The sequence below is a fragment of the Calliopsis andreniformis genome, chromosome 9 (assembly GCF_051401765.1).
Source record: "Calliopsis andreniformis isolate RMS-2024a chromosome 9, iyCalAndr_principal, whole genome shotgun sequence".
In the NCBI taxonomy this organism is placed as follows: Eukaryota; Metazoa; Arthropoda; class Insecta; order Hymenoptera; family Andrenidae; genus Calliopsis; species Calliopsis andreniformis.
This window is the reverse complement of record NC_135070.1, coordinates 11,033,058-11,265,144: the sequence shown is the minus strand read 5'-3', so window position 1 is coordinate 11,265,144 and position 232,087 is coordinate 11,033,058. Positions and strand designations below refer to the sequence as shown.

Genomic DNA, 232,087 nt, shown 5'->3' with positions numbered 1-232,087 from the left:
CGGATTACGAAACGGGAAAAGAGCGGCCGTCGGCGCGAAAATGAGAAAACACAACGATCGCTGAGCGCAAACGAGCTCTCCTCCTCGAGACACGACTGAGAAAGGAGTCTGCCGCTATTGTATGTACTTATTATTGTCGTCATGGCACGATAACACCTCGCGAACCGCCGCCGATAACGATCGAACACACGTGCGCGTTTAAGTTAGCTATACACCGGAAGGCGAGCGCAATTTTCCTCGCGATACACTACCTCCAAGGGGGATCTCTGGTTCCCGTGTCCAGCGTGTTCCCGACCCTCGTCCCATCCCCTCGAGCCATCATGCTACGACGACTATGGAAGCTGAAGGCGGTGAGTACGGACTCGAGTCACGGGATATAGTCGTCTTTGATTATTAAAATCGAAGAGCAATCGCTGGGCAAACCGACGTATGTGTAAGTCGACATCGAGGCGCGAGCACGCGCACCGTGGCGTATTTTAATAAAATTAACGAAATAAAAGGAGACAGAAGAGGAAAAGATGCAAACTCTCTGGGATTCCTGCAACGCGATACGGTTCTGTTTCAGCTCGAGCATCGAATTTACTTTTAGATTGCGGGACGGTCGACGGTTCTGATAGACGTTGTTTTCTCTTATCTAACGAGCGGAAGCTATGAATGTTTTTGGACGGAACGATTCATAAATTATGAGGCATATCTGCGTACTGTAATAAGTGAAAAATATGTGGACGTACAGTTTATGATTTATTGAAATTGTAAAAGTATATTAGAAGTGACTTCTAATGTATTTTTTATTCCTTCATAAGTCAAAGTGTGGTGTATACGAAACCAGTGTTCATGTATTTTCTGTACTTGTTTGAATATGTAGATCTATTCCGGTTAACATTGCTATGTATTTATGAATCGTTATGCACTGCAGTATCGGGTGAATTAGAACGCGAGACGTTGGTAATCGTTTTCTATTTGATCAAGACGATACACATGGATCCTAGTGTCGTGGATCAGTTATCTAAACGAGAAGAGCTAGCGATGTGCATTACAGAATCATCGAATTCAGTGGGTAGACTATTTTAATGGAATGTCGTCGTCCTCGGAGCTTTGCGACTTTTTTTTTACACTCACAAACTGGTTAATATTGTTGAGATGTGTACACGTTGAAGGTGCAAAATAAATGTCATCGTAAATCTCATTTACAATAGTCAAGTATGTACCAAAAATCACATCAAGATGGTATGAGGTTTCAATAATTCGTCTTTGGTTTCGAATGTTCTTAAAAGAATAGTGAAATTCAGGATTCTCATTACCATATATATCCAGACACTGCAGAATAGTTAATACCTCTTATTTTTAATTCAGATATTATAAATTCAAATCTTGTCACATTTAAATGACAATATTAAGGAGATTGCAACATTCTTAACGGAACTAATCACAAATAAACAAGCAGTCTATTCTCCTCTATAATTTAAAAAGAAGAAACAATATTTCCAAATTTCGATCAATTATTAAAAATATTCTAGTACTCTATAAATACTGAATAATTCGATTCTACTCAATTAGTCTTTTACAAATATTCTAATTAAACAGTAACTAATACTACACCACTTCTCACTTGTGCTGCCAGAGGGCCACAAGTAGTGTTGAAATCTAACTAGGGCTTATGCTTCTGCAAAAAATTCTTTGTTACATTCCCAAAACAAAGAGGTCTTCATTAAGCCTTATCGGTCAGTTAAACTATTAAATCCCCGACAGAATTTACGACACCTGTTTCACTTCGCTGCTCTTATCGGGCTTAAGGTCACTCCGTTTCACGCGACAGAGTCGTCCTCTGGTGACCAATGACTGGAAATGCAACACGTCAAAGCCGCAAAGCTTCGCTGTCGCGGACGGTGAGCGACAGTGCGACGGGATTCGCGATCGAACGATGAAAAATTATGCAGAAGCAAAGAAGAATCCAGCGAGAAACGGCGGCGAGGCTCGTGATTAGCAACAAATAAGCACGCAAACATACCGGGAAGGTGCATTAAAATGATTAGTGGCATTCAAATCGCGTTGAAGAATGCCATTGACGTGGTGAGTGATAACCCTGATAAGCGTCGTAATATTAACGTCATCGGCTTCGTTTCTCATCGTGCCACCGCGGTAGCATTTAATTTTCAGTCTCATCGTGAAGCACATTAATTCCTAGTATTTTATTTTATTTCTTCCTCCTTTAAACCATTAGTAAACAATGCAAGATTGGTTTAAGGTTGTGCTTATCGATCGCACCGTTGCATATATTTCGCTACGGCGGTTACTCGCCGCTTTGCACCGTCACACGTGTCTGTATTTATTTACGTTCTATCTATCGATCTCTACGCCGTGCCTTTGACCATCAATAGACCAGTCCCACGCGTTTTTTTCCTTCTTTTTTTGTTCCTCCCACCAGGTCTCTTTAAATATGATTTTCATTCTTAACAAATCGTAAAAACAGAAATGGTACAAGTATATATAGTAACCTTAACCAATTAAAGGTCTACTGAATGTTCATTCTCGCATCCACGTCGACTAATCGGTTGAAACAATGTACGTCGTTATATTTAGCCTCTTATATAATTATTTGAGCCAATATCGCACCTGTCCACGCGAACGATCCGACTCATTAACATGTGTACATTTAATAACTTTCCATGTTTTGCGCCTTATTTGATTTTCTTCAATGACATTGGCGAACACGTAATTTAATCTTGTTCAGAGTTTTGCTTAACATTCCCACTTTCTGGATTCACTAATGTTAATAATATTCGTTTGTTATTTGCAGATAGCCCCACCTGCCACGCCGCTGCAAGACTTCACCTACCATTGGAAACAGCTTATGAACTTCTATGTGAACCACCTGACAAACTGCCAGGTTCCCATACAGACGACAGGAATACCGCGGCATCTGGACAGGTTGCTGGAGATTTTGTTAGAAGAGGAGAAGAACGAAAATGAACCAGGTCCCTGTTTGGAGTACCTATTGCAGCACAAGCTGCTGGACCTACTGGCCACGTTGGCCAGTGCCGAGACGCCCCCAGGAATGAGGACAGCTTGCCTATCCTTCTTAAGGAAGTTGCTAGGAAGATCGAAGTACCCTTTGTTGCACCACACGTCGATCTATGGCCCAGTGCAGCGACTGATCGCCTTGTGCAATGGAATCTCTCCATCTCCCATGGAAGTAGAGGAGGTCCAGTTCCTCCTCACCCTCTGTTTCCTCGTCTGCAAGTACCCTCACGTGACGAACATGATAAACGACGCCCCAACGGTGCAAAGACAGAACATCGCCTCTGTGAAAAGCACAGAACGAATGGAAATCGAGAAGGTGACTTACATACCAGCGAGAAAGAGAAATAGCTTCAATCCTCTGTTCGAGCCGCTGGATACCCAAGCAGTCACTCTAATAAATCCTAATTTGTTTAGTTCGGAAAATGATAGGCGGCGAACAACTAACAGATCGTCTAATAAGGCTGACATAGCCCACGGATCTTCTAGTCAATCAAATGAGTCAGTATCTTCCAGAGACGCGGAGACCGCGTCGCAGTCCTCGAGTCCTTCGACTCAGAAATCGATCTCTGATCCCGTATCGAGTGGTATGGTACCCACGTCCAGTCCCGAAGAGGCACCAAGGAAGTCTGAGGAGACGACTCTGATGAATGAAATAGACACGCACCTGCAGAACCTTCGAGACCTGCGGTTGGACGTGGAGTACAGTAGCGTCTATGAGGATACCAATTGCGAGAATGACCAGAGTTTGCTGAGGCCGAAGACGCCGCAGAAGTCCAAATGCCTTCTACTAGATGCCTTGTTGAGTTACATAAATACCGCGGTAAGCGAATGGGAAATTCAAAACAGAAGTATTGGTTACTGTTTTGCTGGGTTTTTGGGTGAGCCAGAGTAATCAATGTACTCGATTAGAACTTCTCGGTTTGCTGAGGTCTCTGATTCTTTGCGGTTTAAACATGTCATAGGCAATAGAGTTGATTTGTTCGAATACAGTTGGTGTAAAATAACATATCTTTTGTCAGAATCGAATATGCTTGGGTTACCGCTGTGGGAATCAGTTTCAGATAATATAATGATGCTATACTATAACATTTACGAATCTGAGAAATTTCTACAGCAAATGACTCTCTTGCAGGACAACACCGTGAGAATAAGGACATGCGAAGGAATAATGGTCCTGGCATCTCTGGACGACTCGTCATTTGCTCAAACGATAGCCAACAGTGATTTAACCTCCCTGATACCAAGCAGATTGGAGAATCTGTTCAATGCCATTCCAGCACACGTCGATCCAAACGAGATCGACGGTGTGGACGTCACGTGGGGCTTGGATTCCCCAGCGTGGACGAAGGAAAAGAAATTCTCTGGCTGTAGACAAGTCGCTGCGTTTTTCATGTGGTTCGATTATTGCAATCAGCTGATCAGAGAAGCGCACCCAGACGTTGCAGACACGCTGGCGAAGAGCATCAGGGTGAACTTCTTTGAGAGAGTCGTAACCCCAGCTTTAGCTGAGCATCACGTTGTTCTTATCACTGCTCTAGTCACAAAATGTTTGAAAGAGTTAACATCTACAGCTCTGTGTACAGGTGAGTGTACATCTGTTTGAAACATTCGTTGCTCCATACTAACGTTTTGATGTTTCCTTCAGAACTGAGTTATTGGCTCGTGGGACAGGACAGAGGACCAGAAATACCGAACGTCTGGACGTCGCCTGTTTTACATAGGTTAATAGACAACTGTTTCACGGACAGCGACGATTTGACGCTGGAAACGTTGAAGCTGTTCGAGGAAATGATAGAAAAAAGGAACGAGCACATATTACACTGTCTCGTGTTAGTGTACTTATCGACGCGGGGCTATTATGATCACACCGCGGCTGATAGTGCAATTGCGTCATGGAGTGATGAGGAAGATGAGCGAGAAAGGGAGAAGAAGGGCTCGTTGGATCTCTCTTACGAACAAAGTCACAGTCGGACATTAGCACCTAGTAATATTCATAGAATTGTCAATTGGTAAATATCAAATTCACCATAGTTAACTTACAAGAATATTTCTATCCATAAAGTACATGTAATTCGTAAACAGAGTGATTCCTAAAGTGTTTTCCACATGTAATTTCAACTTGGAATAACGATTCAACTTTCACAAGCATGAACTAGAAATTCAAAAATTTATGATAAGCCACCCAGGATCAAACGTAAAAAGAATTTCCGTTTCAGCTTCCTGTCCTTGATTCCGCGTTATCTACAAACCGACACGGACGTGAATAATTACGAGCGATACATGGCTGACTTGGAGAGGCAGTATTCTACTGTCCTCACAGACTGCTCGCTGATGGCCTGGCCATTGGAGGCTGTGAGCGTCGACGATTCGGCGAGCTCTGATTCCAGGCCAGAGGCAGACCACTGTTCCGTGCGATTCTACATGGGTCCATTTATGGCCATGCTTTTTGAGAAAGTAGCGAATATACCGAGGCAAAAGTACGAGATCAATCTACAACTGACCGTCGTGATCTCGAGGCTGGCACTATTACCTCATCCGTACCTGCATGAATTTTTATTAAATCCGCTGTTACCGTTAGCACCCGGCACAAAGAACTTGTTCACATGCTTGCAAAAAGTTGTCAAGCAGCTCGTAAATGAAGTACCAAAGACGCCGGATCACAAGCAAATGCTGAAGGAAACGCGAGAGCGACTGCTCGAGGACTGCTCTCATGATGGGTATGTAATAGATCGTAAAAAGGCAATTAATGGACCAAATGGGGGCTAACTTCTCGTACGATCCTAAAGGGACTCTGTGTAAGAGCGAATAGAAAACGTGAAGTTTATTTGTAAAGTGATTCGTATGCGAGGACATCAAATTTTTTTTAAATTCACATGTGAGAAGAACATGTAAGTGGAAATAGTCTGTCACGGGCAGACACGCGGTTAGTAAAATTGATGTCTCTTTAAGATCGATGCAATAGAAAATATTTTAGTTCGTATTTTACATTGATTTTCATATGAAACGATTTCTTATTGTATGTTCTTTTTTCAGTAAAAATGACAATTTATTTGTTATATTTTAGGGATAAGGAGAATATCTTATTCGAAAGTGTTATTGTGACAGAGGAGTTTTGCAAAGAACTTGCTGCAATAGCTTATGTTAAGTACCACCATTCTATGTGATAATTAATATCAAAGAGGAAGATGTAAATTATAGGTATTAATTAATGTATTATGGCCAAGTAATTTACTTAATGATTGAACATCATTATAGATACGCTTAAAATAGAAAATTGTTTTCTTTTTGTGATGACTTTGTAAGATACCTAAATGTATTTATAAGTATAGTGGATAATATATTAATGTTAATATTTGCAATTACTTATTTGCACAATTCAACTTGTGACTCTAATAAAGAAGATATTGGAAATCATTGAATCTCAATTATGATTTCCTTTTTTATTGAATTTTCTAGTGATAAAAGTTTTTTTCGAAATATAAGTTTTTTACTATCATTAATAAATCAATACCAGAATAAGAATTTGCAAAATATTTTGCTTAATATTTGCATTTAATTTTAAAATTAAAGAAAAGTAAATGAAAATATTCTACATATATTAAAGGAGTATTATCTATTGAGAATATTTTAATCTTTCATATGGAAGTACATCAGAGTAGCTCAGATTAAGATATATGACAGTTAGAGTTTCAAATGGAGAACCTGTCTTCCATTTGCATGCAAACACTCATTAACAATATAACACTGTATTTAAGTAGTAATATATGTGAAAACATCTCAATTATAAAAATAAGCAATGATAATTTATCAGCAAATGGTGAATTATATTTTTTACCTAGCCTTAAAGTATGGAGAAAAGTGTTGCAAGATGGAAATGCGTGCAGTGGAAAGTGCACAACAATTTTGCAACATTTCTTGCATGTGCATGGTGATGAGATAGATGGCAAAACTGATATAAACATTGCAAATGAGGTAAAGTGTAATGAACGATGAGCATTGCAAAAGCATCAAACATAACCTAATTTCAAAGATTATAAATATTGATTTTTATAGGTTTTGCAGTCATTAATATCATCTAGTTACAACTGGTCAATTAAAATAGAAAGATATGCTTTAGAAAAAGAAAGAGTTTGTTTATTCTTATATCGTGTTCCTCTCATAGCAAACTCAATTAAAGCTGTTATCACACGTAAACATGACTTTGGGAAGACTTTATCAATCAACAAAGTATTTAGTTTTAAAATACATCAAGATAAAAAATCAGAACTCACAACCGCAAGATTACGCTTAATACAAAGTGTCACTGAGAAAATTTTGAGTCTACATGGTTGTAATATGTGTGAGGAAGATTCAGATTTGAAATTCATATTCACTACTAAGTCGCAAGGAATAGTGGAAGAAAACTATACAAAATATGTGTGTGGAGTTGTGAAAAATTTGGAATCAAATACGAAAGAAACAACATTAACTTGGGAAGAACATATTAACAATAAAATAAATGGACTCAGAGAAGTGAATGAAGAAAAATATTTTGAAATACATGAACAGAATGTGCAGACAGAAGATTCTTTTCATATAAATGTTGCTGAAGCAATAGCTAAATTTGAATTACTTTCTATAAAGCCAAGTCGACCTGTTTTTATTGGATGTAATGTATCATCTGACAAAAATACCACAAATATGAAAGGTTCCTATAATTTAAATGTTAATATATGTCTGTCAATATCTCTGAACACATGATTTTTATTACTACAAGTTTTTTAGGTGCTTCTTTTATATTATATAATATTGTCAGAATTAAAGCTATTATGGAGAAGTATAATCAGAAAAGATTAGCAGGAGAATATCCTGATTTACCAAATGTTGATGATGTGGATTTTTCATTACTAAACACAGAGGTATTTCTTTAGTTTTAGAACATTGATTAAGAAAAACATTCTAATAGAATTAACAGGTGTCTAATTTATAGGAAGAATGGGAACTTGTGTATAACTTCATTATTGGCTATCAACAAATGATAAAGAGCTGCTTAAGACATGAAGTTAATTTTCAAACAAATCCACAAGTTATATGCATATTTCTATCAACACTGTGTCAAAAATTCAGTGTTTACTATCATAGAGTCAGAATTTTAACTGTAAGTTTCATTATAACATCTGAACATTATTACATATGATCAATAATTTATTACAGTAACGTTTTATTATAGGAGGCATATGATCACTTAATTCCAACAGTGATTGCAAGATTATATATGCTTCAAGCATTGGAAATTCTATTGCAAAATGCGCTTTTATTACTTGATATTGTTCCTGTATCTCGAATGTGATGCATCAATTCCAAAAAATTGTTAAATTAAATATAAATATAATATTTTTAAGAAATCAATATGGAAAGAATATAAAGAATATTAACATGTATATTTTTTAAAATAAATATATGATTAAACAAATAAACTGTAATAACAATAATTTAAAAAAATATATGAAAATAAGAATTTGCTAAATGATAATTTTTCACAAAGAAATTATAGAGTAAGTATTGTGAAAGTTTCTCAGAATACACTTCACAAGATCCAATTTAAACAGTTCAGTAAATTTATCTGTCTACATTGTTTATTATTTGGACACAATCCAAGAGGTTATTTTTACTTGAAATTTCTATTCATTCTAATAATAAATGATTTGACTCAGTTGATAATTCATTAAGAGAAATATTTATACATTTTGGGATACACATCAAAAAACAAGAATAATACATTCTATTGTTTGAGTTGCATAAAAGTTACATTACAATGTGTTGCATTATCATTTAACATTTCTAGTATTACTAATGGTTTCTATAAAAACTTTGCTTAGAAGTGAAATAAGCAATAGCATTTCTCTCAATTGTAATAATTTTCCGTAGCAAGTAAAAATGAAAATTAGAAACTTTTGCAACTTACTACTTCGTTGACGATTTCGCAACAAATAACGTTTTTTGTACTTCTTCTAACCTTCGACAAAAATCGCGGAAACTTGTAGGCCTTAGTATCGCACGTCTCCTCCGCGTATATTTTTCACAACCACGATCTGGAAATATTATCCAATATCATCAAATTACACTATCGATCCGTTAGATTCAAACGCAATGCAAGGCGCTATGTAGATCACGAAAGGTTCAGAAGTACCAATTTGAAAAAGCATGAACATCGATGAGTGGGATGGAGGAGATGGCGCGATCGCATGAATTTTCAAACACACTTTTCTGAAACGTTCAAGAAAAGAGTATACCAATCAATATTCTCGCATTTTAATATCCTATTCTATACATATACATCAAAAATACGATCCATTCTCCACATAAAAAACTAAAACGACCTAGAAAAAGCCATGCATAAGTATTCGAGACGATTTAAAAATCGATCGCGTTTCTTCGAGCAGATTTCCTAAAGCGGTCGGTAACAGAGAGTTTCATCGATACTTTTCCATACGAAACTCCTGAATTTTCCCAATCATCGAAGATAACAAGAGATACCTAGCTCGCAAGTATCGTGCATCGAAAGCACACGCACGATAGCGTGCAGAGGAACGAGCGAGGCAAGGAACACGGCCAGCTGTTTGTTTTGTTTTCGGGCATGAGATTCACGTGACACCACCGGTGCTGGTGGCGGCCCGTACGGCAGCCCCGTGTCGCGGTCGTTGATTGGCCGAGGCAGTGCACTCGCGCACCGTTCGACCAATCGCGGGCGGCGTAAGATACGACTCCTGGTGCTTCTACGGTGCAGAGACGTTTGACATCGATAAATGCGTGAGAGTGCTCGCGAAGTGCGGAGGTATCAGGCTGTCGCTCGCTCGTCGGCTTGTCGTAGTCGTCGTCGTCGTCGTCGTCGTCGGGGGCTCGTGGGCTCGTCGTCGTCGGTCAGTTTCCTCGAGCAACCTTTTTCTTTGTCCCGTGTCGGCCCTCCCCCCACCTAATCTTGGTACCCGCGAAAACCTGTGCAGAAAGTAGTGTTAGCCAGTGCCGATCCACGCAGTGACCGTCTTTCTTTACGCCGTCGCTCAGCTGCGTCTACTTTCGTGTGCGAGCGAACACGTATCCGGCGTGCCAAATGTCACTAGGTGGACGATAGAGTCGAAATACACTCGATCCTCGACACGTCGTACACAAGCACGCGTCCGTCGAGTGCATATACACAGAGAGACGAGAGAGGGCAATCACGTAGCCACGTTAAGAGAGGAGAAGGTTGTCAGTGGCCGTGTACGTTTCACGCGTAACGTCAGATAATACCGCGGACGCACGCTCTCCCGTGACTCCTGGGGCCGTTTCTCGCGTGTATCGCGTATTCGGGGAACGTTCAGCGGTACGGTCGACGCGTGTGCACCCCACCGTGTTGCAGTTGTTTTCTCGTACGAGAGCCGCACACTCGTCACCGATCGCACGCACACGCGTCCGTCACGCGTGCATGTGCACGGGGTTTCGCGCGTGTGCGTGGGCGTGTTTGCGCGCTCGACGGCGCGACGTGCATGTGTGTACTTAAAATCGCTCGCAGTCCAGTCGAGAACGGAATCGAGGGAGCGCCTCTCTCACTCTCTCTCTCTCTGTGTGTGTGTGTGTGTGTGTGCGCTCATCGCGAACGAGAAACCAGTACGAACCACAACCGCGATCGGCCGTGTACCACGCGAGTTTCTAGAAGATTTGCCTTGTGTCGTTTCGCGCGTGACAGCGTACGTTCTCCCTGACGAGCAAATTGCGGTTTTATTGGCGCACGGGGCTACGCGTCGCTTCGCGTGTGTTCCTGCAGCTCCGTTTCTGTTGCTACCACGCTGACATTATCGTTCGCGACGTGTTTGGTACGAGAACGATCCTACCGACGGGTGAACCGATTTCCCTCGAATCGGAGTTCGTTTAGACCGCGGTGCCCTATTTATAATCGTCGAGGATGATCGTTGCGTTAAGTTCGCGCGCTCTCGTGGGGGATTTAATTTCGACGCGTTCGCGGTAACGCGACGTCCAAACCCGTTCTCTTCTCCTAGGGTTCCCGAGCGAGATCTACGCGTTCAAGGTCGCTGCAGAAAACAAGCAGCCGGCACGTAAAGTGGTCGCATGCACACGCACGCCGCACGGCCGTCCGCGGTACTCGCGTTCTGACCAAAAATAATAGAGTTCCTCGGAGCGCGCGCTCGCGCGACTCGAACCGGCCCGTCGATCGAGGTCAGGTTCTTTCGCGTTCAGCTCGCTCGTCCGCGATAAATTACCGGCGACGCGCGTAATCTCGACCCTTTCGACTCGCCTAGTGGCTTCGCTATAGTGTGCCTCTTTCCAATTGTACCGTTCGCGTTCGCGGTGCCCGTCCTCCATCTCCATTCGCTCTGTCTCCCTCCCTCTAGGAAACGCGAAACTCACACACGTAGACAGGGTCTCTCGGGTTGTTCGCTCGCACGCGACTCCGTGTAAGGAAGTGTAGAGCAGCGGTGCGTCGTTGTTACTCCAGCCTCGGGCGTCTCGCGGCCGTCGATTCGATTTTTCACGTGTTTTGGTGTGATCGCAGTGAATGTTGTGAAACGGAGGTGAAGAAAGAAGAACCGACGAAGTCAGGCTTGAGCCAGAGTTAGAGAGAGGAACAAAGAGACGCAGAGAGACAGATCGAGAAGGGATAGAGTGGGTGAGCGAAGAGTAGAGCAACACGAGCATAGTGACACGTCGTCGAGCGAGAAAAAGGGAGGAAACGAACGAGCGTAGAAACGTGAAGGGCAGAGACGCGCAAGATATACGAAACAGACACGGAACGTTGCATTGAACTCGGCGGAACAGGACGACTGGGGAAAAAGTACGGCAGAGAAGAAAAACTACACGTGTGTACATATATATATATCGAGAGAACGAGATAGGATCGTGAAGAGAAAAAGAAAAAAAAAAAAAAGAGAGAGACGGTTCTTGATGTCTATCGCGGTTGGAGAGGCCTGGCCGTCGATTTGCCGCCCGCGAATCTAGTGCCCGCTTGAAATCGGGCTTGAGGCTCGCGCCCGCGCCTGTGTGCGTGTCGTGTCGTTACGTGCACCTAAGCGACGCAGCCAGCGAGGCGCGCGGACAGACGGACGGGCGAACAGGAGGAAGAGGAGGTGGCGGTGGCAGAGGTGGAAGAGAAGGAGAGGCGGTTGTGCACAGGCGGCGGGTGGAGAGAGAAACGTTCGAGAAACGGCGGGCAGCGCCAGCCAACAACATCAACGTCAACAACAACAATAACAACAACACGAAACGACACGCATCGCCGCGGTGCATCCTATCGGGCTCGCTTTCGAGCGCGTTTCTGAACATTTATCGCGTTGTGTGCCGCGCGGTGTGTGTGTCGGGTTCGCAGGGAAAGAGGTAGTGAACCGAAGCCGCCAGAATTACGCCAAACCGGGGAAATATGAGCATTGCTGCCCTACTGCAGGCCGCCGAGTATATTGAACGAAGGGAAAGAGGTGAGTACCGCTCCAGTGCTGCATGCTTCTTTTTTTCCTCTCTCTCTTTCTCTCTCTCTCTTCTCTTCTTCCTTCCTCTCCTCGCGTCGAACGCCCTCGAGTTGTGCGTGTGCCGTGTCATTGGCACATGGCAACGAACGCGCGTGTGCCGTCGCTGGATCTCGGTGCGCGACCTTTGTTATTATGCCTTTCTTCGCTACGCCGATTCTTCGCTCGCGGCTCTTCCTCGCGATTTCTTACGCTCGGAGCTTGACTCATATTCGCGACCGTTGTTGCGCGCTTTCGCGGTTCGCCGAGGATGAATCCCCTCGCTCGGCGGGGACCCAGCAACCGACCGCGGAGTTCGATTTACACGCCTTCAGCGTTTACGTTTTCGAATGGAGCGGCGACCTTAGCTTCTGACGTAACTACAGCGCTGTGACGGCGACGCGCTGCACGCTCGTTTTTCGGTCCATGTCGGGCAAACACCGACGTGTACCGGGTGTTTCGGAGGTATAGGTCGAGGTTGGAGGTCGATTGATAAATTTGTGCGAGGTCCTTTTTTTTCTTCCATTTTTTCTTTCAGGAGAGTAGAGGAACATATACGATGTACCTATTTCTTGATATAGTAGTTGAAGTAGCTTGTACTGTTAAAGGTCCATTTGTGCAACTGAAGATTCGAGCACGTGCCGAGAAAATATTTTACATACTAGCGAAAAAGCACAATTACAAATGATAACTATCAAGTTATCGTTTCAATTAAGCGATGACACTATCAAGATGTGTTTTGCATCGGTTATTATGTCGGTTGCATAAATGGACCTTCAATTTTCTTCACTTATAGCGTAAGTTAACTAAATTCCTGTTATTCTAACGAAATGAAGAGAAAGCAAGATCCTGTAAGGAACTTCATTTTCAGAAAAATGAGCTTGGGTTAGTTTGGCTCTCAGGTGTAGAAACAGTAGACATGGATGCACTTATGATATTTTTGGAAAGATGTTTGCTGGGGGTCATAAGGGTGTTGATTACTTTTGTACATAACGAATATTGTACGTGACCACAGAATTATCGTGTAGAGTGGTGCATACAAAGTGTGTAGTCGCCTGAAAGTACCAGTTTAAGCTATCAGATATAGTCAAAAGCTTATGAGCTCTTTGATTATATAGAATTAGCCAGACTCAGGATGCATTTAACAGAATACAGCACAGTCCTTGAATACATAAAACATTCGTAGCCATCTGTAGAGAATAATTTCGACAGCTCAGAACAGCTAAAAACTTAACGAACAGAAGCTTAAAAGTTCACTAGGGTGTTAGATCCGATTTATACAATGCTGAATTCGCCTCCATACTTTCGAAACACCCCATATTGTCGTGTTGTTTTCTCGTCGCGCGCAGCGATTCGTGCATGCACGTTCGAGTGTGTTTGTGGCTGCGTAGGTCGCGTCACTGAATACGTGTGCGTTAGTGGTAACGATGATCTCATTTTATCACTCCACTTATAATGCTGCTGCGTCGCAGCCGATGTTACGTTCCCTCGCGTGTGCACGCCGAATCGTGCATTATCTCCGTTCCTCCGTCGTTCCTTTTACATTTCGCGAGCCTCGATCATTTCTCTATTTATCCTCCTGACTCTCGCCGCGACTCGTATCGCACGCGCGCGCACTCTCCCTATCAAGGCTTCTAGCGTTCAGTTAATGTGGTTTAAATCGAGCCTACCATTAGCGTTGAAATGACGGAACGAATTTATGTAAATACTCGTATCGATTTGTCACGGCAATGTGAAATTTTTCTTCAGGCTACAACCAGCTACCTCCATTCTCGGCATTCGAATCGGCAGTTAACTCGTGCATGGTTTTCCCGCTGGTTCTCAAACTTCTGCCCTTGTTCCTACACTCTCGGGCGCACTGATTGTTCTTAATCTGAATTATGAGGCAAATTAGGTTTTAGACTAAGTTTAATACAGTTGCCCCACCCTTGCTCCGAGATGAAGGAACCCCTCAATTTCGGGTCTAATCATAGGTTTGGTTCTACAGAGTCTCAGGGACGGTATATGTCGTCTGTTTGCTGCAATAGTGGTACAACTCAAAAGTCATCATTTCCTTGGAGACGTGGTAATATCGCTGTTTAATGCAAGAACTGTTCTTTCTGTAGATAATAATAACTCAAAGACAGCAAAGTTTTTAGTTGTCATTGTTGGAGGAAATTGGCTATTAATTCTTCAGTTTATCAAGGATATCTATATTACTAACTGAAGGTTGTTAACCCTGGGCATTGTTTAATTGTAAGGTTCTCCTTCGATCATCAAAGTATCATAGAAAGCACACACTCATAGCAAAGCAGCAGATCACATATCTTTCATTTTATCGTAATTTTCCGAAACATTCGCAGATCATTCAGTCTTTGGCGCATCGAATATCGTGAATTCCGAAGGAAGATGACCGCGAGCGTTTCTCAGAACACCTATCTCTCTCGCTAATTGTTACAGCTTCCTGTGCGCGACAATTAAGCCGCATTGCTGCATATTTTTCTGCTCTCTCGGTCCCTCGGAGTCACGTGACTCCGACGGCAGCGCCGCCAACAGGTACCGGCAACGAATCATTCCCATCGTTCAGGCGAAACGGCGTGACGCAAATAACCAAAATACACGGATCACAATAAACGAGATGTCGTTTTGCATTTTTCCGCGATACAGCTACACGCTATCGAATTGCCCAGGTCCCGAGATTTACGGTGCCGTAATTCTTTCCTGTTTCTTTTAAGATCCCCTCCCCGCGACCGATACGGGGCGCGCGTCACGTACACACGTTCGAATGTACGCTCTGAAAGCGAGAAAGGGAGGGGAGATGGGCACCTTTGTTTCTCTCCTCCCTCCCTCCGCGAGCGTGCATCGATCTCTCGGTGGTTTAAGCTCGCGTCACGCGAGCAAGCTAGGGACGTTTCGTGTGCGCTCGTTCCACGGGCACAAACTCTCCCTCTTTCTCTCTCTCTCTCTCTCGACATAGGAGTAGCAGAGCCCTAGAAAGAGCCTTCCGCGTGGGTTTATTGGCCGCTCGTCGAGAAAACGGGGGGAATCACGGGGGGGCGAATCGTCGATCGAGCATTAACCATTATTACCCCGAAGATAGGCGAGATAAGGCTGTTACGGTTATATTAATCGACCTATTTGGCACGGGTTCCCTCAAAAACGCCTCTGAACGATACGACCGCGTAAAAGAACGCCTATTAGCGCGGAAGCTGCGTGGACCCGTCGTTGGCTTGTAGAGAGTTCCTCGTGGAACCGTGTTGGACCCTAAGAGGGGACGGAAATATGTTTTACGATGATGGCTTGCCGAGATAACGTTGAATACCAGTGAACTTTAGTACCCGAATTCATGACGAATTTTTGTGGCGTTGATTGATGCTCGCTGAACGACTTTGCTTGAAAGTAGGGACGTGAACTGAAAACCACTTGAGTTTTAGGTCAGTTCAAAGGGCTTCTGTCAAGTCGAACTTTATCGTATGCATACGGGGCAATTCAGAGATGTATGTCGATACTTCTGAAGCTGAATCTACAAACTAAAATAAGCAAAAAGTGTTGTATGAACGTATGTCCTCTTTCCGCTAGAGTTACGAATGGCTAAAGAAAATATTCCAAATGTCTAAATCGTGTCTCTACACACTCTACTGCACACTTCACAATTAGCATCCTCCTGTTCCTCTAGTAGTCTCAAATCCATTTTGTATCCTTCGTTGCAATTTTGCGCACATTATTCACGAGTACTTAATGAATTTTAAGCGGTCCCAAAGGTAAAAATCTAATTGGCGACACTTTCGAACATTTTCTTTAATCCCTTCTAACTCAAAAAGTAAGGTATGTAGGACATATGTTTATATAACAACTTTTATTTGATTTAGTATGTAAATCCAGCGCTTAAAGTATTGACATGTATTCCTGAAACACCCTGTATACCAATGCATCATAAAATAAATTCAGTTACACAGTTCTCTTTCAGCAACTAACGAATATCACGCTGAGAAAATTCAGTTGGCTTTGAGCGTAGAAAGTTCACGGAACATAAAAGCCTCGACACGACCTAACGTCGTAAATAATGTCATTGGAGCACTGTTGAGGAAAGCCAACAATGGAACACAGCCGTGATTCGTGACGAACCGAAGGTTGGCCATTCAGCTGCTGATCGGAGCGGCAAGTTTGAATCCTTTCAGAGGTCGTTCAGAGCGTTAATCGGCTTCGATTACTCTCTGATCGCGGGTGTATGCGTTCAACGAGCGTTAAACTAATATCCCGGTCGGCATTAGCGAATTTCATCGCTGCACGACAGTGTTACGCGGCTGTTCGTGTTCGCGATGAATGCGTTCCCGGTGAATTAAATTGTCCGTGTGCGAGCGAGGCGAGCGAGAAGAGGGGTTGCTCCCATCACGGAATACACTTTCGTGGGCTCTCGCGACGATTCCCTCTGAATTGCTCCGTTGACGATTCAGGGGAATGCGTTTTCGATTTTCCTTCCGTCTCTGAAGGATAGAGAGAGAGAGAGAGAGGAGAGATACAGAGTGGAGCAATAACCATTGCACCGTCGGTATTTCGGAGCTGCCAGTTATATTTATTCATTGTATGGAGCAATAACGAACACGAATTTATTTTCGATGCAAATTGTTTAATGCACTTCGAGGTCTGTAACAGTACTGTTCACTGATTTCATCAAGCCTACTCCACATGTATTACAATATTATTAGAAAACACAAGAGTTTCAAGAAAAATACGTATAAGTATCTATATGTATTAGATTGTGTAATAATTCAAGTTGGACACATTTTGGCGGGATGACAATATTTTACTAAACCTGTTTACGACGAAACATCGTACGATGTTCTTCTAAAATATTGCATAGACATATGCAATAGACTAGTTAACATAAACTACAAAGGAACTTCCACTGGTCCCCGAAGTTTCATTTAAGAAATTGTCGTCTTTTTGTCCGACGACGTAAAGAAAGAAGGGTAAGATAAAAGGGGCGAAAGGGAAGTATTTTTCTTCTCGTGTGCAAAACCGAGCGGAGTGCAAATTTTTATTTAACCTGTGTGTCTGATGACTCCTTTCGAGCTGAAGGGTTCGTTCCTCGTCGATTCAGGGTCCAATGGCAGAAAGAACTTTGCCGCGTGTACCCGCGGTTTAATAGAAGGATACGCCCCGATGTAGGAGAAAAATCCACACGTGACCACTAACGAGCGCAATATACACACGAGCTTGCAGAGGATATTCGAGAACGTCGCCGTGGTCTTCTGCCTTCGCGTTCTGCTTGTTCCGTGCGCTCCAAAGGGACCAGGAATGTTTTGTTAATTCATCGGTCTCCAGTTGACTCTCTTTTACTTCTTGCCCGGCTGTTGTTACTCGGCTGAAGCACCTTAAATGACTGAACTTCTTTCACCGAGTTTTTCTTCGTTACTTTTTTCTTCGGCCGTGTTTAAATACTGTGAAATGAATGAATTTTATGTCCTCCGGCCCTAGTAAATGAAAGGATGTTTTGTTTTGGCGATATTGGGGTTTAGAAGTACCTGCCTTGAATATGTATATTAACCCTTCTCACTCCTAGTCCTTTTTTAAACTTTTTTTTTCCCGATAACTCTGTTATTTTAAGTCGGTTTAAAAATGTCGAGTCACAGTCGATGTAGAAGCGCAAAGGGTTGGATGTAAAAATGGAAGGTTTTGTTATAGTAGGAATTAATATATACAATTGAAGAATTTTATTCGGTTCTTTTTACAGATATTATTATTCCGTATGACATTTATCATGCAGATATTGTATGCCGGAATTTTTTATTGTTCAACTTCATTGCGAATATTTATTCATGGTGATATTCAACGAAATATCTAGTAAATTGTTAGTTGAACGTGCAGTTCCTTTGTGTTTAGTATGTTGTTTGAAACTTATGCATGTACAATTAGAGATAATTATATTACAAGCAAGCAGTAAATATGTCTGCTTCTATTTAATGAATGATATGAAATTTCCACGAGCAATACTGTTTCAAAAAATTGAAATGTAATATCACACTGCAGGTCAAAAAGCTATTCTGCATCTTCAGTAATCAAAGAAATACTAATAACATGTAGATGTTCACTTAAAGTGAATATACTACACAGTTATTGTTACTTATTTGACCTTATTGTTATTTATACTCGTTTCTCCTGAACCATTCAAAATCTTGCTTTCCAAATTTCTTCTTCAATCATTTTTATATCAATCGCAGTATCTCTCCATCAACGTTTAATACTCCCGAGTACACTATTCCTCTTCCCCATCGTGGAAGCTCGTATTTTGGGCAGCTAACTTCATTACAGATAAGAATAAAGCGCTCGAAGATCAAATTCAATGCTTTCAGCGAGCAATTTAGCGTCAACAAACAAAAAAGGGAGTATAAGCAGCAGAACGGAATCACAGGGCCATTCTTCGCTACCCTTTGTTCCAAAATTCCCACGCGCACAGACACGGGTGTCCCGTTTTGTTCGAATTTTTGGAAAAATAGCCACCTCGGTACGCAACCCTCTCTTCCACCCCAGGTCGCTTCTGAAAACAAGTTCCACGAGCTTTCGTTTCCTCTTTTTTCTTTTTTTTTTTCTTCTTCTCTCTCCACACTCGAGAGCTGTGCGTAACTTCGACGCGCTATTCACGACGCGAATTTCTCTTTTGCATGACGCGTGAGCGCGGCCTTATGGTCATGGCATGCGAACGAGACGCTTTTCTTCTTTCACAGCGGACAGATGGTCGATGTCGCGGCCGTGCGTGTGTTCTTTTTCACCGACCGCCATTAAGCCTGTTGTACGATGACGAGGATCAGGGCAAAGACTCGCCATAGCAGGCATTTATAATTTACACCACTCGTTATATGGTGACTAGCCTTGCCGTTGCCCCTCACCGCCCACTTTTTCTATCGTTTCCTTGCTTTACGTCCTCCTTGAACTACCACTTACATAATATCAGCACCACGATCAACGGCTAGAACAGAATTAATCGCGGAGTTCGCAGTAACAGAGGTTCTTCTCGAGGTGAACTGTGATCGCAGGTCGACTTTTACTCGCGGTGAACTTGTGGAGTGTCGCAACCCCTTGAGCGTCAGGCTCTATTGAGCATAAATTTCAGACTTTGCGGAGACTCGAATGTTCCACGATTCGGACATCTGGTAGTGCATTTCTGTGGCTAATGCTGAAATTAGCCGAGTTCGATAGAAACTTAATAACTTGTCTGAGCGAGTCAAGCCCAGAACTGTGCAACCTACCATTTTATAGCTAATACAAGGTAATTCAGAGAGGAGTGAAATCGAAGACTGAAATGAAGTTTCTTTTATGAACAGTTCAAGGCATATTCGTGAAAAGGATGTTCAAACACATTAGGTTCAGAAACTAGGTTTTGTTCTTTTTTCAAGGCTTGCTTAAAATTCACAAGGAACATCACTTTAGTGCCATCTTTTAATTTCGATGAGTTTAACTGTTGATATTCACGTGAGAAGGGTGCAAACCACCCTCAAAATCGAGTTGGAAAATACATTTTCATAAATATCTCGAAAACTAATGCAGATAGAAAAAAGTGGTAAACGTATAAAATGTGTGGTTTTATGTAAGCAACAGGATGGCATAAACGAAATTTGAGATATTTAGAAAAACGTATTTTCCACCCCCATTTTAGAGGTAGTTTTCACCCTCCAAACCTCAATATCAGTAGCTAAAAAAATACATGTCTAATATTTTTCGATGCACTCGTATACCAAATTTCTCCAAAATCAAAAAATAACACTAACGTGATGTTCCTCGAACCTCCTTGTCAGTAGTCGCAAGAGGTCGCAAGCATATCACGACCAGAGTTGCCACATACCGGGACAAAATGTCTTCCACTGACATCATAGAAGAATGGTAGTATTTCAGTTACTTATTTGCATTGTCCAGCGTTACCCCCACTCTCCCACTCTATGACATCACTGGAAGACATCTCATCCCGACACCTGGCATCACTGGTCACCGCTGGCCAATCGTTCACAGATGAATTCGATCACAGCGAGAAAGTTCGTTTCCTCTGCTCCTCTCGATACCACTCGGCATTGTTGTTACGTCCTCGAATTTATTTGACGGTGGAACGGTTGCTCGCGTCCGAGCGCGGCGTTAACTGAAATCGTGCCATAAATTCCGCGCTGTTTTCGTGAAAGAGAGAGCGACGGGGATCGTCGAAGCCAGGGTGCGCGAATCGGTGTTTGCGCGAGGCTTTAATGCCGCAGTAAGTTACGCTGGCAAGACAGAACGTGACTTTATTCCGCCAGGTCGGCGGCCGTGGTGCGCGCGCGCTTAACGAGCCACGAGTTCGCGAGTCGTGTTCGCCGCGCGTTTTTTCGCAGCTGTCCCCGGATGCCTTTCGGAATCCGCGCGATGCGAAATATCGGCTGCCCAGCGCTGATCGACGATTGGTTTGTCATTGCAGAAGCTGAACATGGCTACGCCTCGACGATGCCTATACCCGATGATATGCGGACGGTCACAAAAAGGCCAAAGACGAAAAAATCCCAGGGCAGCAGGTGAGTACCTTTGGATCGATTCTTTTTTTCTTTTCTGTCTGTCTCTTGGGTTTGACCCCTTGCCTTAGAATATGTTTCTTGGGTTGCATGTGTATTAAAGATGAATGGAGTTCAGGAAAGATGCTTAAGTTAGATATCTACGTACTGATGGAAAGTTATCTGTGGAAGCTAAGTTTAAATTAGCTTCTATTGGCTAGTGAATGATACTACAATTTTTCCTTTTTTGGCCATTTTGACGATGTAAGTGTTTGGTTTAATATCTGGAACATATTTCGTGTGAGGAGTGGTACTTGTTATGAGGCAAGGGATTAAACATTATCTATTTAATTGAGAACTGCTTCAAATTCGGCGCTATTTATTTGTAGTTTCGTGTTGGTCGTTGTGATTGGTGATATTAGGAAAATAAAAAACGATGAACGATAATGTTCATCGAACGAAATTTGTTTACTTTGAAGTGTCTATTAAATTTAGTGAAAAAGTCTAAATCAGTCTTATAAGTAGAACCTTGGTTGTCTGAAAGTCTAAACCAATTGAAAATCGAGTTATTAAAACGATCACAATTTGTAGCGAAGTACCTACATATATTGAAAATATTGTCGCAGTTTAAAGTTATTTTTGCACAATTTAATATAATATACTGTCAATGTTTGTAATTTGTTTCGGTTCTTTTATATATATGCATTGTAAATCAATATTTAACGATGTTCTATTTACAGTTACTTCGGACAACATTTCGCCCATTTTTTTGTCCTTTGTTTTGCATTTTGAATACAATGGTACACAGCCATAGAATATTCATTTTTCCTTGCTATGCGGCAGTGTGATATGAATAATAAAAAGTCAAATGTGAAACTGAATGTGTTCAGATAATTGAGGATCTATTATTTGACAAATTTTTAGTAATCTGAACATATATTCAGCTCGAATGAAGAACAAACTTGGTTCGTTGTCCATTTTAATATTTGTCCGGATTTTGTCTCCATTTTTCTTCCTTATCGCCGCAAGTAAACGATTTCACCGCTTTGAAGTCTAACAAGTAACATTCTTTCCATTGCAGGACTACTCATAACGAGCTGGAGAAAAATAGGTGAGTGTTTCATTTATCTTATTAACTTAATCCTATTTCAATCTCTTGTTTTATTTCATTTGTACATTTGGAGTACGCGTACGCGAACTCACGCGGCAACGCTACGACATTTATGTCAATAACTTCCCTTACATCTTTCATATGAATAGTACACACTAGAGCTAATCGTTTACAAAGTATGAAATTAGAATAATAAGGTATCAATCTTAAAATTTCATTTAAATGACGGTTGATATATTTGACACAAAAATTGCAAGAAGCACAAATTCTTTGAATGGTTTCAAATTTTCAAATATAGCAAAATTCAAATATTCAAATTTTCAAATATTGAAAAATTGAAATATTCAAATTTTCAAATATTGCAAAATTGAAATATTCAAATTTTCAAATATTTAAATTTGAAACTTTTAAATTTTTAAAAATTTTCGAATATTTTAAATTCTTGTTTGAGTTTTTAAATTTAGCATATCCATTTTACTATGTATGTTATACCTATTCATGCGCAAAATTAAAGCTCATCACTTAATTCAATTATGAGTAAATTATTGATTACTTGAAGTCTTTCTATGAGATATATAGAGTATGGTTTTCTAGTAGATATAATTCATGCCAACTTCTAAATACATTAACATGAATAATATGAAGAATAATTTTGGAAACAAACATAGGAAGCTATATTAGGTATTCTACTTCTAAAGTTCTACAAGGTAATTTAGCGATACCAGTATCTTATCCTCGCATTAACAGAAGGCTTAGAACCGTACTAATGAAACTGACGACAGAAATAACAAAAGTTTCGTGGTGTTTTTTCTGTGACAAATAGTGTCTCTTTTCTGGAACAATGTCTGGTAAATTGAAAGCCATTTACTGTTATCTTTGCGACGTTGTTCGCAATAAACGAAGAACACGATCTGTTAATTAGCATGCGTGTTACGTATGATTAGACGCGACCCTTTTATATCCTGGGTCAGGAAAGTTCGAAATAGGGCGGAACAATGCCCGACGAGACGTTCAATGGAACAGGTTTCCAAGGGTGGCTGTACTAACCCCGATTGTCGACGTGATTTATAAGTCGCTACCCCGTTCTTACTCCTCCCTGGGTCTATGAAAGAGAGACGGTTCACTAGATCGTACTGATAGGATCAGAGAATTTTTGGCATCGTCTCGATGCTAGTAAAGACTTACTTGTCGAGGAAATGTAAATGGCCTACACAGAATTGATGAAAATAGATAATATAATAAAGCATTCCATACATCAAAATACTTAATTTGAAGTGGTGGAATAAATTTTTTGTAAACTGTAATTTCACTGTAGGGAAAAGGGATAGTTTATTACTAGAAGTATACTATTTGGACTTCGTAATGATTGGTATGCAGTGATATTCTATATCAGAAGTTCTATCATTCGCCAAAGTGACAAACTTTAGGGTTAAAATTACTCGAAGAAGTTTTAACAAGGCAGTACTAAAACATCGCATTCATATTCGCAAATTTATCACTAAAACTTTCGAAGCGTGTCTTCATCTGGGTTTAGAAGCAGCGATTCTACTTCAACGCGTTTTACTTCAACGCTAAATAGCTCGAATCAAAGGGAAACAAACATTCGGTGAACAGGGGCGTTCATTCGATGAAGAGCAAGAGCAGACGAAGGGATAGTAACCATTAAACCGTGGCAACGCTATCGGAAATTCTCTAGCGGGAAATTTCACTAGTTAAAACGCGTCTTTCGTTACCCTCAACATCGATTGGGATCAAAGGGGACCATTTGATCCTTCCATCCACCAAACCCACCCTCCAATCGGTGGTCGCTTGTCCGCGTACCAACTGGCTCGTTAACACTAAAGACTTCAATTCTCGTTTCAATTTAGAATTTGTTTTCACAAATGTAACTAGTTAGTTTAATCAAATACAGTCACGTGACAATTCAGAAGGTACCAGGCTAAACATGTGCAGAATACAGACGAGTTCATTTTCAACCCCTAGTTAAGCGAGGTCCTAATTTTTCAATTAATTTTTGAAGATTCTGAAATTGTATCCACTATAGAAAACTCTATGTATAATCAAATCGTGGTTATTTGTGTTCTCTATTCTCTATTTATTCAGAGTTTCAATTATTAGGTGTATAAATGATAAAAGTAGATATAGAATTGGGGGTAGAACTCGAACCATGGTATAATTGCAGTCGAATGAAATTTAGAAAATTTGCTAACCCAGAGACCAGTATGACTAACTTCAAATTTCCTCTGAAGTCAATTAATCAAGACTCCACGACATAGAATATCACCCGAGTTTCAAAATACAATTAATCATCCCTAATTGTAAGAAACAAGCAGAATAACTTGAAAGCCCACGAGTAGGAAACGCTATAAAAGCGCTCATCTTTAATCAAATCGCGCAACAGATGGCCACTTTCTGTACCAAGTACACGATGCAACCAAAAGATCGCTATCCCAAATTTCCTCTAAAAACATTCAACATCCTCCCCCAACCTACGCTCGCAGCAAAACCAAAAGCTGAGGTGGAAGTACCAACCTCTCCAGCGTCGCAGCACGTCACACATGCGAGTCGCGTTCGCGTTACACGATGCATTGCACGCGCGTGTACACGGGGTTCCGTGTCGTAAAAGCCGCGGGTCTGCGAGCGATCCCGAAAGTTAGCGGCGCGTGGTTCAGTCGCTAACGGATTCCCGTGGCGGACAGGCTGCCAGTGGGCGGGCATAAAACCGAGAGGGGCGGAAATGTGCATAAACGCAAAAAAAAAAAAAAGAGAAAAAAAAGAGAGTCGAAGCTTTGTTACTCGCTTGTGCACCTTTTGGTCGCGCGGCGGGAACGAGGCACGGTTCGAGCGTGGCTGGGAGAGAGACGGAGAGCTGTGGGATAGCTGGATAGGCGCACAGGGGGACGGGGTAGAGGAAAAGGAGAGAAAGTCGTGGGGAGAGAGCCTATCGATTTTTTTTGTCCCCAAGCGACGAAACTGCGACGAAGGGGGAGGGGGAGAGGTGGTGCGTGGCACAGAAACGGGCGAATGTAAAAGCCCACCGCCAACCGCCCCGTTACACCGCGTAGCCACGTTACATAACGCAACGCAGCCCACGAGACGCGTACGTGCGCTCATGGAATCCCTCGGTACACGAGGCACTTTCGCACGGTTCGCCACGTTTAGCTTACCCGTCGTGCTTCCTATTTTCGTAGACGCGGTGGGAAACGTGGTCTTCCCTGGTTGGACGGCGGAAAAATTGCGGAGTGTAAGGCGGTAAACGGGGACGTAAACATGCAGGTAACAGTCGACCGATAGTTTCCAGACGCTATAGCTTGCGTCTATTGTCGCATGCCGTTCGCGTCGCGACAACAGTGGTATGACTGTCTCGTCTGAGATCGTTATAAATGGAAGGCATTTCTTTAGAGTACGCCCATTAACCTTCGATTTGTCGATACTGGGTCACTTTTTACCCGATAGTACTTTGGCGCTGGAAGGTAAATTTCCTAGTACTTGGATAGTGGCACTGATTTTATTTATTTTTGGGTAAAATAGTATTCTGTTATTGGGACGCAATTCGAGTCGGGATATGCATTTTTCGGTTGTCGATTTAAGCCTTGGATAGCAGACTGTTTTATATTCATGTGCAGAGTCAGTGGACTCAGGGTTACTTTTGAGTGTCTGTCTATCTGAGGGTTAACATAATTACATGTCTTAGTAGACGACCATGTCCCGGTACTTGGATACTAGCACTAATTTTATTTAATTTTGAGCTTAAATTCTAATTAAAAGACAGTTCTATTAATTAGAAACAGAAAATGCTATCGTAAAATAGTACATTCAGCTACTGGGACGCAATTCAAGTATCGGGACATGCATTTTTAGGCACGATGCACAGGAGAGATATTTTGACACAATACCTCGTTGCAATCATACATTTGTCTTTGTTTTCGTAATGAGGAAAACCAAGAAAAACGTATAATTGCAACGAGATCCTACGTCAAAATATCGTTCATGTGTATTGGCCCTTAGATTGTCTACTTCCTGAGACATTTGACATCATAAGCAACCAAGTATCGGGACATTTACCTTAGCAGTCCAAAGATGGTTGGATTTTCGAGAGCTAATATTTAGCTACTGCAATCTTGCAAGTGTACTCATTACTTGACTCCCTTGCATTCGTGAAAATTTGTAGAATAGAGTTCGAGATGTAGTGAATATACGTGAACAAAAGATCATGCGATCAGAAATTAGCTTTGTTCCTGCGTGAAGCGTGCGGCCAATTAAGCCTTAATGGACATGTTGCATGTTCATCTGTCCTTGAACATCTCTGCGTCTGTTGATTATGATTCAAAATTTTGTTGACCGTGAATATCCTCTTTTATTGTCGTGTCTTCCAATGAACAGAAAGATTAATCTTTCAGAAAATGACATATCGCAAACAGACTGTCACTTCTGCTGGCAGGTTCAATATTTAAATTTTAAATCAATCACCAGTATTATTTTACGCACACATTGCTTTATTCTTCTCTACCAACAATAATTGAAGGTGAAGAATAAAACAGTGTGATGGGTTTCGATTGGGAAAAATTTTAAGACTTCCTCAGAAACACGTATTAATTTGTGACATATGGCTTGCTTTACATCATTGGACAAATAGAATACACAGGACCAAGAATAACGAACTTTTTCGTTTCGCGTTCATTCCTAATTCGAAGCCTGCAAATGTAAAATTTTTCCTGATCTGTCTGCAGCAAGTTAAAACAAAATTTCACGGTAAGATAGTGCAGATACGCTTTTTGTTTCCCATGCAGTTGTTTTTGAGCGTTTGGTATCGGTTGACGTGCGTGCATGGTAATTTCCAATTGCAATAGTATGTCATCAGAAACACGACAGAAGGCCTTTTCGAGGGTGCATGCGAAATGACCGTCGCCGACGCCGTCGCCGCGGTTCACGCATGGGTTCAAGCCTAGAGGACGACGGGTAATGACAAGAATTTTAATTAATTGCCGTAATAACGACGCATCACGCGCACACTGCGCGAGCATAATAAATTCCCATTCGTTTTCGACAGCAGATTACGTACTGTCGATTTTAGTGTCAGGGAAACGCTTCTATCAAAACACGTTGAATTATTCTGCCAGTAGTATAAAATAAAATAGAATTAGAGGGGTTCAAGGATACGAGTCCATATGCAGACCTGATATAAAGTAGCAAGGTTTTATTTCGATTAAATAATACCACGGTGTTTGCTACGATAATGGAACTTGAAACACTCATTTTTATTCAGTATCTACTGTTGTCGAGTATTATCTGTTAGACTTTTAGTTGCAGAAATGATCGTGAGGGGGGTCTAAATAGCTTCATATCTCTTCCAATTTCTGTGTATATAAATAAGCGACATAATGTTTGATTACTGTGAAACGAAGATTGAAGTTCGAGTACCGAGAAAACGAGTCTCCTCGCATGGATATCTCGTTACGCCAAGACTCGCTTCCGGTGGGAAAGATTCGTGCTCTGTTGATACGAAATAACCACACGATGTCTGCGTGTTAACGAAATGATACGGATGCGGAGCTCTTTGTCGTGCTCGAGTCGAGTGAAATTCAAGAATCTTTATTTTCTCGTTTCCGGGATCCAGGGACATGTGGAATTCAGCACCTTGCTTCTTGCGAGATAACCGAGGCTTTGTTTTTCAATTCTAAATGTCATGAAAATGAACGTGCATCGAGCACTTCTCTTCTTTTCTTCGTCAAAATTTAACAGATTTACCAATAATAAATAGCTCTTGCCTCAGGTTTTATTTCTAGATTTCAAGCATGAGTTTCTTGCAAACTAGCTGTCACTAGTAGTCTGTTTTTGGCATTCAGAATTTATACGTATACTTACACTTTCAGAAAGACAAAATCATTTCTCATGAAGAATTATGATAATCAGGTATCCATAAAAAATTGATTTGTTTCGCAACAGTAGCAAAGTAGAATCACGTTAAATCTGCATTTTTACGGTTTGTTTTTACGACGTCGGGATGATTCTTATCGCAACGTGTTCCTATAGTCGTCAACGCTGTGTTTCGGTTGAAGAGGATTCAACCAGTGATTTACTATCGCACGCAATTTGCTGGAGTTTTAAGATCGGCAACCGTGGCAGCCAGGGTGGGGAGGATTTACGTCGAGTCCGCAGATGTTAATTTCCCAACTGTTGCTATTTACGACGACCGGCTAAAACCATTTCGGCGCGCATTCCCGCTAGATCCCGAAACAATGAAATTTTCACAACCCCGACTGCTCGTCTATGCGGCGAATTTATCCTCGAAATAGACTCTGTTCCTTCGTAAAACGGCTCGATTTAATGGTGATTGCTGGACGTCTAAAAAAAAGGCAAAAAAGGAGCAGAGCACGAATCGAAACACCTGTTTTAATATTACACCAAACGAGTCGAGATGAATCGCGATTGCGAGTGACTCAACGGACGCCATCACGGAGAACGAGCTTGTTTACCATGAGGATGCGTTCTTGATACTGCTTGCCTTCTCTTTCGCAATATTTGTCCAATAAAAAGCAAGATAATAGTCAATTTTCGGGACGAGGTTAATACTGTTCCGATATTTACCTTTCTTGGCTTTGCAGTGGCAGGTGACGTGGAGTACACGTAGAAACTGTGTTTTCATAAGACATTTCTTCTGAATTTTAAGGACGTTGAAAGTGAGAATGCTTTCTTGAATTCTGTGATATTAAAATTTACTGTGCGTAATTGCACTTGCTTAAATTTAACTCTTTATACATACATACCTTAAGGTGCACTTATATTTAACATCTTTATTCTTTTTTCATAAGCGACTCTTCATTTTCAAATTTTCAAGGACCTTTTAAACATTCAAACTTTCAAATTATCAGCTTTCTTAATTTTCAAAATTATCTACTACACAAAAGTGTAACAGATCCTACAAAAGTGTAGCATACAAAAAGTGAACCCTACTTAAATCTACTTACAAGACTTTCGCAAGATCTGTATGCCCATATTTGCCCTTGTATAAAACAAAATTCCCATCGCCAACATGGCTTACGAAACAGTAGCTCGCGGCGCGATTCTAAGAACGTCGCGTCGCGCGTAGTGTTTTCTTTCCATGCGCGATTGATTTCGCCCGTATGTCGAGGACATTGGGAAAAGTGGGCCGGCACAGGTGCGTGAGTATGCAAGGCGCGCGGCAAAACGTGCAAACGCCGGGGCCAACGACACCGTGTCCCAAATTTAGCGCGGTGCACCGCGTCTAAAATAAGTCCGCGGTCAAACTTTCCACGGGAGCGCGGCAATTTGTTGATCGATGTTTCCCATGCCTCCGACATCGCGTCGGGGAAATTCTCGGCGGCGCACTCGAGCCCCTGGACGGGCCAGGAAGCGATCGGTGCGGACCGGAAGCCGATCGGTTTGGATAGGAGAGCGTGTTCCGGTTTCAGTTGAGAGGGCTGGTCGTCCCGAAAGTTTCTTGCCACACAGGATTCCTCTAGCATCCGGAACTGGAATTGTAGCTGGCGTTCGACCTCTGGAAACTGTGCTCTCTATTCATGGTGTTCGTGAGGCGTTTTTGGAATTGTGGATACCGATCACTGAGGATTCACAGGGTCCAGTCTTTTGTGAATGTTCAGCGCTTCCTCGTTAGAAGCTGATTTAATAGCTGATTTTATGAGCTAGTATTTTATGTTAATAATTTTAGAGAGGATGAAAGATTGTATGGAGTTAGGGCAGAGAAGGGATTGAGGTTCTAGTGATTCAGAGCTTGAGGTCGTGGGTCAGGGGTGGTCGCCCTCTTGTGGCGTTCCAAAGTGGTCGATGTATATTCAGACCAAAGTTCACTTGAATGAAAAATTCTTAGTTCTTGAGACATATTTTTATAGCCTCCAAGTATTTAGCATTTTCTGTTTTGGAGAAGTTTTTTATTTTTAGACTGCGGATTTTTATGCAGTTTCACATTTTTATGTACACAGTTCAAGAAGTGGGGCAAGTATAAAGGTCCCATTTTTTATATTACAAATACTATACTGGCAAAAAAATTATGGCATAGAAAAGTTTTGGGCAAAAATCGGCTGACTTTGACTAACGATAACTCTGCGAAAAATCATCGTAGGATCGTGATCTTTTTTTTAAATTACAGCTTGAAGTCTTGACTGTAAGATACTCTGTTTTAATTTTAGGTTTAGTACACCTCTACTACTGTACCGCCTTAAATCTGAAGGCATGTTTATCGTATTGATAATTCCAAAGTTTGACGAAATGCACGGACTTTCTAGAATTTTTTGGGGAAGTGCCGTTTGCTGGAGCATACAGCTCGATCCTTCCCCTTTAATTTAAAAAAAGAATCAGGTCGCTACGATTTCTTTTCGCAAAGTTACAACACTTCAAAGTAACCCTTGCATTTTGGTAGCACATGGGGTAGTGCCAATACATGGCAAAAATGCAAGGGTTGCTTTGAAGTGCTGTAACTTCGCGAAAAAAAATCGCAGTGACTTGATCTTTTTTTTAAATCGAAGAGTAAGGTCCTAACTTTATGCTACTGTGAACGATATATCCCAAAAAAATTTTACCGAGTCCCCGCATTTTGTTAAACTTTGCAATTTCTCGTATTGAAAATTACTAACTTTGATGGGATGCATAGAGTAGGCAAAATTTTTTTTGGAGATTTCGTTTACAGGAGCATAAAACTGGAACTTTCCTTTTTAATTTAAAAAAAAAATCATCTCGCTGCGATTTTTTTTCGCGAAGTTACAGCATTTCAAAGTAACCCTTGCATTTTGGTAGTACATGGGGTAGTGCCAATACATGGCAAAAATGCAAGGGTTGCTTTGAAGTGCTGTAACTTCGCGAAAAAAAATCGCAACGAGATGATTTTTGTTTTAAATTAAAGAGAAAGGTCCTAACTTTATGCTCCTATAAGTAACATCTCCGTAAAAAATTTTGCAAAGTCTGTGCATCCCATCAAAGTTGGTAATTTTCAATACGGGAAATTGTAAAGTTTAGTAAAATGCTGAGACTCGCCAAAATTTTTTTCAGGGATATCGTTTACAGTAGCATAAAGCTGGGACCTTTCTCTTTTATTTAAAAAAAAGATCAAGTCGCTGCGATTTTTTTTCGCAAAGTTACAGCACTTCAAAGTAACCCTTGCATTTTTGCAATATATTGGCACTACCCCATGTGCTATCAAAATGCAAGGGTTACTTTGAAGTGCTGTAACTTTGCGAAAAAAAATCGTAGCGACTTGATTCTTTTTTTAAATTAAAGGGGAAGGATTGAGCTGTATGCTCCTGCAAACGGCACCCATGAACAAAATTCTAGGAAGTCCGTGCATTTCGTCAAACTTTGGAATTGTTAATATAGAATTTCGAAGACCTGATATTCCTTCAAGAATAAAACATTAATTTCTATACATGTTACTTCGAATTCTTTCCTAATCAAATAGTTATCGAGGATACCAATGAACAGAGAAGAGTTGTCTGTATTAGTAAACGTGATAACGATTCCTCATGATAGACGTGGTGCAACGATCGAACAATTATTGAATCATAGCAAGTGACCATGCTTCGAGAATAGGAACAATAGGCATACGGTTGTTAATAAACTTAATGCCTACCTGCCGCGACTGCACGGTCGTTGCATAACGCTAAACAGTCACTAGCGTTGGTAATTGTAGCTAACCGACACCTAATGCGGGCTTATTAGCCAGCGGACATAGAAGGATCCTCGTTACGACCAGTGACGAACAATGTTTGTTTGCCAGAGCATTCAGGGATCGTTGATTTACGCGTTGTTTTATTACCAGTTCGATTCGTCGTTCCACGTAAACAGAAGTCTTCGCCTGATTCCGCGTTTCTCCATTTGATTGGCACAATTTCACGTTCACGTGAATCCATCGTTGCGCGATCTCTTGAGTCTTGCGCTAGATAAAAAACGAATTTTAGTACGGGCTACTCGATAAATTGCCAAACTCTGATGACGTGTTAAGAAATAAGCAGAAGAAGTCGAGAAATTGTTTACACGGAAAATGTGTTGGGAAAGGATTAAGAGTGACTTAATTTGTGTTGCGCCTAATGAATCTTACGTTTTATGTAATAGTGTATTTACTGTTTAATCGTTAATCCTCTGAGACGAGATAATTTACCTTGCGAAAGGTAGTAAGTCTAGCTTAATTAACAGGTCAAAATGTAGATGAAGAAATACCTGTGATAATGAATATATGTAGGAATTTAGATTATTAATGATTTTTACAAAGGTAAAAGTACTGTTAGGCCAAATGGTTGATAAAATCTTCTTTAAGGAAGATTGTTCAAGCTTTGATAAATTGCAAGGAACTGCTTTTAAAGGTGAGGAATTCTTTCCCACTTTCTCGCTATATAATTTAACGCATAGACTTCTTAAGGTACCCTCTATACGAGGACGGCGGTGATTGTTCGTGAGGTTAAAACATGAAATTGGAGGGTATTTATGGAAGCTTCGTGAGTAGAATTGAGATGCACGTTAATTAACACGAAAATTAATGAAGCACGAGTCGTGGTAGACCTCTGCCAAGGGTGAAAAGTGGCATGTGAAATAATGTTTGTGATAGTATATCTTGTACAACTCCTGTTTAATTAAGAGTAGATTAAATCAGGAGTACTCAAGGTTTTGCATATATATTGTGCACTGAATGATGAAACTGAGAAGCGATAAGTATTTACGCGTATCTACATATTCCTGCAAATCAAGATATTAAGATGGATATTAAAAAGAACAATGATTTATATTTTCAAATTATCCATTGTCTATTTCACGATGCAAAAACGACAATAATTGTTTCCGCGATAGCAAAACACTCAACGAAATTACGCAAACAAAGGAAAAGAATTGAATCTTGCACCTATGGTGAGTTTTCGACGCAGAACTATTTTCGAGCATCGTCGAGAGAAACGATACTCTGTTGGCGAACCAAAGGATGAAACCTTAAAAAAATAACCATGCCAGCGAAAATTAAGCCACGAGGCAAGGCAGGCCTCGCGAGAAGCAAGAGACGATTCCTGACCAATTTGAAATGCATTGAATTTTTAAGCGTTCCCCTTTGTGCCGTAGCTGCGTGTTAGAGGCAACTTCCGGTTAGGCTGCCCACGCCAGCACTGTGTTAGCGCGACATAACTTTTCGACGATGAAGGGAAACCGTTGCATGGGCGATACTTGTTCTCTGTTAAACTCGATCATTAACTTGAAAAGCGAAATTTTATCGAGTTAATCAATTCCCATAATTACGCGAACTTGGAGAATTTCGCTGGGAGTTTAAAAGAGTAGCTTCCAGCGATCCAACGGTTGATTTCGAGAATAAATGACTCGAGCATTTATCGAGGGAAACCTTTTCTTTGTAGTATTAAATGATAAGTAGGGAAGAGAGATTCTCGATACTGTGTAGCTGGTTTACATTCGTGTTTGACATCTGTTAATTAATTCTGGTTCCTCGGGCAGAAGTTGAAGTATAGGCTCTGAAGTTTTAGCCCGACCTCCACTCAAATGGGGTGAGGAAAACGATCACTTGATTTCACGTTAATTGCATTTACAATTAGTATAAGCATCATATTTATTAAACTCGTGGTACATTATTGCACCATTACCTTAATTATGTAACGCAGAACATTTACAATGCACCGTTTCGGTCTAGTACCTTCTCTTGCAACATTCAAGATAGTAATCCACAAAGCGAACATTTGATAGCGAATAAATTCCTAGCTTAATACGTCAGTGTTGTCTAAATAAGTATGACGGTTTATAGCCTATAGTAATAAGGAAAAAAGTAATTCGAAATAATGCACCATGGGCCACTGTTCACAATGACTTCAATTACAGTTCATTTAAATATCACATTTGATTAAAAATTTATTTTTAACATTTCTGTTCTTCTAAAAAGCATTCCTTATCCTACAATATGTGTCAAATCGCTTTTTCGTGGAGGCACTCTCTGTTCTCATTTTTCGAGCTCTCTTTTAAATTAATTAAAAAACCGTAGTGCACCTCCGCCAATTTTCTAGGAACAATTTCAGCCTAGAAACTTCATTGCAGCTTTCATCTCTTTTACTTCAAACAAAAAAGGAAAAGGAGAAGCTGACAATATATAATTAAAAGCAAATCAAATTCGCCAACCTTTTAACCCTTTGTGTAGGGGAATAAAAATTCTCAACACGTGCAATATGTGAAAGCCTTCTCATATTTATTGACTACATCTGTGGTCATAAGACAAAATGACCTAAGTCACATATTTTATTTCTAAGTTTCCCACTTCAGTACTGTCTCATGAACTTATGCCCTTTTGACCCCTTACTTTTAAGCGAACAATTTCTTTTATTCCTCTTCCTTTTCTTAAAAATATAAATTCTATATCGTAAACTTCAATGAAGTCCTCCACTCGAATTTTTTGAAAATATAACATAGGTCGTTTTGCCTTAATACCATAGACATATTCATCAACAGTATATATCTATCAGAGGACTAACAATAAGAAAAAGAACCACATTGAAAAAGGTAAAATAAAACACGATGATAAACACACTTCGAATCAATAAGTCTAAATTCCGTGGCGTAAATCCTGTCATGTACCCGTGCATGCATTATGGGTGAACTCAGGCGGGTCGCGAATACGTAAATGAATGTGTCTTTTAAATCTGATAAACGCGTGTACTTAGATACGCGGCGTCGTCGAAGCAGTGTAAATGCACGATCGTGTTCCAACTATGCGAGCCCCGAGTCAGCGTGCACGGCCAAGAATAAACGATCGATGTTATTTGCGCGCGGTCGGGCCGATGTTAAATTAATTATTGGCCACACACGATACGCGCTGGCCCGCGCTCGGGTATTTCGTTCGGTGAAAATTGCTAAATGAATATTCCAGCGTCGAGGCACGTCGACGAATTGACCACGACGTTCGCGAATCGAACTTTCGAATTGATCGTGTCACGTGGAGAACCTCGCGATTCGTACATGAAACCGAGACCAACAGCAGAGACGCGAGGCATGGATAGTAGATAACAGTTATCTCTGAACGAACCTACCTATAATTAACTTCACTTCCACAGGAGGAAACGATAAAAAAAAAAACAACATCTCTGACGATTCAGCGATCGCGATCGAAATATTGAAGGTAATGCTCTCTGTAAATAAGATAATCATTATCGCGAAGGTTACTCGGAGCAAGCTCTGAATTGTTAATTGCGTTAATGAGTAAGTGTCCCATTGGTTCGTCGTTAATTGAAGTGTCGCCTCGAGGCTCGAGTGTTTTTCATGTGTACATTGTTTTGCTGTCGGGACACGTATGAGGATGTTCATTATTGGGTTAAAAGGCTATCGAAGACGTAATCGCATTTGGCGGTCGGTTTTGGTAAACAACGGTGAAAGGGAATCTCGATCGAGCAGCCTCCGTGACTGGCTGGCTGGTTATCCGTTTTCGATGCACATGCGCTTCTTTATCTGCTCGTTCTCATATTTTACCCCGTATCTTATCTTCCTATTGTCACCCACGTGATGATCACGTTATTGTAAATTCTCGGGCGTTCGGAAATTCTTTCGAAAATACGCGACCCGCTTCGTATCGAACTGTTCCTGATTGTGCATATTTTTCATTTCACTGCTAGCGTTTCCTTGTTCTGTTTTCGACACACTCGAGAGGCTAATTTTGATGAAATAACAGTATTTAAGATGCCATTGTTACGTGAATATATGGATATGAGCATGAAAGGCGAGGTCGTTAAAAGAAACGCGACTCACTGAAAGAATACATATGAATTTGTAAGTTTGGAGATATTGTGCTTGTAATTTGAGACCTTCAAGGTCACAAACCAAAAAAAGAAGAATATTCAGAGTAAATCACGCGATTTCTCCTGAATTATGCAATATATTGTGCGAATCCATTAAAATCATTATTATGTAATAAGAAAAACCTGATTAACGGCTCGCTAATCAATACAACCGACAGCATTTAATTAAATTATTCACTTCGTTCTTGCACATATACCTATTAATGCATTCTAGAATTCATGTAATTGAATATTGTCCAATAAACAAAAACGTGAGGATTCTGTTTTTAATGATACGAGATCTTACCACATTCTAGCCATTCAGATTTTTACTTCTTAAATTCACTATTTTTTGCGCAGATAGAATCACGTAGATATCAGAAATAGGTATAAAATTTTTGGTATAAATATCTCACTTCCGTATGCAAGATTTAATGAAAGAAAAAAAAAGAGAAACATGGGTATTGTAAAAAGCTTTTGAATATTCTCTCGCTGGTTATTTTTACGATTGTTTAAAAAAAAAAATTCGTGCGCCGCGCCACTTAGACTCGAGTTCGATGAAGCTGTTTTTACATGCAACTATAAAAGTGCTGGCTCCTCGCTGCGCGTATACACTTTCGCACCGTAATCGCCTGGCCACGTAACCACGCCAAAATAACCGTGCCACGTTAAGTAATACGGCAACAATGCGTGACAATTTTGCATAAATCGCGTACCGGTTCGACTTGCTGTCGTGTTTTGTCGAACGGTCTCAGCGGATCGCCGTACCCCTTGACAGCGGGGAACGTATCGTTTTTTAAATAGCACAGTGAGTTTGAACTTTTGAACGCGAATTTCGATTATAATTCCCAAGGCTGTTTGGATTAACAGCGAAATACCTGACGGAATTCGGAACTTATTTTCAAGTTCAGGCTCGAATTAGCGAGCCTGACCTACATTTTAAATAGCTTCGAGAACGTAGGTGTGTGCGTAATTTTTAGTTTTTAGTAGGATATACGGATACGTTCGAATAACAGCTCATCGATTGCTTTCTCCTCACCGATAATACCTGCTTCACTTCGATTCTCTCGGAATTTCTCTCGGTTAAATAAAGTTCTGCTCTTGAATGCATCCACGACATCGCAAAGCAGCGGCCCGTGTTTGCCCCTCGTTGCCTTTCTCCTACGATATAAAGACCAACTATTGGAATAACAGCCAGCGAGGGTGAGAGTGCTCGGAGCAAGAGAGAGAGATGGACGACACGGAGGGCAAAAGTAGGGTGAAGGAGAGAGAGAGGGAGGAAAATGCAGCGACGAGGAGGAAAGAAAGGGATGGAAAGGAGCGTTAGTACGCAGACGCGGTGTACGTCCTTTGCGAAATGCACGGGACAGGATGCAGCTCGGCTTCAGGGTCAAGGACGATTCGATGGAACGTGTACCCCTCCTTCGAACAGTGTTCGGGAGAGGTCCTTGAAGTCGGAACGCGCAGAAACGATAATCAACGCACTTTGACCCCTGAGTGCTGCCCACGCGGGTCACATCGCGCACGGTGGACATTGTTGCGCGTGCACCTTTGGAAGGTGAATTTCAGAAGAAAGCTGATGGCTCGAGCGCGAATACAAATACGATGGAACTTTTGTTGTTCATCTCGCGAAATGTGTGGGCGACGTTCTTCCTTGAACGAGAAAATAGAGTGCAGGGTCGCTCAGGTGACTGGTCTCGCTTTGATAGCTCTGTAAATAAAGTTATGTATTCGTGGATTGAGTTTCTTTTAAGAGTCTGTCAGCTTCGTGTGATTGAATTTGTAATTTTTTTCTGTGATAAATGAATTGATTTCCACTAAGAAAATTAAAGTGGAGAGAAAGAAATACAGGTGGTAAAAAATTGAATTAAAAGAAAATTGCAGCTTTTCAACCATGCAACGCAGCTGGATTAATTTTTAATAATGATAACCAGTATTTACGAAGTTATTGAGGTGGTTCCAGTTACATGCTCCGCCTCGTATGTTACATTCTTTTGATATGATTTATGACTGTGACACAGTTGGACCAACACTCAGACCAACGCACAGTGTCAAAGTTATCACTGTCGTGACAGCGGAATTTCTACCAATAACTAATTTATAAAGTACGTGACTCCTGTGTTACCCCGTGTGTATATGCAAATTTATTCTTTAACCGATGAGAACGATCAGTCAACTGTAGCGGTTGCATTTGAAGCTACACAATATTTTTCTCGCTCCTGATATTCAATTCGTTATCGCTAAACGATGAGCTCGTGCAGCGTCCACTGCAGTCACAGACAAGCCGAGCTGCGCTCGTTTATCGCGAGACGCAGCGCCCTCATTGTTTTGCAAACAATCTTTTATCCAGTCGATACTGAAAAATGATTACAGAAGCAAATGAACGCATTATTGTTGTCGGCCAGTTATCAAGGATAAAAACAGAAACAGAAATCTGTCAAAAGCGCTGCTACACATGGACACATTGCATCGCTATTGGAACACAATCTCCTCTTATTCTAACCTCGTTATTCCATTGAATATTCATAAATTGCTTATTGTTAGACCAAACGAGTTTCGCTTGTTATACGCTCACGAAATTAGGCTACCAGTGCAGATGTCGATCTCGAACACGTGTCCCTCGCTATAAACTCAGCGAACCAGTAATCTTGCGAGTGAAGTCGACTCCGCTGCAGATACACCCTGAGCTTCTGTATTTTCATTTTCGTTTCACGGGCGTCGGGTGTATTTTTAAATCTTGACGCAGTCGAGGGCGACTTGAATCGACGTTCCTCTTTTTCTTTCACCGCGATAACGTAACGCGATGGAAAGTTTAGTATACTTTGCAGCCTTGGCTCTGACTCGCTGACTCGACTGAGTCGCGGCAAGTACCGGTTACCCGTCAATAAAAAATAATTACCAGCGCCCGTAGAATTCCAATTGTGATCATTACGTTACGGTGTTATCGCGGTGGACAGGTTATCGCCACGATTAGCGAGGATTATTTGCGATTCTCGGAGTTTAGAAATAGCTGAAACGCAGCAGACGTGCGTCGAGCGTTCTGGGACGTGTGCTTACGCTACGACCCTTTGACGAATCTCGGAGGATACGAATTTAAGATTCGCGGTAGAAGCTCATGGAGAAACGTAGCACCTTCAGTGTGCAATAATTTTCCTAAGTGAACCACATTGTGAAAATAGGTGGTAGAATAAACATTCAATGAGTCACTCGTTCGTTTTTATCAGTGTTTTCGGCGAAGGAGTGCACGAATCATGAATCACGAATGGGATTTTTACTTTTACGGTTTCGTGGAACGAGTGTCGAAAAATACTCGTATAGATAAAAGTATTGAATCTCGAAAGATTCAATGATACCCATCCTTGGGCCTTTAAATTACATCCCATATAATACAGATATCTTGAAAACATTTCAACAAGATCTAGTGAAGTCTTGAAAATATCAAAAAAAGAGTATGTCAAATCAGTATGTTTTTTAGTTTTTAGGACGTCTTAAAAAATATTCATTAGACGTCTTCAGGGTGTCCATATTACCTCTATAAAATATTCATATAAAAAATAGCTGTCCAAAAGCGCAAGTCTCTAAGATACCTATGTAGTATGCCTTTAAGACGTCTTATGGATGTAAATATCAGATATGCAATTGCTGGACGTTATTAAGATGTTCAAATTAAGTCGTAGAACCTTCAGGCATAAAATGGACACAAAATAGACGTCTTCAAAACATGTGCCATCTGGGATATAATTCAAAGGACCAGGGATGGTATTATTATATTCTACTTGTCTTCGAACCTTCACGAAACACTATAAATTTTCGTTACTCCTCGTGCCTCGATCCCGAATAAGTGATTTATTTTCACCATTTCCTTGAAAATAATCCACTCCACAGCCATCGAGTGATTCGTGTACGCGTAGGACGCGTCGCTATCGACGAAGAATTTATTTTTCAACGGTGTGCCAGCCGGTTGTTGCATCGAAATTTATAAGGTCGAACGATTACGCTATAAATTACAATTTCCTGTGGCACCACGGCCCTGGAACGAATTGGCGACTGTAACTGCACTTTGAAGGGTCGCCCCGTAACCGCGCGCGCTCTCCGCCGCACCGTCGAATTCTAATTTGTTTCTATCGGCTGACGCGGCGTCGGCGGCGAACCGCTTTTTTCACGGCTGGAACCGTTCCAGAAACCATACCAGCTACACTTGGAATCTGCAACCTGTAGATACGAATAACCGTGCAACCGGTACCCCCTCGGCCTTCTTTTGTGCATCCTTGCGTTATTTACAACGCGATATACATTACAATCAGTTCGGCAGATTTCGCCCCGCAATTTTTCAGCTTTCCCTCCTTCTTCTGTCCTTTCACGCGCGAAACTTCTCTGGCGTACATCTGTTTTCCAACCGGTTCCTCTCCGCTCGCGATCATTCTCGTTCTGGCACAATTTATATTCTGTTTTTATTCGTTTGCTTGGAATGAAGTCGTTGAGATATAAAATACGACTCGTTGGTGGTATTATTAGTAACGGTATTTTGATATAATTGATTGGAGATTTTTTCTGCTCGTAAGAAAAGATAAGAGATTATAGTCGTTCTGGAATTCTTATTTTTAAATGAACAAAATTGTCGTCTTTCGAAATATTTTTGTTTGTTCGTAAAAAGAATTTATTACTTCAGTTCAGACGGGTGCACGGTTTACGAAGTCGTTTCACTCGCTGAGATTGTTGAAGAGGTTTCGAAAATGTTCGCTGCACGAGTATGAAATGTAAAATAGTGGGAACTGTCCCGTGTAATTGAATTAGATTTGTTTCCGAATAAAGTTGAACAGTTTTTTAAACGCCTCTGTAACCACTAAGCCATTTATCCAGTTGCGACTGCGTTTGATAGAGTTGCGCGTGTGCGCTTGTGTTTCTACTTCCTTTCGGTGCAGATACCCACACCCCTTTCGCTAATTAAAATTTCAAAGGTCTCATATTTCTCGTCGCAGTTTCGCGGGAAACGCGTCAATTAACCGTGTAACTTAAATTAATACCGTAACGTTCTGGACTGGAGCCGTTTCCGCCCTCGAGACGCGGCATTAAACGAATAATAATACTCTCGATCGCGTGTGCTCGTGACACTCGACCACTCGGCAGATATCGATCATCGATACGACGAGAAAAACACTCGAGCCGACTTACGTGAATCCCGACCTGTGTAAAGTCGATTTTACGTAAGTAAGGCGTGAATGGGAAAAATAACGCTGGTCGAGCGAGTCCTTTCTGTGCCTCTGCTCCGTCCACTGAGTACTCCATAAGTGGAACGCGGCGTTCACAATAGGCAAACAATAATGAAGGGAAGAAAAACCCTCCAGGAAGCGGCGAATCGACCTTTCATCGTGATTCTATAGTATTTTCGTATTTTCAAACTTGGTCTAGCTCGTGAAGAAACCACTCGTGCAACGTTCTTTAAAATCTGACTTTTACACAGAAGGGATATTAGGTACTTGTCCACATTCCTGTGACTATATCTAATTCTGTGCCATTGGATTGAAATTATTTATAAAAACAGAACTTTTATACGTAAACTGAGAAGTGGGTGAAATTTTGCAAATGGGAAGGACTTTCTTTTAATACAGAGACGATAAGTGGCGACTGGTTCCAGGAGGTTAATTTGCGTTTGAAATTGCCTGCTTCGTCATCGGAAGCAGCATAACAAGATATTTACTGTTGAAAACATCGTCTTGAGTTGGTCAGCACTGCTCACTTTTTCGCTGCGTGTGTTTCAAGAACGTCGCGAAATTGCAATGTGTGCACTCCATGGATCTATGTATATCACACCACAAAGGAAGGCGCCTGTTACGTTACACGATTCTGAAAGAAAATACTACGCTGAAACCGGAGGATTCCTTATTTAGACTCAGAATAAATTGCGGATTATGCAAACGATATTTTACGAAAGAGTGAATATTGATTGTGTTTGTCGCTTCGATAGTCGAGAGGGGAAATTCACCTCCCAGTATTACTTTGAGAGTTCGATACTAACAATAAATATTGTTTGTGAAAATATGTATCTCTGCTTTGCATCCGGAATTCAGGTCTCCGCGTAACATAACGTAATATTTACAATAAAACAACTCGCTGTTGGTATTCGACGTGCGAGCCTCGGAAACCTATTAACACGTTCTCTGCCATATGCCAAATATCTGTAACGTCCAAATTCCTTGCAACAGACCAATGTCACGCGTACGTGACATGAATAATTCTGCGTTTCAAGAGGATAAAGGGAATCCATTTGTCTTCATTAAAGATCATACAAAACGATCTTGCATCCTTTCTACGCGTAATTATAAATACATGCTGCAGCGTTATTTTGATACTGGCTCACTGCTTACTGACAAGTTGTTAAAGAACTTGTTCCTGAGATTAGCTTACCAGTTTGGCCTTATCAAAGATATGGATAAGTAGTGATACTTACACTGTCAGACAAAGTTTGAAATTATTCTTTAAATTTAGTACATCGAAGGCACTAATTAGTTGGACTGTATTGAAGGAAAAAAAAGAAAGGATTGTTGAGGGTATTGATTTGGTATCGAAGGTACTTCACTATATGGTAGCATAATTTCAATGAGAATTATCAAGTGCTTATAAAGTTTTAGCCGGTCGTGTATTTAGCAAACCTCGTTTTCTTTAAATCAAGGTTCAGCAAATTGTTTTCGTTATGAGCCAAATATTAGATATTTTTAAATTTTGTGAGCTAAGAGCTACAATTGAGATTATTATTGTGTAAGTAGGTACTTACACCTACAAATATTGATAAGATTAAAGTACATACAGATATTTATACGTATACGAAGCTATTTGTACCTCATATCTGTTTACCAATGACATGAGTAAAATTATTTTTGCTAGTATTTTAAAACACAACAATGTCCCCAAAATTGTAGATAAAATCACTTGATTTCATACACACTTTCAGACATAGCGTCCCTATACAGGGTACTCAGTTTAATAGGAAGCCCTCCGAGTATGGCAGCATCGATTGTAAACACCGTCAGCATTGTAAGTGTTGTTAACACTCATTAGAGGGTTTCCAGTTTAACTAATCACCCTGTATGTGGTTACTGCAGATAAGACCACCTAATTTCACATGCACTTTCGGTCCTATTATCAGCCAAAGTGGTCATAACTACTCATTAAATCGACGTATCCCCTATACATGAGAAAATACTGCTATGTCAACGTGAATCTCAAGTGCAACCTCATCAACTCTGCACACTACATAGATATACTAATTCACATAGTCGCTATTAAATCAGCCTTCTGTCCTACTCAACCCAGCTTTCAAAATATTAAGACACAGTTCCCAATGCCCTATCGAGTCCTCAGCAGTCACTGTCCAAGTACTCGCCCAGACACACGATCTCTCAAAATTCGTCCATGTTATCACCCCGTATACAGAAAGTTCCTCCTACGTCAAAGTGTCTCCCACGTGCAACCTCGCCAGCTCTGCTCAGTACACCCTGTATACGGGCCGACGACCGAAGGGAACGAGCAAGAAGGGACTGGCAAGGGAAGGGACCGAGAGTTTCGCGTATCTAGCGTGCAACGAAAGCGCAGGCATTAGGTACGTCGGACCCTCGGAGTCCTCTCCCTTGCTCGCAGCTCACCGTTGCCACTTTGAATCTCGTTCACCTTGAGCTCCGGCTGGACAGTGGTTCTCATCCTCCGAAGCAGGGACCGAACAAGCCCCCAGCTCTCGCTCGTTAGACGCCGTCGGTTAGCAACGAGATTAGGTTTTTTAGACGCTGCCAGATAATATCGGGGAGCGCTTAGCGCGGCCCGTTACGCAAGACACGGTAGCCTAGGTCACGCACGTTGCCAAGCGGCGTACGCGAAAAGCCAAGCCGAGGAACCTCGTCATCGTCTCGCTGCGCTTGTCTCCTGTTTCCCCCGCCTCGAGAGCCGCCTCTGCCGACGTGGAAACGATTCGTCTCGAGGAGCCTCCTATCGCGGCGAATTCGAGCTGCCCGAACCGTGACACGCGTTCGGAACGAGTTATCAGCCCTTGTTTCGTGGGCCCAGAGGAGGACGAATTTGGGTAGAGGAGGGGAGTGGTTCGAATTTTTGGGACAGGTACGCGACGATATGCGGGATAGAGGTGATTTTGTATTCTTAATTGATGGGACCCTGGAGGACACGGGGAATGAATGAGTTACCAATTTTGGGGTGTGGTGTGGGGCAAGAAGTGAGCTTAAACTGAAGCGAAAGTGGGATGGGGATTCGTACTGTGTGGCGATTTATGATGAATTGACGGTGAACTGGAGTGATCTAGAAGGGGATTGAAACTTAAAGTAAATGTTTTAGGGGCAACTATGTCCCAGTAACTAATTGTAAGCTTAAGTTGTAATTTGAAAAGAAAGTAGTAGAACCAAAAATGTAAAAAATGGGAACAGTAGATATCTTCAGTTATTGGGACACAGTTCAAACCTTGAGGCATAGATTTTTTCACTTGTTTAAACATTTGGCATCTTTAGCATCTGGGTATTGGGACAGTTACCATATTCGTGTTGGAGTAAAAGTAGATGAAGGCTTATAAGAATTTTTTACGTATTGTATCTATTATATAGTGGAATGAGATGAAGTTTGAGTAGTTCATTGTGGTGACTAATACTGAAAATCGAAATCTATATTTTTCTGCATTGAAATCTGTGCTCCATTTAGCGAGTAAAAAATAAAACATTCTGTGTGACGCGTTTTTGCGTATCAGAACCTCCAGTGCTAACAAGAGCGTCAAAGAGAGGGGTGAAATGGTAAATTTCACAGAGGACACTCAGCTTATACTAAAATCACGGGAAATCGAGGCAGTGTTATAGAGATGATCGGTTATAGTTACAATTTTCGAGTTCCCACGTGAAACTATTTGCGAGATGGGCAATTCTGTCTCGGAAATTGAAACAAATAAAAAGGTTTGGAACCTATGAAATTTGAATATTGAACATTTTTATTACATTTTTTCGAGATCAACAATCAGAATAACACTTTCCATGAATTGATTTGCTGATAATGAATCTAGTTAAGATCCCCCAAGTGACGCGATGGAAACTCCTCCAGCGAAGAATTCTCCTACTTTCAAAAATTTGTAACTCTAGAAGTCTTTTCCTCTGAAAATGAAGGAAAGTGTTACTGTCACGCGTAACTGTACCCCAAAGTAAAAATCCTATCCATGATCAGGCACTCTCATACTTCGAAAACTCCCCACAATTGTTAATATACGCGAACGAGCTCGTGAAATTTTTATCGTCCTCGCGCGGTGTCCGCGAGCGACACTGTACGATCGGCGGCTCGGCCGCGCGACGGAAACCGATATCCTTAATTCCCACAGCGAAAGAAGGAAAAAAGAGGTGGTGAAGAAATCGGAGAGGAAGAAAAATGGTAATTAAAACGAGAGCGCACGGCAGGCCTCGGTTTGAGTATCGGCTTTCCAGCCGGTTTGAAAACGATACCGACATTCTCGTCCTTTTCTTCCTCCCCCTCGTCCCTTCCCCCGTCTCTCTCTCGCGCGTGCTCACCGCCCCCGCATTCCCGCGACCGTGCTTCACTCCTGCCCTGGCGAACACGTGCCGGACTTTTAAATTCGCTGGCAAGGGCTACGGTAGACGTAGCTGGTTCTCGTGGTTTTCGCAGTTATCCGCAGAGGAAACGACCATGGAATATCCTTACATGGGAGTTTTCTGCTGTATTTTCCAGATGCTTCTCGACTCTGATGCGAACGTGCAGTGCCGTTTATGAGGATTCGAACGATTTTAGAAGTTTGGGAAATTGCAGATTTAGTGGTAGCGATATTTATTGGATAGAGTAACCATTAATTACTGCTGGATACAATTACTGTAATTATTATATACTTTGTTTTAAGATATGATAGAAATACGAAACAAATGTGAAGAATATACAGTAGGTAGTACCAAGAAATCTGTATTTTTCTTAATATGTGACTGTGGGAATATTTATGAGCGGTACTGTATGCTTGGATAAATGAGGTGTTCAAGGACGTCTCTCGAAGCGACTTATTTTGAGGAAAGCTTCGATTTAATTACCTGGGAAGATTTTATTCAGGAATTTTGGAAATGTTCATCGTCAGATGTTCATTATTTCTAACATTAGAAATATTCATAGGTGGGCGAAGACTGGAACGTGTTCAGAATACCTCAAAGCGTTCTACAGACTATATTTCCCTATTACAAGCTTGTTACTGTGCTCACTGCAACTTGAAATTACTCAGAGCAAACAAGCTTTACTTGCTATACACTGTCAGTCATATCTTGCCTAAGACCATACTGGTCTACCAGCACACTCGCCTCAGAAACGTGTTCCTCAGAGGCGTGAGTCTGTACCGAAGAAAGACTGTAATTTCTGCCGTCGAAGCAGGAATCAGAGTCGCTGCTCCAATAAAGCCCGACGAAGTTCGCGCGACAGTATGTGTTAATTACTTAATTGGCCATTGAATCGATAGAAAGTAGCAGCGGGAGCGTCGAGTCGAACACGCGAGGACGTGTACCGTTAACGATACCGTCTGGTAAAAGTTCATTGTCGAAACTTGGGTGCCCGAAACGAAGAGGAACGCGAAAGTAGGGTGTTCCGTTTCGAATCAGCCTCGAGGATCGAAGTCCTGGGCGGCTGGGCTCGTACGAGAGTCGAATGCCTCTCACGTGATCGCAAACTAGAGCGGATTGTTCCGCGGAGAAGCATCATTCTTCGCGTGCCTCCGCAATAATTCGATTATGTAATCCAAATAGGGGATCGGTTAGGGGATGGAGGGGGGTTCGAGGAACGCTGGAAAAGTTCCATCGGTTGGTCCTCCTCGTCGAGATGGTTCCAGCCTCGTAGCGAGTCGCTGAAGCGCCCCGCGCGTTTAACACGCGAGGAGGCGAGCGATTGCGATGGTTGCGCGGCATCGTCGACGAAAGAAGAGGGCGTGACGATAATGACGACAATAATGACGCCCTGCTCTCTTCCCGCTTTTCCTGCGATCTGGAATCCCCATTGAAGGTATTTCTCTTTCCTCTGGTGCCGCGACGCGGGTCGCGTCCTTCCGATTTGCTTCTCACGGACGCGTTTGCAGGGGCAGAGGCAGACTGGCTGGGAGAGACAGACGACTGGCTGCCGTTGCTGCCGCTCCGTCGTGGCACCTTGCCATTTGTGCCACATTTACGAGTGAATTTAATTTTAAATACCTCTCGCCGTCTCGCGCAAAATCAACGAGAATTCCGCGTCCAATCATGCGAGAAACGGCCCTCGATTGTTGGGCTGACATTCAGGCTGCTCTGAGATTTTCGTCGCGGATAGTGGACTGGTCTTTCAAGCGTGGATCTCTTGGGGACGTTTAACACGTTGGCTGCTGTGTCACCCACGCGTGGGTGAATATTTTTACGCGGTTGTGAATAACGATAAATTATGCAATTCTGAATGATAGTAATATACAGGATTTCAGGGATAGTAAAAGAGGAGAAGCACTTTAAAATAATTATGACGGTGAATCAAGAACGACTTTTTTTAAAAGTAGTAGTCACTGCCAAATGGACACAGTTTTTAGTGAATTTTAGATGGCAGTCAACGTGGTAAATGGTTGAGGTTGTTGGAGTGACTCATTGGCAGAGGTTTTCGAGCTTTAAGTAGAGGTTTGAATTTTTGGATCCTTGAATTTGTAAGAATTTTTAAACTTCTAGATAGTTTTAATACAGTTCTAGATTGAAACTTCTGAGCTTTTGGGTCGGGAGTTCTAGTGTTAGGATTTGTAGTTTTTTAGATTTTTCAGTTCACGAAATCCTTTTTGTGTCTGTGAAACCTTTAAGCTCCTAAATTCTTTGGACTCAAGGACTTTTGCATTTTGTAGACTCTAGGTTCCTTATATATTTTATTCTCAGACCCCAAAGTCTTGAAATTATTTAGTCTCCAGAACCCAAAGCACTTTCCAAACCTTCAAACTCTTGGCCCCTGGAACTTCAAAATTGTCGAATCGCCACAAAAATCCAATATCCCGCCGACTGAAATGAAACTTTAAGATCCATAATGTTTCCAAACTAAAGTTATTCCACCTCAACCATTCCTCGAACTTTCAAACCACTAGGCATTAGACAATTTCACTTTCTCTCTCCCTAGCTCACTAACGAACCCCCCAACGCCCCAACGATTCCATTAATCAATAACCTGGATTTTCATCTCGAGCCGAGGAGCAAGAAACGCGCATCAAACCGCTGAACTCTTTCTGAACCAGGCTGCCATCTCTCAGGATAGAATCATCTATTACCCTATTCGTTCCATTGCCTATAAAAATCCATCGTCTTAAACTTGACAGCCTGGAGGAGCACTAGCTCCACTCATCGAATAAAATAAATGTCCCAGTAGTTAATCAAGTCCCGATACCTCAACACAAACATGAATTTTATTCAATTTCAGGCTCTTTGAATGCATTAGGTATGCCTAATATAAAATAAAACCTAATAAAATAGTATCCTCAGTTGCTGAGATTTCATAAACGAAGTACCAGGACATGAGACATTAGGTTGATCACTTACTGGGACACTTGACATTTGAAGCGTTCAGGTATTGGGATATTTACCTCAACCGCAAAATTATCGGCCGGTTTGTTCAATCGATTTCGTCATACGACACCTTTCGTCAAGGTGACGCGATCCACGCCACCGATTGGCCATCGTATACCTGTTGGACGCGACAAAAAGCGATCGAAGTGAGTCGCCGCGAGCGAGGAACAGGCGACAGGCAGCGAACGAACCAGGAGAGAGCGGGCAGAGGGCGAAGATTCGACGAAGAGCGGGCGGAAGACGACGAAACGCGCAGAGGAGCGGGCATTTTCGACGCTGACTGGTTTCCCGTAATTTTCGGGAGAGAAACTGGGGAGTTATCGACGGTTTCGACGGTGATTGGAGATCGGTTTGTGGGCTACCAGGGGCGACAGAGATGAGAGAAGGGTACGGCACTGTGGGGTGGTGGTGGGCACGGGTGAAATAGAAGGATAACAACGCCACGTTAATTATGCGTTAACAGCCTCCAATTAGAGACCGCATCGAGCATGCCCCGGCCCTTCTCCACCTTCTCTCCCTCCCTGCCACCCCTTCTCTCTGTCCGTCCAGTGCTTGTTTCGTTCTGTTTCATGCTCACTGGCACTAACCTTTGTAGCAGGTTCATGCAAGCTCGATTCGCATGCGTTCGCGTGTAGGCGGTCGTCGGGAAGGGGGCGATCGATACGCGGCAGGGCTTTTTCAAAAGTTGCTCGGAGGACTTTGAAAAATGTACACGTACACCCCTTGCTGCTCGTGAACGAAACGCTGCGACGAACGTTCGCTATCCAACGCTATCCACGCTCTGGGCTCTGAAGTGCCTAGGGGTTTCGCGTATCCAGGATGTATCTGTCATTGCTGTCCTATGAATCGTGCGAATGAGTCACGGTTTGGGATTATAACCTGCCGTTCTTTAGGAGAGTGTAAGGATGGCACGCTTGGTGGTGGGCAGGTGGTGAAGTAGAACCAGTCATTATGTATTGGCGATTCTTAGGCGCTATTATGTCGATGTGGAAAGTCAATTCTTTCATCCTTGGTCGGTGGAACGTAGAGGACGGTGGTTGCATTATTTATGACCCATGCTGGATTGTTTGAACTATTTTCAGCTGTTTTCTGTTCCCGCGAACGGAACTTTGAACTCGGTTCTATTCGTTCCAACTCGGTCGAATCCATTTCAACTTGCTCGCCTGAGTTTTAAGTGAATCTGTTTGACGAACCGAGGGTCGAAACGTACCTACACTCTTTTCTCATTGTTCCACGCTGAACGATAGGTGTAATTACGAAATGAAAGTTTCGATTCAATTTCGTTGTTCTTGGTCTCTTGGTCCTGTTGCGACGTTTAGAATCAGTCTTTAAATTTTTCAGCGTCTGTAGCTGAACATCCCATATACGAAGGGTCATAGAAAGGATCGAGACAGGCAATGATCCTCAGGACAACGTCTTCGTGAAAGATCGCTTCTATGGGAGAGCCGGAATCAACAACGAAAACTCGAATAGGATATTAAACTGTCTTTCAAGAGCGACCGAATCCCTTTGACCGATCCATCAGTTCTTATCCTTCCTTAAGCTCGCGCGATTCCTCTGCCCTTCTCTTTCCCTCGCTTGCTGTCTGTCCCGTTTCACCCCCGTCCATTTATCAACATCCCCTTTTCCCACGGGCCAAGGCCAGTCTGGCCGAGGATTTGTCGACAATTAAAATTAATCGGAGCTCGGACGAATTGCTCCCGGGGTTGGCTAATATTCAATGAGCAAAAAACGGGAGATCCAGAGCTTCTCTCCTAGCTTTGGAGTAAGAAACCTCCCCACGTGGGAGAAACTGGAATGCATTAATCATAGACGAGTAAACGTTAGATATAAATCTGCTTAGAGGAGATGTTGAACGGTCGGCTCTTTCGAAGTGTTTTCGAAAACACTCGTCTGACAACTGTTGTCGAAATGCTTGGGCTATTGTTTGATGATTAATTGCGTTGAAGGCTCCTGAAGCTGAGGAGGTGGTTATTATGACTGGTTTTTAGTCGCTCGTGAGAAAAGTATTTAACTTTTTTCTTCTAGCCTTAATATATTTTTATGGAATGATAATATTTGTTGTCTATAAAATTTTTGGATTTTGTGTTACGATGGGTTAGTGTTACATATATGGGTTAGAAAGTGAATGTAGAACTTAAAGTTCAGGGACTAAAAGTAGATTAACTCTAGAAATACGTGCTAGGGAAATTCTCAAGCATATCATTTGAAAAATGTTAAGTTTGAGCTATTTTCTTTCAGTAGGAAATTCTCAGAAAATTATTTATTGTCGTACATACAATTTTTAGGTTTGATATTCAAAAGTGTGTGAGGGTAGTCAATGAAAAATCGGAAACCAGAGAAAGTTAAATATTTAAACTTAAGGAATAATCAGGAGAAGTCTGTCCTCTTCCTCTCTAGGTGCTTAATTACCGAAGAAGCGTAGTAGGATTACTGTACCATACCTATGTTTCTATATAAAGTACACTTTTATCTTCATCAAAAGACCAATAAAGAGACAGGAAGAGATAACTATGAATATTCAAAAAATACACAAACTGACAGGAAGAAATATCCTCTATTGTATACAAATCGCACAATTTTATCTTCTTGCCCACAGCCATTGGCGAGCACGTGTTCTTATTCTCTTTTCCTCGTTTCGTTGGAAGGATCGTGCAATCGGTTATTTTTTTTTTTTCACACCGAGCATCAGATTCCGCGGCGCGCGTTACGCAACTGCCTCGACGAAATCCTTCGATAACCCGTAAGTATAATAGTTTTTCTGGCGTGTTCGCGCAGCTGCGATTCCATCGATAGCTTCTCGGGGAAACGATGGCCGTGATACGTGGAAAAGGTGTTAGCAGCGTGCGTTGCCTCATCCGCTCAGATTAACGAGCTTCGCCAACGAGAGGATCATTACAACGTGTAAGATCGCAGATTACACGGTGAAGCAACCTGGACGGTTCCACATGGACGTTTCCATGCGTGCTCCTTCGGGAATTAAGCAGAAAGATCGAAAGTATTCGGGCCATGTTCGTTCATCTTCATCGTCTTCGTCGTCCTCTTCGTCGTTCTTATTTTCTTCACTTCTCTCTTCACGGAGTACGTAACGCACGATACTGGCCGCGATCGTTCGAACGATAGCGAAGTTAAAATTCACTTCAGCCGTGTAGTCGTTCGTCGAGTTAAAGACCAATTACCCTAATTGGAGGAGTCGCGATGAAACGCGTTGCTCCGATACGTTTCTTCGTGCTCGATATGCAGCAGCGGTCGCGATCGAATTGGGAAGTGCAGTCTTTCGTGCAAGGATCGATCGAAATTCTCAAATAGGATTTTCTTCATAGGGAGCGTTGTTTTCGTGAAAATGAGACTTGGAAGATAAAGTGTACAAGTATTGAAGAAAGACAGATCTCGGTTAGTCATGCAACGTTTCCATTTCAGCGGTCGCGATAAGAAGGTTTTTCGTTACATTTTACTTGCCACGAGGACAAGTGGACTAAACGTTTATACGAACCTGTTTTATCATAGTTTGGGTTAAACTCGGCCTAGAGTTTACACTCGCATGCTACGAAATTCTCTCCTGTATTTTACCACATTTCTCCTCGGCGATTTTAATTTAACATTCTTCCTCATCAGCTTTTTATCGTCGTCTAAAAAATGTAATGATAGCTCGTTTTAAATCCTATGTTTTATACATATGTATACAGGCTGTTCTAAAACTGGTGGTACAAGCAGAAAGCGGGTGATTGTACACGAAAAAGTAAATTATAAAAAAATAGAAAACAATTATTTCATGTCATGCTTCGTTTTCCAGAAAATTGACTTTGAATTTTAAACGAGGATGTGTGTATCGAATGAAGTACAGTTTTAGGCATTTAAACGGGAAAATGGGAATGTTTCTAGCTCACTGTAGGGTAGAGTGATAGTCAATGGTCAGACAGAGTGTTCCCCTCACATCGTACAGTACCTTCTAAGCACCCAGAAATATACTTCCATACGTTTGTATCTGATCATAATTCAGAGTCAATTTTCCCAAAAATTAAGCACGATATCAAAACACTTTTTATTTTCTTTCACTCATTTTTATTTTTTCTCCATTGATTCTTGCATCACCAGTTCCAGAACACCCCGTATAACACATAAATGCTCAGAAACATAACGAATCACATAGTTGAGTGAGTCCTCCATATTCGTCTGCATACGTATGCAGAGAAACGCAGTTAATTACATTCCGTTTAAGCCGCGTGTATAAATACATCACGTCGAACGTCCATTCGCGTCCACGAGGGGCTGTGTTCGCGAAAGAAATTGAATCGTCGCGTGCAATCTCCGCCCTCCCCCACCCCCTCTCCCCCCACCCTTTTTTTTCGCTTTCGAATTTTTCGCGAACGGAGAAATTGAAATTCTCGGACGAGCACCGCGCGAATTTACACGGTGCGAGCTGCGGGATAACGAACTGTATGTCTAGAATGTTCGATTTCCCTTCATCGCACCCTCACTTCCGGATGGAAATGGAAGCGAGGTCGATCGAACCGGCTCTCGAGGAGGGTCTGGAACCAGTCCGGAACCGAGATGGGGACGCTCGAGCGACCTCCACCTTGAAATCGTGGTCAGAAGTACACACAGACACGGCACTCACACGCGTCACAGCCTATCTATATCTGATCGAGACCGATAAATGGCAGATTATTGCTGCATCTTGTACGATAAAATCGACAGATAAGCCCCAGCTGGCTTGCCGATGTGGTTTCGTTGCACGATAAGAAGGAAATTTCGTTTCGAAATAACATCCTGTGGTTTCCGCTTGTTTCACTCCTGTGGACTACAAGTCAATTCTATTTATATTTACAGGAATTATTTACTTCAGCTATCTGATTCAGTGATTCGTCCATGTTCTTATACGATTTTTATAAACAGTCAATCTTTGTAAGGGTTTTCGGTATTTAGGTACCTAAGTTTGGAAGAATTTAAGTCGAGAGATTTTCTTTAAACAACTGTAGGTATTTGTGTCAATGGAAAAATTTAATTTCCATCGTATCAAGTATTAATGTTGACAGAAAACAGTTTAAACCTTAATTGCTCTTGTGTTATTCTGCAAAACTTCAAGCATTAGGTATATTCATATATATATTTATTGATAGTTTTATCTACTGACAGATAGCTTTTTTATAGTCCCTGTAATCTTCAATTAGGTCACTCTGTTTCGTATATGTTTACAACTAGTATTATCAATTCTTATTCCTACACTGTATTTAATAATAAAATTAGGAAAAATATTCCACCAAAGCAGTTAATATCGACCCAAATCAGAGCCGATCAAACTTGCTCCCGGTAATTTCATCAAATTCGTTATCCGCTTCGCTAAACAGATAGACGCGCAAATAAAAAGCATCAGAAGAACTGATTTGCTCACTCAAGTGGCGAACGCGAAGAGGCCCGATTGGGTCGGTACCGAAACTGAAGTTTGATGGATCGGGCAGAATGGAACCGAAGATTAATTGAAAATTGAACATTCTCCGACGTCGTGGGACGACCGTCGAGTGTGTGACTGAATATTAAATGCAGCTGTCCGGGGTAATTGGTTCTCTCGCTGACGTTTATATTACGTCGCACGGAGGCAGGGGAGTTATCGTTATCGCGCTGTCGCTAATTCCTCAGCTGTTCTTATCGCTCGTCGACCATGCCGCGAGGAAGAGGTTGAAACGGCCCTGGTAATCCATACTTCGCCAGTATTTCCCTGCGCGCGGTGCACCTCGAGGGAGCACGTGCACGAGGTATGCTTCGAGCGCACGAAACGAAAAACATAAAAGAGATAGAAGATGGGGGCGGAAGAAAACATCCCCCTCGAAGCAATTCGTCGCACGTTACACGCCAGAGTCTACGAAAATAACCGATACGTTTTTTCCCTGTGTTGCAACCGTGTGGTTATATGATCGCTGCTTTTGTTTCCGCTATTTTTTTCGTCCCCTCCCCTCCTGGATATATTTTTTCCTTCTCCACTTCCTCGAATACCGAGATTTTTGTATCTTGCTCGGGATATTATTTTTCCCCCTTGAAGAAGCGAAACGCGCTCCCCTTTTATCCGCAGGGGAAAACGGTGCAGCGGGGGCGCGGGGGGTCGCTTTTACGTCGGTTGTTCCGCGAGGCGCGTTACGAGCAGCGAACGAAATTTTTCTCGGCTAATAGCCGAGCAGATATTTTTGCGTTTTTATTCGATCGTTCGTCGGTATCGTTTTGGATTATCGGTGCTTCGTGTCTGGGATATAAAACGGGGAATGTTTGGTATTTTTGGTGAGTGGCGTTTCGCGATTCGTTTTTCCGCCGGGTTGCGCGAGTGAAAAAAAAAAAAAGCTCGCGTAGTACAGAAGTTACCGAGGTTTATACTCGTAACTGAACTCCTCCGACCGTCTGGCGGATTCGTTGATGTTGGCTTTTGATGTCTGTCACTGTCGCATTATAGAGAATAATTTTCACTCGAGAAATTTATTTAATTGCCTCGTACATTTATGCGCTTTATGTTCCTGGGAACTTCCCTTTTCATGCTCTGATCCATCGTACTGTATTTGCCTTTTGCTTTAGGCTGGACGGGACGTTTTTTACGAGCTTTTCATCTTCTTATTGTTTGCTTCATTCAGAAAATTATCGAACTTCCAGATAATCCAGACAGTAGGGACGTTGAAGAACAATGATACGCGGCGGTGACTAATTGCACCTGTTACTTATCTACTAAAACCACTAAACTGTTCAAAAACTCAATCAATAATCTATTACTTAGTACACTAATAAAAAAAAGTATGGTATAGAAACATTTTGGGCAAAAATTGGCTAGATTTGATTGACGATAATTCTGCGAAAAATCATCATAGGATCGTGATCTTTTTCTTGAATTACAGCCTGAAATCTTGACTGTAAGATAATATGATTCAATTTTAAGTTTAATGCACCTTTGTTACTGTAGCGTCTTAAATCTGAAGACATGTTTATCGTATTAAAAATGACAAAGTTTGACGAAATGCACGGACTTCCTAGAATTTTTTTGGGAGGTGCCGTTTGCAGTAGAATATAACTCGATCCTTTCCCTTTAATTTAAAAAAAGAATCAAGTTGCTGCGATTTTTTTTCGCGAAGTTACAGCACTTCAAAGTAACCCTTGCATTTTGGTAGCACATGGGGTAGTGCCAATACATGGCAAAAATGCAAGGATAACTTTGAAGTGCTGTAACTTAGCGAAAAAAAATCGCAGTGACTTGATCTTTTTTTTAAATCGAAGAGTAAGGTCGTAACTTTATGCTACTGTGAACGATATATCCCAAAAAAATTTTACCGAGTCCCCGTATTTTGTTAAATTTTGCAATTTCTCGTATTGAAAATTACTAACTTTGATGGGATGCATAGAGTGGGCAAAATTTTTTTGGGAGATTTCGTTTACAGGAGCATAAAACTGGAACTTTCCTCTTTAATTTAAAAAAAAAGATCATCTCGCTGCGATTTTTTTTCGAGAAGTTACAGCACTTCAAACTAACCCTTGCTTTTTGATAGCATACGAGGTCGTACCAATACATAGTAGAATGGAAGGATTACTTTGAAATGCTGTAACTTCGCGAAAAAAAATCGCAGCAACTTGATTCTTTTTTTAAATTAAAGGGAAAGGATCGAGTTATATGCTCCTGCAAACGGCACTTCCCAAAAAAATTCTAGGAAGTTCGTGCATTTCGTCAAACTTTGGAATTTTTAATACGATAAACATGTCTTCAGATTTAAGGCGCTACAGTAACAAAGGTGCATTAAACTTAAAATTGAATCATATTATCTTACAGTCAAGACATCAGGCTGTAATTTAAAAAAAAGATCACGATCCTATGAGAATTTTTCGTGGAGTTCTCGTCAGTCAAAGTTAGGCGACTTTTGCCGAAAACTTTTCTATGCCACAATTTTTTTATCCAGTGTATTTATTTTTTAGAACATCTATTCCCGAAAAGTTCGAAGAAGAGTAGGAAAATCCCAGGAGCCCCAGAATCTTCCCGAAAAATGTCCCATCAGAGGCACGTCAACGCAACTATCTCGAAGGCTCCATTTTGAGCTGCTTCTTCTTCCATCGCCCTCGAGTTTAAAGCAATATCCCGATATCCTAACGCGCGTTCGACATCAGCCGTGTCAGCCGGAAAACATTTTTTTTTCCCCCCGGTTCGAGGAAAATCAATAAGCCCTCTCGGCTCGTTTGCCAGCTAGACTCTGGCCCCTGGCAGGGTGCGGTGGGGGGTGTGATTGCGACGTCACGGTGGTTCACCGTGAGAGCCCGTGTGATCGTTAAGGAAGTTAGAGGCGGCCTGGGTTGCCGACGGGGGACCGAGAGGGGAATCCCCGAAGTGCACCTCGGCTCTAAATCCTCGAGCCCCGAGTCTTCCTCTGATCGGCGCTGGCCCATAGAATTAGGAGAAGCTGGTCGTTTCTCCTTCAGACGGATGCTGCTGGAACGAACCGGCCTCTGAAAGAGGAGGGTTTCCTTCTTGAAGGTTCAATTCCTTTCACCGATCAGGAGAATACCCCTGAGGACGACGGAGGTCGTCTCGTTGTCGCTGGTAGGGCTGGCGGCCAGAGGCTCTGGCGACTGTACGGTCAGGAAGGAAGGAAGAGGGCGGTTGGGTGAAAGGACGAGGGAGGAAGGAAGGAAGGAAGGCGATTGATAAGGACAAGATGGAGGATAAGTCCTGGGAACGAGGTAGAAGGCGAGAGACGGCGCTGGGCGTAGGTGGTTAAACGAAGGAGGAAGAGAAGCCTTATCCAATAGCTCGGACCCGAATGTCCCTAACGAGCACAATAGGTCAGGTATTGCGCAAGCTTTCGCTGACTCGGCCGGGATATCCCCGAGTATTCGAATTGGCGCGATTCGAACGGTTCGCCCGGGTAAAAAACGAGCCACCCGCCGTGTGATTCGATCGTACGGTCCCCGTCGCCTGGATATATCCCCCGACAGGGACAGAGGAAGGGAAAAGAGGGGGCATATCCACTTAGCTGCGAATTGGCTGCTGACCTGCGAAAGAGATTCGATCTTGCGGCCAGAAACGTTAATACCTGGCTGCCCTCCGCGCGCTATATACCAGAGAGTTTTATTAGCAGCTCGACCTGTCGAGGCGCTTCGCGTTAACGGGCCCCAGCCTCAGCTCGCCTGGAATCATGACTCATAATCCTGCTGCTGATAAGTTCCGCCAACGTTTCTTGACGCTCCTCGGAGAGCTGGCAGGTTAATCGATTGCGCATTCTTGGTATCTCTGTTGCGGGCGACGCAGGAAGCAGGAGAAATTGCATCTCGGCCGAATCGGGCGGGAAGAGTTTAGGGTTAGGCGTAATGGGAAGTCGGGCGTCAGGTCTGTTAGATAAGAATACTAGGGTATGGTTATCGTATTTGAGATCGATGCCTCATGTGTTGAGTCATGCGATAGCCTGCCTCATTAGCAGAGGGCCTACCTTTTGGGGTATTTTTGTATGGTAGAATGTTATTGGTTAATGGGTATAGTCTTGTTAGAGTATGCTGGTTATGGCTGTGTTAAGGTACAAGTTACTGGTATGGTCTGTGTACAATTAGTCTACATCTACTTGAGGTAATAAGTGAGAGTTAGTTCCTCTGAGATATGCATTTTATAGGATATTTATATTTTGAAGTTTATAATTGCCTTTGAGAGATTTGTTAGAGTTAGTCTGTGTCTCCTTGAAAAGAAATAAAAATTGTAAAATATTAGAAAAATGACGTAACCCAAAATCTAAAAAATACTGATTCGATGCGCAGATATTGACCAAAAAGTTTAGACAGTTTGGGTTTTGGTTGCTCCAAATAGGATTTATTTAAATTTCGCGTTTTAACTCGGCCACATTTTCGGTGAGATAAAGGTTCATTCTGTGGTTGCGTTTTTTATTCTGACACATTCGATCATGTTATTCATATAGGTGTGACAGTCTTGTTTACAAGATTAGTTATCATTTTACATTTAAATGATCGCAATTGATATTGATAAGATATTTCGATGGAGGTTATCGCAAGAGAAAGAGCGATATAAAATCATTGGAAAGGTTAATGGAATATAATTAAAGGTATTTTTGTAAAAATTGAGATAAAGGTAACAAAACGATCTAATAAATAATCTACACAATACCGTAATCGATAACTATCCTTTGTTTCTAAAGTGTTACGATGATTAATCGTGTACGTCATTTAGATCATTTTTGCGCAGTTAATTTCTCAATATTATCAGCTGTATTGTTCCACGAGATGAATCATGGGACGATGTTTTAATCTTTGCTCAGGGATCAAAGGATATACCATTGTTGACGGATATTAAACACTGTCCAGGAACGGATCTTTCAAACTTTCACGATATAGATTTTTTATTATAATCACTAAACAATAAAAAACATAGTAGATACTATATCCTCCCCATGATATTGAGATAGGTAATGGCATTCCAAACTATATGGATCATACTTCAAAAGTGCAGTCACCCATAACACGAACATTAATTTCTCTTTGTTAATATTACAGCCGGTAATTCCTGTTTCCAGAGTCTATTTGTCATTCTATAACTATTAAACGTGTTTCTTGCTTCCTCAATATTGCGCATACTTCTACACCGAGGTCTTCGAATTCCCTCATCCTTAACACACCATAGTCTCATCAGAATATTTAGAAACGGTTTGACGAACATTGACCAGAAGTCGTATAAAGCTATTCTTGATTTTCTCATCGGTGAGATAATACCAGACAGCGATAAAGAATCGATCGTGCAGCGTGCCTAATCTTCGTTGAGCGATAACACCGTTATATGGTTTTCGTTTGATCGTTTGCATAGCTTTTGTTTGCTATTTAATATGCTATTTAATAGCCATAAATACGTTATCTTCTCCGAGGACGACGTCGCGGAGTTTCAATTAAATGGAACTTGCTCACGAGTGAAAGATAAACATTTATTCCATGGCTATTTATGCTTGTACCAAAATTCATAATAAATCGATAACAATAGACCAGTCTAATAAAATAGAATACACAGATAAATGTGATGGAAAACAAAGATAAATATCAATCAAGATTCTTCTGAGTGCAAACACACTCAGCGATTTTTTTAAGGTCACTTATCTCGAAATCGAAGCTCGATATGAAAGTATCGAGTGTAAATACATCTACTCTTCAATTGATTTTTATTTTAAGTGAATCGTGAAAATGACTTCGTCACAGAGAGTACATAAATTATTGTATTAAATTTGATAAATTGTTTGTTGGAATTTGATATGGAGTTATTTCAAACAACCTTAATAAACACTAGACTAAACACTAGTCTATCTAAAGTATCTAGAATCTAGTTTGTAAGAATTGTGCTAGTAGCAACTCATCTTAGCATAAAAATATTCTTCTCAAGAAAGTTGCATAGGTACCTACTTTTGAAACATTTCATATCTTTCAAACAACAATTAGATTCAGAGGTAATCCTTAATAAAATTAAAACAAGTAAGATACTCCATATCATCTAAGACCTAGGAGCTCTTCTCCACTCGATATTTACTTGAAGATTACGAAAGAAAAAGAAAGAGCAGTTAAGAAGCCAGGAGCACTATAAAGATTGTTCATCACAACAATACCGATGATCGATTACAATGCACAAGCTGGCTCAGTGGAAACTTCTCTCCCCCATTTAATTTATCTTCCGCGGCGTGGTAGGAACAAGAAGTTTCGGGGGGCCAGGATCCTTTTTCCCCGGGGCGGAATCTCGAGAGGGAATAGCGAGCGAGTAGTCTCGGGGCGAAACAATGCAGTAAAACGCGGAATGGAAAAGGTCGTGTGGGTCCTTTAGGTGCTTTCCTAAATCGTTTCGAAGTAGATCCTCGGCATTCAAGAGGAGGTGGCTGCGCTCGTTTCTTCCCTTTTCTTCGCCGGCTCGTATGGGCTCGTATCTCGGAAAGGTTGCGTTCAATAGGTCGTGCCAACTGGTACCCGACGAGGAACCGTCCTCGTCGACGTCTTCCTCTTCGTTCTTCGGTACGGGAGAGCTGCTCGCGATGTGGCACGATGTGGCTCCGTCGTTTCGTGACGCCCTCCGTCCTCCTCCTCCCACCATCACTTTTTTCCTCTCTTTCCCGCCCGTCTGCTCCGTTTTTCACGATCCTGGCCCCCCGAAGATTCGCCAACGGTGGCAGCGAGGGGACGACGGATTCCCGAATCCTTTGAACCGATGCCGTGTCACATCTATTTTAAAGTCAACCTCGCCTGTTCGCCTACGAGACCTGACAGCGTCGCGGCGTTCTATCTCCTTTCCGATAAATAAATTTTTTCGTTATCTCTCGACGGGGTGGCCAGGGAGGAATTGGCCTAGAAAGCCCGCGAGCGAGTTCATCGTTGATCGATGCGCATATTGGGCACGTCGAAGAGTTCGGTCGAAATGTTCGGTACTCTCTGCCATGGAAGCAAAAGTGTTTCACATTTTCAGGGGGGTTTTTGATGGTAGACAGGTTCGATTCCATTAAGAATTTCATGCAACATTTAGGGTAGAAGACCCTACTGTGCTTTACACAGATTTTTACATGAAAAGCATAGTAATAGGTTCAGACACAGTAATATAGGGTCTCTTATCCTAGTTCTAGGTTGTTCAACAATTTTGTCAGCAGTGTACTAGAAAAATTCAAGCCCAAATATTTTCAAATAGAGACAGTGGAAAATTGAGTCAGAACTCGAGGTGCACAAAGGTCTGAGGTTCGATAAAAATATTCCGACAGAAATGGGAATATTTGACTTAAAAACACAGCGGTACGTTCAGCTTGAAACTCAGTTAAAAGTTAAAGCCTTAATCAGTGATCTGATAAAAACTCGTTCACGTTTCTCGTGACCTATATTTTCCACAGACAGAACAAGAAGCTTACCCAAACCCAGTCGAACGAACGAATTCCATCAGGGTTCCCGGAAGCGCAGCTCGATCGATGGATCCTCGGTCTTGGTTCGCGGCTGTAAATTTGCGGTGGCCATCCACGGCCTCGATTACCGGCCTTCCTCCCTCGTAATTGTTTACCGTGGCTAATTGACCGTTACTTATGAGGACGAACCGACAAATATTGATTTTCAAAGCTGTTCCGTTCGACAGCGGCAGCTGAACGATCGCGAATGCGAGGAGTCGCAAAGTGCCTCAACAAGTAGCCCTCTCTGGAAAATAAACGTCCGCGACGATTATCGTGTGTATCCATCTATCGTCCCTCCCCATCGGTTATCTTTGGTCTCATCAATCCGTATCGGTCGAAGACGAGGAGGAAGGGGCGAGAGGAAGTGGACGATAAAGGGGAGACGCAGGGATTCCTCCAGCTCCTCGAGGTGATCCACGCGAAAATCGTGAATCTCTGTCGGTGCACACGTGCATTGGCACGGTGCCATTTTATTTTTGCGCCCGTTTCGCCGGAGAGAAGAGTAGTCAGGAATGCCTGGCTCCCCACTATATCTATCTCCTGTCGCTATCCCCGTTTCCCTCCGCCGTTTCTATTCGTGGCTGTAGATGGCATCTCTTGCCAGCTTGAACTTGACCTTTCGAACCCGCATGTGATTGCACCCGGGCCGCTTTTCTTTCCTTTCTTCCTCTACCTTCGCCGGCTCCTCGCTCCCGTCGGGCTTCTCCTTTTGCCTTGATCAAGGATTCCGCGATGGAGCTAACCGAGACACGTTTACCGGTATCACTTCGAGGACGAGTCGAGTGCAATCGATGCAATAATTCAGTGGTTCTTAACCCCCTTTGCGGCGGAGAGCTCTTTGGCAGGCTGACGAGTCCTGTGGATCCTTTCGAGGACTAATGTTTTCAAATGTAGGTATATTGCTGCGTTTTGATGCCATTGGGGCATAGTGATACGCTATTTATTTGTAATTTTTTTGTAGATGTGGAGGGTGGTACATTAATCGAGGGATCAATATACTGGAAGTGAAGGAAATTTTTTTTCAGAATATTAAGTAAAATATTTATTATGTCATCACAATTGGAGTAGATACTTAGGTAGTCTTATTTAAAGGAACCACCCTGTATAATTTTGATTAGATTGATCGTTGGCTGTCTATTAGTCATTCTCACTGAGCAATCCATCACTTCTCAGTCATCTCATCTACTTAACAACACTATCAAAGGATTTACAATTAGGAATGGTGTTAAAATTCAAGCTATATTGATCCATTACTGACAAAAGTAGTATAGCTGAAGAATCTTATAACATTTCGAGGTTTTGAAATATTTGAAATTATTGGCAAAAGCAGCCCTCTAACACCATCACCAATTAGCTCGTCCTCGCGCTCATGGAGACGTGACTTAACGCGAATCAAGGGACTAATGAAATTACAGAGAAGAAATGAAAATGCACAGCCGTTTTCTTTCGAAAGAGACTCTGGCGTTGTCACTGGAAATATTCCAGGCAATTTGCTTGGCGTGTAATTCCGTATGCAAATTTATGTCGCGGATACCATGACGAGGTCGCTGAAAAGCTCTTGGAGCGATGCCTTCTCTCGTAATCGCTGTTTCGCTTTTGCGGGTAGCACTCTGCCGCTTTCTTCTCAGCCCAATTTCGCATTTCCAATCTTTTCCCTCGATTAACGGCCCCTCGTTTGCCTCTTCCGACTCTTCCTACGAAATCACGCGTATTCGAGGAGGATCGAACGAACTCGCTTGTTCTTGTTTTCCTTGTCGGTCTAATGACACGGAAGCGTATTTTCGAATCGTCCGCGGGATTACTCCGTCGGTTACGTAAACAAGCGGTTTTTCTTCTTGCTGGGCCACTGTGAATAGGTCCATGCATCTTTCATGCTGATTTTATCGTTTGTTTATGACGCTATCGCGCACTGATTGCACGGGGAACGCGGCAATCTCGTTTTCTGGCCTCGCGGGAACATTCGGGCAAGTGTTTATCGAGTATTCACCGTTCGCGGCTGAATCTCTCTATTTAATCTTAGAACGACATCCAACAACAAAATTTTATACTTGAAGATCTATTTACCATGCACTTCGAAGTAACTTTATTCTGGTTTCGTTTAAGCAAGAATCAAACGGTGCAATTATCTTTTCTTAAGATGCCCAAGGAAGATGGAAAAAGAATTTTTTTTTTAAATAATAAGTAATTAAGATTTTTTAATCACCTACAACACCACAGTGTTATTTATACTGATAAATAGAAAGCTGTCGTTCTAGGGTTAAGTGCAACTTCTGAGATGCGTTTTCTAGTAGGATTCAAATGAAGTATCGTTTGCTTAGACATTGAGTAAATATTATAAGAGTGATCGGTTACAGATGTTCTTTAGATTTGCATAGAATACTATTCGCAAACAAGGTAAATTATTTCGTCCTAAGAATTGAAATTTGAGAATTGAAAAAAAAAATAGAAAAATGTTTGAAATTTAAATTCTTAGGTTCTGCGATGCTTAAAAATTTCTTTAATTTGAAACTTTAAGTCTCACTGATTTTCTTTATTTTCTGTAGATGTATATATACCTACCTATACAAAAAATTTACTTAAATATATATGTTAATAGAAGTTCAACTACCGAAACTACCTAAAAATTCTAATCTTCGCAGAATATTAGAAACCTGAGCTATATTACTCCAAACAACGGAGGTATCAACACGTTCGCCAAAATGTTTGCACGCAAGTGCCCCTAAATGCCGTGAATCGGAGCTCCCATTCTATCCTATCGAGTTTCAGGTATATTCCGTTAGACGTCCAGCATCATTCAGACTTTCTAAATCGAGGAAGGCTGTCGCTGGCATTGGCATGCGAACCGTTTCGCTTTTTCCGCGGCCGTGTCTAAGGCAAACCGTGGGGATCGTAAAATTTCAAGTCCTGAAAGAAGTTGCTGCATGCAAGCTGCACGTACGTACAGTGCCGTACGTACTTCCGCGATAAAACTTTCATCGTGCTTTAAAGTCTCGTTTACGGACGCGCGCCATGGTCCATTGAAGTGGCGACGAGCTGGAAAAATTCACGGTTATCTTTTCCATCCCTCTGCCGCCCTCCACCCCTGCACCATAAAGTCTGATGCCGATCGTCGGGCAAAAACTGTATCCGCGAGATTAAAAACAGCCAGTCGGGCATGATTTAACGATCGAGTTTTGGCAACTCTTGTTGACCGTCTTGTTGCTTCTTGCTCTCCGTTTCCCCCTTCGCTCTGATCCGTTCACGACGCTTGAAAAAACTCAGACTGTTTCCCGTCGGGAAGCTAGATAGGCAGAATGTGATGGGGGAGTTGAACCTGTGGTAGTCGAAGCGCTAACTTTTTAATACGCGTTGTTTAATGGAGGCTTCTCCTCGAGGATGACCTAGAGAGGCTGAAGGGATATTTTGACCCAGACCTTAAAAAGGGAAGCTGTTTAACCCTTCGTGACCCAGTGGTTTTAGACTGAAACCACATTTTTGTAGCTTGTTACTATATGCTGCTGCTAATGTGTGAGAGAATTTATAATTTTATATGCTGTACCCACAAAGGATGAAGCTAATTTTTTTTTAGAGACTATAAGAGATAGATTTGTCGAAACTTGATTTATTTATATACATCTGAAGAATCTACTCAGATTTTAGAACTTAACATGTTCGCTAAGTTTGCTAAGCTTCTTCGCTATTCATTTTCTCAGATCCTTCTTTGATTCACATACAATTGTCTATAACAATTGATGCCATTCGTTGAAGAAGCTCGTGCCGCAAGCAGCAGCTCGAATACCTCGAATGTTCTACTTCGATTCGAGAATAACGCGTCTTTCAAGCACGCGCAGGGAATGTTTATTAGTCTCTGCCAGTTTTAAGCCCGATCAAAGTGCGAAGGAGGGCTTTATGACTGCAAATGATTCTAATTTTATCGACGTCTATCAGCCGAGGGACCGTTACTATTTCTTCCACGGATCCAGCGTCCCCGATTTTTCTCCCTGCCTAACTGAGCCAACCCATATGCCTCGATATTACGTCCACGTAACAGGGGTCCCTGATCGCCTCGATCATTCTCGAAATACTCTGGAGAATCGCGCGATCCAGATTTCACGAAGCTTGCTTCTCGTTTGTTTGTCAACGCGCACAATCACATGAGTTGATAGACGACGTTTTATCGTGGGAGATAAAAAGAATTTTTGGAAGAGACTCAGACGAGAAGACGTGTTCATCGAGCTCGTTCACAGGAGCTCGGCTGTCTACTTTTACTTCCGCGTTAATCGTCGTAAAAAGCGTTCTGAGATCGCGAGGAAGTTACTGTGTGAAGTGATTTCGGTTTGGGTGCTCTAGGAACGTGTTATTCTTGAATCGAACTGGAATATTCGCGATATTCGAGTCAGTGTTTACAAGGAGAAGAAGAATGTTGAAGATGAAGAATTATTGTTTTAGAAAATTGTAATCTGTGGTAAATATACAAAAATAGAAAAATGTAAAGTCTCAAGTGAGTGGATCAGTGAAGCTAATTTAGATAGCAGATGAAATTTTAAGATTTAAAGATGGAGGTTTCTGTTTTTTTCCTGTGAATTTAGTAACAAGTAGATTGTAGGTTTTCATGTATTTATGAAAATTTGAAATGTGTAAAAAGTTACAAAATCCATATAATATTCAAAACTATAAAGTGTATAAAAAGATAGAGTGCAGATTATAGTAATTTATATTAAAGTTCTATCTTTTATCTGTGTTTATAAAAATATAAAAGTGCATAAAAATTCGTAGTCTAGTAATAAGTGTCCAAAAATACGGGCAACCTAAGGAAGAATGTAATAAAACGCTTACGTCACGAGAAGATGCTCGAGAATCCAAGAATGCCACCGCAGTGTTCGAATTCAGCTGGTCCATCTTGCCAACTGCCTATTATCACCTGTCTCTCACGAAGCACGAACGTCATAAGCTCCCAGGAAAGTAAATGGATATCCTTCAAGCTGTCCAAAGGTTTGAACGTTCTCAACCGAAGGACAACGTATTTACAGTTCTTTTTCGAGCACTGCGATTTTAGACCATCAATAATAGCCGTGGCACGTTGTGGAAACCCCATGCACAGAGGATAGAAGTTTATCCTCCTTTAAGAGCGACAGGTTCAAATTCGATGCTCGAACACATCGTCAGCGTCTTTAATAAACAAGCATTTACTCCTCAGGATGCTCTACTTTCAGAACATAGGATACCACTTTCAATTTTTAAGAGTGCCATTAGGGATTACGTGCTCTATCCATTTATCTAGACAGTCAAAGAACCATCAAAGATTTTAAACTCATTGTCCCGCTCGAGAGTCTGGAACACTCCTGCCATCCAAAGCGAAAGCGGGGAAAGAACACGCGTGTTCGTGTCCATAGAATTTCTCTAGAACTCTTCGAACACTGCACCCAGAACTTCTCAATGGGTCTGTTAAAAAGGCGTCGTCGATAATGACGTCACTGTATTCTTGAAACCGCATTCCAACCCCTGTGGTGCTCCCGCCTCGAACAGCCTGCGTACAGGCTCTAAGGCAAAGGGCCCTTCTGTTAACAATAACGGTAATAAAACTTAGCGACGGCGATAATAAGAAAGCGGCAAGTTTCATCGAGCAGCGATAATGCATTCTCTGCCGTGTAATCTGCACGATAAGGCGGAAAATGCGCAAGAAAGCGCCGCTCGCTTCCTCGGGGGGAATAAATAAAAATAAATTCAGGGGATCTTGGCTTCAGTTACTCTGCGCCGACGTTGCGCGGAATAAAGTCGATGCTCGACTCATTAAATCTTCCATCGGACCAAATCCTCCGGCCAGCGGCTGAACAATTGCTCGCTTTGAAGGTCTCGATTCTGCGGAAATCGATTCAATAGCCCTTTGAGAGGTTGGTCAAAGGGTGAGCCTTTCGCGGTCCTCTGTCGACGCGGCCCCGACATCATAATTTATCGCGTCCGCTTTTGTCCGATGCTAAACGGGACACGAAACTCCTTCGCGGCCATTTCAATGCATCGAAAGTGGTTGATTGCGGCTGGCCACTACGAAGGCCTGATATTTCAAATAGTCAGTAATTGCGAGAATGTTGAATTTTTATATAAAAGAAGTACCTATATGTAGTATACAGAAATATATAGGAATATTCAGGGATTCATTAATCAATTTTTCATATGTGGTTGAATGAAATTAGTTTTTGTGAAGGTTCTGATGTATTTTTACGTGAACCAAAATTTATGGTATTTTAGGTGCAAGTAGCTACTGCTACTATTAGTAGTGCTACTGTTCTTGCTCTTAAAGACAGTAATTTGGTTTATTTTATCTTTATCACTATTATACAGCCCGACTATGGAGAAAAGCAGTATTTACTAAAAATATTTTACTGCTATTTTGCGCTAGAACGAGACACAAAACGTTCAAAATTATCCAAAAATGTAAGAATCTTCATTTCGCATTTTCTTGTAGTTACTGTCTCCATAGTTAAACAGTATAATCTTCCCACTAAATCTCTAAAATCTCAAGCTATTTTTTCATTGAAGTTCAGATTTAGTAAAACCTTCAGATTTCTCACAGTAGCTGTACATAAGTCAAACTGATAATCCAAAAAGTCCCTTTACATCCACCACAATTCTATATTCCCTTAGCTCAGCATCCTCCTCCTCTCTCCGAGACTCTCGATCCATTTATCCGCATCATTGATAAACGCTCAAGAATTAAAACTATCCCGACTAATTGTAACCCAAATGAAAGAGTCGTTCACCAAATGAACTTCGACAGGTTCGTTCAGAGTATCCTAATTCAATAAAGCAAGCCTGTTCCGTCCCGCTCAATTGCCTCCATCGTCGGAGATATAACTCGAACGCCATCCGACGAAATATTCACGTGGTCAGCAGATTAACGATTTCTGCTTAATTGATTGATTCCCGGTGTGCAAATAGCCAGCGACCTTGACCGCGAGCTAAAAGCAGCCGCGGCGTACATATACAGATCGCCAGGCCGTTTCGGTTGATCCGAAGGCTCCCGTTTCGTCGGCGACTCGGTCGGCTTATTACGATATCCGGCCAATAGAATGTCGTGACCGACGTCGTTTCGCGTAATAAAGAAATTGATTCGACATTTCCCATCACGTGCCCGCCCGTCGTCCTCGAGGCTTGCGAGCGTCGGACGGAAGCGTTAACCAAATGGGCCCCGGTTCTGCGATGCAAGAAATCCCCCGAATTTTTCGCGTGATCCACGACTATTTCGTTCACGGAATGGCTCTCGTAATGGCCACCCGCGATCATGCTATGCGCCCGGTAACGCGTTCTTTATCGGTTGAATGCGCTTGAGACTGTGTTATCAGCTGTCGTTGATAGAGCTCGGGCGCATCTATGTAATAGATTCCATAATGCGTATGCATTATGGAAGTGGGAGTATTAGAGTAGTTCGTGACTAAATGGGCTCCTGAATGTGTTCGTCGTAATGCTTTTGTTTCTTACTTTGCATCTTCATTGGAGTAGTTTAATGCAACTACTGGCGATGTACAAGGAGCCCGATAACAGGTATTAGAAATTTTATGGGGCGATCTGACATGTTGAAATAGAACAAGAATCGAGAATGATAGAATAGCGTTTAAGACCTCGTTTTGGAGTCGTTACATTATTAGGACAACGCCTAAACTTGGCATGAAGCGTGTCTGACTTGAGGATTGTTCTACTGTGGGAGTACATTGGCCAGGTCAGACGGGATATCAGTACGACACGTCAGTAGTATACGTATACTAAATCAGACACGTGTATCTACTTCATTAAATGTATCTTGAATAATTAACCAGCAAACGAAGTCTCGAATGCAATTTAATCATTCATCATTTTCGTCTGATTTTAGTCTAGAAATATTGTTTAAAATTTCTGACTCCTGTCATCGAACGCTTTAGAATGAAAGATAATAAAGGAAGCGATAATGAAAGAGATAAACTTGAGAAATGTTTTGTGAGGATTAACAATTTTTATCATATTTTTAGATTGCTTTTCACGTGAAACGAGCACGAAACAAGCTTGTTTTTTTAGATACTCCATACGAATCTTTATTGCTATCAGAAAATGTAGAGGAATTTATCGAAGAAAATTTTCGCAGTACGTATGCACATTACCCTCTAAAATTGGCTGTGCTTACACTTAAGTTGTTACTCGGGGTTATAGTGATCGCTGAGAAACAGGCTCCACAGGGATAAGAAGACAATTACTGTAAAACTCAATTCTGAAATGATTAAAATAAGTTCCTCGTTGGTATCACGAAATGAGTGTATTTTAGAATAGTTTGATAGGAAGACAGATAATTTTCTTATCACCGTGGTTAGGTGGTCTCCTTAGCCGTGATTTGAAACCAGAGCTTTAATAGCAAGGGGATATTGCATTGCTTCCTAAAGGAGGCAAAATATTGAGCAAATAAAAATCTTGGAAAAAAGAATATAATGACGACTAAGAACATATTGCAGGTACCTAGAATTTCATCTGAATCAAACTTATACCTATATTCAATACTTGAAGAATTCACATTGTCCTCAAATTGAATTTCATTCAAATCTGTCTAACACCTCATGTAATTATATCAAGGGAAATAAGATATGCAGTATGTTCATGGTCTGTAGCTCCAGATAAAATCCAAAAACTGAGACCAAATTGCACCAGAGAATAGTTCCTACTCCACAGCTGCACTACCAACTTAAAGATAAGAACAATCCTCTAACTACTTACATCTTCCCTCGACGCTAATTAATCACCAAAGACGTAATACAGTTACGCACGGGTTATGGGTATTACATAATCCACTCGCGAACCCGAACTTCCTTAACGAAGAAAAATTAGCCACAATTCAGCGGGAAAACATTTCAGAGCCTACAAAGATCTATGGCTCGAACTTTCGCAGGATTGTTTTTATCCCGATGATAAAACACGCTTCCAAACTTTCTCCAGCTTGTTTTAAAAACATCTTTGCGCCTTGGCGTCGGCCGTATGAAAATATCGATAAAATAACAGACGTTAAATCGTCGGGAAAATGATATAAATCGCTTGGATCTGCATCTGCATCTGCATCGCGCGTCGCGTCGTCAGGGCTCGACGTTCTCGTAACCTGAGCGATTCGTCTGCGTTTTATAACGCCGACAGTTGTTGCTACAATTATTGCAATCGCCGCGCACCCTCGTCCCTTCTGGTTATTGCCGTCGTAAAGTTTGACGTACGGAATCGCGCGCACCTATTCAAATCGAGGCCATCGTCGAGCGTGTTCGCTCGTTTGCTTGTTCGATCGATTTCAGTGTTTCCTCGGCGTAGAGAATTCGCGTGGGATGGGTTGTCTAATTAATATAATGGGTTAATTCGATTCTATTCTCGCTTAAACAGACACCGCGTACTATTTGTAGCTGTGGATTGGTTTATGGGACAATAAAGTGGGTATAGTGAGGTTTAACGATGAAATCAGGGAACGTTCTGAAGTAAAGGACTTGAAAGGAGAAGTAACTTTGTGCCTGAAGTGGAATTTCAAAGTGATGTTATTGTAGAGTATAGCTTGTTCGACATGCGAATCGTGTCTGAGTTTATTGTTTTGAAATAAATACATTCTGTGAGAAGGTAGTGACGTAAATGAATGAAATGAAATACAGGACATTTATTAATCGATATATAGTATGAAATTTGAACCTGTAGTATCTTTCTAATGCTTATTGTTATACTTAAAATTTTTATTAGTGTAGATAGAATTCTTATTAAATTGTAATTTGAATCTTACGCTGGATAAAAATAATTCTGAACAAAAAAAGGAAGAATTAAATTGAGACCCAGATAATCGAGGTTCTACTGTATCTATGAATGATAAAATATCCAAGCTTTTAAAATGCAGCTTCGAAAAGTATACCGTTAAAATCATTAATACAGTATTTCCATTCGTATCAAAGAACAAAGTAGAATAAATCTGTAAGACTTTGTCGAGTTTCCTCTCCGATTCACCTCCTTCGCTCTCAGATCAATGAAAAGTCAATACTTGTACGTCACGAACTTCCAACCCCACCGAAATTCCCTGGAAAACGTTTAAAGCCCCGTCTCGAGCAGCGAATTGGTTAACAGCGCGTCTAACAACCCGTCTCTTTTTTCTGTTTCAGGTGAGTTCCGTCGAAGTTTCTACCGAACCGTGAATTGATAAAGAACTCCGCGATTAAGGTACAGCGTGCCCTTTTTTTTCGTCCAATAAGTACTTCGCTGCGACGATGAATATTAATTTCGAGCGTCGGTAGATTAAATGAAAGAGTTGGACGCGTTTCGAATTCCCCTTCGCTCGAGCGATGCTTTATTAATCAAAGTCTACTATCGTGATCTCAATTATTGAGCCACCGACTGCGCCCCGTCTCTGCGGGGAGGCGCAAAGAATTCCCGCTGAATCCAGTGCACGGGGCAAAGAGTATGTTCCCTTTCATCCCAGCAAGAGTACATTAATTTTCTTCAAGTTTCAAATATCACCGCGTATTCTGCTTCCCTCTGTCCTGGCGACGCCGACGACTCGGCGTGCCTCTCAAAACGGATTTCCTCGATGAAAGTCGCGTGTTCCCGAGATAAAGGGGACGGCAATAGTCTTGGTAAGAATCGCTGCTCGAATTCGTCAGTGGTGTACTCCTCGTTCGTCTTTTCCCCGAGAAATCGTTCCTCTCGGTTCGGTAAATGGCTCTCCTCCGCCTCCACCCCCGCGCTCCCTCGCCCCCTCAGCGATTCCCTTAACGAAACGGAAGGTCGCCTCGCGTCCCCGTCCGCAAATCCTGCCGGATTTCTTCGGGGACGATGCTCGTCCACGAAGATATTGGAATTTTGAAAATCCCCCCGGTTCCTTGCCCCGACGCTCGTCTGTTCCGTCGCTTCTGCATCCGCCAGACGAGAAAAGAAATCCGTCGAAACTGCTGCCAGTCTCTTCCCGTCGTCGTTCTCCTCTGCTCTATATTCACTCGCTAAACTCGCCATTCTTCCGCTCCCCGTTCGCAGATGTTTCGTTTGCAAACGGCTCGCGTATTTTTCCCGACGTGAACTGGCCCTGGTCGTCGGTGGCGTCGCGACTCGATGGGGATTGATTTTTCGTGATTTTCCAGTGAGATTTTTATGGGTTTCGTGATTCTGTTTCGCGTGGGTGGTTTTTGTTAGTGAAGGGTACAGAGGAGGGAAAAGTTTGATGATTGATTGGTGTGGATAATTCATAGTCTTCTTGAAGTCAGGTTTCTTTGAGGTGAGGCGTGTCTGACTTGAGGGATATTCTACTGTGGGAGTGCATTAACCAGGTCAGACGCGATGTCAGTAGAATGTCAGTAGTATGCGCCAAATAAGATATATGTGCTTGTTTCATATTTATGTTTTCAATCAAGTTTGTAATTTGGAAAGTACAAAATAGATAGAATAAAAGAAGTAGATAAAAGTTTGATGAGTGATTGGTATGGATAATTGATAGCCTCGTGGAAGTCAGTGTTCTTCGAGGTGAAGCGTGTCTGATTTGAGGGTTATTCTACTGCGGTAATACATTAACTAGGTCAGATGCGATGTCAGTAGAATGTGTCAGTATTGTGCACCGAATCAGACATATGTACCTATTTCATACGGTTTTTTAAATCCTATTTCAGACGATTTTTGTAATTTAAAGGATAGAAGGTAGGTAGAAGTTTGATGAGTAAGTGGCATGCATAACTAATAGTCTCGTTGAAGTCAATTTTCTTGGAAAGGGGGGCAGTGTAGAATATTGTTACACAGATCGATGAAGGGTCGAGTTATGTGAGACAAATAGTCCTTTAGTGGAGAAAATAATATATTTTGCTAAAAGAATATATGGTCTCCATGTCGGAATGGGAGATGGTGTTTCATTATTCACAGTGAATTGAAAATGAACATATATTTATCGAGTGCTCAATCTTTTGCCTTCTGTCTTGGCAAGTAAAAAAACGGAGGAAGATCTAAAAGCAAGAGAAAAGGTGTGAAGATTATTGTTAATAGTATGCAATACTATTATACTGTAATTTTATTTCTATTTATTACTGGGTGTACCAATCACTTTCATCCTAAGTAGTAACATTAAACCCAAAGGAATCCTCTATTCTACCATATCTAAAAGGTGTTCCTATAAAACACTATTAACCATTCCTATACGCAATTCCACATAACGCATTACCATCTGAATAAATCTGTTTCTCCGTTTTCGAGCTCTGATCAATAGAAACCACGTGAAAACTCATCTACCCTTAACACTGTATTTACTTCAACTAATTCATTTCCCCTCCCGCGGGGCCTCAATCCCACAAAGTATGTATCTGTAGCTAAAGTTTGAAAATCACTCCCTAATGAGGCGCCTTCATACCTCTCTGTCGGATTTCTCCGAAAACGTGGACCGCGTTCGTTCGTTTCACGGGTTTACTGTGGCGCAGCAATTGGCGCGTTTCAGAAATCCGAGGGTTGGAAACCCAGTCACGGGTGGAGCGAACTCAGGGATCCCGCGAAGGGGAGGGGAAAACGGGGGTTTGATAAGTAGATCGCGAGGAGAGTATTCGATTTCGCGCGAGGCATCCGGTGAAACGCGTCACGGGAATCGCGGCCGATTCGATTAGGCTGGGTCCCACCCTCGATGCTTTTAAAACTTAATTCCCCGTTCGAAATGAAATCTGGAGGCCTGGAAGCACGGATGGAGAAACGCCCTGGCCTGGTCAGAGCGTGCAGTCGCCTCGCGAAATTCAAATCGCGAAACCACGCGGTTTTATTCGCCCACCATCGCTCGGCGAACGTTCTTCTTAATGGCGTGTTGCATAATTCTACTCGTTAAATAATCTCTGTTTTTGGAGTCGGACTGCGTGTTCGGGTTACGTAACAGATAACGCGGACAATCCTTGTTGGCGTATCTATTCCTGAAATCTTTGTTTAACGCTAGCGTTTTTTCTTCGTCTTTCTTTTATCGCGACTGTGTACTATTCGCACGTTGTTCATTCGTATGCAGATTAGTGCCTGAAGTGTCTTTGCAACGATATTCGTGAATAATTAGGGAACACGAGAAGGTGTTCTTTTTCTCTGGCTTTCAGCGGGCAGCGCGGAGTTTGTTCGATAGTTTATTCGATGGGATTTCTGTTGGCAAAGGGGAAATTTGGGGAAATTATCAGATGTATAGGAAAGTGATTTTAATTGCAGAAGTTTTTATGGTTTAAATATGTTCATGGACTCTTCACTCAGAATGAAATGTAGATGAAAACAGTCTTCACATTTCTAACTATGAATGAATCATCTATAACGATCACCCAAAGCAAAAAGTCTAAATTCCCCTTTAGACACTATCTCCATCCAAATCGTGTCTCCTAGACTCCCCAAACCTTCCTCTCACGTCTCTCTTGATGTACCTAACAGAAGGACTACTTTTATCACTCCCTTCTGGCGCAAAAGTCAAACAAAGCCGACATCGATATCCCAGAACGCTAAGTTCACTTTCCCCCATTGCGTCCTCCTCTTTTTTTTTTCGATTTCCCTCGACGGCGTGTACCTCGTGTCTTTTTGTGCTCCCACGCCAAGGAGTACACGCTTCCACCCCCTGTCGGGGGTTCGTTGTCTTTAAAAAGATCCTACGGTCCCTGCAGGGCGTCAGGAGAGCGGTTCAGCAGGCGTCTGCCTGTTTCCTCGACGCTGTCTTCGCCTCCTCCTCGCCTCCTCCTCGCCCACTCTCACCCCCTGCTCCCCGTGCAGCCAACAATCAGCGACAACGCCTCGGGCCACCGAGTCCGACATTGTATTCCGTCGCTCTTCTTTTTCGGCCTTTTCACCTTCACCGGGAGAAATACTCCTCGTCCTCTCCCTCGACCAGCTCGTCGAGTGGCCGTCGTCATCACGAGTGCCTCGTCGTTCACCCCCCCCCACCTGTCTCTCTCCACCTTTCCCTGCTCAACCCTCTCGGCTGAACCCTCCCCGACCGTGGTGCTCGTCGTTCCTCGTGCTTTTCCTCGAACGAAGCTCGACTAGATTGGCTGGGAATTTCGTGCATCGCCAAGTAATTACCGACTATGCGGCACAATGACAGGCCCGCGCCCCTCTGGTCGGGCAAGAAAGAAACAACCCTTCCGGCTAAATAACGCAATTCCGAGCTGGACGCCTTCAGCTCGCGACGTCGGGAAATTGAAAGAAAGCCGCGGCTCAGCTTTTGCTAACTCCTCGCGCGGGTAGTTCGGGGAGAAAGCTCTTTGCTCGACGCTATGGACGGCGGGCTCCCTTTGAGCCAGGCATGTGGGGGTTCGCGAGGTGATCGTGGAATGATGTTTGAATGGGAAATGTGAGACTAGGGTGAGGGCTTTGGATCGGGAGCTTTCGAAAGCATTTTGTGGTTGAATTGAATCGTTTGAGATGATTTGTAGAGTGTTCTTAAATATTAATCCTCTGCGGGCGGAGCTTCTGATTTTCTATCCATTTTGTTCTCTTAGAGGGACTTTAAGAGAGCAGAGGATTAAACTGTTCTGTTGGTAGATATAATGGGTACCATAAATTATTAACCGAAATTGTACGGGGTGAGTGTTGGAACAGTATCACCTAAATTTTCTTAGAAAGTATTTCTTTCATGAGGAAGTGTTTTAAACGAAAGTTGTTTAGTATTAAAGAGAAGCATATCGAAAAGGAGTATACCCTCTACACCAAACAACTTTCGTTTGAAACACTTTTTCGTGTAACGAATAGTTCACAAAGAATGTAAATGACATAGTTGTGAGACTCATTCTGTATATATTTTTAGTGGAAGGGGAATAGGAAAGTTAATAGACAGACAAGCGTTTCAGAAGGTAATAGAAATCTAGAGGTGATTCATGGTTGCAAATCAGTTTAGTTCATCCTTTTCGTTGGGAAAGTAGTACGTAATACCTACTTGCTGCATTGATGGGATGACCTAGTATTACCTATAATACCCATTAGGGTCTTGAAGCGAATACCTGATCTTAAGAGCGTGTAGTTCTTTTGCTTCTCAAGAGACCTCTTAAGAACAGGGGTATCTAAAACAGCACCATCCCTTAACTCTGTTCTACTATTTCTCTCAAACAGTACACGTTAGAAGTAACCTAATTAGAAGAACACGAGTTCAGTGTATGCTAATCACCTCGTGAACTAAAATATCACTAGCAATTATTAACAGACATCCTTAAACTCCTGCTTTGCCATATTTCAACATTTTCCACATTCGCTATTCGTACCTCTGTAGGTGTGTCTACATCAGAATTCGCGAACTGTTCGCAAATAGCATGGAAATTAAATTCCCCAGAAATCGTCTGTTCGCGTATCTCTTCACATACTGTGTCGGCGCTTCGTATACTTGGTGTTCGCAGAAAAATCCAGTAAGGGTGATACAAAATTTACAAACATTATTTACGAACAGTGTTCACGAACTATACCCTAGTGTAAACCCAGCTTAAACATGTTTGTGAACAGTGAAGACATTCAATTTTCTAGAAATTGTCTATTCGCCTATCTCTTCACATACTGTTCTTAGTGTTCTTGGAAAACTCGAGTAAGAGTGACAAAAAGTAAGTGAACTATTTACAGACATCGTTTGTGTACAGTGTTCGCGAATAGTTCCCTAGTGTAAACCCCGCTTAACGCAACACTACCAAAAGGCAGGCACCTAAAATACCCAAATATCACATGCACACACACCAACAACTATCCCTCGTTAACCCAGCTAGCGACTCCTACCGCGCGATGTCCTCGAAATCAAACAACCCTGAAACAAACACCGGATTTCACGTTCTGGTTCAGAGAGTCTCGCTTATAAAACACTCTTAATTTTGCAGCTGGTACAAGCGAATTTTCCCTCGCCGCGATCCAGGCGATAAATCTGCCCATATTACAGGATAGTATTAATTCGCTACCAGCGTGTCTGAGGCCATCGATCCGCTCGATCCGCTGGAGCATTCGCAGACGTCGAGTCCTGGATTAATATCAGGACGTCGGAAATATTTGCCGAATTAAGTCGGGACTATATCGGCGCTACTTTCGAAATGAAGCGCGTGGTCGTCGCGCTTAATTGAACGCAAACCAGGATATATCGAGCAAATAACGCGGCTCGCAACATTTGCCCTCGTTACTCCGGGAATTAACGTGGCCTGGGCTGATAGGAAATGATGATCGCTGGCGAAAGATTCAATCGAGAGTGGCTGCAGGTATTATCATAAAACCGACAGTCGGATGGTTTTACGGTAATTTCCGGTCGTTCTGAACGGCGCCTCGTGAAATTCCGAATGGGATTCCGCCCGGGCGGATCGCGCGCGCGATTCCTCGAGGAGAGGGCGGCGGCTGGCGACGCCAGTCGTCGAGACTTTCTAAGTTACAGAGGTGTCGGTTCCTACAGGGACTGAAGCGTGTTAATGCCCTCCCTCTAAGGCTTCTATCATGTATCGGTCGGCTTTGTACGGATTCGGTGAATTATGTTTACTTAATTCTGATTTGCTGAACACGCGAGAAGGTGTGTGTCCCCTGTTATCCCTGCTCGTAACTAGAGTACTATGGTGAGGTAAATGTTCCAGTGCCTGGACGCTTAAGATGTCAGGTGTCCCAGTAAATGGACAACCGAGAAAATGCATATATCTAAGTACTTTAATTGCGTACGAGCAACCGACGTATTTTATGATAATATTCTTGGTTTTTTTATTAGTAGTATTGGTTTTATATTAGAATTTAAGCGTGAAATGAAATATGATTAGCGTTAGTGTTCAATTATTGGGACATTTACCTGAAAGTAGTGCCGCCGATTAGACATCATAACAGAGACCCTGTTTCTCTACTCGATAAGCTATTGAATGTGTCATCGACGATGATGGCTAGGGAAGAGGTTTGTGTGCGTGTGACCTGTAAATATTTCGTAAGGATTTTTTCTGTTTCTTGGATGCTTAGAGACAGTTTTTGAGTACACTAGCGAAAAAATCACTCTGTAGAGTCAGCCACGTTCTGATGGGCGTACTTGTTTAATGTCTTCTGCTGATTCGCAGTTTGCATATTTCAGAAGATTGTGAACGCTACTTAAGCTTTTTTGGGCTAGCTTGGACGGGGAGAGTAAACCTGCGGAGCGTGGAGTGGTCCGTGTCTGACCATGCACGGAAGGTTTCTACTTGGGGCGGTGGTTGTGGTTGCGGTCGGGTGGATGATCTTTAGCAGTGTATTTTTTGATGTTTAATCTGTTCGGGTTTAATGGAAACTTGTTTTTGTTTTGAGAAGTGAGTTCAGATACTGAGGCAAGTTAAAATACTGTGAAAATTTAGGAATATGAAAAATTGCAGCAGGTACCTATTTGAAATTTAAAAATTCAAATATTCCTAGATATACTCCAAAATTTGAAGATTAAAATAAGTGAAAATGTTGAAAATTTGAAATTCATTGAGATTCATATAAGTATCAAAGACTCACAAAATTTGAAACTAGTTCTACACTTTAAATTACCTAGACACAGCAGAATGTGTTAAAAATTGTAGTACTTGAAATTTGAGAACTTAAATATTCCTAGATACATTACACAAATTCAGAAGGTTAAAATAATTAAAAATGTTGAAGATTTGAAATATGTGAAGATTCATATACTCATTAAGAGCTCAGAAAATTGATCCCAGTCGAACACTCTGAACTACATACAACAGAAAACGGTTCATCCCCTCCATCACAAACCCCAGACGAAATCAAAAGTCACGCCATATCTTCTTTCCCCTGGCACGAAAACTCTCCGCCCAGTCCCCGTTGATCCGACCGCTCGAAAGCCAGCGCATCGCGCTTCATGAATCATCCTGTATAAATGCAAATGCGAAACTCGCTATCTTTTCGCCGTGAACCGTATCAGGGTCGCATAACTTGTCCAGGGAAAGGCGAGGCAGGACTGATGTTTGTCATCGTTCGATCCCCCGTGTTTGCATCCGCCGCGACGCGGCGTCCTCGCTCTATCGATGTTTTCCCCGTGCCGACGCCGCTGAAAAACGCATGCGTTTCCCGGCTTTAAAAGCCGACAAGCTCGCCTCGGTCCGTTTCACCGTATCGGCGGCGCTGGGAACAAAGCCTGCGGAGAAAAGAGGGTCAGTGGCGGGCGGCCGCCTCGTCGTCATCGTCGTCGTTGCGAAATGGAGCCAGGGGATCGTGACGAAACGACGGAAGGTGGATGGGACTGTGGAGGGCGAGGGGGCGTCGAGGGGGAAGGGACGTTGGAAGTTGCGGAGAATCGCATTTAAACCGACAGGATTTCAGAGACGCCAGCCGCGTGGCGAGTAAGCCTTCTCCAGCGCTCGGAAGAACGCGGAGGCCCCTGGCGCGTTTGCCTCCGGAAATTCTGTTCCTTTCCTTTTGTTAACTCTCTGTAACCGGCCGCCATTCTCGGACACGGACCCTCGTACCGCCTGCACTTGTTACCGAGTACGATTTTACGTTCGGAAACGCGGCGTATTATCGTGCCTTCCACCGACGGAAGTTGCCAGCGATCGTTTTCTTCCTTCTCCACTCGAGACCCCGTATTCATCGTCGTTCTTGCATCTACGTTCGCGTACTTTGTTCTACCAATGGGGGAATTAATGTTCACGTTCGCGCTGATTCTTTGGTCGTCGCTGTGGTAATGGGTGACAGCGGATTGAGCACTTTGGGAAATGTGTTTTGGTGGAGAGGCTTTTGGGGTCTGTTAAGGTTGATGTTTTATGGTCTTGAATTGAAGTGAAATACAATTTATTTGAAATTGTATTCTATTTCGTATTAACTGTTAAGGCGAGTATATGGTTTCAGATCGAGCTAGTGAGATGGTTAGTGAAGTTGGCGATGCTATGCATACGATGAACACATTCTACGCGATTTGAATGTTGAGAATTTAGGGGGAGTATTGTGTTACGTATTTTTAATTATAGTGTGTTTGGCTGTAGGTGAGAGAAAATTTGAGAAGTAATTCTAGGTGCTAGATATTAAAATGAGAGGAAAGTGAAGAGTTAGAAAATTGAGGGTCTGGCTTCGTTTGTTCATTCTGTACTTGAGGATCGAACTGCCTGTGACTCTTCTTTTCTACTGTTTCTCAGAAGAGCAGAGAAGCAGTTTTCACACATTCCATAAGATTGTATCTAAAATAGTTTATGTTATTACATCTTTTCTCATGTTGTAACTAGATTACTCTAATGAATTAAAGAGAAAACACTAAGATGGCGCATCAAATACAATTTACAAAGAAATTAATTTAAATTAGTCTGGTTCTCAGCTACAGGATGATAAGCATTTGAAAATTTGTCAGATTTGCCTGAAACTTAGCAAATCGCATGGCACATTGTCTTTGAAAGGTTTCTGGTAGGAGTCAGGGTTAGAGATCAGTGACTATCGTAACCACTGTCCGGGTCGAGAATCGTAAAATCTTATCACAGCTGTGCCAGGCGAGTGCTCGCTTATATTTACAACTGTGATAATGGTTGCCTTATTTAAAGGCCTGAGATTAACAAATGGAAACTGAAACGAAATTTCTATAGTCACTTCTTAATTTTTCCCTCACCTGTAACTGAGCACCATGTATAATCGAATGGAAGGAGAATAAGAAAATCAATATACAGCCAAGGGCTGCGGAAGGTAATAAAAATCATGAGGTGATTCATAGTTACAAATTATTCTAGTTCATCCTTTTTGTAAGGGAAGTAGTACATAAAACTAAGTCACTGCATTTATGGCATGGTCTAGTATTACCCATAATATCTATTACGGTCTTGAAGTTCATACCTGATTTTAAGAGCGCGTAGTTATCCCCGTGGTCGTTAACGATATTATGGTGGTGTTATCGTAGCTTCTCGTGATGTGTTAAGCATTAATCTTTAAGGAAGAAGACAAAGGATATTACTCCATTATGTACATATTAAACGATCCAGAAGGAACATAGACAAACTAGGTATACCAACGCACATAGAAAGTGTGCATAAAACAGTAGTGCATAAAAATAGTAGAAACCGAGCCGTATATATATTTCCCACTTGACCCAGTTTCTAAATTACAGTGAGTTTTGTATTTCAATATTTCTCGTTATCCACATACCTCGGGAAACCCTGAAATCATTTCATAATTTATCAAACATTTATCAGATATTCTGCTCGTGTCCAGGAAATCCAATTTCATCTCCGTCTTAGAACACGAATGTGCAAGAAAGTTTTATTTCTACAAAATGAGAATCCGCTACAGCATAACAGGAAGTCGTTTAGCGTAGAGCTGATTCCCGACGCGAAACACGTCGATCACTTGAATAGAAAGAGCTCCGGTTAATCCGCAATAACCGTTCCCGGTTAACCGTTCCTCTATCAATATAAATAGCGAACGTGTCGCGTTCTGAATCATAAGATCAGACGTACGACGCGGCTGCACTTTGAATTAATAAGGGACACCTCCACCTTTTGTCTGGCCAGAAGTTTCGTCGAGGTCGACGAAATTCCAAATATAGCCGAATATGAGACGGTTTGGAGGGAAGCGGGGTATTAAATATCCCCGTGCATTATGCTGATCTCGTTTGATTATCTTTCCAATTGGACGCTAATGTTCTTCGTGATATCTCCAGGCGACTCAAGTAGTCTATGAAACGTGTCCTTCGACGAAAAGAACTCTATTCGTAGGTCTACGCTGGTCTCGAAACTTGATCGCTGCATTTTTCTTTAAAGTTAGGTGAACTGATAAAGCTTGCTGATTGTCGTGATCAAACTTTTAATGTGTCGTGTTCGAAAGATTCTGAGGGATGATTAGTCTGTATTCTGATAAGCTGAATTAATGGTTCCTTGAGGGTATAGAATTTTAGTGCTGATTAATAATCTTCTGATTGGACATTGGTTTCTTGATTAGTAGGTCTGCTTGGATCAATCTCCTTTTTGTGATTTATTTTTATCGATGAATAACTCGTTGACCGTTTTATGTCGATTTTGAAAGTTGTTCAGGGAATGGACAGTTTATGAGTAGGAAGAGATATTTAAGCTGTGCTGGAGAATAATTGCACCAGTTAGAACCTACTTATTCGGAAGGTATTGTCATTAGCGAATAACTTGCGAAGTTAACAGATCCGCGACATTGACATATCGTGCAGGGAATCGCTGTAATCAATTGTTGGCAATTACTCAGTGCATCTATCGCTTCGTTCAATATTCGTCTGAAAGAGATATAATCGTACATGAAATTGCGAAGCTAATAGCTATCCGTTATTCAACAACTAAAATACCTATGACAAGAAATAACTGTAATCAATAAGCTAACGGAGAACCTGCTCACAGAGTCTCTTCACATAAATATCGATAATTATTCAATGACATCGCTTCTCTAAATAAGTTCCTTGATTCCTAGCTAACTTTTATAGTTTGTACATTTCCGAGACTGGACTGTTTCAGCAACAAGTATACTCACAGCAGTGAATAACTATAATTAGTTAATAAAAGATCTGTTTAACTGACTGTCGAAAGGCAATCAGAATTTTCTTTGCACATAATTTCGTAACTAATCATACCTATCTGCTATAGCTTAAGCATACTTAAAGCAGATAGATTTTCTTCGCATGCACTGTCATTTGCATCTACCACAACATCACAACGAGCTTTCACGCATACTTTGACCCCAGGGACCTCTTCGCTATAAACTCGTCAGAGAGTCGTACACCTGTACCGCAAGAAAACACTGTGCTTTCGTATTAACTGGTTACCTAAATAGGACGATTAAGCCTGTTTAATCTACGGACTAAAAGGATTAGAAATTCGCTAAAGATTGAAACTTGGACGAAGATTTATTTAACTCGAAACTTCCAGCAGTGTATCTTACCGACTGAAGATCAGGCGCAGGGACCAGTCGTCATCCAATTCAAATGGATCGAGGCACTTTAGAGGGAAACAACCACGGAATACAAGTCAGGGATAATCTCTGTTGAATCTTCGGAACACCTGTGCCAGGCGATTCCGCATTCGCGACGCGACATTATGCGCCCAGACGAAGCCAAGAAAGATTGTCTTCTTGGCAGTTCATTAAACAACCTTCATCAAACCGTTCGAACGCTCGTCGCTGTTTTTCTCTCCTCTCCGTAACACTTTCAAGGTTTTCCCACGTACCATGGCTGCGTTCACCTTTCTCCCTCTCTCTTCCGCCTCTCGTACAGGCGGACACGTTGCAGCGCGTGTCGTCGACGCTCGTTCGTTCACTCTGGTTCGCGCGCATGCACTTCGGTTGCAATCCCACTTGCATCACGGCAGCAAAATGGTTGCGTTGCGGCGGCGACGCTCGCCTCGGATGGGCTAGGCGTGTTAGAGGTTGCGGCGTGATGCTCTGTTTCCACGACGTTGCGTCGGCATCTTCGCTGCAACCGATTCACCTCTGGTCCCTGTTGAAACGATGCAACCTCCTTCGTGTAGATCTGTAGATACAGGGGATTCGAGGTCTGCGGATGTGTAGGATGTTGCTGAAACTTGTTTCCTCTGAATACACCTGGTCGAGGATGTACTTGAAGAGATTGAACCACGTCTTTTGAGCTACTTCGAGGGATTTTTCAGATGATTTTTTTTAACTTTGATCCACTTTGTGAGTGAATGCTTGAGCGGAAGGGAAACTGTCTAAATGGAAATGAAAATTATGTCATTGAGAAGCTTGTCTTCTATGCTACATTGTAGGACACCTTTTATAATTATTGAAATATTATTTAGAAGAGTTGTTCTGTATAGAATTAGAATACTACGGTGTATAGTGGATGCACTTGGCGATGATATATGAGAAAATGAAGACATGACTGACGATGAGCTCATCGCTAAGAAGTTGAAGTCTTCTCATTAACAAGGTGCTTGGTGTTTTAATATCTGATCAGTGGGTAGATTGAAATGAAGTATGTCAGCAAAATAATTTTTCTTTGACGTCTTCTTTGACATCTTATTTCTTTTGTCAATGAATATTTTAACTGCAAAATATTGAAATGAGTCCTTCAAATATAGATGAATGTGTTAAATGTGTTACTTAAAATCTAAATTACAAAGTACTCACAAGTTATTTAAAGACGATAATTATTCTCAGGGATGCTACTTAATCCAATCTTGAAGTTCACAAAACTGTGGTAAACCAAAGTACGAAACCAAAACGAACTTCCACGTTGATTTCTCCGTGACGTTGCCACACTGGCAGCAAGGAAATTTCCATATTAAAGAAATATATGGGGGCGAGTCTGTTTCCCATGGGTGAATAAGAAAAGAAACGAGTTTATTTAAGGAGATTTTCGAATGGGAGGTGATTTCCTCTGGCGGGTTCTTTTTCGTATTACGCGTGCCACGCTTCCATCCGACCATGTATTCCATCCTGTTTTCGATCTGAAACAAGATGAAGAAACCAAAGAGAGCCTCCCCATCCCTTCCTTGCCCTCGATACACGGGATATATGCATAATGAAATTCACGGATGCAAGGAGATTGCCGCGCGAAGCGCAGGCGGCGAATCGAAAATATGCGGAAGAAATATAGCTGGGATTCCGGTGAACCACCGTCAGAACCCTGGGCGTTTGTGAATTTTACATATTGCTGGGAACGTAAGCGCGACAGGAACTCGGCCCTCTGAAAAGAACTAGATTTCCCTAAACGGGAGTTTAAATTATTGTTTTAGTTGTAGGTGCTCTGACTCCAGCGCTGACTACTTTAGCGGGACACTTGTTAGTTAGGAAAAGTCACAGGTGGCACTAATGGGCTTTCATGTTCTTCATACTCTAAGTGTAAATTTTGGGTTTTCATTCTAGCACTCTAAAAATATGAAATATTTGACTGATTGAGACAAAGAAAAGTAATGCTTCGCTTATCTTTAATATTTTAAAATACATAATTTTAACTTTATTGTGTTTCCACTTGTTTGGTTTCATTTGTAACAAAGTGTAACACAGGAAGTGGAAGCTTAGGTCTCAGGCATGTGATTTCAAAATTCAGATAAATTATACGTATATATTTATTTGTTATGTTCACAATCCCAAAACAGTATTCCATATTTCAATTATTATACTCTGGATATTTAAAATCAGTATAAGGAACTAAAATTTCTATCTGAAAAATCTCGGAGAGTATAACTGTTCATTTTCTATCTCCCTCAAATAAAAGATATTTCGCCCGCTTTGGAATCCCATAGTAAAGTCCGCGAAATGTGTTTAGAGAGAACTCAACAAGACCCGAGGATATTCCGTGCGTTATTCGTGCACGCTCCGCTTTCTTATACCACGGTGCATCCGATTGGCGCAGTCGCCAGTATCGATGCTACCCGTTTCTCCTTATCGTTCGAGTGTCTCCTCCGTCGAGGTTTATACTGTAGCTCTATTTCAATTCAGTGTTTTAGAAAGCGGTATTCGCTGAATCACGAATAAAAGTGTCCTTTGAGGCGGATATTGAAGCAAGGTTTAGTGAAGCTCGCGTAACAATATTTTGTCTTGGCGCAGCGTCTTCAAAGGGGAAGTAACTTCCATTGAAAATCAAAGAGCTCGTCTAGCAGTACGGGATCCGAAGGAGAGACAAAGAATAACATGCACCGTGAGGATACGCCGTTTATTTCTTTTTATCCCCTTCTTTTTCATATTTCACGATGTCAGTGAGACTCTATTTTTGCTACCTTTAGGAGTTCTCTTTCTCTCCTCTTTTCTTCTCTTCTCTTCTCTTCTCTTCCTCTTCTCTTCTCTTTTTCGTCCCGTCACCATTTAATTCTTTCAAGCCTAACGACATTCCATTAGATTCCCCTACCACCTTTGCCACTGTATTTGTCCTTCGGCAGCAGCGTCTTTGGCTTCTTTCCCGAAATCGAATCGACGAGGATAGAGGCGAAGATGTTTCTGGATTGAATAATCCGCACGATATGCTCGCCTGGAATTGCTCGAAATAGTTCTGCTCGCTAGTTGGAGTTCCCCTTATCGTTTAAGCTTCTGCGAACTCCCAGATTTTGGGCACGCTATCTGGAATTGGGGAAAACGAGATTTGTGATTTAAGTACTTACGCAAACGAGTTCGAGATAATCAGGATAACATGAATTCAGCACAGCCTTGTCAACGTACGCACGTTTCCACGTGAATTTCCTCGAGTACGTCAGACCGCTGCCGAAAAACCGTGTCCCTCACAATTTCGTTGAATTTTCGAGGAACCAATCGCACGCTCCAGCACCCTCTACATCGTATTTCAATATCCTGTATTTCAATATCTCGGTAAAAACAAATTCACCCTTCGAAAGTCCGCAATCTTACCGTCCAAATCGATCTTACTTAAACCCTCCGAAATCACAGTTTCCTTTATTCCGCTCGACAGACAGCTGCCTCGCTTCCCAGGAAACAATTTTTATAACTTTGTTCGATTTTAAACGCCTCGGAGCATAAAGTCTCGCCTTTATTCGCGATCGGTGCTCAGCTCGTTCAATCTTGATTCTTCGGGAAGTCAATTCCCTTCGTCCTGGCGATGTTTCTACTGTCATAAGCGGCCCTGCTCGTAGAAACGACACTCGACAGGGGTGGAAAGTTCGCGTTACGAGGGGTGGAGGGATGCCTGCTCGTAATGCCAGCCTCAATATCCAGAGATTAGGAACACGGCGTGCATTAATTGTAAATTAATCCCCTCGACGGGCTTGACCTGCAAGGCATTCGGACAGCCTTAATAAAACGCGGCGATAATTTAATACGTCCACGTATATCGTCGGACCATGCAAATTTCCTTAATGGAATAATGAAAATCCTGGAGCGTATTCCGCGTACGTCGCGCGTCGGCCAATTAGCGGTTCCATCGGTGAAAAATTAATCTAATACACGGCCAGCCGACGACCCGGCAGATTGCATTCTATTTATTTCGCTAACGGTTAGAATAAATTGTCTTCCGTTCGAACGAGAGTCAATTAAATTATGGTACCGGTTTAATTAGATTCTGATTAAATTAGACAACCGTTTCGTGTACGTTTCGCGGTCCACTTTGGTCATTTGTTAGCCGCTTTATTTTCAACACGCGTGTGGATCGATTAAAAGTGGAGCCGAGTGTGTTGTTGGGATATGGTCAAGTTCATGCATGCTTTTATTATTCTTTATTGCGTTGTATTTATATTGTACGGGAGTATAGGAGAGCGAGAGGGTTGTAACAATTCGAACAGGTGTCATCATTGTTGCGTGATCTTGATTTTGTAAATTTGTAGTTTCGTGTGATAGCAATTACTCTGTTAACTGGAGAGTGTTACATAATTCGTCAGTTGAAAATTATTACGTGTTCACTGAACTAGGTACTTACGAGTAGAAATAGAAAATTTTCAAATTGTTCAATTTTTCAGACATTCAAATATCCACATATTTGAAGTCATAAATATTTAAAAATTTGAATTTCTAAATTTAAAAAATGTTTAATTTTGGAAAAGGGAAATATTTAAATTTTCAAATATTAAATGATTCAAATTTTCGAATATTTAAAAATTCAAATTTTTAAAATTTCCTGACTTTTAAATTTGAAATACTTATACACATTTTCAAATATTTACGTACTCAAAATTTCAATTTTTAAAACTTCCATGTACCTATTCAAACATTTCAGTTAAAACATGTGTTAAACAAAAGGTCGTAATATTTGTCTCAATTTTCGAATTATAATTCAGAAGACCGTAACCAATATAACCGTTTACCTCTATTATAATATTAAGTCATACGTATGTACAGTACTCCTAGTGTATCGTCAAACAAATGATTTTTAATTTATTTTTAAGCACACAATATTACACATACGCCTACCTCAGCGACGTTCCCATTTGCCCATAATGACCTGCTTAGCAAGCTAACATTAAATTCCATTTATTCATTACTATTCAGATCACTGTTGCACGGATCGCTAAACAATTAATAATCAATTCGATCGCAGTCTTCTCCATCGGCCGCTGAAATCGAACGCCCGGGGTAGAATTTTTGGTCCGAAGTCGAGCGGTCAGGATGCAAGTGGAGCGTGTTACGCGCATCCTGTTCGTTCTGCGAACGCCCCTGGACAATGCCATCCGCAACGTTCATTGTCGATCGCGCGATCGTTTCATGTAAATTTAATGCGTGTCACGCATGGGGCTTCCCCGCTCCGCGACAAAGAGCAAAACAAAAAGCAGAAACAGGGGGATGACGAGGGGAGGGAAACGGTCAACATATCGGCGAACCGAAAAGCACAGGAACGAGCGGGTTAATTAAACGCTCGCCAGCTCGCCAGCGCCGCGCGCCGCCGCGATAGTGGCCCATTTTACGAGCCGCGAAAGTGCAACACTCGGTTGGATAGTTGGTGGGGTCGAAACTCTTGTGTCATCGTCGTGAATGGTACGCTGAAACGCACCTCGAAGTTTGTTGAACCCTCTGCTCCGCTCGTTCGACGCACAGCCGCAGCTTTGCCCGCGATAAAATCGGCTGTTTACCGCTCGCGCGCCTGATTCTTCATGACTTATTCAATGCGCGAGACGACGGGGGTTTAAACGACCCCCAGACGCGACGCTGGAGGAGCCCTCTTTCGCGTCACTGCGCTGCGAGATCTTTCTCTCGGTGCTTCAGCGCCGCTGATGCGCCGGGATTCTTTGTGATAATTTGATTTCTGGGGGAGGCTGTTCTTGGAGCGTGGCTGTCTTGTTTAAACTAAATGGTTCCTTTGGAACAGATGTCTTCAAACTTTTCCCTACGTGGGTCTCTGCGTTGTCTAAATATTACGTCCTTCCGGTTCTGACTTTGTCTAAATACTGGACTGAGGGGAGAGTAGAGGAGTTTAAAGTGGAAGGGTATTGTAAGATGAGAATTTTTCTCGATTTTGCTGTAGAAAATATTTCATGTGAGTAGTGTTATTATTATTGTTAACTTCATTTACAAGCTTTACAAGCGAAGGCTTCATATAGGTAGATTACATAGAATTCGAGACAATGAGCACTAGAGAAAAAGAAAGAAAGAATATAATATTAATTGCTATAATTATTATCAAGTGTTAAAAGCACTGAGATACAGAATATGTTGAAAAATTTATAATAGTATAAATGGGTAAATAAGTTTGTACATGGTGCAAGCTGTAATTCTGTGATAGAATGACACAGGGTCACGCGGAACTCGCAAAGTACCCTTCCTGATCCCATGCCATTCCTCACTAACTTATTAGCTCCCAAGATTGCCAACATTCCGCGTTATTTACCAAGTAGTCTTGATTCCTCGCCAGCCCTTCCGCGTCATCGAGCATTCTTCTCCAAATATCCCCAATTTTTTAAATACACAATACCAATAGACAACTCCGACAGTTTATACGTACTTCCTGTTTTCGTGGAACTACTCGACCCTACATCCCTTCGTCACCCTATATACGTTTGCCAAGATTTCGAAGGGTCGAATCCATATCGGAAGCCGTCGAACGTGGAACGTCTCGACGATATTCCAAACCGTATCTTCTGATCCATTGACTATGCCTTCCAGAATCCATCGGCCTAGCTGCCCCCACGTGTTTCTCGTTCTTTTCGCCGCGCTAATTTATCCCGAAGTTATTGCTCCAATCCTTGGACATCTTCCCCGTGGCGACAGCACGCCAACAGACCCGAGCAGAAAAATAAAACGCCGATCTTTCCTTATTTTCTTCGGGCAATAAACTAACCGTAAAAGCGGGTTAAGTGATTGCAGCCGCGTCGAGGGAAACTGCTTTTCGTTCCCTCCGCTTTTTCTTCCCCCTTTACCCTCGTTTCCGCGTAGGATATCGTGATGGGTTGATTTATCGATTCGCAGTAAAACCACGGAAGGTGTGTCGTCGTAGCTGCGTTTCACACGCCACCGTCATTGGCCACGGCCCCTCGGGTCGTGGGTCCAGTTAAGTCGGTCCGTGGACCGTGACTGAGGGCAATTGGGGGACAGAATTTCGAGAAGTCGACTCTCAGCGACTTGGAAATCCCTCTCCCGAGAAGAACAGCCTCGTCGAACAGCCTCGCGAAACGAGTCTCGCGACGCGATTCCAGTACAATGTTCCTTTCGAGCCGTTGGAATTGCTGGTTCGTTTCATGGCTGCGCTTTCAGGAGCCCTGGAAACGGTTGGGAATTCAGCGGGAAATGTGTGGGGCTCGTGCTGGTTGGAATTTAAAAGTTACCGGGGGAAGAAAAATAGGAAGTTTTTCCTGATTTCGGGTGGAGAAGTTTGAGCGAAGAGTGGGGAAGATAGCTTCTGAAAAATGTAAGGCTTCTTTGAGTTTTGGCGCGCTTGGAGCCGAATGGGAGGAAATGATATTGTTCTGGGATGGGTTTCTGGAATACCTATCTAGTCTACGTTATTTATCTGAGCTTCAGGATTTCAAAATGTGGTGTGTAGATAGTTGATGCAAAAGTCGGGATCTTGTAGAGAGTCTGTAGGAGACAGACGATACTTTTGTGAAGTTAGTGTATACGTTAGCAACTCGTTTTCGTCTTATACGTAAAGAAGAAGGAACATGGAAGAGTAGATTCTAGAAATAACAAGATTCCTAGCAGATCCTAGGAATCACTAGCTTATTACAAGTGAAGACTTCGTTGTTCTACACCAAGTTACTCTTCACATTATTGCAATTAATTTCTCCAATTATTTTTGAAAAGTATATCACACTTTAATTTCAACGCAGCGGTAGATTAAAATCGAATTCACGTAGCGAATAAGTATAAATTTTACCATAGTTGAGTAAATCTACATAGTAACAAAGATTAAATATTATATGATCTCTTTTCTCAGAGAAGTAGCCAAGTGGTCCCCAGTGTCCTTCGAAGTTCATTTCTCCATTCAATGGACCTCAAAATTACAATATAAATGACGTTGCAGTTTCACTTCGATCCCATTCAATTGGTATCCTGTTCAGACATCATTCTCTTTCTCGTATCTCTGTAGCCTAAGGGTTTAACGAACCATCGGTTCACGGAAGTTCCTCGAAGTAGGAATCCCACGATCCCTGGCGAAGACAAAAGTCGTGAAATTTATCTCGTCGCTCGGTTATATCTCGCCAGCTGAAGGATAAAATTTCACGAGATATTCCGTGTGCGTCGTATCGCGACCCAGAAATCTTCAGCAGGCCAGGATCTCTTAATTCGAGGACGTGTGTGTCTCGGTCGCGGCGCGTTTAACCCCTCAACCGACATGGAACCTTGAGCATCGTAGGCTGCGTGCTTTGAATTCTATGGACGGTGAAGTTATTTGCGAGAGGACATGACGCGCAACGATTATCATCGTCCGTCTTTCCTAAGCGCTTGGAGAGTTACTGGAACTCCTTAGAACCCTCGCAAAAAAGTTGCAATGTCTTGCAAATATTGTTCCAGACAAGGCAAATTTACGTGGAATACCTTTGCAAACCTCTAAGACCAACATTGGACTAAGAAGGAGACTTATAGCTCAGGGCCTCACTTCTTAAAGGGCTTAATTTTTTCATTGATTAAAATAAATTTTTGCAATTACTCAATACAAAAATTATTATCGATTAATAGTTTTCTTTAAAAAACTAAATTTACTGTGGAGCTTTGAACTTTACTTTGGCTCAAGGATTGAAAATAGTTATCCCTCACAAAAGTTTCTTAAAAAGTAGGGAATAGTTCAGTATAGTATCCTCCTGGAGCTCAGTCTCAGGCCTCACCTCACCCTCTCTCAAAGACTTCCCTATAATAATCCATATTTTCTCACAAATTTGAACACACATGTTTCCCCCCCTAAAAGTGCCCTAAATCCCAAATTGAACATTTAACATGACCAGACATTAAGACCATCCTAAATCAAACCTACTCACTCGTCCCAAGCTCAAAACTGATTTAACAATTCTCCTCCTTCATCCTCTCCCTCAAAACGCTTCAAGATTCACAGAAACCTCCACAAAAGGCGACTCCTCGAGCAGTCGCTGAAATTTGAAGCAAACGCGTGTGCTGCCACTGTGGAATACTCCAGGCGGAAGCGATCCACGTGGACAGCGCGCGCCTAGTGGTCGCGATCGTTCTGGACGAAATACTTCTTTCGCTAATGTGAACTATGTATTCTATCGATCGATAGACGCATGTATGCGTCCTTAGTCCACACGCCCACACACATAGCTTTCGCTGAACGCATATGCGCGTCCTTAGTCCGCACGGGTAGCTTTCGCTGAACGCATATATGCGTTCGTGGCACTCAAAGGGTTAAATCGGGTAGAATGAACTCTGGTCGGATTGCGCGAGTCGTTCGCGGATTCATCGTGGTCGACGGGCGGTGTTTTGCCCGCGGCTTACAGGCCCGAGGATAAAGCGGCTCGGCCAGATCGCATAATAGTCGTGTACATCAGCAGATACACGAGTTTTATGGGCGAGAACGGAGACGACACGGCCGCGTAGCTGGTGTTTTTTGTCAACCAGCAATCCGTACTGTTAATCGGACAAAGAGCACACCGTGTATCCCGGGTAATTTATCGCCAGGCCAGGGAATTTGCATGCTTAAACAGGGAGTTTTCGTCTCGCCAGGAAGAGGCTGGTAGAAGGAAGGGGCTTCGTGCTTGACCATCGAGGATCGGTGGCGTGGATGCACCGAGAACCGCGGAGAGCTGCCAGGCCACGTACTCGGCCGTTTTTCGACGAATCCCGTGCCAATCGGCCTCGTTGCTTTCGATTCTTGTTTCTTTGGGACGATTGTTCTTGGTTTAAAGGAGCCTCGGTGGGGCTTTCGACGAGATTCAGTTAGATTCGATACGGAGACTTTATTTGATGTTAGCGGAAGATAAATGTGCGAGGGAATAAATGGTGAATCATTGGAGTTGTTTCCTGTTAGCACTCTTGGCGCTTTGATTGTTGTGTCAATTATAGGTGGTGAATGGTACTAATAAATAAATTATGGCGGTAGTTACTGGGAGAGGAGTGCCATGGAAAGGACATAAAAGTGAATGAAAAGCAATTTATTTTTATTTTTATGTTAGATGTACTGTCCAAACGACAGAACCGCTAGTAAGTAGGTAGCGTGGCAGTCGAAGTGTTAAGATGGAATTGCCAAGTCGCGTTTGAGGTTGAGGCTGAATGAAGTGTCCAGTGTACATATTGTAAAAGCAACGAGAAAATAGAAAAGCTATCTTGTATGCATGTTGAGAAAGGCTGTGTGTTCGTTTGGATGTTTTGTCCAGTTGCAGAGTGAGGGACGTCAAGTAATTTCCATCTTCAGCAAATGGACAATGTTAAATAGATTCGACAATGTTCGTCTCCATTATTCACTCAAAATTACAGGATAATAATTTTCAAACTTATTTTCCTAAGAATTTAATTGCTTTCATTTCGTTTTGATGACCAGTCTTCCGTAGACATTACATAGAATACATTAAGTAACGATAACAATTACAAACCAGTTCGACAATTCTATTATCTGATTTCAGAACGAAAAGGGGGAGCACGAAGTTCTAGCTCCTCAACAAAAAGTTTTTTAATTAATTCTTCGTGCAAGTAATGAAACTCTAAGAAGCCTTCTTTGCTGCATGATACAGAATATAAAACCACATAAAAAAAACTCTGCCAATGTATAAAAAGTGTTCGAGTCATAAAGACGGTATTACATACTTTTTTACACACGTATAAGCGTAGCGGCTAATATTTCTTATGGAAAGGAACATTGCTCTTAAAATGAATACACACGTCTCCACTTGCTTCAATATTAACTCGCGGGAGGACATCAAAAGACAACCCTGTATTTCCACTCCCCCAGTATCGTCACTCACTCAAGTCATATGGCTGTCGTAAAGAGCCAAAAAACTTAATACTTTTGGTCTTGTTCAAAATTTAATAGCATCTTTTTTACCAATAGTATTTTTTCATAACGTGTTAAAAACCTGATATATCCTCCTTCTGTCTGAGCCAAATCTTTTAACATTATCTAGCATTGATGCTTTATACATAGAAGCCATCAAATTTGATAAAATTCCAATAAACCAATCCAGAGATATCAAGCAAAATACATGTCAATGTGCACGCGTACACACATACACCCACGCACACACAGATATTCCATACATACAGGGATGGCACGAAACCTCCTGTCGACTGACGTTACGAATCAAAAAGGAAACTTTTCGAATGAAGTGGGAATTGCCCCACCAACCAGTGATACCTAAAAATCCCCACTCCATTCAAAAACTTTCCTTTCTACCTCGCGACGCCTCTGGACAGTAGATGTCATATCATCCCTGCATACATACAAAATTAGTCATCGTTTTTTCAATATTTTTGGACTCAGGGGATCTCAGAACACCGAGGAGAACAAAAAATGAAAAGGGTAGAAATTTGCTCCATAGTAAAGCCACGATCTCTCCCGGATTAATAGACACTCCCTGAATCTGCCATTTCTGCCCAGCAGTGGAAACAGACTGCAGTCTACAGTCAAAGAGAGACCCTAAAAATGGCGAGTTGCCGCGAGGTACGGTTGCTCCTCCCGTGCACAGCGAACGCCGCGTAATTTCGTCGAACATTCACCGAAACAGCGTCGTAACGTGGGTATTTATCTTTCCAGACCGGCTCGTTTCAGTTGCCCGCGAATTCCCGCCATTTTTCTCCTCCCTGTTCCGCGTCGCTCAGCACCAGATACGATTCATCACCGTGGATGGCCTTCGTTGAATTTCTTCCTAGAAGATCCTTGCAGCGTACATTAAGGATGCATGTATTCGTTGATCCTCGGCCAAGATACGCAGGGCAATACGTCGGGACGAGCCAGGGGACGAGAAAAATACCCCTTTCTATTTCAGGGGTGTAGCTGGAGCTGCAGCGTCCTCCGCCACCGGCGAGAGAGACCCGCTACGCTGTCTTCAGACGTCAACGCGATTTGTATCGCGCGGATATTGCCCTGGTTAAAAAATGAAATTTCTCTGCCGTCCCTCGCTGAGGCGAGGGCATTCCGCGATGGGATTTCCACGAAATGCCCGGGGATTCGAGCTGATTCTCTGAGATACCTGGCCTTGCATTATAATGCCACGGTTTTTGTGTAGCAATTGCCTGGGTGAAGGCTGCTTTTAATCTGCGGAAGTTTCAGACACTCGGCAGCGTTTCGTTTTGAATTGATAGGACAAGGTAGTACTACTCTTGGCAAAAAGTTGTGGGTCAAATGTAAGAAGTTATTTCAAAATGTATGTAGCTTTTGGAAATGTGATACTATTGTAACGAAGCCATCTAATTTTCACACGTTTTATATTCATACCATAGCATTTTATATTTTAAAAGTTACTATATTTTTAAGTAACTTCATATTGCGTTTTGGCAGAAACCTTTTGCAGAGTAGTAGGTACAACGAGGATACAAACTGTTTAATTTATTCAAGCAGTGTTATTAGGAATAATTGGATATAATAAGTGCAACATTGAGGCTGTTGCTCTTTAATGTTGCAATGTATGAGTGGCATCAACATTGATATATTCATCTTCTATATTTAGTTTAATATAAACACATCCACTTATCTGTATCATCGTGGCATCGTGTCTTCTACATAAGTGGAGGCGTTTAGCAGGACGTTGATTGCTGGCGATTACCCTTGGTCTCTGGTATCCAGGCTTTCCATTATTAACTGTATCGATGGTAAGAGTACTCTCACGTCGCGAAGAGTGAAGCCATCGATAATGGTTCCTCGTAACCAAAATCATTTAAACAAAGCTACTTACTCACTTACCAATCTTTTACATTTTTCATCTCGGTTATAACAGTTATGGTTCCTGGATACACTGCATTTAGATAAATGAAACCTCATGAACGAGTAGAAAAAGTACTGCGCCAGACGCGCCCCGCAACATCAATCATCCCTCCATTCTCGCAGCTCCTATTATTAAATCGTTGGTCGACTTTTCCGCGAAAAATCAGCTTCCCCGAAGGAAACAAGAGCAACAAGCGTTCAAGTAACTCCATACACGTTCCCGACGAATTTCCAACCATCGTTCACCTCGTTCCTCCGATTTCCATTATGTCAAGACGACAGTCGGGGACATGCGAGCCGCTCCACGTCGATGGAAATCAATTGAGGAAGAAGCCGAGCCGGCGTACACACAAGACGCGACACAAATGAGGCGCATTGTGAGGCGAGCATTCCCGGCGTATTTCCTGCTTTTCAGCTTTCACCATGCTGTCTTTTCCGCTCGTCATAAACTGACGCTAATAGTGTCTTGGAGCGTCGAGGCACCGCTACAAATTGGTCTTTCAATTCGACGAACGTTCGCTTCTGCCTCTTATTATTTCCCTCTCACCCCTTCCGTCACACCCCCGCTCCTCCCACGTCGCTTCGTGTCCTTATCTTTTTACCCAAATTGCTTCGGCGACCGCGGACCTCTTCACGTAGTCGTTGGTCGTCTGTCGATTTTTTGAGTCCAATTAAAGTCGACCCTGCCTCCTCGTCGTCTTTCCCCCTCCCCTTCGTTCTGACGCTCGTTCGCCGACTTTTATTCCTCGTGACGTCCTCGAGGATCGTCCTCGTCCTCGATGTTCGACGACAGCCACGTCTCGACTGACTTCGTCGCAATTGACGCGGCATCGCGAGTTACTCGCGTACGCTGGCCCTGCCTAAGGTTACTGCACGAATTCCATTATTGAGTATAGTGGGGGAATTTGAGAGGTGAAAGAAGAGATAAGGAGCGTCCTATTGTATTGTAAAGGTCTCACTCGAGTCAAGGGTCTAGATCTATACCAATACTGTCCAACTATGGAGAAAAGCAGTATCTGGTAGAAATATTTTACTTCTGTTTTGCATTCAAACAAGAAGCATGATGTTCAGAATTATCTAGAGATGGAAAGAACTCAATTTCAGACTTTTCTGTAGTTACTGCCTTTCTCCATACTTGGGCAAAGTAGGATACTTGTTATTTCTTCCCTGTGAATTTCTCCTACTATTTTCAAGGAGGCAATTCGTGCAGCAGCTCTAGTCGGCTCCATTTTTTCGAGCTTCCTCATCAAAAATGGGAAAGAGATCGAATTGGAGATACTGGTTGCTGCATATTCGAACTCTAGACCCTCTATGGGAATGTTCGCTATTGAAACAAAAGAATGAGACGGAATTGGAATGCAGATCGACTTGGAAGAATGTAATTGAAAATATTGAATATAAAGTAACATTTTAAATACGTGTAACTGGGAGGAGTAGATTAGATAAGAACGCACCGAGGCATTCCTTCGACTGAAACAAGAGCACATTGAAGCTGTTATTGTTCCTGTTCGCGATTCTTCCTCGCGTACGAAACGTAAAGTACGTTATTAGCGTTACTGGTTCTCGAGACTTCGTCTGCTTGTTACTGTTGAACATGCGTGGGAGTGCGCGGGAGGATAGGCAGGAGCTGGGAGAATCTTTCTGGCGATTGTTTGTATATCATTTTCTGTTGTGAACACGATAGGGCGGGCTGTTTGCCGCGTTCTTGTTCGCTGGGGAACGCGTAAGAAGAAATATTGCCTCTCGACGCAGAACCGAATCGTTATCACGCATGAGAAGTCCTATAGGCTCGACAGGACCCAAAGTCTGTTGCACAGAAATGTATCACTCGGTTGCAGTTTATCCAATTATTTCACCGATGAACGTAAAACACAGCAACAGCTGCGAGGATACTACTTCCCTCGGTCGTTTCCCTATTTTTCTGCGAATGTAACGACAACGGGGGACTGGGGACGCGGCAAAAACTCGGGGCAAAATGGAGGCGACTCGTTGAAGCGCATTTTATTTCCGTCGGTTATTCAGTCGTGAACGAGCCGACTCGCGGCACGATCGTTTCTCTCTCTCGTCGATCCCTCTGGTTGTTCTTGCGGGACGGATGATTTTCTTGGCCGGTTCGCGGCCCAGAACCGGAAGGAGGGGCAAAAGTGCACGACGGTCACGAGTCACGATTACCGAGCTGCACGCCGACGTGGTTAGAGCGTCACGAATTTTACCGGAGGTTAGAGACACAATGGCGACTTCGGGGTCTACCTGGTTATTTTTTCTTTCTTTCCATACGCTCCCCTTCTGATTTTCTGTCGAGCAATTGTAGCCTGCGAGACGATCTTATTGATGTACCCCTTCGATCGCTCTCGGGAGCGTCCCAGGGTCTATTTGCATTTCAAATCTCGCGCGACATCGGTGCGCTGAGTTTTTGGTGCGTTCGGGATATGTGAGATATCGATGCTAAATAATAATTACTTGTACTAGAAATATTAATTTATCATGTTAAATCTTGTATTTTAGATCGCCTATTTTTTCGATTTACATGAAATTTGAATAAAATTCCTATGTAAATTAGAAATATTCTGAAAATTCTGTGTCCCAATAGTTAAAATTATGATTCACTGCCAGTGCCATTTCCCTCGTTTTCCGCTTTGAAGATCCGTTTCCTGAGATCATCTCGTTTACTGCCAACTCATTTCGTTCTCCCAAAAACTGCGAGAAACAGTAAAACTAGGCTGACCTGAATAGTTTGAAGGTATAGCGAATAAAGCAAGAAGCTCGTAATGACTACTGCCTGCACGTACATATAAAAGTCTTAGACGTCAATTATTCCATATTTATTGCCCCCTGCGTCTCACTCCACTGGTCAACACGAAACTATGAAAAAACACAGGCACACCGATGAATTTCCATTCAGAATACTCCGCGGCGTAGCCAATAATTGTAAAGATACTACGTGGAATTGAGATTATTCTTTCGCTGCTTCCTCCGCGCGTTCAGTTCCGAACATTCATCTCGAACGCCTCGTGGATGTAAGAAGAAAAGACGGATGCAGAGGCAAGAAAACGAAGCTAGAGATCGTTAGAGAAGTGGATGTACCCGCGACGGCTGAGCCGCGATTCAGAAATAAACGGTTCGCAAGACGCTCGTGCTCGAAGTCAAGCACCGTTAACTTTTCAATCTCACGGGGATCGATCAATTAACCGTTTAAAGAGGCCGTAAAAGTTTCATCGAGCTCGACGGAATACACACAGTTTCACGTGCATGGGCGAATAGGCGGCGGGCGAACGGCGGAAAGGCTGGCCGCGCACGATTTCTAAACGTGACAAATGGACAGGAGATCATGGGCTGTACGTCATCTGGAAAGATGGGAAAATCGATGAACCCCGGGCAGCGAGCGTTCAGATTGCAAAAAGAAATATTCCCCCGTGCTTCTTCTTCTTCCTTCCGCTCCTTTTTGCCTCTCTCCCCCCCTCCCGTGGCTAGATACCCCGTATATACAGGGTGTCCTTTCATCGGGCGACACGCGATGCCAGTTCGCTGAACGCTTCGTGGCTATAAAATTAATCTTGCGTGCAAAACGGAGATGGAACGGAGGAAAAGAAGCGAAAGCAGATGGAGAAAGGGACGAAGAGAGCCAGAAAGAGGTGCGTGTGTGTACGACTGTGTGTGTAGAGAGGAAGAGGGAACCCCGCCTCAGAGTCGACCGAGCGATTCTTCTTGCGCTCTCTGCCATCCCCCTCTCCACCTCGTCGCCGTTTCTTTTCTCTTCTACGCCCCCGACGTCCTTTCTTTTCTCTGTCCCAGCTCAGCCGTGGATCTTCTTCCTCAACGAAGCCGCGAATTTGATGCTTGGCGCCTGCTGCCCCGGAGATACCGTAATTTATGATCCCATGTGCGCCGATCTTTTTCCTCACCTGGCCTCCTTTACATCTGTTTTGCCAACCACTGCCTCCGCTGACCATTTAAATCGCGTTACCGATTAAAGATTGCGGATCCAGACGCTCGGTACTCGCAATTCATCATTCCCACGACTTGTCCTTCGTATAACTGGCTTTCTCTGCGTCTGCTCGCGGCTCCTCTGATCTGTATCTACCTTGTAAGTGGCAGATTTTCGGTTACCTCTTTAACAGATCGATGCTACAACATTTTGGACGATGTGTATTAATTGCCTTGATAATTTCTGGGTAATGGATGGTGTTTGATTGTATTATTGATACGAGGTGGTCGGGATATGTACTCTGTCGACTGAAAGTTTGGAACCAGTTGCCAGTTTTCGTTAAAGGTTTAGTTTCAACTGAAAGTGAATATTTTTGGTATATAAAAATAATACTAATTAAGATTCCTTTTTTTAATATGATAGATTAAGTATTTAGGTACAGATTACTGCTCTTAGGTACCTAAGATTTGTGTTTAACAAGACAATTTTTGTAATTTAGTTACAAGTAGATAATTATTATAGTTAATTATTGTGAACTTATTGTACATGCTACATAAACCACATTAGGTTTGTAATATTAAATAGACAAAAATTTAATTTTCTACTGTTTTAGTCAGTAATATATAAAGCAGTATTGACTTTCTAAGTTATTAAATGATCAAATTCATTAATATAAATAATATTAATATAAATAATGGCAAAGTTTGCAACAGTTGCAACACTTCTGTTAAACAATTTATGAATCGTCTACTACAAACTTCTGTGGGCAGACCAAACATACATTATCAGTCTGAAAGTTTGGAACTTCAGCAACAAAGAAGATTCAGCAAAAATCTTCTCCATTGTTTCGTCCTCATAAACTTCTGATCTCGTCGTTGCTTTGAGAATGAAAGCCAAGACGCTCGGCACACTTCCCATTGTTCTAAACGTTCCTTGAGAAAAGTAAATGGAAAGTATACGCTTTATGTAGGTACTACATTTATTATCCACTAGTATATTAAAAGTTTATCCGTGTAAAACGACATCTAAAAGCGACAGAACCCTCTAGGTTGCGTTACTCCACAAATCTCTGGCTTTTAAATCAAAATGTATAATCTTTACTTCAGACTTTCAAGTATGTTCTAAACACTCACTTTTAATTATAAAAAGGAAGCCAGTTGTTAGATAAATGTGTTAGATAAAACTACAGTTAAGACCGACTTCCTCAATATACACTAATCTTAATCACAAAATTCATATTTGAATATCTTACTCGTTACTTTGTACGCTTTAAGCAATTTTATGCACTGTTTTCTGGCCCGAGGATACGTTTAATTATCAATCAACAGAATATCACACTTGAAACATGCATCTTCCACTAGATCGATAATAATTTTGTCCTCGTGCTGCTGCAGACATTCCCCAACTACTGAAATTAGTCAAAACTTGGGCTAATAAATCCACTTGGGTCACCCCTTAATTGTCCGCGCAAGAAACTCACCCCTTGACGAATTCATCGCGGTCGGGGCGCACGTAGCGTGTGAAAGGAACGAGTAATTAAGGTTAGTGCATCGTATGCCAAGTGGAATGTGCAGGTGTCGTTCGTTCTCCTCACGTAGGAGCAGGAGGCTCGAATCGTAGGAACGCGTGTGTTTCGCGAAGGGAACTCCAATCACGAACTCTCTCGACGTACAATTAGGAAATTTCGGTACACCTTTCAGCCGCCTGTCCGCTTACACGTTCCGATCTCTTGTACACGCATTGTAGCACGCTACTTGTCTGTGACACGAGTACGCCTATTTCGGTAATTACTCCACGAAATGGGACAGCTAATTCGATCGTTCAAACGATGAACGATCTCGATAACAATTTCCACTCTGGCACGAATCTCTGAATGGCTTAGACTTTTCAGGATTTCGAAATCTCGTCCTAACTAGCCTACACAGACCAGAAATTAATGTCAGATTCGACTTTCTCCAGAAACAGCTGCATTAAAAATATCTCCACCGAGTCGCGAAGCTATAAACGCTGGTTATGTTTAATGGTGCTCTAAATGAAAATCGATGTCAGTGAATTACCGAGGGAAGGCACAGTGAGTGGCGAAAGTACATATTCATGTAAGAAGAACGTGGAAGTTATTGCGATAATATACGATAAAGGAAAGGTACGCGGCGCGATAAGGGAAAATGAGAAGTTCTTGAGTCTCACATTCTAATTAGCCAAACCAGCCCCCTGGGTCTCTTTCGGACAGACGATTTACTCGACTTTTATTGCTCTATGCTTTAGACTCGTGCCTCAGCGACGTCGCCGCAAGTTTCTCTTCAACTTCTGAATCCACGAGTCGCGTAGAAGCGAACGGTCCTTTCGCGCGAGCGAGAGGCGTTACGAAAACGCTTTCAAACAACCAGTTAACCGGTTCTGCGCGCTGAAAAGGTTAAAAATCCGTGGGTTTCCTCGGGAAGAGCCGCACAAAGCCCTTAAAAAGACAGCAGCCGTCAGAAAAGGTACAAACGCGACAGCGATTTCCGTTGCACGCGGTTGTTTGGGGATCGCGTCTGGCTGCCTGCCAGTAGCAGTATCCTGCCTGTTTATTTTAATTTGTGAAGTGAACGCCGCCCGTGGCAGGTTGCGTCCATACTGGTCCCTCGATTGGCGCGTTTAAACGGCTCTTGCGCGGTTCTAATGGCAAGAAAAGGAAAAGAGGAACGTCGCAATAATAAAGAAATAGTGGGTACAACAAGTAGGGAGTGAGAGTAGACTCCTGCTTCTGCAGGCGGGTAGTCACGCTAGCTGGGATCTATAGATCACGATCTGCCGATAAAAGCTCCTTGAACCAGTCAATAAATATTTCTGTTAACTCTAGGACGCAGACTCGAGTTTTGGATGTGATTCATGCAAACTTTGATATTAGAAGCTGTAATAATATGTGGGCATGCGAGTGTACTAATGAGTAAAGTGAGTAAACTAGTATGTGGGTATACTAATTAAATTGGTGAATTGAAGAATAGTCTAAACAAGTCCAAAGAATCTGCACCCCAGAACCAAAGTGTGTTAAGTCACACAGAAAATAAGTGGTGTTAATGCATTTCCTGATCTGAGGACCAGATATATAAAATACCCAGAACTAGGTATATGTTAGAACTAAACATCTCAAAATGTGGTTTTTGGACTTGCACTGGTTTTCGTCTCACCGAGTAAATTGTTTAGTAATTACTATAACACTATAGAATAAAAATAAAAATATGGGGAGAGTTGTAAATTGTACGAACGTTTGAGTATGCTAAGAAAATATTTTCTTAAAATAGAATTAATTTTATTCACTTTCGATTTTAATCAAGCGCAAACCAACTCTTAACACAGTCTTTAAATTTAAGATCTTAAACTACTATTGTTCGCAAGTGGGATCCTCACGTCGCTATCCAGATGCGTGCAATGCAACACGCAACGCAACATGAGTTGCACGTGTGATCGTATCGCCTGTTGTCAGTTTTGCGAGGACGTTACAATGAGATTCGTTAAGCGTTCGCGAAATCCGTTTGCAGACGTTCGTTTTGCACGTTGCACTGCACGTGTTCAGACACGACCTAAGTCACTAGATATTTTATTCGCGCGAGATAGTAAGCATACTTAACAAAGTTGGAAAGAAGTCGCTCGGCACGAAGATAAGACGCGTAACTTCTTAGGCTTCGCCTGGCCCTGTCTGGTTCTACTTACGAATTAGTGAATAATTCCTAATGTCACAAGTTATATGACACGCTTGCTTATAAAATGAAACATTATATCTAAATCTACTCAAATCCAAGAAAACGTAAACCATAGGGAGAAGGTTACATGAATTCATAGCTTAAAGTAATTAAATTCTGTTTTCCAATTTTTCAAGATTTTACCACCAAAGCACTGACTTCACACTTAACTTCTCCCATTCATAATACCTATATATAAATATTTTTCTTTTCTGCTAGATTACCACATTCCACATCATTATATGAATTATCCACATTAGGACCACTCGAAATCGTATTCCTCTCAACTGACTTCCTCTCATCTTTCCCCAGTACACACAAGACTACCTGATTTCCTAGCGCTCGGTATAAAATTAAGGAAAAGCCATTTTCCCTGTCGAGCGAAGCCCGAACAGCCCCATCTTAAACGCTCAACTGGCTTCGCTACAATTATAGTTATAGCTGGCACGAAGCGGTAAGCAAGGTTGAAAGTAGCCAGGCAGCAGAGTAAGGAGGACTTAAAGTAATCGTTTGTCCGAGAGGCTGGAGCATTTGTAATTGAAAGAGGGGAATAATCCAAGACACGGAACACGCTCTCAGCGCCGCGACGGGTCTCTTCTCCGCTCTTTGTCCGCCCGCGAGGCGCGGCTTCTTTCTGGGGGCATAAAGCGCAGCCGTAAATGCGCCGCTACGAATAATGAAGTAGGTCATGGAAATTTTCTGAGCGCAAGAAAAGTCGGCCCACTTGCCCGCCATGTGGGAACGAGCGCTGGTCCAACGGCTCGGAATTACTTGCAGCCAGCCACCGACCATTATTTTATTCAGCTAAGAGGCTCCATTAACGCCCGACCGTCCGGCAAAAAGCGCGCGAACCGCTTTTCCACGCGGGACGCCGAGGCGGACCTACGAGACGCGTCGAGACGTCGTCGCCGAGGTTTCAACGACCGCTCGGAATTTACACAAAAATTACCTCGACCGCTCGGTGGATGAGCGCGAGGACGACGAGCTCTACTGAGAGCACGAGGGATTTCTAGAGAGCTGGCTTTCTGGAGAAATTAACTCGGGTTGCGTGGTTGCTGTTGTGGGATCGTCAGCTGGATTGTCGTGATCAGTTTTTTTTGTGGATTTGTAGTTTTATGGGTGAGACAGTTCAGTTTTTTCCTGGGTTTCTCTTGGTCAGAGTGTTTTTTTCTTGTGAATAGAGATTGAATTGAATTGTTGTCTTTTGGAAATATGGTGACTTAGGTGAGATCTAGTTTACTCAAGTGACGTGCTATGTGATACCTTTCTGGGTACGAGACGCCATACGTGTTCTCTGCTACTTGATTCAGGGTTGTATCTTAGTTGATCTCGTTTATTTGTTTAGACTCCACAGGACTCGTGAGTCCTAGTTAGCATAGAGTTGCTCTAGTGTACCGAAGAACTAAAGCTAGCACTGAAATACTCATTCTCAGAGATCTGGAGAACCTAAATCCCTGCTGTTTTTACGAAGTCACTGTACATCTATGTAGGACGCAGTATACAGTGTTTTCTTCCTCTAGGTTAATGATACCTAAACCTTATTCATAGGAGGAGTCGTATTTTGGCTATCAGGAATTGAGAGTCGCATTTTATATTGAAAAAGTATTTTATATCTATTAGGTATGACCTAGTAGAAAATAGACAAAACTTTATCAGCGTTTCTGGTGGGTCATTCTGAATCGAAATAACAAGGGACTTCTGTATCCATTTAGCTGGCACCAGGCAAACCCCCATAAAGTGACTGTCGAAACACACTTTGAGTGGTATTCCCACAGTCCTTTTGACTGCTGCATCCACTTAGCCACTGTCACTCAAGCGTTACATCCTGTTTGCTACTATGTACTTAAATGCAGCACCTTTCTAACATTTCCCGAACTCTGTACTTCTACAGGACTTCTACATCTACATTTCCGTAAATGTCTACAATTTTAGATACGAGACTAGTCATTCGACTGGTCTGGGCTAAACGATTTCCAGCGCGGAACGATTTCTAAGTAGCCAATTATTTGTGGACTTTTAACGCAACTTCGATGATCTCTGTCGAGTGCCAGTTCTCCTTGCACAGCGGTCGCCCTGCTTTGTTGTTGCACGAAGGTTGACACGACGAGAGTCTTTCACGTGCATCGCTGAAGTTAAATTCATTTTTCTTCCGCTGGGGAGGCCAGTGCTGGCTCACTGCGCTCCGATGCATTTTTCTTGTATCACGGCAGGTGATCTTACTTGGCTTGAAAATGTTTTCATACTAGGGAAATTGCCTTTACAGAGCTCTGCGTCAATTTTACAGTGTTGATCAAGGCCTGAACATGTCATGGGAAATATTGAAGATTTAGTGGGGGAGTCTCAGAATATCAGTGTTTAATGTTTATTAACCCCAGATTATATAGTGTCGTCAGTATAATCAAATAGTATACTAGTAGCATTACGATTCTATTTTACAAAAAAAATATATGAGTAGTTAGTAATGCATAAAAAAATTGTAATTCTGTGTTACTATGATTTTTAAAATTACACTTCAAATTATTAAAATTTTCTTCTCAAGCATACTCGAGCAGCCCCTAAATGTAGTTTGCAATTATTGACGAATTACTTATAAAAATTCTTCTAAGTAGAACAGAGTAGAATAACCGTAAAACTCTAAATTCTACACAAACCTTAAATATTAGTAATAAGTGCTACAGCAGAACCTCGAATAATCAAATTTCACTAATATAAATAATTTCTGTCATCCACTCATCTAACCACATGTCCTCAAAACTCAACAAATTAGCCATCAGAATTATATTTCATTTTGAATTTGACATCAGGTCAAAGTATTGAGCCAGGTCAGTGCACAACGAAGTTACTCCTATCCTCGCAGGTTAATGAACTGTTTACGAAACAGCCAGGAAACATCCCCAAGCACGACTGTCGTTTTGCCCAGGGTTAATTCGCCACTGCTCGCGGTCGGCGTAATTTCTGGCTCCCAGCAAGGGGCGAACGAGAAGAGAAGTTGGAAAAGACACGGCATATCCGCTGGCCGTGTGTCTTACTGGCTTCTCGCGTGGTTCTGCACGTACGTGTACGTGTTTCTGGGTAAGCACACGTAACCTCTTACAGAGCACGTAGCAGCCTCTCCTCCTGGCCGATACAGTTACTCGCTAGAGCACGTCCGACCGTTAGCCCGAGTCCAATAATCGCGTATAACGCACGTATAGGTCGATCCAAAGTCCGAGTCGAGCTATTATCTACGAGCTGCGTTCTGAAGCTTTGAATTACGATTGCTAGCATTAATTCATTGGTTTATGGACTTCTTCAGTTGCCTATAAAGGCGATTATTCAACTGAGAGATCAGGAACCATATTCCACAGACTGTAGAGCCCAAACGGGGTCTACTGAGAATATGGAATCGATATCGTCGCGTTTTTTGATGATCGTCCCGAGGATTCTGTTTCACTGTTGCAAGAGAACGTTTGGTGTTCTAGTGTGGAAGGGGCAGTGGTTTCTGTGTACTGAGAAATTTCGTAATCTCCGTAAATGGGAGTGAACCACAGAGTGTGAGGATATTCAGTGTTGCGAAGACCAGGCTGTTTAAACGAATTAATGGGTAATCTGAAGCCTTTGAGGAATCGAGATATCATCGAAAGAAGTCCTCCAATCGAGCCATGGGTATGGCGATTCTAGAAACAACTTGAATTTCATCCTAGAGGGTCCGAGGGGATGAAGAGCATCGATTAATCGTAGAGTACACGACACCGTGGTCAGGACAATCTCGGAGACAAATGTTGCAGGATATCAGCTATCGTTTCCGACGTGGACACGTTACCAGACATATTTTTATGTTTGCTCGCTTTTTGGTCGAAAGGAAAATAATAGGATCGTTATTCCTGAGATGAAGAATTTGTTGGGACATTAACTTATCGCTCGGCAGCAAAAAATACTCAATAAATTATCATTCCTACCAGCGGCTCCCTGCTGGTTGCATTAAAAGCTTGTAAACTTAATACCTCTCATATTTCATTTCATTAATGAGGTGGAAAATTCTTATTTCGATAGACAATTACCTTGACAAGAAGACTTCAGAACAAATTAGAACAGTTGCCCCATTGGATACCGATATCTCAGACTCCATGAATATTTTCGCCGCTGAAAATCCGTCTTTCGTAAATTGAGGAAAAAATTAGATAATAGTCATTAGGTTCAGTGAAATAAATTCTATTCCCCTTTATCGTGCCCACGACGGTTCTTCTAGGGAACCATTTCCGCTTCGTTGGGCGAATTATAACGCAAGTTCGATTCCCTACCGAGCAACGTTTAATCCATAGAAGACGGTAGCGGCCAGCCATATGATATATTCGTCTCTTGTTTGGCCAAAATTTCCTGGACGGGTCCGTCTGTCCTCTCCCCGTTCCATTTTTCATTCGAGAGATAAGACCCAATCCAATTGGCACAGCCGCGTTTCCCTCCCTGCCAGACCTCCTCGCCTATGAGTTATAGAAGCTTTATAATTTACGGTATTACGACGTTACGGAATTCTTATGGCCGACTATACATATATGGTGGCTGTGTCTGCTTCGACATTACCCAGGAGTCGGCCGAGAGGTTCGTTCGAACATAGAAATCAAGTCCTGCATTAAGGCAGTAACTTACGGTAATACTTCTTTCCGTCAGCGATATTTCTCTGGCACCGTTGCCCGCCGCTGAACTTTATTAACCGACTGGAGGATCTCCACCCGCGGCTGTTTTTCAGCCGGATTGAATCGCGTTTTGAACGGCTCTCCGCCGAGAGTGGCTTTGAAAAAAGTTATCTCGATCGAGGATTCATCCTTTTTCAGCTCGTGAAAATCGTTAATTGGTAGCATAGGGGAACTGGAATTGTAGCGACATCTGCATTCACTGTCGAAGCGATGATCTTCTGCTTTGCTGGTGGAGTTATGGAAAAGTTGGAGCTTGGTTATAGAAATGTACCATCGTTTATATGTATATGTATGAATTAACTGCTTTTTTTTATCAGGTTTGAGGAAATTAGAATTTTCAAACGCATGGAGATTCAAAGGCGATGAAAAGGCTGTATGTATAGGCGATTTTGTTTAAGAGGAAAGTGGATCCTTTACTGTGGGCTGATATGTAGTGTACACTCAATGGTCAAAGGTTAAGTCTGGGATCTAAGGGCTGGTGATTTTTGCGATTGATGTGGTTGTTAGTGCAGGGCGTTAATCCTCGGCTGATATGGTGTCAAAGTTTCGGTAGATATACCTAACATGATGAGATCCTTACGATTCTAAGCAGAATATTTACGGTTTCCAGTTTACTAATTTTTATAAATTTGCTATGAATATATTTTGTAAGTAGCAAATATTGAAACTTGTAGAGATAAATATTTGATCCAGGTATTAAACAGTAGCAATCCAAACACATCCCAAAGGTACATCGCTCACGTCTTCATGTCCACGCTCATAACATTCTAACTCATCTGCTTTCTGCAGTACCATAAATCAACGAACTTTGATCCCACCCCAAGAAAATGATAATTCTCCTCTGTCAGCCAGATTACCCTCCGACTGACTCTCCTAAAATCCGAGAAACAGAATCACCATAGAGCCTCAGTTCATTTGGAGGCAGTGCCTTTATTCATGCAGCCGTTTCAACAAGTTCGAATGACGCCTCCCGCGGCAGGGATAAGTCGTCGAGTCGCTTAATTCATGAAAGGGCGAAATCCTTTGGCGCGGCCCGTTATTCATTCGTCAAAGATCTCCTCCCCCTGTCGGCCAGTGACACTTTGCCGGCCTTTATTCGGAGCCAGCGCGTCTAGACGAAATTGAATTTAAATATGAATGCGAGCACGCGAGGCGCAGCATGCGCTCTCGGGGATTCGCCGCGTAACGCGCGCTTTACCGCGGATTGGTCGGGTATCGGGAACGGTTTATCAGGTATTCCTCTCTTCCTGCACACCCCCACCGACCCTCGCTGCAAGCGCGACTGGGAGCATTTTGCAGGGAATTTCGCAGGTGAGCATCGGGTTTCTACAAATTGCCACGGCCCTGTCGATTAATATTTGACGAGGGATGAAGATCGCCAGCCGAACATCAACGTTTTTTCGCTTTGTTTTGACGTGCACAAGCGTCAAATATGCAAGCTGATTCCTGCCAAGTGCTCCACGCGATTATCCCTCGAAATTTCAGAGCTCGTGGGAGCGCGGCACGATTTCACGCGACCCTCGATGTTTTTTCTGAAGCGACTGTCTTTGGTTGAATTTGACGATCTGTCTGTGCCAATTTAAAGCTGCGCTATTTCAGCTTTAATTCGATTGTACAGTGACTCGAATATTCTTGCCGGTGTTAAGGCGAAGACATCGGAAAAAGATTCGTTGGAACGTTTTACTTCGAGTTCAGTTTTAGATTTTGTTGCAGAGGTACTTCGCTGGTTTAATTCAAAGTCGAAGTTTAGCTTCAAGCTTTAGTCCTTTCTAATTAGTACTTCTAGTTTCGGTTCATCTTTAATTAACAGTGCTAGTTGCAGTTCCATTTTAATTAGTAGTTTCAGTTGCAGGGTAACACGAGACTCCAAAACTCTGTCAGTTAATGTCGCTTGCACTTTGTGTTGACAATGGTACAATCTTTGTGATTATATTCATGACATTTAGTATTTTAGAATTTTGTAACCCATGTCAAGAATTATACAAATATTAATTTCACTCATAAAAATTAAACAATAAGTATATTTATTTTTCATGGAGCTAGACACAATACTGATCTTCCGAATAGTATCAAACTCGATGGCCTATGAACATTAAATTTATTTTTTATATCTAACTTAAGTTTCTATTATTATATAATAGAATAGTTAATGGAACAAATTTTTCTCCGATCCCAGAGAATTTCTTCTCGAAAGATTAAGCATTACCTGACAGTACCAGTGAGTCCATAACACAGAAGTGACGAAAAATGAGCTCTCCAGTGGAAAGAATATTTTGGAAGAAGGAAATAGCAACGCGCAAATGCAAAGTCGTTTTTTTTCCTCTCTATATCTCTCTCCCCGTCCCTCCTCCGCGTCATAATATACGATGCAGATCGCGAGGCCCGTCCATCTCGGCTTGGCAGGATGATCGAGATCGCTGGTCAACTCGAAAATCAATTATTCGTCGGTGCACCGAAAATGCACATCAATCTTGTCATGACTGCTCGTTTGCTTCTCTTCAGCCGCGCATATAGTTGCACAATCGGGTCTCTCTGTATTGGTGTACCTTTTCAAGTGGTTCAGTTAACAGCGGCTGATGAGAACCGTGATGGATGACAGGGTCCCCTTTTTTAAGAATATTCAATCCATTCGCGTACGTGAAAATACAAGAAGGGCGCGATAAGGAGAGATATAGTAGCATGTAATCTTTGATTGTTGAGTAATTCGTACTCCTGTTACGTCTTGTTACATGCTTGCTTCGATGAATTGATGTGAGGGATGGGCGTTCGGGCAGTGAACGAAACAGGAACAGGTTGCACAGTTTTGTTTACGTACAAGTTTTATAGTACATAGTTTCTATTAAGTAATACTTGTTCTATGGCTCTACAAATTCTATATTTGTACGAGTTTCATATTTCCACCAGTTCTATACTTTCGAATGTTCTGTATCTTCGATTGAACAGTCTAGTGTCTATAGTCGTGCCCATAGTGACTTTTTTAATTAATCACAGACGAAATTTATATTTTGCATTCTAGAAACACATATCCAGGTATCCTATAATGGTAGAAAACTTTGAGAACCGTGATACAAGTTAGCGCAACCTCTAGTCTCAACTTCAATCCCAGCTCAAATTCCAATCCCAATCCAACCTGAAACTCAACTTTCATTTCATCGCTCCTGTTACCAACTTTGTCAATTTTTCTCCTTTCTGTTCATTCTCAATTCGCTTCTTTGCCCAGGAAGAATTCCCTAATGTAGCAAAGGGAAAAAAACTGTAGCTCTTATTTAGTAATAATGGAAATTTCAGTATTATAGGATATCTAAAGGAACTCCATGCAAGACTCTTGTTGAAACAACGTAAATTCCTGAAATTTCGTATTCTGTATAAGAATTTCTCAAAGGTTGGGATGATGAGTGCAGCGTAAAAATAAAAAATCAGGAAGTAAATACGTGAAGATGACCTTTCGTCTGACATGTCTATAGAAGATTGTATGAAACTAAAAATAATGTACAGGCATAGTTAGCTAGGTGAAAGGTCATATCCAGAATAATTACGGAGTGATTTCGTTCGCATGAATCCGTAATGGAAACCATCGATGGCGAATTACTGAGTAATCGGAATTTGCATCAAATCTAGATACGCGACGGGTCATAAATTATCAGTGCACCGTATTAATGCGCTAAACTGTTGGCATAAAACGCTTGGTAAATTCAACAATGTCACCTCTATCGACGTGCTGTTTACTTGGGTCTCTCCTTTTAGCTTTATTGAATTAAGCTTGTCACTCGATAATTGCATTAATCCTTTAAAACCTTCCATTACTATATATGAAATTCGAAATAAGTTTTACAGTCGTTCATTAAACCATCTGAAATATTAATCAGAGTTAGATTTGTCAGGTAGAGAGAGAAGACGTCGTCGAATCAATTCATGTCTCTGAAAAACGTAAGAAAATTACTTGACGAGGTATCACGATAACCATAAAGAAAGTTGCGGTTCAACGAAGAAATTTTCCCTTCGTTCCCCCTTGATAATGTTATTATCTAACTGTGTACGAACAAGGTTTTAAAACTTCTTATCGCTCATTTTGTTTGCTGGACTTACGAAAGGAGAAAGAAGTTACTTTTCTCGATGGTAGTTCGCTTTACACCGTTTCGTGACGGCCGAGGTTGCACAAAACGCCCAAACGCCTAAGGAAGTTGCTCGTAAACGCGGACCCTTGCGGTTTAAATATGTTCCTCGTGGGCGTGACGAACTACGCAGGTCGGAAAAAACGGATAATCGATGAAATTAAATTTAAACCGTATGTACTGTTAGACATTAGAAACTTCTAAACTATAATATCCATCTACTCAAATTATTACATTACTCAGTGATATTCACCTAAGTCTGCTTTCATTGTTTTTATTCTTTTGTGTAAGAGAATGTTTGAAATATTTTGGCGAGAAATATATGGTATGTTTTTTGGGATTTATTTTTACCTGATTATAAAACTTTTAACAAGTTCAGTTTCTGTAGAGTTAGGAAAATTGCTGCTGGCTGATTTTGTACGATGCACCACTGAAAGTGTTCTACTTCTACTTCCCGTGGAACTTTCTAAAACAACTCGTAAACAATACATAGCTATAACGAGTACCTGCTACTTTTTCTCTATACGTTGCTGTGAATCACAATGCATACATAATGTATGCCTAATGGTAGACACTTTTTCCTAGTTCGAAAGAGTGATTTCATACCAAACAGAATCATAAATAGTAAGAAACTTCACTATCGACGTGGTAAAGTGATAAATACACACATGGAGTGTGTAAACTATAATTACTGCAGCACTCAGGTACAGTTACGTGTAGCATGTCTATCACTTCTTTTTGCCTCTGCAACATAACTGATTTCTAATTTACTTATTTCAATTTCTGTATACCAACTCTTCAATTTTGGAATCCCAAAGCAGAACCATCATACCTTCAAATAATTTCATGTGTAAAACTGAAGAATTAATTAATCAGATCAGATATGTTGTGTTCGACAACAGGTGTCAGAAATTTTAACAAGTAGTTCTAGATATTAAAATAAAACCAAAATGAAGATAAATGAAATTGTATTTAATAGTTTCATTTCAGATTTCAGATGTGTCTGTCTTGGAATAGATTCTACTGTCGATATAAATTAGCCAGATCAGACACAGCAAAATCAGTAGAATAAGTCCCGAGTCAGACACAATTTCACTTGTATTTCAGACGCCTCCTTCAATAATTAATAACTCCAAAATAAAGCACGAAACCCAATTTCATGTATCTTCATTTTCATCTTATTTTAGCATGTAGAATCAGTCCTTAAAACTTTTGATACCTCTTGTCGAACCCTCTGTATAAAATGAACCGTATTCTAGAAACAATTTGACTACAATTATACCTAACCACTTTATTACGACTGTCAGCCCTTCCTACTAAAAAGACTGGTAACCAGAAAAGCATCGATATCTTTCATCCATGCACTGTCAGCTTAGAGATGACTGAGCATCAGCCAACCACGCCACTTGCGGTGAACTTTTTCCTCTTCCACGTTTCCGTATAATTGGCCCCTGACGATATCTTAGTTTCAAACCGCGAAGTGTCGTTCAACGCGTCAATATTATAATAGCAAGAACGATCCTCTATCTCAGTCGCTGTCGGCCACAACGCCGTGGCAGCGTCGTCTGTGTGCGGAATACACAGCGTTTCAATCGAATAAGCCCAGAGCCGAGTCGTTCGAATTGATCGATATCGATTGCCATTTTATTCGATGCGCCGCTGTTTTTCAACTGGCTGCTTCGCGGAACGATTCCACTTGCAGAGGTTCCTCCACTCCATCGTCTTCCAAGGAATAATGCATATTTTCGCGTTCGCGAGGCAAACGTAAATTTAGCGCTATTATCTGTGACGACGGTGACTCGACGGGGATGGAATGCAAATGGGACGAAGAAGGATTAGAGTTGGAAAAATTAGAGTCAACATCGGGAACGTCGAAGACAGGCACGTCCAGACATTCCTAATTGTCTGTGTACGTTTCGAGGTTGCGAGGCAGCCTTAATCGGAACTACAAGTATTGTTTCAACATAATGCTTTATGACTCATAAAACTCGCCGCGTTATCGCGTTGACTCACGTTGCAGTGAAAAATTCACACTTACTCCACTTCTACAGGCGCAGAAGCTGCATGTGTATCGCGCTTTCCGCGAAACCGTCGATATTCGTGTCGCGGAAATAAATGCGGAAATGCGACAGGACTTACCTGCATGAGCTAGCTTGAACGATATTTCGATTTCTCCCTATTCGTCAGACCTTTCACTTGAAAATTGCAAAGTTACGCTAGCTGCAATTTGAACAGAGAACACTGGATACTACAAATATTAATTTTCTAAAATTTACAAAATAAAACAGAAGTAATTATTGTGAGTATTCCAGACTCTTACGTGACAGGGCAATCTGTACACAATTGAATCAGTAAATTGAAGAAATCTCAAAACTGAAATAACATCTGGATGGCAAAGCCAAAGTGCACTAAGTCAGAAAAAAGTTACTTATTATACTTTACCTCTGGAGTCCAGATATGTAAAATGCATAAATCTACATATTATGTTGGTGACCATCAAAATGTGGTCCTTGGACTTCAATTTTACTGTTCTTCAGTTTCCCGATTCAATTAAATTTGACTGTCTCGAAGCAGCACGAGTGTTCAGACCTGTTACTGATACAGCTATGTAAGACGATCGAAGAAAGAGGACAGGAAGATTTATGGAATAAATATTATTTCTCAGTCGCGTACAGGGGTGGATAATAGCCTGGCGAGGCAAAACAGCTCTTGGCGATTGCCGATCGGCTTACGAGGACGAGACTTAAAAGCTCGAACGAGAATCAATTGCATAAGCCTGTAAGGCGTTAGAAGAGTCAGCCGAGCGTGCGCGCGGCACGTGATATTACCGAGCTGGCGAGCATCGAGTTCGCACGCGTCCACCGACTATCGATGGGAAGAACAGTCATACTTCTATCGTATTTCTATCGTGCTATTATACGTATATCCATCCCTGGAATTAACATCGCCAGTGCTATTACCTTCGTCGCTGACGCTCGCTCTCACAGAGACATAACACAATGCATACACTGAAAAACGAAACTCTGTTCTTTGGTTTCAACGATTTTGCTAGTCATTTGTACTGCACTGTTGTGTCACTTCTATGACAATATTTGAACTCTTAACTATTGACACGGGGTCTGTTAGACACGAGGTGATATATTCTTATTATTGCTCTCACTTAAATATCAAAGATTTCAATTGAGGGTTCAGGGTTAACATCGATCGTTTACAGTCTTATCCAAAAGCATCGGGTCACTTGCTCTAAAAATCAATTCTGTGTCTGACTTAAAACTTGTTCTATGCTGAGATGCATTAAACTGGTCAGGTACAACGAAGTCAGTAGAATGAGTCCCTAGTCAGACATAGCGAGACTAATAGAATAAGTTTTTAAATCGGACACAGATAAATCAGTAGAATAAGACCCAAGTCAGACGTAGTAAAACCAGTAGAATAAGCCTCAAGCCAGACAGGAAGGTCAGTAGAATAAGTCCCAAGTCAGACACAGAGAAATTCTACCTTATTTTAGCATGTAGAATCTCCTTTTAAAGCTCCTGACCATGGGTGATTTATATTGTAAAATGTAAAAATCATTGAGCATAGTAAATGTCTTAATACTTTTCTACGCGAGTGTGTGTGTATCAGAGACGAACTCTTTCGATGAACTTCACGGAGAATGCATTTGTGATTCATAATCGGAGCCAAACAGTCCCAGCCTTCATTTCTACTATTCCCATTTCTTTTTCACGCTGAACTCGTTCCCAAAGATTGTGTCGACGTATTTTAAAAAACCCTGTATATTTTTTTGTTTTTGAATAAACCGTCGGTAACGCTCATTCCCCACGGCACTGTCGACCTGCATCGACGTGTACGTCGTACCGTTGCAATTGCGCTGCCGAGTGCATCGAACCCGTGTAGGTGAAAGTGAACCACAGCGGTTCTCGTGCAGCGTTCGTTCGCTGGTCGCTTGCTTCTTTGTTGAACCATCGGTCCAAAGGTTAAAATCGAAATCCACGTCTACCGTGCCGATAGTACCCACGCGATTCAAGCGGATCCGATCGCGATAGATCGATACTTGAAACGGTTCGAGGGAAACTTGACGAAGAGTCGAGCAAGAGACTCAGAATTTTTCATAGAAATCTTTGATGCATATTTTCGCGTTCAATCGAAGACCGATATCAGATGATACTTTTTATTCTTGAGTAATATGCAAAAAAAGACTGACAGATTTTTCTGTCGGGAATCAATAAGAATAGGTACGATCGTTGTTAAGGAAAATTCATAAGAAATCGTAGGTACAATATAGGTACGTATAAAAGATTAAGAAATGAATTGAGACAATTGTTCGATAAATCTGGTATGGCTTTTTATTGTAAGCCTGTTTGCTGATGGAATTAACGATACAAATTCGATTGCATTGTTATGTCCAGATCGAGCGGAACCTGAGCGAGCTTAATTACGATTAAGTGAGAAGTGCCCGCGTTCTTTCGACGTCGATATTTGTATCGCGTCATTATCTGGATTAGAAGATTGATGCGCGTCTGTGATGCGCCTCCCTTTGATACATAGATTCACTCTAATTGAAGGATTCGCCGTGATTTAGATACTCGATCGGTTGAATTTAATTGTGTTTAGGTGTTACACGCTCTAATACATCTCCTTGTGGTTTCCATAGCGTTGTGGAAATTACCAACAGTATTGATCGAAAAGGAGTATTCTGTCCTAAGAATTTTTAAATTTTCTCTGGAAGGAAATTTCTCTGCAATAAGAAGTAACTTCAGAATCGGGGAACTTAATGTGAGTCTCGAGATTGTAAAACAATAATCATACATAAGTCTCATAATTAACATTTCTGGAAAATAATCATCATAGAGGAAGGTGCACAAGTTGCAATAAATATTCCATAATTTTTACATATCTTAAGGTCGATGGAGTAACTTTACCTACTTTAACTTGACGAGATCTACAACCTGGAACTCATTTTTAACCAGCTCTTCTCGTTACTATAATAAAACTACTACACATTGCATTCTATATTTCCATATCACAAAATAAAAAGTAATCAAATCCAAAAAGATATGAATTCTTCATAGAAACCTCGAAGTACTGAATATAATACAGTTTTGTATCAACAAGCAAGTATCTTGTCTCTTTAAAAATCGCGTCCGTGACGTTCATTTTGCAAACGCCAGATCTTTCGCGTGCAACGCGCGATACGAAACGTGTTTGTCTCCCCAGGCGGCCTATTATCCGACCTAAAGCAGCTGCGCGCATCTTATCAACGTCGATAACACGCGTAAAAATAGAAGCGTGTCGTCGATCGGCAGGAGAATTCGCGAGGAATTCGAGTCAGGACGAAGCCAGCATCTGAAGAGCTCGCCGCAGGTGCGAATCAGGAAACACGTGCACGTCTGCTCGTAAAATCTTTACAATATATTTTACACGCGATCGTCAGTGATCGAAAGCAGTCGTCGTCGAATGCCTCGATTGTGTTCTGGGGAAATTCTCACAGGAACGAGGTATGCTGGACAAACGTGATTAATGGTTGCTTGGAGCACTGTGTCTGAATAGTAGATTGAGAGGAGGAGTTTTGATGAATTGTTACAGCCGAGTGTAGAATAGCAAACGGAATAATGAATGATAAAAGGAATTTGTTATTAGAATGACCTAAATGCTAAAATCTGTATTATTGAGTGGGGTGAATTTAAATGACTTTGGAAATGCAGATAACTTGGGAAATGTAAAAGTTAATTACTTTTCACATATGAGTTTGAATATAATGGTCATCGTGAATGCAGCATAAAATTAGTAGAATAAATATATAGTAGACAGACATAAATATTTTACACGTGGATTAATAAACCATTTCTGAAACCTAATGATGAACAGTATTTAATTTTGTGTATTTCTTTTTCTGTTCCAGGTGAGTCCAAGTCTTCCCAAGTTAAAATTGCTAACAAATTCATGGATTAAGGTAGAGTAATTGCATTTTAATACCGTTCGAATTTCAGTTCTTCTGTTTTCCACATTTTAGTAGTTGCCTCAATTACTGTCAAAGCAAATCGATTCCTAGAAATAGCGATTCCCCGTCGTGGTACGTGAATGTAAAATTCATAATCGAACAAGACAGTAGCATAATGCATTCCTTCGAGACCATTTGTCCTCTTCAAACGAACAAGCAGTTAACCCTTTCGAACGCCACGCTCTAAGGGTTATTCGAAATCGCTGTGAATTCGAGTCATCCCTACACGCAGACAGGCGTATCTAGGAGTTCGAAATTTACGCAAAGTGACGAGTCTCCAAACAAACGATCGTGTAAACATTGGATTCCTCCAAGTTTCACAAACCTTAGCTGGATTCGATTTAAGCAAGCTCTACCCTGCTGGAAGGGTTGATCGTTCGGGCAACTGAAGTCATTCGCGCGTAACTTGCCAGAAAATCTTCCCTCGCTGTCTCGACGTTATCCTTGGATTCGTGTTTACCATGGCCATGTACGAGATAAACATGGGGCTGGCGCTCGAACATGTCACTGCTCGATATTGCGAGGCTGCGAAGACGTCCGAAATGAATTTATGACGAGGGTGGTTTTATTCACATGTTTTCGAAGACAACCCAACCAGGATTGCTGCATTTCTCACTGTCACCTTTTGTTGTAAGAAAATTACCTTGCTTTGAAATTTATGGGATTCAAGGTAGAAGGAAGCTCTGAGTTATTCTACAGTTAAATTACTTTGTCATGTAATTAAATACCATGGCTTAATTATGCTCAGTGGTGGAGAACATTTGAAGTTGTATATCAGGTGTAGTGAAAAGAAGTAGGTCTTGAATTTTCTTGGCTATTGACGTAGCTGCCCTCGATTATTTATTTATCATCGCGAGAACAGCAGAAATCACTTAATACTTTGAAAATTTATACCCTCTCGTTGCATTCAGTAGTAATGAACGCAATGGAAAGCTTTTTAAGAACCGATCAATGGAAAACAATTTCGAAAGGGAGCTCAGGTTTCAATTACTTTTTCTGGATCTCTCGTTTCAACCACTTGCCTCGGCAATAAAAACATGCTTTCGTCGATAGCTTCCCTAGTTTTAGAACTTCGACGCGTCTTTAGCATCAATTGCACCTACCTTTAACATCGATTGAGTAGGTATGTGGAATAAGTATCTATGTTATACAATTTTTAAATTTTATTATGAAATTGCAGGCAGTATGATCTAAGTAATAGGTTGGCAACGTTTATAGCACTTGGCGACACTGCTAAAGGTCAGGAGATGCATCATAGCATAGAGCGTACAGTGATAAAAAAGTGGAAGAAGGGCGTATGTGATCAGACTCACCGAATATGAGTAGTGACTTGTGACTTGTTGCATCTTCTTTCGCGTTTTATTCCTTAAAATGTAAAAAAGGAGTATGTAACACAGCTGTTCCCTCTCCTGGATATAATAGACAATGATTTGTTCTTATCTTCTCTAACATTTCTGTATCTCAGAGCAAAAGTATCCCAAGTCCTTTTTTATTATTTTTCAGGAGAGTCGAAAAACTATTACCCACTGGGTAACTGCTTAACATAGTATCTGAAGTAGTTTATACTATTAAATTACCTTCACTTATAACGCAACTCTACTAAATTCCCATTATTCTGATAAAACGAAGAGAAAACAATAAGACTCTATAAAAGACTTAATTCTGAAGAAAGCGAGCTTAGGTTAGTCAGGCTCTGAGGTACAGATTTATGAAATGTAACATACACCCCCATTCCAGACACCTCTACAATCGAACTTTCCCAGATCTCTGCGTAACCTACACAGCCCTGCCACATAGTTCTGGGTCCTGACCCTCGCAAGGTGTTCACTAAACGCGGCAAAACCGCGGGCCACTTGATCCACGAATTCTGGCCAGTTTTCCTAGGTCTTCCCAGGGCAAACGATGTTACCCTTGGCCCGTTATTTTGGATTACGTGCGGTAGGGTACAGGATGTACATAGACTGCGGGGTCGAGTCCTAATGAAGGCACGTGCTGCCTTGCACGCTGGCCCAGCCAGCCTCCTTTGTCGTCCGCGACACGCCGGGGCTTTCGACCAGCTAGACACAGTTTAATTAAGCGAAACCAGAGCGTTACGCCGCCTATGTGTGTACACGTGTCGGTGAACACCCACGCGATCCGTGTATACACGGCTACTGTGCGCCAGCTGCACACGGCTTGACCGTGCCCCGTCGACTGTCCGCTCACCCGTGCAGGATCAGGAGTTTAAATACAGCCCCCTGAATGCTAAACCTGTGGGAATGTCTGGGACGTAGATATCGCAAATGTGCGCGACCCCTTCGCCGACTGGGACCTGGTCGTCTTTCTTTTTTCTATTTTGGTGGTTCTGTTCGGCGCAGAGTGGATTTTAATATGGATGCTGGCTTATTTGTGTGTTCCTCTTTTGGGATTCATTTGTGCTGAGATATTGCTTTGTTGGTTTGGTATGAAATTAAGGTAGGTCGTTCGTGGCGACTTTGGTGTATTTGGTTGGCTTCTGCGACGGGGTCTGTGTGCATAGATCTGACAGAAGTTTTTACCCTTGGGTGCAGATGAGAGGTTGAGGAATGTAATGGTAAAGTTTTAATAGGATTGACATTTGAAGAAGAATTCTTCGAATTTATTATAAGCTACGGTGCTGAAGTTACCTGGTTCTTATTTTAGATATACTTTACTTACTAAAATAACTACTTGGAATTTAGTTCCATAGATCCTTACCCTCGAACAAATCTATTACTGGTGCATTAGACAAGCTTCAGGCTTGAACACAGTGTAAAGCTTATATGCCCAGGTTTCAAGTTTCCTTGTTATATCTATATTTCCATTATCTACAGTAATTATTTACCCTCTGTGATTAACTCTCCCATTTGAAATAAAAAAGTCTTCTACATCATTCTTCAATCGACAAAACAAGTACACTTATGTGTACACTATTCTGCACCCAACTATACGTATAAGTTCTTTCAATCAGAGTATACACATATAATATCGCTCATAAATATTCGAACGATTTTACAGCTTCGTAAAATTACAAATTTACTGGTAGCAATTGATATCTATTGCTTAGACTAGCCATTAATTACTGCCACAAATACAATTACTGTAATCATTCCATACTTACTTTCAAGATAAAATAGAAATACGAAACGAAAATAAAGAATACACATGAGTCCCTACAAATAAACTTGTATGTTCCTCAGCCCGTGACAGCGCTCGAATACTCAAGAGCAGTACTATACATAAACGTTCCCTCGAAATTAATAAAAGTGTAATGACCTTTCAAGTTATCTCTCTCGACGCGCAGGAGACATTCCTCCCTCGCTTAGAAAACAGTTTCGAGGCGACTGCTCACACTTTTCCAAAACAATCCGAGACCAGGCCGTATCATTTCTATCACGCCATTCACCGATTCAATTCCATTAACGATGGAAACAGCACCGCGAGGAGGATCAAGAGCGGGGGTGAAAGTTTCCGCGAGCGAGTCGGGTGAAGTTCGTCGTCGTAGTCTGGAGCCAGCCATCTTGACCGAGTGAGCGCCGTTTAATTAAGATAAAACCAAATTCGCGAGTCCGTGGCCGTGTACAGAACCACGGAAGGTCCTGGGTCTATTCGTGACCGGAAGCGTGGCTCCGCGCGAAAGGGCCGCGCCCCCCCCTGCCCCGAAGTCGAGCCAGCTTTACGAATGGGCAAGTTTAAGCGAAGCGTAAGTTCGTACAAGTTGCACCATCCACCACCCCCTCGCTCCCAAGTATCCGTCGTAATAAATTGCTAAGCCGTTCCCGAGCCACTTTCTCCGAACGTCCAATTAATCAGGGATGTTAATTTCGCGAGGCAGGACTTCGGGGCTGGGATTTTAAGCGAGCCCGATTAATTGTCGCCCTTTGATCGCAAATAATTATCGCGATAATTCCATCTGGAGTTATTAATAGACTTTCGCTGGCGTCGAGGAGATTCCTGTCACACTTTCTTCGCGGAGAATATTAGCTTTGAGATATTTGCGCGAGATCATTAGGGTCTGAGGGGCATAGCGATTTTCTTGGGAGGAGAGACTGATGAAGGGGTACAAAATTGTATTTCTTTTCTGCTATCTGTCGAAATGGGGTGAATATTGGACTGAATTCTGATGATGGGACGTGGGGCAGTGTAATGCTGCGAGGAGACTTTTTTCATATATTTACTTTATTTTTGTGTGTCTGGATAGCATCTAATTTTTGGCAATTAGAGATGATAAGGTAATCGTATTCAAAAAAGGCTGCCTTGGAACGTGTTTCGGGTTTCGAAGTTTTCAGGAATCTCAATATTCCCGAGTCGAGAGATAGGTATTTTTCAGGACCTGAATCACGATGAAAATTCTCAACTTAACCTTATCAACACTTTCAAACTCTCACAAGCCTCTATTATTCTTCTATTATCAAAGAAAATTATCTCATGTTTTAACACATTTTCAACTAACATTTTTAGAACTGCCATCACCGAAACCTTAACCCTTAGATTCCCTAAGGGTTAGTATTTTTTGACACCTTTCAAATACTCAGAAATTACGAATTCTTGTCATCCATGCCTTAAATAGTTTACTCAACTTGTAAAAAAAAAGAAACTCATAAATAAATGCTCGTCTTTGGTACTCTTAATATCAATACAGTTTTTTATAATATTCGTTTCAATTGTCACTGAACTGTTTATTTAAATGTAGCCCCTTCACTCCATGTAGACTCGATTTCTACAACACGTTAAAGTCTTTCGGTCAGTCCCCTCGTTTCCAAGAACTCCAACGTGGAGGCCCGTTCCCGATTTCGCTGACGCTGGGAGAACGAAAACGAGGAGTCGACAAAAAACGATCGACTCTGTCCACGCGACGGAGGCATCGATCGAGAAGGGCAGAGTAAGCGCGATACTCTCGCTCCGTCTTCCGTCTGCCTACAGAACCGGTTTTTTCTACTAGACCATCTTCCTCTAACTGAAAAAGAAAGATGCATGTGCAGCGTTTTCTAGCCGACTCGCAGAGGAAGATGTACACGAATGAAAGACAGAGCGAGACAGAGTATCACGCTGCATTCGTCTCTTATGAATGAGTTCGTCGCGTGGAGAGGCTCCTATTGCTTTTCGTCGCCTTCTAGCCTCCCTCGAACGAATCAACCCTAGGAACGTGTCCACATCTCGATGAATTATGGCTGTTGCTCTCAACTCGAGAGACTACTTCGAATAAACTGTACAGACACAAATATTATTCGTGTCCCACGAGAAGTCCTTTGGAAAGCATCAGGAGCAATGCTTTTTAGGAGACTTCTCATGGGACACGTATAGTACCTGCATTCTTTAGTACCACTGAGCTCAAGAGAGAACAAAGAATTGAGTGTCTCGATAGAATTATAGTGTTCTCTCGTTATAAACTCGTTGCCATGCTCGCTATATCTCGAAATAATTTACAGTGAAAAAGTGTTACTTACATACACTATCGCCTACATGTTTGATAAGAGTGATTTGACCGCACAAATTTGTCACCCATTATAAACTCGTTAATGAACGGTGAGATTATGTCAAGGGAACACTGTATCCATATTAATGGAGAGCGAACTGACTTATGCATGTAGTTCTACAGTAGAAGGTCGCTGGTTTTAAGCAAGATTGCGGCGACCTCGATCGCCGACAGATCGCCATTTTGCTCCGAGCCACTCAGCGCGATTTCACCGTTCATCTAATTAAGAATATTAAATTCACGGAGCGGAACTTCGAAATTCGCCGATACCTTGACTGAGCTTCCACAGGCGGGCCAAAGTTTGCCTTTAATCCGGGGGTCGAGCTTCCCTAAGAAACTTTTCTCTTCTCGCAGCGGAAGCGGAGCTTTATCCACGGCGATGGGGAGGCGTCAAGGTGAAAGGCTCGCGGAAATATTACCTGGAAAATTTAGGCGCACGTGTTGCTGCATGAGAGTGGATTTTAGCAGTTACGTAACTCACCCGCGTGACACGTTGCTGAATTACTGAGAATCCTGCGCCGAGACTAGATTCTGCTAAGGCAAACTTGCTGCTAAGTTGTTTCGAACGTTGCTGTTGGAAAAGGATGAGCAGAGATTCGGTTAGACGTTGAATTAGTAGTTCATTGCATAATTTAATAATCGTATTTAATTATGTTACTAAAGGTGTGAGTGTTCTCTATAGGGAAATATTTTTTTGAAAACGCTATACAAGAAATAATTTCCTTATATTCCACAGGGTGTTTCGTGAAGCAATTCATATTTAAATTCGAGTTTATATTCCTATATGTAATCCTTTATGGAACTAAATTTTCAAATTTTGTTACAACACTTACGCCAAATGAGTCAATAGCCAAGGCAGTATATAACCATTGGCCTTCAGAAGCCACACAATGACGCTCTCCCCACCTGTCTATTTCTGCACTCCAGCTCACTCCATCTTATCAGCGAGATACGAGGTATTAATCCGCAAACATACACGTGACAAACGATAGAACTATAAGATCAGTTTCAAACGAACTGCCATGAACTCGAGCGAACGGCGATCGAGCTCGTGCGTTAAGCGAGAGCAGAGCATGCAACTGGCATCAGGAGTCGGGGACCGATTCGACTAGACCAGCAGAAATAGTTGCAGGGGACGGCACGCATCAAGGGGTTAGCATTCCATGAAAAATCAACGCGGGCCCTTATGAATTATTGAAGTATTTCCTGGGCATCCGGCCGCCGCGTAATCGCTCAGAATAATTTTCCCTTTTCTCGACCGATAGCCCCGCTCCGCCCCGAGCGAGGAACGCCACGCGCGTAGTCGCGTGATGCTTTATCTCAACGTCGGGACGTGTTAAAGCGGAATTATAAATTGCGAAAAATGCCACGAAAATATCACAGCCTCGGAGTATTTATTGCAAGGAACACGCGCTCCCACTCCTCCCTTAGGCGCTTCTGCACGCAACTTGCGTGACACGGCGATTTCTCGAAGAGACCGCGATCGATTCGATCGCCGAGCATAGCTGCGAGCGTAACTCTGTAGCAAGAACAGGGGACATTCTTGGGAAGCCTAAAGATTAGTGTCTTTAATTTTTTAAGTGCTGGCTATTCGCTTAACGTCTGTTAGTGGCGAGGAATATGATTAGTGAGTACGTATAGTTGGTAAATTAGAATTTATATTTTTGGACAGTAGGATCTTGATTATCTGAAATACCACGAGATTCTAATCTGTAGGATTGGTGGCTAGGTTTATTTTGTTTAGCAAATTACTACTACCTCAGTATACATATGTTTAATTGAGCGTTAAATATTTGCAACCCTAAATTACAATAACTTTGAATATTCGAAGTTCGGTTACTCGAGATTCTACTGTATTTAAAACGTTTTTGACTTTTCGATCGGGCTGCATGGGTCATTGATTTATCACGCGATAATTATGCATCAGCTCATCATATTCTGAAGCACTTCACGATCAGGTTTCATTTTACATGCAATAACTGCACACTGACTCCGACAAAAAGTCCAGAGTGTGAAGAAAAGTGAAATTAATTCTAAATACATAAACGTCGACAGTACTAGTTACAACCAAAGTAGCCCGACGAGATTACTAAGGAAACTGATTTCATACGTGACGAAGACGAATAATTCTCGGCTAAGAGCAATCAAAACTTCTGCTCTCTATTACACTCTCACGCGACAAATTACTCTATTACTGCCCTTCTTTCGCCCAGCTCTCTCACTTCTCACCCCGAGCAGTGATTTATGTCATAATGGCGATAATACACATATAGCGTGCTGCTCGACGCTACAATTACGAACAGAGTCATTCAACAACGCCATTTGTAGTTATCGTCGTTCTTCGTGTTCCCACTTTTTTGGGATTCAGACGAACGCAGAGCTGGAAAGCAGAAAATTAAACTAGGGAATACAGCCTCCCGTGCCTCGGTTGGAATTGCAAAGAGTTCGAGGGGACGAATGTTTCGCGCAGTGGTTTGGAACGAGGTTGCGGTGTAATTAGTCGATGAAAATTGTAACAGCGCGACTGCCGGTCGTTTTTGGACACGATGTGGGCTGGGGGGACACGGTCGAAGATTTGATTGATTATGGAGTGTGTTTGGTAGCTGATCGACGATTGAAAGTGTCGGCGGTGATTGAAATGCGTCGCTCAAGTGAGATGTGGAGTTTATAATGGCGATTGAAACTGTGTTCGCTAACAGTTTAATATGCGACGCGAGAACAACTTTTCAATCAATAATAGAAATTTCAAGGCTAATATTTGCGCAGGTTTCGAAATTATAGATACTGATCTCGAGTCAATAGATTCGATGTTTATTCTTTAATCGTTTTCACGATTGAAAAACTGCTCACGAATTTCTCTTCCACTAACTTCATTTTCTGCGGGCTGATTTCTATAATGACAAGTTATTAGGCAATAACTTCATCGCATAAAACAAGCAATCAGGATATGTGTTTGCGTGGTTGATTTCACGAATGTTTGTATTATTATGGAGTATCGATTCGTATCGTTCTGTTTGTGCACACTGAGTGACAAAATGCTGTGGACTCGGGATTGTTTACAAACTCGCTCTAATTACTTAATTTTGTAAGAGTTGAGAATGAGTTTCACCCCATTGGCAAATTGTCGGATCGTCTGAGGACAGAAAAATGCTTTCTCGAGGTCCTTGGGTTTCTGGACATCGTCACCAGCTAATGATGATTTCACTCATTAGAGATACATCTGCTGTATAGTTTTCCAGGGATGCCTGGCTTCAAGAGATGCTGTAATAAGTGACCAACAATTTGGCCAAACACTGTCTTCTCATCGCGATATTAGTTTTCTAGAAAGAAACAGTTATAGAAGCAAACAAAAAGGTATCATTCGTGTCTCACAACAAGTTCTCTGGAAAGCATTACCCCTAATGCTTTTCAGGAAACTTCTCGTAGAACACGAATAGTACCTGTAACTATATTTTGTCATATTCCTGCAGTTTTGAATAAAAACTCCACTGATGATGAGTCAAGACAGTAAACAGAACAGATTATTAAAAAATAGAAAAATAGCAGTGACTAATTTTCCCAGTTCTTCGTGCATAGAAACATATGCACCAACTTTTGAAGTGTGCCAATCCATCGAAAGCCAGCGAACCGAGCCCAGTCAACATTCGACGCTATTTTTCTCGAGGACGAGGCCTCCTTTAGAAGAATGTTACTCCACGTTTACAGTTGATTTTTTCGATCAGGATTACCCGATTCCTCAGTTGTTCCACCAGTTACGAAGACAGCTCAGTATTTCTTGGCCACGTAGGTTCGATTCACCTGGTCGTTTTGCAACGCGGGACCCGACTTTTCCTGCTCTATTTGCACACTTGAACGTTCATAATTCCGGCGAGGGATAAAACGAATCGCTGGAGCAGGACAAATAACGAGCGTCTGTCGTCTCCTTGAGCCGCGGCGTGCTCCGGTTCGTTCACCCTGCGCTCGTGTAAGTGACATTATCCACTCTTGCCGTAACGCTTCAGCCTTTATGTACTAATTATCGGCTTCTACGTTTTCTCGTAGTCGGCAGCCGTGAGTCGTTCGCCGGCATTCCAGGCCCCGCTACTTCCGTGGGAACGGGCTTTGTTCATTAACTTTGACATTTTCCCGGCGACTATAAGTCTTCTTTCGACAGTACACGCGCTCCTGCCACCATTTTATACCGCGTTTCAAAGATACCGATGCAACCTCGGGTTCACGCATCATCGACTCCTCTTGGAGCAAAACATCCGCTTGGCGTAGCGGTGGAAAAATCTGAACTTGTTAATTGGGCCATCCCCTGTCTTTTAAGAACGACTTTCAGTTCATTTTAAAATGTGAAGGTAAAAACGGTCGGGGGATTTCGCTTTGTCTGTGGTCGATGTTAAATACAATTTAATGCTGAAGTTTTTTCATTTCGTGGCACGTTCATTAGTTACGCGGTACAGATTTACCACTTTTTCTGTTCATTCTCCCTTTCCTTTTATTTGTGGAAGTGCTTTCTGATTTATAATTTCATTCGTAGAATATGACTGTCCAGTTAGTCGTCAATAGTTCCTCATGTGGAGGTGATAAGTATGTATAGGTAGCTGTGCATCTGATGTCTCGCAGTTAGGTGGTAGGTACTGTAGTATCTTCATTATGAAAGGTACTAGTTTCCTTGATTAACAAATTAAGGTATTCATGGTAATGACGATCATCAGTGATCGATATGTAAGACTTAGAATGCTTTTTATAAAACAAGTTCTGTAAAGCTTAACATTTATAAATTTTTGGGTTACCTTAACATTAGCGTTAATAATAGAGATAACAATAATGAAATATAATTTCAATTATTTACATAATAAAAGTAAACATGATTGCCTGTTTTACCTTCTGTTTATGAGACCACTAATCTCTAACAAAGATCAATATTTATCCTCCACGTATCATGATACGATACCTCCTTTTATCATTCTTTAAATCTAAACAAAAACGAAGAAATATTTTTCACCCCTAGACTCACAGCTCACAATTAGAAAAAAGAAAGTTATAGAGAGAGCATTTGCAATTATTACTAAAGAAAATTCGTGCAACACCATCATAGTGGTTTGTTAACAATTTCAGCCTTATTTCAATAAATAAAAACAAGGCGATACTGTAACTATATAAATTGAATTTTAATAACCGATCTTGCGCAAATTCTCAGAGGAAAAAGAAGATCGAACAAAGAAACGCTCTCTCTATATTCTATATCTTTCATTCCTCTGAGTCCCTAGAGCTGCCCCACATTAATCAAAATTCTCCCCATAGTTCCTAATAAAAAGCCTCTCTAAAATCCAGCAAGTGCGAGGAACCTGTCCAAAGCACAGACTCCTTTGAGTCGCGTCAGAGTATTCGAAGCAACTTCTGCGCATTCTTCACAAAGAGGAACGTGCAAGGCGCTAGGCGAGGCGGTCGAAGGCGGACGCACTCGCAGACCCGTCAGGATCTCGCTCGTTCTCCGGTCTCTGCGGTCACGGTGCACGTGCACTCGCGTTGCATCGGTGCATCGTTGCGGGTCGGCAAGGCACCGAGAACGGGCAACAGATAGAGAAACGGAATATGCAACAGGGACGGGCAGATGAATGTGGCAGCAGAAGGCACACCAGGTCCTCGGGGTGGGAGTGGGTTGGAAGTCGAAGCTGTGGAGGGAGCAAAGTTACGAGGCTGTTTACAGACGGCTGTTAAAGCGATCTAACTCATGGCCGGCCAATGCACCCATCGGGATTGGCTGCAGCCACGTACTCGCGACGACGTTCGTGTCTCGCTTCGATACACCTCCTCTCAAAATCTCTTCGATTTCCTTTCGCTGAAACCGCCGATGGGACGCTAATCGTCTCGAGGCATCTCGAATCGACGAGAGAGGCGAGGGAGCTTCGGAGCCTTTTCAACGATCCTGCTACTTGGAAGCTTGGAAGATTTCGACGTGCACGGGAGACGTTGCACCTTCGAGGACGAAATGTTGACCGTCGTTTGCTGGACGCTCTGTAGTGCATCAGGCGAGGACGCATGCACGCTGCTTCTGTCACGAATCAATGCGATAGTCGCCTTGAAATCGAATTACGCCAGGTGGCTGGGGCTCTTAATGTGGTCTGATTTGTTCTACTGTAAAATGTAAATTGTGGCGGAGATTGAAGGCGATACGCGTACTGGGTGGAGTTTTCGGTGGAACTGATAAATCTTTATGTTGGCGTTTCTTCCAAGTGTTACTTGTTTAAGGATGGGAGTTGGCCGAGTGAGTTTCTTATCCGAGCGATTGGTCAACTTCGGAGCGGCTTTGGAAGACTCTGGAAAATCTGCTGCTGTGGACGAGAGTGGTTGCCACCGTCACGAACTTGGTTGTGGCTTCTCTCGAGATTTAGAATGTACAGAATTTAACAGTATATTGTGCGCTCGGGTTCTCGAACTCTGCTGAACCTGGGGTGTACTCAAACGGAATATCCGAGTAGATTATGTTCATGTCTTAGAATTAAAGGAAGGTGACTTAATTGCTCTCAATTTTTATGGACTCTAAGTCGATCCTTAGACTTAAGCTGCTATGGCGAGACGCTGCATTTATACGACAATATAAAAGGTATCCATAAATAATTTGTAATCGTAAAATAGTGGTTTGAAGACTACTTTTAATTATTTTGATATAATACGGATTGGAAATCGACTCCAGAAATCGAACCTTGAAATTATCTCTTATAATGACGAATAAAAAGACATTTTAACGATATTATAAAATGGAACTATGAAATCTCTGTATCATACGGAGCAAGGAAGCTAAAGATAGAAAAAGTATTGTTAATATGAAATAAAATGTACCTATAAAATATAAGCTTACTCATACTCACATAAAATACAGCTTCAATTGACCATATCTCACGTATCAATAAACTCTTTCATTTAGGATTACTGTTATTCGATACCATAGTAATAAAAGTACACTACAATATCGATTGACGACTAGATTTCAGTCATGATACAATTATTTAATAACCCACAAAAAGAAACTAAAATTAACAAGAGAGATCTTCACCTTCAAGCCTCAAGATCTCACTGCATACACGAATGCAAATTTCAAATACTCCCTTGTTCATCACAATACCTCCAACAAAGTAAAAAAATACTCTTAAAAAAAGAATATACACATATATAAAGAAACACTCCATTGACATGTCTCTTTTCCAACTCCACCAACACCCCCACCACCACCTCAAATTATCCAGAAAATCCGAACTCCTTGAGGTATCGAACATCGTACCTGTTCGATGTTTTCCCACTGTCCAGCCATTGTACCCGGCAGAAGCAGGGTGGCTGTAGCCACGTCAGAAATTCCCGTCATTCCCTTCCTATCAATCTCATCATTCTTTGACATTCTCTTTCCCGGTCGCTGCAACATTTTTGCCCGAGGGCCGACGAGTACGGGACGAGTCGGCTGGGGGTGGGCCCTGCAATCGATACCACCGTGTGACACCAGCATTATGAAATTCCTGTCCTGCCTGTTCGGCGTACCGGAGCCTGATGAATAAATACTTCGCGCGGAATTCCCGTGTCGAAGTCAGCGGCGTGCTTCGCGAAGACGCTTCGCCCTCGCCCGTTCGAAAGGGGGAGGGACGGGGATGGTGGGGGGCGCGACACGCGTGTAGGTAACGTTTGAACGTTGATTATTAATTCGCCGTGAACTTGAGGAACAGAGACGGGGGCTGTGGGACACGGCAGGGAGGCGTGGGAGCGTCGCCTGATATCGTCTGCTCTAATATTCGACAATGCTTCCTACCCCGCCCTCACCCAAGCGATGGCTTCGCCGCGCATCAACTATTCTCTGTCTCCGGGGTGCACGTTTTGTTACCATTTGCCTGGAGAAACTTGGCCCTGTCAGTTGCACGGTACGCGGGAATTCCTTGGGCAAACGGATGTGACGAGTCGGGGCTTGCAAAATTATTGACGAGCCCTCGCTCGGGACACCGTCGAACCCTTGGGAATTTCAGCTGGTTTTTGCTACGGGGGTGGGATTTTGCTTCCGTAGCTCTCGTGGGATATTTGCGTCGAGTTGGTTCTGCATTCACACCTGTTATTCCCTCTTGGCGGACCCAGACCGTAGAGATTATCAACATTGACAGCCTCTTTGTGGTTACGGTGTTTAATGTTTGTCAGGTTTCGTACAACCTGTTATTTGAACAATAGTGTCCACGTTCTAGGGCTTTCCCCCGTGTTGTACAAATCATTTTGTAATTTTGGGTATAGAGGGGTGAATAGAGGATACAGGCTTGATAAGGTGTGGCGATCAGTTGTAGTTAGGATTTTCGGATTTGTATGCGCACTTGATATGAATGGATGTGAATGGAAGGATGGCGAGGTCGCATGAAAAATAAGGTAGGAATTTAAAATAGAATTTTTTCATTTCTCCCTTCGTTTTCGCGAAAATCTAGTACTTCGAATTTCAAGCTAGTACACGCAGTGGTAAGCGCTTGAGGGATGCAGGAAATGAGAGGACTGCTTCTACTTTGCAGTAGATGATACAATCAGTGGTCAGACTGCGAGTGGTCAGACTTGGTACACGCGGAGTAGTCTGAAATTTAGTTAATTTTTTAAAACGGAGCGTGGAACCAGAAAAATTCTTTCTATATTTTCGGCTTCTTTTTTCTAGAGAAACATTTCATCCTGGAATAAAGCTGAATATTTGAATACTGGAATAAATAAAAATTACAATATTTCAGACTTTCAGTATTTAATATTTAAATAGTATTTAGATAGATACAGTACCGTACATAATATTTGAACACTTTCATACGATTGGAAATCCATGAAATGTCTACACTTTTTTATTTATACTAATATCAACTATTATTCTCATCAGTATTTGTAAACCTTTATATAACCGTCTGTCAAATGAGATTTATAACCAAACCCATGTTATAGGTACAATTTTACTTGGTATATTTTACATATTTCAACATGAAAGTGTCAAAATAAGCTACTTCTACACGGTAGTGTAAGCTACTTGAGAATTTAAATATTGAAGTACTGTAGTAGTTAAAAACAAGAATGTTTAAATAAGTATTAATACCCCACGATTGAAAACTGAAAATTGAAACGCGCTAGCTTACAAATTCATCCCCCAGCAGGAGACAAACACGTACCCTCCTGAAATCAGCGCAAAAAATTCTACCGAGGTTTGAATTTCGCGAAGTCCCGCATTTGCTGTGCTTTGAAGGGACTTCTCCGCGATTCGGACCAGGGTTGGAAACCGTCGACGATCAAACTCGCGTGCAGGGGCAATTAAAAAGCAATTGAGCGCGAGAACGCGGGCGAGTTCTTGGAGCGTGAGCGGCCACGGGACCAAGGGGGAGGATCTGGGTAAAAATAAAATCTGAGAGCGGGAAAAACGGAGCAATCGGGTGCTCGGGGTGAATTCCGGGCAGGCAAAGGGCGCCGGCCCTCCTTTAATAATTCAAACGAACCGATTACACGTCCCCGTGGCAACAACGCGGACCTAGTTAGAAGAGGATTATTGGAGCCTTTAGTTTTCAGGCCGGTCGTGCCTTTAAGCGGCTTACCTTCGGCTCTCGCGCGCATCGGCATCCTCTGCGCGCATCGCCGCGATTTCTCTTCGCGTCTCGCGCACGCTCCATCGGGCTAATTTACGATGCAACCCGCGTCGACGATTTTAATGGTCGCTGGCCGCGTTCACGGAGCGTTTTCTGAACGGGGAAGGCCGAAGTTTGCTGCAAGCAAGTGTTTGTACACTAGGAGATGCTGCTTTCGGTGCAGCCTCTTTTGTTGACTGTTCTGGATCGGGCTGGCGGGGGCTTTCGATTTTAATAAACTTCTCTGATTAATATTCGATTACTCACTGTGTGAGTTTCATCCAAGTACAGGCTGTTGATGAGATAAGTGGATAAACTTCGGTAAGTTGCTTCACTTACGTGGAGAATGAACACACATAAAGTAAGGTAAATGTTCCAGTAGTCGACCATGTCCCGATACTTGAACACTGACGTTAATTTTATTCAATTTTAGGTTTAAAGTCTAATGTATTAGGTATACTTAATTAAAAATAAAAACCTAGTGTTATAAAATAATATTCTCAGTTTCTTGGGTCTCATAATTTAAGTATCGAGATACACAGTTTTAGGTTGTTCACTTACTGGGACAGCTAAATATTCAGGTATTGGGACATTTACCTCACATATTTTTGAGAAATATTATTTTTCAGGTAAATGAAGTATCGATAACGATAAAATAGAGGAACAATACTTATTATTAGAAATAAAAGAAGAATATACACCTACATAAATCGTAAATAATATTGGCTAAAATTGTGAAAATGACAATTATCCTTTAAATAAATTCGTAAACTCCTCGATTCGCCAAGGTTACACAATCAGAAAACAAATTGCACGACATTCTTCCCGGAGATGCTCGAGAGCAATGACGCATCGCTGTCTGTTCGTAAATAATTTGTGTATGGAGGGTCCCTGTCGAAACCAGCCGCCCGTCGAAGTTAGACAGCTATGGTTACTTCAACTCTATCCACGTCATATTTGCGTAACATTTCACGCTTCAGCGACTTTTTGGTCTGACGCGCGGTGGATTCGTGTCACAGGGATGTTCGAACTTTCGGCTGACTTCGAGGCCTCGACGATACGGAATCCCTGGATAATCGACCGTGCCACGTTACACTGTGTTTCTAGGTACACGCGTGTTACGCGCCAAGGTTGTAATTAATTTCGGTTGTTAGAAGGGTGATTTAGTGGCTGGCCAACGCGTTGTTGCGCCCCGGCTGAACGATAAAATTAATTGCAATTACTGTAATTACGGTCCCAGTCGGCGTGTAAGTCTTTGATGGGCTGCCTGTCTAGCGTCTGTCGCGGCGACGCTATTAACGGAGGAAAGAATTGCTTTGTATTTGAAAATCAGAGGGGGACAGTGGAGGCAAGGAGCTGCTTTTGTGGAGACGAAGACCCTCGACTTCGTCCTTTGTCGGTTTTTCTGCATGGCGTTGTCGAGGAAATCTGATTTACCTTTGCTGCTGGGTACTGTGCATATTAACATTGATTCTGGATTAATATTACAGCATGGAGTTTCAAATTCTGCGAGGATTTCTGTTAAGTGTAATTATTTGTTTAACAGGATTGAAAGCGAACAGTGCGTATAATTTAAAAATCGTTTCTTCGTCGGAGTTTGAGTTGAACGGGGTGAAACTATTTTTTGTATTATGTGTTCGTTTATAATAAGAAGATCGAAAAGGGTGATGGATTCAGGTCTTTATTTCGAGAGAACATTGTTTGCAGAGATATTGCAAATTTCGAACACGTCAGTCGGTTATTGATCCAGGCATAAAATATTCAATTTTCGAACCAGCGAGGTGGGGATCCAATTTTCAGAGATGAACGTTGATCAAAACTTCGTCCGAACCTTTTTCCCTTGGATCAATAACTCGGTGATGCAGTTCCTGATACCCGACACTTCTCGTGAACAATTTTTTCTCATTAATTACATATTTCTACCGCAAGATTTTTTACGTGACTCTAACTACATTAAAAATAGAACATTTAAAAATTCTAAGTAAAGCTGGTGAGGAAATAGTCTTCAATTTCTAAAATGTGAGACAGTGCAGCAATACGTTTCCATTCATGGTCCCAGCTGCTTCTTAATTTGTTTGAAGAATATTCCATCGTATCATTTACTGAAATAGATAAGAATTCTTAAAACCTACTGCAGTAAATCAACTCTGTAATTTAAAAAGAAATTTCGGTTAAAAAATAGACGAATACATCTGAGAAAGTAATATTAAAAATTCCTATTCTATTTTTTGATCTCCCCTGTTTAAACTTCCCAGCGACGCTATAAACAGATCTATTCTTCGCGTCGAATAATCTGATCCCGATAGTGGCCGTGCTTGGTCCAACGTGTCCAGGGAAATGGGCTTTTTTAACTCGTCCTCGAGGCCCGTTAAACGCAGCCTCGTATCCCTAAATGCTGGTGCATAACGTCCACTCCCCACAGCCCCGGAATGCATCCATCCGCGGCCTGAAATCGTCCACTCTGCGGCCCGCGGGACATAATACTGTTTGATGACGTCATTAAGCCAGAGCCGGCTTATTGTTTCTCGTAAAAGGTACGTGCAAACGCGCGGCTGTGTGCGTCTCCCATGGACGTCGACGTCTCTTGGTGGGCTCTTTCGACATAACCCGACACCCCCGTCTCGCGGTCGCCTCTTATACCCTTCCAAACCCCTTCCCAGCTACGCCCCACCACGGAACCCCTTTCATCTCTCCCTTGGCCGTCCTCGTCATCGGCGTCGACGACGACGTCGTTGTCCGCGGCAAACTCACCACCGTCTTCTCCATTTTCCACGACGGAACAATAAACCGAGCATAAACTTATAATTAAATGCCTGTAATGGCGCGTGTTTGGCACACGTGACGCACGTCCAACGCCGCAGGAACTTATTTACCGCGCACGTTGAAGTAAACTCTGTCGTCCCGACGTGTATCAGCCGACTGGCTTTCCTTTCGTGACGAAAGGGAATTCGGTTGATCGTTTCTCGGTTTTTTTTTGTTTCTTTTTTGGTCTAGTGGGAAGGCGTGCTGTTTTTGATAGGCTTGCTTTTTTGGTTTCTGAGGAAGAGGAAGTGTTCATAGGGGTGGGTAGTTGATCAGTTTTTGGCTTGCGTGCTGTTGGCGGTGGTTGAAATTGAAGATAATTGGTTTTGTGGTTGACAGAATTGTGGGGGAAGAGTAGTAGGACTGTGGTATATTAGTGTAGATTGTAGAGTTTAGAGCAGGGGTTGTCAATGGGGGCATTATGGTTTTCTGGGGGTTTTAATTCTGAATTTTTGAGGCTACTTGAAGAACAGATAGATGGGAATAGAAGATAAATGGGGGAACCAAAAAATTGGTTTCGTGAATTTTAAGAAGCCTGACTTACTTAGAAGCCAGAAATGTGTTGATCAACCTTCATATGTTTTCCACCTCCACTTATGCTTCGTTAAATTATGTTATCACAAGAGCTTCTATCTCCAATACTCTATATTAATTGGGTTAAGCTTCAACGTTTCGCGATCTGAAAATAAAATCTAAAATATTTTTTTTTTCCCTTTATTACCGCGCAACGACCGGTCACGAAGGTGTTAATTATTACCTCCGTTTATCGTCGACATAAAAGCATTGCGTTTCTGATGCTCGCTTTGATTACTTAACACGTTCGTTCGCGCAATATGCGGTAACGGGAATCTGAATGGCGAACGTATAAAAAGAGCTAACTTATTTCTGGTCGTCACGCAGCTTCGATAACGATATACTTGCAGAAGTATTTTTACACGCTATAAATGCGGCATATTTATGTCTTGTTTTCGACGATACTTACAGAAATAAGAAAGGAATAACCTTCTCGTTTGTTTCATCTCTGCAGAATCGTGTGCATAGATCTGACGATAAAAATCTACCGAAAACATAAAAGTCAAATCTAAAAGCCAAATATTTAACTCTGAAATTTATAACAATGAATCACACTCCCAAGATAAATGCTTCCACGCTATTAAAAATACCGAAGAAAATGCCACGAGTTGGTAATTCACTAAGCCTCAAAATGCATAAATGTATTACAGCAAATTTGATTCATAATAGATTTAAAACGTGGAAAAAATGTCGGCTTATAGTATGAATGTCACGTAAAAAATCACATAAAATTATTCTACTATTCAGAGCCCTAAAGAAATCACACAGCGAGACGAGGGACCCTTGGAATATTGACAGTGAGTCTCTTTAGTCCTCACACAGAAGCCTAGAAGGAGATTCTTCAAACCCACACTTTCTACACATTAATCTTAAAAAGACTGAGAAAAATAGTTCTTTTTTAAGAATTCTGTATAGACATATAGGAAATATCTGAAAATTAATACTTTTCTAGATGTGGATTTGAGAAACTTTCATAGGATCCTTATGTTTAATAAATAACTATAATCCATCCTCACTCTTCAAAAATCCATCACCATCTATAATTGATGTCTAAGTTACAATCATCTTTAAGTTTCAAGAATTCCAGGACGATGCAGTTAAAAAAAAAGAGGACAATTTCTCCCTCAAACGACGTCTAGGTTTCCCATTTCTGTGGTCGCCGCAGGAAAGCACGACCTCTCCTCCGTGGTAAATAATTCGGTTCCTCGTCTCTTGCTTCCGTATTCCAGTGAGCGTATGTTTATCGCGCGATTCGCTCGGCTAATGGCCCGTGATCGCCGCGATAATCGAGATCTTATCGGTTTTTCCGGGCCTCTCTCGCGATGACCTTCGGCCTGAAGCGTGCGGGGGCGATCGTCGAATTCTTACCATTGCAGGGGCTTGCGCCACACGAGGAGGATTCCCGCCCCAAACCCTTTCCATTTCTTCCGCTCTCGGCCCTCAATTTTGTCCTCCGTTTACGGGCTCCCAGCGGAAGCTTACTGGGCGAGATTCCTCTCCATTCATCGTGCGGTCTACGTGACGCGAAAAACGGATGCCAGGAAGGCTTTCGGGGTAATTCGAAAACCTACACCCCCTGACCCACGCGCGACGACGAATTACGAGCGCGTTAAAGTATCGCGTCGCGGTCGCCCCGCGCGTGCACTGCCACCCCCGCGCGATTCTATCGCTGGGAATTTCAGCCTGGGTTAGTGGCTTCAACGCTCGAGCGGTTCTGCGTTTCTCCTTTTAATTAATCCCTTAACCCTCATACGGCGAAGGGTGCGTGATAGAGGCTTATGCCTTTTAATTAAATGATCAGTGACTTGCGAAACACGCACATTAGAAGGCATGAAAAATTGGTACCTATGTTTGCAAATGTTATGAGGTTGTAGTCGTGGATTTCTGGTTTCGTGTGGGTTCATGATTTGACTATTTTTATTGCTGGAGCTGAGATAACAGTGTGAGGAAGTACGTAGGTAAAGTTTTTGTACCAAACATTTTGTAGAGAGAAGGATTATGCTTGAAGATCGGTTGATCAATATCCGTCTGTTGGTCGCTGTTCAATATCCTGTGAAATTGAAATCACTTTTGCGCTCATTGAATAATGTTCATGAAAATATAGATGTGTAGCTGGGAAAAAACGTAGACAGAGTTTTATAGGTATTGTGTGAGGATGATGATTTTATAAAGTTGTTTTCGTATCGTGGATATAATTCTAGCAAATGTGTTATCAGAGTTGCTATATTAATTAAGTTTATTTGGTTATTAAAACTGTGACAATTCTTTACAGCATTGTGTGTGATGGGAAATTGTGTTAGAAATGATACTTTTAAATTAGTATCGATTAGTAATAATAATGTATCCGTGAATATTGATAGAATGATTCCCTAACAGAAATTTACATGTGAATATTAACACGAATCCTATCAGTAAGGTGGACGTGAATATTAATGGAATGATTCTGTGACAATAAAGTATACGCAAATATTGATATGACGATTGCCTAATAATAAATTACATGTGGAAAACAGATATGAATATTGATACGATGATTCACTAAAGTATGAATAATTATTTATGAAGATTCCTACTACAAAGTGACTAATATTTCTATATTTCGTCTGTTGCAGGAGAGCTCACCTCAGAAATTGCCTCGAAAAGCTGAAGGTACTGGTGCCATTGGGTCCAGAAACCTCGAGACACACCACGTTGGGCCTCTTGACCAAGGCCAAGCGTTTTATCAAGGTAAGTTTATCAAGGTAGACACATATCATATCAATACAAGATCCTATTAATCAAGATTCTACTGTGTGCCCTCACAAATGATTTTTTCAAAAGCTCAAAAAGCCAACAAACATGTCCACTTAAATTCAAGCTCACCCCCTCCCAAAAAACAAGAATCCAGTATCATTTCCCAGCAACCCAAAAAAGAGAGTCCATCCAAGAAGTCAACCATTCCACTTCATCCCCCCACAATTCCCTCGAAACCCACGAAGGGTCAGTGGCTCTCAAAAGACAGCCGCGGGTAGACCGCGTCCTCAGAATTAAACGCGCGCTTTCATCCCCGCCCTTCGTTTTTCCGCCACTCGTCCCCGCGATTCACTTATACCCTCCGCCGTCTTTTCACGTTTCGAGCCACCGTTTCCCCTTTCACCCCGTCGAACTACATCAGCGGGCGTGGGGTCGGTTAAGTAACTTTCCTCCTTTTTTCCGCGGTTATGCGCGCGGAAGTCCCCTTGGTCTGCCCATGGAGCGACTTGCACAGGACCGAAGTCGGATCGGAGACACACCGAGGGAAGCTGTCCGTAAAAGTCCGCGACGATGGTCGAGAGGGGTTGTGCTGACGGAGCAGTGAAGGGAGGGGGAGGAGAACGTTTGAATATTTCATGGGTTTCCCGTGAAGTCGTGGTTCGCGGGAAAGGGCGAGCAAGAAGGGGCGAGCGACGCGCGCGCGTGTACACCTTCGCGTGTAAGGGTGGCAAGGGTGGTTGGCGAGCTGGGCGGAGAGGGAAGGAAGGAGGGAGGGAAGATTTCTAGCCGGAAAACGGGTCGGGTAATTAGCAAGAAAGATGGCGGAAAAGATGGCCGAGTGTGAAAAGGATCGCGGTCGAGCACAGCCGGTGGAAACATCGCCGCAGAGGGAAGGAAGCGGCGGCTGGGAAGACAGAAAGAAAGTCCAGGGGCGGACAAATAAAGTATTACCCGGCACGACCGCCTGCTACACGCTGCCGTCTTCTCCTTCAGCGCGAAATACGAATGAGCTCCTCGTCCTTCCTTTTTTCGCCCTCGCCCGCCTTCCTCTCGACCCTTCTTGCGCGCCCACCCTTCCACTACTGAACACGGAAGCTGCTGATTTCTCGCCGCTCCCGCGTCGGAGGTCATGACTTCCAGCGGCCTCCTGGCGCACGGAGAATTGATACGCAGGAGGGTCGAGAATTTTCTTGAATATTCTTCTGGATGACTTTTAACAGTTTTTAAAGCGGGGTGGTATTTGAAGAGATAGAGGCGATGAAATCTTGAAGGGGTAGATGTCTAAGTACTGACTTTTTAGGGAATTTTTTGTATTCAGTTGTTATGTCTGTTACGCACCTGAAATTACAGAATAGAACTGCTTTTACAGAGTATGGTCTGATCTATATTTTGTTTATTATAGTCTAGTTTAGTTTATGAGGGAATTTGGGTAACCTAGAATTTTAATTTTTCTCAAACTTTGTGGGTTTATAAGAGATCTAAAGAGTTTTTGTTACTTTATAGAGCGCAGAAAGTCGTAATAATACTCTGAGAAAGCAGCGCTGTGTATATCTAAAGATCGTTGTTGGTCTGACAATGCTTAAGACTCTCCAAGACCTTATGCAGAGAGAAAGCGCTCAGGAGTTTCCATAGTCGTAAATCGTTAATTAGTCAGACCTTTCTATTTCCACTGAATGAAGTCGTCCATCAGAAAACGCGATCAACGCGGCTAGGAAATGCTCCAACCTCTGCCCTTGGGAAAGGTGGGCGAACCACCAGCTAATATTCCAAGAGCCATCGATACTTATCGTCTCCAACGTTTCAAGACCTGTTCTGCGTCGAAAGAAATGCTCGTCCAGCTCGTGACCCCTTGTCAGTCGCGTCCCTCGTCCCAGACATATTCCCTTCGATCCCCCGCCTTTAATTTTTCCTCCGCTCGGCTTCTTTCCACCGTCGACACGCTTCATTTCCTCCTCCACTTTTCTCTCGACACCGCCACGCCGCCGCGTCTTTCCTTTCTTCTCCTGCCGAGTGCCCCGTCCTTTGTCCCTCGGCCGACGAATTCTTCCTCGCTTCCTTTCGCCCGCCATTTCTTCCCCTTCGTCCACTTTTTTTCCCTCTCCCCCCCAGTTGACCAGCGGCTGGCTGACGATAAATCGCCGTGTCTCCCACCCCCGTTAATGAGCGGACCGCTTTTAGACGATTCTAATTAGTCGAACTCGTCGTCGTCAGGCATTAGAGACCAGACCGCTTGCGGCTCGAACTTTCCGCCAGTTCTCGATGGAGGACAGATTTTAATGTTAGGTTGGTTCGTGATATGTCAAGCTCGATTATGTAGTCTGCGACAGACGGTGATTGCTGCATGCTGATCGAAGTGGAAATAAAGTGCGTTCGCGTGTGCGCCGTCTTCATCTCAATAAATCTCCCGCGCGCAAGAAATTCATCATGTTTCCTGATATAACTCGCCGCTTCAACGCGGCTCTGTTGAGGTAATAGATGTTAGACTTGGCGTAGTGGTAATAGACTGGTAGGGTGTGATATAACATCGTGAGTGTTGGAACGCTGCTTTATGGTTTAATATATTCATTCTGGAGATAAAAAGTTGCAATTTTTTTGTTCACTCGGAGCAAAAGGTTTCAGATTTTAAATGTAATACTAAATAAAATGAGAATGCATGGAATATAGTATCTATCATCCTGGCAGCCTTGATGACGGTGCACGACGACCATTTTCCGAGTCCGTATTAATCAGTACAAACGCATGCGTGGTCATCCACTCAAACCTGCTCCCAAGTCAGTCACATTACCTCGCTACAGGAAAATTCGCATGCCACGTAATTGTCAGAGTTACCCTTAACCCAGTGAAACTAGAGTACATTAGGAAAACTCTTTGCACGGCACACCAGCGTATTCATGAATTATGGATAACTAATACAGCTCTTCGAAGCGTTGTTAAACATCAGCCGACATCGTGAATATTATATATTCACGCTGTTAAACTCCTTCAAAACGGAAAATTATTTGAATCCAATGAATGGAAAAGGAAGTAACGTTAAAAGACTAATTAATTCTTCGAATAGTGCAATTTGGAAAGTGGTTTCGAGAATCCCAAGCAATTTGCATCGAGAATAGTCCACTATCAATTCACGAACCCAGTTCGAACAAGACCAAACTCGGCTAATCCAATAGAGAAACTGTACAACCTGTCCTCCGGAGATTCTGTCGAAATTTAGAATACTCAGAGGTCGTGTTGCGCTCTGCACGGTGTTCCATACGAAGTCAGCCGAGCAGACGAAACCTCCACCACAATTCTGGGGCAACATCTATCCCCATGAATTCACAAGATCTCCAAATATCCGTCAGGTTACCTGCCTTTGAGAGCTCGTGCTACCACAAACACCAGGGTTGCTGCATGAATTTCCTCCTTAAGTACAATGGCAGAAGAAATAACAAGTGTCCTATTGGTACAGATACAGAGCTGTCCAACATAGGAACTCCTTACACGCTAGCTTCCCCTTCTGAAGACTGCTGCTCCTACACTGGACCTGTGCTGTCTTGAGGATGCACGACGCTAAAGAGGCGACCATGACAGATCATGTCTTCATCATATATGTATAAGACTATATGGGGTGTTAGGTACACTCCTAATGAGAGACCCATGAATCCAGGAAACATAAAAGAGATAGAGCTAATGCTTCCCATATATCCCCATCCTTCCATCTTGGTTTCAGCACGCAGTTCCGATACCCCATATAGTCTTACACATACATGGTCTATTGTTCTCCATGGCGATGTGGACGAGAGTGGGGAAACCACCGAGGACACGCATGCTCTGTCTCGGACAGCTCTGGTTTATAAGTTGCACGGAACTAGTGAAAGAGGAAGTCTACAGTGAAGGGTAGGTTACCCCATTCCTAAAGTTCCCTCTCCACTCTAGATTTCCCTCTCCACCACTTCTGTGCAACACCTAGTCCATCACTGCAGACTTCAGGAAGACTTTAAAAACACAATGCAATGGGTCATCCGTTACATCTTCCCCCTCTATACCCAAACAGGGAATTCGTGCAGCAAACCTGACAAACACAGCCTCGGACCAGCGTTCCTCGCAATGGGAATGGAGGGCACAGGCACAGAGGCGCGTACACACGGGAAATCTTGGCGCAGGTATCTAACGCAGGCACACGTACAGGTACCTGCAGATAAGATTGATGTGTACCGAGAATCTCTCACGCGGGCCCTGCATGCATGGACGAACGGTGGATACGCGCTGCTGCACGCCCGCTCTGCAAACCACTGTGCAGCACACACACGCAGGAGAAGCGGAGGATGATGCAGAGGGACAAACGCGCGTGCATAGTCACAGTCGTACGCTCGCGCACGCATGCACAGCCTGCTGCACGCTATTGTACTGACCAGCCTGTAATTTACTAACTACGCATCCATTGTTCGTCGTCACTCTCTGTTTGCTGCGACGCCTTAGCCCTGCGCTGTCCAAGCTTGGACTCGCGGGCCCATCGTGCTCCCGTGATCCCCTTCGCGTTGTTGGGGAAGCTCTGTGAGTTTGGGTAGCTGAGACGAAAGGTGAGATTGAGCGTGGTGGTGCGTTTAAATCAAGCGAGTGAATGTTCATTCTTCCCCAATTTCGACAAAATTCAAGTGACGAGAACATTTTTGCATTTATTTGTCGGTTTTTATTCGTTCATAAGGCTGCGGTTATAGTGGGTGCGTTTTTTGACGAATATGTCTGAACTTGAAATAAAGTGTTCAGAATATGTCTAAACTTGAGATAATGAGTTCAGACATATTCGTCAGAACGTCAGTTAGCCAAAAAATGTATCCATTGTAACCACAGCCTAATATCTTGAATTTTGCTGAAGTGGGAGAGGAACGAGCACTCGCTCGCTTGGTCTGAACGCACCATGGGAGAAAACAGAGGTGTGAGTTGAGTTGGCTGTTGGATAATATTTAGAGTGCTACCTTGATGTGGACTCGGGAATTGCTGAGGAATTATTGAAATTGCGAGGCACGTGTTTCTGAGGACGACTTGGGCTCGATGGTTCACTTTGGTGGTAACAAAGATGCGAGTGTGCGCTTGAGGGACTTTTTCGCTCTAAATAATTTGAAGGTTTAGCGAGCTTATGTGGAGAGGATATTTTGTACTGTTTGTATTTTTTGACGTTGTAAGGCTGTACTGATGTTGAGTGATTAATTATTTCTGATACATTTTATATGTAATAGATCATAAATCCTTGGAAGTACCTATTGTTGTACTTTACTATTCAGTATTAGTGTTACAACATGTTATATACTTCAATTTTGTAATTAGAAATTATTTATACTCGTATACTGAATATTCACAATTTTTCAGTTCATTAATTTCTGCAAGTTTATCCGTGGGTTTATTTTGCAGTAAACTTACATTAAAATTAAGTTGATTTCAGAATACCAGTTAAGGGTTGATGTATATAATGCATTTATATATTTTCATGCTATAACGCCTTGCAAACGATAACCACAAATATTAACGAACATTGCTAATGCCTACGAGAAAGCATTTACTCATTATACAATGAATAATTAACAATTAAAATTAGTTCCACGTGAAACGAGAATTACCAAGCGTACCCTGAACAATTTGAAAAAAAATACAACGAGACAGTCAAAATATTAGCTATTTCTTCTTTTATTCCACCGTACATGTTACAATACAGCCCCTATTCTATTATAATACTTTTCCATTTTATTCTGTATGCGTCTCTTTTTCACCCAAGTAGTTCCCCACCTTTCAGACTTCTATTCCTTCTTATTACTTTCCTCGCGGGAAAAACCTCCCCATTACCACCGTATCTTCACCCTTCGCCCACAACCCTCTTTCATCTTCCACTATTTATCTTTCCGCGATTCTTTTCCCCTTATCTTTCTTCCCGTATGACTTCCGTTCTTTTATTTAGCGCAATATTCCTTTCGCGGAATGGGATTCTCCTTTTCCCGGCCTCCTTTCACCCTGTAACTACCCTCTGTTTTCATCCGTCCAGACTTTATTCCCATCCACCGAGCTCCAGCCCACCGATATTCGAATGTAACGCTTCTCTCACGCGCGGCGGGAGTTCGCGTTAACGCATCGACGCGTCATAGTTGCATCGGGCGTAGTGCATCGGTGCAATGCACTGCGGCTCTCGCGGCAGCAGGAGAACGAGATTGTGATTGCGTTAAGGAACACGACAATAGCCAGGGTTTCCGCTTTAGAATGTCTCTCTCCGCGCCTCGAGGCGTTGGTATTCACCGTATTTCGAGAATGCTGTCACGGTTTTCGAAGACGACAATAAGGTCTGAAATGATCGAGAGGTTGAATGGGAAAATTACTGTGACTCTAAAATCTCTGTCCTAACGAATTTAAGATAAACAAATTTATACACTATATTAACCATACTACTTACTAATATGTGTCAATAATTATTCTGAAAGTGATCTAAGTAAAAAATACAAAAAGACTTGAATTTATCTCTTAATTAGTATTCTATCAATTTACATCACAAAATAATACGATAAAATGAAGTTTTCAAAATGTTTCACTCGAACCACTTTCATAATTACCGCCACATGTGTAACCACATGTAATTAAAACTGCATTCAGCGAAGACGATTCACTCTACCAAAGACGCGAGCGTAGAAAGTCGCGAAAAGTGGTCGTCAACTGGCCGATGACTTTGGTGGAAGCGGGAATGATAATGCGTACGGGGCGAGAGTGCTTCCTGCAATTATATTGCTCGCGTATACGGCGGAGCGCGTAGCCAGGACGGCTGAATAATGTAAATAAAATGCGAACAGTGTACACGTTACAGCGAATTATACGATCCCAGCGTTGGCTGTGCGCGTATTCCCCGATCGATTAATGCGAGTTTATATTCCACGTAGTGTCGCATCCTGCTCGACGCAAGGTGGAACGTACGTATATGTCCCACTGGCCAATAAAGCCTGATACGACGTGCAGGCCGCGGCGGCATGGCTCGCGGAATACGAATCGGTCGTGCAGCTGCGACATTAAATTTCAGTGTTTATTATGTCACCGTGCTACGGAATACGGGATACAAGCGTGCAGAAACGTGTCCGCTTTGTCACGATCGTCGGTACCAGCGATGCTGACCGACCCATGCTCAGAGGATAGAGCGTATCGCGGTCTGATAATGCTGGTTAACCAGTTTTTGGTGGACCTAAATCAGTGGAACATCTGACTGGTACTATATGGTAGCTACCTTCGAAATATGCTGTTTATCACCGTGGCTAATTTCCACTGATGCAGAAGAATTAGCATGAGACATCGTGAGGTCATCTAGGTTACCTAGGCGAGGTGGTTTACGTAGATCTGAGCTACCTTTGCTAACTACCACCTCGGCTACTTGGGATACCAAGGCTAACTGGAGTAAATAGATAAAAGAGATAGGACCAGACACACTCGAGCGATGTGGTAAATGTGGCGCTCTAAAGTTCAGTGCATCTACACTGGAGTTCGGGAACTGTTCGCGGACTGTGGACATTAACATTTAGGTAGTATTGTCGATCTGTGAGGCAGCTACTGATTACTTATTTATATCTGTTTCCCTTTCTGCATGATTTAGGAGCCTGTCAAAAATTAATTTTGATTTTTCATTTTCCTTTTTCTTTTATTTGGATTTTTTATTGTGAAACCAGTAATAGTGGTTATATCAATTTTAATAGACGTAGTAGTTAAAGGTTAAATTTCCTAGAAATGGTCTGTTTGTGTATTTGCTCGCATACTGTTCTTGGTGCTTGCGAAAAGATCGAGTAAGAGTGATAAAAAGTTTGCAAACAGTGTTCGCTAATGTAGACCCAGCTTAAGGTATGATCTTGAGATATGTTTCTCAGTGTTACAGGACCTCGTAGTTGCTTACATCAGGGTACTGATACTCGAGCAGTATGCTGCACGCATCCTCAGGCTCTTCTTTCGTCAGTAAAACATTCAAAGGCGATGGAACCTTTGCCACCTGCTGCTTTTACCGCGTTCCTCTACCTCTTCAGGGCAGTGATCGAAGAACAGTGTTAACTCTGCGGAACAAGCGACCAAAGAGAACACTGCAATTGCTCTTGTAAAGAGAAATAATTGCATAGTGTTCCCTCATTATAGGTTAAGGATTCGCTGACAAATTTATAACAAAGAACGGTTTCTGAGAAGCAGTCAATGAATAAAGCAAGGACTTTATAACGAGACAATACTGTATTTCATTTCGAGAAAGAGTCACGAACACCGAACGAAAAACAGATTCGAAGCTCGTAAGCTCGTGCTCATCGACAGAAGAAGCGGGCAGCAAGTCATCTTATCTCATCGTTCGAATGGCAAACCACCGAGCATGCTCTTCGCTCCTTATTACCGAAACAGGATGGTTACAGCCACCGCAAGTGGTACAGCTCTCTGCTCGGGGATCGTTTTATGGCTGGGATTACTAAAAATACGTTCCACGGCGCATTCATTAAATCACGCAGCAAGCGAAGATTCTTCGGGTATAAATGGACTGCGGATAAACGGTGTTCTGCCATACGTCGGACGTAACCCTACGCAGAAACGGAATATTCATTACCCGATGTATCGCCCGCGGCCAGTCGCGAGTGCACACGAACCCGCCGCTTTCGTGGGCGTTCGTTTCTGGGTTATGCAGCCTGGTGCAATATGCATGTGCGTGTCCCCGTCGGCCGCGATGCAGCCGCGAGCGAGGGGGTGAGGGATGCACATGACGCACACGTGTGGCAGGACGCATTCGAAGCCCCTTTCAACAACTCCCTGCCTGCTCGAAGGTGGTTAATACGAGGAAATTTCTGACTTATCTTACGTGACAGTGGTTCGTTATTAGTGACATGTGTACTCAATTCGCAGAGAGGCGGTTCAGATGGAAATAGCTTTTAGAAACCAACGTAATAAGAATATCATAGAGGGAGCAGCAGAGAATGGTACTTGAAAACAAAATTCTCAAGTCGTGAAAATTGAGCGTAATCTTCTTTCCGAGGAGGACGAAAAAATATTCTCAAAATAATCCTCTTATTACCGACTTGAAGCATTTAAAACAATCTAATTGCATGAAAACAGAAAATAAAATAATCTACTTATTACTGACTGGAATTATTTAAAACAGTCTAGCAACTGCATAAGAACAAAAAAGTAATATAATCTACCTACTACAGATTTGAATTATTTAAGAGTCTGCACACTCTAGAAATACACTAACAGAATACTCTACCTCTAATATAATCCCCCCAAGAGTAAGAATGAAGATAAAAAAAGAATCCCACATTTCTCATCGACAATCAACCAGTGTCACATCTAAAACTCGACCGAAATCTTCAGGAAGACTGTCATCGTAAGTGTCGAGCTCGATGAAAATCTGTCGAAACACGAAACGGGAGGGTGGCTCGCCCCATTTGCTCAACCGATTCCATCTCCCAGAGCCGCCAGATCGATCGAAACGGTCGTACCGAGCGGAATTAAATTAACAACATGGACGTCGACTAACAATCCATGAGACGGAGCGCAACCGATGAAGGGGAAGGCCGTCTTCTCCTTCGGGCCGTTTCCGGGGGCGAGGAAAGTGAAATGGATTGGGCGCGGAGAGGGGAGTGCTCGTGCGTCCGCTCGATTTAAAGAAGTAATTTGGTACAGTAAAATCAGGCTGACCGGATCCAGGAGGGGTCGGGGGAGACTTTTTCAACGAGGCCGAGCATACATTTTTCCGGGTCTCTGTATCCAGGAGGATTCGTTCGGTGGCTGCCCTCCAGGGGGATATTTAATGTTCGGGAACGGCCACTGCCGCTTAGCGACAATTGTGTTTAATTGCCGGGAAAATGCAACCCCTCTACCGCCTCTTTTCCTTCTACTTTTCACTACGCGTTTATCGAGGCCGCGTCTGCGTCGACTGTTAGACGTTTCCAGCGGTCGAGGAGATTGTTGGGTCGGTAAAAGCGTCTTTATGTTGGTTAATCCTTGGGTATAGAGCTTGGGAAATATCAAATCGAGTAGGATTCCTTCGCAGTGTTTTAATAGAGACATTCTAGCATTACTGGTGCTTTTATAACTTCCTCATTTATTGTAACTGGGTAGCTGTGTCTCAGTGCTCGAGAGCAAAAGTGAAGTTGTTGAATGTGTCTGGAAATATCGTTCCTTCCTTCAAGAATGTAGGTACTTAAGTACGTACGTATACTTTGAAGGAATTGAAATCGTGGAATCAGTAGAAGATGAATTACTAGTCAGACAGGGAGGCTGTATGAATTGTTAACACTTGAAGTCTGGAATATTAATCCTGATCTTACAGTTTTGTAAGTTTGTAGTTTATAATAAAATAATAAAGTTTTTACTGCTATCTACTTGAAATAAAATTTCTTTACTAGTAAAAAATTCTTGGATATTTTGGTAAAAGGTGCTTCTTATTTAAATTTCGCTATTTTCGTATTACATCCACCGTCCCTTTTTCCTTCTTTTCATTAGCGGTATTTTTCCTGGATGTTCCTTTTGTTTCGCGGTCCCCTTAAATGGCAGACAATTTCGTCCTGCTTTCTAATCGTTTCCCCTATGCCACATTATCCTCCCCCAGTTCCTTTCTGCCCCGCCAATTGCTTATCTTTGCATCTCCCTGTCCTCGCGTCTCACTTTTTATCCGGTCCTCTTATTCCAAGACGTTCTCCTCTTCCGAATAGAAGTGATTACAGGGGACTACTGTGTAGTGTTCTAGAAGGGTGTCATAAATCGCAGACGGCTTTCACCCCTCCTCCTTTTAACAACTTCCCCTATCGTGTCCCTCTTCTCCTTCTTACCGTGCTTATTTACATGCCAGCTTCTTTCGAACCTTTTGTTCCCCTGAATGCGCGTTTTTGTCTAAGAAGAAGCAATTTCTTTTAAAAAGAAAGTAAAAATAGAAAGAAACACGGGGTCTCGTTGAGAATGAAACTTTCAACGTTGATACTTTTTTATTCGTGACCATCAAAATCTTCTGCGGTAGATTATTCACAGTTAGCGATGGTGAAGTCATGAATAATTTGAAGAGTAGAATTTACATGTTTCGTGTTACGCTTCACCCAGTTGATGTAGAATTTATTTATAGCGATTTTCTGCGCTAAATACAGTATTTGTAAATAAAAGATGTAAAGAGAAATGTGATATGAAAAAGAGATAGGAATATCTCTGATCAGATAGGAATATATAAATATTTAATAATATATAAAATGTGACACATATAAAAAAAAGCACAGTAATACTTCAATTTAGTATCCCGTATTATTTTTATATTTGAGTAATTAATCTTTTATTTTCTGACTGACTAGCATATTATTGATGAAGTAGTATATTCTGCTTGACGTCATAATATTTTCTGAACAAAGATTCTGATCTCCGTGTTTACGTATTCTTTGGAGTAAGTTCCCTTCCCGAGCAACTTTTTTCATAAAATTTGTATAACTTTCGTTGGAGAAGCCCGACTCTACAATGAAACTAGTTTACGAGGCGACAGGCGTTGCAGGAATAAACGCAACAAAATAGGATGAAAAATGCATTTCGTAGAGGCACGATGCATCAAAGTGTAATGTAGTCCATACAGAAACTACAAATTCGAATAATAACATGTCACCAAAAATGTAATTTTACTTCGGTCATATAAAGCAAAAAATCTTCCTCTCCTGACTCATACGACACAATTTCAAATAACACATTAACACAAATGTAATATTAAGAAATTCAGGAAAAGGAAAATGAGTTTTGCGCAAAAAGAAGAAATTTCTTTCCAATGAAAAATGATCACGAAATCGAGAATGAAGGAAATGCATACCAGTTTCCAAGGTGCATGTATGTATGTTCACTAGCTTGATGAACTTCACTGTTGCGTCGCAAGAGGATTGAGAAATCTTCTATTCAAACCACGTTGGCTCGTCGATGTAAAGTGTTTCCTCGTTTCGCAATGCAGCGACAACGGTCATCTACAGAGAAGAGGCATCGCCAGTTCCGGTAGAAAAGGCGAAATAACGGGGCATCTCACCAATCATACTGCGATTAGAGGACTTCCTGTTGCGTCACCGACGCGCCAAGAAGTGGAAAACGCTGTTTTTTTTGCGACATAATCGGCATGCGTTTCACTCTGCGACTCGACTTAAATTTACTTTGGACGTAATTAACGAGGGCAATTAGTGGCTGTTTCGTGCTCGGAATGCGTGAATTTGGAACGAGAATCGAATTCAAAGTTTCAAGATAGAATCTTCCTTGTGAGCATCGAATTTTAGAAATCCTTCGTGACTTTAGAATAGATGCAGAAAAATGGACCTATAAATGTATGCAAATATTGAAGCTTATATATAAATATGGAGGTAACCAAGAAGATTTAAAACTCGTATGTGTTTTTCTTTCTACTATTTCTATTAAGTAAACACGCCTATCATACCTCGAGAAAATGCAATTGATGAAGTGCTGAGGCTGCAATTATCAAGGACTTAAATAGATACTATTCAGTCAGTTCTCGCAATAACTGCTCACTAAATCAATCTCCACCCATTGAAATATGGTTTTACGATTCCGTGAGACTGTGATCGATAAAGGCCGAGAAAATCTGAAAGTGAAATGACTAAGAAATGATGTACCGTGTGCAAAGGATGTTCGAGTAAATGGAACAGCCTCCAACGCGATGCATATTCGATTCATCTGGTCACGGACGCAAGAAAAAAGAACGCTCCATCCACGATTGGTACACGAATCAATAACGACGATCGTGATCGGCTCTCTTAATTCCCGATCGCGTGATCCGTCGTTTTAATTACTGCAGAGGCCCTCGATCACTTCGGATGCACGATGCGTCGTGTCTTCTTTAATTGAATCTAGTTGGGACTAGGTCTTCGATAACGCTGGCCACACTTCGGACTAGTTCTCGATGCCAGCGTCGTCACTGGACAATCTTCTGCGTCCCCTCTTACATAATTGCTCTGCCGATATCGATCTACTTGATCGATGGCTTGCAACCCTGTGTCCACCATTACCCCTTCAAATACTAATACGTCAATTTTGTTTTTAAATGTTGTAACAAGTTCTTAAGTAATCCTAAGGTCAATGAAGTGTGAGTAATCCTAAAGAGCTGAATAGTTGGGTACTTTATTTGTAGGTGATAATAGTGTCTCTTATTGAAGAGTAAAGGATGAGAATATTTGATGTGGCTATTATATTAGGAAGTAAGAGAGTGACACTTTGAATACCGTGTCTCATTTACTATGGTTCAAAGTGTGAGGTTGTAGAGTAAAGGCAGATAATTGAAGTAATTAATCATTGTTGCTGAAAATTACGTAGGATCCTCTTGCAAAGTTGAATATAGTTTCCGACGAATGTACCGTTTCACATGTTAATTGAAATTCTGTATTTCGTGGGGAGCCCTCTTTGACGAAACGTTTGTCGGTGATGAGTATAACAAAGGAGGAACCTGTTTCGCTGATATCGTGGATGATGCTCCTGAAATAAAATTGCACGTCCGAAAGGATCGCGCAGAATTTCACGAGACTGAATTTATTCCACGAAACAGGTCGAGAATGCTTGTACATCAATATTTAATTTAACTTTATAATTAGGTGGAGCCTGTGCTCGTTTAAGAGCATCGGAAGCAGTTGCTATCAAGCGAGCAGAAACGCGCGGATTCCCATCGCAATCGGATTTGTCGCTATTGTTAGACAAAAGACCGAACTTTCCGCTCGATCTGACGTTTTTCCTCGGGCAGAGGCTTTCCCCCCTATTTTCATTTAAATTAGAAATCTCTTCTTCCTCTGCAACACGATGTTCCTCCTTTTCCACGCCGTCTTGATGATTCAGGATTTCCATGGCCAATCGAGAAATGAGTAACTGTTTTCTTCTGGTTGAAAGCGGATTGAAAACGTAATGCTACTCTTCTTAAATATTTGTGTAGCTGCTTCCCTTTTAATAAACAGATATTATATTTAAAATGTTATCTTTATATTAAGCTTAATATTAGTAGAGAGGTGTCTGGTAGTAGTTATGAATTTCATTCTGAGGTATAGATACTTATATGAACTATTTGTAGTTTCATACTTTATATTTATAAATATTCAAATTATTCAAATATTTAAATATTCAAGTTTCCACATATTCAAATATTCAAATTTTTAAATATTTAAATATTCAAATTCCCAAATATTCAAATTTTTAAATATTTAAATATTCAAAGCAAAAAAGTTGCCATGGTCTGTTAAATTATTTTGCTTTCTGGATTTAATTCTCGGGAGCAGAATCACCTGTTTCCTCGCGAATACTCTGTATTTGTTCGAGCTTACAAGTTATAACAATAATCCATACTATAAAACAGAGAAAATGATATTTCCGTACTAATTAGAGAGTCATAAACGTTTCTGAGAGAATTTTAAATTTCCTAAATTTCATATCAGAAATTACAAATTACTGGAAGCTTAGTATAATCCCTGACTTTAACGAGCCATGTCTCCAACTAATTCCGCAATTTTTCTCCCGAGTTTTATATCCACAAAACGAAGTCCCTTGAACTTCCTTTTCAGTGCATTCATTCGGCAGAACGCATGATGGAATAAAGGAAAGCCAGTTACACAACTTTGAAACAGCTACAACGTAATTAACATCTGATCCTCGGTTATATTATGCATTTTTTCGTCTAGAATTTAAGACAGAAATATTAAACTCTATTCTACTGGGAATTTTGCAGCAAAACGTATCACTTTTTTATTCCTTGCGTAGTTCTGTGGTTGTAAGGCAAAACGACCTATGTCACATTTGCAAAAAATTCAATTTGTGACCTTAATTTATACCTAGAACATAGAATTAATATTTTCAGGAAGAAGAAAGTCTATACATCCCAACTTCCTAAGTGAAATCCTGATCCACCTGGAAAAATTAAAAAATTAAAAATTTCAAAGACACACCATATTCTCACCCCTCTACATGATCCAATGCCTTAAGTGAAATCCTGACCCATCTCGAAGAATTCATAAATTCCAAAATTTCATACACCCTATCTACTCAATCGCCAAACATAATCCACCCCCTATCTAAAGTCCTACCACACTTCGAAAAATTCGAAAATTTCAAACACTACCTCCTGAACCCTCTACGTGATCCAACCCCTTAAGTGAAATCCCGGCGCACCTCGAAAAACTCTCTGGCAGAAGGCAGCGAGAGGCAGGCTGTTCGACGCAAGGTTCCCTCTTCCCGTGTTATCGATCCGCCTCGGCGGCGAGGTGGCATCGTCCAGGGGACACGTGTGGTCCTGTACACGACGTTAATCGTCGCCTCTCTCGGTTACAGAGCTTGGAGGACCGCGAGCGCAAGCACGCCGTGCACAAGGAACAGCTGTCCCGCGAGCAGAGGTTCCTCAGGCGACGGCTGGAACAGCTGACGAGCCAGACGGGCCTGCACGGGTTGAACGGGCTCCACGGGCTCCACGGGCTCCATGGGCTGAGCTCGAGTGCCCCGACCAGTTCCTCCTGCGGCCCAGGAGCGGCGGCGGCCGCCGCGGCGGCCCTCCTCTCCAAACGGCGCAGCATATCCGAGTGCTCGCTCGGCACGTCCTCTTCCACCAGCTCCACGACCAGCTCCAGGAACTCCGACAGGTCTGCGGGCAGTCCCTCCGTCTCGGAGTCCGGTGAGTACCCCGTCGATTATTGCCTCGGATCGTTCTTGCGCGCGCTGAGTCACGCGATTTCGTACGGTCGTGCCCATCGGCCGGTTTACGATAGGAGGATGAAGTTCGAGGCAGAGAAAATGTCCTGGAGAATGGGGAGGCGGATGGGAGAGATAGAGGCCGCGTTCGCGATAAGGAAGTCACGCTTTTGGGGAAAATGAGATTATGGTGGAGGGCAGGAGTGCTTACAGTGGACGATGTCGTCCCATGGGGGGTATTAAGATGATCCTGGCGGTAGTAGCCGCGATTGCAGTGGGGGGTAGTTAAGTAAAAGCAAAGATTCATCTTATTTGCAATAATATCTTACCCCTCAAATTTCATTTACTTATAGCCTAACACCTTATACCTGCAAGTACTGTTGGGAACTCAGAAGATATTAAGAGGGAGACACAGGGGTATGAGACGTGTCCTGTTTGCTACTAGTAGTGGCAATAGGTATAACCAATTCGACTAATAAGGAAAATGCACGTGTGCCGTCTTTATATATTTTTTCCACAGAGCTAATCAGACCCGCTGCCATTTTCTGAGCTCACAACAATACAAAATACGATACCATAACACTTTGGACTGTTCTTGTAACCCAAACTCTTCAGGCATCTCTACCCCCAAGATACCTCCTCGTTTCTATCGATATCAACCCACTTGTCTCGTTCATGCAGAGGTTTCCTTCGCGATCGAAGGGAAGAACAAGTGGCGTTGCTCTAATCGGCGAGACGAGCAAAGTAAACAGCGAGCCGAACGCGTTTAAGCGGTCGATTAAGGCTCGGCCTCAACGCAGCTCGAGGATCGCGTGGAAAGGAACGATTTAGAAGCGTTAATCTCGCATATCTGGGGACCCGTTACGATCCTGGGGGTGAGAGCTACCGTTGCGCCACGGCCTTCTACGAGATCATATTTATCGATCGCGGTGGCGGCATGGTGGCGTGGCCATGTGAACGCGGCGTAAACTTCTCCGTGACACGGCCGCGTGCACTTTGGTCGTTGCACCGCGGAACGATTTTAGGCGCGGTGTTTCTAATCCGAGATTTCTCAGGCGATGAAACGGCAAGGTTGGCTGAGTCAGCTCGTTAGAACGGAGGTCGATCCTCCTTATATAAATACGACCGCTCCGAGAGAGCGTGGAATCGCTGTAATCCGCGAATTATGAGTCAACTGTTGCGGCTTTCTCGTACGTTTCGGTGCTGCTGGATCGTTGATGGAAAGCACTCGCGCTGGGGAACGGAGATCGAGATTCTGTTAGCGAGAGGAATAGGTAACCGTCACTCGTTAGAGTGTTTTAGGCTGGGGCAGATATCATTGAGCTGTTTCACTGGGAGTGTTCTTAGGCTTTAAGATTTAGGTTTGAGATATGTGGTCGAACCTTGGGAATTCGAATGAAAACCTTCAGGTCTTATCGAAATTTTCAGGTACCAGTGGCTCAGTAAACGAAAATTGGACTGACAGAAAGTTTGCACAAGGGTTAATAGTTTTCTATTTATGAAGGCTCGAAGAGAGGAAAATTCAACTTTTAGGAGTTAAGTGTTTAACATGCATAGAGTACAAGACCAATTTTGGACAAAAAAGCAATGCCAGATTGCGTTTTATAGGTTTTGGATTGTGAAAACAGAGGTGGTTAAACTTTGATTTATGAAGGTAAATTCCAGCTTTCAAAGCTTCGGTTTCCCTGGATTCTAGTTATCAGTGCAAACTAACGAACTTGAATGCGTATATGTCAAATAGTTGGAATTAAACTAAGTTTGCAGAGGTTTTCACAATGTAGTGGATAGGAATGAACAAGATTGTAGTCCTAAAGAGATCCAAGATACTGAGCTAGGTCTTACTTTGAACGTTTTTTCTCCGAACAGCAGGTATTACGTGTTTATTAGTGAAAGTAAATTCCCACTTTTTTGATATTCAAACAAACAGACCAGTCTATGAAAATTCATTGAAATTAGTTTGTGCTTTAAATATCTAAATTGTTTATTCTATGTTCATCCAAATCTTTAATTAGTGCTAGTTTCTATGGCCCGAAATTTTTGGAAACTTTTAATAAACTTATCAGCATAGATCGAAATTGAGATTCCTTGTTTTTCATCAGTCGTTTTGCGACAGTCGCCGAGGCATATTCATGCAGAGTCTATTAAAATTGAAATTAGACATTAAACTTGCGTCCCAGTTCGGTGTTGGGTGAACAACGTTCGTCGATGCCTCTGACGAACGACAGAACTCGGGAACTAAATGTGTATACACTGTAATTTTCTTTCTAATTAAGCTAGAAGTTGCTGGGTCATTTAAATACCGTCTGTTGACGAATACCCTAGTGATCAGCGATCGCATATCTGAAGGAAGCTCGCGCAGGATTTCACGGGACACAACCTATTCCGCGAGGGGAAGTTCAATCCTTGCATATCAATATTTAATTTAACTTTATAATTAGCTCAGACCCTCTGCGCTCGTTTAAGAACACCTGAATCCCTGAGATGCATCTCGGCATGAGATTTATGGTTACAGACTTACAGAAGGCTGAAAGAACGACATTATTTGCATGGGAAGTATCTTAGGAAATTAATCCTTGATTAATTGTACTCCTATTATAGCTATATTTATGGAAGCATTTCTTGTCTTTATAGAACCACGAAATTGATCAAGAAGAATACCATAATAATTGGATAAAACTGACTTTCAGTATCTCACAATGAAAATTAGAAACTGAGTAAGTCAGTAATTATTCTAGAATTCTTTTCCTCAAATACATTGCTCTTTCAAATTCAATATTTTGCATAGACGAAATTATATTTTTGGCCTTCCTGATTTGATTAAAGAATATGTTAAATCTCTACGTTTGAAAGTTTCCTTAGAGTCATCAACTGAAAAGTGGCTACAACACACAAAGAACGTTCTCGACAACAGTCGCGAAAGGGGGACACAAAGAAGCAAGGAATTCGCGGGAAATATCCGAAAGAATTCGAAAAATCAGCAACGTGACACGTGTGACTTACGATAAGTGCTTTGCTCAGGATATTCCTACGGGATCATCAATTTTAACGTTCACCCTCGTTTCGTCCACGTCGCACCCCTGAACTCCGACCCAGGCCGACCTCCTTTTTCTTTAACCCTGCCCCTCTACACCGTCCTACCCCCTTCGTCATATATCAAGCGCCAGCGAATGCATTTTCACGACGTGCATCGAGATACAAGGATACGAGTCGATCATCGGGTGTCTGGGTTCAAAATAATGATTCCACAGGAAACGGCAACGATGTAGCTCGTTATCCCTCGGGTCACTCTACAGGGTGATGCAGAAATAACTGAAGCTTTGTGGGCGTATTTTATATACCTTAAAAGCAAATATACACCGCATTAAATATATATATTTAAAAAAAGAAAAAAGGAAAAAAAAAATTCTCGCGCATAAGGAATGGATTATAAACCCGAAAGAAATTGCTCATAAAAATGTTAATCATGAAATAACGCTCCAAACGCTCTGTCATTTTTATTTTCAATTATACCCCCTGATTTTGATAATATTATAGACACTAGCAAGCGTGTAGAAGACAAATGAGAACGAAGGAAGGAGTTGCCCATAAAAATCTCAATTATTTCGTAATATCTGGCGGATCTGAAACGATAAAAATTTACCGACTTTCTCGGTGGTCGTTCGTGCACGACCGATAGAGGACATTGAAATGTCCTGTACGAAGGAAAAGAGAAAGAGAGAGAGAGAGGGAGAGAGAGAGAAATGATATCTTTCCGCGCGCTTCTATCGCGGTACGAGCATGTTCGGATAACGCGTCCCGAAGGGAGGAATAAAATGCATCCTATCGGGTCGGCGAGTTTACGAGCCACCTTCTACGAGAAGGATACACCTCTAACCTCCTATCGAATTTTGCCCGATTTCAATCTGAAACGCCGCGAATGTAACGGAGCACGGCGAAACCAATGAAGATCGAACCGGGACGATAAGTCGTCGAACGCTTCGAGGAACGTTTAAAGTTTCCGCGCTCCTTTTCTTTCCACGGTGTCTCTCCGACCCCCCGGTCATCGCTCTTCCTTGCTCTCGATTCCTTGAACCTCCGTGTCATTTCGCAGTCGACGCTTGAAATATGCTATCGTAAATTAGATTCAACCTTCGAAAGTCCTTTTTTCTCCCTTACTGCGAGCCACGCTCGGCAGCGAGACAATCTCGCGCGTTTTATTTGTGAAAAAGAACCTTATACAGGCTGCGAAATTTTTGGGCCTGTTTTATGTTTGGTTTTCAATGACTTTCTAGAGGTTTTAAGAGAAATAAATATATATATCCTTATACGTTAATGATAAGTATTTAAATATTGAAAATATAGAGAAATGAGAATATTGACATTTTTTAAATAAATGTAATATTCTGTAGTAGAAAATATAAATATTTATTCCTTCGAATTTTTATTCAACCAAGAAGTGTTACTTATATTTACCACATTATCTTGAGATATCTTTTATAGTAAGTACTTAAGATGTCGCATTTGTCATTAGAGTTCCATCAAGCTGTGAAGTAATTCATTAAGATTAATCAGAAAAGTCCAATGTAATAATTTCCTGGCGCAAAGGAGCGTGCCAGAGTATTAATTTTCTTATAATCGATCACTTTCTAAAATCTCGTTTGAATCGGTCGATCGAGGCGAAGTCAGTGGTTCGAGCAATGCAAATGCGAGTCGCCGAGCGACGTAACTGCATCTGCGCGTTGCACATGCAACGGAAACCCAGCCAGAAGACGCTTGTTTCGCGATTACACGCTCCAATTCTAATTCCACCGGCGTCGACCACATTCACTAGGGGGACAAGAAAACGAACCGATTTGAGGCGAAGAGGATAATACGAGCGGCGTGTCTGTTAGTTCCTTCGTTAAATTCGCGACCACGCCGCCGACTTTCTCGAAAACTTACTGGCCAACCGTATATAGATTATTAATTCGGCGAAACGAGCGGTCTCAGCTTGACGATCCCCTACCTGAATTCGATGTCCGCAAATCGACGATCTGATTTCATCAATTCCCCGCTGAAATATTACTCACAAATGTATAATGAATATTCTAGTTAATTCTCGTTTTATTATTCTCCCCGAAGGTATTAAATTTACTTCACTTTTTTATCTGTTATTGAATGCCCATAAACTCACGTTAAAAGGATTCAATCGTTTCTTTTTAAGTGCAATAAATTTGTCCATGAAGAAGTTAAACTCCTTCTATATTCTGGAAGAAACTGTCATTAACTTTTTGCAAACATTCTAGTGAATTTATAATATGTTCCAAAATTGAACGGGATTTTATCAGTTCTGTTATCGAAAGGAATCTTTAAAATCTTCAAATTTTCTGGATCTAAATATTGTCTCATTGTAACCATTAGAATTGGAACTAAGTTTGAAAATATATAACGTAAAAAATTCTTTGTAGCTATCGTTTCCAATCAAAATCCATCCTTTTCGCGAAGACTCGCTTCTCTATGGCCACTACTTCACGAAATCCCGAGCCAGCGATGGACATTTTTACGATTCCTCAGCGAAATCGTTGCGTATCACCGCGAATTTTCTCCTGTCGTGAAACCGCCTGAGTCAGCCCGTTAGCAAACTTCCGGTTCGTTCTCTGTCGCTTATGAAGTTCTGCTAACGTAAGACGGGAGCCGCGAACTTCGAGCGCGCGAGGTCGAACGATAAAAACTTGGACGACCGTGTCCTCGTTGACGATCGACGATCAACTTGGGGACGACCTTTCCACCCTTTCGCGATGATCCAGCCAGTAAATTTGCTAATACGAACTTCTGCCGAGCTGTGAACGCGTCACTTCCTAGATAGTTTCTGATTCTGTCGGCAGAGAATATGTCTGACTATAGACGAGCGTTTTCCCCTTAGAATCTAAATTATGCATGTACATAGGTTTTCTGTTCTGTTTCTTATGTTACTGTGTTTTAGCAGAATTTATGATGCGTAGGTGCATTTGACAGGCCTGTTTAGTGTAAAGAAAATTTAATTATGCGGTACAATTGTTAGGGAGTTGAGTATTCAGTAGTAATTGAAACATTTCTGTCATTATGTCTAAGCAATTGGGAATCGAGTTTCTTCTTATGCTTTTATAAATCAAGTTTTGTGGACGTAAGAAATGTTTAAATATACTCCTACAATTGATTTCCTTCGGACATTGTTCTCACATATATTTTATATTTCTCTTTTCGTGGTTGAATTATAACACTTTTTTGTGTTTGTTCTAATTATTTGAAGAGTATAGTTAAAATATGCTAATATGAAATTTGTCATAACTTTGATGATATGTAAATAGGTATCTTCTGAAACCTAACAGTATAGTTACATGTCCTAGGAAATGGAAGAATACTACTTATTAGCGTCTGACCACACACTAGATATCTCCACTAACTTTTCTAACAAAAAATCATTTGTGGTCCTTCCGTTTACTATCACGTTTTTCCCCGCTATTCTTTCCTTATAGCTTCAAACTAGTCTTCATAATATTTACCTACATACTTAAAACAGCAGAGATTGGACAGCACTCTTAAAAACTCAAAAGCATACATTATTATTTAAGAAACAAATCCCTTCTGAGCGAATTCCCAAGTTTCCCATCCTGCGAGATTTCAGCAGGTTGCTCCTCAAGCCTTCCAATTTTACACTCTGCATAACGTCCCTCCACTATCTATAATGCAAGGTAAGAAACAGCAGAGTCAATTGAAAAGGGTCGTTCAACGAATGCTGTTGAAAGCAACGAGGAAGATGGAAATAATTATTAAAACCCGCTCGCATGGACGAGGATCTTCGGCCGTGGGTTTAATCGAAAGTCATTAACGACACAATTAACGGGACTGGTTCGGAGCCGGAAATGGGACGCGTCCGAATAGAAACGAGGGAAGGAACGAACGAACGGACGAAAGTTCCCTGGAAACGAGCCGCACCCGTGGGTATAAACCTCGAATTACCTTCGGGCCTCAACAGTAGATACACTTAGCTACGTGAGTTTCCGCCACGAAATTATTTTATAACTCCCAACGAACTTTCTACACTTTCCTCTTCTACTCGATCCCTTCTCCCCCCCTCCCACCGCCCTCTTACCCGTTCTACTTCCCGCCAGATCCTTTCATTCGTCCCTTCACGGTATTTAGGTCAACGCTGCTCCTTTTTCCTTCAAAATTTTTATCGTCCCTTCTCCTGTTCATTTCATCAGCTTGATCCACCCTTTTGAAGGGCTATCGAGTTAAGTACTTTTTTGATTCCGATGAAATAAGATTCCCTCCAGCGTGCAACAAGTACAGACTCAGAAAATGAAACGAGACCGTATCGGAGTGATAAATTAATCAGCCACGACTACTTGAGGTTTCTAAATATAATATTTGAAAGATTCACTTCTGTTCTCTTAGACAAGGCGGATATTCGATTTAAACATTGCATTGCAATTGCATTACTTTACCGAGAAACCATGTTGTACATAGCAAGAATACAAACAGATTACTAAAATACTGAGAAAATTAAGTAGAACGAGCTGTAATTATTATTCAACACTCCTCAGCCTCAAGGGGCCACTTTTAATTTTATGTAACGCTTGTTCCAACGATTAATTCGTTCTTCCAATATTTTTTATACGATAAGATAACCCAAAAAGATAACAGCAAAACGATCACCGTCTGAAAGTAGAGATATAATAGGTATTGTCAAGCAGTTTAAGTCCCGTGAACGAGGATTTTTCGGAAGCCTCGAAACGCTGGAAGCGCGCCATCGGCCAGGACAATAGGGAAGCACGTCGTTGCGCGAAAATCGAAGAAACTCCAGTAAACAGAATTCACGCTAAACGTTCACCGTTTTCGAAGTTCTCGCGTACAACCATCATACTGTAGTTTTCGCGGCAGAGACTCGGCCATGGCCGAAACTTTCGCGTAAACGGGCCTTTAATGGCCTCGCCGTTTCATTTCGCAATATCCAAAAGTTCCTCTCCCCCCTCCTCTCCCCTTCCTCCCTCTTGCCGAGTCGGTTCGGTGTCGTTAGCCCGAAACACGCGGCACGTGCAGTCGAAGCCTCTTCCGCGTCGTGCCTGCCTAATCCCTTTAGGGCAAAATTTGAGGGTTAATCGCGTTAGGGTGATACATCGTTGCTTGTTTTCGGGCGGCGACGAAGCCTCTGAAAGGATTGAAGCCCGGCAAAAATGAGCAGAGCGAGCCAAGTGCTGGGGAAACGTTCCGTTCGGCCACGGAAGTTTTTCCTGTCCGCCCCGAGGTGTCCTAAGCTCTCGAACCTATTTCTTGCGATTAGCGAATGAAGCGTTTACCGCCTTCGATGGACACATTCGTGGTGCCACTGTGGGCGAGTTGGAGACTGAGAGATTCTTCGAGTCTTCGGGGAGGTGGCCAGAAAAAATTCAGAGTAGTTATCATTCACGATCCTTCATTGTTCTTGGGTATACTTAGGTTTACTTAAGCTGCCTTTATAGCAGGCAACTTTCGGTCTGGCAGTCGAGGTTGAATTCGATCAAAGTTGCCCGTGTAAACTCAATTTTAACCAAGTTGAAGCGAAAATTTTGATCGACTTTGGCTTGATCATCTCGATTGCCCGACCAGAAGTTCCTTAATGCAAATGTAGCTTCAGCGACAGGAGAAATTTTTAGAAGTTATTGGCCGAAATTTTTGCAATGGCGACTAATAACAAATATGTCTGAACTTGTCTTACTGGTACGATGAAGAGTTCGGAAATATTCCTCAGTTCATCAGCTTAAAACGATCTTCATCGAATTATTACCTCAATTAAACCAAAAATCTATGCTTTCCTAAGAGTTAATCGACTCCAACTTATGCTCTGTTATTCGCGAGTACTTAGGTAGCCCTAATTCAAAGTTAATTCTTGACTGACGTCAGCTTCCTCCACGTATTTCGCTATTGACGTCAGTGTATCCGAAGCGACTCAAAGCATCTTGAATCCTGTCGTAGCTGTCGGAGCTATCGGCATCCTTCACGAGGACATCGTTTCCACCGCTGAGGATCCGCGCACAGGAGTGGTAGAGGGGCAGGCGGAAGAAGGGAAAGGGCAGAATTGGCGAGGGACTGGTTCGCAATCCGGTTTGAATGAGATCGAATGGTAGTGCTCGCGGGTCATAATTAAGAGCGAGCCATTGACGTAATGCCGCGCGTCACGTTGCCTCATTGTTGCTAGCTACTCGCAATTAGCTGTACGAACAGCCAATTTGCTCGCGGCATAATAGTCTTCGGTTAGGGCCGGAGGGACGACCAGGGGAGGGTTGTTGAATTTTCGAGACGACATCATTGTTCGACGAGCGTTCGATCGATCATCGAAACGCGCAGCAGCCCAGAAGGCAGGTGCTCCACCGATTCGCTGCGAATCCTCTTCGCCGCGGATCTCTGCGTTACTTTCCCTTTCCGGTTGCGCATCCGAGAAACCGTAAACGCGTCCCCCGACATCTTCCCCTGGGGGAATTGCTACGTAATCGAGCTGATATCCTATCCGGATCGAATGCGCCCTCTCCTCGTGCACAGTTTAATCGACTGCCATCGATTGTTTCCACTCCAAGCGGCCGATTCTCCTCGACCGTCGACGAGATGAAAGGCTCGCGAAGACGCTGGGAAGGTTTCTACTTCATCTTCGTCTCTGAGGGGTTGCGAAGTAGGATGTGCTTTTTAAAGATATTTGCTTTTCGATTTTGGTCGTCTCTTTTTGTGTGTTAGTTTCATTTGGGTCTATTCGCTGGTTGTTGTTATGTATAGCGAATTTTTGTAGAGAATTTGTGTTATGTAAAATAGGTTTTTTAATGGTATGTGAAGCTGAATAGATAGTCATTTACAGTACGAGCGATTTGCGATGTATTGCTTCTGTGCACTTACGTTTACATAACGTTGTTTTTTTGCGTCTATTCGTAGAACGTGCAGTCATTGTTTGACAATCTGGGACACCCTGTACCTACATAGTGCATTGTAAGTCTGTTGACCGACTGTTTTCATTATGCAATACTTGTACCTTGCTACTAAACTGTGTATACTTAACCAGAAGTGAGTTGAACAACGTTTCATATAAATTTATTAAATAAAAGAAACAGTGTATAGTGTCGAATTTAAGTTATCTCATTACTGTTGGAAATCAGTAATATAAGTATTAATAATTTCCATGTAAGAAACTTTATCTCATATTAGTAACAGTGCTAGTTCCTCACGGTGTACACTAACATAATGATTCAATTATTTTTCTGTATATACATTTAGATACTCCTTTTTTATGTACATATACTATGAAAAAATAATACACCTAAACAGATTTGCTTTGCTGAAAGTCACAACATCTCCACAACATAAATCTGTATAAAATCATTGCAACGTATAAAAAATAGCCTAATAGCATAGAAACATATTCAATAAATTTTCTGTTCAATGTACAAATTTCTAAAAGTATCTCCAAATATTTTTCATCCCAAATATAAAAAAATTAAACCCAGTAAAAATACTCTAACTTCACCACACAAGCTAAAATCTAACATCCAACAAGAAATAGAAAGCTCATCCCGACAAAGACATCAAATCCATACGCAAAATTAGAGATACAGTTACAGAGAGGATAAAGTCCAGAGTGCCACGTATAGAGCTTACACGATCCGCGCAAACATCCACGGTCTAATTACTATTGGCAACCAGAGACTCTCGATTGTTTCCCGAGCGAGTTCCCTCCGCGCAAACAGGGGAATCGAGGCGTCGTTGTTCGCGTCTTTCGCACGCGTCATTGCATCCGAGTGGTCGAACAATGGGGAAAGTCTCTCGAAGAAACAATGCTGGATAAGGAAAGGGAGCAGGGAGAAGGTGAAGGAGCGTGTATACAGGCGACACGAAGGGAACACACATCGTTATCGATGCGCCGCGTAACGCGTTCCCCCGATCGCGTTCGCGCCAGGACACTTCAACCGAATCCGTGGCTGGATCGGATCCAGTGTAAACTACGCTGCGACGCCTCTCGATCCAGATTGAATGTCAATTCGATCAGCGCCGCAATCCCGTCAAGGACTCGACGCCCGCTCGACCGACTGGTTTTGTGCTTCCGCGTTAACAGATAGGGAAAATGGACGTCAAAAGTGGCGAGGGAGTCATTCGTAACCCTGGATAGACTTTTGGCAAGTTTGCCTCCTCTGAGGCCGCTTGGGATTGTTCAATTTGAAACATCTCATTGAGAAGAGGTACAATCAACCCCAAAGATTCGAGTTTGAAATGAAACTCCGCTGGAACATGATGAAAAGTACACGGACAATAAATTCCTATTTTGATGTAGCTCGCTCTGGAAGGGTGGAAATCAACGCTGAAAGTTTCTTCCAACGTTTTTCGTTTGTGGCTGGCAGTAGTAATAAGATATGTAGAAGTTACAGCAAAATTTAGAACACAGAAATCGTTTCGTTTTACGCGGTCCATGCTTCATAATGGAATTCTTTGAAGGAATGCTTAAAACATTAGAAGTTACTGCATCAGAATTGCTTGCATATTTCATCGTGCATTCGCACAAAGTTTCATTAACATCTGAATATCTGGGTTCCGGTGGTTTCACTGAGACATGAAATTAGTGCACTGAAAACGCAAGTCTGTTTTGTGTATCCTGCCAAAATAACAGGCTGTGTAATAAATTTCGGTTGCTCATCGGTGTAAGTAATTTTCCCGCGTTTAATGATATTTTTTCATCAGCTCGCCTTCATGATTCTTATTACGCGCCGACAGAGGGGACCAGATGCATTACACGCATCAATCGCGCAGCCAATTTTTCCGCCGTTCTGCTCTCACGAAATTTTCACGAAAAACAGAAAGAGGGAGGGAAAAAAAATTCACGCTATTTTTCCCGTCGTCCATTTTTCATGCGCCATTCAGCGAGCATTCCTCCGACCGGGTTTATTCATTTCCGCAATTCGCATACTATTCAGCTAACCCTTTGCTCGCCGTGCACCGCGATGCTATTCAACCGACTGCACTTTCACCTGCCTCTATGACGATGTACAAGGACTGACAGTCGAATGGCGATCGCACGATGAAATCAAATCTCGCTGGTGAAACCCGTCTTTCGTGTCACTGGAAAGGAAAGGAGGAAGCAGAGTTGCCACACGAATTCCCTTTTTGGGCATAGTGGGGGATATTAGAAGGTGGGGGAAGAAATAATGGCTGTCCTATTGTGTTGTGTTGCTAAGGTCTTGGTCGAGTCTAAGGCCAATAGCAATACAGTAGAAGCTCGATTATTTCAAATACTACCAGATTCAAATCTGAAGTATTCTTTTGATAGCTAGCTTCAGTTTCTTGAACATATTACTATTACTTCGCTATATAAGTCTTAATTAATATCCTACTATACTGTTATTCTTATCATGTTAAATATTTACAATCGTAAGTGACAAAAGTTTCGAATATTCGAAGTTCAGTTAATCGAGGTTCTACTGTATTTAAAATGTTAAATGCTGGGTCATTTTCAGTGACCTTTTCTTCTGGTCGCGAAGGCCATTGATAACCTACGGTATTATAATTAATTTATCGCATGATAATTGTGCATTAGCTCATACTCTCAAGCACTTCACGATCAAGTTTCATTTTATGATAATAGGACACCTGCTTTTTCTTTCCTCGCCTCTCAGTTTCCCCACCATACCCGAGGAGGGAATTCTTGCGATAACCCTAGGGAAAAGTGTCGAGTGATCCAGGAACGAGGTCGAAGGAGTTTGAGGTCCAACAGTAGCCAAGAAAATGAACAGAAAACCAGTGTGAACTTACGAGTCCATAAGCGGAATTTTTATATTAGTTCAGTAATTTATGATTTCGAGGTTCCCGAGCAATTTGACCCCTTTCCTCGAATTGCTACGAATCCACCGATGGAAGAAGGGAGTGTTGGGATCGATAGAAGATGGTACACTTCCTGGCGCTCGAGGAATGATACCTCCACACGGTGGAATTAACTTTTAAGGATGGACGGTGATTTATCGCGCTCGCGTCCCCGTTTCGAAGGCTTTCCATTCTGCAAGGTGAATGCAACGCGCTCATCGATTATCGTACACGTTGCTCCCGTTGTCACGCGGTGCTTCATTCGGTCAACAATGCTCCCTACACGTACTTTGCCTGTTATTGATCACCCATTTGTCACGAGCCGTTGTTTTTCGCCCGTTTTTAACGCCGCTTTTTTGTCATCCTCGCCGCGGTGTCACTTTGACGCGGCTCGCGGAATTTCTTCCTCCCGAAAATACCAGGCCGCTGTTTACGCGCGACCGAGGACCGTGTAAAACGACTATCGCCCGAGCTAATTGGATACATTCGACTCGGGAATTCGATGCGTTCTGAGATTGGAAGAGTTTCAAGTGAGGATCTTCAACTATTTTTGCTGGCCTTACTTTGGTATACAATCACGAAGTATTCGCATAGTTTCGAGAGTTGAAAGTTTCGCTACTTCTGATCTGTCGTTGCCTAGTTTGAGATACGAATTTCTATCTCGGAGACGTTCGACGAATATTCACCGTGGAAGCACGAACCAATGAGTATCTTGTGTATGAGAGTTAGGACTCTCAAATGATTCTAAATATTCAATTCTAAAAGAAGTACCTACTACATAGAGCTAGAAATAAGTCCCTCGAAGGACTAGAATAGGCCACGCCTCGTCTCACATGCATTTTCTGTTCTACCATAATATTGATCGAAGCGATTGCAAATATTAACACAATCGAGGGTTCCCTTTTGCCCCCGTGCTGCCTCTGCGTGGAACTTAAATGGACAATTTACGGGCCTCTAAAACAATAAGATGAGAGAGGATTCAAACTTCACCTGTTCATAGAAATTAATTCCCCACTCGAAAGATTCAGCCCAAAGAATCCTTCCCTCAATTACGAAGTTCAGTCAATCCCAAGTTGGTCCAGCCTTCCAGTTGACGTAACAGTGATGTCGTGAAACGTTCTTATAACCGAGGGGCTATTGTAGACGCGCTTCCTCTCGTTGGTTCCCAGTTGGCCTGTCTCTTCACGGATCGTTCCCGTGGCAGGTCGATTCTCGCTAGGTGGATCATGATCGAGTCTGGTGATTGAGGGATCAGATGGGCCAGAGACTGGCGGGGGGGAGGGGTTGGAGGTGGGGTTAATCAGTGCAATCATGAGATTAGCGAGGAAGGGGAGAGCAAAGGCAGGCACGTAGCGTTTCACAGGAAAGGGGGAGCACTTGGCGTAGAGGGACGGGGAGGAGTTCGTATATCGATTCGATATTCCCGGACCTCAAGAGGCTCCCTTTGATGTATAATCACTTTGGTCTCGCGTATCCTATCGACGGAAGAAACCTCGACAAAAAAAAGTCTAACGCGCGTGCCGATGAGGGAACCGTTCTTAGATTTCGCGCTCACGTCGCGAGATTAACAGCATTCCTTTTGATATATGATTTAGGAGTTCTATGTATGCTTGTAATTCTGTGTTTATTAAGACGTGAGCTTGTGCTTTATTTCCTGGTATCGCTTCCACTTTAACACATTCGAGTCTGATAGCCAGCCTACGCGTTGGGTCAAAAGATAGCTCTCCTCGTTAGTCAAGAATACAACATTTGAGTCATTTTTGTTCTGAAATAACTATTATCATCCGCTGAGGACAGACTTGGCAAAATACACTGGTCTTGAATGTGTTGAGTGTCTTCTGATCCTGGGTACTTAGAGTATGTTACATTTCTACCGACAGAAATAATCTCCCATAAATTTTGCCAAATGACATGGATTAACGAATAATTTTGACAATTACTGGATACTTAATTCTCTTTTTTCTCTCGTAAAAAATGACCAAATCATATGGTAGACTCAAACGACAATATTAGTCTGTTCTGTGTAGAGGATACAGGTGCATGATTAAAGTTGAATTTCCGACGGTTTGTAATCGCGTGTCCATAATGATGGGCCTTTGCATGGCGGAAAATCGGAGCCCCATAACCTGCCCTCGCGCAAGGTCTTTCGTGCTGTCCCGTTTATTTCGGTACGATTTCCTTGGAAGACCTTAATGCCTCGAAGCTGCTGGTCGAAGCTATTAGGTGAATTACCAAACACGATAAGGACCGTCTGGATAAGGTCTCTCTGTCCCGAGGCGTTACTAATAGTTCCCATCGCCTTGGTTGACGCAATTGAGCCACTAGCCGTGTTCTAAATGAAGATAATGTTCGCTAGATATTTCAGTTTTATTTTGTACTCTTAAAAATTGGAATGTTTTGTATCTTGGAGAAGCTTGAATGAGTGTAATTATTTCTTAATTTTGTATCTAGAAATCTATGAGAATTTAAATACGAGAAATCTTCCTTTTTGCGATATTTCTCAAATTTAAATTACTAGAAGAAAAGTGGTCAACGCCTGTCACAAGAAGATGAAGTATCAGCAATGTTAGAAAAATTCTAATTCCTTTGATCGTTGCAAAATGAACGACAAGGAAGAATATTTGGACAGTTCAAACCATCGAAATTCGTGTTTGCGTCTCAGCGATTTGCAACGAGCTTCGGTCAAAGGGTGAGGGATCGTTTCGGTCCTTGGTTATTTTTTCACTGGACACCGCCGTTAAATTCCACGACGTAGCCCAACACGGTTTTAAAATTACATTCCCTTATCTTCTCTAACATACTTGGTAACGTTGCAACTTTTATCCTTCATTACGTGACTCCGAAAGGATGCATGAAAAATTCACGGGCCGTGGCCCTCGGTGCACGAGTGCCGCTAGAACCTCTGCGGTGGACCGAGACAGCCATAGGCTTGGAATTAATTCTCTCTGTCGCATTTACCTCTCCTCGACCGAGTACACCAGTAGAACTTGCACCGACCAGCACTAGACCGCCTTTTAACACGTCCTCCACGGTAGAATTACGTTTTATACATTACATAAGTAATTCTGAATTGCTCAGATAGTTCGTCAAACGGCGTGAAGTTTGCGGTGAACAGTTTTCAACATTCTTCGACTTTTTGGCGCTAGATTTATGACAACTGCATAAAAGTTTGCTCTGTATTAATTAAAAATGTTTGGTAATTAAATACCTCAGCAGTTTTATTTCTCGCAGTGGTATTCGGGTTGTAACGATAATTCTTGAAACGTAGAAGTATTTGAGGTAGGTTCGCATACTGTGCACAGTGTTTTTAAATTAGGTCACTCGTAAGAAGTTTGTGAAGTGGGAATTAAATTCGCTGAATAGAATTATCGTAAAATCTGTAGAAAGAAGGAATTACGATTTACATTTTACAGTGTGTGAACCAAGAATTGCTGTTTGGAAAATTTGTTAAATGAATATTTAGAGAAGTTAATATTTAGTCGTAATATTTTCTCTATGTCTACTTAGTCACTTCTACTTTCATTTTATGCACAAAGTCCAAGTGCACCAAAGTAATCTTAGATACTAATTAAAAGCTAGCTAGGGATCATCTCCACCCCATCAAAAACCAAGCATATACAATAAGAACTTCATAAAATTATATCAGAGTCAAATTTCTGGACGACCACTTACTTCTGAGCACTTACTTGAATAAACCTCTATTTGATTTTGTTCTAAAAGTGTTCTTAATTCCACTACATGGAATCCAACAATAGACTTCTTATAAAGCTTCCTCACAAGGCCTCAAACTTACCCCAGCCACCAGGTTGCTCCAGTGAGCAGTCAGTTACGCAGTGAACTTGTTAATATTCACCCCGAATCACTCGCAGAGTATCAAGTTGACGTATGTCAGGAGGAAGCGAGGGATCCCTTCCCAGATTTGCCAGCAATGATCAGCGAAGACAATACAATGGGAGCCCGGACCGAGGGGCCAGCAAACTCGGAACGGAACAAATCCTTATGATATTCGAAGCGATGGTCGTCTTCCCCTCGCAAGAAGGCGCCATCGATTTCCCCAAACCGCGGTTAATTCATCCCCGTCGACAGGGCGCATCTCTCTTCTTGCGGCCACGTACACAGTCAGCCAAGCCCAGCGTTCGGCGGCTCCGTGTATCGATTACGGCATATCCGATTCCCCTCGTTCTTTTTGCGCGTCCTGTCGACGTTGTCGTCGTCGTCGTAGCCGTCGCTGTCGTGGTGGTGGTTGTCTGTACGGCTTTGTTCCGAGGTAAAACACTAACGTCGACGTAAATGCGAGGCAGCGTTGAGTTTCATCGCATCAGAGCGTCGTTACGCGGCCGAGCCCGCCTTTCACCATCTCGAACCTATTGTCGAGTTTCGGAGAAGAAAGGATCCGCTCATGGCACGGGATAATTAGCTCAGGTATAAATGTCATGAACCTCGCGCTGCGCCATCTCTACCAACCCCCCCATCCTCTTCTCTCTGGATGATCTTTTGGCTTTGTCGCGCTACGGTTGCTCGTTACCAGGAAGGAACTAACGCGTTTGGGCCCTTCCACTCGTTTCTCTCTTCGTTGCTTGCAACAGTTTTTCATTGCAATGCAAATGACGACTCTTTCTGCGGAGGTAATTAAGTGTTCTCGTGAAGTTCATTGATTTTTGTGGATGGTTACCTAGGGTCCTGGGGATGTAAGGTACTTTATATTCGATTTCTTCATTTTGTCTGCGTGAGTTTTCGATTTAAATCTTCACAGTTTCTGGAGAGATTTGGATTTTTATTAGGTATGGTTGTTCTTTCATAATTTGAAAAATATAAGGGGTACGAGGAGGAAGGAGTACAACTTGAGTGTGATCATTTTTCTATGCTACTTATTGACAACCCTAAGTGGGACCTTATTTGTTACCAACTCAATCTACGAATGTAGCTTAATGCTAACTATGTCACATCTCCCACAAAATTAACAAAACCATCAAAACAAACAAAAGCCTTAATCAGTTCAAAAAAGCCAAACTCGAAAAAAGTACTAGAATTAAAACATCTATAATAGGTTAATGACGTCTATAATCCAGTTTCCCAACATTCAATTCCTATCACAGCACTATTTGTACCAACGTATGACTCTCTGTCGCATAACGAAGTAAAGAAAATCTCCGCTCGAAGTCCCGAAATTCTTTCCAATCGATCAGAGCCTGCGAGGCTCGGGTCTCGAAATGCCCGACGATATACGGGAAGTATCGATTGCAGCGACGTTTCTATCTCGAAGAGCGGGATTCCTCGGGAGCCAGAAGTATTCGTTTAACAGTCGACAGTCAGCCCTGCGGCGTCCTTCACCCCCTCAGTTTCCCGTCGAACGTTTACCCCGTTCTCGGTGTGGCAGAGCCATTTCGTCGCTCTCGCATTTGACGCAGTCCACATTCCGCGGGATGTAACGCGCTGCGCTAGGCGACGGTGCTAGACGGCACTGGCAACAACAACAACCGCGACGACGGGTATGAGAATGCCGTCGTAGTTCTCATCAGCGTCGACGACGTCGCGTAATGGTCACGACTGTCAAGCCAGGCGTCGTTTTCACCGGGGAAACGACACCGTGTTGGCGAAAGGGTGAACGTCGGAGGGAGAGAGAGGAGCGAAGAGAAAATTGAAAAGGAAGAAGCGACGAACGGTGGATAGACCGATGGGGGTGGCTGGGTAACGGGAGGAAAGGCGGAGGGGTGGAGGAGGGGAGGAGGAGGATGGGAGATAGGGGATAGGAGCGAGTGAGAGAAGGACGGCGAGAGTTAATGGGATAGGAGAGAGAAGAGCGATTCTGAGAGATTGATTGGCCCGCGAGGGGAGGTATGAAATGATAGGACAGAAATACTGAGATAACTGGGAAACGGTGAGAAATACTACGAAGTACCGACAAGCGATGGAGAACGCTGGGGGACTGGTAAAGCGAGGGACTGACGTCGATGGAAACGCTGAGGGTCTAAGGGAGTCAGTTTTGGTGATTGTAATAGTTTACGGATTCTGAAGTACTGAGATATATGACTTGTTTAGTTTTCAGAGATTTGATGCTCATATCAATTTCTGGGTTCGATTAATGATATAGAATTGATTCCATCTCAGGAGACCTTTGCAAGTTCAAACCATAAAGCAACTAAAAATCATTAAAAAATACCACAGAAAACAATACACAGAGTCCTACACAGAGGACTAATCTGAAATTACTAAACGACTATACATTCTCAAAATATCAATAAAGGGGTAAAGACGTGCCTGCAAGAACAAGCAAAAAACAATCGCAATCGAAATAAAGCGAATGAAAGACCGAGTGCAGTGGAAAAGAAGGTTCGTTTCACAGTGGACCCGCGGCAATGGAAAAACCCACGGGGAACAAGGACAGGGGGTCGAAAACATCGAGGAATGTTTCACGAAACCACTATTAAATACAGGGAAAGGATAGGACACGGTGGACAGAAAGAGCGAGGCGGCATTATTAAAAAGTACAGAAAAAAAAATGTGCCAGATAGAGTTCCGTTCGAGATAGAGCGAGATGGGCGGAGGGCGAGAAGAGAAGACGGGAGTCGAAAACAGTAGGAAACATTTCGCGAAACCACCCTCCTCCACTTTTCCAAGCCCGCTCGCTCTGTGCCTGGTCCACCCTCTGCCTCGCCACCCCTTTCCCGTTCCATGCCATTGGCTGCGTGCAAAGTGATTAAAAACATGGGAACGGGCAACTCTCGCATCCACACCATCCACGGTTTCCTCTTCCATGGCTCTGCTCTATCGGTCTTCCTGTACTCCAACCCCTGTTTTCGGTCCAGCCGGGATAGCCACCGCAAATGCCCGAGGGATTTGCTGCTCTCGGAGTATTTTATCCCTTCGGAGACAGAAATGGGTAGAGCAGGTGGGGCAGGGGGGTGGGTGGGAGCGGTCGGAGGAAAGGGGGTAGGGACAGATAGACCCGTGGCTTGGATATTTGAGTTTTCCATGGCGTAGCTCTGTAGGATTTTTCTCTCGTCCAGCCACGAATTCCCCCGGAAACGATCTTCCTTCCTGTGATCCGAGTATATTCTCCTCGATTTAATGTTTTAATACCCGCCTCTGCCTTGATTCATGCCTGCTTATGAGCAAACTCGTTAATGTCTGCGTTCCTCTCTCAGCTGGCTCTAAGCCCCCTTCGAACGTGTAGGATTTACCAACGAAAACATGTACGACGGTTCCCTCTGTATAGACTCGTGGCTCGGTGATGAGTTTGTAACGAGGAACACGTGAAGTCAACTCCCTGTGCTGATAAAGTAGATTTTATCGGAGGAGCTGAACACGTTTGCTCTAAATAATTTTAAGATATGGCGAGTATAGCGAGGAGTTCGTCACGAGGATGTGCTGAGGATGTACTACCAGGTTCGTGCATGTGAAGAGCCTCGATGTGGTATTAATTCTTAAATAAGTTTTGCCTGTCCCACCCTATCTTTTTCGCTGCTCGAAGTTCCGAGACCGCCAATGCGTTCGCGTCGGTGACAGACGAATAGGGTAGCATCTATCTGGAAAGTTCGAGCGCGAGCTGGAGCACTTCGGCTCCCAGGTAGGCGTCTCACGAAGGGAATCTATTCCATCTGTCGGTCGGTTTGGTGAACCGTGCCACTGATTGCCCACGGGACCTCCATCGCGATTCCGCAGATGAGAATACAGTGGAAAAGTTTCTTCCACCTCTGCGTCGGGATGTATCCTGTAACGCGATGCGCGTCATGAATGACGTATAATGTGTCCTTTTAAGTGGCGGCAGGGGAGGCTTTTGCCCGTCACGTTTCTGATCCCCGTCGACGTTCCTAACGCAATCTTGGGACCTATCTTCGGGCTGACAATCTCTATTACGTAACCAGCGGATTGTCTACGAAAGGTTTGTTTACACGTTCTCGTGTTTTTGTTCTTTTGTTCGAATAACTCATTGAAATTGCTCGACGAGGCATTATGAGCGAATAGATGTGCCCCTTTTATTTTGATTAATTGAACTTAATTTAAGTTCGGTTTTGTATGGTGAAGTTGGAAGTACTTTAGTTCTAATGTTAACACAGCTGGTATGTGTTATGATATTAATATATCGTGATAAAATTATTGCGATGCTATTATGAAAAATGTTTCATATTACTGTTATTGCACGAATTCCAATCAATATTGTTTGAACAGAAACGTTCGTCGATTTTATAACTTTCTTGAAATTTTTATTTTTATGGTACAGTATCGTAAATTTGACCGTTGTTTAATGGATTTTTAATGACAAACAAGTTATTTAGAGCATGTAATGCACATCTGATGTTCTTTACCCAAAAATTTTAGTGATCATAAAAGTGATGAGAACATCTAAGTTATCCATGGATATTTTTATTTCTACCAAATTTGTAAAGGGATGAGGTATTTAAATGATGTGTCTTAATAATTATAACTTATTCTGAATAATAGAAATAGTATTTTTTTCATAGAAAAAGAAGTATAAGAAGCACAAACGTACTTTAAAAATTCTAAAGAGAAGAATGCAACTCTTACCATCTATAGTTGGAGAAGGATGAGAATTTACAAAATATCAGATATATTTTTCCATGCATTCTGAGATGGATCCCCTCTAGAAACAATGACTTTCGACTGTCCATCCTTACTAGTATTGCCTTACGCAACCGAGCTCAAGAAAGGAAAGACAGGAAGCGACCCCCACGGGATTTTAAAATGCTGGAATAGTTTCTGCTTACCAGTTTCCTAACTTCAACTTTGCCCTCTTTCTCCCAGCAACAGCCACGAATATGTACGTCGTTCGCCCCACCTGTCTATCCTCTCTCTTTACTTTGTCAGTAGCAAACGCAAACTTCGTGAACAACGTGCCTGACTTGAGGATATGGTAATCGTAATGGGAAATTTGATTCAAGTTACATGAACTGAAAATCTAGGCATTTTGTATTAAACTGAACGACTGTTCTGTAAGTCATAAATCCCTTTTTCAAGAAAAAATTAATCCAAAGATGTCTGTAAGACTGAAAATCCAAATGTGAAAAAATGTAAAAATTTGAGTACAAAATTATCGTCAAATACTTTCAAGTATTGATATTTGGAAATTTAAATATCGAACTCCTTTGCACTGAAGGTACAAAAGAGTCGTGGGAACAGAACATGAAAGTACATGTAACTGGTTGTAAATTGTACCTTATAAAATACTAGGAAAAGTAACCTGTCAATGGTTACATACATGAAATGTTGTCTACAGTGTCCTCGTTATCAGGAATAGTTAGACGATCATTGATCGGTCATAAAATGAGACATAACGACTAATAAGTCCTCAACCAGATTAAAAACGACGGGCGTCACTCGGATGGGAAACGCGATAAAGAGTCGCCGTAAAAGTCGCTCGTTTCGCCTGTGCCGAGTGAGGAAAATCGAGAAAGTCGAGGAAACGCGAGGCTCACGGGCGTTCCGCGTGAGACAGTCGCGGAAACGTGGGTGTAATTGCAACCAGGCATCCTCCATTTCACGATTATGCTCGTAAAAGATCCGCGTCGCCTGGTGGCCGGCGATCGACAAGACGTCTTTACGCGAAGACGAAGTTTTTCCACCTTTAATGTCTTCCCCGATTGCAGTTTATGTTCATTTAAGATTAGGAAACGTTCTCGAGAGGTTCTCTTGCAGCATTCCTCGAAAACGTTCGGCGTTCTTCGCCTGAACGTGAATTTTATGATTCACTCGCAATGAAACTGCCATTTCGAGTTAATGGGTCAGACATATAGTCTGGAACATCGTTGTCTGTGATAGTCAACGGAACGTCTAGTGCAACTGGGATTTAGCAACTTCTGCCAAAATTATTTCTGGTTTCTTTTGTAATATCGTAGATCGTTGATTCAGGATTAGCGACGACTAATTTGGATATGTTATATTTTGTTAGAAACAGAGATTCTGAATATCATGGAAATTTGAATTTCCATCAGGTTAATATGAAATACTATTTAGCTCTTCAATTTCCATATGAACTATGAATTTTTGCATATCGAGATTGATTTTGCATTGACTGGGATTGATTCGGTTGATATTCCTAGTGAAAAAAAGGTTCGTCACAATGAAAGCTTTGAAGAAGCCATAAAGTAGGGCATGGAATCGAAGGAGGTTATTCTAGTTTATGATAGACGAACGTAACATACTAATAGCAATTCCATTTACCACGCTTTATACAGGCCTCTGGTCCGCGACACGCTTTTCACTTCCGCGCTCACGACCTCCTTCGTTTCCCCTCTCTTTTATTGGACAGTTGTTTTCAGTTGCAAAGCTCGACACGATCCATTAAACGTCGTTGCCTACGTCAACATACCGTAGCCATTAGCTTTTGTTCATCGAGCGGTGACCAAGTTGAAGGCGATCGATCGATCATGGCGCCTCCCCCAGTAGGTAACGATATTTGACATCTACTCGGTGTGATTCGATCGATATGAGAAAAGATTCTTGATCACTGGAGTAGTTCTTCTATGTAAAGCAATACTTAAAAGTGTACCACAATAATTGAATAACTTGTGATAATAAATTTTAGAAGGACTACTATTTTTATTTTAGAAGTCTACATTTTCAGTAAACATATCCATCCCCACAAGAAGACTGTGAGGAGTAAAAAATGCAGTGTTCGATAATAGTACCTATCAGAAATTTCAAGAGGTGATTCTACATGTCAAAGTAAGACAAAGATCAAGAATGACGAAAGACTAAAATTTTCATTTACACATAAAGTTCGAGTGAAGTTTGTCTGACATGGGTCTTATTCTACTACGACGCACAGTAAGTTCGAAGTCAGTAGAATAAGTCTCAAGGCAGACATACTAAAATCAGTAAAGTAAACGATACAAATACAACAAAGTAGTAGAATAAATCTCAAGTCAGAGACAGAGTTGTCAGTAGAATAAGTCCCGAGTCAGACATACTTCACGCGTATTTTAAGCGTTTACTGGACGCTTAATAACTCAGAAATGAACCCAGAAACGCAGTTTCGTCTATCTTCGTCGGTCCTAGCATATTATCAGCAAAGTGGTGATAACTACTCATTGAATCGACGAGAAAATACTACTATGCCAACGTGCGTCTCAGGTGTAACCTTAACAACTCTGCACAGTACATAGGTACATTAATTCACATAGTAGCCATTAAATCAGCCTCTTCTCCTAGCTTTCTAAATATCAAGATACAGTTCTCAATGTCCTGTCAAGTCCTCAGTAGTGACTGCTCTGGTACTCGCCCCGAAACACGAACTCTCAAAATCCGTCCAGGGCAACAAAGTAAACCACGATTGCAATTTTCATCGAGCAACAAGAAGGTCTCGAGGTCCATGATAATAGCGCAGCAATTTCTAAATTGCTGGCCGGCATTCGCGAGATCCCGACGCGTTCCATTAATTGCACTCCGCTCCGGTAAGCCCGGACGAAAACAACGGAGCCGTGTTCCTAAGTAATGGCTCGACACTCGCGGTTCAAAGCTTTTTTCCCCGGGCAGCCCCGGTTCAGAAATCCGTTCCGTCCGCGCTCGCGTTCCCGCGCGTCGAGATTTCAAGAAAAGAATTGAAGGTGCGTAGAGGCGAGCAAGGCGAGAGAAGGAGGAGGCTCTCGCGAGCCGCAGGATGCGAATATCCCTTTGTGGGGTGCAACGAGGAGTTCTTTTTCCCGTCTTCTTCGGCTCTTTTCTCGCCCCTTCGTCCTGTGTTCCTTCAATACGCTCCCGCCGATCCCCTCCCCTATCACCACCCCTCGCCCTCTTGTTACTTGTTTTCTTTTTCCTTTCTTCTTCCTTTTTTTTTTCTAACCTTTTCATCTGCTTCCGCGAGACTGCATCTCTCGCCGCTCCGCGTAGTTATTGCAATCCGAATAAATGACTGGCAGTGACTCTTTGTCGCCCGCTGCGAGTGTTACGAGATTTACGTGCAGTCGTTGTGAAACGTTCCCGCGGTTCACGGCTCGCGACACAAAGCGGCCCGCGGGGGATGGGACCTCTTCATCGACGTTTCGACGACTCCTTGCCCCGACCGTGTCGCGACCGACCGATCGCGCGGAAATAAATCGCGGAAAAGGTTCGGCTGCTTATTGCTTCGGCTGAGATCCGCCGATCCTTCCCCGGGGAGAAGAAAGTCAATTGTCGGTGTCGAGCACGGGGGACTGCTCGGCACGGTCGTATCGATGAGGCGGCGTGGAAATTCAATGCAGAACTGATGCAATTCGTGATGGAACTTCTTGTAAGCTATTTTCCCTGCTTTCGATGGAATCCTCCGTTTAAAGTAAATGTTTAACCGTGACGTTTTCCTTCGGCCTATTCGATTCGGAGTGATTACATTACGCGAGATTGAACTGCCGCCTTCTTCATTTTGTATTTACTGCCGAGTGCTCGGGAGGCAGTGGGCTCTGTTTGTGCTCCGCCACGGATGATTCGTGAATACTGGTCGATGGAACAGAATTTAATAGAATTTGTTAGAGAATGATAGGGGAAGCGTTTTCTATTTAGTAAACGTGTTTTTGAACTCTCACCCTGTTCGCTCAAGGAACAACCCTATCACTACTGCCACGGGTCCAGTCAAGCCCCACATTCCTACAATGCAAAAGTCAATCGCCCGACGTCCTCCCCCTAAACTCCCCCGTAATGCCCCGTAAACCTGAGTCCCATTGTCACGCGTTAAGTTGGCATACACAAGCAGAGATTAACTCAACAATCGTAAGCCAATCTCAGCGATCAATTACCCATTGAACCCGACGCATTGAACGGAACAAGAAGATGCAACAGCAGCCAGGCATCCGTCTCCCCTTGTCCCGAGGCAGCAGCCCCCGTCGCGATTCCACCCTCGCGATTTAAGAATTAAACGAACACGCACGTGCGCGCACAGACGTTGCGCGGCGGCAAAATTAATCCGCGTCCAATTCCTGGTCGGCATGGTGTGTTTGTCGAACGGGCCAGATCGATGTAATTAATCCAGGGTAATTAACGATAAAGCAAGCCACAGGGCCGCCAGGGAATATTGCCTTGTATTCCCGAGCACGCACCTGGGTGCGTGATCCCGCGTGCCAGAGGTTTTAATCACCGAGAACGAGCGATACCGTCGCTGCCATGGAACGAGAGCCAGTGGGAAAGAGAGGGAGGGACAGAGAGAGAGAGAGAGAGAGTCGAGTCCGATAGGGTCGGTGAAGACGGCGAAGAGGACACACCACCATTTTCGTAATTACGCGCGAACGAAGCGCGCGCTGGATATTAATCGAGAACGCGCGGCTCGAGCGTGAGATGCGGGGCGGGAGAGGGTGAGGCGAGTATCGCGAGTCATCGTTGCGTGTACACGCGGGAGGGGGACACCACGAAACGTTCGACGCGTGTTTCCATTAGCGCGGGGTGTTCCGCGAGACGCGAGCCCAGCCCACCAGCGAGCTGGACAAGTATTATTGACGGGTTAAATAATTGGTCGCGATGTCAACCGGGGACCGGTTACCGATAGACCTAATTTTACCCGACAAAAGAGTCTATCCCTGACGATTTGTGACGTGCGTGCCGGGCATTTTGCGCGGTCTGGGGAAATACCTCTGTTGCTCAGGGTGATGTTACGTGACAAGGTATTCGGGGGCGAAATCGTTTGAAACGGACCTTCGGGAGATTCTGTTATATCGAGACTTTGCTTGTTTCGGTGAAATTTTAGGGAATTTTTAGTGTGATTAATCCTTATCTGGTATTGTAGGCCATAATTTGTGGAGGCTACAAACAAACCTAATTCTTTCAATACTATCACTATTAATTATTCCTACAAGCTACACAAAATAAAAGTTTACACATCAATCCTTCCATCAACAGGAATCCCCCCAGAAAAAAAGGAAAAGACAAGAAGTAATTTCCAAACATTCTCTCGTATCGTTCAATGGCCACCCCCAGCCAGATCTGCCACGACCGAGACGAAATGAAATCGCGGGAATTCTATTTAATGAGCATCGACCGACAAGAGTGCTAAAGATTAAAGGGAGTGGTAGTTCGTGGTCTGGGCTGTCGGTGTGCCAGCGGAAAATAAAAATGCTGCATCGCGGGCCATGCATCACCTTTTATTAAACGATAAATCGACGCAACGAAACCGCCCCCCTGTTGCCCCTTCGATAGCGAACCCACCAGCGGCCGTGGAGCTGGAGAAACGGAGACAAGTGGCCGTTTTCCAGAGTCCGAAATATATCGTTCCACGCTATCGTACTTTCGCCCTTGCCCACCCCTCTTTCCTCCTTTCTCTCTCGTTGCACGACCCCGAAAAGAAAGGGGCGAAGAACAGAGAGAGAGAGAGAGAGAGGAGCGTCGACGACGTTCTGTTTCACGATGCGCGTCGAAGCGAAGGGAGAACGAGCCGTCGGAAATCAGAAAGAGCGCGCCTAGCCGAATATAAATGGGAAACGGAAGAACGTCGTTATCGTCGTAATTTGTCGATCGCGTTTGTCACGAGCATCGCGGGCTCGCGAGCGATCATCTTTTTTCCTACGGGCGGTTCCTTCCAGTCGAGGAAATTGAAACGAGCGATTCTTCAAGGTATCGAATGGCGCGTGACGATCACGCTAGTGCGTGCGTCCGTTCGTTTTATAAATTGAACCTACGATGTGTATCGATTGGATTCGTTAAGGACTTTGATATAGTGGGATGTTGATATTACTGACATGTTCGTGTCAAGAATTGAGTAGTGTTCCCGAGTTATAAGCTATATCGAGTTCGTTGCTTTATTGACCGTATCTTGGAATTATTCAAAATAGATGAGCAGTTTGTTCTTACGAACTTTAACTCGCAACGTTAATAGCAATGAAAAGTTTAGTGATAAGTAGGTCCTACACTAATTAACCTAAATAGTGTGTCCTTGTAAAACTGTGGTCAGTGAGTCGATAGCACCGAAAATACTGCAAACCTCGAATTTCAAACCAGAGTGGCTAAAAAATGACATGAATATAAAAAAAACAAACACTTGTCTCTCCAAGAATCGATACATCCGCATATTCAAATACTCGTCAGTAAAGCACTTAAAAAATATAGCACATCTCGTGCTAAGCATCGTGAGTCGCTCAAAGGGCCTCTGAAAAAACGAGCAAGTACGTCTGCCAATAGACGATAACAAAACTGCAGTAACGACGAGGGGGTCCGAGGGTGGATCGCTTGAATTTTCCATCAGAACTAGATGGTATCATATCTCCTGTTCCCGATAAGGGACTGGGGCTCGCGGAACGCCGACAATGCATTCTACGCGTTACACGACAGCTCGACACGTTCGCGTGTCTTGACGACAAGTGATGGACGAACAGCGACGGTCGGGGTGGGGCGTGAAGGGGGTGAATAGCGAAGCAGGAATCGACATTTCGGCGCTTCGTGTTGCCGCGACTGACGCGCGGGTGTCGCGGAGGAAAAGAGAGAACGACGCGGGAAGGGTGAATAGAGGGATGTCTAGGTGGTTTGGGGGGCGAGGGTGAAGTAGAAGGCAGATGGAGTAGAGAGGAAGAAGGCGAAGGGAATTACTATGGTCGATGTCGGACAGTACGAGACAGAGGCGGGAAGAATAACCCCTAAAGAGACGCAAAGGCAGGCCGAAGAGGCGAGGAGCGCGGCGAGACGAAGAGGGTAAGAGGAAGAGAGAGAAAGAGAGAGAGAGAGAGAGAAAGAGCGTGAAGCTCTTTGACAAGTCAAACATGCGCTAACGCCCTCGTAAGATAGTCACTTTCAACATGGCCGACGAGCACTAGACCCTTTCTGACCCTCGCCAAAGGAGAACAGCCCCGAGCTATGGCCGTCAGGGCAAACGAAATATTTGATTCTTTTCTCCTCTTCTGTCCGAAAGCAGGCCTTGATTTTCTTTTAATTGGCTCCTTTAGTTGCGCTACGCTCTATCGATGATGCTCGCTCTCGACGCGACTTCTTTGCGCGTTCCTCTACACAGAAACTTAGAGGAGACCAAACGGATGAAGTCGGCTTTGCAACATCATTGATCCAGCTGTGGGTGGATTGAGTTAATTCTCAGCTGATGTTCCTCGAAGTTATCCCCTGATAAAGTTGATTCTGACTGAACGCTATTAAGCTAAAAGCTGGTTCCTGTTGATGCTGTCTGATTACGCTGATGCTGAATTCATTCTACCCAATCGAATCGAGTCTCTGATCTAGTTGATACCTTTTAAGTTGATTTCAGGTTGACATTTTACGGAGCTGATTTTCGATCGACGTCATTCTACGGAAATGCTATTTAAATGATAGTATTCAAATATCACTTATTTACTGTGACACGATTCTAGCTTTTTATCATTTTTTATGACACTGTTTCGTGCGCTGCAACTTTAGAATGCTTGAGTTATATCACTGTTGCAGCATATACGTAACCATTATATTCACATAACGTACCAAGAAACTATGTTTCAGTGTTTGTAAAGCAAAACAGCACGAGGTGCATATTTATAATTTCAAAATAAGAATGTATAAAGTTTTGGACTTCGATTCTACATCATGGACTAACATTTCTGTACCTCAGAACCAAAGTAATCCAAGTCAATTTTTTCTAAATTAAATTTTTTATAAAATCTTATAGCTTCCTCATCGTTTTGTTAAAATAATAGGAACTTGATTAAGTTACGTTGTAAGTGAAAGAAATTGAATAGTATAAACGACCTCGAATACATGCATTTATTTTTCGGCTTTTCTGAAATATAACAAAAAAGTACTTGACTTCCTCTAGCTCTCAGGTACAGATCTTAACTCTTTGCATTCGACTAGTACCTCTAAAGCTACAAACATAAATCTCAAATCTCTAAGTGCAAGTGGTTAATATTCCACAGTCCCAAAGCAAAAATTTCTTTAATTCAATCTCGTCTTGAAACTCCAAATTCTGTCTCTTAATCCTCAATGAAGCTCCGCTCCCAAATTTGTTGAAAACGCGTCTCACTCCGTTCCGCCTCTGGTCACAGAGATATCCCCAATCCCCTCGAAACAATTGACTTCTCGATCCCCATTCGAGCCACGTCAAAAGTCAGCGCGTCGCCTCCATTCAGCAACTAAGGGCTCCACCCCCCTAGCCAGTATCATTCCCCCTGATCACGGCGGACCGCGATCGATCGTCAGCCAAGAAGCGGCCCAATTTTCGCGCTGCAATCGAGTCGCGCAACCGGCGCCGCGGCGGCCGGAAGTTCGCCGGGAGTGATTAGCGGAACAGAGAGCAGCGGGGGCTCGGCAGCTCGCGACGAAATGTCAAGCTCTCGAGCAATTACGGCTCGATTCATTAAGCGGCGGCGGTTCATTGCTTCCAAGTTTCACCGCGAAACGGTGCGCGGTCGCTAATGACGTTCCCCCAGCAGCCTGTCCCCCCCTCGCGCCCTGCCTCTGCCACCGTCGCTGCTCGTCCCAAGGAAACGATCTTACTTTTCATCCGCTTCTTGCCGACCTCTTCAAACAATGGCGATGCAATTTTTACGAGGAGACTTCCTGCCTTTCCCGCGGCGAAACGAAGGAGACGGACGTAGCCAGGTCGACCGCTTGTCTGCGGGTGAACTCGGGACAAGGGGGAGAGGGAGAGAGAGAGCACTTTGATCGTTTAGAAAAATTGCAGTTTGCCAAACAAAACCCGCTTTCGAGGGGTGCCACAGGGAGGGGTGGAACGGGCGAGATGGGGGAGCGCTGCAAGACGTGAAGTGGAAAACCGGCGAAAAGTTCGTTAATTACAGGAGTTTTCAACGGTGGACGTACCTCGTGAGGTCGATATTCTTCTTCCCGCTACCCCGTCCCTCCCTGGCAACCCTCACCCTGTGCCCCTCGGTTCGGTTTCCTTTCTCGTGCCTCCCTTTTCCTTCGTTTCCGCGGCGTACACCCCTTTTCGTAACTCGATTAACGACTCGAAATCTCTTTAAGCGCCGGGCCCTCGTGGCTTTTGCGACGGGCCTGCACGTTAACTCGAGCTTTAAGCCGGATTACTTGGGCTTAGAGCATTCGCGAGCGAGCGGTCGCTCACGCTCACGCAAACACCGAATGGCTGAGTGGCTTTTTGACCGGACGCCTCTTCCTCTTCTTCGCTTCCGTTCGGATCGCGCGCGCTCTGCAAGATGTCGAATGGGGTATGCACGAGGCGCGGCGCGCTTGATGGTCGGGGATTATGAACGAAGAGTTTTGTTCTCGGGCAATAATAGTCGGTCGAATAATTGGGGAGTTATTTGTTCGATGAGTTAATCCAGAGTGTTAAAGAGGATCTTTGTTGTATTAATTTTAAGGTGAGGTATATGTAGTATTTGATTCATGCATTGTAACACATTATTGTTCGTGGTTAATGTGTTGACTATTGTGTCACTGATGCATGGGTGACAATTTTGACAAGGTTTTGAATAACATTAATTTATGAAAGGTATTGATGAGACATGATAGCAATAGCTACTAGGAGAAGGGGAGCACTGCAGAATAAATATAAAAATAAATTAAAATTAATATTTTTTACAATTCAAAATTCCTCGTTTAGCCAAAATTCACCCCATTCCCAAAAGAACTGTTCAGCAACCACAACCGAACGCAAGAAAGAAATCACAGCTGGAGTCTCGCGATTCATCAAGCAGACGGGCGCAAGTGGCGAGGATCGCGTAATCGTAATTGTTTGCCCCTAATCACGGTCGTACGTCTTCATGGCGTGCCGCCATTACATTCGGCGTGCTCCCTGACAAATTACATCGTACCCCCGATGCATCTTCGGCCGACGTGTACGCGAAGTGAAATGAAGGATTGCACGTCGTTTTCTTATGGTGCGTTTAGACCCTGCAAGCAAATGCTCGTTCTTCTCCCGCCTTCAGCAAACCCCAATAATTACAAATGAATAAAATCGACAACAGAATGAAAGAATACTCGTGCCACTAGCATTCTGCTAAAGCAAGAGTAGAACGAACATTCGCTCACTTGATTCAAACTATGATCACAGTAACCCTTTAACAGTATAATAAAACCACAAATGTGGATAAAAAAAGATGTGTGTTTTACTCTTTAAAATACTTCTATACATTGTAAGAAATTAAAAAGAAAAACATGTTTTATTTCTTACTGTATTTTCATAGACCTCTTACCTCGTCCAAGTCTCACTCAGAATAAACAGATCTGTACTGAACGCTATGTCTCACGCGGGATAAACTGTCAAAGGGCTAAACGCGCCATTAGAATTAGCGATGCTGGTCACAAATCGACAACGAAGCCAGGTCGCTTGCGAGTGCAGCGATGGAAGAAGCAACGTGCAATTTTCGTTTCGCGTCACTCGTGGAAAAAATCAGCCCGTGGCTGGCCGGATGCGCCGCTTACCGAGCAAGACCTGGCAGGAAGCGGTCAATTATTAGTCGCGCGCGCTAGGTACGCGCGTCTCTCGCAACAATGTCGAAACGGGACGGTTCGACTGGCCTGTTGCCCAGTGGATACGTTTAATAACCGTGCACCGAGGAAATTACGGTCCAGGGGCCAGCGTGTATCCCTCGGGGACCGATTCGAACTTTTCTGACGGCGAAACTCGACGCGGATGGGCACGCTGTACGTGTTCCTGACGCGCGTTAACGGTGTATCGAGCTTCCGTCTACCCTGAACGCGGCTCAGCGAGCAGCGACGCATAATTTCCCACGGAGATTATAAATACGGGGCGTGCTGGTGAAGGTAGCCGCGACAGCCGGACAGCTGCTACGTAAAAGTTAGAGATCGCTATCTGTGGGCGTGCGAGCTATGAAAAATAGCGCGGAAAACCGTGCAAATGGTCGCCACGGTGTTGCTAGTCGCGAGCTGTGCTCGTGAAATATGGCCAAGTAACGTGAGCGAGTCGATACGAGCTGCGAGTGTTCGTCGAAATATGTATCTAGTAACGAGAGTCGGGCGGGTCTTAAGCCTTTGAGTGTGGAAGAGTACAGCTGGGTTTACACTAGCGAACAGTTCGCGGACACTGTCAACATTTTATCTTAAGGTGCGTTTACACCAGCATTTGTAAACTGCTTGCTAGGAGTGTGGAGATTAAATTTCCTAGAAATTGTCTGTTCATATACTGTTTTTGGTATTCGAGAAAAAATTGAATAAGGGTGATAGAAAGTTTGCAAACTATTTGCGAACAGTGTTCGTGAACTGTTCGTTAGTATAGACCCAGCTTAACGTCTTGCATGTGCTATGTGCAGAGATTCAGAGAGATTAAGGAATTAACTCTACTATGTTCCCAGAGTCTCTTTTGACTCAATCATGGTTCTTCTTCCTTTTAGCACTTTCTGTGCCTCTGAAGAAAAGGTAGACCTGTTATTCTTTATACCTCCAGCTCTAGTTCCTTAGTATTATACTGAAAATTCATGAGGGTGTGCTGATGATAAATATTATTTCACGCATAGCGCTTTTAAGAGGACAGTAGCAGGGTTCAAATAGAGAACCCTAGTTTTTTCCTGTGAATTTCAGAATTTTTCTAATCCCAGGATCTGCCTTTGCGTTACGATTCTTCCATTTCCTTCCATTTCGTTTTATAGCCCCAGCGTAAATCCCAGATACGGGGTAGATTCTAGCTCGTACGATCTTCCCGGACATCCGCGGAGCTCGATCCACGACCATGCACGGTTGATAATCCTTCTTCCTCCAGCGGAACACGAACACCCGGAAGCCTCTTGTTTATCTTGCAGATCAGGGAAAAACGGGCGCGTCCACGCATCAGGCGTGAATTGAAATTCGAGACACGGTAGCACCTTCTTTCGCGATTATCCCTCGGCGAGCTCCTTGCGCGGGCTGCTCCATTGTTGGAAGCTCGCCTGAAGCAACAACACGGAGGCGAGAAGGGGGAATGAGAATACTATTTGTCAACACTCGTGCATTTATACCCAAGCCTGTGGACATCGACGGTAAATCGTGTTTGCTGGTGAGAAACAATTGACCACGATGAAAGCAGCGCAGCGTTTCACCCGCTGTGAACGAACAACTGGGCGAAACCACTGTTGTCCTGACGCGACAGCGGATCCACGCGAACGTGTGCCTGGTCTAGGGCAGGTGACCGAACTACTATTGACCAGTCACGGAGTTACCATAACTAGTGATAATGGCTCGTTTTGGGTCTCCTATGATGCCCTCTCCCTTCGTCTCTCTCGGCCTTTCTCGACGTTTATTCGTCTATCCTATTCGCTGGGGTTCCATGCTCGCTCCCGTTTCTCTTCTGCGCTGTTTCTGACATCACGTCTCGTCATGATAGGTCGGACGTCGGGTTGGGAATACCTCGACTGCCTCGGAAATTAAAAGGCGAATGGGGCTGACCGAAAATGTACAGGAAAGGGTTGTTGTTAGGGGCGAGAGCCGGAATTGTTGCGAAGGGAAATGGGAAAATAGTTCTGCCGTAGTTTAGAAGGGCTTCCAATTCTGAGTGACAGCTTTCAGATATCAGTTTTCGAGTGTAATTTATGTACACGTCTAATCTATATGCGACAACTACCAAATATTTTTGATTTCCTACTCACTGATAAACAGTGCATCATGCATGCAAAGTTCAAACTCTGTCACTTGTCATGTATATTGCACTATATTGCAGCTACCACATCCTATGAACCCTGAGTTATCTTAACCTCGTGTCATCCATCATTCTTGATTCATGAACCTGATATCTTGTCAAATTTCGCTACGCCTTATTACTCTTTCTTTTACTCCTAGAATCTTCGTAAATCACAGTGCCATGTCCAACAGTAGATGTTACTTGTCTGACAGAGTTCAGATCCAATCTAGCAACAGTCCACTAACAACCACCTTGTTCTTTTAGAGTTCAATAAACAGACATTAAGCGAACTCGTAGGTACTTCGTTCATTTTTTGTTCCCATTTTACACTCGAATTATAGTATCTAGGTAATATCTTTGTGCTTAAAAAATCTGTGCTTCCTCACAAACAACCTGGCTCTTCGTTTCTTAATAATAATAATTCAAAGCGAAGATTCATAGATATCTCCTCTGATCACTCATTCCCACCTCGCGAAGCACCCATCCATTACATAGTCTGCGATTCAGTAAGAAGCCCAGAACTCCGTTTAGTTGCCTGCACTCCAAGACGAGTGTGTCAATGAAAGAAAGCCTCCGTCATCTATCTTCACAGGTAACTTCCGCGTGGTGCCCATCCATTACACCTCTTCCAGAAAATACCTACGTCTAATTTCCCAGCAACTCGTCGAGCCACGCGAGAAACTTTTTTTTCACCCTCGCATCAGCCAGATCTTGACGCATCCTCGCGAACGTGTCTGGCCATGGTTCGAGGAGCGAGAAGAGCCGCGTCAGTTGATAAAGAAAAGCGACGGGAAAGAAACGGCGAGTGCCGAGCCGCGAGGAAATTAATAATCCCCGCAAGTGATGCGGAACACGTTCGAGATATTCCTCGACGTCGAGGGGTGGAAGGGGCGGCTGGCTAGGTGGATGGAAAAGAAGAAAGCCGGAAATTATGGTTACGCCTGGCGTTTTAAACGGAACGACGTCAAGGGCTGAAAGTTAGTCACCTTTTTGTGCCGGGTGTCGTGCCGTGCAACTGTGCAGGTACGTATCACGCGCGAACTTTTGAGTCAGCTCGAATAAACTCAGGATTAATTACCACAATCCTGGGGAACATTATCGTTATCTACGGTCACCTACCTGCGGCCTTCGCGGGCCCGTATCTTTACGATAAATAGTATAACGCGGTGAGCACGCAACAGGGCCACGTCACAGTGTTTATTATCATCTGATAGCGGGTTGATTAATCACGAGAGTGGAAGAAAAGAAAGGCGAGGGAAAGAAGAGGAGCGGAAAAAAGGAACGAACGAAATGGGGGAAGTATCGTCCAACTGTTCCCGATCGACGGACGCGCGAGCGTGTATTTTTATTTCAGAGACGCGTCGCGGCGAAACACGAATTTCGATCTCGTCGTCTCTGGCGACGACCGAGGGAAAAAAAGAGGGAGGGACCCGGTGTCGACGGAAGCGTCGAATGTTTCGGGTATTTTTTGCACGACGTCCACCCCTTTGCCACCCCCATAAGAGGACCGAAAGGGTGGATCGACGGTGGCACCGGCGAATTGGTGGGGTCGGGGACCAAGCGGGGGTGCACACGGTGCTGGTTTTAATGAACTCTTTCACCCGCCACTCGTGCCACCCTTAAACCGCCGCTTTCAACCGACGGTTCTCAAACACGCCGTTGGCGTTCCTCGCGGCGATCGATACGTGTGCATGTGCGTCCTTTCCGCGATGACGGTTGAAAAATCATCTGGGATCTGCTGGGAATAATTCTGCGTTTCGGTAGTCGCGAGCGTAGAAATCCACGAGACGATTTGTTTCTGTGGACTGTATACTAAATGTAGCTTAAATTAGTAGGTAGTGTACTTAAGAAAGCAGACTTAGAATGAGATTGATGACTGATGCAGGAGTCCTCAACGACAACCGAGGAGCCTAATTGCTGGCGATAGTAACCGACCATGAGTCTGATTGCTCTGTCGCGATGTAGAGCCTCAGTGCTCCTGATTGACTATCGATTTTCATTAGTCGACTCGAATTTGCTGACTAATGTTCGCTGGACAGATACAGGAACTCTTTCGCTGATCGTTGGTAAATAGAGTCACAATGTTCCCTTGTTATTTGAAGCTTATTGAAGGCTCATTGAAGAATTTATGGCGAGGAATATATTTATGAAAATAACTAGTGCAGTGGTAGTGTACTTTGGTTTGATTAAATATACGAGTGATAGTGTGTACAAGCAAAACTCGTTCTCTCTAAATAGCTTCAAGGTTCCAATAAATATAACGAGCCCACAGCAAGAGAGGACTATATTTGCTAATTAATTGACAGAGGACTCCTTAACACAACTCTACAACAAAAGAAGGCAACGATATCAATCCCACAACCGGCGAAATGCACCTTGGCAACGAAGTTTCCTACAGCTTACAAGTTCCATACACTTTACACCTGTTCCTGGGACCATTACAACTAATTCCCAAGTATTCCACCGCCGTATCACTCCGACTGTTTCAACCGTTCCACCAGCTGCTGTTAGCATATACAATCCCCCTGAGCAACAGTGTTCCAGAGACGGACTTCGAAATCTCGCACCCTGATGAAACTGTACGTCGCTTCATGAAAAATTCAATGAAACCGTCCGATCGAAAGAAGTTCTTCGCGATCGAAGGGTTCGAATGTTGAGGCATCTCGATTTGATTGGCGCGCAGCCCCGAATTCGGGGGCTGTCGAAGGGTTGAAGTTGAGGGCCACTGTCACCTGGACAGGTTGGCGATGTCGAGAGGGCGAGAGGGTGAGAGAGCGTGGTGAGGGGCTCAACCGGCTTGCTCGGTGTGACGAGAATAGAGGCATGTTATTGATTATGGAAAAATACCCTTGGCTCAGGGGCGGAAAGAGAGGGTCGCAGGGGTGGCCGGCACCCCCTCATCTTCGAATCATGGTTCCCAGCCGGTGTCATGGCTACTGTACACCCGTGCATTCTCTGTCTGCCATCCCCCTTGTCGTGTTCTTCGCCCGCCGCAACAGCCTCCACCCCCTCTGGCCCCCCTTTGCCTAATCACCCCTTCTGTGGGGTCGTCTGACAGTATGACGTCACAATAACGCGATATGTCCTTGTCGGCTGTTACCCTCTTCAGAGGCAGTCGATAAGCTGGATCACCGTTCTCGCTTATCGCGAGGATACACATCGTTATCCTATCAAACGGAAAAGTCAATTTTACGAGCGGTTGCCTGGGAAGAGTACGAACTTCGAACTTCACGGAATCCGTGTTCAAAGAGGGGTTAATTTGCCGCGTGGAGATGATGGCTATTTTCGGTGGTTGATGACCAGGGGAAACCCGAATGTTTTCTGTGTTCTTCGGGATTCGTTGTCTTTTGTCACTGGGGATCTATTTTGATCCCACTTTAGCTGGAGTTTGAGTTAAAAAGGTGTTAATATATTCTTATCCTGAAATGAGAAGTTTGATGGTCTGTATTACATTTCGTGCAGATTTTCTAATTTTTAGTGAGAATCAAGTGAGCTCTGTCTTCTGATAAAAATATTCCGCTTCATGTGTATTGAATTATTCGATACTCTGAATGTAACGAACGCTGTACGTGTACATTATATTCTTCGTAATATAGCACAGAGAATCCTGGATAGAATTTCTAAGTTCGTTGACGGTAGGAGTTGGATGGAGTGTCGACTCCGATGGGATCGAACACTGACTCCCAGTAATGTGATATCCTGTTATTTAGGTTTGAAGAGAATAACAGGGTTGGTTGAACTATTCTTCAGCAAAGACGAAACTGAACGTCTCATGAATAAAATTTTTACGTATTATGATAGAAATTTTGTACGACCGCCATGAATTCGCACAAGTCTTCTTGTTACTTGAAACCATATACGTCACGAGTATGAATATTAAGAAGCTAAAAGCCTCCTATATGTTACAGTAAGTTATGAACTGCAATTTGTGAGATATTCAGGGAAAAAAGATTGGCTCTTTAAACTTCGCAACAAGTATTAATTTTCACTTTATAAGAAACTCGCTAAAGAGCCTCTTTGTCCTCGGCTAGAAGGTAGACCATATTATATGGAAAAAAGACTTAAACAAAAGAGCGTTATCTAAACTAAGAACTCACTTGCTATTAAAAGTTTTGAAAAAGGAAGTTTTGTATCAGGTACTTCTAATTGGAGCCCCTTGTTTAAAATGAATATCACACATTATCATTATCCACCACTTTATAACGTTCTATGTAAGCTGAATTTTTAATGAAAATACTGCAATATGAGACGCTATATTATACTCCTTTCTCTTGGTCTAAAAATGTTCTTCATAACGTTTCATTTTCTTCATTTATTTTCATTAGTTTTTCAACATCTGTATTTAATTTTGATATTAAAAATTATTCTGAATTTATTTTACTGAATTAATATTTTTAAAGTTGATAAAATAGTTATTTCACAAATTTCGCTCATGTCTCTATGTAGTTCAGTATCAGTTCACTAACACTGTACATTATATTGTTACGTTATATAGGTAATAGGTCCTCCAATCCCCGCCCCAGATTCCTACAAATCCTTACAGAATGCTTGCCTCGAAAAATTGAGAAGTTCTTCTTAGCAGGCTCCTTGATCTCATTCCGCTATGCCATCATCACATTAAAGGCCTCTTCATTAGGGAGACAAGGAGAAGCAGCCAGGATAATATTCTTAGGCCGCGTTATTTTCTTAAGCCGAGCTCCGTTCAAGCGTTTCCTCAGAGAGATTACCTTTGCAGGTTGCCCTTGTCTCGTAAATAAAAACCACTCCGTTAAAACCATTAGAACCCTCTTCCAGTAGCTTCTTAATTTCCAATAAATTCTGCAGTACCTTGTGGAAAACGCGCGCTTCGCCTCTGGTACTCCTCCAACCACTTTTCACCCGATTTGTCGCACACTCTTTTGTCGAATCTCGTCGTTTTTCATACACTAAAAACGATGACGTGGGTTTAGAAAAATTCACCCTTAAGCACGAATCGAGTGCTTCCTGTTGGAGGAATGATCGTTCGCGGAAGATCCTCGAAATAGAATTAAAAGGTTGCGTGCGCGAGCGTTGTTTAATCGACTACACCCCTTTTCGATGTTCGTCGACATTTTCGGGGTCGCCTGACTGTTTTGACGTCATAACTCCACACCCTCGCGTCGCGCACATCCTGCGGTGTGCTTCAAGCCCCTGAAACGCGAGCTGGTAAAACAGACCATCGTTTTTACCAGCTAAAAGAATATATTCCAGAATGAAGACGTGGTGATGTTTCAAAATTTCCATTTTCATGGCTTCCTTGGAGTTTCAAGATGGAGATGAAGATAAATGGGGGTAGCCACTTGTGAATTGAGAGTCAATTGAAATAAACTATCGCTTTCAAGGTGTAAATTAGAAGAAAACGAGTTTATGCATTTCTGTGTATAAAAGAAGGACGAGTTAAACTCCAGGAAATGAAGTAATTGAAGTAAATGAAATAAGTACAAAGAGGGAAAATTTATAGTCACGTTACATGTAAGCGTGGACTGGGCGTAAAATCAGATAATTCACCTTGAGTTACTTTGGAATGCACAAAGGATGTTTCTAGTGGAAAAATTATTTGGTTACCGAATTAAAAAATTACACACTTTGTATACACCTGTTTAGCTTGATATCTTAAATTTTTTAGAGGTCTCCTTTTGCAGCTACCTTTGTGAGGTAGAAGCCAGAGTGAAAATAGTAAGGATAAAAGAACATTTTTCAACTTTAAATTTTATGCTTTTCTATTCAAGTTTGAAAAACAACCAATAAAAATCTTAGCATCTGTTTTAACTTGCATAAATGTTTTCTTTACAAAGAATATAGAACAAAGGAAGGTAAAATAAATTCCCCTTAAAAAATTCTGCGAGTATAATCTTACCTCAAACAACGAGCAAAAAGATATTTTTCAGTTCTTCAAAGTATCTCTCACCATCTGCAGAAACAAACACATGTCACAACGGAATGCTTCTGGTGAACACATTTCCTGGATAAAAGAGAAGCTTCATTCTTCAGAAAGAATTAGAAAATCTCCAAATAGACAGAAATAACCCAAAATCATAGTAAGAACCTCGAAGCTGGCAACTCCGTAGACAAATCCAATCCCCAAGCACTTCGTTATTATCTGTATCCCCCAATTTCATGTCACCAAGTCTCTCGTAAAACGTACTTATCGTGATAGAGACCTCGAACTACCCCCAGCAACCCCAAAGCAATTTCTTTCAGGCTCAGATACCTACGTAAATACCCCGAATGACTATTGGCTACATTCAACGTTCTCGACAGCCTTGAGCACGCGTTACAGCCACGCGACGAATCACGCGAGTCGCGAAGGGGTCACGGGGACGAGTTCAAGGAGCGAAAATCCAGCGACTTCTCTCCTTCTAATCAACAGGCCGGAATTTATTAGCCCAGCTACAGCGGAAGAGCAAATTGTTCGACGCGCCTCGACCGACGGAGCCTCGGGAACGCGCAATTTACCCTTTAGAAACGACTGCGTCAAGTCGTCGAAACTTCGACTGTGCCAATTGTAATTATTATTCGAGCGCTCACGGGGCTTCGTCGCGACAACGACCACGATAACGTGCGACAGTGGCAACGGTGGTGATGGTTTTCTCGTATGAAAATCCAAGTCCAATTTCGTGCCCCCTTAATAAGATCCGACCCGTTCGAGACTGCTCCAATTTCAAGCTCATTATTATGCGCTGCAGTGTCGAACGGGAGGTCGACACCCCATCTACCGACAGCTAGGGTGCCTGGGCACACCGTGGACAGAGTTAAATCTGTTTCTGAAAGCCCTGAAACGACGCTCCATGTCCGATGTCTCTAGCCTCTTCTCCATGGGATTCTGTCGCCTGGTAATACGCGCGGCTTGTTCCTGTGGAGAACTGGAGAATACGGAGGAAACGGAACGGGGGTAAAGGGCGAAGGGTAGGGGTACTGACGCAGAAGGAGTCGCGAAGGGGTGGCGAAGACGAGTCACCCCTTAATCTTCATTAAGCATCCCTTAACTGTTCGTGGCTCTCCGAGCGATAATTCTTCGCCGCTTTCCTCGCAACAAATCGTTCCCTCTCTTGACGCGAAAAAAATAGAAAATCTTTCCTGGGTCATCGCTGATCCTAGGAATAAACAGGCTGAGAACTGGGAATGGCGTGGAGTTCCATTTACGATTGATGTAATGAATTTGTCGTACACACTACCTTCCAAAAGTATTAAGTCACTTGCTCGGTCACGTCATATGTATTTGGGAAATGTTCTAAAATCAGTAATGACCTGACATGTACTAGCCTGGTGAGACACGATGAAATCAGTAGAATAAGTCTCAAATCAGACATAATAAAACCAGTGGAATAAGTCCCAAATCAGACTCAGTAAAGCCAGTAGAATAAATCCCAAGTCAGACATAATAACGCCAGTAGAATAAAAGCTTCAATCAGACACAGAGAAATCAGTAGAACAAGTTTCTGAAACTTTGTTCGATTCGACAATTATTCTACAAATTTGACAACATATTAACTTTAACTGAAACCTGTAGTACAGAATCTGCACTTTAAACGAAAGAAAATTAAGAGCATATTTTTCTAGAAAAAAAAGTGACTCGTGTCTACTATTTTCTCCTAAAACCGCAAGCAGATATGCTTTCCTAAAATTATAGGAAAACATCTCTAGAAATGTCGACTATCCAATTCACAATCCCAACCACGCTACAAGAACTCTCCACAAATCGATTCATACTTCCCACGTCCCCCTTCCTAAACAGTCTCCATCCCAGCCTCTGACTATTCATCGGCTCTCTCCACCGAATTGGATGCCCATTTCCGAAATAACAGCGTTCGAATCAGTACAAATGGAGAACCGATACTCGCGAGGTTAGACCCGGGTTTTAAAGAACCGTTTCGCACGTAGAGACCGTGTATCGGCGTATCGTGGACGAGCAATGCCTCCCATAAGAATAAACCTCGTTTCGCGGGGCCGAAATTGCTCGTGGCCGAAGGCAACTCGAGCTTCTCCCCAGTGTCGGTCGATCGATCGTGCCTGCACATCACGGATCGGAAGGAGACCATTGGTTTCCCGCCGCTCTGCACAGCGCGACGCTGGCGAACCGTTCGCTGGCCTTGATCCTGCCGACAAGGTGAAAACTACGAGACACGGGGCGCGCGAGACGGCGAACTGGAGGAGAAAATCCTTGCTGAGAACAAAAGGAGAGGCAGAGAGCCCCTTGCGCCGATGACTTCGAGAAGCGTTTACCGACATCTCGGTGCCCAACAGAGAGGCCACCCCTTTCTTCTTATCGTCGCCCCCCGCGTTTCCTCACCTTCTCTCCTTCCCTCGCGTTCCATCCCCTATCGTCGCGTCCTTCTTCACCGCGGCCAACAATGGCGGAACGGGAAGCGGCCGAATGTAGCGGAGAGGGCTGAGTGCTCATTGCTAGAAGACACTTTCGGTGGAGTGACGCTGCGAGCGGCGCGGGACGACGAAGACGCGGCGGCAGAGACGAGGGGACAGGGGTAGGGATGCACGTTCCGTCGAACAATGTGCTTTTCGTGGCTGCAAAAAGTCGTGGGACGTCGGGAGCTGGGGGAAAAAGGGGAAGCAGAAGCGTGTAAGTGAGATGGAAAGGAACAACGAGAAAAATGAGGGCAACGAGAGGCGAGCGGAGAAAAAGAGGGAGAAAGGGGGAGAGGGCAGCGACAGGACGAAGGAGACGCGGCAAGAGACACCGAAAAGGAAGCCCGGAGACGCCGGGCGTCGCGACGCCAGTTTCCACCATGAGTAAAAAGCCGACCCTCTGCCCCCCCACTTTCTGTCTCCCTACTTTTCGGACTCCTCTCGGTCGAGTCTCCCTTTCCTCGACATTTGCCTATTTGTCTAGTCGAAACGAGAGACTTTCCCCTCTTTCTCTCCCCCTTCGCCCCCGTGGTCTTTCTGTTTCAACTTTCTTTCCTCTGAATTTTCTCCCCCTCCCTCTCGCTCGGTCCGCTCCTCGTAAAGAATCATTAGGGACAGCATTAGTACGCATACATCGCGGAGCACGAAAGGGAGACATCCTCGTTAACCATCGCGCTCGCTGCGAATAAAAGAAGGCGCGCGCATTGGCGAACGGATCGTTACGCCGCTCGAAAAAGCAGTCTAATGGACGAAGCGGTCCCGATAATACGGCCAACCGAATTAATTCGCTGTCGTCGATCTCTCGTCAGTTCCTCGCGACGTTTTATGACGACGCGGCCGCCGATGCCCTCTTCGAACTCGCAGTTGCCCATCTACCTTTCTCGATGGAAATGAGCCGAGACTCAATGCTCGAACCTCGAGCCCTTCGAGACACTCTATGGAGGCGATGGGGGCGTCGTTTATGGGAAACCGTGTTAAGTAATGGAATCGAGGCGGACAGTGGATGATTGGCCGTAACCGCAGTAATGTTCGGTGCTCGTGGCAATCGTGTTCTTCGGCTCTGAGGGAGTCGTTCCTATCGCTTGGACACGTGGCCCTTTTGCTGACGAGACGAGTTTCAGTGCCCTGATTTCTTTTGCTAAGTTCGGGTGTTTTATGGACACTGAGACGTTGGTTTTATTGGTCAGTAATATACGAAGGGTGTATGGCTATGGACGTGTTCATAAATAGAGAGGGAGAGTTTCAGGGGAAATAAAAAGGGTCATCCTTTGAGTGATGTTTCTCGTTTTATATCCTGAGTCAGATGTGCGGATATCGTTTGAAAAAGGGATTGAAGAATTATACCAAAGACTGGTTGTACCATCAGTTCACTGATACCGTCATCTGTTAAACTCATAATTAGAAGAAATAACAATGAAAATGGTAAAACCAAGCTGCCCTCGAATTCAAAACACTCTTTCCAATATATAACAACAGAAAGACGGTAAATAATATTCCTTGTACCTTGAGTTATTCAGAAAGCCATCGCATCCCCTCAAAGTTCCGTTTGCCCCAAGCCAGCAACGATCGCTGAAATAATTCCATCCCGAACGAATCAACGTCCGAATTCAGAGTCGTTTCCCTCTTTATTCGCTTCCTTTTGGCCGAAATCTTCGAAGGATAGAATATAAATGCGCGTAACTTCCAGGGAAAGTTACCCAACTGTTACGCGACTTCGCGAGTTCAGTCTCGTAAAGCAAAGACGAAGGGGTGGAAACAGTTCGCTACACCCCTGAGGAGAATTTATCTCGAGGAACGAGCCAGCGGACAAGGAACGACGTCCTCGATCAATAAGGTTTATTGTTTTCGCGTGTTCACGATTTCGTTGGCAACGCTCGGCGTGTTTGTCGGCGAGGTATGCCGGTTCCTTAGAAACGATGGTATTGGACGCGCGCGGAGTACGTGTCGTGTGTACACGCCCGCGTGTATAGTCTTCTGTGTACCACCGACACGGTCAATTGATCCCGTTCTCGTTCCGTTCGTCTTGGCCACGACTGGAACGTGACGCGCGAATTGTCACCGATTGCGCCCCGAGCGAACGCCTCACGTGTACGCCTTGACCTGTTAACCGGGGGAAGACGAGTTTACTCGTCGTGTGAAAGTTCCTTCATGTTAGACGAGACCAATTCGATCGTCGCGAAAATTTAGTAATAATGCAGGTGGTCGGTTGTACATTGTCACGATTTTTAGCTGATATGCCTGTGGTTGTGAGGCAAAATGAACTAGGTTACATGGTTTTGTTGTCGAGATATTGACGTTTCATGTTTTTAGCTTCAATACTGTTTTATGGATTTGTGCTGTTTTGGATCTTTATTTTTGAGTGAAGAAATTCTTTTAGTGTTCTTGCTTCTTTCTGAGAATGTATATTTCTGTATTCTAGATCTCGATTGAGGCCTTAACTAGAATTTTTTGAAAATATGAGAAGTCATTTTTCTTTATAATCACAGATATTCATATATGGTACCAGCTCTGATTTTTTTATTTCCTCAAAACTCGTGATTTACAAATTTTCTCAAATTTCCGGATTTCAGTTCGTGAAATTGCCTGTCTCGGTCTAACTAAATTTTTGATTTAGAAGGCAAGCCAAGTGTAACGTTTTTTATCTTTAGATACTTCAGTATTTAAATTATAATTTAGTAATTTTAATTTTTTAACCAATGTGGAAAATGTACGAATGAATTCATTTATAATTGTCGTAAATGTGTTAAATATTTCAAACCTATTAAACTCGTTTGTGGTCAAAGTACGTCTCTCTTAGCAAGTTAAGCACTTGGTGCAGTTACGGCTTGTCTGTCTCCTGCAATTTTCATCGTAACAAGTATTCAGGAGTTCTATTGAATTGAATATTTCAAGTACTTGCGAGCGGAAGACAGTGGGTAACAGTGTTTCGCCACTAATCATACAGCTCGGGTACCCCGGGATCGCCAGTTCCCGTATTGAGGTGTTCCTGGGGAAAATACCCCGAGGAAGCACGCCTCAACCCCTGAGGGGGATGGACAAATTCATTGAGAATCGTTACACGTCAGATCATTCAAATAGTATTCAGAGTTTCGCCTCTACTTCTATTTTTGCAATAAATGAACAGAATTTTGAAAACAGAATTAACAGAATTCTATGAATCTCTTTGTGGTACTAACGAACAGTATGTTTTAATCTAAACCACAGATTACAGTCACAAGAACGTGGCTTCCACCGACCAATCCACTTTCAACAAAGTAACAATACATTATTACGCGGAAACTTTAGCAGCCTTATTATTCAATTCAGAACTTATTCAAACTTGGGTATACACGCCTTGCGTACTTTGAATTACCACGAACTTGTCGAAGCAAAACTGACGCAATACAAGTTTTAATATGGAGGAAAAGTGCTACATTAATTAGTTAGCGATGCGGTATAAAGGGGCCATAATTCGAAATCGATATCGCGTGCGCAATCGCGAGTGGCAATAATTAAAATTGCTGCATAGTAATTCCAATGATTAAGGGCCATGCTGCGCGCAATTATCGCCTGGGTCTGTGTCGAAAAGGAGATAAATAACAGGCAGATATAAATTTCTGTGTCGACTTTCTTCCACCGGTGTTAGAGTGATAAATTCTATTGAAATGGTTGGAAGATCACCCTTGAAAGCTGTACGTCATCGTTATTGCCTTCGATATATTTTATCTTACATGTTGCTCTGCCACGACACCTATTTTGATATTATTATCACAGTTCGAATAACATTGATGTAATATAACAAATTTAAATTGCATTCAATATAGATTCAGTTAAAAAAGACAGAAAAGAAAAGAAATAACTGATTTTAACTGCACATTTCGGACGTGACCATACATATAAAACCCGTTTTCATACACAACAGAATATATTCGTCGTTTATTACGGATCACCAGGTATATTAAAACGATACCATCGCTTTTTACGCGCAAACGTTTTCACCACAGAATGATCTGGTCGACTATAACTTCTGCAATCCAAATCTCGATTACGGTCCTTACTCACCTCTGGCATAACTCTCCCTTTCTCTATTACGAGCGAAAAAGGTTTACAAGTACGCCAGCGTTTTCGTCCCGTTTTCGAAATTTTTCTATCGATGGAATAGTACGTTGGAAATCGAACGCTCGTGGTTCGACGCTCACAAAGCATTTCAAGAGACGTGGGTGAATCATTATTTCCGCGGAATGGTTGAAAATTCGAACCAAAAAGTTCCCCTATCACAGAAAAATACGCTGCGAATGCGAGTCATTGTTGGCTGTTGCAGTGAAAGAGACAGGGGATCGTTGAATGTAATGCGTGAAATTGGATTGATGAAAACTCATTTAAAGAATGCTGAATATTCGGTTGGAAAGGTGCAATAACTGCATTTTACGTTATGAATATACTAGAATGGGAACGTGAAACAATAGAAATACCTAACCATGATGATTTACCTATTATGTCACTCTAATACACCTATTATAAACGTTCTCAAATCGTATAATTACAGATGTGGTCGAATCAGCACACGGAGCTATTCTCGAAGAGTTGGACGATTCTGTTTGGAGACTTGGTATTTAGAAATTTAAATAAATAAAATTGCTTTAAAATTTCGAAAACTTGAATATGCATTAGAATATTTGAATATTGCGATAGATATTTCAAAATTTTAATATTGGAATATTAGAGACCTTGAAACCATGACAGTTTGCAAAATTTAAATATTGAAATTAGTAAGAATTCAAGTACTAAAATATTTAGAAATTATAAATTAGAAATTACTCGTTTTCATGATACAAAAAAACAGGAGTGCAGATATCACATGTAATTTTAAGCCACTGACTCAAAAAATAAGAAAACAAAAGTATATAGCTAATTATAACATATATCGATAAGAGATGAATAATATCGAACGATTTATCATCGGCGACAAGCACGTCGTAATATCGTTCATTAAAAGAGCAGAAAACAATCAGGAGGAGCGCACGCTCGACGATAAACAGGAGGAAATGCTGCGCGCACCTGTGTCCTTCTGTTTAATTTCTGCGAACGTTAAAAAGCGAGGGAAAAGAGAGCGCGCCGTCGAAAGCGAATCAAGTTCACCAGATGTTCGCGCGTGAAGGAAAGTGAAGCGAGCTGAAGCGAGTCAGGGCGAATTTTCGTTAGAGAAACGAACGGGAAGACGACGACAATGACGTCGGGGTGTCTGGATGGAGAGGATCCACGGTTTGCCAGGTACACTCGCGGCCTGGTCTCGCTGTCATTAATTAATCTCACGTGATAAATGCTAAGTCGTCTGCCAACTTCGAAGATGTTAACGCTCCGCGTGGCCCAGCTGCGTGCCGCGATTGAATCGGGAACAGGAGGACGCTGAGACACCGGTGGCAGATGTTGCTGCATAAATTTCTGTTAATCCTTCGGTGGCAGCCACCGACTCGTTTGTTTCTCCAGCAGCGAGCGAAAGATCGATCGTCGTGCACGCCCATCGCTGGAAATCGATACAGCAGACCTTTTTCGCAGGCTCTGCTTTTTTCATCGATTTGCAGCTCCGCGAGGTCTGGTATCGGTACTTCAACACCGTTGTATTATTATAATAGAGACCTCGAATAAAACTAAAACATTATTAAAAGAAGCATACTATTCAGAAAGAACACTCGTTTCAACAATAGAAGAATCTCCTTCGAATTATTATACCCCAGGAGAAAATGTCGAGGTTAAAAAACTGCAGTCTCGACCCGAAATATCATTGCACGTTATAAGAAAAGCTCCCCGAAAGAGAATCTCAGGAACAATTCAAATCTCCGGCTCGTTCCGAGCGTCGTAAAGTCCCGCGCGATAGAGGCGGTCTCATTCACATAAATACGGTCCAAGAGGCAACGACTCGCCCCCGTAAATTTAAACGGGGAAAGGGGGCTCAGCGCGCGATTTCCTAGCGATACAAGTTACCCGAACTCTGTGCTAAAAGCCAATCTCCAGCCGGGTGCGATTAGCGTGACCGTCCTCCGCTCCTCGTCTTCGTCGTCTTCGTCATCGTCAATTGAGCAGCCGCAACCTGGGGGACCAACTTCCTAGATAGATAATACCCGGGGATGTCCAAGTTGGAAGACCCTGGAGTCTCTCGGAGCCCCACCCCAAGAAAGACCACCCTCTGGCCTGCTCTCCACCTTCGTGAAACTACCACGGGCGCAGAGCAGGACGGAACAGGGCACGGCTGGTGGATGTGTTTGTAATTCTACTTTCCGCATGATTCAATTTATTTCCTTGGCGCCTCGACTCTGGCCGACTGCTGGGTTAGGTCCGACCGAAACCGTACGTAACCCGGAAAAATAGCTACGAGAGAGAGAAAGAGAGAGAGGGGACGGTCTCTCCCCTGGGAGTAAAACAAATAAAAACCGGGTAAAAAGCCTCGGCTATTTACGGGGTCACGGAAACTCTCTCTTTTCCCGATTCACCTCGATTTGCGATAATGAGCTTTGAAACTCCTTTAACCGACCGGGGGTAGTATACTCGCCGACGGGGCTCGCGGCGAACGAGAACTCACTGATGGGGACAACCGTGAAATTCTATTTCCTTCCGGTGATCGGTCTTGGTTTTCGACCCCACCAAACGAAAACTCTATCCATACACTCTAGAACGTGTGCAGCATCGTTTAGAATGGTTAGACAGAGGTGCTGTGTTTTGGTAGTTTGGTAGTAGTTGAAATCGGGCGCAGGAGTATAGAAAAGAAATTAAGATTCGGTTGGTAGATCTTCAGATGTTTGATGACATTTAATCCGAAAGATGAATTTAGACTTTTTCTTCTGAACGATCATCGTGGATTCATTACTGTACTACACTAGCTCTATTTTTGATATTTATTAGTAAGTCACACTAATAGCTCATTTCATGTAATATGAAATGACCCTGCCATATTATATTATAATATAGACACTATACCAGTTGATTAAATTAAAGAGAAGAAACACACTCCAGAAAAATACATACCAAATAAAACCCCACAAAAGGAACATAAAAAATCCTTGAAAGTATTAGCAGAAGAACACCACAATCCAATAAAGAAATTAAGATAAATAAGTAAAAACTAGAAAAAACGCTTTCTCCTTAAAAAAGGGATATAAAAACACTCAAAAGTGAGAATGCACGAAGAGGAAAAGTCAAGAAGGGCAAAGAACCAAGGATACAGCATCATCCAGAGGAGTGTGATTGAACGCAAGATTTAGAATGCAAGATCGGAAGAAAAATCACAAAAGGGGAGCAGCATGGGGGGAGAGAAGAGAATAAGGGCGAAAAAGAGGAAGAGCATGTGCGTGCATGTGTCGAAGGAAGAACGGAGGCAGAGATCTTTGGATCGACGCCAATCTCCAGAATAACTCAGCGTCGCACGCGTCACCAATATGGCTGGTAGGTGCTCGGTGTACGTGTGGGAGACGATACGAGGAGGGTGCACACGTGCATCTCGCTGTTGGCGTAGACTATATGATTTAAACCGCGTATATACCTGCGTTTTATAGGCAAATTTCCTGGCATCGACGTTCGACGACGCTATATCGTCAGTCTGGGAACGTACTTCTACGCAAACCTCTAGTCACGCAAAACTATCACCAGATTTAGACGATGCCATTCGTACGGTCTGTTGTTTCATAGGCGACACGATCGGTAGTGTATCATCTTCGTTCGCGCGATTTCTAATATTTATTGGCTCTCTTATTCGCGATGGCACAGCTGGGATAAATGCGAGCGGCGGATACGATCTGTTGCTATGCTGAAGAAGCTATAGATACTGTTTGAACAGTTTCAATTCGTATGCAGTTTCATTTTCTGAATAATACGGTTGTTACTTTTCTTATTGATCAGTTTTGCTTGTATATATTTGTTTTAAATTACGAGTAATAAAAGAGTAATAATATAATCAACCTGATGAAACGTAATTAAAACTGATACAATCATCGAGTCAATTTTAGGTATCCCCTACCACCCTCAGAATTTAATAAAGAGCGTTTCTGTATTATAAACATTTTTCAGGGGACGAACTCGGCGCGTATCTTCCTGTACATTTAATTTATGACATATTACATTTACGACTTCGTATATAACTCTTCCGTCTGTGTACGTGACGCGATTCCATGCAGCGCAATATTTTCCTCCGAAAAAATTACGTGTCGCAAAAGGGGGTTAATACGCGAGAAGATTTGACGCATTCGTTGGACGAGGACAGCCGAAAAAAGCATAGATTGACCTGGCCCACGAGTGGCGTTTGTTTTTATAAAACACCGAGAGGAAAAATAATTTTAAATCTCTTTGAAGTCGCCTGGAAGTGTTTTGTGGTGTCCGTAACACGTGACAAACATGTTTGTTCTAGTTTTTTACGGTCTAACAGGGTAATGTGTTTTGAATCGGAGTATCACATAATTCTTCACCTTGCACAGACGTACGTTAAAGTTTCCCTACTTCTAGTCCAATTTTTCTTTTCCCTCCGGCCGAGAATCTGTTTCGAGAATTAATCAAGATACAAATTCACAAAGCGTTCTTACGTAGGAACGGAACGGAGCGTGAGAATGGTAAATAAGCAACGAAACAGGGTGGAAACGAATCGTAAATAAAATAGTCGTCTGCATTTTACGACCTGCTACAAGCTAGACAGTTTGGAAATTACTTTCGAGAGCTGTAGCAGATGAAACGTTTAAAAAAAAAAACGATAATTCAAAATGTAGAAGAATATCGGGAACGAAAAATGCAAATTATGCTACTCTAAAATTTGTTCTTGATACATATTCTTAGGCAATGAAGAATTTTTGTAATCTACTATTTTCTAGTACTTCGTTTTATTTTTCGAGGAAACGTTTCTGTACTTTGATTAAATTTTGCACAACACTCGTCATTAATCTTAGAGTTAGAAGAATCGTGGGAATACTCTATAAGGAACAGTTTGAAGGAAATAATTTGTTTTGACATTTCTTAGCAACCCTCTTCTTCCGCCATTTATTTCCTTCTGTTACTCGCCTCTAGTTCCCGAAATACGCAATTCAGAGCTGATATGAAACGCAATTTGCCCCGGTGGTAGTAAAGCTAGATATCCGGACTATCCTCCTCCACTCTTTTTAAAAGCGGAAAATATACGATCCGAAATCGAGGGAGGTTCGTCGAAGAACTCGTTGACGCCGTCGCTGACCTGGAAACAGGGATTCCCGAATTTTTCAAAAAGCGATAAAAACGTTCGGAAAGTTTGACGAAAGTTATTCCGTCGTTTCTCGATCCATTCGTCGTCTTAAATGTCGGACGATGGGGATTCTCGCGGAAATTTTACGTCACGATTGGCAGATTTTACGATAACTTGGTACGAATAATATCAAAAGAGTATTCAGGTAGGATTTTTCATCCCTTATATTTTTTATATTCTCTGAATTCTGTGAGTATACCTTTTTGCGGACATTCTGAAATTTTTTGTTAGCTTTGCGAGTTTCGATTTTGTTCTAGATACAATTTTAAATATTTATTAGAAAATTAAGTTATAATTTTTTATTAGTTTGTACGTCGACAAGAAAAATTAAATAAACACCAGTAATGACGTTCGAAAAATATTGATAATGGATAACAGCGCGTATAAAGATGCAAATAAGTTTATTGGCGGATCGAATTAGAGGAAAGTGTATTTCAATTCAATATCATGGATGATAATCTTTCGCGCCGTGTTAGCAATTTTACTGCAACATTATTGGAGGAATTTCGCACAGAATTAAATTTGCATTCGTTCCCTGCGCGTCTCTTCAAAGCTGTTAAACGCTGAATTTCGAAAATCGAGAACTAAATGAAATGCTCGGAAAATTACACGATCCAAAAAGAGAGCGTATGGACCTATCATATTAATACAAGTCATTTAAATCACTTGCTCAAATAGGTATTTTTTAAATAGAATACTTAAAAATATTCCTAGCAATTTTTATTTCAAAAGTCTGATTAACCTACTCTCCACGAGGAAATAATTTAAAAAATAATTATCGTAGATGAGATTGCGAATAATTTATGGCAAATCGTTTTAAATCTCGTCACCTGCTCCGATCACGCTTCTTTCCCAGCAAAACGACATCCAAAACGACATCCAAAACGAGTCCTCGAATCGCGATCATTACAACCGCTCGCTCTCGGTCCCCCTTTACGTTTTCCAAACAGAAAATTCTTTAAAATTACACGAGGAGAAGGATCGACGAGCCCACGGATGATCGAATGAGCGTCGAGTAGAAAATCACGCGGCAATCGGCACTCGCGATCGATAAACAACAATTAAGGCCGTAAGCTTCAGGTAAGAACGCTAAAACGCGAAAACCTCTTAGCGACGCTTAATTACCGGGAAGTGCACGTGAGAGGGCAGCTAGGGGTAGGAGAGGGGAACAGCAGATAGAGGCGAAAGAGGGATAAAAGGGGGAAAGAAGCGGTCCCGGAAGACGAGGTGGGACGGAGGGGAAGAAAGAGGCGCTAGAGAGATCGCTGGGAGCCAGTCTTGAATTTGCATACAAACGAGTTCGGGATTTCATTCGGATCGCACGCGTGTATTTGCGCCATTATAAACATTTCATTGCAGCTCTCGATGGTTCCGCTGGGAGAGGCTGGGGAGGGAACACTGTTGCCAGTTCCAATGGAAGAGATTGCATTCTGATTCACGCTTCGAATCGCTCTCCAAGATACTAAAAGTCCCTACAGCCTTTGTCAGTGATGTTAGGCTGCGGTTGCTCCTGACTTAAATTCATTTCTTAATTTCGTCCAGTATCAAGGTGTTGCCTAGGAGAAGCTACTAAAGACTTGAATTCAACTAACTTAACTAATTTGAACGAGGCTTTAGAGTTAGAAAAAGGGGTATCGAAAGTTTTTTTTCAGTCGAGAGTCGGTAGTTTATAAAATCGTAAAAAAGCTATAGAGTTGGATATAGAGGTAGCGGAAAGTAACAAGTAGAAGTGAATCACAATGAAAACATTGAAAGGATGATCGGATTTACGGGAGGTCTAAAAACAACTAAGTACTCTCGAGATGAAACTACAACTTTGCAGTTTTACGCCGTGCCGTGAATCGACTAAATAAAGCCGAGAGCGCTGCCTCGGTTCTAACGTAAAATTTCCACGGCCGCAATTGTTCTAACTCCGCCCGACACACGGCGGAGCTTCATCTTCAACTTAAACTCGATTACCGCCGTCATCGCTAATTCTCTAATGAATTTTAGTTGATTCGATCGCGAAAGTTCCCTCCGACAATTCACTGAATTCACTTCGGTTTTCATTTCACGCGGGGACGAGCTATTCTCAACAGTATAAATATCCGTGCCGCTTCGATTATTTATACACTATTTTTGCATCCAATATTGTTGTCCGAGTTAACTTCGATACGGTGTTATTCTATCAGCACGTACCAGACCTTCGTTAAATATTTATGCAGCGACGAAACTTCATTGCCACGCTCTCGTTGTGGCGAGAATACAAAGGAACGCAAAGATATTCAAATGCTTCTCGCCTATCGTTTTTATATTTATGGCGGACAGTATAAAGGGCGGGAGTTAAACGTGTCATCGAGTCACTTAAGTCCACCGCCTACCATAGATATTTTTATGAGCGATAACACCGAGGCGCCGCGAAAACTTGATCGAACTATCGCTGTTCAGTCTCGCATCGATCGCCTCGAGCTACTGAATTTTTTCTCGTAAAAAACTTCTGGAGAAGGGATCCAACACTCAGGCTGATTAATTGCTTTTGTCGATCGGTCGTTTCTCGCATCCAACGCGTGTTAAATAATAAGTACCTAACTTGTAAACAGATTTCTACTTATTCTAGCTATTAATCTATTCAGCAACGTTGCGAATTCAAATTTAAATCCAGGTTTAGAAATTTTCTAATATTCAAATTTTTAAATTTCAAATATTTCAAGTTTTGAAATTTCAAATATTTCAAATTTTGAAATTTCAAATATTTCAAATTTAAACGGAAAAATTTAATTGCCAATATCTCATAAATTATTGATCATATATTCTCAAAATGAGCATTATATTTGAGATGCTCTCCTCACTAGTAGAAAGTTTATTTATCGTTTTTAATCAAATGGATTTGCATACTTTACCTAACTCCATAACTAGTACCCCATGTGTGTATTAGGTTGATACATAAATTTGTGCCACAGATGTTTCATAGAAAGAAACATGTCTTTAATGCACGAAGAAAAAAGAAAAAAAAATGATGTAGCAAACGAATTCATGTATCAACCCGATACAAAGTCAACTATCAGAGGTTCCCAAAATTCATTCAGCCTAATTCCAGCACTACAAAGCAGCGTTCTCATTACGTGAGTCCACCGCAAGGAAGAATACTTGAGGGTTGGTAAAACGAGACAAGGGTTCTCGGTCAAAATCGGTAATCACCATGTAGTTTGCCCGCCGACAATTAAACTTTACGAACCGGCCGATTAATTACAGGAAAACCAGAGGCAACCTCGGCTACGGGATCACGGTTAATTTCACTTTAACGGCGCCTTTCAATGCCGTCGCATCTCGTCCCAGCGTCTGCAGCAGTTCCGTTAAAGTCCACGAAACTCTTTTTCCCTCGTCTTTCATCTCGCCTCTTCTTTCCGCGCTCTCGGATGGAATTTATTCTTTCTCGGCTGCAGCAGCATTATCCGCGTAGGGAAAAGGCAAAAATTTGGTTGGGGCAAGGTCAGTTGCGATAGAATTCCTCCGTGGTCCCTTTCACGATTTTTCCTCCAAGCTTATTATTCGAAATTACTCGCCAGAGTTGGAATGATATTTGCTGAAACACGAGCAGGATAACGTATTTTAAGTCGGGGTTTAGTTATTGGAAGATGATGAAAAAGATTTTGGTGGTAATAATAATTTCTTCAGATTTTTCTGATGCACCTTGCAGTACTTCAAAATTTTTCTCAATTTTTTGCAGTTTTATGCAGCCTTCTATGACATTACTGAAGTTCTCTCAAGTTCGATTAAACATCATTTTCCTCGCGGAGAATAAAAATAAATTGCGATACTTCAGAGTATCGATATTATTAAAGAAGAAAATAAAGTGTTCGTTACGCCAGATCAGATTATGCGACTGTGACCGTACAATGCAGTCTGTTTCTACTTTACTTCCAACTTAACTGTAAAACTCGTTAAGTATTGCGACAGGAGTAGAACGAATCAAGCGGCGAACGAAAGATTTGTTACACATTAATGCGATTTCTATTCGAAAGTAACTATTTCAAAGTTTACAGATGACATTTCTCTCGACGTTGCCTTCTGACAACCATAAAACTCGCGAAATAAATGTCAAATGTAAGCGTACATATGGAGGCCTGGCGATCTACCAAGACATAAATTAGTCAAAATGGTAAGAGTTAATACGGCTGTCGACTATCACTGTTGCCTCTTCTATGAACCGTGGGAAGCAGTTTACCACTCACACATGCCGACTTCGAGCCACACGAGACGTTATGTAAAAATTCGTCTGAATCCCTCTCATACATACTGAACTCTGAATAGAAAATGCCAGTCACTTAGAAAGCGATACATTCTGTCTACCACCTGACCCAAAAGAAATTCAATTAGTATTTGTTTAAAAAATAGAAAAGACTCTCTAGATGAACCTTCACTTTCCACAGTCCCTCCCAATTACCCCCAGTTCCTCAGAGACCAAGAACCTTGCGAAATATCGTCCACACGTGATCACCGATCATCCGAAATCAATGGCGGAACCGCTATCTTTAGCACGACGCTCCACAACGAAGACGCGCTGGTTCTATGCGCGCTGCAACCACGACAGAAATAATTGTAAACAACCAGAGACACTCCTTAACGGCGTGACGCAACAGCCAGCGTTTGTTTGGCCAAGTCGAGGCCCAGGAATAAAGGGGGCATCGTGTGGAGAGAGGTACTGGGAAAAAGCGAGAGTGCCAGTCTCTCTCCTCTCCCTTTGATTTCCTCTCTCCTCTCTCCGCCACCCCCCCTCGCCACGACGATCCACCGTTCGTCTCTTTCCCGCGCGGGCAAAGTGTGTCAGCGACCGAAAATAATCCCGTGTATGCGGTTCGTTAAAAATATTTTCTAGCGGTGTACGTACGCGTGCGTGAAGCGAGCAGCTTGGCGAGCACGTCTGTCCCGATACACACGCCTCCGAAGGAAAACACCGTTATGTCAATGGTGGCGTCAGCGCAATAAAAAACATTTTTCTTCTTCACGACGTCAATGACCCTACGTACTGGGATCCGCCTTGCGTCAGGAGCGTCCGTTTCTCGGGCGGAGCGCCGCTGGACTGGATCTTGCCGCGTGATAAACGAAGCACGCTTTTAACCTCGGACTCGGGGACAAACCGTGTGCTTCCAGTGATAAATTGTATGCGCCTGAGGGATTGATTTCGCCCACCGTCACAGGGATCCCTGTTTTTCGCTGTTGTCGCGAGCTATGTTAATGTGATCGATTGGTCTCTCGAGATCCTGGGGGCAATATTGATCGATCCTACTTCTGGAGTAGGATGGGAGAATATTGAGAATACTGGGGGAAATAGAATTGTTGGTCTTCTTATTGATCTCTGTTCTTCAGAGTCTTGGTGATTCTAAGATCTAGGGTTTCTAGAGGCCACAAAGGTTCTCAAATCTCAGAGACTCTTAGTGTCCCCATCTTCTAAGTCTCCAACTGAAGTTCTCTAGGTTCCAGAAACTCTCGAGTAGTCTGGTCTCTAGTAATATTGAAAGCTCCAAAAATTTAATCAAAACCCTATAGGCAGCTAATCATAATTTCATAATCTAGCTTCTTGGTTACTTTTGGATGAATGAAATTTCACGCTCAGCACCTGACCATTTTTGCTCCAGAGTTGAAATGAAGTGTTAGACGCTGCACACAATTCTATCTGCAATCTTGCCTCGCGAAAGAAATAAATCCCTGGGAATACTGGCTCGATTTATTGTACGTCGAAGTTGCTCGTGGTCGTTCGCACGACCATAGCCAAGCACGAAGCGTGCTGGTTTTTAGAGGTGACTACGCGCTCCCACTTATAAATTGCTGATTTACACGACCGCGATAATACCATTACGGTTGCGGCTTTCCACGGTGTGCATCGGCGACGGTCCTTTTTGCGAGAGACTGCTGCAATCCGCAGCTCGGTAAAAGGCGCTTTACACCCGGAAACTAAGACGCTTTTTACTTCTCCGCCGCGACATTACACGTTTACTTCCACCTTAAACGATACATTCGAGCTGCGAAAAAACGTTACTCGAAGTGAACGTTAGTATTAGTTGAGAAAAATGAGTGACGAAGAACGAATAAAAACGGCGTGAATTAAGGAAAGCTTCTGGCGAAGGTGTCTGCTCGTAAAAATGCTACTGCAATACGTTGCAAGACGATTCACGAATTTTTATACATCCTCGTGATTTATGTTTCAATTAAATGGTGGAAATATTAAGAACTCGAGGGAGTGATATAGATGGGTGAACTACTATAGCCTGAGGAATATTCCACAGTATACTGATGTGTACTGTATATGTTACTGTTATAAAGCTTGGAATCATTTCCTAGATGAAGGAAAATAGGGGTAAAATTATTGAACACAGAATTTGAGTAAAAGTAAATAATTACTTTGATGTCAGAAATTTTAAGAGGTGATTCTACGAGTTGGAATAAGACGAAATTGTATTTCAGGATTCGTTTGTGAGGTATTAAGAGAGTTGAAAAAACGCCTAAAATACGCGCGAAGTGTGTCTGACTTGGGGCTTATTCTACTGACTTAGCTGTGTCTGAACTCACTAATCCGCGCCGGCAGTAGAATAAGTCTCAAGTCAGACATACTTCACGCAATGTCTAGACGTTTTGCAACGATTAATTTCTCTACGTTTGATAAATAGAATCGTCTCTAAAATTTCTGACATCTTATCAAACACCCTCTTTAATTATTGTGAAAGTATCAATTTCGTGTTAGAAGTACTTTAACATACACTATTAAGTGTAACAAAAATTAGCAAGTGATTTCACACATTTGATTTCTTTTAAAATAATTTCAAGCTGGCAGCGTATAATTTGAGGGTAAAAATAATTCACCTCCTTCCCCATTAAAAATCTCGATAACCTGGAAAATAAATGTACCTCGTATTTGTAACGGCATACTGTTTTCTGACTCGACAAGACCGTGCACCAGCACAGAGACAGTGAACATTTTTCTGCCTTCCTTTCTGTCTCCGCGCTTTTTCCTTTCCCCTCGTATTTTTCCGTTTCTCTTTCTTCCAGTGCTTCTTTTTGCAGGCCCCCTTTTCTGTTGTTACATTCTATCACATTTTGTTCCCCGCTGCACGAGATACACACGGTTCATTTCTCTCCCTTACCGTCCTCATTCGATAGCGCTTCTGTAATTTTTGCATTCCGTCCCGTTTCCCTGCCCGTCGCCACACGTTCCTGTTCTCCTTCCCTTTAATTGTTTTTTCCATCTCGCCCTTTAGATTTTCCTCCTCTTCGAGCTTCTGTTGCCTTTCACGCTCATTCCTTTTCCACCCTCGTTGTCTTTCTTTTCGACTCGATACGGGAGCACTCTGCCATTCTTTTCCCCGCCTTTGCCTCGAACCCTTTCTCGTGTACCGTTCGCGTGTTGGAAGTGTACACACACACACGGTCGTTAGGCGCGAGTGTCAACGCTGATTGTATTTTACGGAAAGCGTGCACTCGATGATGTTCCACAGAGACGTTCTCATCCTGACACTGATCGCCGAGTTCAATTATCGAGTTTCGTGCCCGAGAATCGCCGCAGTTACCGAGTCCTCGACTCGATGGCGTGGCCTTGAATTTCGTGTTGTTCTCTGTGTAATGGCACTGGTTCTATTCAGGCGTAATGAGCTACGAATTTAGCCCTTTGCGAGCCAAAATTGTTCGCGCATGGGGCTTCGACGGTACTCGATTAAATAGAAGAGATAATCTTCTGCCACGTACATACGACAGCTTTTGCAATTTATCAAGTTGTAATAGCGTTGTAGGGCTTTTGCTGAGATCATTTTTCTCCTCGAATAACAAAATTGAAATCCTACTATTAGTACTTGTATCAAATAGTACATTTAGTAATTTTATTATTTTGAAAATCATATTTCTCGTAGGTGTAAAGTGTTATTTTAATGAACTTAGTTCGCATTGTTCATTATCCATTATTTGAACGAGATTTAGCTCATCTCTTTCCGTGACGTCAATCCCAAACTTCGCCAACTTATATCGAACTTTAGACAGACTTCGAATGTCCACAAACCCAGTTCTCTCTAACACTTTTAAGCCCAATTTATCTTCTGTTTGCTAACTTTTACCCTGAAGCAAATTATTAATAACACAATGGACTAATTATCTCGATGTCGAAGACATTTCAACGGGATCACGAAATCAGAAATTTCTCCTGGAATATCTCTTGTGAGCTAAAGTCGAGAGCAATTGAGTTTCGTCTCGGGTCTACTGGTTAGAATACAAATTCTGAGAAACTGTGTCATCTATGGTCTAGTAGAATAATAATAACCAATACTAGCGACAGGTTCACCAGAAATCCATATCACAAACCTGAGAAGTAAAACTAGTCTAGAAATAGCGTTTGCCTTGCTTTTATGTATTCTGTTATCTAGAATACATAATAAAAACATAATGATAATAAGAAAAGTGCTTGCCTATCTCCTGCGAACTGTACTTTCATTACATCTAGAAATGAACTGTATCCCCCATATATTTTACATCTGGAACCACGTTAGAGCCGAGAGTAAAAAGAAACGTTCTCTCCGGATGATCGATTCCTCCCTGAATCGCCTTACGCTATTTTCCGAAAATACCCTCAGCAATGGTCCATAAAACGCCTCGAAGGGCTTATTCCCATGGGCGGCGGAATAAGGGCGGTGGCCGATAACAACGTAGAACTAGTGAAAAAAAAAATCATTGCTTCGGGAACAAGCGGCTTTTGTCTGGTAGAAAAGGTCGAAAAATCCAGCCGTGCCTTTATCGTGCATCTCCTTGACCTGTAGCAACTTTCCAGCATCGTTCGCTCGAGGAAGGAGTGTCTCGAGGAATTTTATGAATCGTAACTCGCTCCGTCGCGAGAAGGGCCCTATCAAAGTCTCGTTAAACTAGTTTCGCGCCGATCGAGCGACCTTCGACCTTTGCTCGCGTCTGATATCCCTTCGCCTCGGGGGCGTATATCAAATTGTTTGCTGTTCTCGAATTGTACGCCGGCGTGTGCAGCCAGCCCTGTCGTGTCGTCTTTTTATCGCGGGCACGTTTTCTGGAGAAAATCCTTTCGGGCGCGCCAGCGAAAGTCGTCCACGAAGGAATATCGCGATCGATGCGCCGAGGAATATCTGAGAGGCCCTTCGACGACAATCGCCACTGGTAAAACGTCGGGCGAGTCTCGTCTTCGAAAAATATTGCCTGGCCCCTGACGCCCACGCCTATGCGCAGCCTGATTAAGGCAAATTAAGGAGATGAGGAGGCTTGAATTTTGTGGTAATATTCTAATTTTAAATTATTTCGATATTTAATAATTTTGATTATTCTGATTTCTAAATATGCAAATCCTTAAAATGTTACGAACCTCTGTGTGGTAAATTTACTTGATAGCACCGATAGCTTGATAAACTTGAAAACATCTGGGAGTATGAGTATTCCATATCTACAGTAAAAACTAACGCTAAGATATATGTCCCAATACCTGATCGCTTAAGATTTCAAATATCCCAGTAAATGGACAAGCGAAAGAGGCATATACCTATTTCAAAAATTGAATTTCCTCTCAGTACCTGAACATACTAATTTATGATAAATTAATGTCAGTATCCAAGTATCTGTACATGGTTAGCAATCAGAACATTTACCTCATCGCAAGACTATATTTTCAAAGTCTTCTTCGTTTCCACTACACTACACACTACAAATCCTCTGCCCACGACTACTAGGAAGAAAACAAGCAAAGCGTACCCAGTTTCGAGCAATCTTGCTCCCCATGTTGCTTTAATTAAACTCTTACGCTAAGTACGTCCAGCGCAGCGAATCGAACGACTCGTTCGAAATTGAAGAAAATTATCAAACGCGCTGCGTATCGTACGGTCTGACAATTATCTCGAGAGGGGAAACACTTCAGAGCGTACTATAAACGAGGATTACAGAATCGACGAATTCATGGGGGGGTGGACGCCAATGGCGAAACGGCGGCGTGCACAGGAAAGCGCGTGCATTTTCGATGAGCGTACTCGCGAAATGGTGAAATACGAAAATTGGTCGGCATTTTGAACGCGAGATTATTGGACAGTGTCCACGTGCAGGAAAACTCGCCTGCAGCACATGTAGCCGCGTTTGAAAAGCGCCGCGGCGACGATATCGATTCGACGGAATTCGCCAACATTCCCCCGATTCGGGGATTGTTGCCGCTTATATTTATGAGCCACAGCTGTCCGATCGCATCTACAATTTACTACGCGCATCCTGCGCACCTGCGTTTTTTAAATTATCTAACGAAAAGCCCTCGCGTCGGCTACGGTATTACCATATGACGCGAATTATTCCGATCGTATTGGGCCCGACTATTTATCGTTTTGTCGATCCGCTAACGACAGTCTCTCGTCGTTTCACCGCGCATCGAAGCGAAAAAATACGACACGCGAGTATCTCGCCGCGCGGCCAACTTTCACGGGAGGAATTTCTTTTTGTCTGACCTGCGTTCCCTTTTGTTCGGTTGCAGATGAGGTAGACGTGATCGGTTATACGAGCAACCAGTCGGACACCGATGATCACAGCAGCGTGCAGAGCAGCAGCGACAGTGGCGTCGCAATGTCCACCTCCAGGCTGACCCTTTCCGAAAGGATGGACAATCTTTAGGTAAGACTGTGTATGCAGTATGCACTCGACATTACTTTTCGGTTTTGGAATATGCATATTATATCTGTGGTTACAAGACGAGACGATCTAAGTCACATATTCTTGTTTTCAAGATATTGGCGTTTAAAGTTTTTAGCTTCAATACTGTCTTATGGATTTGTGTTTTCTGAAACCCTTACTTTGAAGTGAAAAAGTTCTATAAGTGCCTTTCTTCCTTCTAAAAATATAAGTTCTATACTATAGGTGTCAATTACGACCTTCAATTGAATTTTTTGAAAATCTGACATAAGTCGTTTTGCCTTACAATCACAGATATTGAGTAGTAATATTTGAAAAGTAAGTCGTTGAAATTTTGTAATAATTTTTGTAAAATTCATTGGATTTGAATTTATGGTAGAGATGCGTGGATTTGAACGTAAGTCGAAATTGTGGAACAAAAGACGAAGTTAAAATGTTATGATAAAAATAGTATGAAGAGGAAATAGTTCCTTCTACTCGTCGCCCTTGCGAGTGTCTATATCTACTGACGGATGCTGACAAGTAGAAACGTCCACTATGCAGTCAGACACAAAGGGATCATTCTCCCACTGATATTACGTTTCGAATTGCTTAACAAATAACTCAAAATGCATTCATAGAATACTTTTTATCAACTAATCATTTAATGTTCTACAAATTCATTAATCTCTTAGCAATAAAAAATTCAAATAAAAAAGTGTAACCCCACAGTTTCGACTTACTTTAACACGGGAAATCCACTTCATCCTCTAACTACTATTTCAACCAAAACGCTTCTATTTCCCCAATACAAATACTTCCGCAATCCAACGCGTCCCGAAAACCCAGAAACGCAAACAGAAAAAAAGGGAGATACGAGAGTAGAGCGTCCGAATTAAGCAACTAATCAAAGTTCGCGTTCGAACATACCCGAAAGTTTCCTCCCCACGAGGTCGGCGAGTGGTGTAACTGCATCGCTCGTTCGGAATATTTACCAAAAAGCATGGAATGTAAATCTCTCCCTTTTTTTCTCGTCGCGGCGGAGCGGGACGCGGAAAAGGGAAGCAAAAAGCAACAGATCCTCGACAAATAAATTCTCACGTCCGTGCCTCCGGGCTATTTGCAGACAAAGAGATGGCGCGGTGGCGGCGGAAGAAAGCGGAGGGAGAGCACTTGAGGGCGCGGAAGAAGGTGAAGAAGAAGTGGAGACGGGGAGAAGAAACGGAGGAAGAAAGGGACGCGAGGACAGTGTGGGAGGGGGTCGTAAGAAAGCATCGGGGAAGAAGGGCGAGTGGAAGAGGAACGAGGAAGAGGAGAAGCCATCGGAGCGTGTGAAGATCGACGGCGTGCGAAGTATCAGCTCGCGTATATGTACGCGCGTGCCTTTGTTCCTGTCCACGAGGATCGCGGCGCGCTGAAGGAAAAATTTTTGAAGAGGCGCCAGCGGCCGCGAGCGGTGTGCGTGCGTACGTGTACACGGCGCGTCTTGCACGGGTGGACTCTGCGAGGGGCAGGAAAGGCGAACACTCTGGGCGACGCCAGCGGAAACCGAAGCAACAAGAAACCCAGGAAGGAGAATGGGGTAAAAAGCGAGCGACACGACATTGGCAATTAACGAAACTGACCGGCGCTAACGAGAGGAGAAGCTGGGAAAAGAGAAGAATACCACCCTTGCCTCGCGCGATCGTCTCCCACGTCGGGCCACAGAACGCGGTCGATCTGTTCTCGGGAAAGGAGCGCGAGGAATCGACGAAGAAAGGCGGCGCGACTGAGCGGAAGAATATGGCGTGTAAATTCTCGAGTGCCGACGAGTATTGTACATATTTTTAAACGGAGACCAAATTTATCGGGAGTTTGAGACAAAGAGAGATAGAGAGAATGCGAGAGACGGTGAAACGTGAGAGGTAGCAGATTCCAAGCGTTTCTTTACCGAGTTCCGTTGGCAAATGGTTACAGAGAAACGTGTCGTCCACTGAGACTGGCTCGTCGATCGTTCCCACCTCCGAGGACCGAGTTAATCGTCGCAGCCTTCGTGGATCCCGATCGTGGAACCGATTCGATCGGTCAGAGGCCAATCGTCGATGCACCATACGGGTCCCCGTCTCTGACCGATCGACGCTCGAAATACACGTAGCCGATATCGCGAAGGATGGAATCGAGGGGGTGCAACGTGGTCGGCGAGCCTCGTTGGTCCTTTCGATTTGTCTCGATCGCGACGATTGACTCGCGTTTTAGGGAATTAAGCTCATCTCCGTGACGAATCTCGACGAGGATATCGAGGAGGGGCACGTTCATCGATTACCAGAGAGCCTCGAGGGCCATAGGGCGAAGGGAGACCAGCGATTCGTCGGTCTTGTCGATCTTTTTGATTTGCGAACGTCGCTACCGCCGCTGTCCGTGCTCCGCTTCATTTTTCTCGTGCAAAGAGAGAGAGAGAATTAGAGAGTGAGTGAGAGTGAGCTTGTTTGGAGCAGGCGTGCATTCTTGTGATCGTTTTTTTTTTTTAAGTTTCTTTCCAGAAAGAGTTACACAAGCACACGTGTTTCTTTTTCGTCGAGACGCTGACGCGTCGTGGAACATGCCAGGTTGAAAAACGGTCCGTTCTGAACGGAAAAACGCTATACGTTCGTTCGATCCTCGAAGAAATTCGATTCGACTCGCGGAACCAAGAAGAGAGCGAGGGAAACGCGTAGGGGCAGCATGAAACAGCGCAGTTTTCACGCTTTTGCTTCCACGGTGCTTCTCGATCGATCGTCCCTTTCTCGCCGCGATATCACCCTGAAGCTGTCCGATCGATCGAGAAACACGTTATCGTTCGACAATTACGAGCGCTTGTAGCGCGACCTCTGCAACGGACGATGTTCTAAAATAAATTCGAGGTAGCGAAAATCTTCATCGAAAAAGGGAAAATAGACGCGATCTACGTCGCGGAGAAGCGAAAAACTTGGCAATCAATCTGAAGCAACGTCTACCCGTGCATATATGTCGAATTGGTTGAATTAAACACGAGGGAAAACCGAAGGGATCGTTTCCCTACCGAACGAGCAAGAGAGAGGGAACAAAAGAGGTTAATTGCAAACGAACTCGGATAACGAATCGACGCAGGTCTGTCGACGGATTTCTTCAGGAGCCCTACGGTTCAATTAACCGTTCGGGAACCTTCCACCTTTTTAGCAAGTACATACGCGTCTACGTGCGCAGCCACTTCATACGTGTCTGGAAGAAAGGGAACGAAAGTAAAATTGAAAAAAAAAAAAAGGAGGTTCTACACCTCAAACCACACACACACATTCACACACACTCAACGACATACAGTTACACAGGATCATCACAGGAAAATATAATGAAGTAACAAAAAAAAAGAAGAAGATAAAGAAGAGGAACACATATACATTAACCACGCGTGCCGAGGACACAACACAACGTTACACTGTAATTAAGGGAAGATACCCAGACACACGCTGTAAACGGCGAGAAAAGCTACAAAAAAAAAACAAAAGAGTAACTCTTAATCGTGTACGGTAACAATTAAGTAACGTTTAAAGCGTCGTTTCATTGTAATACATATTCTCGAAGAGTACAAATTCCGTATGTCCCTCGTTGGGAATGTTTCGAGAGGCTGTACCAACTATTGTTGTTACGTCATTGCGTTTTAGTTGCCGGCCGCTGACACGTTTTTCCAAGGGGGGAAGGGGGGAAAGAACTTTCTTCGCGGCTAATTACGAAGGCCGAGTGTGCGGAAGGGAAAAGGGGAATAGATGTGCGAAGGCTGCACGCGCAGCGAAGAAAAGGGACGCGGAGTGTCGCGCGTTTGGGAGCGATGTTTCTGTGGCGCGTTAGGAATGGGAGAAGATAGAGAACTAATTAGGGTTTTGAAAGGTAATAAGGTCGTGCAAGGGTCCAAAGTGCTCCAAGAGGGAAATCGATCGACGCGACGGAAAGCCTGTTACACAATAGGCGACGACACAGGGATCGACCGTCTAGTTAGAGCACCGAGTTTCCACTTTGTGGTTCGAGTGGAAGTTCCCTCGGAAAACCTCCAACTGGGCTGCGTCGCCTCGCGTCCGACTGCGTTTGCCTATTCTTTGGCCGAAACCCGTCGCACCCTCGAACGAGCGTCAAACGTTTCGGGAATGCTTTTGAATCGGGTGTTCGCGGAATTTTCAGCGGTGAGCTGCTTTCCGTTCGCAGCGTCTCGGCCTGGAGGAGGATGAACTGAACAGCTTCGACGAGAGTTTCGAGATTCCCCGCGGTGTTAACAGAACGAGAAGCAAGGAGCGGCCGTGACACACACACACTACTCTCGGGTCGAAAGAGCGAGGCAAGAGTCGTTTGAGAAAGGGTCGAGTTCACGTGGACTAGGCTTACGCAGACCAGATAGACTGATTACCAAACGTAACGAGTGATCTCTTGACAAAAAAAAAAAAAACGGTTTAAACGGCGTTAGTTTGTAAGGAAAAAAAAATAAGAAAAAAGCGGAAAGATAACCTTTTGGGACCGTGAGGCGCGATTTTTCGACGCGTGAAACCGAATCTGGGGACGTTTCGGGTCAGAGTTTTCTTGCAGAGCACCCTCGATGAGAACGCGTAAGCTGCGAAGCGAACAAGTGGATGTACTTTCATGAACGAGGTGATGCATGATCTCCGAAGAAGGCGGTGCAGAAATTTCAGGATTAAATTCGATTTTGGGGACGGGCTGGGGGAAATATAAAAATACGATCTCTTGGAGAGCGAACGACAGCCAACGCGAAGAAGGCAATCTTGAGGAGGGTGTCTGAGAGACTGAGATTGAGGAAACAGAAGGAGAGAGAGAGAGGGGTAGGGGCGAAGAAATCCCTCGAATCCCACTACGAAAGCGATCAAGCCGAATGAAATATTTTCAGTAAGGCGAGCCGCGACATTTTTAATATTAAACGTAATGATACTCCCGCAGTCGTTGTTGTATCAACAATCGACCCTTATCTATAGATTAAACGCAATCATATTGGTTGTTGCAGAGGATTTACCGCGGCCAACACATCAAATGTAAAGGGGAAAAAAGACGGTGGGATTCGAGATGAACGCCAACTCTGGAAGATTCCCTCTCGCTGTCCCTTTCGAAAAGCTTTCGACACATCGACGACAGCAATCGTTTTCTAATGGCAATGAAAGCTCGAAAGCTTGCCTCCTTCGTATCGTTTTTTCGAACAAACAAGCTTCGTCTATTATCGATAGCTTTTTAATTTTATGTGTACTATTTATATTATTGTCTTTCAATGAGTTTCGGGGTTGGGAGTTGGGGGAGGATTAATTTTGCGGCAAATTCGATCCGAAAGGAGCAAAGTATTATATTGAAAAGTAATTGTATTTTATATTAAGAGCTGTATCCCCTTAGTCTTTCATGTACTTTTTTATTACTATTTCTTTCTATTTTTATCACGGCGCCGAAATTTCAATCTGAAATCTCTATCCATCGGCTAGTATCGGTGAGCAGAAGCTTTCATTCGACGAAAGATGTATCAGATTGATTTGTTACGGTTGTGCGGTATCAATTCTCATAATTATTCTATGCGTTTCGGTGAGGATCGTGGAACGTTGGCTGTCGTTCGTCATTCGGGGTGGGCAAGAAACGAAACGTTGAATCGACACTACGCCGTTGACTTTCGAAGACAAAGAATTGGAAAGCTTCGATCGTGCGAGTGTTTTTGGATCGAGTGTGGGAAGGGAGGCAGAATCAGAGAGAGAAGAAAGACAAAGAACGAGGTAAAGGGTGCAGAATGGAAAACTGTAAACGGGCTAAACGAGGGAATCACCAAGAACCACCACAAAGCAAACCAAAAATGAAAAAACGACAAAAAAAACACAAAAAAAAATCATAAATTACACAAATGTCTACAAAGTAAAAAAAAAAGTGAGACCTGTTTTAGGATGGTCATGGGAGGGATAGCGAGCAAACATAATAATTAACAATTTTACAAAGTAAGAAGTTTCATTAAGTGATTAACGATTGAATGTCTCTTGAACGTGTAGATTGTTGACGAACGCACCTACCGTAAGTTATTCTACCTTTTTTCTTTTCTTTCTTTCGCGAATTTTTTCGTTTCGTTTCGTCGTTGCCATCCAGTCGTTGTACGTGCCGTATATCTCTCGTATAAACGAAAAAACAAAAAAACAAAAAATGATGGACTTATCGTTTTTGATCTGGGTTCGTAGTACCTTGTAGCGAGATAAAGATGTATGTATTCTATATATTAACAGGGACATACTAGCTCGATGTATCGAAACATACTTCACCCCATCGGAAACGAGAAAGCAAGCAGAAGACAGAGGACTTCGAAAGGATGAGTATTTTTTAAATTACACAATGCGGTCATGGTGTATTTTCAAAATTCTCAATTACACGACAAAAATCACGATGAAGTTCGGCAAGAAAGATACCTTCTTGCGAAAGTAAATCACGGTATTCACAATTCTCAGTACAAGATAAACAGTCCAAGCTCGCATTCCAGGTTTCGTTCTTTCGGATACATCGGGCCAGTATGTTTCCATGCAAATGTGATATTAAAATTAACACGAAAGGGGAAATACGGGAAATCGAGACGGAGGGTAGTGTAAAAGGGGGCAGAGAGTAAAAAAAAGATTGGAACCGACGAGGAAATTTAACGATGGATTTTCGGGGATGCTTGAGAAAAGGGAGGCGTTGGCGTGTAACGAAGATCGATGTGCACTAACGCATAAGAAAGCCAGCCACGTGTATGTGTGCGCGCATGAGAGTACGAGAGAATGCGAAACAAGAAAAGAAAGAGAGAACGAGAAAGAGAACGTATGAATGGGAGAAGGGTTTAACTCTGAATGACGGTTCGGATACAGATCACAACACAGCAGCAATACGAATTGATGCAGTATTGAGCTGACAAAAAACGAACGACAAGAATAAGGAAACTTGTTACTCCAGCCGCTAGAAGTAAATGTAAGATGTAATTCAGCAAATGATATGCAAAGCTGCGTTCATTCTGAGCTCAAGGGTGTCGCGAGACCCTTTTTATTTCTCGGGTCACAGGGAACGTCGAGTCGCCCTCCGAGATCGCCGAGAGCCAGCCTGAAACGCAATAACCTCTGAGGGTCGACTCGTACGTTCGATACCTTCGAATGGAGACGCTTTTCTAAACGGGACTCGGTAAGAAAGTGAACCGATCATGACCGAATTTTAGCCGACACTTCGAGAAACCTGAGCGAGGCGCTTGAGCTCATTGTGCGTACCGCGCGGCCCTCAGTCTAACATTTAAGGAATCTTTAAGTAATACTTGATGATCGATAAACTAAAATAAAAATGGAAAAAAAAGGGGAGATGCTAAGGAGACCATGGTAATGATGATGATGATAATGATGATGACGATGATACAAATAATGAAATAATAATGAAAAAAATGGGTGTTATTTTTAGATGTCTATTAGATTATCAGAACCAGAAAACCTAAACGATAAAAAAATGCTTAAACATAAAAAAGGAATAAAAAAAAAAAAGGAGAAAAAACCTACTATTAATAACTACTACTACTACTATTACTACTACTACTGCTGCTACTACTTCTACTACTATTACTACCGTAACTTGTAATAAGGATTTAAAGGAACATAGGAACTTAGTTGATGCGATTTCACAAGATGCAACACTCTTTTGAGAAGAGCGTCCCTCTTTTTACGAATACCTGCGCAGGACGAACCACACCGTCCAGGGCGGTCCATTTTCACGAAACAACGTCGTGGCGGAAAGCTCCCTTTTTGCGTGCCCCTTTCTTTTCTCGAAGACGAAGCAAAAGCGTGTAACGAAAAGGAACCAAAACAAAAGAAAGAATCAAGGAAAACTACCCCTCCACACGAAAATCATATGTGTACATATATCTACATGTATAGTTACTATTTTTAATCTAGCTGGACGTGTCGCGAAGTCCTGTGCAGGTGCGGCTATAATTGTGGGCGTAAAAGGGACGAGGACGACGAAGGGCGACTGATACGATCTTTTTTTCTCCCTCCCAAAGAAGCAAACCGCGTGTCGTCGTCGTCCCCTTCCGTCGCGCTCAGGGACACCTTTTTCGTCGAGACGTTTTGCCGCTTTCATTGTTTAGATGATTACTATTTAACGACAAAGGAAACAATGCGAAGAAAAAGATCGTACGGTGAGGAAATAAAGAGGGAGAAAGAAAGAAAGAGGAGAGAATTCAAAACAAAGGTCGACGAAACCTATTGGGAGCACGTATACACGTAAAACACGTTAATTATTGCGAGATGGGTTTTTCATTTCAGACAGCAACAGCGATTCACAAACGATTTGCAAAACCGAAGGGAGCAGGAACGATAATCGAAAATTGTAACTCGAGGATCGTGCGTCAGCTCGCGGCTCGCCTGTTCTTACGGAAGAATGCGCGATCGCCAGTTTTCCCATCGTCAGACTTTAACACCACCCTCAGAAAGGACTGGTTAGGATCCTTTCTAGTGGCTCTAGTGAAGCAGCCCTCCGGTAGCCCGACCTCAATGCGGATAGAGTTCAATTCGAGCCTCTAGAGAACGCGAAAACTAGACGAGAGAGCGAGCTAACGAGAGCCACAGAGCCGAAGGGATACTGGCAGTCGGAAGGACACGGAGGAGACGGAAACGAGAGAGCGCGCGGGTCAGAGAGAGCAAAGCGAAAGAGGTAGAGAGCGATGGAGGGTGCAAAGCTGCAGCGAAAGGTTTCACGGTGCCGACGTTGCAATCGCGCAATTGCCACGTGGCGATACTCCTTCAGACGAAAAGTGCGGTCCTTTTCTCGGTCGTTGTTGAGCCACGTAAAGTTGTCACGGAACGAAAGTCTCTCTGGCCGCAGGCTGGCAAGGGAAGCGGAAGAACAGGCGAGGCGCGCGGCCCGCGGACGATCCTCGAGGGTGTGAGCGCGCTAGGGTTTTGCAGGGGACGAAAAAGAGAGGAGAGGAAGAGCGTAGGCAGGAAGATAAAAGAAAAAACGAGCGGGGACAGGAACGAATGGCCCGGGCGAGGTCGGCCGAGAATTTTCGCGAGAAATAGTTGGGAGCGGGTGAAACGGGGAAACGAAGGAAAGGTGGCGCGTGCGTGTGGAAGTGTGGTACCAAGAGATGATGATCGTGAGGGAGGCGAGCGAGGCAACTCTCTTGTCGCAACGAGCATTTAATCAACGGTAGAAAGCGCTTAGCGGACATGATTTTAGAAAACAAACCGAAAAGTGGCGGATAGGGGGATTTGTTTAACGCGACAGGGGAAAATCGTGGGGAGTCTGGGACGATTTTCCAGCGGTGTTGTGTTCGGGGAAACTTTGTCGAAGGGGTGAAGGAGTATTCGACGAAGGGTTAGGAGGAAGGAGTGCATGGGAGGAAATAGAACGCGTTGCGACGTGATAAGGAGAACGAAATGCGAGCGAGAGGGAGAAAACAGGCTTTGGGTGCGTGTATGCGGCGTGTACGTCTAAAAATCGCGCATGGAACAAGAGCGATACGCGAGACGGTGAAAGAGAGGGGGAGTTTAAATTGAAAACGTAAGAGCGGAAGGGAGAATGGTAAACAGCGGCTAGAAGGGTTGGGGGGGCGAGTGTGAGCGAGAAAGGGGATGAAAGAGGCGTAGGAGAAAAAGCGAAACGTCGAGAAAAAGAGAAGTGCGAGCTGGGGAGAAGAAATGGAAGGTGAAGCAGGTTAAAAGGCACGTTCTGTCAATTTGTCAATATTGTCACGATTCGATGGTCGATTGGTATGCCTACGATTGAACCTCCATTGAACCAGGCAAATGTATGATGAAATATCCTTAAATATGATTCAGTACGATTCTTATAATTATTATCATTATTATTAATTAATTAATTAATTGATTATCATTATCGATTATCATTAACAGTGCGAGACGTAGGAAGTATACCGAAAAACAAACACAAACCAGAAGCAGATGATTAATGGAAATAAACAAAAAAAAAAAAGAAAGGCAACCACTTATATATTATTGTACATATTTACTTGTAACTGCTATTCGTATTGCAGAGGTTTTGTTCTCTCAACAAATGATTTCCTCGATTCTGCGGGAAGAAAAAAAAATGAATAAAATAAAATTTGTGTATTATTACACTGAGTTCTCGTCTTTATTCCTTGCAACCCTTTTACTTCAATAAAAAATCCTATCTAACATACTACCCCTTTTCTTAAATGTACTTTTCTCCATCGAAATTAAAATTAAAACATCTATTCCAAGGCAAAACGTCGAAGACAGTACACCTACGTCCTCTCACCGCCTTGTGGATTTAGGCTACACTCACGCCAGCGTTCTGCTGTCAAATTTGACAGACATACCCAGCTCTTCCGACCACTCGCGCGAATTACAACACTGCGCTGTAACAGACGTGTTGTCATCGTTCGTTGCAACGTCCATCGCTTTGACGCTCGTGTAACCGCAGCCTTAGAACAGTATCAGAGTATTGATTTCTTACTTGTGGCAAAAATTACGGCGTCGTTGGACGCTCCTTCCGAGAAACGAGGGTTTTAATTTATTATGAAACGTAATCAAATTGCGACAACACGGTTACGATATGTGGACCTGTTATCCTGACAATATTGATCGCGTGGATGAGCGTTCGATCCAGAAATGCAAATGTTTGCCAATACATTTCGCGCTTAAGAAATGGGTTAATGGCATAGGAAGAGCATTAGCGATCGTACGATAAAAACTGCACGATAACACGTAACTTTTAAGGATTTTACTGTTTGAGTCATTTGCGAGTTTCCGTGCTAATAGTTATTTTATGTCCCCTTTAGTGAAAAGTATTAACCTTGACAGAAATTGTTCAGAATAACACAAGCTATTCACCTTTTATGTGCTCATTACATCTGTCGATAAAGAAGTGGTAGTTTTTTGAAGAAACTCGTATGAAAAAATTATTCAAAGAGAAAATAAAAGTGACATGCTGGCAACCGTATGCAGGAAATTTTGAAACGACCTAGTAAGTCTATCTCGATAAGTACTTTTTAATTATGCGCTGCAACTACTTCACAGACGCACTTCCAGCAAGGTTTTTTTTCCAAAGGTACTAGGTACTCAAAGACTATGCTTGATGTGTGCTATGCAAAGCCAAAAAGAGAAAAAATGACGTCAAAGATGAAACACGTGGCGCAAGAGAGTTTCTAGACAAAAACGAAACCTCATCCACGACTTCAATCGCAAGAAAAGTCTGAATTCAGCTGTCGTGTTTCAAGAGAAGACAGAAGTACGCCCTGTTTCAACCAGATTTCCTTAAGCATATACAAAAAGACCTCAACCATGCGTCGTGCAGTAAAAATCTTGAAATTTTCAAAGGCGAGTTCTACTTCGAAAAGAAACAGGGTGCGAACTTCGTATCGAATCGAGAGCATGAGAAATGGATTAAAATGAATGACGTCATTGTATGCACTTGTTCGATAAGCCTCTCACAAAGAGAGTCAGAGTCTGTGACGTAACGGCGCTGAAATGCGCTTTGATACGCACACCTCGCTAATTAAAGGAAGCTACAGGTAGAATAAAATGCAGTGGTCACCCTAGACTTTTTTGGTACAAATTACGAGATGCATTGACTGTAATGTGAAATGTAAAATTTCAAATATTCGTCATCTAATACTGCATACATATGTAATCATTACTACATGAATACCTCAACTAACAATAAGTACTGTGTTCCCAAAAAATCAAGTTTAAAATGATAGTAATCAGTTTAAGTCTACGTACTTTTTCCATATAAATTAAACGAATATAAGTTGTAAATATTCCAACAATAATATTGGACAAGAATCTACAAAAATTGTACACATAGCTACAACATAAAAACTATTGGTTTTTCTGTATAACTAAATGTACTACATATATCATCTTCAAGGTACCTATTAAACAAATTTTTTCAATTTTCAGTAGCATTTCAGAATTAAAAAGAGGAGAGCATTTATAATAAGTATAGTTAATCATTAAAGTTGGAACGTTATAAATGTGAGACTTAAATGACCAGGTGATTTTGTTAAGTCTGTAGCAATATCAAAACCCAACCAATCTACGCCCTTCGAGCTTCAGCCTCCAGGCGACCGACTTTCGTGGAACCATGTATCACGAGCGGGTCGCTTAACGACACGCAGCTCGTTTCCACATGACCGATACACCGTGCTTCACGGCCTAAGCACCCTACGACCAAGGTCGAATCTACTCGAACAAGGGTGGGTTCTGTAGAAACAGTGAAAGTTATGGCGAAGACTAGGGGAAATTCGCCTCTCGGCTGAGAGAACCGAAAAAAATTGGTAGTATAGGATTAGGTCCCTCTCAGGAATCGCAATTTCTAAGAAATTGAGATATAGACAGCTGTACGTTTCTTCGAATAAAATTTCGAATCTTAGTGCCTGGTAGGCTTATACGATTTTGATCAGAATTTCAATTCAAAACACGTCGACTTTGATAAATTGAGAATACGGTTTCTAAATGAAAATTTGGATTCTAATTTTAAGTATAAACATGAATAAAGAAGAAATTTTTGTGAAAAAAATCGGTAAAGAATGTGTAAGTTTCAGAGAACAGAAATTTTATAAGTTCTAAATAAATTGCAGATATGTAAGCTCAAAATTAAAATTAAAAGAATATTGAGAATTCTAGTAATTTTTTTTTATAAAAGATACAAAATTCATCTTATCGCTAGAGAATCTCTACACATAATAATAATAATAGACAAATAATGTTAACCTATACATTTTCTATTACTGAGTACAATAATAGAAAAGGTACACAAAAATAGTGAGATTCAATAAATTGATTATTTTAGATCGTTTATCGCATTGTAGGACTATAAATTTAAAGAGCTATAAAATTGGTAACTCACCGATCGTAGAATTCTTAAAATACCTTCCTCCTTGCTGGTATTACCAATACACAGATTTTAGTGGGCGATTAAATTGCAGTGACTCAATAGACCTATAGCAAATAAACAAATATTTATAGTTCCTGCTTATGCGCTGAGCTAGGTTATTACTATAATTAGAATTTCGTCCTGTTTGAAAGACTTTTTGAGCGTCTTTCGTAAGAGCAAAAAGCGGTTCTTTGAACAGTATTTAACGTCGTTGATTCGAATAGCGTTTTAATGAATAAAAATGCAATATAAAAAGTTTCGCGACGCGGGCAAAGGTTAGAGTCTACTTCTTATATTATCTCATATTTAGAACGAAATGAGAGCGTCGGTGCTCTAAAAGAATTTGAAATACGTAATAATGCTGAACCTAACTTCACTGCGTACTTAAGAAGTTACAATTAGAGACATTTTGCTCTATAAAATAAAAAACCAGCTTGTGTACCTACGCAATAGACTCTAAAACCACAGTGCGCGTACATACGAAATGAATTCTAAGAAAAAAATAATGAAAAAATAGAAAACACAATGAATGAGTATTCCAGAGTATCAATTATCCCTCACAATTTAAAATAATCGTTTCCTCTTAAAATAACAACACGTAATTCCAAAAGATATGCATTGTATCATAAGAAGCTTGAATTAATATTAAACTCATACATGTAAATGTAATTCTTAAAACATTTCTTATTATAAATTAATGATATAACTATATTGCAATAGTAATAGCAATTATTCACTCTTTCTATTTAATAATAACAAGTAAAACAATTGAAAATAAATACATACATGTACGTTTATCGTTCCACGTGGGTCATTTTCCAATCGCTTTGAAGTTGTTTTTTCGATTATCAAAATCATCGAGAGTACATGTATCGACACATAGCTGGCGCTACCAAACTGTTCTTCTTCTTCCACTTTTCACTTATTTACCATGAAACTGAAAATTTTTCAACACAAAGTTTTCACAATTCACAATGCTTCATTAATTAAACAAAACTAGCATAAGTATTTGAAAACGAGAAACGAAAACTAAAAATATTTTTATACAAAATTAGTTAAATATTTAAATAAATACACTGTAGTAATAAGTAAATTTTAAAAATTAATTAAAATCACTTAAATATATGAAATGAGAAATCGATCACGCGAACGAATTTTTGACATGTTATCGATCCAAAGGTCGTCACGAAACTGAACCTGTAGGCCAATTTGAAAGGTCACAAAGCCCATGCCCAAAGGTGTTAAGAAAAAATAAGCAATAAGGACAAGCCACGTTTATGACTGTCCTCTATTAATTGTATTTACATTTAGGTTTCATCCCTTATTCCTATCATTTTATGCTTTTACACGCGGAAAAATATTAAATCTCTGGTACACTTTACAATAATAATAATCACTAGTTTTTATAAACCTCAATGTATAAATGTAGATTTTAGAATCACTTATAATTTTCAATTTTTTTATATCTGATACATACTAACATTGTAATTTTATTTTTAACCGAGTTTCTACTTA

General features: G+C 42.5%; 4 protein-coding genes across 5 annotated transcripts; all 4 read left to right on the top strand.

Moving 5' to 3' along the window:
* The first annotated feature begins 1,894 nt into the window (after positions 1-1,894).
* LOC143183840 (FHF complex subunit HOOK interacting protein 2A) lies at positions 1,895-6,435 on the top strand. The gene is made up of 6 exons (XM_076385586.1): positions 1,895-2,070; positions 2,798-3,841; positions 4,154-4,604; positions 4,667-5,030; positions 5,238-5,738; positions 6,086-6,435. Exons 1-6 carry the CDS (start codon positions 2,026-2,028, stop codon positions 6,183-6,185), a joined length of 2,505 nt encoding a protein of 834 aa, XP_076241701.1. The 5' UTR covers positions 1,895-2,025; the 3' UTR covers positions 6,186-6,435.
* Positions 6,436-6,579: 144 nt separating this feature from the next.
* Positions 6,580-8,446, top strand: LOC143183151 (uncharacterized). Its single transcript, XM_076384603.1, has 5 exons — positions 6,580-6,993; positions 7,075-7,708; positions 7,786-7,919; positions 7,991-8,158; positions 8,231-8,446. The coding sequence occupies exons 1-5, from the start codon at positions 6,715-6,717 to the stop codon at positions 8,348-8,350; spliced, it is 1,335 nt and encodes a 444-aa protein (XP_076240718.1). The 5' UTR covers positions 6,580-6,714; the 3' UTR covers positions 8,351-8,446.
* A 3,880-nt stretch (positions 8,447-12,326) lies between these two features.
* On the top strand, positions 12,327-218,949 carry Mxd (MAX dimerization protein). Of its 2 annotated transcripts, XM_076385141.1 has the most exons (8): positions 12,327-12,467; positions 20,911-21,004; positions 22,062-22,091; positions 139,412-139,526; positions 154,824-155,160; positions 202,367-202,429; positions 217,557-217,693; positions 218,817-218,949. In XM_076385141.1, the coding sequence occupies exons 1-7, from the start codon at positions 12,413-12,415 to the stop codon at positions 217,691-217,693; spliced, it is 831 nt and encodes a 276-aa protein (XP_076241256.1). In that variant the 5' UTR covers positions 12,327-12,412; the 3' UTR covers positions 218,817-218,949. The 2 variants fall into 2 exon arrangements, with proteins under 2 accessions (XP_076241256.1, XP_076241257.1); XM_076385142.1 differs by lacking the exon at positions 202,367-202,429.
* LOC143183538 (uncharacterized) lies at positions 204,675-205,746 on the top strand. The gene is made up of 2 exons (XM_076385092.1): positions 204,675-205,257; positions 205,368-205,746. The coding sequence occupies exons 1-2, from the start codon at positions 205,168-205,170 to the stop codon at positions 205,620-205,622; spliced, it is 345 nt and encodes a 114-aa protein (XP_076241207.1). The 5' UTR covers positions 204,675-205,167; the 3' UTR covers positions 205,623-205,746.
* Positions 218,950-232,087: the final 13,138 nt, after the last annotated feature.

What these genes read in the sequence shown, in the direction of transcription:
- LOC143183151 (XM_076384603.1), top strand. Translation starts at nt 6,715, where the DNA reads ATGGAGAACCTGTCTTCCATTTGCATGCAAACACTCATTAACAATATA. An exon ending in ATATAAACATTGCAAATGAG is followed by an intron (nt 6,994 to 7,074) that starts GTAAAGTGTAAT and finishes TGATTTTTATAG; the next exon opens with GTTTTGCAGTCATTAATATC. An exon ending in ATAGAGTCAGAATTTTAACT is followed by an intron (nt 8,159 to 8,230) that starts GTAAGTTTCATT and finishes GTTTTATTATAG; the next exon opens with GAGGCATATGATCACTTAAT.
- Mxd (XM_076385141.1), top strand. Translation starts at nt 12,413, where the DNA reads ATGAGCATTGCTGCCCTACTGCAGGCCGCCGAGTATATTGAACGAAGG. An exon ending in TATTGAACGAAGGGAAAGAG is followed by an intron (nt 12,468 to 20,910) that starts GTGAGTACCGCT and finishes TTGTCATTGCAG; the next exon opens with AAGCTGAACATGGCTACGCC. An exon ending in TCCCTCCGTCTCGGAGTCCG is followed by an intron (nt 155,161 to 202,366) that starts GTGAGTACCCCG and finishes GTATAATTACAG; the next exon opens with ATGTGGTCGAATCAGCACAC.
- LOC143183840 (XM_076385586.1), top strand. Translation starts at nt 2,026, where the DNA reads ATGATTAGTGGCATTCAAATCGCGTTGAAGAATGCCATTGACGTG. An exon ending in ATTCATAGAATTGTCAATTG is followed by an intron (nt 5,031 to 5,237) that starts GTAAATATCAAA and finishes TTTCCGTTTCAG; the next exon opens with CTTCCTGTCCTTGATTCCGC. An exon ending in GAGGACTGCTCTCATGATGG is followed by an intron (nt 5,739 to 6,085) that starts GTATGTAATAGA and finishes GTTATATTTTAG; the next exon opens with GGATAAGGAGAATATCTTAT.
- LOC143183538 (XM_076385092.1), top strand. Translation starts at nt 205,168, where the DNA reads ATGTGTCGAAGGAAGAACGGAGGCAGAGATCTTTGGATCGACGCCAAT. An exon ending in ACGCGTCACCAATATGGCTG is followed by an intron (nt 205,258 to 205,367) that starts GTAGGTGCTCGG and finishes TGCGTTTTATAG; the next exon opens with GCAAATTTCCTGGCATCGAC.